Raw genomic sequence first — 288,358 nt, 5'->3', positions numbered from 1 at the left:
AGGCTGGGGATAATGGAGTCATCTGCTTCATAAAAAAAAGAGCGACTCTAAATTGTGTAATGAATTAATATGAGTTTGTGATTAGTACAGAGATCTACTAAGGTTAGATAAATAACGTTTCCACAGTTAAACATAAGAGTCAGTTAATTGGTTCTTTATACAATCTGCGTTTACGGTTCACAAAAAGGTTTTTCTAACATTTGAGAATCGGGATCCTAAGTTCAGCCTGTCGTGAATCCTTGCGTTAGTTTTACCTCCTCTCACTAAGGACAAGAGAATTAGTCTGCTTTCAGTGGAGTCTTTGTGAAACTTCGATGCCATTCTGTGCGTTAGTTCACTGCCAAGGATTTTGCTAGCATGTTCTTATCACCACAAATTACGGGATAAATTAACATACCAACTTTATCAAGCGCGATCTAGGTGTCCTGCCGGCAATCTGTCTGACTCTGCCATGCTCTCCTCTTACACTCACCCGATAACATAAAAAAAAATAACATTGATGACAATTTTCTATATAATTGCATTTTTATTATACTAATCTTCGCCAATATGTGACTATAACCTGAGGTATACTTTTGAATATGTGAATAGAAAACACAAGCGTACACAAACAATTCCTACACAGTCAAATCACACGAGTGCAATTCTCACTTAAACTGAAAAAAAGAAGAAGAGAGAAACCAACACGTTTCATATTAAAACTGAATTACAATCTATATTTTTAACCATGAGAATTTACAGACATAACTACTACAGTAACACCCTTTACGTAGCCTACACAAGTGAAATAACCAGAGTGAAAATTGTACACAGTTGGAAAAGAAAGCTTGGTGTGTGACAAAGAGAGTGAAGGACGTGACCCCCAGCACTGTCTCCTCCACGCTCTCTTGGACTGACCTCGTGGGAGCCTTACCTTGAAAACAGCTCTCTCGGGGGAGGGAGGAGGGAGATAATGAAGGGGAAGGTACGAAGGTGGAAATACGGGTAAAAATAAGAGAAAGAAAGATGAAGGGAATGAGGGAAGGAGTAGGATAATAATGAATTGATATTGAAACAGTTTATTTAGCCAGAACACAGATACAGAGTCGATTTAAAAATCATAATATTAACATGGCTGAGACAGTTAGGGGAAGAAAAAAAAGATGAAAAAGACAATGACATACAATGATTTACACTAACTGTATGGGACTGGATTCACCATTTTTTTAAACGTTTATTCATATTTTCCCTCCTTTAGCTTAGGGTATATGAGAATGCCTCAAATTGACTCAACCTAAATATAAAAAAAATTGATGGTCACTACGGATCTCGGAGCTCTACCAAGGCTTTCAATCGTGACTTGCTGTGCTCTCATCCCTGGCCACAGTCACGGAGGAGACAAAAAAAAAATTAAAAAAAACACGAACCATTATGAGAATCATGAACCTGGACCAGTGGTAGACAGGTTCTCTGGCAGCGTGATTGGGCCTGGGTTGTAGTACAGAGGCAATAATACCAACAAAAACGCAATTATCATACAAATGAACCACGACACGAACAGAGGCGCCGAGTTCAAGGTCACATTGACATTTGATCGAGATTGGTGCGACTTCAATATTTTTTTTTATATTTATAATTGGTTAACTCACCTCACCATCAACCAACAGCAAGGGAGATGAGGCAGAGACACAGGAAATACAACACTGCCTCACACAAATTGAATCTCTTTATTCGATGGAGCTAATTTTAGGTTTTTCTTGCATCCCAGGAACGTCAATATCAAGAAATGTCCTCGAACGTGACTTTAACCCAAGGGTGGGAGGGGGGGGAGAGGTACCTGGGAAGGGGAGGAGAGAAGGGGAGGGGGAGGAGAGAAGGGGAGGGGGAGGAGAGAAGGGGAGGAGGAGGAGAGAAGGGGAGGAGGAGGAGAGAAGGCGAGGGGGAGGAGAGAAGGAAAGGGGAAGAAGGGGTAGGGATGGGTAGATGAGAGAAGATGAATATGGGAGAAGAAAACGAAGCGATAGAGGGGGGGAGTAGCAGAAATAACATGAGAGAAAACTAGAAAGAAGGGATAGTGAAAATGACGAGGAAGATAGAAAGGAAGAGAAGAAGGAAAAGAGGATCTAAAGATGGTAACGAAGGAGGGAAGTGGAAGGGTCGCACCATGGGGAACGACAGTCTTTTCCAGGGGCTGCATGAGGCGGCCCCAGCACACGTGACGAGGCATCCCGTCGAGACCAGCAACTGACTTGAAAACAAACCATTACTCAAGTCTGACAACCTAACCGCAGTCCTCCCTATCTTTAAAAGTGGTCATGACAAACTAGAATGCAGCCAAGGTTTAAAACAACAAGGGGTGAAAATTGTGGTCTGAAAATATAAAAAGTGACAGGCTCATGTTAACACTCGGACAAATATACCTTGTTTTGTGAGAAAATAAACAGAGCGAGTGAGAAAGCGCAAGTAAGAAAATACAAGAGCGTTCAACAACACCCGAGTGACGACTGTGTACGGGAGACTTTAACATGTGCAATATAAACACTCATGTCAACAGTGGCACAAAGGGGATACCTGGCCACAACACAACACACTACTACACCACCTGCACTGTACATGAGAGTGCTGAGTAACGAGACGACGGAGAGAAGGTGAAGTGGACGGGGTGGCGGGATTGTGAGTGAACCTTTGAGATGGAAAATCTGAAGGAGGGATGGCAGGTAAAATATGAACTCCATGGTAATGGTTGATCACATTTCGAACGCGACAGGAGACTGAACCTCCATGGGAATAACTAGACACGCCTCAAAAGCCAAAAAAGAAACGTTCGTCATGGTAATGATTAAACGTATGTCCAACCAATAAGGCTTGTTTTAGCACGTGTTAGGCCCCAAAGACATGTTCATTTTATTTATTACCCGCTATAAGAGTTACATTTTCTCCAATGTAAAATCTAGGACTGTTTCTCTCATTAGAAAAGAAGTGAATATTAATTTTAAATAATTAATGCAGATTGTAGAGGAATATTAAATGCTTAATCAATAAAGATTTTCCAAGGGAAGCAGAATATGTGCCAGAAGGATTACTATGTCTGAGATGTACAGTATATAATTTGGGAAGTTATATGAATGTTCTCTCCTCGTGTGTTGAAGTTTGGAAAAAAATGTTCGGGAGCCGTTTGAGGGTCTGGCATTGTGAAATTTCTTTTTATAATGTTTTGGGTTAATCCTAGAAGAGCCTATACGTATAGAGGAAGGTTTTGGCGTGTACTTTAGTTTGTAAAGGAGGAGAGCAGGTATTGTTAGAATAAAGGCAGTTGAATATAATATAAGTGATTGTACCATTCCTAAGGATTGTAGGAGCTTCGTCTCCATTTGTTATTTAGTGTGTTATTCAAATAGACGTTTATATATTGTTAATCTGCTAATATTTCCTGTCCTGGTTATTGTCGAGTTAGCATGCAGTGCTGAGGGAAGAGTTGAACAAGGTCAGCCTCAGTTTGTCACACCGGTAGCGAAGTTGTCTACATATTTCTGTGTACATTAACCTTGACTGTTATATCAGACTGTGTCCTGATGAATAGGTCAAAGGAATGAAGCACTGTGTGTTGGGGTGATTCCAACAACATTGAGACTATGAATACTCGTCCAATAAGTCAGCTTCCTACACTGGACGAAACTACTCCTAAACATCAAGGAAGAGTAAACCCCGTTAGTAATTATGACAAAATGTTAATAATAACTGCGTAAGAAGAGAGGATTAAGTTGCAACCACTTGTGATGAGGTATAAACGTGACTGCGACAATGGGAATATTTTTCAACCAAGCCAATATGAAAAATAACGAGAGAGCCATGGGGGGACAAAAAACGATAAGGAATGAGTGGGACGTGTGCCAGGAAAAAAATATTACAAGACGGAGGTCAATGGAGTCAGAGCGGAAGGAGAACCGTATAATATATGAGAGAGAGAGAGACACGTTAACCGGCACCTATTAACGACACCCCCAGGCAAGAAAATTATCATCATTGAGATCAAGGAAGATGATCTTTGTGATGATAAAAGTAGCCAAAAGTCGATTATGGATTACCAATGAGAACAATAATAATCTCGAATTAATGAACGACACAATGTTTACTTCTACCCCCCCCTCCCTCACCCCTTCCCCCGTTTTCTAACAGTGTGGCTCAGTAAGGACCCCCAACACAATGCCAGAGGTTGGAGTCTCTTAAAATGTCTATATACCTGTTTACAGCACCTCCCTCAATACCCTCATATCAACACTTAGAACACTTCAATTTTTCACTATATTTAACCCACCCCAACAACAATACAATAATAATGATAATAATAATAATAGCAACCATAATAATACTAGCAATAACAATTATAAAAATACTAATAAAACACCTGCGAGTTAACCTGTATCATCACTCATTACTGATAATGACTATGATGATGATAATGATAATGACTATGGCGATGAAAGCGTTGGCAGCCTTACCTGAGTCACCTTCCTGGGGTGTCTCAGGTTCCTCCTCTCTTTAACACCTGCCACACTAATCAACTAATGAGCTCCCCACTACCTAGCCCCTCCCCCCCTCCCCCTCAAACCCAACACGACACCACCAATAAAATGTTTTAGTCAAGCGTTTACAGTATGTACCAGTAATTTTTCTCACCTCAGGTCAATCCATCAATCCCCCCCCCCCACCGAAAAAAAAAGGCGGGGGCGGGAGAGAAGATATGGCTGGGAAATGCCTGGCTGAATACTAGAAATGTACACAAAAAGATAAAGAGGGGGAATAAGAAACGTGAGCTATGGGGGGTAGACCTGGCAGCTGTTTACAGTTCACCGTGTAAACTACCTCCGTCAGGTAAACTTATATTATCTTTATTTTTATCACTGTTCTTCCTGTTTTCAATATTATCATTAGTGGCAGTACTGCTTTTGTTGTTAGTATCATCATCATTATTATTAGTCAAGGAATAGCCTGGAAATACACACACTAGTTAAGTAACCTTTCCCAGTCATTTACGTAAGAAAAAGTTCCCTTCAGTCACTAGGAAAGTATTCGGAAATGGTGTCCCTCTGCCCCCCCCCCCTTATTCCCCTGCCCGCTAGATCCGGTACCGACAGTCAGTTAAGGTATTACAAACTTATGATATGAGCGGGGTGAAGGATTGGTTGACTTAGGCACCTGTATACGGGTAACAGTGGGGTGAGGTCGTCAAGGGACGCCTCGGTGATTATATTCGAGATATACACTTGCCTGATCTCACCCTACGTCATTTATGTGTCAAACCCATTAATGGTGAATTCAGTGGGGCCGAAGTAGAGGTTTTAGTGACATTATTTATTTTACACTATCACAAAGCATAGCTGCACGAGCCGTGGATAAAAAAAAACACTAATTTTGTTGAAAAAGCCAAAGTTTGCGCCAAAACATGGAATTTTACGAATACAAATGATACGTCCGTATAACGGACCCCCTAATTCTCCCAAATCCCAAATTTAATTTGAATCGAACAACGAGAAGGCAGCTCTTATGGAGGGTCAGGGGGAGTGAGGGGCGGGGTTATTTCTGGAGCGGCTGATAAGTTTCCCACAGTTTACGAGGGTTGCTCGTCACGTCACAGATCAGCTGACAGTTTGCACTGGACGGGGAATCGAACCGCCTTTCTCCACCTCGATAGTTATGGGGACATAAAAGATAGGTATATGTGTACAAGGTACTGAACAGCGAATACCATCCCACGAGTATTTCTATATCAATCTTACTGTTTGTCTACCCATAACACGAACCGGGGGAGATTTATTAAAATTACTCAAACTTCACACTTATGAACTCTCTTGCGATACAGGTTAACTTGATGGTGATGTTATAATGTATCACTGCGCTTCAACATCCATGGTCTTTAAGCACTTAACTAGATCAGTTCAGTAATTACAGTGTTACATCAAGAATTTAATGGAATACATGACACAACTGACTGTTTCATTAAAACCCTCCTTCTTTATCTTAATTATACTTTAACCAAATCATGTTTTGCAAAGGTAAGCTAAGTTAGGTTAGCTAAGTTACAGTTTGTGTCACATCTATCTACTTGACTACCCGGTACTCCTCGTGCACACTTAAAAAAAATCGGAAATATAATAATCGATACCGGGTGTGTGTGTGCATGCATATATATATATATATATATATATATATATATATATATATATATATATATATATATATATATATATATATATATATATTTTTTTCGTTTTTCTAAATCCCACAATATTACAGTATATACAGACGTAGGCGCACATGTATACAAACAAAAGAACGGTGGGAACAATTATATGCACATTTTCTTTTAATTCTAAGGGACTGTGACTCTGTAGAAGAAAACTATGAAGCATGTGGACTCGTTAATGAATAAACTTCAGTGTGTGATTAAACAAAGCCCTGCCTCACCCACTGCCCCATCAGGTCAAACAACTAACAATTACAACCCACTTTCTTCAGTGATCCTCACTTTATACAAACAGTATGAGGTTCTAAACACATGGACAAGAATTATACGTCTAAAATCACCTTTATAACATTAGTAATCATTATTATCATTATTATACAAACAAATGATGACCTAGATATGTACCAGACACGTCTAGCATCTCCTTTATAACATAAGAGAGCAGGTGGTAGTTGGCCAAGGTTCTGATCTTCGAGAGAAACTAGACAAGGTATTGGAGATCAATATACCACGCACGGGGCCAAGACAGGGTATCACAGGGGACCTATTTCTGGCTGATACACTGAGATCTATGAACAATTCTTTTTTTTCGAGAGTTTTATCGCACAAACATTCCCATAACACCAAGCTTGTCCCTCGTTGTCTGACCGACGCTCAACTCCACAGAGGCAGAAAGGGTAAGTGAATGAATCTGATTCATCCTGGGCTCGAACGTAAACACCATGTCCCGTCAGATGAACGTGTCATAAAAACAACTCCTACGAGTCAGACTCTCAAAAATAACGACCAAAAATGTGAAGAGCCATGTCAACTGAGGCCTCTTTGTCCTGCTGCATGTGGGAAAACATCATGGCTATTATACGTCCGCTAGAATGACTATTTAACTTATAAAAACAAAACAAAAGTTCATACTTTAACAAACCACAATGATAAGGATATAAAAAAAACACAATAACAACAGAAATAATCAATACAGTAACTCTATTCAAAATCATTAACGTCATTATTACGGTAAAACGCCTATCAAGTAAAGATATATTAAATATCCATAAAAATAAGAACGAAAGAGAGACGTGAAGAGGCAGGACAAGTTCTAACGTGACGTAAACAATGATTCACAGATGGTGGGTGAGGTACCGGGCGGGTGAGGTAATGGACAACCCCACACTCCTGCCACACCCTCACCATGCTGGGGGGAAGAGGGGGAGGTATAATACTTAAATTTGAGACAAAGGCCACTGAAAGGCTTCATATGGCAAGGACTAATGTATGGATCAGAAGCGTGGACACTTTCAGCAGACACCAGAAAGAGGTTGGAAGACTTTGTAATGTGACGTTATAGGCGAATGTTAAGAATAAGCTACACTAACAGGAAAACAAATAAAGAAGTGCCGGTACTAAGATTAGCAAAAACTTCAAGATAAATACTTGAAATATGCAGAAAAAATAGATACCGTACTTTGGACATATAATTAGATGTGAGGTGGATGAATGAAATTAAAAACCGAGTCCCAAGAGATACAAAACCTTGGAGGTATGGCAAAAAACAGCCCGAGAATGCTTAGGCGGGATGGGCAGTAAGGCGTTCAAAGACTGGCAGGTAAACTCAACCACAAAAATTATCATGCCACAAATCTTCATGATAGACAGATCATCATGACTGGGACACAGTAAGAAAGACCCCGAAGCATGATTAACAAGATCCAACTCTACGTCACTCATTGCCTCATAATCCAAGATGATCAGCACAGACAACGAGTCATGAGCGTCATTACTATCATAAGGTCTGATAAACGGTCACAAACATTACACAAAGTGGCCAATGCCCGTTAATATGAGGAAGAATTCGTGTGGCGACTTGCTTCTTCAAATCCTCATCTGAATATTGACTTGCTGGGTTCTTGGTTTAGCCTTTTGCCATTAAAAAAATAATTGGCTATAAAATAGACAAAAGACAGAGCTGTCTCCCTCTGATCTACGTGCGGCTACCCTTTACGCTCCTTACCAACACACCTTGTTTACTGATGGCGGCAACCTTGGCACCACCAGTCCCAGCCGACCCCACAGCGGGAGGCCTGACCCAACACTCCTCAACTCTCACCTGAGGAGCCTAATCGCCCCCTTACCCCCATTCCCTCAGCATCCTGCTAAGGTCTTAACCCTCGCACAGTCCATCCCATTTAATCAACATCCTGCTAGGACATCATCCCTCCCACGCCCTACCCATCCATATCTAAATACTATTGTCTTTACTCCTTCCCCTCTCCTCCTGCCCATCTCATATCCCGCTAAAGTGAAACCCTTCTCTCCTCCACCCTTCCCTCTCCATCTCACGCGCTAAACATCCTGCTGGGACACCTGACCCCTCCACCCCCTAAGCAAAACACACACACACACACACACACACACACACACACACAGGTACCTGGATAACGTCATGACCTACAGCAACAACCTGTCCGCCACCCCCCAAACACACAGACGACCATTAATTATATATATATATATATATATATATATATATATATATATATATATATATATATATATATATATATATATATATATATATATATATATATATACACATCATGGTGTCATCATACCTCATCGTCCTCCTCTGAAGATTACATCACCACACACAAGATCCAGCCAGTCATTACTGGCTGCAGGTCATCGGGCCTCGGTACAGACAGGCTCACAATACAAAATGGTCCGATTTTTTTTTACATCAAACTTTAATCTGTGTCACAGGATGTATCATAATGTGCTTTTGACTGACACTTCCCTCCAGGATGTAACGTGACACCAAATCAACATGAGTTGCAGGCTGGACCCCCGACCTATCCTATTTAGTAAGAATGGGGCCTAGTCCTAATGGGTCCCGGTTCTATTAGACGCCCCAACGTAACTTAACCACTACAAATACGGTTCAATAGTACTGGGGCCCATTAAGAGAGCGTGACAATAGGCATATGCTTAGTTTAGAGTCTACTAGGCTTAGTTCATCTGCCCAGACATCGTTATGACGAAGGTCGTGTTAAAGCGTAAAATAACACTAAGTCACTCTTTACGTAACTCTGCTAACAATAAGTTGGTGACTAAGAGAAACACACACAAGCTCTCACCAGAGTTCCGGCAGTGACGCAACTCCCGCCAGGCTCCCAGATAAGTGGGAGGGCAGACCAGGAACAGCTTATGCAGGGGCGCAACCCACTCGCCTACCCAGGTACTACATAGTATGTCAGGCCATCAGATTATTCATGCTACTGTATCTCAACACCACCATGGGATACTCGGACCTCTGCCCCGTACCAGGATGTTACACACACACACACACACACACACACACACACACACACACACACACACACACCACCGTAATGAGAACAATATGGGAGTCTTATCACGGCACCACCCCCCCCCCTACACACAAGGTCCCTCCTTCAACCATCAGTGTACCCACTTCCATACCCACACGCAATACAACCCAACAGTGTGCCCTAAAATACCCACGTAGTAAACCAACACTGTCCAGACCCCCACCAGAGAAGAGCCAAGCTCCTCACTTCTACATCACCAACTACCGCCGCACAAACGAGGAACTGGTCATGTGGGGCAAAAAATGGGACAATGGGATAAACTTTTCTTTCAGGGTATAAGGCGGGTCCTGGTGTTTAGTCTACGTCACGCCACAACTTGTGATACCGAGCTGCCTCTGTCCTATATCTCCACCATCATATACTGTACATACTTTAACGATAATTAAAAAGTAAAATTTAAGTACAGAAGCTACAAATATATCTGCCGGGTTTAACAAACGCATGCGCTCTTTCTCTAATTTATGATAAACAACACTACAGAAGCATACCCCAAGGTCAGGCACCCCAGCTTATTTAACCCAATGACTAAACCTAACGCTTTGGTTGCTCGAGGTTTTCTAAGTTGAATAAATCCTCAATCGGTAGCCAGAATAAAATTATAAAGCGCGCCATCGGAGCGAAAGGGTTAACTGAGATAAGTTTTAATCATCAGGTGAAATAAGCTGGAGTTCCCAATCTCATACGTGCTTAGCGTGGCGTCGTGATCAGTGTGTAGGAGACGACGGTGGCGTGGCGTCGTGATCAGTGTGTAGGAGACGACGGTGGCGTGGCGTCGTGATCAGTGTTCAGGAGACGGCGGTGGCGTGGCGTCGTGATCAGTGCAGGAGGCGTCGGTGGCGTGGGCGGCGTCGTGATCAGTGTGTAGGAGGCGACGGTGGTGTCGTGATCAGTGTGTAGGAGGCGACGGTGGCGTGGCGTCGTGATCAGTGTGTAGGAGGCGACGGTGGCGTCGTGATCAGTGTGTAGGAGGCGACGGTGGCGTGGTGTCGTGATCAGTGTGTAGGAGGCGACGGTGGCGTGGCGTCGTGATCAGTGTGCAGGAGACGACGGTGGCGTGGCGTCGTGATCAGTGTGCAGGAGACGACGGTGGCGTGGCGTCGTGATCAGTGTGTAGGAGGCGACGGTGGCGTGGTGTCGTGATCAGTGTGCAGGAGACGACGGTGGCGTGGCGTCGTGATCAGTGTAGGAAGCGTCGGTGGCGTGGCGTCGTAATCAGTGAAGGAAGCAAGAGAGGTGAGGGTCAATAGATGGTGGGAGCCTGAGGCAAGATGATGGTCATAAAAGCCTACGTTCACCTCCCCCACCTAATTTATGCTAACTTACTGTAATCCAAATTAACCTAATCTACACTAACCTAACCAAACTTATCTAAATCAACCTAATCTAATATAATCTTATTCTCCCACCATTTGGTCTTGCACTCAATATGACCATGACCTGTGCTCACTGAGATATAAGTCTGGTCAATATCGGTCCATTTACCCTGGCTAGAGATTTTATGTACACGAGCATTTTAAGTAAACGTGACCTGGTGGGTGACCTTAACCTCTGGCCTCAAAAATTTACTATATTAATCTGTACAATTTTGTGTGTAGCTTCTGCGGTACAACTCTGGGACATATTGCGGTACAGGTTTCGTCCATATCCAATTACCCAGTTACGGTGTACACAAGACTGGAACGGACTGACACATGGGCAAGGTAAAGTGATATGCCACGACTTCACTATGGGCGACATCCATGGTGTGGTGTGTGTGGTCGTGGCATCATCGTGACATGTTGAAGCTGTACAGTAGTGTGCTGAGGCGAGGCGGCGCCACTTGCAGAGATAACATATTTATTCCCGCCGGTTACATATGATGATAACCTACAAAGAGTACCACTCAGGGCAGTTCCGGCCGCCCTTCCTGCCTGCCCGTCACTCACATACACTAGGGAGGGAGTGGGTGTGGCCTCCGGGCGCCAGACAGTCAACACAGTAGCCCAGACCATAACACAACACAGCCCTCCACCAATCACCCACCAAGCCTTATGCAATATGAACATGATCCTGGAGCCCCCCAGCACGGCTTACTGTGCGTTTTGTGCAAAAAAAAATGTTTTAAGGGACTTCTATTGTCTAAGTATTAGAATGTTTGTAACACTTTTCTACCTTTTTTTTACTATATCATTGAAAATCATTATAGCATTTATAGCCAGTTGATAGAATGTACCACTACAAATTATCATATCATATTATATATTTTACCATCCCGACCTGATCCTGATTGTGATTGGTTCATTGTCCCACTCCAATACAACTGAAGTCGTACTTCTTCCACCCACTTACCAGATTACTGCACATTAATAACTACAGGGTATACTATACAGGTGTATATAATATATATATATATATATTTTTTTTATATAACATTCTAATGAGTATTTAAGTTTATTTAAAAAGTGTACGAAAATGATTTCTCAATCACTGAGATGTTGACCTGTTGAAGTAAAATCTTAAACATGGCTCAATTAACCGGCAACATCTACACCTAAACATTAAAAATGTCTTCTGACACTATATAATTCCATCCATACAATTCTTACGGTTCAGTACCAGTTATTTCTTTACAATACGACAAAGCAACATAGTAGCTACACACCTAAAACTCCACTGATATATCGTGGTTGAAAGACTGTCTCCAGATAAATGTTAAATATTTACACAGACACGCACACAACTTTCCCAGCCCGCCAGGCCTTGTGAGCAATTCAATCTCAACTATTAAGAATATTTTCACCAATGGCTGACTTACCCACCACCCAGCTCACTTCCCACCTAGAAGTAGCATGGGCACAAGTCACCCCCTGATGTAGTAATATCATCTTTCAGCATTACACACTCCATCAATTCCATTACTAAGACACTTAAGTTGGCCGGTGTGGCTAGACTGCCCATGTTGAGAGATCCTGCTGGTGGGTGATGGGGCCCTTCTTCACCAAGGGACTAAAGCATTCAACGAGAGCTGATTCCCCCGACTGATCCCTGAATTAAAACCTGATACAGATATCCACGACGAGTAACGTTTGAAGAACAAAATCTCGAGGGTTCAGCAGGTGCGTATAAAGAACATTGTACAAAGTTTGGTTGTAATGGAACGAACTAAACCTAAGTTACCGCGAGGATAAAATTCTACAGACATACGGGCGGGGTAGACGGAGAGCACCAGGAAGTTTTATCCTGGAAGAAACAACACAAGATGACGGTCCACGGAGGAGAGGAAAGGAAGACCATTGTTATTATACGTCGCCTTCTATTATCACACTAATAATAACGCCCCAAATGTCCTAAACTGATATTACCGGTGGTGTTGACAAAGAAAGATCGTTCTTAAGATATAGACACTAAGAGGGCATAACTGTTAACTCCTCCACACTCTCTGGCTAAAACGATCAGGGATGTGGAGCTCCTGTTTGTGGATCTGGCTATAACAGCAGAATAAGAAGGTGTAGGGGAGCGAGTGTTGTAGTGGCAATAGACTTGAAGGCCAAGGTTTGACAGTGAATGACGGGAAGACAACAGTAGTGTGTGTGTGTGTGTGTCAAAACGGGAGGAGATACGATCAGAATTGTGGACAGGTAATATTACAAGGAGCTGAAGCAAATATTGAAAGAGGGGAGCTTCAGAAGAGGAAGGGAAGGACAAGGTGAGAGCAAGATAGGTGAAGTGGTGGGAGGTAGGCGTTGTGTGTCCCAGGAAGATGTCAAGACAGTTAAAATTAGAAAGGCAGAGGCAGTGCAGGTTAAACTAATGTTGATGTACGGAGAGGAGACATGAGCACCGGGGTAGGAGGAGGAATTACGTAAAATGTGATGAGGATCTTGTGATGTACAGTGTATTGGGAGCGTCACAGACTCCGCGTAAATCATCTGAGAGAGAGACGGTCTCACACCGCTGGCAAAAACAACACAGCCACTCGCGTGTATACACCCCATAACAAACTTTTCTTTTTAGTACAACACACACGACGTCTCTTTGTTATAATCCCCACACCCTTATGGTTCAAGTTATAACGAGCTGACCAAAACTTAACACACACACACACACACACGCGCGCGCTAATCTTTCACCAACGTCTACATACACTCAACATATCACGGTTGACACTACTAAACACAAACCCCCTGGGAGTTATCTTCAAGTAAAGCTCAAAAGGTGGCTCTCATACCGGGGAACCAAATGAAAAACTAACATTATTTAAGGCCTGAAATGGAACACTGAAAACCCCAATCAAACTGTAGTAGCTGCAGCTGTTAATCGAACTCTAAGTCTCTTAAAAACAAAAGCCCTGAAATCACGTGATCAAACTACAGGGAATACAGCTGCTTATCACACTCGCTAAACTCTGATTTAACACAATGTAACTCTCGTAGTAAACCATAATCCTCCCTAGTCTGTAAAGGGTTTGCGTGAAGACCATAAAGAGGCACCTTCAGAGTTTCGGAGTCTTGTCTGTGAGAGCCTTAAAGACACGTCCTTCAGTTTTACGTGACTGACTAATCGGATTGTGGGAGTCAATTAAGCTGTTAAGTTAGTCCAATAGTCAACAAAACCCCAAGTCTGATCCACAGCCACCATGGAATAGTAAAATAAAATCAGTCAGTATATCATCGATCAAACCAAAATGTCCTTTACACGTGTACAGCGCTTCCTCTCCACCACCACAATGGCTACAACTCTAAAATTACTGAAACTAACAACATGTCCTCTCATCCCACAGCCTTTACCTCCTCAATCATGTAATCCCAAACCAGGATCAATAATGACTACAACATCATGATCAACCCCAATAAAGAAGATGATAATAAAAATATATTAAAAACAGAATGCGTTCACCATCCGAGAAGTACGGACACGAGCACACACCTCTACCTCACCCCCCAACAGTTAGGTACAGTACTAGGGAGGAAATCAGAGGAATCATATATCAACAGGTCATCCAGCCACCTCAGTCAACTATCTGCAGCTTTACGTTTTTTATGTTACAATCTAAGAGAGTTGACTCCGCACTATGAACTTTTAACCGATCTAATGAACAATTTAGTGATTTTTTTTTATTCCTCGAAATTGAAAAATACTAAAGAGTGGCTACAGTAACGTTAGAAATACTGGATTATTATACAAAAGAAGAATTATAGACTTAGGCCATATAATTAGGACTAAGAGGATTATAGGTCTCATAAGTTTAGATTGGCTGGGTTATGTTGGAGTTTATTTACGACTAGGACCAACTGGACCAATCGCCTAGCCAACCTATCCTAAGACTGGACCAATCACCTAGCCTTATTTTACCAATCTATCCATATAACTCCCCCTAATCATCCTTTCCTCAGTGCTGTAACTATCCACACCCCCCCCCCCCCCACTGGGCCCGAAACTAGGTGATAGTGTGTGTGTGTGTGTGGGGGGGGGGGGCGCACCTATCACCTGTAGGAGTAAACAGTTTACCTTGACTGGCTCCTGATCGCCACGCCTATACCTCACTAATGATGACGACCTCTGCTTATACCTCCCTCAGCTCTACACTATACCATCTACGGCACCTTCGTCAGCGGCATATATACACGTCTGCATTCCTCTATTCTACATCCCCAATACCAAATGTCTACGTTGTCCCAGTTACCAGTACACATCCATCTACCTACCTCACCTACCTTCCTCACCAATACACATCTACCACCCTCCTTCCCTCACCAGTTCCTCGTATCCATAAGTTTCCCAGTACTGTATAAAGTTCACCAGTTAGACATTTACCGTGAATTACCGGGAAGAGTCTAAATAAATTTGTAGACTACACAAAAACGGGAAAATTCATGAAACACCGTTGGGCACCCAGTCGAAAAGTTATGACTTGGAACACACACACACACACACACACACACACACACACACACACACACACACACAAATTTAGAGGACTGGTGGCGTTAACAAACACATAATGAAGAAATAGCTTGTATATAATAAATTAATATATCAAGAAATGTGGCAGCTACTGACTTGCATCAAAAGCAATTCGGTAAATTACAAGAAGCTAACAATGACAACATCGGTACGTAATTGAGACAATTGTTGGCACACACAGAAAGCATGAGAACTAGCTCTTCACATTACGACAGGACTTAATACCTTAATGAAAAACATAAAACAAACATATTTAGCTACGTCGGATAGCTCAATGTGCGCCTTTACTGATCTAACTACAGGATATTTTTTTTTCTTGCGAGTGAGGTTTTTTACAGGTGTAGGTTAGTTAACTCAGTCAAACACCAAACACCACCCTTATTATTATACTGTATCTTTCTCTTTACCTGACCGAACACTGAAGAGACCGAGGATTATGTCACACCAACGTACCTGCATGGGAGAAGAGAGAAAAGTAGTTCAGTTTAATTAGTTATAAAAAAAACCATACAATCTGTTGTATACTTTTGTCTTAGTTATTATACTTACCATTGGAGAGAGAGAGAGAGAGAGAGAGAGAGAGAGAGAGAGAGAGAGAGAGAGAGAGAGAGAGGGAGAGAGAGAGAGAGAGAGAGAGAGAGAGAGAGAGAGAGAGAGAGAGAGAGAGAGAGAGAGACTGATTCCCACCACCATGCTCACCTACACAGACAGGCGCCAGAGTTCATCAGAGAGTGTGGTGGCCCGAGTGAGTGTGGGTGATATAGACGAGTCGGTGGGTGGGTGGAGTGGTTTGGGTGGAGTAGTTTGAGTGGGTTGGTACGAGTGGGTGGTATGAGTGGGGTGGTATGAGTGGGTTGGTATGAGTGGGTTGGTATGGGTGGGTGGTATGAGTGGGTTAGTATGGGTGGGTGGTATGAGTGGGTTGGTATGAGTGGGTTGGTATGAGTGGGTTGGTATGGGTGGGTGGTATGAGTGGGTTGGTATGGGTGGTCTCCGGGTCCCGTGCTGAGCACCTCCGTTATTCACCCAGACCTACTTTACCGGGTAGCAAGGGTTCGTCTCCCCATTCACCACTCCCAACACACCACTATCCTCCTCTCTTTATTGTGGTCCACATTATACCCTATTCTCCTCCACCCGTTTTATTCCATCCTTCGTAACGTATAATCCATCTCCCACCTTCTTTTCCATCTATCCCATCTTTTCTACTTCATTTTCCTCATCGCCTATTTTCACTTTTCCCCACGTCATCTCCCACACCCATCCTCACTACCACCTCATCTTTTCCATCATCGGCATCACCAAAAAACTTCAGCCTTGAACAGATGGGTCCTCTCTTGCAACCGAATATGTGTATGGAATAGGGTCAGATGACGCCTTCACACACAATGAATGCAACCAAGCCAGACAGAAACATGACTTACAAGATGAAGATATCCGACAACATTGCAGGCCTTCAAAGAGATGCCTCCACGAAGAAAATTGAAGACGACTTCCTGGTGGCTCATCAGAAAGGACAAGAGCAGCTGATCACATTTGTTGAAGGGAGGCTTATGCTTTGCGGTGACAAACAGGTCAAGTTCAGTGACTTCTTACCCAGGAACAAACCTCTGACCCTTTCTTCTCGCTATTTAGTGGAACAAAAGAAATCCACAAGTAGCCCACAGAAAGTCATCAAAGCAGATAGAAAGCTCCTTCAACGGCTGATCACTGCTTACCAGTCAGGAAAAAACTCCAATTCTGCACCAATTAGGGGCAGGATTTCTGTAATTAAGCTGGTGTATGGGGTCCGTTGACACTACATTTCATTCCTTGCAATTACCACCACCAATGTCACGAGTACAGGTGAAGACACTACTCCCACACCTACGGGGAGCTCTCTCTCTCTCTCTCTCTCTCTCTCTCTCTCTCTCTCTCTCTCTCTCTCTCTCTCCTACATGTTCCATACGCCTAAGCTAACCTAACTTATCTACGCTGGGCTAGATTAGGTTAGGCAATCTAAAGTGAACTAACTTGATCAAAATCAGTCTATTCTAACCAAATCGAAGTTACTCTGGCCTAACATAACCAAATAAGTCTAATTTAACCTACGAAATCTAATTTCGGTATTCTACCTTCACTAACCCAAATGAACTTAACCAATCCAACTTAACCTAAACTCACTTGACCAACCAAATTTAATTAACTCACCTAACCTCATCTAAATTAACTAAACTAATTTAACTTTGCCAAGCTAACTTAACCAACCCAAATGAAAATAACCAACTTAATAACTTTGCTAATCCAACCTAACCTAACCAACCTCACCGTATCCTACACCACACACACACACACACGTGTCAGCCGGTAGTCGTTTATTACACGGGCTGGTTATTTTCCACTCCCCGCCCACTGTAATCCCCAGCTGATAACATCGTCCCCACACACACACACACACACACACACTTTCTTTCTCTAACTGTACTACACACAGCTGGTTCAAGATATCACAATGTACAGGCAACCCACTTTACACTGTACAGCTAACAAAGTTTTCCGACATGTAACTAACAGACCACAGCCAACTCAAGAGATCACGATGAACCAACAACTTTACATTTACCTTGTGCAACATACAACGTATTGCTGTACAGTCACTCGAAAAACTATCCCCACTTTGGGGGGGTTAATGAATTTCAGAATGAACACCGCGACTCCTGGTGTCTCTGTAGGGTTGTCAAAATCCTTTGTCTGTTTTTTTCCTCAACATAATTTTGTACAGATAGTTTTTTGAGTGACTGCACATAGGCGAAATAAAAGGTAAGCGCTGTTAATTCAGAAGACAACCTGTATATCCACTCTTCAATATATATATATATATATATATATATATATATATATATATATATATATATATATATATATATATATATATATATATATATATGGAGAGAGAGAGAGAGAGGAACACGCAAATCGATTAACATCCAGGTTCCCAATTACTGCTGGGTAAAGAAACTTGGCGTAAAGAAACCTGCCCATAGTTTCACCCTGCCTGAGAATCGAACCCGGGTCCACTCGCTTGCGAGGCAAGCATGCTGACCATTACACCACAGGTACACACACACACACACACACACACATACATATATATATATATATATATATATATATATATATATATATATATATATATATATATATATATATATATATATATATATATATATATACCACACAGGAAAGGAGAAACACTGGAGCACCTTTGTTTTCGTCTTTATTCAATACATCTTGAGTAAAGACAAAAGCTAAGGTGCTCCAGTGTAGTTTTATTGAGATTTTTCTTGTCCTTGTTTCCGCGCGCGCGCGCGCGCGTGTGTGTGTGTGTGTGTGTGTGTGTGTGTGTGTGTGTGTGTGAGCGTCCACTCACATGCCCTCTTTAGGGGAACTGAAGAAAGATTTTTTATCAGTTTTCACTTACCAGGCTTTTCTGTAGCTCGCTTCTTCCTTCTTGTAAAGAAATACCAGAAACGCCACTTTTCTTTCTTTACACTGGGGACAGGCGCACGGTCTTTGCTGAAGATTCTCAGTGCCATTTCAAGGCACTCGTAATCATCAGAAGCACTTGAACTGAAAACATTTTTTCATTTCCTTGCGTTTTCATTATTTCACTTGAACTTCTATACGAGACCAATTTACATTTAACACAAATTACGGGTTTATTTCAGAGTTTTCTGTTTGTTCACAAAACACAATAAATGTAATGGCAACAGACCTGTACACAAACTCTCAGTGTTTTTAATAGTTTAATGAACCCCGCCCTACACCACAACTTATTAAATATAATGCAACACATGGAAAACTTGTTGAAAAAAAAAATAAAGCGGAATGAACTTTTCATGGTGAAAAATGACTGGCCTTTTTTTAATATAACATCACGTTAACTGTGTTAATATTTTCCATTCATAAAATACAAAATTTTTCGTGAATTTTCAAAAGAGAAACAAATAGCTTTAGTAATAATAAAAATAATGAAGGCACAACGCATTATACTTTTACTAGTGCACAACCATTCTTTTCAACACTGATCTAAAACCCGACAAGATTCCTACTTACCAATAAAAGAAATGCATTATAGGTATCAGTAACTACTATATTTTATAACTAAAGCCAGCGATGTGGCCTTTCTTTTTGGAGCCCCGGGCTGCCATCTGCGGTCAAGACACGTAACGCCTGGGTCGATGCCTCCGGTATGATATACACCACACCCTCTCCTCGCATAAACACACACACACAAAGTAAGGTTTACCCTTGAGAGCTAAGAGACAATGAAACGTCCTGAGTACGACCAGATATGAAATGTATATTCAATACAATTTTTTACGATGATTTATTGTACAGAAAGTCTTACGTCGATTATTATCTATTGAAACAAAAACGTACTAATACTTATAGCATGCAAACTTTGTCGTAATGTTTACGCATTCTATTTAAACACAACTTCCACCAAAAAGACGTCTTAATACACAACTTTGATATAAAATTTCCGCGAGATGAATATAATAATAATAATAATAATAATAATAATAATAATAATAATAATAATAATAATAATAATTAACGGTTTATTGAAAGAGCTTGGCAGCCAGAAGGCTGAAAATATAGTTACATATTTGGGGAATGGGTTTCGAATTACAAATAATATACAAGTAACATAAGTGATACAAATAAGACATATAATAACTAGATGGGGAAAAGCTCAAACTACAGTTCATTTCAACATATTAGCACTCTTCCACGATTATTACACACAGGCCCATCGACCTCGGCGGCCCTCCTGACAACAGGTGCAGAATGACAGCCACTTCTGGTGTACCTCTGGCACCGCCTCCCTCTACAGTCTACACAAAGTTTCATCGCTCATAATTAATGTTGTTAGAAAAGTGTAAATAACCTTGTTACGCGCTTACAGACATTTGTTGTTGAAGCGCAGTAATAACATTACTGTATATAAACAACCTCCCCCATTTGTTGACATTGTGTTCCTTCCCAGATGACGCCTGGAGGCAAAACATTTAGATACTAGCGATTTCAGTCTTTCAGTTTTTTTTTCGAAATACAGTACTGCAATTTATCTACAATCCACAGCCACAGTGATAACCACATAATGTATCTATAATACCCAAGATTCACGGAAAGCGCGAAAGGTAAACATTGTCGTGAGGTTCACTGTGTGTAACAGGTGGATTTCCTTTATACACTGAAGTGTCCTGTACCGCTGTACGTGTTGCCGTTGTATATTCCGTAAAATCTGGTGTATACTACTACATTACATGTGCTCTTGGTGGCTGTACTTAATACTGACCCACCTCATTTCCAGGCGGTGATGGCTCCACGACACAGCTCATCTTCACGCACAAAAAAGTTATGCTAAGTTCAAACATTCAATTTTGGCCACTGCAGAGGCCACTTCAATTATACACAACGATGAATGTCACTTAATTCGGAATATCGAAACAACAAAACACAATAATGGTTCCCTCATCGGGAACACTCCCAAACACAACGGCTCATGTCGATTCGTCTGACAAAACTGCCACACGTGACGCCACTCATGCTTTCTTAACGTTATCTTCACACTAACATGTATGTCTGAAGGCAAGTTCTTCTTTAAACAGCTTTATATCGAATGCCAAACTGTATTGACCAGATATCCTTGGAACAAGCTTCTACACAGCCCCTCACGAGGAACGCGCGCGGTCTGTGGACGCAAACAACGGGTGTCGACTGGAGTCTGGTGACTGGCAGGCTGTGGAGGAGACAACACCACCACCACCCTACCAACAGCACCAGCGGTTGGACAAGAGGCGCACCCACCCTCCTTATCCCGTTTGATAACATATCTTATCAAGATTAATAGCAAAAGAAAATATAAAAATGCCACGAAGATGGCTGTACTGAAATTATCAACCAACCAGTACTTTGCCAATCAAGAAACAAATTATTAAAATCTATACAATGTACCAGGATTAACAATACGACGTATTAATGCATGTTTTATACACCTACAAAATTAAATTCTCAGCGTAACTTCTTAATCCTCAGCTATTATGAGGATGGTATCAATTACAAGATGAAAATTTCTGGGTTTCTCATATTACTGATATAATGAAAAACAGACAGTACAGGTTAATTAATGCAAGTCCACAAATATCAGAATCCATATTCTAAAAAATCCTAAGTACAGTGCAAAAAAGCGAGTGATTCCTACAACCAGGACGGCGGCAAGGGCCACTGTAAAGGCATTACTGTACTCCGAACACCAAGTTTACGGTAAGCAAACACATCGTGGGCAGCATTACACTATCGCCTTACACTTTCCTACTGTAAAATCAGGTGCCCATTCTGTAGCTACGACCCCCCCCCCTACCAAAAAAAATTAAAATAAAAAACTGTACTTCAATAACTAGAACATACTCCATTATTCCTAATTAACTAGAAGGAGCTTAATTTCTTATAACCACTGTCAACGTAATGGACACTGTTGGTTATCACGTAATGTTACACCAATCACTTGTTTTAACCAAATGCACAGCTCGGTGACGTCACTGTTGTAAACCAGCGTCATCTGGTGATCCTGTGCGCCCACGTCTGCTCCCGGGACCAGTATATCAACAATTATTGTTATTTGTGCAATATACGGGTGCACCAGCAACGCGCAAATCCCAAGCAGAGAGCACATGAAGTATTACAGATTTCCCAGAGGTAAGAAAACTTGTGACACTGAGGTTACTCTGATTTAGAGGAGCTGAGAAATGCAGAGACATGACAATTGTAGCATTAGTATATATGACAAATTTTGTGACAAGAGATACCGGTATGGCCAGCACAAGGACAGAACCAGACAATGTGGTGTAGTCGTGGCCAGAATTAGGCTAGGATACAGACACATCTGGCAAGTTAGTGGCACTGTACCCATACCGGAGACACAGCATGTAAATTTTGTGATAAAACTTTAAAGCCTATACTTGAACTTTATATCATTGAACGTGATACTGTCAAAGACTTCAGTCCACCTGGATTATTTTATCATGAGCTATGTAATTACTACACTGAATCAAGAGTGCTTTAGGACATTCTTGCGGTCTAACCTAAATTAGTCCTCAAATAGAATATGACATACTGTATAATTATGACGAACCACTGTCCTGCATGGCAGTGAACCCTCATAAATAAGACCTATACTATTAAAGAATATGAACTAAGGCTATACTGCTATCCCCTTTTTGTATGAACTTCTGTCCTGTGTGGAAGTGAGAAGTGATTTTAACCCTACATTTTCCCTTTACTTCAAAACCGTGCCCACGTTGAACAACTAATATGGTTGGTAATTGGGGGGGGGGGGGCATAATGGTTAAAATACTCGAAAAATATTAATTTTCGACGGAAATGTTATAGATTAAATTATTTTTAGTTTTTTCTTTCTCCTTATATAATATTCAATATAAAAGTAGGTATTGGCAAAAGGGAGGTTGCCCTCCGGACCCCCGCCATATTAAACAGTATTTTTTTTGATCTGGTATCAACGAAAGGAACTTTGTTGAAGAGTCGTGGTGTAATTTTCCTCATCCTTCATGCCCTGCCCACTACAGGTAATTTATGATCGTATAGAAAAACTAATTATAATTAACATTAAAAGTTGCCGCCTCTTTTAAAATGCTTATTATAGTGATGACTGATGAACATGTGGAAAAAAATAACGAAATCGAACAACTGGTGGTAGTTCTGTTCTCAGAAATTACCTAAATGACTTACAGGCGTTCTTAAGACACTAAAAATACGTTGATCAGTTTCCACTTTGTGTTATTCATTAAAGTGATTAATTAACAGACTTGCCTCCAACAGCCTGTACTGTACAATGTGAGAGGAGCTACATGGATACAAGTAGAGTAGGCACCTCTGTGTGGGAGATCGCACAAGTGTCCTAACACCTGCAGTAATGTTCTCCCTACCTGACCTTCACAGCACCTGCCAAACTAACCGACTAGTCGCATTTTGGGGTTCATTATTACACCACTCTTTAATGTTATATATTCTTGAGATATGAAAAATCATAATACACTTAAATATTTACGTTGATGAATTTGATAATTTTATCAGTCTTCAGATTCCAGAAATACTAAGCTTACAGATAACATATCGCAATACAATTAGAACGTAACCACCACAAAACATCTTTTGTATGACACTACAATATTCGTATCTTGCCACGAAATACATTTTACACTGCCCTACCAAACTATCATACTAATGCCTAATGTAACACAAACTTTAACAGCGCAAAATAAGTAATCTAAAGATCAAAATATCACATCACAACTACCACATCGAAGCACAAACTATGCTAAAGCAACAAGGCCTTTCAATACGTTAAGTAGAATACAAAAACCAGGGTCGTAGATATGATCGGAATTCGCCAAAATGTAAACTCATGATAGAGCTTACATCGTTACGTTCAGACCACATTACATTCAAAAATTAATGTCAAGGGCAAGAGGACACACACAGATCCCCTTCCTATACCCTACACTTCACCGGGCAGCGGTTACCAAACTGGTGCTGTGCTCCTTAATAATATGGCAGTCCTCTAAATAAACATGAAGAACACTGCCGGTCTATCAGAGAGCATCAGTTTGGGAGCCCCGAAATAATATATACTGTATACCTGGTTCTTCACCAGTGGTCAGGAATATATACTGTACAGTAGACGATGATTACTTCAGAAAGTACACAGAACAAGTGGTGTCTTCAGGCTTACAATGAATTGCTATTATATGAGAAAAGAAAAAAAAACATTAATGTACCTTTAATAATTAAAGTATGCTGATTACGAATCTGACATTGGTTTTGTCATATTGTCAATAGTTTCTTTTATATATTCAGGATTTTGATTAATTTTAACAAATATTTATAGGTATGTGTTATAATTATGAATATTTATAGTTTATTTTAAAAATAATGAGCCAGAAAATATAATATAAATATACATAACTACTGTATAATTACATATAAATATTTATAAAAATACATGAAAATCATAAAAACAAAATCTCACTAATTTCTCAATCTATCGCGAGTATGACAAAACCATGGCAGAATCGTAATCAGCATACCCCAATTTCCAAAGAAATTTTTACTATAAATTACAGAAACAAAATACTGTAGAAGTATTCTGATGAAAAATTCAGGATACGTCCGGCAATGCTGGGACTATAAGGTGGATACACCAAGTGCTCTTGCTTCTATGGAATAGTAGAGCAAATGACCAGCACTATGTGAAAGGAGAATGGCCAAAATATGGGATGATTTTGAGAAAACTGGGCAGGACTAAATGTGGAGACATGGAGGTATGAGATGAAACCTGGAGGATACTATGTTGTGCAGCCATTATTATTATTCACATATACACGTACATTAGGCACAGTATGTCCAATCGAGTGGTCATAGTGACCATCACTGTGTCTTGAAAATAATAGCTTTGTCTGACATTAATGGTTGAACCCCAAGCCCACGTTGTTATTCCATCTGCTGGTAACCTGTTTAATATTTAGTCCTGTCAGCCAGTTCTGTGAATACCAATCCTGACTGACATCTACTCACCTACCGAGAAAACTATTTTAGAGTAGCTTGTTACGTACTACATTGGTCAACCATAATTGCCTTTCAAAATACACCTTTATCCCGCTATTGCGTAAGAGTTTACCCGCTGTGCTTGTATTACTGCATATAAACTTGTGTAGAAAAAAAAACATTCTTGCATAACTTGTATGCATATCTCTGGAGTGAACCGGGGAAATACTATTTTAATTTTTGAAGGTTGCTGCTTGGTGTAGAACTAAGAGTACACTTCAAGGCCAACCGTCGACAAACTCCTATACACCAAACCACAGCTAAAGATGGGTGGGTAAGATAGGATAAAACTTTAAAGGTTGGAGGTGTTGGGGTAGACAAGCTTCCAAGTAGAGGTGTATGGAGAACAATGGGTTGGATGGCATAATAATGTTATTCACGGTCCAGAGCGTCAGACCCAGGAGTAAAGAAGGGTAGCTGAAGGTAGTACTACCACCGTATCCCTTCCCTAGTAACCGCAATGAATAATGTAGTTGTTAGTTCTTTGCTGCATTGGCTAGCGTCCTTACACTGATTCTTATCAAGATTAGTGTGCGGCAGTGGTAGTCCTGGTGGGTCTCCAAGGCCACTGACGTTAGGAAGTCTAGTCGTGTGTGTGTGTGTGGAGGAGAGGGGGGGGGGACTCTATTACTGCCTTTTGTTATGTTTATATAGCCCAAAAGGTGGATTTAATTTGATATTTGCAAAGATTTCATGTATACAAAGTTTTCGTCAATGTGACAAGGTTCTTATAACGAAGTACTTGTCCATGCTTTGTAGGAATTCATTTTTTTTTTTTTACTGGAGTTAAGAAAATGCATTACGGTATAAAATTCATGCGATACTGTACATTCTTAGAACCAGACGTTTAGGAGCTAGAATTGCTATACATCGTTTCGCATTTTCAAAACAATTAACATAATGAAAATTTTCATTAAAATATTGAATTGATTAAACAAATATCTCGATGGAGCTTCTTACCCGCGTACCACCGACGCCATATTCGTCCGTTCTTGACAAGTCCAAACATGGCATTTCCTCTTAAGGTGGAGACTGGAGAGGCTTTCACCCTTAGTTTAATCAACATCTTCCGCCGAACGGAAGTCGTCGTGTCGACAACCCATTACATACCGAGACAAAATCACAGCGAGAAGATATGCATATCATTTGGGAGCAGGTGAAGACCGTGAGGTTCTATCCTCCATTTTCGCCCCTCTGACAAGCTAAACCTCCTAGTCCTTTTTTTTTAATATTATTCTGGTATAAAGGGGTTATGAAAGTCATCCGCCGGCCGAGTGGTGGCCTTGTGGTTACATTCGATGACGGGGCAGCACTCACTGTGCCAGGTCTATGAAAATTTCCCTTTTCTAGGGAAAAAAATTACCCCTAGAGAGAAAATGGGAAGAAAAATGAAAAATGCTATACAACTAGGGGAAAATGGTAATGAAGTTTTCCACGCACCCTCAAAAAAGGAACAAAACTTAAATTCGCAGTGGCGGATCCAGACCGTCTTACACGGTTCCCGGAAGTGGGTCATAATTTTGGATTAAAAAGTTTCAGATTTATTGTAATCAATAATAACTGCGCGCCAAATCTCAGTAGACTAATGTTGGCCGCCTCGACTAGGGAAATTTCATGTCAAAAAGGGAAATTTTGAGGGCACCGCTAGGGAAATTTGACCGAGTAGACCTGGCACCACTGGGCAGACTGAACTGATGAAGGTCGGTAGTGAAGAGACTGGCGCTTAAGACTATTGCTTGAAGGACCGACTCCTCCCACGGGTTCTTCACCTTAGAGGTAAGGAGGGTAATTACCAGGGCTCCCACTTTTGAGGGAAAAAAGTTCCTAGATACGGAAATTTTAGTGGATTTAGGACAAAATCTATGGAAATATGATTATAATGGAAAGGAATATGCTGATTTCAACGAAAAGTGTCAATGTTTTGTTTTTGTTTTTTTCACGGAGAAACTACAGGGTAGGTTAACAGTGATGAAAGGACCTATGCCTATGATCCCAAAGGCTACAATTCCATTAGTTTAACAGAGGTTGTTAGTGAATTATATACTTATTACAAAAGAATGTATTTTTCATAATAAAGGTTGAAGGCTTCATTTGAACCATTTTTTTCCTAAAACATTACAGTTCTCCATCACAAATAATTTACTAATTTACTATTTTCTAGTGCGTGCATCAGAGAGAGAGTGAGTGGGTTTTTATGCATAAAGGTTTATAAAAAAATAAAAAAACGAATATAATGCATAATAATAATTAAATTATAATTTTTTTTAAAGGAAATAATATTCATTCTCGGGAAATTTTCACGTTAGTTTGGGGAATTCAAGGTTTTGCTTTATGGGGAGCCCTGGTAATTACTCCGGGCGCTTGTGTCCGACAATCAGTTGGGTTTCGTAGCTGGTTGTGGTCACGCACGTATAGTAGAAACATATTGTAAATAAAATAATAATTGGTTTGTAGGGGGAATGTAGTTATTTTGTCGAGGTTTGAATATTAGTGGTGCATAATTAAAGCTGCTCACTGTGCGGGTGGGCGAGAAGCTGTTGGCTGTTACGTCACCTACTGTGTATCACGTGTTCATTGGCCAGTGAGCGCTGAGCACGTGCTTATCTCGGACATAGTATTTTCTTTTTTGGGTTAAAGGGAAGACATTAATTAGTTTGTATTTCAGTGATTGTATTATTACCAGCAAATTAGGTAATTTCCGAGAACTACTACCACCAGAAAATGTTCGATTTCGTTTATTTTTTTCCGCAGACGTTCTTATTATAGTAAGTATTTAAAAGGGGACGGCAACTTTTTATATTAATTATAAGTTTTTTTTTCGTTTTTCTCTCTCTGCGATCATAAATCACCTGTAGTTGGCAGGGCATGATGAGAGAAATTGTGGGGGTAAAGCATGGTGAAAAACGGTTGATATGGCACCAAAATGATGTCTCCATGTGCTTTTTACAGGAGGAAGAAATTAATTATTAACCGAACATACTCCTCCATAAAATCTACCGAGTTACCGCGTGCTGTCCGTTTGTTTACAACTGACCTGCTCAATCAGTGGACTCGCGTTCAAAATAGAAAAACGTAAAATTATACGGACTCTTCAACAAAGTTGCTTTCATTGGTACCAGATATCAAAGTAGGTACTTTCTGTTTAATATGGCAAGGTTCAATCACCAGGCCAAGAGGTTAAGTAAGGGCGGTAGATTTCTTTGGTTGGTCAGGACAGGTTCTATTCGGTTCTAGTATATGTCGCCTCATAAAATACTCGTTATAATTCAGGGTCGGATCCAGAAATATTTAAGGGAGGGTCCAAGTTGTTGGGGGAACACGGCGAGCTCAGCTAGTCCACCCAAGTATTTCTTCTTATTTAATCTGACCAATATTATGGGCATTTGGAGGTCATTTTGAAGCCCTGTGCACTTTGTATTAGGAGATATTCTGAGGTCAGGTAGTAAATAGTAGGCAGCTATCAAACAGTGAGGTACTAGCGTCTGGGAAGATATTGGAAGCATACCTGTAGTGTGTTGTCAAATGGTGGACCCTGCTGTCATATGGCATCACGAAAATTGTGACCAAGTCCTAGGTTGCTGTTTTGACTTTCTTCCTCATTTACACACAATTGCAGGGTCTGAATTGTTTCTCTTACTTTAACAACACAACATATATATCTTTTCTCAGTCTTGATCTGTTTTATTCTCTATATTCTTTTATTCTCCTATAAAATCGGTTGACAATAATATTAAAGCGGGGCCACTGGTCGGGAAGGTTGTGGACCCCAGGGTCGACTTGATCATCATCAAACTACTGGGGCTTCAACTGACGTCATCGCGGTTGCGGGAGGATCGGCTGTTTTTACACTTCATTTTCCAACATTCGCGGCCCGAGTTACAATTTTTCTTTTGTGGAACACCATCTGTTAATCTCTTCCCCCGATCTCTGAACTTCAACTAACCAAAGCAGCTTCACCCAAACCTTTTCAAATCTCTAACTACAATCCTTATATCTCCTTTCGTTTTAAAGGCGGCGTATGCGCCTACTGCAGCACACGTACACCTATAGCTCGACTCACAGATCTTGAAGCTTCTATTTAGGACGTCATCTGGCTAAAAATATCTCTACCAACTATGAATTCTGTGTTTCCTATACTGTTCTCCCAACTCTACCACCTATCTCACTTCTTGCCATGAGTCGTTGCTATCCACACACCCCAACACTGAGATCCTCTACCTAGGGGATTTCTATGTACCATTGTACATACAGTCAGCCAAAGATGCACCGACCCCACCCTGGGTCTTGTGCTCGCCATTTTACCTGGCAATACTTGGTAAAGGAAGGCTGTATGTAAAGATGACGTGTGGAAGCCTGGTTGCAACAAGAGCAATCCAGGCTGGCCTACTGAACCGCAGTAGCCACGCTTACGCTTACCAGTTCTCCCTACCGCGACAACCGTCTACAGTGACTGTCAGTGATGCGAGACTACGTGATCCAGCGCAAACTAGTGATATCTCAGGTTATTCAAGGAACAATAGTATCCCCCCCTCCCCTCCCTTTTGCCATACAGGTGGACGAGTCCACTGATATACCACATTCCTGTCAGCTGTTGGTTTAGTGCCACTACATGTTCGGTGGTAGCATCAAGGAGGAATTCCTTTGCTGCCAAAATCTTGAATCGTCAAGCATGGCAACTGATGTGAAGGATGCTGTGTCATTGTTCTTCAACAAGTATGGTTTGAGTTGCCTTAATCTTTTTGGAATCACTACTGATGGAGCTCCAGCTATACTTGGGTTAAGGTCACATTTTCAAACAACAATGCCCAGGCATCTTATTAACTGAATGTGCAATGCTACATTCGTCGGGAGGCTCTGGCTTCTAAATCGCTTCCCCCTGGGTTTCTCACAATTTTCACTGGTATTGTCTATACTGTTACGTGAACTACAGTATGTGAAAAACTCTGCCCATTTGTTACAGCAACTGTGTCATGACATGGAATCAGAACAAATTTCCTTGCTCTTTTATACATCCGTCAGGTGGTTATCTGCAGGGAAATCTTGTCCCACTTCTTCGCTCTCCATAAGGAAGTACACTTACTTTTACAAATGTTTCTTGAAGTACGTACAGGAAAATGCGACTTGTTGGAGAAACAGGTATTAAACTTAGAACATTTTGAGCTCAGCCTCGCTTACCTTATCGACATATTGGAGATCTTCAATCAGTTGAACTTGAGTCTCCAAGGATGGGATTCAAACTTGCTCACCCACAGTGATTCAATTCATGCATTATGGACCAAATTGAAGATCTTAAGAAAGAAAGCGAGTGTGAGGAAATTTATGATGTTTCCATCTTTGAATGAAGTTCTTGTTGATGGTCAGCTTCCAAAAGCCTTGTCCAAAGAAGTTACAGATCATATGTCTCAGAAGATGAATTTTGCCATTTGTTTCCTGACTTAATATGCAGTACAGTATCTGTATTAGCAAAAAAAAATAAATAAATAAATAAAAAAAAAATAAATAAATAAAAAAATATTGTAAATTAAAAATAAATCTAATATCAGGTGGATGTTTCAGAAAATGCAAAAGATGAGTTCATTGAGCTTATCCATGTTTTGACAGCCAAGAATGTGTTCCAGTCAAACTCCTTGTCCACCTTCTGTTTGATGATTAAATCGTATCCTAAAATAAGTGATCTGGCAATTCGGGTTCTCTTACCTTTTGTTTCAATCTCCCTGTTTGAAAGTTGAGTTTTTTCAATATTTGCAATAAAAACAAAGTCAAGGTGTTAAGTGTCTATGGAAGATGACCTGTGGTGTGCATTGGCTGCCACTAAGCCACAGTTTCTGAACTAGTTGGTCGGAAACACCCACTAAAGTCCCACTGTGGAACATATATTTGACTGCTGATTTTTGCAACTGGCACACAGGTTCATTCACTGCTGTGCATTTTTAGTAACCAAAATAAAAAAATTGAGAAGCTAGCGAAATTATGGTTTTTTTTTTTTATATGAAAATATTTCTTTTAACACAAATAATATTAGGATACATTTATTTTGTTAGGAGCTAAAATGGTAATAAAAAAATTATTAATACTTGTTCATTAAGCAATGGCACTATTATTTGAGTACTGATTTTACTACAGTTATGAGATTTTGCTTATTAAATAAAATAAAATTAATACGTTGGTTGTCTGTCAATATATTTTTTGTTGTTCATCTTAAAAATAATCTTAGGAAAGTACGAGTGCTTATTCTGTTGAGAGTTAAAACTGTTATGGTTAAGATTGATAAATGTTGCTTTAGCAATTACTGCACAGTTATTACACTCTTTACTAAGTAATAATACTGTACAAGCACTTATATGTAACCAAAAATCAAGTTTGGTTCTGTGCTGATTTATGCATTTTTTTTTTATATACTGTATTTGAATGTATGTACGTATTTGTTGCAGCAGTGGCTACTATCAATTTTGTAAGCTTTATTTTGTTGTAGGAGTACACAGGCTGAACATGGTTGGAAAGAGGGGAATGAGACAAAAAAAAAGGATGGGAACCACTGGTCTAGATCGTACCCTGCAGGCCAAAATATTTCCTGGACCAAAATTTTAAAATGCTGTCCTTGTTGTATCCTAAACAAATATTTGATGTGACAAGTTATATACAGTACAGTGGTACAGGCATCCCCCGTGTTATGAAATCTTTGGTCACGGAATTTTTAAATTATGAAAATAATTTAGGTTTAAGGAAAAAACTCGCACTTACGGAAATTTGGTAAATAAAAAAAGATAAATTATTTCGTGTGGATTTTCTGTGGTAACCATAAGGTGGCTGGAATGCCGCCCACCTCCACAGTTGCCAGCAACCACCACAAGAATGGTGCTGCCTTAGTTAGAATTCTTTCCCCATTTTGTGATTTAGAACAAAAAAAGAAATATGTACACAAATTATAAAATTCATTTGTTATGGATTATGGTGGTAGCTACAAGATGGCTACTGGGCAGCTCATCAGCTGATAGCAGGCACACAGCAACACTGGTGCTGCTCAGTTATACATCTGTGTTACTGTGAACCCTTATTCAAGATGAATGGAAAAACCATCATGTTCAAGTGAAAGCAGTGGTGATAAAGATTCCATAAAGGAATTACGTTGGACATTAAACTTGATGTTTTAAAGAGGTAACTCCCAGTAACTCTGATCCCACAACCTCAACTAACCACCTCCTGCAGCACTCAACATCGTTTCTGGTAAATAAAATTCGAGTGTTACATCATGAATGACTCATTGTATGTGGTTAAAACCATTTAATTTCATACATACATGTGCTTGTGTCATGTTTTGGGGCCTCAAAATTTTTCATAGAAATACATCTCAACTTATATAATAGAAGTACAGGTACCTGTACTGTATATGGGAAAAATGGTTTCACGTTAAAGATGATTTTCAGGAACAGAAACCTTCTGTAACCCGGGGGATGCCTGTAGTGTGACACAGTCTGCCGATCATGTAGCAAACTGTTGATGAATTGTACCAAGCAGGCCGTGATATTTCCTGGACCGGAATTTTCCCAAATATAAGTTCAATACAGTTGAAGATGAAATACATGTTGCTTTTATTTTATCAAGAATTGGGACATTTTATTCGAATAAGGTATGTTATCGGTCAGAGCAAAATAGCCTGACAGGCTGTTTTTGGGCTATTTTGTCAGTCCATTGTTTATGTAATACAGGGTACCGGGTATACAGTATTTGGGTAGATTAATAAAATTCCTTCATTTTCTATTTTATTTTTTTTACTTTTACATGCAAACTCTGATTATCTCACTTCTTGCCATGAGTTGTTGCTATCCACACACCCCAACACCGAGATCCTCTACCGAGGGGATTTCAATGTACATCACAGAGAGTAGCTTGGCTCTGCAAGGGATGACCCAGGTGGAGCTGAGGCACTCTCTTTGTCCTTACTTAAAGATTTGGAACAAATAATCAAACAACCTACACGCGTTCTTGATCGACACGATCAACTTGCTAACATTCTTGATCTTTGTTTCACCTCTAACCCTTCACACTATTCATACTCAATTTCTGCCCCTTTAGGGTCTACTGATCACAATCTTATTTCCATTAAATCAAACTGGGCACGACCACCTCCCCCACTCCCCACTAAACGTCAACTATGGCACTATCGGAGGGCAAACTGGCAATCCTTGTGAGAATTCTTCACCGACTTTCCTTGGGATGAATGTTGCTTCTCCACTCGGGACACCTCGGTATGTGCCGACAGCATTGCTGGGGTTATACAGGGTGGTATGAATGCATTTATCCCATCTTCTATCAAAACTTTCACTTTACAATCATGGTTTGATCACTCCTGCTCTTTTGCATGCAAGGAGAGAGATAAGGCATATCAAGCTATGAAACCATCTCCTTCTCTTATTACCCACTCCACTTTTATTACTTCTAGGAATCGTTGTAAGGCTATTCTTCATAGGGCCAAGCACAATTTTATAAAAAGAAAGACCGCTGTCCTGACTAATTCTTCATCTAGTAAATCCTTCTGGTCCTTAACCAAAAATATCTGTCATAACTTCTGTACTCCTTTTCCTCCTCTCTTCCGACCTGATAACTCTATAGCCAACTCTCCCCCTGACAAAGCCAATCTCTTTGGCAACGTATTCTCTTCTAATTCCACCTTAGACGATTCCCACTCTATCCCTCCTACCCCTGCTCCTCCTACTGAACCTACGCACTTTCCTATAATCTCCACTCATAGGGTTGCCGGTGTGTTATCCAGGTTGGTTGTGAGTAAGGCGCATGGACCGGATGGAATACCCCCTCGTGTTCTGAGGGAGTGTGCTGAAGTTCTGGCCCCTGTGCTTGCTCGCCTCAAACACAAATTTTCCATCTTCTTGAAAGCATGCCTTGGTTCAGCCCATCCCAAAGAAGGGTGACCATTCTAATCCCTCTCACTATCGCCCCATTGCCCTAACTTCATCCCTCTCCAAGATTCTCAAAACTATCTTGAACTCTCATTTTCTCTGTCACCTTGAACGCCATTCTCTTTTGTCGGATCACCAGTATGGCTTTTGCCAGGCGAGATCTACTGGTGATCTGCTCTCCTACTGCACCCATCTTTGGTCATCCTCTCTTAGGGGAAACTTTCGTTGTGGCCCTCGACATCTCCAAAGCATTTGACAGGGTATGGCACAAGTCTTTGCTTCATAACTTCCCTCTTATGGTTTCTCTCCCCCACTTTGTTTTCTAATCTCCAGCTTCCTTGAGAACCGATCCATGGCAGTTGCTGCCGAGGGATCGATCTCTCGCTCTTTCTCTACCAGTAGTGGTGTCCCACAGGGTTCTGTTCTTTCACCTACTCTCTTCCTTCTTTTTATCAATGATTTATTTCACACTAAAACTAATTTTATCTATTCTTTCGCTGATGATTCTACTCTTCACTCTTCTTCACATTTTCCCCTTTCCCCTAACTCTCAAACTAGCTCCGTTTCTAGAGCTGATATCATTACATCTATCAGTGTGGATCTGTGCAGCATCTCCAAATGGGGAGGCAGAAACTTGGTTAAATTCAATAGTAATAAAACTCAGTACGTATTTATCAATTGCACTTTCCAAATTAAATGATCCCCCACCAATCACATTTCAGATGCCGTAGCTACTTCACTCCTGAGCAGTTGCTTCATGTACAGGTATATAAGGGATTCATTCCTCCTAACTTGGAATACTGCTCTCATATCTGGGGTGGCTCTTTTTCTGTCCAACTGTTAGATAGGGTGGAATCAAAGGCATTTCGTCTTATTAACTCTTCTCCTTTAGTTGACAATCTTTCTTCCCTTTCTCTTTGCCGCAATGTTGCCTCACTCTCTCTATCTTTTACAACATTCGGTGGATTTGGCATCCTGTGTACCGCTGGCAAGGCCGTGGGCCCATAACACTCGTCCTGCCCGCGGTGCCCACCATTTCTCTGTGGATGTCGGTCACACTAGAATAACCCGTTATAGTACCTCCTCCTTTCCTCACACAGCCAAACTGTGGAATGCTCTGCCTTCTTCTGTATTTCCATACTCATACAATGTCTCACTTTAAAAAGCTGGTTTTCCAGCATCTTCGCGGTGTAGATTAATATAACCTTTTCCTTTTCTATTTTTAATTTCTATATTCTCTTTTTTTCGCCCCCTAGGCCCCAATGCGGGTTGTTGACCTGTGCCCGGGTGGGCCAATCCCCGTAAAAAAAAAAAAAATCGTTCACACAGAATGTGCAAAACCAAAATTAAAAAAACTATCAGGTTAAAAAAATAAAATAAACATTTCGTATGTACACAGGACTTAACACTCAGTGGGAGAAGGAAAGAGGGGAATCTTTTACCAGTTATGTCTTGTGTACCGTGTGAAGTGAAAGTTGCCAAATGGCAACGTACCTGGCATCTGCACACATTAGTGAAAATAACGCACATGGTATTTGCACACTTTACATCCTATCCCTTCCCTGCTTGATCCACGTACTAATTAAAGTAACAAAATTAAGGAATACGTTATAATTTATCTTGAACTGCAAAAATTTACATAATGTCCAGCTGAGGGTTTTTGGCAACGAGGATAAAGTACAGTGATCCCTCGGTTAACGAACGCCTCAGTTAATGAATTACCTTCCATAAGAATCTTCAAATTGATTAACGAACAAAAATTTGGTTAACGAAATCCTAACTAAATTGTGTCAACATGTTTTCGCCTGCTCACCAGCTGGAGTATTAGTCCGCCAATATAGTAATCGGTTTTAGGGCTTAAATTCGTTACCATTTGAGTAAATATCAAAAAGGTTGTACTATTCAATAATTTTCCAAGTCTTATATTAAATTTTTTAGTCATTTTAACAATTATTTAACATAATAGAAGTACAGGGAACTAGTTTTTAGCACGCCAAACAGCCACTTGACTCACCCAGAATGGAGTCAGTTTGTGTCTCAGCTCAGTGGAGGTAGCATTTTGCTTGAGACTCTCTTGAAATTTATTTTACATATTGACAATATATAGTGCAGTGCAGTGTTGATTTTAAGAAAATAATCTTGAATTACACCAAGTGAACTTAAAATTTTATGGGTGAAATGGCGGCATGAAGCATGGGATGACTTCTCTTCCACCCCCACTGCCTTCTCTTCTCCCTTCTCCTCCACCCCCACTTCTAATTCTCATCATCATCAACCAAGAGCCTTCTACATGCACACCTCAAAGTAAATGTACGTCACTGCATTTATTTTTAGTTTGTATGTAATTTTCCGTGAGCTGGAACCAATTACCCAAAATCCCATTGAAACAATGGTTTCGGTTAACGAACGACCTTCTGGAACGAATTGTGTTCATTAACAGAGGGACCACTGTAAAGTAAAGTACAGTACGGTATAGACAAGTGCATGGATCTCAGTACTCGCCTAAGATTCACCTCAACACTATGCATCTGGGTGTATTTTTCAGGTTACGCTGGACCTTGGTAGTCACGTAAAGATTGCCCCCCCCCCCCCACCGTATACCACCTGAAATTTAACCACCCCGGCACTACCAGGTATTCTTCAGTGGACCGTGTACCACCTGGTGGTCATTGTACATTTTTAACTAGTGTGCAAATACCAAAATTTTTATTTGGACTTAAGTCTGCATATCCTTATAAGTAATTTTTTATTTGTATACGACAATAAATGCTATCATATCATTACCTTTATTACATAAACAATGGACTGGCAAAATAGTCAATAATAGTCTGTCAGACTATTTTGCCATAACCAGTACTTTTGCCACTGCCTTTTTTTATGTACTGTACCGTGAAAGACCTAGTTATTTGTGAGTACTGTACTGTATATGGAGAAAAAATTTATGTGATCTTGCAAATACTGTAAAAAAAAAAATCAAATCTCCATACAAATCAGTGTGACTGTCATCAGAGGTCAAACAGAGAGGCTATGTTGCTACACCATTCACAACAGCATGAGACGGTAGCAACCATATCGCACCCAATGATCTTAGATTAATTTTTACTAGGTTAGGTGGATTCATGTTGTTTACTACTATAAATGATGGCAAAGGTGCAGATTACAGAAAAATGAATAGACAAACATGAACTTAAGAAAATACTGTTAGGTTTTCGCTCTCTATAGCAAATACTGTACAATAGTTCATGTGTATGACTGGATCAGGGATGATGGGGTTAAATAATCTCTGATCCTAATTTATCTATAACATAACTAAAGAAGGATAAATTCTGAAGACCAATAAGTCTTAACACATCAACTTTTGAAGAGCAGTTTCACCATAAGATCTGTGAAATGCAAAAGCTGCCTGTTACACAAAATAGAAATTAGCAATCAAAATTGAGCTTTCCTCACTCACAATTCACAAAAGCCAATCAGACTAGAGATACTGTCCTCAACTAGGCCCATTATGGTAGGACTTTTGAGATGGCCAATCAAACACAAAGGGGAAACCTTCAAAACAGGAGCAACAAATCTGTCTCAAAGAAAAGAAACCCCGAGTTGAGAACTTAGCCTAGCTACACTGTCTGGCAAAAAACCTTCATGCCATATTGCCATTTCAGAGGAGTCAAAAGAAGAGAAGAATGAACACACCATTTCACCCTGCCTTCCACAGCTTCATCCAATACCAGGTACCTGCCCAATCTGATGCCCAAAAAATTTAAGTTTCCTATGGTACTGGCCTGTGTCTTCACTGATAGCAGCTGAGAAAAGAACCATTCCTTCATCTAAGTTAACAGAAAGGAAATGAAACAGAGCCTAGGTGACCTCAAGGAGCCTCATCTGCTAAGTAACCGAGGAGCCAGTCAGGATCAGGAAGACCCATGTCAGATGCAAACATAAAGACAAATGTTAGTTTAGGATGACTAAAACCACAAGCATTCATAGGATCAGGAATTGGGCCTGAAAGACCTGTGATGGAAGTAAGGGTACAGTACAAGTAAGTATTGTAGTCAGTTCCCCTATAAAGCGAGTTTTCATAATGCGATTTGGTTATAACGCAACGAATGTACAATTATAAGGGAACAGATATTTTACAAAGCGGATGTGAATTGGATATAACACAATTTACTAAATGCAACAAGGTCACTCAAGTAGGAATACAGTACAGTAGTGGTTACACGGCTGCCTCGGTGGCACCACACAAGGCAAGATGCAACCCACGACACCCATGAACTTCAGTATTTGTTTTTTCCATATGCATCACACTTGTTACTGCAGACTGTCCTTTATCTTAGTATCAATTTTATTGCTATTAATTACAATGAGTGGCAAGGGTGTGAAGTGTTCTGATAGTGGAAATAAAACGGGAAAAAAAAAGGCTCCTTCGTGGAAAGTGTAAAAACATTTTTATAGGTTTATTTACATTTCTTATGGTTGAAATTTTTGTATTTAAATTGGTTATATCATTTAAAAACGTTTAAGCGAGTCACATTTCATTACGTATTACCTGTACAGGAATTTCATTACGTATTTTATTTTCTAGCCTCTTTCATGGCTACATTTTTTATCACTTACTCCGGTAGTAACTTAGACGATCACGCTGCAAAAAGTATTTTCCCATTCTTACGTTTCTTTTCTATTAACAAATGATACAATCAAACTAAAACACTTATTATAAAAGAACAAAAAACTTATAAATAATACAACAAATTGCAAATAAAATTTTTTACTACTGCATAACACGAATTTTTTATAATGCAGTGTTCTTCAGGAATGCAACTACTGCATTATAGGAGAACTGACTGCAGTAGGCAGATATCAAACAGGGAGGTAATACTGCCTGGGAAGATATTAGAAGCATAATGTATGGTCTAATGGTAGACCCTGCTGCCGTATGGCATCAAAATTTTTTTGCCAAGTCCCAGGTTGCCAATCTGACTTTCTGCCTCATTTACACACAATAGCAGGGTCTCAATTGTTTCTCTTACCTTGAGAACACAGCATACAGTAAATATATTATTTCTCACACTTAATTTTTTTTTCATATTTATTTATGGTTCATATTATTATTATTTTATCATTTTTATTATAATTTTGATTTATTTTATTAGTTTTAATATTATTATTATTATTATTACCCCCCCCCGCCCCCCCCCCGAGGCCCAATGTGGGTCAGTGACCCGTGCCCAGGTGGGCTAATCCCCTTCTATAAAAAATAAAAATAAAAAAAAATAAAAAATACCTGCATATGATTTTGCAGTATACACAGTACACAGTGACTTGTTCTAGCTACAGGTAAAATCAAATATAATTCACTGACAGTTTATGTCAATTTGCCAAACAGTTAAAGGGATGGAAGCCATAGCCTGCTTACTGTATCTTAAATACTGTACTGCACATTCAAGTCAATTTTCCCTTGATACCCCATCACATAAATTTAGATTCTGCATATAGTGTTGCAATAAACTTTTTTCACAGTAAAATTCTCCAAAAAACTAAACTATCATTAGCCCATACACATTTTAAGAAATATCTAGAATGATATTACTCAAATTCACATGCTGTGTATAGACTTTTTTTTAGGAAGAGAAGACAATGTTGCAAAAATCGTACTCCATATGAAACATTTCACCCACTGCTTAAAAACATAGTAACTTTTCAGGTCTTATGTGGCTGCTATGTAATACTGTACATAGGTTGTTAGGTTAGTTAAAAAAATAAATAAAATACAGCAAATACTCGTATAACGTCGTCCCGCTTAACGTTGTTTCGGTACTACGTCGCTAAATTTTAGAGACCAAAAATTCAATTAATGTCCCGGTGATCCGATACTACGTCGTTTTGCACCATCACAGACTGCATTTTACTGTGCATCACCCTCTCGTCTGGCTGTGCTATGCTCTCTCGGCTTGGCGCAGAGTCTCAGTGACTTACCACCCTCCTCTGTTCCCACCCTTCTCCTCCGCTCCCACCATACTCCTCCCCTCCCGCCTCCTCTGCTTCACTACCCGCCATACACTCGCTCTACCACCTCCGCCCATCGGTGAGTACCAATACAAACTTAGTAGTTGTATATGTATGCACTATTTTCTATAGAAATGGGAATGATTTTCTGAATATGTAATGTATTTCATGGGGCAAAGGTAGGCTTAGGAACATAACTCCCATATCTCATCTATTTCTTTTGGGGAAAATTGATCCGCTTAATGTTGTTTCGTATAACGTTGCGTTTTTAGGAACATAACCCTGACGTTAAGCGAGGACCCCCTGTAAAAATCTTAAAATCTAAAAAAAAAATTCAGATTTGTTAACTTTGCTCGATGTTATAAAAGCAAATTTCCTGGTACAGTCTTATACAGTATATCTTATTGATTAGAAGGGAGTGGCTATTGAGCCAGGTTGGACAGTAAAATAGCTTGAGAGCTATTGAGTCGGTTTGGACGGTAAAATAGCATACAGGTATACAGTATACAGCAGGGTTATATATTGTTTTTATCGATGATATACTTAAACTAACCAAGAAAGAATCTAACCCAATCTAACCTAACCTCAAGTCGGGTCAGGAAGTGACCTGACATGCCCCAAGGACAGGGCTTGAGATTCACGAACACTGCTGAAATGAGCTCATAACTCCCATAAAATGCCAAGAGGTGACAGTGATGTATTTATGTTTATTTACCTCTCAGCCAATCACTGTGACTGATATATAACTGAATATGAGACACAGGCCAATCATGTCACAACAACAGAAGATGTACTTATTGTGATCTCTTGACAACATTTATAGAAGAAAATGTGTCATGGAGTTTTCATTAATAATAATATTAATAAAAATAATAGTAATAATTAAAATAGTAAAAATTATAATAATAATAATAATAATAATAATAATAATAATAATAGCACAGTAATAATGATATTAACAACAATAATAATATAATAATATGATTATTATCATTAGTACCGTACAGCATTACAGTAAACCTTCAATAACTCGGCATTTGATAACTCGGAATCTCATATAACTCGGCATGGATACGGTCTCGGGTTTACTGTATTATGTTTTGGAGCAAATGTCACTTTATAATCTTTGACACAATTAATTGTCTTAAGCTAGTAATGTCATCAACTACACTCTGGAAATTATGTCATCAATTACACTCTGGAAACTATCACTCGTTAAAAACCTCAACGCAACTAACAAAGATGTATGCCACTCAACCAATATCTAGCCAAAGTATATCCCTATGTTGAAATCTGTAGTACCTTAGCAGTTGGTGGTCATCAATTTATAGAGGCTCCAAAGGATCCCAAATCACCTTTTCCCTACACCCGAGGCGATGTTCAATTTCGTTAAATTTTTCCACAGATGTTCTTATCATTGTGGTAAATACTGTATTTTAAAAGAGGCAACAATTACAAGACCGTAATAGAACCTGACCTAACCAACCAAAGAAACCTACCTAACTTCTTAGCTGGGGGTCAGACCTGCCATATTAAACAAAGTACTTAATTTGATATCTGGTACCAGTGAAAAGAAATTTTTTTAAAGCGTCAAGGAGTAATTTTACATTTTCTTGTGGACATGAGATTATGCTCAGACCGAGCAAGTTGGTTTTAAACAAACTGAGCAGATGAGAACATGCGCTGACTTGGCAGATTTTTTGTATCAGTATTTACGGTAAATAATTAATTTCTTCCTGTACAAAGCACGTAGAGGCATTATTTTAGTGTCATATGATCAGTTTTCCATGGTGTTTTACCCTGTAGTTTCCCTCATCCTTCATGCCCTGCCCACTACAGGTGATTTATGATCACAGAGAAAAACTAAAAATAAAAAAAAATTTAAAATTATAATTACATGTGTAAAATAAAAAGTTGTCACCTCCATCAAAATATTAACTATAATGATGAGAAAATCTGTGAAAATAATGAAAAAAATAAAATAACTCAGTACAATATTACCCAATTATTAATTACATCTTATTACAGATGCTTGAAGTACCGTACATCTGATAGCTCTGTGTTTCAATATGGGTTGCATAGTAGAGAAAATGGGAGATATGTGACCGTATTTCCACCTTGCAGAAGCTTACGAGACCTCCTGAGCCACTGTATGTTACAAAGAAAACTCCCATTTTAAATCGACTTGTGGACTTCACAACTCTTTAGTGTATCACCACCCCAGAAGATATGAACTCCATAAGTGCTTACGAATTTCATAACCCATTAGTGACTCTGTGCCCAGGTAAGGGAGGAACAAATAGCCCTTGGGCTATTTTACCATGGGCTGGGTCACCTGGTTCACACACACACACACACACACATGCGAGCATCCATGAGGTTAAGTTAGGCTAGGTACATTGTCAACAAAAACAAACAACCCTACTGAATACAACTGCCATCACTTACCCTACACCTCAGAGTCAGATTTTTGGTGGTTACCTCCGATCTGCCACCTTGCAATCTCAATTCCAACAGTGATTAAATCGAGAAATAAATGCTAGTTTTAAGTGTAACTGTACAGATAAATATAAGTGAAACTAAATAGTATTGCTTCAGTGAAACTACAGGAACATAAGTACCAAAATATTTTTTTCATTAAAATAAGACAAATATTATCTCATAAATAAATGCATTTACTCGTATAAGCACTCTTATCATTAATAATAATTATACATTTGTACGTTCATTGCAGCTATCTGTATCCATTTTGTGTATCATTTGTTCCTATCCACAAAGAAAAAATATATATACAGTATATATAAAATCCAATAAATTCCTTTAGTAATTTATTGATTTTTTAATTATTTTTCATTCAATCACTTTAAATACAGGGTATTGCCATAATTTGGAAAATATTTTGTTCTAGTAAAAATGTGTGTGGGATAGTTATTTAAAAATTTACTAGCCTGATGAGCTAGTGGAAAATTTAGATTCAACAGGCCTGCCAAGTAATTAGATGGCTTAACTAACACCTGATAAGTTTTCATTCATTCTAGTAGCTAGCTATTACCTTCAAACTTACAGTATTTGATATATGGTAAAATCACTGACATCTGATGTTTTTACATAGTGGTCTCGCTTACTCCCCACTAACAATAATGGAGTAACATAAGAGATTAATACTGGGTTACAAGTCCACAAAATGGGAGGCAAAATTTAGGGGTGCACGAGATAGACGATACGGCCAAGTAGTGGATATTTTCAGTTATTTACGTAATGGCTACCCATTAAACACGGCCGTGCCAAGGGAAGGAGGATAATGGCCTATGCAGAATCCCTCCATTGTTCTTGATAATTTTGTCAAGGGCTATTTTGAAGCCCAGTACTGATCTTGATTCCTGGGCTGGTAGACTGTTCCATGGGTCCACCACCCTCTGTGTGAAAAAGTATATCCTTAAAACTCATTCTACATGAAAGCTTGGCGAGCTTGTACAGTTATGTCCCCCTGGTGGTATGTGACATCTGGTGTCCAGCCAGAAAATCTGTACAATGCAGTTGTGCTTTACTATATGTCCTTCAGTGTAATCTCGGAATGGCACTTTTATCCTCGATGCATCAGAATGAATGCCGGACAAATAGTGGAAGTAAGTGATGGTCCATGACCAGGCAAATAGTTTTGTTAAAATAAAAATTTGAGGAACTATCCCTTTAACAAATTGGAAGTTGATATTTTGCCGTGACCAGCGAAGTTCCTACTAACGCTATTTTACTGTGAGTGCACTCTGATTGGCTAATCGTCCATTACCAGCAAACGCAAGAACAATATGTGACCATGACTCTGGTGGTATTTGGCATTTATTTTGCCTACCTAACCTTACCTAATTTCCTAGTCGGGGACGGACCCCCCCCCCCTCCCCAACGTCATATTAAACGGAAAGTACTCAGCCAATCAAAGCGCACTCACGGTAAAATAGCGCTAGTACAAACTTAGCCGGTCACGGCAAAATATCCACTACGTAACAAACTTCAGTTAATGAGGTGTCCTTTCCCCCTACCTTTTAGGTTCACTAGCCTCTTAGTGTCCCTCAGGAGACTTAGCTGTTAAGGCTGTGATGATTCATTGGGAGATTTATAAGTATTATCTTCAAAAGCTCACTTTTCTTTCTGGTTTTCACCAGATCTGCATTCCCTTCATAAGGGCAATCATTTACAAAAAGACACCCTCAAAAATAATTGAATAATAAAGTGATACCCTTATTTAACATTTACCAAACTTTGATATATGCACCTCCCAGTATAAATGCAAAAATACATTGGTTAATTACGTAAAATGGCCTTTAAATTTACATTGTCCTTGTTGGTCATGTAGAAATGACTTGAACCACTACTGTTAGTCTATTATCTGCGGTATAAAACACTGTGGACCCTGACTAACACAAAATGATACATGGCACCTTATATCCACTAGTTTATTAAGATGGCACTTCGAGGTATGTTGGTCAACACCTAAAGAAACTTTTTCAAGTCTGAATCTATAGGAACTTACAACAGCGTTAACGAGTGCAGTGAAAGCTTCATAAAAAGCAAAATTCAAGCAGTGATCGACTCTACTATGAATCCATACAAGTCGACTACTAACGCACTCTACTGACAACCAATCGGCGAAATTCAACTTTTTGAGCACAAATACTCACCTATGTTATCTGTGTTGGAGGAAATGTTGACTGACTGCTTGAGACACTCGTATAAGTCAATAGTCACGTTAAACTGAGCCAGTCAATCGACTTGTCTCACCTGATGCCGCGGAACACCCGACTGACAGTCCCTCCGCACTCAGTCGTAAACAAAGTAGGTCTTCTCAAGTGTCGGCTGATTTTTTCTCAGTTTCGATGTATATTACTAACACTTATATACAATATATACCATTTTATCTAATAAAGTCAGTAAACTATAGTTTCTGCGCAACCAATCTATATGAGTGCGTAAATCTGGTTTGTAACCCCGTTATAACACACAATATAATAAAAGAAAACGGAAGGAATTTCAGGGTGAAGTTGTACAATTTCAGGAAAATATTTGGAATGTACTGTATTTATAGTTTGCCCAATAGTTACCAATTTGACACTTTTAGTTGCTGCACAACTGGTGAAATGGAGCTCATAATAAATTTAAGCTACTCATTCCCATCATTCCTGAATATATTTTTTAAAATTTATTTTTAAGTCAGAATTTGTGCAAGCTGATCTAAACTTGACGCTGCAAGGTCTTCTTAAAGAAAAGCGAGACAGCTTAGAAAATGGTGATATTTGTATTTCCCATCTAATTAAGTTTTTTGTCTTTAGAAGTTTTAGTTCAACAAATTTATTGACAAAGCTTGGAGTACAGTTTGCCTATGCTGAGTAATTCAGTCAGGTCATGACACTGAGGGTGGTATCACTTCTCACTGCCACGCAGGACAGAGGTTCATACACAAAGAAATACTTCATATTCATTAACAGTATATATATATATATATATATATATATATATATATATATATATATATAGAGAGAGAGAGAGAGAGAGAGAGAGAGAGAGAGAGAGAGAGAGAGAGAGAGAGAGAGATCAGATTCATGTGGGTGATGTTGTGGGGTACGGGTTGTTTGGTTCGCACTCAGGATGGGATGGAGAAAGGAAATTCACAATGTGCTCTCTGTATACGTGATGTATTGAATGTACAATGCAGCTTGGTGCTGGGAAGTGTCAGCGTGGTTACAAGCGTGATGTAGAGAGAGCTGGTTGGTGAGGATGCTCAGAGGAAGACCAGCTTGTGGGTCGCCATGCTCTCCGGCGGGAGCGAGGACCGCCAGGCAGGCGGAGGAGGAGGAGGTGTTGCTGGCTGGTTGGTATAGGTAGAAAGAGAGAGGTCACCACGAGGTCAGGTCTTTTATAGCGGAGGTAGGCGTGGGTAGATAGTTGACCCCCGCTCCGTGGGCGGCGCTGGTTGACCTAGACCACGAGGCATACACTGTGGAATTCGCGGGGTCAGCTACATAGCGACAAACAGCGTTTGTAGGGGAGATATCCACCACAATGTCGCTGTTCACTGCCATGCAGGACAGAGTTCCGTACACAAAGAAATACATCATATTCACTGACAGTATATATAGGTCAGATTCATGTGGGTAATGTCACTGTTCACTGTCATGCAGGACACAGGTTCGTACACAAGGAAATGCATCATATTCACTGACAGTATATATAGGTCAGAGTCATGTGGGTGATTTCACTGTTCGCTGCCATGCAAGACAGTGGCTCATATTCATTGGACGTCATATTCTAATTGAAGACTAATCAGTGTGGGCTAGCAAATTTGTGATAAACAGCAAGAATGTCCCCAAGCACCCCCGATTCAATATAGTAATTACAAAGTTCATAATACAATAAGCCAGGTGGCCTGAAGTCTTTGACAGTGTCACATTCAATAATATAGTGTTCAAGTATATGCTTTAAAGGTTTATCACAAAGTTTACATGCTGAGTGTTCCGGTATGGGTACAGCGTTACTAACTTGCCAGGTGTGTCTGTATCCTAGCCTAATTCTGGCCACGACTACATCACATTGTATGGTTCTGTCCTTATGCTGGCCATACCGGTACCTCTCGTTACAAATTTTTTCATATTTCCTAATGTTACAACTGCCAGGTCTCTCTGCATTTCTCAGTTCTTCTAGATCAGAGTTCATGATTCTGACTTGAATGTTTTAAGTACAGCATTGGACAGGCCAAGGTCACGGTCAACATTTTCTTTCTTACATGCCTCATTGGCCAGTCTATCAGCACGGTCATGATACCTAATTCCAACATGGGACGGAATCCACACAAATTCGATACGAGAGTTGTTCTCATTGGCAGTTATCACATTTCTTTTAATATCACATACAACTTTAGACATAGAACCTGACGGGCTGTTCATTGATTTCAAAGCACTTTTGAGAGTCACAGAATATCACCCCACCTCCATTTTCTTTAAGGTAGTCTGTGGCTAAATAGATTCCAGTTAGTTCAGTTTGTGTTGTGCTGGCCCAGTTGTTCAGCCTTTGCTTGTTTGACACTATCATCTCTTTTTCTTTATATATTACAATTGCACAGCCTGTTCTACCTGTGTTTGTCTGCACAGAACCATCAGTAAAAGCATAACATTCACTTGATTTAGTACTCTCTATGAATCTGTTAATAGTTTCTAGTGTGACACATCTCATAAAATCGGTGTTTAACATTTGCTTACTACCAACAGGAGTGTAATTAATAGGAACTGATATATCCAGCCAAGGAGCGTGGCTTCATAAAAGTGTTGCACATCTCTTTAGAAGTGGGGTGCTTCCACGCCCCTGGGATATGCTGGCAGCTGGAGGCTGCTAATTGATTGAGAACATCTAAAAGAGTGCCTTTTACTTTTATTTTTATCATCTTCACCACTGATCGGCTCGTTAGCCGCTTGGATGATCGGTCACGTCTCTGTTACGCACTGTTGGCAAGTACTGGGCATGCACCGGCTCTTGAGTGTACCTGAATCTGCTCCAGTGTTGGTCAAGTCTGGTCTTGAAAGAGCTCACACTCGGTGACGTCACAACACCTTCTGGTAGATTGTTCCAAGAGTTCACAACTCTCACTCCGAAAAAGTTTGCCCTCACAGTTTTCTGGACCTGCGGCTTCTTCAATCTTGGCTTGAGCTGTGACCCCTTGTGGGGCGAGCGTCCGCCAGCTCCAAGTAAGGACACTCGACTGAGTAGTGCCCCTTGAGATGCTTATACACCTAAATTAGGTCGCCCCTTGCCCGTCTGTAGCATAAGTTAGGCAAGTTCAGGCGCTCCAATCTCTCAGGGTAGTTGAGGTGCCGAAGTGCAGGCACCAGTCTGGTGGCCCTCCTTTGAACATTTTCAACCAACTGGCAGTCCCTAGCATATCTCGGGGACCAGACGGGGTGACAGTACTCCAGATGGGGAAGCATTTCACTCTTGAAGATCGTTACGAGGTCTAGATATCTGAACGACCTTCTTATAAGACCCAATAATTATTTGCCTGATTTACCTTCTTCTCGCAATGGCCCGAGAACTTCAGCTCATTGTCAACATACACACCTAGGTCCTTCTCACATTCAGTGAGCTTTAAATTGAGCTTTGAATTCTTTAATTTTATTTTTCAAATCATTGATCTCTTCACTTTGTGCGCGTTCACGGGGTGTGTTGGCTGCTACCTGTTGTATCGGTACGTCTGTGTTGTCCCATGTTGATCTTTCGATGACTGCTGGTGATGATCCTGGAGCTTTGGTGGGAGGGTGGGCCAGGGGTTGGCCGTAGAGAGTACTCTAGCAGCAGCAGTGTTTCTTGAGACGATTACTCCACACCGAAATGCTTCGAGGAGAACCACACATGAAGGTGTCAATACTTTCAAGTGAGCCGACTGCATACCAAGGTAGACAAGCTCCAACGCCGGAAAAACGCTGCCGCCGCCCTTCCCGCACTAGATGTAGCCCTCCACAAGTGCAACATCTGTGGATGACCTTACCGGTCCCGTATCGGCTTATGTAGTCTCCTCAGAACTCACCAATGAAGGTGACATCCTTAATAACTCATATCATTGAATCATAGCTGGCTGATCGTCATACTCGATTCCGAGTGACAGCAAAGTAGTAGTAGTGTGTGTGTGTGTGTTCATTACGCTAAATTGGGATAATTGTCCGATAAAGCTTTAAAAAGGAACTGTCGTGTTAACCAAATACGAATAACAAGGGCTGTTCCAGGGGGATCCTGGAGGGCTGGACCCTCCTTTTCATTAGAAAATCCCAATATTTTTTCTTTAATCCAGTATTGTACTCAGGCATTTGTGTATAGTAAAAAGTTATTACGATTGACAGAAGAATATCTCCTAATATCAAGTGCACATGGCTTCAAAATGGCCTCAAAATGCCCATGATATTGGCCAGATTTAAAAATATTTTCGTGAGGAGGGAGGGGGGCTAACAGCCACCTCCCCCAAAAAAAAACTCCAGCTGGGTGGGCTCGCTTTGCTCGCCATGTTCCCCCACGCAAAACTTCTTTTGATATTCCTGGATCCGCCCCTGTGTAAAGTCATTCTGCCTTCTTATTTTAGAATGACATTAATATAACAGTCTTATTGTTTATCCTTAGAACAACTTGTTTGTCATTAGTAATCAGTCTGTATATGACTATTACATAAATTTCCTGTACACTATTTAGGTAGCATGTCAATTCAGCGGGTAGTTGACAAGGAAGAAAGGTCAATAATACTATACTAAGTCTTTATCATTTTTCAGAGATAAGAAGTATCTGATGTTATCGGGACGACACCAATAGCACGGAGGAGGGCAGTGATAATGCCAGTCTCCACTAAACAATCCCAGGTGCTGCCACACTCGCACGTCTCTCCACCACTGTTAGGTAAAGTATACAGTAATAATCTATTCGTTCCTTACGAGTTACTTTACAAATACCAATTAATTTATTTAGAATCTATATAGACAGCAGTGAAAGGATCTTCTGTCTCATATATGCCTTTCAATAAATCATAGAAATCTGTGGAAGAGCGATAAGATTTACTTCTCTGCGTAGGAAGATAAGTAGTTACATAGACCAAAGCTGATATAGTACAGAACTTTCTTCCAGAAGAAATCAATGTCCTGGTGCAAGCTTCAGGAAATGAAGGATGAATGGTAGACAAAAAAGCACGCGAAAAAAAAATGCGGATCAACACCAGATGCGCGATTTTTAAAATTCCACTAAAGCAATTCATGGCCTAACTACTTACTCATACCTTTACTTTTATCATTTTCCCTACTAATCAGCTCGTTAGCCGCTTGGGTGGTCAGTCACGTCTCTGATATGCACTGTTGGCACTTGGCAAGTACTGGGCATGCACCGGCTCCTGAATGTATCTGAACCTGCTCCAGTGTTGGACAAGTCTGGTCTTGAAAGTGCTCACATTAGGTCCAGTCACAACACTCTCTGGTAGGTTGTTCCAAGAGTTACAATTCTCACTCCGAAAAGTTTGCCCCCACAATTTTCTGGACTTGTGGCTTCTTCAACCTTGAGCTGTGACCCCTTGTGGGGCGGGTATCCGCCAGATCCAGGTATGGATAGTCGACTGTTTATACACGTCAATGAGGTCACCCCTTGTCCCTCTGTAGTATAAGGTAGATAGTTGCATGCGCTCCAATCTCTCTGGATAATTTAGGTGCCAAAGTGCAGGCACCAGTCTGGTGCTCTCCTTTGGACATTTTCAATCAACTGACAGTTCCTCGGAAATCTCGGGGACCAGACGGGGTGACAGTAATTCAAGCTTACAGGATCTTTCTGTAGCCCTTCGCAGTCTCTTTGGTTCTTAATTTCCCTAAATAACTTGACATCGTTCGCAAACATTTGTTTGGAGGACCCAATACACTACCCTGCTTGTCAAAGGTACACATGGCAATTTCGTACCATTAATCACCACACACTGCTTGCGATCATGCAGAAAGCCTCCAATCCACTCTATGACATTTCCCGAATCCTGTACACTTCCAGTTTAATTCTCAGCCTTTCATCGAGTAGGCTGTCGAAAGCCTTGGAAAATCCGAGGTATATATTGTCGATATTGTCACCCTTCTTCCAGAATTTGGGTCCAATTTTCCAGTACCGTGAGTAATTGTGTAAGCAGGAGCGTCCTGGCATAAACCCGTATTGGCAATCCTTTACAAGGTTGTTTTATAGTAGATGTTCCGTCATAGCATCTCTTATGATGCTCTCTAGTACTTTACACACTATGCTGGTCAGTCACTGGTCTATAATTAGTGGAGGGACGATCGCCCTTCTTGAATATAGGACTCAGATAAGCCATTTTCCAATCACTGAAGACCTTTTGCTTATCCAGGCATTTACAGAACAAGATCTTCAGGGGCTTAGCAAGCTCGTTGTACAACTCTCTTTGCACTCTGGGATGCACCATGTCACGTGCCAGGAGTCTTATGAACCTTAAGTTTTGAAAGTTTATTTCTTATACCCTCTTCTGAGAACACAATGTGGGTCAACACTGTGTCAAATCATGTCCCCAAATGTAGAAAGATTGTTTGCAACCTCTCTTGTGAACACCGAGGAAAAGAATCTGTTCAATGCTTCTGCCTTGACCTGGTCAGAATCTGCGTAACTATCATCTTCAAGCCTCAGGTTCGATACGCTTACCCGCGTTTTTAATTTCGAATTTGAGTAGCGGTAAAACGCCTTTGGGTTTGACTTGAACTTGCTTGCAATCTCCCTCCGGAACTCTTTTTCAGCCCTTCTACACTCTAACTTTGGTTCCTGGATCTTCCTGTTCTCATCATTTTCCAAACACACTTCTCGAATTTCTGAGTTTTCTTCTTAATTTTCTTTTCTTTTATCCTCTTTGCCACTGATCGGCTCGTTAGCCGCTTGGGCGATCGGTCACGTCTCTGATTACTTTTCCTTTTCATTTATCCTCTTCACCAAAAGATCGGCTCGCTAGCCGCCCGGGCGATCGGTCACGTCTCTGTCACGCACTGTTGGCAAGTACTGGGCATGCACCGGCTCCTGAATGTACCTGAACCCGCTCCAGTGTTGGTCAAGTCTTGTCTTGAAAGAGCTCACACTCGGTGCCGTCACAACACACTCTGGTAGATTGCTCCAAGAGTTTACAACCCTCACTCCAAAAAAGTTTGCCCTCACGGTTTTCTGGACTTGCGGCTTCTTCAATCTTGAGCTGTGACTCCTTGTGGGGCGAGCGTCCGCCAGCTCCAAGTAAGGGCACTCGACTGAGTAGTGCCCCCTGAGATGCTTATACACCTCAACTAGGTCACCCCTTGCCCGTCTGTAGTATAAGCTAGGCAATTTCAGGCGCTCCAATCTTTCAGGGTAGCTGAGGTGCCGAAGTGCAGGCACCAATCTGGTGGCCCTCCTTTGAACATTTTCAACCAACTGACAGTCCCTAGCATATCTCGGGGACCAGATGGGGTGACAGTACTCCAGATGGGGGAAGCACTTCTTTCCTGAAGATCGTTACGAGGAACGGACCGTCTAGATATCTGAACGACCTTCTTATAAGACCCAATAATTTATTTGCCTGATTTACCTTCTTCTCGCAATGGCCCGAGAACTTCAGCTCATTGTCAACATACACACCTAGGTCCTTCTCACATACAGTCTCAGCTAGTGCAGTTTCTTCATCCGTTGGGACATATGATACGCCTCCTTACCATCGACCACAGAATGGTTCATGTGTAAAGGTCTCCTTGTATTCCTGGGGGCACTGGGTTTGGTCTTTGGTATATATTTCTCGATCAAGTGGCTCACTTTACTGGCTTTGATATTCACCATAGTATCTGCATTCTTATATCTTAGTGAGTTAGGTCAATGAATACCCATCTCCTCCCTCATGCTAGGTGTTCCAGCTTGGCCACCATACCTTCCTCGTTAGTTATGAGTAGGTTCAGCAGTTTGGGTGTTTGCTCAGCTTTGTAATGAGTCGGATCTTTAACATCTTGGAATAGAAAATTGTCTCTTAGAGTTTCTACAAAAAGGGTAGCGGGATTATTAAGGTCATTTGGTGTGGTCTCATTTCTCCAGTCGATGTCACCATAGTTAAAGTCCCCCATGACCAGGAGGTGGGTAGGTTTGAGCGCTGTTGCGTTGTTAGTTAAGGCTTTTAAGTTCCTTTGGTTTAATAAGCTGCAGTTTGGGGATTCTAAGATATATCCGACAATAAGTAAGTCTCTCTCTTTTAGTTCAAGTTTACACCACTTGGATTCTCTAAAAAAAACATACTCCCCTGCACCCTCACTTGGTGTAGGGGAGTATGTTTTTTTTAGAGAATCCAAGTGGTGTAAACTTGAACTAAAGGAGAGAGACTTATTTATTGTCGGAAAGAGTATTACCATTCCCTGCTCAACTTAAACACTGATGTAGATGTTCCGACTACACAGCAGGTCCATCCCGTGATGAAATAGCTTCCCATCAAGTAAATGAAATATAACAAGGTCACAAGGCCTGATGGAATCCCAACCGAAGTGTATAAAACAGGAGGACCTCTGCTTACCAAACGTCTCCACTCTCTCCTGGAGACGAGGAACTTCCCTAAGATCTTAAAGACGCCTCTGACGTCTATGTCGATAAGAAGAAGGGAGACCGGTCATGCTGTGGCAACTACCAGAGGTGGCAAGATTATTGCACGAGTCCTCCTAAACAGATTTGTTCCCGAGGCGGAAAACTTCCTCTCTGAATCTCGATGTGATTTCAGACCATCACGTGGCACCACTGATCTTTTCTGCCTGCCAGATAAAGGAAACGTGAAGAGAACAGCGCCGTGACTTGTTCATAAGATCTCCAGGCAGGAACAAAGGTGCCGGTCATTTCCATCACTGAACTTCAGTATGCGGACGACCTCACCCTCACCACTCACACTGAACGCGTACAGGAAATTATGAACATCTACGCAGATGCATAAGCACACTTCAGCCTTAAGGTGACCATACTTGACTCAGCCTGCCCCTGGTTCCGTTACACCTCCACCACCCATCCAGGATAACGGGACTACACTCTCCATTGTTAACCACTTCCAGTTCCTCAGTTTCTGTTATAGACAGTATAGCATCTCGCTATACTTGTAATAAGTATGTCTCTACATATTTTGAGAGAAGGGTGTTATCCAGTGTGACCCTGCCAAACACTGCAGGTTTCCTCCAGGTGCTCTGGTTTCCTCCTGTAAAATAAAGTTCACAACAAGTTGTGGGGTATGGGTTTGTTTGGTTCTCACTCAGGATGGGTTGGAGAAGGGAAACTCACAATGTGCTCTCTATATACATGCTGTATTGGATGTGCAATGCAGCTTGGTGCTGGGAAGGCAGCATGGTTACAAGCGTGATGTAGAGAGAGCTGGTTGGTGAGGGTGCTCAGAGGAGGACAGCTTGTGGGTCGCCATGCTCGCCGGCGGGAGCGAGGGCCGCCAGGCAGCGGCAGTGGAGGAGGTGTAGCTTGTTGCGGCTGTAGCTAGAAGAAGAGAGAGCTGGTTGGTGAGGGTGCACAGAGGAGGACAGCTTGTGGGTCGCCATGCTCGGCGGGAGCGAGGCCAGGCAGAGGAGGAGGACAGCTTGTGGGTCGCCATGCTCGCCGGTGGGAGCGAGGGCCGCCAGGCAGCGGCGGAGGAGGAGGTGTAGCTTGCTGCGGCTGTAGCTAGAAGAAGAGAGAGCTGGTTGGTGAGGGTGCACAGAGGAGGACAGCTTGTGGGTCGCCATGCTCGCTGGCGGGAGCGAGGACCGCCAGGCAGGCGGAGGAGGAGGAGGTGTTGCTGGCTGGTTGGTGTAGGTAGAAAGAGGAGAGATCACCACGAGGTCAGGTCTTAAATAGCGGGGGTTGGCGTGGCTTAGTAGTTGATCCCCGCTCCGTGGGCGGAGCTGGTTGACCTTGACCACGAGGCACACACTGTGGAATTCGCGGGGTCGGCTATGCAGCGACAAACAGTGTTTGTAGGGGAGAAATCCACTATAATACTCCCTCCTTCCCTCCAGGCAGTGTAGGAGACTTGTTGTCTGCAGGGTTGCATAGCACATGTGAGGCAGAACGGGCGGTGCATGCCTCATGTGAGACAACGGCGATGGCGTGGATGAGCCGGTTGCTGGAGATAACTGTCTAGATACACAATATCTGTGGGAGTAGAGAGGGAGAAAAAGGGTGTGTGGAGGCGATGAAAGTTGTACTTCCCTCACGTCAGGTACAGAGTCGTCAGATGCGCCTGCTGGGGTGTGTGGGCCTGGGTCAGGAGCAAGGGCTGCGTCAGCAGAAGCGGATTAGGGCTCGTGACAGCAGCTGGGTCCACGACAGCAGCAGGGTGCAGGACATTAGCAGGGAGTACCTGAGGGAGAAAGGAGGGGTGTGTGGGTCCGCACTCAGGAGCAAGGGCCGCGTCAGGAGAAGCGGCAGGGGGTACTGCTGGGCCGGGGCGGCGTCTGAGGCAGGACGGGTGTGTTGGTCCGCGTCAGGAGCAGGGGCTGCATCAGGGGCGGCAGGGGGTACTGCTGGGCCAGGGGCGACGTCTGAGGCAGGACGGGTGTGCTAGGGTCGGTAAGACGTGGTGCTTGGGGCAGGAAGAGGAGCTGGTGTCTGCTTAGAGAAGCAGTGCTGCTCTAGGGTGTCTAACCTGCGGTTTAGAGACAGTAGCTGTAGAGCCGATGAGAGCTGCCTCTGGGTGGATAATCCAGTCTGCCATGTTGCTTGAAGACTGGGAGAGTGATCGGTTTCTCCTCCATCCTGTGTGAGTGCGCATCTCCGGGAGTCACCATTTGTGGGGTATGGGTTTGTTTGGTTCTCACTCAGAATGGGTTGGAGAAGGGAAACTCACAATGTGCTCTCTATATACATGTTGTATTGGATGTACAATGCAGCTTGGTGCTGGGAAGGCAGCATGGTTACAAGCGTGATGTAGAGAGAGCTGGTTGGTGAGGGTGCTCAGAGGAGGACAGCTTGTGGGTCGCCATGCTCGCCGGCGGGAGCGAGGGCCGCCAGGCAGCGGCGGAGGAGGAGGTGTAGCTTGTTGCGGCTGTAGCTAGAAGAAGAGAGAGCTGGTTGGTGAGGGTGCTCAGAGGAGGACAGCTTGTGGGTCGCCATGCTTGCCGGCGGGAGCGAGGACCGCCAGGCAGGCGGAGGGGGAGGAGGTGTTGCTGGCTGGTTGGTGTAGGTAGAAAGAGGAGAGATCACCACGAGGTCAGGTCTTAAATAGCGGGGGTTGGCGTGGCTTAGTAGTTGACCCCCGCTCCGTGGGTGGCGTTGGTTGACCTAGACCACGAGGCACACACTGTGGAATTCGCGGGGTCGGCTATGCAGCGACAAACAGCGTTTGTAGGGGAGAAATTCACTACAAAGTAACTAAGAACAGATCAACTGCCCGAACAAATATGTAGCACTGCTCCAGGTGCCACCATTTTGTAAACCTAACACTGTGAACTGTCCTGCTTGATCAAGCTCTCCAAGTGTTAGTCTATTACGGGCTTGTCCAACATACGGCCCATGGGCCATAGTCCAGTCTGCCAGCCTATAGGCTTTTTTTTTGTTCCCTCTCGTCACTGATTGTCTTGTTAGCCGCTTGGGTGATCTGTCATGTCTCTGTTACGCAATGTTGGCAAGTACTGGGTATGTACTGGCTCCTGGATGTATCTATACCAGCACCAGCCTTAGGTACATATTTATATCCTTGCTTAATACATGCTGTGTTGTAACTGCACAAGTAACACCTTAAACCTTCCCCATCCCTCTAGCCCTTGAACACCCTCCTCAACACCCATAACCTGCCACCTCCTCACACACCAGCTCCTATCATCCCCTTGCCCCCTCACTCATAAATGCTTTGGATCCACGTGTCAATGTGCTCGGAATTCACAACTCACGGAGAAGGTGGCTTGACAACGTTGAGTGTACAGAAAAGTCCCCAACTGCACCACAAATAAAGGTTCAATTAAGAATTCTTTACAAATTGTGCAGGCAAGATTTTCTATATCAATTTATATTATAAAATAAAAATTGAAATGATAAAATATGGAGAGGGACACCTGTATTTATTCAGTCATATGTACCAGTAGTACTGTACAGTTTTAGTTTGCTGGGGCTCGGTCTTTGATATACAGTAACATATGTTTAGATAAAAATAACTTTCTCCTAAGTACTGTAAATGGTTGACAATAGCTTAAATGTAGGGTGTTAAAACTGTTTCTCTTATGAGGATTTAAATGCTGATTTATATGCCAAATTGCATATTCATCAAAGTTTAACTAGAAATTTTGTATGCAGTACCTATAGTTGTCTGTGAAATTAATACCCTTGCAATTTAATGAAAACTTCTTTGTGTTTGGACATAGGGACAACATGGAGTCAATCAAGCCAAAGGATGATGGTTCGAAGGACCAAGGCGATGATCCTCGGGAAAAAAACCTTCTTAACAAAGATGATGATAAAGACTGGAAAAAATCTGATCTCATACCCAGCAGATTTGATGAGCTACCTTCTGAGGGAGACTGGGTTCCTGTTGCTGAAGTTATTCGTTCTCACAGGGAGGTGACTGCAAAGTTGGAGGCAGAGCAAATTAAGATTCAGCCCCCAGTTCAAAAAATTTCTAAATCATATGATTTAGAATCACCAAAAATGCTTGAAAAAGAGAAAAACAAAATTCAGAAAGGAGCAGTAACAGGAGAAAGCAAGACAAATATACAAACAAAAGATGAAAATATGAAACCTAAATCCTCTGACAGAGAAAAGGAAGAGGCAGATGAGGAGCTTGATTTTGTAACCAAGTCCATGATTGCCTGGAGTCTGAAGACTGATTTTGATTTTGGGAAGAAGAGACTCCGTGACCAAAATGATCGTCGAGCTTCTCTTCCTGCTGCCTTTTCCAGTAACATGGAAACATTTACAAAAAAAACATCAGAGAAAAAACATTCTGACATTGTTAAAAGCTCCTCACATGCCAGAGATGACCCTGACCACCATTATGGCAATAGAGAAATTCTGAGTGAGTCTGCCACTATTGGCAATCACAAACATACTCATGATTCTGATAAACGGGACTTCAGTCATCATGAGCCAAAGGCACGTAATGATGACAAGTACGAAAAAGATCCTTACCATGGCCTCAACTTAATGAATGATCATCACCATAGACAGAACCAAGATTATTATGATAGCAGCCCCTTCCAGGACCAGGATGACACAAAAGTGAGTGATTATGGTCAAGAACAGGACTACAGACGAGGCAGCAACCAAGATCCTACGTCATATGATCATTACCGTGATGCACGACGAAGATATGAGTATGACAACAGACATGATCCACGACAAAAATATGAGTACGATGACAGACAAGACCCCAGACAAGGACATGAGTATGACAACAGACATGATCCACGACAAAAATATGAGTACGATGACAGACATGACCCAAGACAAGGACATGAGTATGACAACAGACACGGCCCACGACAAAGATATGAGTACGATGACAGACATGACCCTAGACAAGGATATGAGTATGACAACAGACACGGCCCACGACAAAAATATGAGTACGATGACAGACATGACCCTAGACAAGGACATGAGTATGACAACAGACATGATCCACGACAAAGATATGAGTACGATGACAGACATGACCCTAGACAAGGATATGAGTATGACAACAGACACGGCCCACAACAAAAATATGAGTACGATGACAGACATGACCCTAGACAAAAATTTGAGGATTATAACTCAATGAAAGGATATGAAGATGACCTCCACCTTGGCTACAAACAAGGTCGTCACCACAGCATCAGCCCTCATCATGGCAGGGGTGCACAACACACTCCTCCTATAGATTACAAGAGCCACAAACTTCAAGCCCGGCGTGAAAGTAATTATTTTTAAGAAAGCAACCTTGTTATTTGGATCTATGTCAAGATATTATTTTTAGAAATGACATTTAGCTTTTGCACTGATGGCTTGATATAATATATAATCTGTATTGTGCTGAAAACTTGAGTTTCTAATGGCTAGTCAGATTACCTGTCTTGTCAAACATTCCACTTCTTTAAACCTAGAAACATTATATACTTCTTTTTAATGCTGACAGATTGGATGTAAAGAGTATTATAAAAACTCTACTAAGTACTCTATAGTTCCAGCCACTAGTGAATTTTTCAGTTCTATGAGATTTGTTGGCTTGCATGTATAAAGTATAGTATTGTACAGGTATGGTATACTGTATACTACAGTATTATGAATTTACATTAGCTGAAAGTACAGTGGTCCCTCGGTTAACGAACACAATCCTTTGCAGCAGGTTGTTCGTTAACCGAAAAATTCGTTAACCGAAGCCATTGTTTCAATGGGTTTTTGGGTAATTGGTTCCAGCTCACCGAAAATTGCCTAAATTCAACAAAAATGGTAGAAAAGTTCACTTACTTTGAGGTGTGTATGTAGAAGGCTCCTGGATGATGATGATGATGATGATGATGATGATGATGATGATGGGAATTAGAATGGGGGTGGAGGAGAAGGAAGAAGAGAAGGCATTGGGGTGGAAGAGAAGTCACCCCATGGCACCATTTCACCCAGAAAATTTTAGTTCTCTTGGTGTATTTCAAGATTATTTTCTTTAAATCAACACTGCACTGCATTATATATTGTCAATATGTAAAATATATTTCAAAATGACCAATAATTTGCTTGGAAACACAGAAAAAAAGCATTGTTGAAGAGAGTCTCAAGCAAGATGTTACCTCCAGTGAAAACAGAGAGAGACTAACGCCTGTTTGTGTTAAGAGGCTGGATGCCGCGCATTAAACTAGTCACTTTACCTTCAATTATGTTCAATAATTGTTAAAATGACTAAAAAATTGAATATTAAACTTTTAAAATTATTGAATAGTATAAACTTCTTGATATTTACTAAAATAGTAAGGAATTTAAGCCCTAGAACCGATTAATGTATTGGCGGACTAATACTAAAGCTGGTTGACCGGCCAGTGCAAGCGAAAACATGTTGAGGTCGGTTCGTAAGAAATTCGTTAACCGCATTTTTATTCGTTAACCGAATTTAAGAATCTTACGGGAGGCAGTTCGTTAACCGAAATTTCGTTAACCGAGGGACCACTGTACATCGATACAGTATTTGAATTTCTATACACTATTTGATTTATTCTTATGCCAGAAATTTTTGTTCATGTTGCTTTTATTGATACATACTCACATGCTGATACACAAGAGTTACTGTACTGCATTATAATTGTACAGTAGAACGTCGATATAACATGAGATACATTCCAAGAGAGGTCACTTTAAACTGAATTCGCACTAAATCGAAGTGTTGTTTCAATGGAATATTTTAGTTTGGTACTTGAGAGAAACACAAAATACTAAAAAGACTGAGAGTCTACCCAGATGCTCCTCAGCCCATCTCCTAGAATAAACAAAACATTGTTTTTTGTAGTATTATGCTAAAACAAACACTCATAAATGAACACAGCTAAACATAAGGGACGCGAATTGGTCTGTTTACTTGCAATCGGTTGATATGAGAGGGTGGTCGTGCTGGTGCTGCACACCACCCGCCTCTCGTCTGACTTACCAAGCACTTTCACTTTCCTCTCAACTTATTTTTTAATTACTTTATGCCATCAAAAATAGATTTTCACTCAACTTTACTTAGGTAATTCATCCTCTGAAGATGCAGAGCCCAACTCGACCAGCTCATTATCCACATTACTGTCCAAATTGGCGCCCCACACTTGAATCACCATTTCCTCGCTGCAGTGCTTTCAGCACCTTGATTATCTGCTCCAATGTAATTGCTTGTCTTGATTTCATGGTCTTTGGGCTAGTTAATGATGTAGTGGTTGGCCTCTTGGACATCGTGGTAATGGTTGATGCACGTGGTAGAAGGAGATAGTGTCACACAATATGTCCATTCGCTAGAGCGTCAGTGCGAGAACTGAGGATGTGGGAGTGTGCCTTTTGCTATAATCAACTTTCCGTTTATTGTTTCATGGGTTCATTTTATATGTAAGAGTATTGTACAGAAAATCATTTACTCTCTTCCTTTATTGATATATTGTTCATTGTGCATTTATGCATTCATTAAGTTAAGATACTGTATTGTCAATAAAATGCTGTATTTAATCATAAGGGTGAAACAATAGGAATCATACACTAACAGAAGAAGGAACATTAACAAAGAAACATAGGAAAAACTGCTATCATTCTGAAGAGATTTAATATTGTGAGAATCATGTTGTTTTTTGTTTTGTTTTTGAGAAATAATGTTAGAAAAGATTAATATTTTATTGAAAAAGTTAGGGAGCTCAATAAAAATTATCTAAAGTGCCCTATACAGCCGTATTTGATTTATGTGTACTGATGCTTGTAAATATAAAATTTTGTTCAAAACCTACAAGGTAATTTGTCCATACCAGTACACAGAAATCATATTCAAAGTGTAAACTAACAAATATGCAAGAAATGCTTGTACAGTTAACCCTCACTTTACGCGGTTAATGTAACCCGGAGGGTCCCGCGTAAAGTGAGAAACGCGTAAAGTGAATAACATAACATATGGGATTAATTGAAATGGAATCCGGGCCGATCCCCAAACTCCACTTTTTGACGACACACAACTATGTTGTAGTAAAAATATTATCTTAACTTTATGATGGTATGCACACACAATTAATAATTAAGAGAAATATCAATAATATTAGGTTTTTTAACACTTACATTAGTAGAAGAAATGGCTGGGCACACGGGGATGGGCGGTTGGTTCCGAGTCAGAGGGCAGATTATTGGCCCTCACCTGTGTCACTTGTATCAATTGTATCACTATCCACCACAGAGGCTTGCAGGGCCTCTTTGTCAAACTCCCCAAAGTCCATATAAGTCCATATCCTCACCATAATTATCACTATCACTGACTTGGGCCGGCTGTGGTGGGTGGCGGGTGAAGAACTGGTAATGTTTTGATGACTGGGCGACCTTGTGCGCACCATGTTCGCGCAGCTTACACAACATGGCGGATGGCGGGAGGTTTGGATCCAAAAATGGCGTGGCTCGCCACCCGCTCTCCGCGTAAAGGGGTACACGCACCGCGGAATGTGAGCATCCTGGGTTCCGGCAGGGCACCGCGTAAACGTGGAAACGCGGAATGCGGGACCGCGTAAAGTGAGGGTTAACTGTATACTGTACTTAAAAGGTGGAGGATGTGCTGCATCCTTAAAAAGTGGAGTCAAATAACATGTTTGCCATGACTTATTATGTGCAATTATCTCGTGCAGTGCAGTCAAGTGTGGTAAGAGCACCTACCCAAACTCAAGAGTGTTAAGCAATAACTGCAGGTCAAGGATCCTTTATCTGAAAATATAAAAATCCAAAAATATTAAAAAGTTTAAATTTTTCTCAGAAAAACTACTTTATTGTATATGAGTACAGTATGAAGGCATATAATTGTGGATAAAAAGGTGTACAATATGTGTAAGTACAGGTTCAAAGTGTCACACCCGCTATGTTGTGTGTTCATGTGATGAGCCTGAATATTAAACCCATAACTATAACAAAGACCACATTGAAACCAGTAAGAGCTGCAATAATTCAAGTCTGCATAGGGAAATGCAGGTCGAATCTGCAAAGCAACTGGTTGGGCAAGTCAACTGACCTTGCTGCTGCTCTCTTTACATGCCTTAACCCACAAACTTCTGTGGTCACATTATTGTACTCACCGTTAGGTTTTTTTCTTTTAAAATATTAAAAATACCCAAACAAAATGATGTTTACAGTAAAATCGCCCTAAAGTATATGAACACAACTAAACTAATAACAACTGTATGTGGCGAGGATCAATGGTGAGTCATTGCTGACTCATTGATTTACTACTTCTACATATAACTACCTGTACAACAATATAGTATTTTCTCAATTTAGTGAACTAGTTCGAGCCAAAGCTAAAGTATTTTGGGGGGAGACCTGACCTGACCTGATGCAATGTCAGGTGGAGGTAGGGTGGTCTTATATTACTGACCTTCTAATGGAATGTCAGGTCACCCTTTCTAGGGTGGGGGGATTAGTGGGTCTCATCAGGGGTGTCATATGGGTTGGGTTGGGAAGGGGGGTGTTGACAGCCAGGAGAGGAGATTACTGGGTAGTTGTCAGGGACTCAGGAATATATACAGTACACTGTAATGCAGGGAGTTTAAGTTTTTTGCTTATAAAATGTCACTGACTTGATTTAGCAGAATATAACTTGCATTACTGTATTTCTTGCAAGATAGCAATTAATTTGAGTATAAGCACACACACTCTCTTCTCTCTCACATTTATTTTTTATTTATTTATTTCAATTCTAAATACCAATAGAATAATCATTAGCTTCCCCATAAATGGCAAAAACAAATGACTGTACAGATTGGAACTTCAGCATGTACAGCAAGGTACAAAATGGTATGAATATCATCGAAAAAATGGTGGATAAAACCGAGTTCATAATCTTATGATTATACAGAAATACATATCTGTCAGTCCTTTGCTATTTTACCAACTACTGAGGCTTAGTAAATAAAACTGGGCCCAGATGGCTTCATTCTTAATGCTCCACATCCGGCAGAAGTGATTCTCCATTCTTCCTGACGGAGTTGGCATGAAGTTCATGAAGAGTCTGCTGCCTCCCCACCGAGTCCTGGGAACACCACATGAAGATTCTTTGTACTCTTTATGAATTTAATGTTTTAATTACTTAGCAACTAATGTTCCTTTTCTATTAGCACAGTAATGTACAGATCTGCACAACAAGAATTGCATGCAATATCAGCAGCTAGCGAGGGAACAACCTTCTATAATGGCAGCAGAATATGAGCTAAGTGATCTAAGCAGCTAGGCCACCCACATGACTGACACGTGGGGATGCGTTGGAGCATGATGCAATCTCTCTTGAAATTTCCTCAGAAAATGCACCTGATTTTCAACCTCAGAAATTTGTTCACAGATCCAAAATTAAGAGAATTTTTCCCCAAAAAATTCTGAGCCATTTTCAATTCAGAGTACTGTACAGGAAAGCCTCGAATAAAGACGATTCCTATTTAAAACCATGGTTAATTTAGGATCCCATTAAATTTACACCGTTATTTTATTCATATTTATGAAGAAAATAGAATAAAAAGTAAAATAAAATTACATTTCCTTAGAAATAATAACTAAATCCCAGGAGACATCCATTTTAGATTTTCTATGTATTATTTTCGCATTTTCGACTTACGACCTGGTTGTCGGTCCCTAACCCCGTCGTAAGTCGGGGACTGACTGTACTGTAATTGTATATGTATGCACTATTTTCTATAGAAATGGCAATGAATTTCTGTATATTTAATGTATTTCATGGGGCAAAGGGAGGCTCAGGAACATAACTCCCGTGTCTTATCTATTTTTTTTATGGGGAAAATTGATCCGCTTAACGTTGTTTCGTATAACGTCGCATTTTTAGGAAAGTAACCCCGACGTTAAGCGAGGACTCACTGTATGTATTATTGTAGTATTATATTATTAATATCCTTAAAATTGAAGACCATTAACATTAGACAGAGTATACTGTATATACTGTATTGTACTTACCACTTTCCTTCTCCACTTGGCTATTACAAGAGTTGCATAAAAACGGAAAATGGTGGGATTAATGTCATCCACCTTGTCCCTTCTACCACTAATGACAGGGTTTATCAAGTCACAAATCTCCTGGAGGTGTTTCTAGGAAAAAAAAAAAAATAGTTAGAGGCAATCCACTTACGTGGCTTTAATAGGCCCTAACCAATTTGTATTACCCAAGTCTGGAACCGTGTTTAAACATTTTAGTCTCAAGCGTAGTTGCGTTCCCCCAACCTTACAAAAAAAGGGTTATAGACAACTCAGTCTACAGCCCTGATAGATGCTGTGTATCAAGTGTAAAAATAGGCTCCAAGAGTTAGTAATGTACAGATTACACATCAAGCCAATAAGACAAGTCCCACACCATAATAAATAAGTCATAACTTTATAGGTGTATGGTAGTTCTGCTATAACGCGATAATTGTGTTCTTGTAAAATATCGTGTTATAGAAAATCGCGTAATAGAAATAACAGGGCTTATGGAGAAAATAGGGTTAGGTGCAGATTACTCGAAATCGAAAAAATTTAGTATTTAGCCTAACACAAAGGATAGCACAGTCTAAATAAATGTTACATTCATATCTAATAATGAAATCATACAGTAAATTTAACACTTTACCTTGAAAAAATATGAATGTAACTTGATGGGGGAGAAGGGTGATTTTGAGGTTGATAACATTGAGCTTCTCTTCAAGTGTTATATCCTTTCTTTTACGATAATCACCGGGAATTCTATCATCAGAGCGCTTTTTGGAGATATTCTTCTTTACCATATTCACAGTTAATACCACAAAATTGGAGAAATAGTAAGCAAAAATCGCGTTATAGCAAACAAGCGTTCGCGTTATACAAATATTGTTCCGAATTCATAAATCGCGTTAGAGCAAATTCGCGTTATCAAAACACGCGTTATAGCAGAACTCCTGTATGTGGCTTATTTATGGAATATTCTAGTCAATACTATATAAATCTGGGGTAAAAATTTTTGTATCGCTAAGCAATATGGTTCCCACAATATGCATCATTAATAAAGATAATAATATGTAATACTGAGTTTATTTGAGTTTATTTCATTTTTAAATATGTATTGACTGACCTTCTGGGTTGCTGGGAGTGGCTCATGGCCAAGGCAGCAGTCAAGAAGCTTCATAACAGAGTGTAAAATATACCCATCCTCTTCCTCACTCAGTACATACAACTGTTCCTCAATCAACTCTAATAGATCCTTCACCTGTTAAAGATAATTTATCAAAGCATAATTTTTAATCTACTATAATTTCCCTGTTATCCTTTAGTGGTCAGTAATCAAGGAAAGAATAACCTCAAAAATAGAGTACAGTATCAGTGCAAGGAATTTGTATAAACCAATAAAAACAGGCCAGATAAATTTAGTAAAATAGATCACAAGGCATAACTCTTCATGTGAGTTATCATAGTAATTCAGCTATGATTTTCAGTACCGGTATTTTGGATTTGAGTACAATTACCTGTAGTGTTAGCAATGCCATCTAACACTGCATATTTTGAGTTCTAGCAAATACTGTACCATGCTTTTGGGGTGGTAGAAACATACTTGATCTTAATACTTTTCTACCTACTATGTTTTAATTTCCCTGTAAAAAAAATATTAGACTAATTCATTGAGTATCTTGGGTATTTCCAAGTGTATTTTATGGTTTCATACAGTGGAAATCATAGGGTTTGCATGCGTTATTTAAATTTTTTACATCAATTCCATGGCAGTGGATGGTAGATTAAGTAGGATTTACTGTAATCGTTTACTACTGACTATACAAGGGCTGGTGTACAAGGAGGGGACCCAATCCTCCATCCTGGTTGGTAATAAAAAAGATACAGTACCAGGCAGATGCTCTACTAACTGAGCCATAAAGCTATGAATATACTGTACAGCAGTGGTCCCCAACCTTTTGGAGGCTCTGGGCCACATTTATCATTGTAAATATAGTGGAGGGCGCCAAAAATTTGGATCTACATTCAAGAAACAAAAATATCATATACTGTACAGTTATTTACAGTTTTAAACATCTAACTGTTACCATTTATATACAGTGACCCCTCGTTTAACGAACGCCTCAATTAACGAAATTTCGGTTAACGAACTGCCTTCCATAAGGATCTTCAATTCGGTTAACGAACAAAAATTCGGTTAACGAATTTCTTACGAACCGACCTCAACATGTTTTCGCTTGCACTGGCCGGGCAACCAGCTTTAGTATCAGTCAGCCAATACATTAATCGGTTCTAGGGCTTAAATTCCTTACTATTTTAGTAAATATCAAGAAGTTTATACTATTCAATAATTTTAAAAGTTTAAATTCAATTTTTTAGTCATTTTAACAATTATTGAACATAATTGAAGGTAAAGTGACTAGTTTAAAGCGCAGCATCCAGCCTCTTAACACAGCAAACAGGCGTTAGTCTCTCTCTGTTTTCACTGGAGGTAACATCTTGCTTGAGACTCTCTTCAACTAAACGCTTTTTTCTGTGTTTCCAAGCAAATTATTGGTCATTTTGAAATATATTTTACATATTGACAATATATAATGCAGTGCAGTGTTGATTTAAAGAAAATAATCTTGAAATACACCAAGAGAACTAAAATTTTATGGGTGAAATGGTGCCATGGGGTGACTTCTCTTCCACCCCAATGCCTTCTCTTCCCTTCTCCTCCACCCCCATTCTAATTCCCATCATCATCATCATCATCATCCAGGAGCCTTCTACATACACACCTCAAAGTAAGTGAACTTTTCTACCATTTTTGTTGAATTTAGGAAATTTTCGGTGAGCTGGAACCAATTACCCAAAAACCCATTGAAACAATGGTTTCGGTTAACGAACTTTTCGGTTAACGAACGACCTTCTGGAACGGATTGAGTTCGTTAACCGAGGGGTCAATGTACTTTTTATATTTACTGGCTCTCTCTCTGGGCCCGGTCTAGGGTAAATACACACGTCCTGTACACGACAGTTGTATCAAGTTATGACATATTTTAATTAATTTCACTACAGGTTGGGGACCACTGATGTACAGCATTATGTTGAAAAAAATAACTTATATAAGAGTAGCTAGTAAAATTTACCTCCACAATAACATGAAGGATCTTTTCTTCCTTTCGAAGGTTAATCTGGGCTTGAAGAAAAGCAATTGATGATCTGAGAATTGTACCACGGCGAGTAGGCAAAATATACATACAGCAAAAATGCGAAACATTATGGTGATGAAATTCACTATATGATGTAATCTGTTCTACCAGACCTTCAACTCTCTGAAACATAAGAAGAAATAGCATTAAAAACTTATCTTAATGTACAATTACTGCAATAAAAGGATGATTACTACTGTGACTGCAACTACCTGTACAGTATGTTTATCTCAGTACTTTAAACAGAAAATTTAACTTAAGGTTAACAAATGCCTATTGTAAGCTCTGCAAATGCATAGAAACCCTTGAAAGTTCTTTTCAGTTACTGCAAAAAAAAAAGCTACACTGATATGTAAGAAGAGCATATCAAAATACTTTTAAGTTCATTGCCAAGAAGGGAGTGATGTATAGAAGCTACTATACTACAGTACTGTAAAGTAATTTGAAACTCATTGATGGACATATAGACATATAATGCTACTGGATCTTCATTATCCAATTTCTATACAAAATTGTGGTACAGGTAAACCACCGATTTTCCAGCAATCACTAGTCCAGACAGTTTTATGGTGGTGGAATTTAAAATTTACCGAGCATTTATGGTGAACAATACTGTAGCTACCCAGGACATGCTCACGGTAGGCTAACCTTACTGAGCTGTGGGGTGTTATGGATATTTTTGAACTCGTAATTTCAGATTTATATATTTAACTTAATTATTTTTTTACTCAGTTACATAAACATAAAATCTTTCATACATACCGGTAATGTGCAAAAACAAAATTACCATAAAGTAAAAAATATAAAAGGATACAAACTTTCTTCATGTAATAAGAATTCAAAATAAGTGGGGGGGGGGGGGAACCGAAGGACCTCAGCTGTCACTCATGTGTAGTTAAAAGATTGACAAATTTTGTTGCCCAGCAGCCAAATGGGAATAGAGTTTTTATTTATTTATTATCATTCATTTGATTTATTCCTCACATTTACTGTATCTGTACTATGCAACTAGGACACCTTGAACCATCTTATTAGTTCTTGTTACAGGTATCCCCCATTTAGTGATTGCAATGCATTACTGAAAAACATATTGCTAAGTGAAATGTTCGCTAAATGAGGGAAAACAAGATATAATATCCTAAACGAGGGATAAAAAGGAATAATAACTGTGGAGGTGGCACGTAATTGTGTAGCCTAGTGTCGGACTCACCACCCAGTACCACTCAGAGAGGGTGAGACTGAGCTGTGAGCTAAATTATTGTTCAACTCTTAATTTCAGGTAGATATACGTAATTTTCTTAATTTTCATTTACTGTTACATGCACACGCAATTGTTCATACAAAATGTGCAACAAAAAATAAAAAATAAAATAATTATCATGTCAAAACATAAAGGGAATAATCATTTCTTATGTGCCCGTCAGTTAACCCGCAGAGCAAGGGCGGTGGAAAGGAGGGGCAGCGGCGTGGGAATCTTCCAGCTGTATGCTGTCTAGTGTCCAGTGTAGACTGAAACAATTGCCAAATTGCAAAATGGGTGAAAATAAGTAGAATTTGTTATACAGTACTGTAATAGTAAACTACAGTACACTACAGTAAAGTAACACTCACCAAGTCCACATATAATGTCAAGCTTCACCTCCAAGCTCAAGGACTTGCGGGAGAGTTTGGCCTTGCCTGATGAGGAATGCGAAACAGCTGCACGATTACTCGATATTATCACAAAGTTCAATCACTTTTTACAATATCACAATAGTTCAGGGTATATGAACAGTCCTTACAATACCCAATAACCAGTAAGTCACATTAATCTATGCCCAAAACCATGTACTGTAGTGGTATTAAGTGATAGCAGAGATGCTCACTTGGAGCACAGAATCCCCATTCTTCCGACCTAGTTCCCAAATTTTTCCCAGTGAGTCGAAGATTGCTAAACCCAAAATTGCAGATAGTTAAACACCAAAGGGCATTAAAATCTTTAAATCTCTAAACTGAAAAATCGTTAACTGAACAGTTGTTAAACGAGGGATACCTGTACTTTTATTTCTTGCCATTTAACAAACTTATTTATTAATTTGCTTATAAAATAAGGGAGCAAACATTGTACGGCTATTATAGATTTTCTGGATGCACAGGGTGGTCTTCGCTATATGTTGTACAGATATACGTCATTTCACACAAATGTCATAACAAATACAGGAAGAAATTTTCATTATACACGAATACCCCAGTTTTTGCAAAGGGTACATTCCACATTCACAATGGGAGACTCACCTTATCACCTCCAGTGTTTACATATTACAGAAAAACCTTGATAAATCAGAATCAGTATAGTATATTGGAATTTGCTTTTTGGGGGGGACTTTTTGGTGCTCTGGAGCACTCCTCTATTCACCAGAAATATTTTATAAAAAATCGGGAAAATCCAGCATCAGTCTGGACGGTTTATGTGCCGCAGAACATCTGTGCATGGGTGACGTGCAACACAAGCCTCACTGTCTCAGACTCTCAGTTTCAGTCTGAGTCCTGCCTTCATATGTATAGTATCAGGGTGCTGCACCTCGCTACTTACACTCATTTACATGAGCTTATTTTGTAGAGAATATAGTATCTTTAACGGGGTTACTAGAGGGTTTTAAGAAATGGGTTAAAATTATGTAGGTACATATTTTAAGAAATGGGTAAAAAAAATAAAAATAAAATAAATCTTATGAAAAGATCAACACTTACTCATTGAATACTATACAGTGGTCTAATCAGAAATTCTGTAGGCCTAACGAGAGTTAAGACACTGTGTATGTAAGTAGGCTGGGGGTTGCAGGGGGAGGGGGGTAGAGGCCTGATTGGGGTTGCTGCAATTCCTCAGGTTTATTTATTGATTCAGTACTATGTTCTCATATGATCAGCCTCTTATGGTACATGTATACAGCTACTCCCCGCCTTACGACCTACTCGACTTACGACCACCTCAGTCGTACCAAAATTTTGTCAAATTACGTTTTTTCGAGTCCCAACGTCAGTGATTGCGTGTGTACTGACAAAATTTTCGTTTGTAATTCACTTTAAAATGGCTGGCAAGCTTTAAAGTGAGAGTTTTGTGGTGCTGAGAAGAAAAAGGGACACCCATTTTATATTTTCTATGTATTATCTTCGCAATCACTAGCGTCGGGACTTGGAAATACGTAATTTGAAAAAATTTTGGTATGACTGAGGCGGTCGTATGCCCGGGTGGTTGTAAGTCGAGGAGTAACTGTATATAACAATAGGACAAATGAACTCTGCTACATAACTCTGTAAAATGCTCAACTCAATTGTATGTACAGTACAGAGCTTCAGAAACTGTGAAAATAATGTACAGTAGCTAAAACAACTATCTGTGCATACTTTGTGGGAAACAATATGAGACCATGGACGATAAATTTTGGCATATGAGGGCTGTCACTAGTCACACATAAAATTTTGAAGCATATCGACCCCCACCTGTGCAGATAGTTGTTTTAGCTACTGTACATGCATAATGGTAGTAATGACAAAAACATACCTGATAGAAAATCTCATCTGAAGCATATAAATTGAGTGCATGGCAAATACAGGTGGAAATTTGAGAATCCAAGCTGGTGTCGATCACCTTTGGATCCAAGCCAATGGCAAGAAAAATAAAGATGAGTTCATCTAAATCATTTTCACTGTACATTTTGCTGTTGGTCAAAATGATACTCAGAAGTTGCAGAAGCTGAAAAAGAGAAGTGATGTTAAAATGGGCCTATAAACTGCCTTGTCTAACCTATCTACCTAAATTAAAGTCGGCATAATCATATTATTCATATGCTATTCTTAAAAAAAAAAAAAATGCATATTTTACCCTATTCACACCATTGGCATTGCTTTTGTTGGAACTTTTCCAGGATAGGAGGGCAGGAGGGGACAAGGGGATAGGTGAGCTCCCAGTAAGTAATGACGGGCTTAACCCCTGACATTCCTTTGAGATATAATTATATGGTAATTCCACATGATGTTGTGGTAGTATCAAGTGACCACCAATCTATAATTAATGGAGCTAGCTGTCTTTATCTACGTCCAGCTACTACCCGGCAGCAATAGGCCAGTCAATGGAAGGGGGGGGGAGGGGTGACTGAAGGCTTATGTGCATGCATTATTTATGGGGAAGAGAGAGAAAGTATGCAGCTGAATGCATCTGTAAGGAGTTCTTCAGTTAGTTTGTGGTAAGACAAAAGGTTACACTCTGCCCATATTATGTTGAGGATCTTAAGGGGACTAGATCCAGGGGGTAACTGGCTCCCTAACCAAGTGGATGCCCAAATCCATTAGTTATCACATAATTCTTATTTGACTGAAGTAAAAGTGTTCTGGGTGTACAAAACAAACCATTTAATAGGTAATTTGCCCAGGGAGACTTTGAGTAGTTAACAGCATTTCCAAATACTGTACAGTATATTCGTATGTACATTATACAGTAAACCTTCCAGTTTGGCGACTAATTTGTGCCGAAAAAACCTCGCCAAACCCAGAATCACCAAACCAGAGGGCTTAATTCAATGGGAAAAAGCCTTCCTTCCATTCTCGATTTGGTCAATGAAAAACGACAACCCAATGCCTGGCTTGCTCTGCCAATTACCTAAGCAAGCAACATACTGTCCAGGGGGTCTGGTGGCAGCGACATTAAGTTAAGTAGTAATTTAAGTAACCCCTTAGGATTAGTGACCCCATAACTGGGCAGCATAAAAGCGGGGGGAATATGGATTGGCGCGGTCAAAATGGCCGCCTGAACAGCTGACTGGGATTGGTAAATACTCACCAATAATGCTCTCTAGTAATATTAAGTGAGATATATCTTGCACTTATTATTCTACAATTACTGTATTAGTTGTGATTGCATTTAAATTTAAACTCTCGCCAAAGGTGATGGTTTGGTTGCCATAATGGAAAGCAGGGTACTATTTAGAATTTTGACCGCCAACTTTGAATTTGCCAAACAGAAAGTCGCCAAACTTGAGGGTTTACTGTATAGCAGTTGTATATCATGTTACAACTTTTAAACTTTGGTGGAATTCTTCAATGGATCACTTACCATTGTTAAGATTTCTCTGATGATCCTGGAGGAATTTTCAGCTACAATTTTCTCACTTTTAGAAGAAGGAATGACAGGTGACTTGATATCTGATACATTCACGGCCAGCTTGCTAACATCAGCCCCTATACAGATATTGAATATAAATAATATAGCTTAGTCAGGTAATAAAAAATATAGTTCCTATTGTACTCGATGCTTTGTAATTTTAAACATGATTCATATATTGTACATAAAAACAATATTTATGAGTAGAGTAATGTACAGTATTTTAATTTTAAGGGTTGTTTTTATTTTAGGTACATAACAATATCCATTACTGTACTAAGTAATTATATACTGTACTAATTCCATCATTTGAAAACACTTTAACAAACAATATCTCATTTTATGTTTGAACAAGTGGTAATTATGGTCGACTGAACCGTCGGAGATTTTTCACTGTGTTTTATAGTGGACACTGTCATACTTTGTGCAAATGTGATAAAAAGTGGTTATTTAAAAATTTCACTGAACCTAACCTTTGTTGATAAGAAAAAAAAGTGACAAAAGTGATGTTAGAAAACATCACCGACCTAACCTTACCTAATTTCCTAAGTGTGGGGTTCTAACCCCCCTTTACAGTAGGGTCGGGATATATCGCGACTTTATATAAAAAAAATTTTATACCGCGACTACCAAAATTATCGAAATTTTCCTATATACTGTACAGGTGCTCATCTACTTAAGAACGTTCAACTTACAAACTTTCAGAGATACAAACATCATCACTGAGGGGAATTACCTGCCAGAACAGGTGTTTAATGTGGATGGGACTGGATTATTTTGAAGAAAATTCCATACAGAACAAACATTACCTAAGAGGAGAAGAGTGAGCAAAGTTTTAAGGCTGTATTAAAGGGTATAGCTGTACTAAATATCCATAATCATTTAATTTTTTACAACATGTTTGGTATCTACAGGAGTAAAGTTTGACTTACAAACAAGCCTCAAGAACAGTTCCTCATTCATAAGTAGAGGAGCACCTGTATAGCAATAATTTTTTTATTTCACGAGGGAAACCGGAAATATTTTAAATGTACCGCCATAGCAAACAAATGCGTTATTTGCTCACCAGACGCGCCACCGTGGATGCTCACTCACGTATTCACGCTCACCCGCTCAGTCTTTCTGAGTGAGTGACAAGAAAGCAGCCGACTCTGCTGCAGATTACGACTTCTAAGGCGAGTGTAAATGGGTTGCCAGTGATGTGAAAAGTGAAGTGAAGATAATGGAAAGCTTAATGGGAAATATTTAATACTGTAACTAATATTTTTGGGGTTCATTTTTGTAGGTGTGGGATTGTGGAGTCTGCTGCCGAGTCTGGTGTTCCCAGGATGGTGCGTCAGCTGCCAAACTGCAAATAGTCTGATTCTTTACATGCTTTCCTTGGATAGCTGCTCATGATAGTATCAAATTTACATAATTATCCACTTTTCAGAAGTCTTACATACCCGGTACTTTACTCAATAAAGGAATTTTATGATTTTTCCAGAAAATATATGGCTGGACCACACAGGGTTCAGATTATCCAGATTTCTGGATTAGTGACATCCAAATTAAGAAGACAATTTAGAAATTGGAAGAAAATAGAATACATCACCACCTACCTAAATTAGCAAGTGCCTTGTAAAGATCTTTAAGTATATTGGTTTTTGGCTCGTTGGCTTCAAACAAGTAACAGAGAGTGTTGTAAGCAGAAAACCTTAACTCTTCATCTGTGGTAGAGCACATAACATGGAAGAGGTACTTCACCAAAAGTTTGGCTGAATTTTTTGAAGAATATTGCCTCTGAAAGAAAAAAGATTTCCGAATTACCATTCATAACTTACTTCATAAAACCAACTAAACCTTTCAACTAAACTGTATAAATAAATTCCCATTCTCAAAGCTGTGGAAATTTTACTGAATATTTTTTTTAATTTTGTATTAATACAATTTCTACCTATGCATTTTATGTCAGATGTAATCCATTCACTGATGGATAAGAACTCAGTCAAATACAAGAGTATAGTAATGTAATCTGAATGAATGTGGTGAGTGTTTGTCAAATATGTTAGAGTTTTCTCAAGTCCTGAATTAGTTAATGGGCTTGGATATGAAACCAAGACCCTCTTAAAGAACTAGGTTATTAAATAAGACAGGGACAGAGCTATTAATATTACTGAATAAGGTTTATGAACAAACTGTCAGCAATAAGGATCAATAAGAAATTTCAATGAATTATAGACTCTATAATTATCATAATCAACATTTTCCGACCATTTCCATGCTTGTGTGATTTAGCCACGGTTACTTTATGGCAGCTCTCTATACAGCATGGTCTCTTACAGTCTCTACTGACCAGTTTTTAGCTCTAATGCTATATTTTAAAACCTTTCTCAACGTTATTCTTGACCTGTCTCTGCTGTCCCATACACATTTAAGCTCACAACTATTGACCCAATTGGTGTCATCCATTTTCTCCTCATATCTAAACCATCTCAGTCTGCCTCTATGCAGATGCAATTATAATTTATAAACAGTATTGTTATTACAGTAAGAAGTCATTAATTAGTCTGGTCAAAACTGGCCATAGGGTTGAAAGAAAGAGGTAGGTGTAGGGAGGCAAGCTTTACAATTCAATAGACAAAAAAAAATTTAAATGCGAGAAAACACAAAATGGATATTGACAGATGGAGAATACACTTACTTGAAAAAGTCCTTCTTTAATATATCTTCTCACATTTGAGGGGTCAACCTTTGCTAGGCTCTGTATTGCGTTATCATGGAATGGCCAAATGAGTGTTTCTGAAAAAAAAAAGGTTCCTTTTACTATATGCATCAAAGATTTTTTAAGGAGTACCTTAATAAAATTAGTAAGGGCATTATCAATCCCTGAACCTGGTCCTGGAACTAGGCCCTGATACTTACCTAGCCTAAGAAACCCTTATAAGTATGACATTTGGGTAACACTATTAACAGATTGTAACTCTGAACTTCCAACCAATGAAACAAGAGCTTGACCAATTGGTCTTTTTTTATTTTATATTTCTTATTTTCTTTTTTTTCTGCTAAAGGGCATTAGCCGACCTGGGCAAAAGTATAATTTTTAATGGCCAACATCAAGGCCTGGGGCAAAAATGTAGTAGTAGTAGTAGTAGTAGGAGATTGCAGCCACCGAACATCAAAATTCACTTAAGCTCACGGCAGCCCTCACGGACCACATAATAGCCCAGAACGCAACAGGGGAGGTCGAGACCAGTGAAGTAAATGAGATTCGTAGGTCCATTATGACAGATCGACAGCACTGCCAAAATGATAAGTTGCAGCAACTGTTGCTGCAGGTGCCAGAAAAATTGAAAAAAAAAAAGTAGCTATTGCGCAGGAGGTGGGCGCCTCGAACTGGTTAACTACGTTACCGATAAGGGCAAATGGTTTCAGTCTTAATAAACAAGAATTTACAGATGCCATTGCTCTAAGGTACGGTTGGCCAGTGGAAGGTTTGCCCTCCCAATGCGTGTGTGGCTCTTCCTATGATGGCGATCACGCCATGGTGTGCAAAAAGGGGGGCTTCATATGCATGAGACATGACGAGGTAAGGGTCCTCACAGCAAATAGGCTGAAGGAAATCTGCCGGGATGTCATGGTAGAACCGACCCTCCTTCCATTGGATGGTGAGATCTTCCAACACAGGAATTCAAACACATCTAACGAAGCCCGTGTGGACGTCAGTGCTCGAGGATTCTGGACGCGGGGACAGCAAGCTTTCTTCGACATCAGGATTTTTTATCCCATGGCCGCATGTCACCGTAACCTAGCTCTCGATGCTGCACGCAGGAGGAACAAGAACGAGAAGATAAGGGAATACGGGGAGAGAATTCAGAACATTGATCAAGGCAGCTTCACTCCTCTAGTGTTCACAACCTCTGGTGGGATGGGACCAAGTGCAAGATATTTTTATGCCAGACTCGCGGAGGTGATCTCCGAACAGAAGCAGCAGCCCAGAAATTATGTTACAGCCTGGATGAAATGTTGACTGTCCTTCTCTCTCCTTCGGTCGGCTTTGCTCTGCCTCAGGGGAACAAGAGCTTCGGCCCCAAAGCCGACAACAGCTGCAGATACTGACTATGAGGCTACAGTCACTGAATGCCGCATAGATCTGCGGATCAACTAATTCAACACAGCTAGGATAGCTACTCAAGTATTAGGATATTTAATACAGTATTAAGGTAATAAAATGGCAGCGAAGGTGTGGCTATTGGGGGAGGCTGGAGTCCATGTTTAAGGGAAAAAAATACACTGTAGTAGTACTGTTGTAGTAGTAGTACTGTATTTCATTGTAGATTTTATGTTTTTTTGTTTTTTTATGTCCGACTTACGACCTGGATTTGGGTTCCTAACCCCGTCGTAAGTCGGGGAGCAGCTGTATATAGCGAAGATCATTGGACTCTATCTCGTAATATATCCCGACCATACTGTATAGGGCGGTGGTAGAAACACGTGTCATCAGTATTGTTGTTTGGTGTTGGCAGAGTTGTGCTTTAATCTAACCTAAACTATGGAATGAACACTGTTCTGACTTACAAACAAATTGACTTACAATCAGGGTCCAGGAATGCATCCCTGTCGTAAGTCGGGACAGTCTGCATGTGGAAAACAGGTGATTTGATTATGGTACAATGACTCTCTTACCTTTACTTCTTTCCAATTTAGGTGTAAGTTGGATTAGAGGATACAGAAATCCCAAGAAAGGGAGATAATGTGAGAGAAGAATGGTATAGTTACCTGCACTTATGTACAGTGGCTGGTGCATTTTATGAGATGTGGCAACTCTGTGGAATATTTATCTAGACTCCTAAAGTCTGGCTACTATTGCAAGGTTCATTAGGGCCATTCTGTTTCTCACAGAGATACCAGTTCATGGTACAGTACAGTGACCCCTCGGTTAACGAACTCAATCCGTTCCAGAAGGTCGTTCGTTAACCGAAACCACTGTTTCAATGGGTTTTTGGGTAACTGGTTCCAGCTCACCGAAAATTTCCTAAATTCAACAAAAATGGTAGAAAAGTTCACTTACTTTGAGGTGTGTATTTAGAAGGCTCCTGGATGATGATGATGATGATGATGATGATGATGATGATGATGATGATGATGATGGGAATTAGAATGGGGGTGGAGGAGAAGGAAGAAGAAAAGGCATTGGGGTGGAAGAGAAGTCACCCCATGGCACCATTTCATCCACAAAATTTTATCTCTCTTGGTGTATTTCAAGATTATTTTCTTTAAATCAACACTGCACTGCATTATATATTGTCAATATGTAAAATATATTTCAAAATGACCAATAATTTGCTTGGAAACACAGAAAAAAGCGTTTAGTTGAAGAGAGTCTCAAGCAAGATGTTACCTCCACTGAAAACAGAGAGAGACTAACGCCTGCCTGGTGTGTTAACAGGCTGGATGGCACGCCAGAAACTAGTTTCTTTACCTTCAATTATGTTCAATAATTGTTAAAATTACTAAAAAAGTTAATATTAAACTTTTAAAATTATTGAATAGTATAAACTTCTTGATACTTACTAAAATAGTAAGGAATTTAAGCCCTAGAATCGATTAATGTATTGGCGGACTGATACTAAAGCTGGTTGCCCAGTCAGTGCAAGCGAAAACATGTTGAGGTCGGTTCGTAAGAAATTCGTTAACCAAATTGAAGATCCTTATGGAAGGTAGTTCGTTAACCGAAATTTCGTTAACCGAGGCGTTCGTTAAACGAGAGGTCACTGTATATCTGGGTCAACTGTTCCTGATATAAAGTATTATTAATTACCTTCTGTATATAGTTGGACATGCGTCCCAGTAAAGAAAGGAATTCCTGGTGGTTGAAGTTCTATTTGTCTCTGTTGAATATCTTCAATATCTGGACCTGGTAACACAGGTAACGATTCTGAAAATAAACACTGTACTAAGTATTATGTTTTCTGTATTTCTAAACCATCATGAACAGAATAAAACTAAAATCTAGATGAAGTTTTATATTTCATTATCTACTGTATTTAAGGGCATCTGCTGGAACTTTTCCAGGGGGGAATAGGCAAGCCCCCCACAGTCAGGCTTGGTGGGCTGATTTTTTAGGTTCGGTTTTTACTGTCTGATTTTAAAACAAAAAATTGTGAGAACCTGACAAATTTTGATGAAATCTGGTGAAATCAATGCAGCAGCAATGCGTTGCTTTACTTTCAATGTTCATTTTTTGTTTTTGGTTTTCCTTCCCTTCATTTTTGTTTGATTCTAAATCCTCTTCTTTTGTTGGGTATTTGTTGCTTATATATTTCGACACTAACCTGATCCAGGGAGAGGGCAACTGCTCCCTCTTGCCCCCCCCCCCACCCCCCCTTCCCAGCAGACGCCCATGACATTATTCTCTATGTAAATCAAATCTTTAATTGCCACATCCACTTTTCAAAAAAATAAATATATATTTTTTTATATTTGTACGCTGACTGATAGGTTACTATCAATCACCATTATTCTTAAAAATTTCCATCTTCTTTAAATCTGAAAAAAAAAAATCACATTTCAGTGATGGAATATAGTACAGTACTGCACTGTAGTGTTGTTTACCTATGTAATGTTTAAGTAAGTTTTCTTCCCGTATTATTCATTGATCAATAATTTTTTTCTTAATCTTTACATCACCTTAATGTAATACAGCATGCCCTTAAATCTGCGGGGGTTAGGTTCTCAAAATGGCCGCAAATAACCAAATCCGCGAATAACATTGCTGACCGAGGGAGGGGGGTTATACTCAACTCATGTGCAAAGAAATGTATATTCCCTTTATGTGTTTGCCCTTAGGACAATTATTTCGTTTACCTGTATACCTGTATTGTACAGTATATGTGTGTGTTTGTGTAGACACACACACAAAACACATATAGTGTAAATAAATAATAATGGGAAAAATTCTCTCACAAATAATCAAAAACAAGACAAAATGTGAGTCTACCATCAAGTCAACTCCGGGCTTGATTAACTTAAATAACAAAGCATGGAGTTGAATTGAGGGTAGACTCACATTTTTTTCAAAAATTTGTTGTCTTGTTTCTGATTACCCGGTATTTGTGAGAGGATTTTTCCCATTATTATTTATTTGCATGTGTTTTGCACGCTCGCATGCATGCACACACACACACACAAAAAAAAAAAAAAATTGTGAGAACATGACAAATTTTGATGAAATCTGGTGAAGTTCGTGAAATCAATGCAGCAACAATGAGTTGCTTTACTTTCAATGCTCATTTTTTGTTTTTGGGTTTCCTTCCCATCATTTTTGCTTGCATCTAAATCCCCAACAAACGCCTGTAAAAAAGTCTACTTAACCAGGTCATCGGGGAAATCAAGTCAGCCAAGAAGTCTTATTATCCCAGGAAAGTGCACGGCCTCGAGGAGGTCGGCATCGGTCAGTGGTACTCTAAGGTAAAATATCTCTGTGGTCTTAACCGTCAGTTTCCCACACTTCCTTTCATCTCACATTTACCTAGTGAGGAGGCAGCTGAGATAATTAATAACCACTTTGCTACCATATGTCATACCTTACCCAGTCTTGACCTCACCTCCTCCCGGCTTACTTACCTTCCCCCTCCCCCCTCCCAGTGTTCAACCATTTGAAATTGCCAACAAACTCCTGAAATTTAAATCCAAACTCTCCACAACCCCAATTGACCTCCCAATCAAAATTTACAAGGAGTTTGCATCTCTCAGACAAAGCAAATGCCCTAATGAATGGAAAACCGCATTTGTCACCCCTATCCCCAGGTCCCCACCCCACAGTCCCCTCACGACCTCAGGCCAGTTGCCATTACCCCCATACCAAATCTACTCTGTGAAGACTTTGATTTTTGAGTGGGCATTTGCTAGTATTTATCAGTCAATTGATCCACAGCAATATGGCAATATGAGGACCTCCTCTACATCACACTGCTTAGTTAGTTTCCTGGATTTCCTGCACACAAACCTGCAGAAACGTAAGACATCACTGGCCATTGCCCTTGTTGACTTCAGGAAGACTTTTGACCTTGTTGATCACTGCACTGTTATCAACAAGGTCATTGCACTAGGGCTGCCCACCAACCTGGTCTCATGGCTCACTGATTTCTTGAGTGAGGCAGTGTTCCCCAGGGGACCAAGATGGGACCACTGTGCTTCCTGATCAACGACGCTCTATCGGACACTCCTCACAGGTGGAAGTACGTGGATGACTACACTGTAGGGGTTACAGTGGACAACACCTCACCAGACCACTCATCGCTACAAGGCACCCTGGACAGGTTACAGGTATGGACTACGGAGAACAAGGTTACCATCAACCACACCAAAACCGCAGTCATGCACATCAATACCACCACCATTCCAGTGCAAGCTCCAGCAGTCACAGTGGGTGCCCATCCTCTTCAGTTAGTGCAGTCTGCCAAACTCCTGGGTGTTACCATAGACCACAAACTGGACTGGAAGGCCCAAGTAAAAAACACAATCAAGGCAGCCTCTTACAGACTCTACATGCTACGACGACTCAGGTCACTTGGGGCACCCACCCGAGCCGAGGACTATCTACAACGCTTTTATTCTCCCCAAACTAACGTATGCGACACCAGCCTGGTCGTCTTCTCTCAACTCTACCCAACAACGTCAGCTAGAGAAGGTACAGAAAAGGGCCTGCAGAATCATGCTCAGTGCAGACTACTCCGGCTACAACAACGCTCTCTCCACCCTGGAAATGCCATCCCTCAGTGACCTCCACCACCAAACACTAGCAAGGTTTGGCAGTGGACTACTGCACCATCCTTGTCATCGCCACCTCCTGCCACCGGCAGTCCCCCGCCCACCTCGCGCAGTCCGCCACTACAACAAAATTCAGTCCATAAGAGCCCGCACTGATAGATAAAAGAATTGCACCATCCCATCTACGGTATTGTTAAAATAATAAACAACTCCTGATTTATGTACTGTACAGCCCTGTAAATGTATTGGACGAATATAATTATGTCTAAATCACATGTAAGTTTGTATATTTTCAGCCACCGGCTGCAACTCTATTAATAAACCGTTTATTATTATTATTATTATTATAATTATTATTACACACACACACACACACACTACAGGTAAAATAAATTACTATCTCTAAAACGAATGGCTCCCTGTCCTGGTCGTGAAAATGGCAGCAACTTTAAATCAGTGAATTTGTCAGGGCATGCTGTATAATTAAATGACACCATTAAGAATGAATGACAGTGAGTTAGGGGGCTTATGTATGTGTCTGTGTTTATGTGTATCTGTTCTTGTTTCCAACCACCCTATATATTAAGTGGAAGAATAATTAAAAGTAAAAATTATCTGAAATATCATATACATACATACATGGTAAGCTTCCCAACCTTATCTTATAAATATAGGCGATCCATGGGTTACGTACGAGTTCCATTTCTATGGAAGTTCTAATAGAGGAGTCATTTCAGGTTGGCTAGGGGGGAGGGGGGCAAAGAAGGCAGTGAGAGACCCCTCATTGTATACACTGCACTTTATTAATATCAAAATATTATTACCAAGAGTGATTAAATGGTATCAGATAGACAGGTTTATTTTTCACTTACTGTATTTGCAGTTAACGATCAAATTAATAAGTTAAAGCAATAGGTTTTGAAATTTATATCATCTATTGTAGTAGAGGATATCTTCTAGACTTCATTTTTTGCAAAATCATCCATGAAAACATCAAAACCAAGGGCTTTGACCACTTCTTTTTCAGCGGTCATCAGAAGTAAGTAATTCAGTCGATCATGCTCATCAAAGTTCGTAAATAGTGCTTCACCGAACCCAACACAGAAAACAGTGGTTACTGGAAGAGTGATGATTATTTTAAAAAATTTAAAAATTTCAGAATAGGCAAACTGTAATCAGATTCTTTGACTTTTCACTTTTGTTAGAAATGTGTCTTTTGGCAACAGAAATTTGGGAATGTAAAAGGATTTCATCCACACCAATGCTCTGATACGAGTGTGTGATAGAGTTACCGGGTAAGTTCCCTAGTTCTAAAAAGTCTCTTGAATTACAGTCAAAGGACGAAATAGCTGTCAAAAGGGCATGTTCTCTGAGAAGCGCCTATCATGTTCTCAAATAAACCTGTCTAATATGGAAAAATAATCTACTTTGGCATTCATTACAAGAGTGAAAGATGTGCTGCCAGAAACCTCAACATCACTTTTCCCAATGGTTGTGTTTATGAGAAAATGTTTGAGATGTGAGGACACCCGAATTCGTTGTGATCTTCCCTCATTTTTAGCAACGGTTACTAAATGTGTCACCAGTGTGAATGTTAATTGACTTGGCAAAAGTCTTGGTTGTATCAAACTAACTAAAGAAAGCATTATCAGTTCTCTTATTTGGTAATTCATTCTTGGTCAACTCAATGAGAGAACATGCATCAGAAATTAGAATATCATGTGACTGAAGCTGCTCTGACAGACTATTGGTGGCACTAGGAATTTGTTCTACAAAATAAAGATGAACAACCCAACCCCCTTGTCGGGTCCCTGTCCTTACCTTCTCAGTTGGAGGCAGGAGGACTGCAGCCCATCACAAGCACCGATGCTCTGGAGTTCATTTGATTTAGTTTATTTATTGTGACATCAGAAGTTAGTCATAGATTTTTTTCTTCATAATTCATTGTCATTATTATTTAATTCAAATTATTCTAAAATTTTCTAAAACTGTAAGCCAGTTCATTATATTAGTAATCCACAAAATGTGAAGCGCCTTTTTTTTTAAGAAACTATAATTTGGCCGTGGAGCCCCCTTAAATGATGCCTCCAGTTCTAAAGTCGAAAATGTGCATACCGTATTTACTGTACAGAACAATGTTTAAAATCCCACTATATGATAGCCTAAATCCTTACATACATTTAAAATCACTTAATTTAAGAGAAAAGAAGAATTAGAATGACAAAATACAGTACAGTAAATGAAAGTAAAAAAATAAGTCATCAGTTAACTGCCTGGGAAGATATTGAAAGCATAATGTGTTGTCTAATGGTATACCCTCTTGCCATATGGCATCACAAAAATTGTGACCAAGTCCCAGGTTGCTAATCTGACTGACTCTCTGCCTCTTTACACACAATTGTAGGGTCTCAGTTGTTTCTCTTACTTTGATAACACAACATATATATTGTTTCTCACTTTTGATCTGTTTAAATTTTCCCATTTCCATATTTACACCGTATTTATGGTTCAGGTTTTGTTTTTCACCCCCCAGGGTCCGATGTGGATCAGTGACCTGTGCCCAGGTGTGCTAGCCTAATCCAATCCCCATAAATAAAAATAAGTAAATAAATAAAATACAGTGTACTGTACTGTAAATTTAAAGTTTAACCTCGTTCATATTGCCAATGTTCATAAGTTGGACATATGTAACCTGGGGTCCTCCTGTACAGCATTCCATTAGCTAATTTCATAAGTAGGGCAACAAGCATAACATAGCAGTGGTCCCCCAACCTTTTGTAGGCTCTAGACCACATACAGTAAACCCCCGATAACTTGGCATTTAATAACTCGGAATTTCATATAACTCGGTAAGGATATGGTCTCGGAATGTACTATAGTATAACTCGGGAAATGCCGAAATAAATAAAATTATCTGGGAGAATCTCGGCATTCTGGTCACCTGCAGCACCTAACATGCCTCTGTGTCACATACCATGCCTCTGCGTCACCCACCATGCCTCTTTGTCACCCACCATGCCTCTTTGTCACCTACCATACCTCTGTGTCACCTACCATGTCTCTGTGTTACCTACTATGCATCTGTGTCACCTACTATGATGTTTCATTCTTCGCCTGCAGTGCTGGTAAGTGTTACTTTTTTTACATTTAGTAATTACATGTACCATGTACACATATATGGGTTGATATTTTTTTATTGTTGTATTTTTGTTGGCAGGGGAAAGTGCCTCAATAAGTCGTAATTTGGGATAACTCGGCATGGCCAGAGCCCCATATGTGCCGAGTTATCGAGGGTTTACTGTACCTATGTCATTTTAAATATAAAGGTGGGTGCTATAACAAACCCTTGCGGGCTCCATAATATAGTTCTGCGGGTGCCTGAACTACAGGTTGGGGACCACCTTAGTTTGTTTTGTAAGAACAGTTAGGCAAAAAACATTAGACATTACCATCTTCTTTTAGGTCAAACCACTTCATCTCTTCTGCGAATTTCTCCAGACGGTCATGTAAGTTTCGCTCGGAACACTCAGCTTTCACAAGGGACTCCATGTCCATTTTTGATGACTACAAAAAACAAAGTAAGTATAAGTTAGGCTGACAACAAATATAACCATCTACAGTACTTTTTATTGAAGAAAAATCCAAAACAACCAAATGGTAATTCTGATATTTAAAGCTGGGTTTGTGTATATTATGTACCGGTATATTGTATACTATGCATACCTGTACAGTAATGTACAGCACTATGGTTATCTATACTTATCCAATACCAACCATTTATGTATAATAATAATAATATTAATAATATTTTTTCAGTAAAGTTGTCATACAGGTTTACAATTGGATTACCAGTTATACAGTTCAGCCTGAATATAGACAATGTACACTGTACAGAGTATGTAGATACACGGTAGGGTGGTACAAAAACAGGAGTACAAAACGAAACAATGAAATTTAATCAGGGCACCCTGCAAAAATGTTATATTTGACAAGATAATGCTACAGTAAAAATTTCACGACAAACAAATAATATTTAGAGGTCACTACCAAGGAAGACATTTCATAATAATAAGAGTGCATGACAATGGTAGCTGAAGCGAAAACACAAATGCACGAACTCTTTCTTTCTTTGGCTGTGTTGGTAAGGCTCTAGTCTAGACCAAACCAAAGTTTTTTGGTGTAGGAAAATGCTTCCTGTGGTCTGCCACATCCTGCAAAAGGTACTGCTTTTTTCTTCATCAGCAGTAATCAGCCTGTTGTACTCTGTCATCAGTGCAACTCCTCTTTCTGTCAGATCATTGACAACTTTGAGGTGCAATGCTACTCTCTTGGCCCTCTGGAGTGCAGCATCTGATTCCCAAGCTTCAGAGGTCTTCAGTAGGAAGCCGTCATCTAGTCCCAAGATTTGAAAGAATTCCTGGGATTGTCCGCTGAAGAAGGAACTGATCTTTTTCTCCTGAATGGCAGATGTCTCCATGACAGCCCTCTTCAGTGGATTCATGTCCTCTGCTGTCTGGAGCATCTCCTGTGGCATCGTTCTTTTGTTTTCCAAAGTGAAAGACAGCAAGTCATCAAACTTCTCCAGAGGGACAAGGTGCTCACTTAGATGCCAGAAACTTCTTGAGTGCCATTGTCAAAATCTTTAGATGGATGCTGTGGTATCACTGGAGCTCATTCAACAGCCAGAGGTCTTGTGTAGGAGCGAGGAACCAAGCCTTGAGGTATATCGTGATGACGAAATCACATACCGACTTCAGACTGGTTTCCTCCAATGGAGTCAGTTTGAATTGAGTGTGGAACATCCAAGCTTCAAAGAATAGATGGATTTGGCCATCCACCTGGCACAATGGAGACCTCTTGGAGCTCTGAATCGGATTCCAAGGGGAGGAGCCCCACCGAGGAAGATGATTGATACTTCCAGAGTTCTCAGTAGTTGTCCCTGGGCTGGTGGATCACAATTTGTTCCATCGCAAACTTGATGATTTTGTCTGCGATCACTAGTAACCAGGGATCTGGATTGGTGTCCATCACCGTTGAGGGTACGCTTATGTCAATTAACCTCCATTTCTGTTGGAAATGTTTGAACATCAGAATATCGTGACCTGTCGACAAACCCATCATTGACATGAAGGCAGCTTCCAACACTACCTCAAGGATGTGGTATCAACAGGCCAGATCTAAAAGAGTTCCCAATGGATGACAAGTGGCACCATGAGGGAGAACTTATTTTTGATGAGGGCTGCAATGTTCTCACAGAACTGGATTCAATGTTGACAAATTTAAGACTGACTGATGGTCAAGCGAGAGACTTCATGGACCAAGCTCTGACCCATAGCTGCCAGGATGTACATGACATTCCAGTCAGAGACTTTGGTCCAATAGAGTGCTGCAGAGACTTTTTTTCCACTACACGCTTCTGTGAACGCTTTGGAGGCAGTGCCACTGAGGATGATGGCACTGTAAGTCTTTGTGGGAACATGAGGAGGCTGAGAAATATCAGTACACCTCAAACATCTGAATGGGTCAAAAGTGTGAGAACAAAAGTAGTTTGAAAGTAATTGGGTATTTGAGTTGTCTGTCATGAACATTTATTCATATATGTACTGTACAGTATATGTACTGTACAAGCAATAATTGTACTTATATGACAACAACTTACAGTTTATGTGATAATACAGGTATTATGCTCATGTATACACTCTGATAATAAAAACAAGTTCCTATAATGAGAATGACCTTCTGACCTCAACATCAACAGGGTTCATCCTTACTCCAAGGAAGACCATCCTTCATGCTGTTGTAGCCATTTACCAGTAAATCCCTAGAATGACCTTGATCTCTGACCTAAAGATGAATCACCTCTCATGTTTAATGAATGCACATGATACAAACTCAATTTAAGCTACAAACATTATTTCCGAATACCTACTATGAAGTTCCTTCAATGATCTTGACCGCTAATCTTTTGACTCCAGTGTAAGCCTAATGTTGTGTGATTGTGAAACCATTTTATAAAATCCTATTACGACCTTGACTAATTGACCCCAAAATACAGAGTTCACAGCTATGGGCGGTGGAGCTACCCACCGATACGGACAACAATGGTATCAATTATTAGCCCAGGTAAGGCATGAAAAGAAATTTGTGGAAATCAGACACTGAGCCAACCATAGTTTGATGAAGTAGTAAAAACATACTGAACTGTGTTGAGAAGTGCAGTAAGCACAAGTGAAGAGTAGAAAAGAGAGACCAAAAAGACTAAGGAAGTGGTGGAAGGATGGGGTAAGGGAAGTGGTGGAAGGATGGGGTAAGGGAAGTGGTGGAAGGATGGGGTAAGGGAAGTGGTGGATGGGATTGGGAACTAATATCCATGAACACTGGACTATAAACATCCCTGATAAACATCCCTATAATCCACTAACTTTACAAAGTCTGAATCATACCTTGTTGGTTTTCTTAGCATGGCCATTTTCATTTCCCCGGCAAGTAAATGAGTCAGTACTATTACTTGATTTCCCTTCACTCTCTTCATGTGACATTGTTGAACAATTTGTCTCCAACTTTTCTGGAAAAAAAGAGAAAAAGATACAGGGTGTACCTCACATTCATTGATTTATGAAGGACTAAGTTCCATATGATATTAATTTCTTGGGCAAATGCTTCATTTGGTAGAAATTTAGGAGCCTATGCTCGCATTAGGGGCACTACTTCGTCTTGCACGGCGATAAATTGGTAAGGCGCCCTGATTGACGCTCGATTTTGTCCGACGCTCAGTGTATGTTTATGAGCTACTTGGTCCGGGAGAATTCTCTCACATCCACAAAAAACATAAAATTACCATACAGTATTATAATAACCGAAGATCTTTTTGTTTAATATGCGGGGAGCCCCACGACTAAGAAGTTAGGTAAGGTTAGGTTGGTGCAGTCTTCTAATAATGCTTCTGCCACTTTTATTTATTTATTTTTTTATACAAGATTAGCCCACCAGGGCACAGGTCATTGACCCACATCGGAGCTTGGGGGGCAAAAATATCAAAATAATAATTATAGTAATAATAATAACAATAACAATAATAATAATACAGTGGTCCCTCGGTTAACGAAATTTCGGTTAACGAACTGCCTCCCATAAGATTCTTAAATTCGGTTAACGAACAAAAATTCGGTTAACGAATTTCTTACGAACCGACCTCAACATGTTTTCGCTTGCACTGGCCGGTCAACCAGCTTTAGTATTAGTCCGCCAATACATTAATCGGTTCTAGGGCTTAAATTCCTTACTATTTTAGTAAATATCAAGAAGTTTATACTATTCAATAATTTTAAAAGTTTAATATTAAATTTTTTGTCATTTTAACAATTATTGAACATAATTGAAGGTAAAGTGACTAGTTTAATGCGCGGCATCCAGCCTCTTAACACAGCAAACAGGCGTTAGTCTCTCTCTGTTTTCACTGGAGGTAACATCTTGCTTGAGACTCTCTTCAACTAAATGCTTTTTTTCTGTGTTCCAAGCAAATTATTGGTCATTTTGAAATATATTTTACATATTGACAATATATAATGCAGTGCAGTGTTGATTTAAAGAAAATAATCTTGAAATACACCAAGAGAACTTAAATTTTCTGGGTGAAATGGTGCCATGGGGTGACTCTTCCACCCCAATGCCTTCTCTTCTTCCTTCTCCTCCACCCCAATGCCTTCTCTTCTTCCTTCTCCTCCACCCCCATTCTATTCCCATCATCATCATCATCCAGGAGCCTTCTACATACACACCTCAAAGTAAGTGAACTTTTCTACCATTTTTGTTGAATTTATGCAATTTTCGGTGAGCTGGAACCATTTACCCAAAACCCATTGAAACAATGGCTTCGGTTAAAGAATTTTTCGGTTCACCAACAACCTGCTGCAACGGATTGTGTTCGTTAACCGAGGGACCACTGTAATAATAATAATTAATAAAAAATTAAAATTATTTTAAGAATAAAAATTATAAAATAATAATAATAATAATAATAATAATAATAATAATAATAATAATAATAATAATAATAGTACTGTAGAGCCATAAATAAAATTAAAAAGAAAAATCAAAAGTGAGAAACCATATACTATACTGTATTACATTAACATCGCAAATGTATAATAACGGAGATAGCATATCCAAAATTTTCTCTATTTTCTTCCATTAATCTTCCGCCATTATCTCCTACCTCACCTCCCACACTGCGTGTCTCCTTCATAAATCATCACATGCATGCGTTCCCGTACACGTCACGTGAAAAGCGCTTTTTTTTTTGCAACCAATTAAAATGATTTTTGGTTTAATTCGTGGTATTTTTGGCGCAATAAAAATCGATTTTTATTTTGGGTCTCGTATTTCTAAATTCAAATTCAGTTCCGACCATGGAAGTCTGTGATGGGTGTCACTTAAATTATATGGAGCTGATTGTGAGTTTTTGGGAAACAAACGAAGAAGCTACAGCATGTTTTCGATGGCATGGTGTTCTCCCGACCTCAGTAAAGTGTCATAAGTGCAAGACTGAATGTAAATATCGCAAAAACCAACATATGTGGCGTTGTCCTAACTCGTCCCTTATCCCAAAGACAAAGGAGAGACGGCAATAAGGTAAGAAATAGGTGATTCCATCATATGGTGAGAGTCAGTTAGGTTAGGTTAGGTTTGGGTTTTGTTTTTCTAGCTTTTTTTTTTTCGGTAAACGTCCCACGAAAAAAAATATCGATAAAAAAAACGAGCAATTTCCGCCGTAAATGAAGGTCATATTCGGTCTAAACACAGACAAATACACTAGAAAAATATATTTTTGACTTTCTAACAGAGTGGGGTGCGCTTATGCAAATTTATCTATTTGACAATGATGACCATCGTGAAAATAAACGAAAAATATTTTTTCCTAGCGTGTACTGTATGGGTCCGACTAATTACCCAAATGAACCCGCAATGAAGTCAAATGATGGTCCTACATGAATAAATCGGACTGCCAATCACTTCTCGACTCGTATTTGGTGTCACGAAGTCACAAAAAATTGGTAAACTTAATTTAATCTGAGTTAATAGATCGAGTGCATGTACCTAACCTAACCTAACCTAACCTAACCCTAACCTAACCTAACCTAACCTAACCGTAACCTAACCTAACTCAACTCAGATTAAATTAAGTTTACCAATTTTTTGTGACTTTGACACTAAATACTAATCGAGAAGTGATTCACAGCCCAATTTACCCTTGTAGGACCATCATTTGACTTGACTGTGGCTACAATTGGGTCATTACTGTACACTAGACATTGTGGGACTCAGCTTGGCTACTCATTTACTTTATAGCGGTAAGTTTATTAAGTAAAGTATATGAAAAATAAACAGAATTTTAATATTTTCTTATAGTAACTCATCAACTTACCACAGTTCTCATACGATATTATGTAGTTTGAGTCGTGAGGAATTGATTTAGAGACAAGATAGTAAGAGGAGGAGTCAAGCCTGGCAGAGAGAGGTGAGTGTTTACATCCCGCCAGCTGGGAGGTGATCGGCCAGCACCAGGGACTCCAGTGCTCTATACACCTCATTAAACCCTTATACCAACTCTCTATACGGGTCTCTTTTGTTGATTGTTATAAACCCCAGAATAATAAACACCTTGGATCACCCAGAGGAGCAAGATGGCTGAATCTAATGAGTGTTTCAATATTGGCAGCACAGTTAGTTGCTTGACTTGCTTTGACGAGGAGCTGCAAGGGGAGGTGGTGGCCTTTGACCCACACGTGAAGCTTCTGACTCTGAGTATCCTTTATCTTCAAGGGTCTTTGTTTAGTTGTCTACTTATAACACTTGTCAGGAAAAGAAGGGAAGGTCATTAAATTTCATGGATATATTTATTTTTTGGTTAGGTAAGGAAGTGTTTTGACTCATTAGAAAAAATACACACACTATTTGTAAAGTTGCAAGGTATTGACCTTTATAAATACAGTTTAAATCTTAAGTGTGGGCTATGTAATACTCAACAGATTGTTACAAGGACAGTAATCATACCCCTCAGTTATGTACCCGTTACGTATGCTGTATCACCTTATATTTTACTCACTTACAGACACTTTACTCTATCGAGGCTGTTAAAATTATATCTTTACACTATGTTTATTCAATTGCTGTAAATTCTATTAAGTTAGGAAGAAGCTAAGATTTCCTTTAGTATGGATATCCAAATTGGTTTGTGCTGCTTGCATTTTCAGAATCCTTTACAGTATTCTACAGTACAAATTGAGACGTGAACTGTTTATTTTCTGAATTCCATAATGTTGTATATGGTTGGAAAACTTGAAAGTTCTGGCATTGCTCGCACGATTTACTGTTCACAAAATAATGAAGCTTTACTTTGCTTAATCTAACACTTCCATTTCTCCCACAGTTGCGTCATTTTTATTTGACAAAGGATACAGGTATGGCAGCCGTATGTGAAATATTAATCTTTATTGGTACGGCAACCTAATGTGCATGCATGGTGGGCAAACTATACAATGATAGTTACTTATATGGTCTTTCTGACTAACCTAACCAAACTGTACCGTTGAAACTGTTGACAACACACTCCACTAATACGGCTGCCATATATACATTTTTATTTTGAGTGATTGTGAAAATAATTAGGCTCTGCTAATAAAAACGGTAGACAAAGGGTACCATAATAATTTATATATATAACAGTGCATGTTATTATGAGCCACTTAGGAAAGAATTATGTAGACAAAACTTTTCTTACCTTTTGGATACTGTATGAGTAAAAGTTTGGAGGAATTGCAACTTGATACTTCTATTTTTCTATTACTTTTAAACATAAGAAAATAAGGAGTCTGCAATAGGCCGGTTGGCTTGTGCATGGCAGCTCCTGTTGAGAGTTACTACAACTCTCTATCATCCATGAATCTATCTAGCCTCCTTTTAAAACTTTCCAGCATTCCAGTACTTACTACAAAGCTGCTAAGCTTGTTCCACTCGTCCACCACCCTATTTGTAAACCAGTTCCTACCTATCTCCCTCCTAAACCTAAACTTATCCAACTTAAATCCGTTGCTGCGAGTCCTATCCTGCTCGGATATTATAAGAACTTTATCTATATCACCTTTATTGATTCCTTTCACCCACTTAAATACTTCTATCATATCTCCCCGCACTCTTTGTCTTTCTAGGAAAGGCAAGTTTAGTTTCTTTAACCTATCTTGACATGGAAGGTTTCTAAGTCCCGGAATCATTTTCGTTATTCTTCACTGCACCGACTCCAGTGAATTGATATCCATTCTATAATAAGGGCACCAGAACTGAACAGCATAATCGAGGTGCAGCCTTACTAGCGCAAGATATACTTGCAATATGACCTCTGCACTCTTATTACTTACACTTCTGGATATAAAACCTAATACTCTGTTTGCCTTATTTTGAACATTAACGAACTGTTTTCTAGACCGTAGGTCCTGGCTTACAAGTCGACTTCTCTATGTTGATGTTGTTAAGGCTGTAAACATTGACAGTACTTGTTCTTCCAATATTAAGTACTGTACTGTACGTACTATATTTCTTAAGTGTACTATAGCATATTACTATTTTTTCTCATGTCTTTAAATTGAGACAGTTAGGTCCATAATATAACCCCCATTTACTATAGAAAACAAATTCATTGTTAACAAGCATTTCTGGGAATACATCCCTCATTTAGAAGGGTGTACGTCACTAGTGAAACTATATTTTTCTCATTGGCATGTCATTCATACTTTTGGTGCATGAAAGGTGAAACTATATCTTTGATAGAAAATCCTTAACTTAGTGTCTCAGAAGCAGCAGCGAGCAGTGGACGTGCATCTTTATGTGACATACGCATGGTGAACCTTAGCTACGTCTCACAAGTTAATGTATTGAGGGAAGCGGCTGGATCCCCTTTACCCTCCCTGCCATCTCTAAATCTTGCTAAGGTTAGTACTGTGTATTGATCTTGCAGTGAGAAAACACTGAATAAGTTGTAACTTGTGTATCTATGTACTGTACAGTTAATATTGTCATTACTGTCATCATAGAATTATAATCAATGCTGTATTGTCTTTACCAGCATCATTATCATCATCATCATCCTATATTGGTTCACTGTTGGATAAAATCCTCTACTATTTGCTTCTACAAATTTCTTTCTCGGGCCCTCTTTGCTGCCTGAGCATCTACAGACTTCCTGATTTTATCGATCCCTCCAGTCGTTGGTCTTCTTCTTGGTTTCTTTCTGTCTTGTCATCCACTGAAGGAATTTCTTGGATAGGCTCATTGATGCTTCATTTCTTAAATCAGAGAAATAACAGGTATGAAAACTGAGTGTTACTGTATTTTAGTTTTGGATCTAACTCATATCATTTTATTTCCAACTCAATGGGCTGTGCTGCTTGCATGGTAGCTATACATCTTCTCATAATTCTCTTAATGGTTTGGAGTTAATGTATAACTCTCATGATTCCTGATAATAGGGAGCAAAGTTGTCACTGCTGTATCTGTCTGTCTGTCTGCTCTGGAAGTTTATTGTTCTTGTTGAAGTGAATGTTACCGTTACCCCCTTTGTGTTGAGCGCTCTTCACTTATGGAGGTTTGTTTAAAGTATGCTTTCCTCTCCACAGCTTAATTCTCGTGCAAAGAGAAGCATAGAAGAAAAACAACGATTAATCCAGGCGATGCAGTCAGGGGTGTCTCCTGAGGGCCAGAAGCTGTTCATAGCTATTTGTAAAACGTAAGACACTTTCATTAACTTTCATCCACCCAGCATTTGTTTAGGATGTCAACGATTAATCTCTTGTCAGGTGATAAAAAAAATTAGAAGTGGTAAGCATTAAAACATGCAATATTGACTTTCACGTAACTAGCTTTTGAGATAGACAGTGGGAGTTCTAAACATTTTGCTAAAAAAAAAACAGGGCTTTCGATTTACTTTTTATTTTTTATTTATTTATTTATTTTTTTACTTTTTGGGGGTGGGGGGTGGTTGAAGTGTCAGTGTAATTTGGTTTAGTTGCAATTTTGTTGTGAAGAAAACTGAACACTGGTGTTTGTTAGCCTGTTGTGTGCCCTAATGATTCCATTTGTATCTGTTGTATACAGCTCATTCAGTTTATATAAAATGAATTCAATGAAACTTCATTGATATGACACAAAAGTTATAACATTTACCAAAATAAATAAATAAACAACATAAGAATAAGGAGTAGATAGTGAAAGACAGTTAGGTGTTTGTTGACTTCACAAGTTGACACATAATGTAAAACACACAATAACAGGGCTTTGAGATGATTCTTTCTGAGGACGACTAAACTTATTCTGAAGTTGTTTTTTTATACAAGATGGAGTACATTAAATCTAAACACTTAAGAGGTACCAGAATTCACCAAAATACAGTTCAGTTTGTGGATTTTTATTTTGCGGTCCTCTATTATTCGTGGATGACACCCTGGATGTACCCAAGAATGTCTGTGGGTAGTTTCAAAGCTGCCATCATTTCGCAGCTAGGACAGGGAGCCATTTGTTCTAGAGACAGTAATTTCTTTTACCTGTATTGTAAATATGTGTGCGTGTAGACACAAATAAATAATAATTGGACAATCCTCTCACAAATAATCGGAAATAAATTTATTTAAAATGTGAGTCTACCTTCAAGGCCCTGCTTTATTACTTTATTAATAAAGCAGGGCCTTGAGGATAGACTGTCACAATTTTAATAAATTTGTTTCTGATTGTTTGTAAGAGTATTTTCCCGTTATTATTTATTTGTATGTGTTTTGTGTGTGTGTGTGTGTGTCTACACACACACACGCACACATATATAGAATACAGGTAAAAGAAATAATTGTCCTAAGGGCAGACACTTAAAGGGAATATCCATTTCTTTGTACACAAGTATAAATGCTCCCCCCGGTCCGCAAATGTTATTCGTGAATTTGGCGATTCGCTGCCATTTTGAGAACTTAAGCCCAGCGAATTTAGGGGGGCCCTCTGTACTGTATACAAGTTGCCTAACAAAAAATCCAAAATTTTCCTTCTTTCCTCGAGGGCTCTCCAGGCATTTTCGTCTTCCCCTGTTATCAGCCCTGAAATAGGTGCGCTTGTTTGAGAATTATCCTTGTACTGTAGTTATTAATACTTATTCAGAAACTTCATGAAAGTGCAATACATGTATACTGTATTGTGTGAAATTCTTCAATATACAGGATAGAGGAGGTGACGTGGGCTGGAGCCAACATCCTGGTCATGGGCCAGGTACTCATCTCCCCACCCTACCTGCCAGAGAATGTCAGAGAACACAAGGAAGGCAAAGAAACTAACACCAAGACTCTTAGTTACATCAGGAAAATTGTATGTACTGTAATGACTTTCATTTTAATTTATTAGGCAATAAGATTTGTATTCGTTGCTTGTTGAAATAGTAGTCGGTACAATTGTGGATAAAACTCCCTAGATGCTTGGCAGTACAGTATGTGGTATATAAGTACTGTACTTGAGGATCAAAACGTGAGGGAGGATTTTAATTTTAACATATTTTCTCAGATTTTTGTTTCTATTGCATTTTTTTCTTTACATTTTGTGGTGCTGGCATAGTATAGTACAGAATGTGATGAAAAGCAGCTTTATTAGAAATAAACCAATCATATATACAGTATATGACCTTCAAGGAGATGCCAGATATTGCCAAGTGTTTGCAGAATTTTGTCCACTGGTGAACATTAGATAAATTACATGTACAGTAATGACTTTTGTATTGTACAGTATTCCAATTTGTAAGACATAATAATTACTGTACAGTGAAGCCTCGAATAATGGCGGTAATGTGACCTCCAATATTGCAGTGTAAAGTGAATCATCGTATTGTGAATCATTAATTACAATTAAAAGAACGCAATAATAATGAGATGCTTTCCACAGTCTGACCTTTTCATATCTCTTGTGTGGCTTTTTACTCTCTTTTCCACCAAGACAATAAAATTAATAAAAACTGCAAACTATATTCTTTAAATAATGTTTATGAATGCACCTTATACAATATAAATCAATAATAATAATAATAATATGGTCACACAAGAGGAGATGGGCTGCCATTGTTGTTGTCAGTTTTTACACCCATAGTGTCAGTTATTCATCTGAAACTGAAGAAAATAAGACCCTGGTTGTTGCTGTACTAAAATTAATGAAAAAAATATTTATGTATTAATTAATGTTATTTAATGAACAGTAGAAGTAACCATTGACAGTAAAGAAAAAAGTGAGAGACTGATAGTGGAATGCCAACGAATATACATGCACACTCGAGGAAACAGCGTCATTTATCTTATTAAGAATATGTATAAAAGATTCATAATTGTTTATTACTGAATATGTATTTGATTGAATTAATGTTTATATTTGCAAAATGAACAATACAATTCATTAATAACTCATAGAATATTAAAACACAAAAGAGGAGATGAGACGGCTTTGTTTTCGTTAGTGTTTACACCTGTGACAATGGTTCTGTATATGAAACTGAAGAAAATAAGACCCTAGTTGTAGCTGTTGTAAAATTAATGCACAAAAAATGAATATTTATGTTAATAAATGGAACAATAGAAGTAGCTAACCACCAATGGCAAAGACAAAAGCGAGACGGATTGAGAACGCCAACGTATGTAAGTGCGTACATGTGAAAACATACCGTCATTTCTCATCATAAGAATATGGAAGCAACGCTTATTACTGTTCATGTATACTTTAAATAATACTTACGAATATAAAATAAAAATTCTACTCACCAATGGTGGTAAAGTCAAAAACATAAGGACAGCCAATGAATGTTGTTGTGTGAGTTTTTACTCAAGTGATAAAGTCGGTTCAACTTTGGCGGAAGCTGTAGCTTTCCATAAAGATACCATAGCTGTTGCTGAACCTGAAGCTGTTACTGAAACTGTTACTGAACCTTTAGTTGTTGCTGAAGCTGCTAAATTTGATGGTGTTGCTGCGTAGCAATTAACTGTTAAACTCTGGTAACAAATTCACACTTTCGGAGGACGCATTTAATATATACTTATTTTTACCCACAATAAGACATACTAAGACAAATTACATATCAGTAAAACTACATTATGCAAAAACTAACATTTTAAAAGATCAGAATCACACTAAAATATGAAGTTCACAGTTATATTTCCCGCCTCTGCTGACGGCTGTTCACTCAAGCAGCCAAGTCTGTCACACTCATCCACCAATTTTCAGGGGCTGTGTAATATTTCATTGTGATTCTGATCTTTAAAATTTTAGTTATTTTAGTTATTTAAGCAAATATACAAAAATTTGGAAACTTCTCATGATCTAAAATAATGATGAATAGCTTATTATTATAAAAATGCTACCTTTGGTTTGTTTATTCTGACAGTGATAGATCCACCAATCGCAATCACCTTTACATACAACCTTACTTTATCAAGTACAGTATTGCCAGAAAAAATTGCAAGCACGAGACCCAGGGTGGGGTCGGTGCATCTTTGGTTGACTGTACATAGGCTGTGGGAGTACAGTACAGTATACAGTTTCTTATTTACCAAGACAGTGTATGCCATCTGTCTAACATTAATTTCTTTCCTAGGTGGATAAATTCCATAAGGACCAACAATCACTTTCACTGAACAATGGAACAAGTGCAGCACCAGTAGTAGCAGAGGTACAGCCAGTTTCACAGTGAGATACCAATGACTATACACCTCAGGCATGTACAACATCAAGGTGGGGAGATATGTGGGCTCTCCCAAGTGAATGTGCTCCATTTATTTTATAATATTTGCCAATATGTAAGTGCAGGCCACTCATCAAGGTCAGTTGTTGTGTGAGTCAGCAGATTTTGAGTGATTGATGATCATGAGTGATGAAGTATGAATGTTATGGCAGTTGAAAAAGTGCAATTTCGTATTTTTTTTATACTGGGCTATGGTTTTTACCACCTATCCTTGTTCATGGGTTACCAAAAATACTTTCTGGTCCTTGGTATTCAATATTGTTAGTCAAGTAGAGTTTAAATTTTTTGTAAAGCCTTTTGCATTATTGCATTTGGAATGTCTAACAGTTGGCTATTTAAAAACCAATGTGAAGGTTGTCAGTAATGAATGTCATAAGGCATAAGACAAAGTGGAGAAGGGAATGATGTATGTTAGATTTATAAAGTAAATATTATTGAAATATTTATATCAGATGTGTTTTCTTGTGCATTTAAAGAATTTTGGAATATATATTATAAATATATATATGGAGAGGAATCTCTTATTGTATTGATATACAACAAGTCAAGGGATTATTTCTGGTTAAGTTGGTGGTTGATATGGAAGAAAAAAATCCAAGAAATGTTTATCTTTCTTTGATATTGATGAGTTATGCCAGTCTTAATACGTATTGAATAGGTTGTCATACTTCTGTGGAAATCCACAAACGTCTTCACAAGTTACTTTATATTGTTTTCTAATGTGTATTACAAAGGTGCAGCTATTGTTAAGACAATATGATAGAACTTTCCCATGTCACTGAGGAGATTCGCTTTAAGTAGTTGTATTATCGCTTGATTTCTGTGAAAAGACCCTGACAGTAAGCACGACTTAGATGGTAATGGATAAGTTTTCTGACTAACTAGTGTCCAATTTTGAAACTTTGAAAAATAATGATATAACTTACTGAAATTCCACTTGGCACGTACCTGTATCCAGTTTTGAAACTAGCCTTCTAGTCTGTCAGACAGTTCATATTACAGTACCTGTTTACAGTCTTAAACCACAAATGAATTTACATAAACAGCTTCATGAATACTCCTCATTCAGTCTAGCAATGTACTTAGATATACAGTATTGGATTTTTTTATGATGAAAATATTTTGGTAAGGCATGCAATGTCTTGAGCAAACTATGTCAGTCACTTTGCATCTTTTTATGTTGATTGAGCTGGTAAAATTTTATTTGGTACTTGTATTTTCAATTATCTTGTGGCCAGTCTAATATACCTACTAAATTCCTTTAATTCATTTGACATTTGGTCCCTAAACCTTACTACATTGTATAGCCTTCTCCCTCTTTCCAAAAATTCTCAATCACCTCGATTGTATGGATGTCTCATAATACCGTAAAATATATATATATTATTATTTCTCTCCCATTTTTACCTCGGGTGGACTTGGGGCAGATCAAAAGGTACATAATCCTCATAAAAAGGGAGCGATTGTATAAGAGGACTAGTAATATACTTCATATACTACTTCCCTCTCATGTTAATAATCTACGACTCTAACCTCCATCTCTGTACTGTATTTTTCATTATTTTCAAATATAGGAACTGCTGACCTTCATTTTGTGCTCTTTATAAAGACAATGCTTTTAAAGCTTATAACTTTGCTCACCAAATAAGTTTCACAAAATTTCAAAGCAGTTTTTCTTTATTCTCAGATATGAATACTGTGGTTTTGCTTGAAAGCTTGTTCTTGCAATACTTCCCTGTATTAATTTCAGTTCATCCAATGTTACTTGAAAGATGTGCAAACTTGCAAATTATGCTCAGGATGATCCACTATGCCATCTGTGTCATTAAAAGCCCTTAGTAGGAGACATTTTCCTGTTTTGGGAGCTTCAACCTACTCTTGAGAGAAATTATTTGAAGTACTTTTTATTTTTGCGTTTTTTTTGCTTTATTCAAGAAACATCATCCAATTTTTTTATTTAATATATTTAGTAGTTTTATTTTAATGTATTATATTATTTCCATTATCTTTTCCACTTAATTATTTTCAGCACTTGGATGTATTCCATTCAGTAAAAAAATGCTAATATTTATGACTACTGTACTAGTGGGTTCCACCTGCAAAGTAAGAAAACAGTTTTAATGCAGGTGAATAAAAATAAGGGTGGCAGAACCTTCAAGAGCAGTGGCAGTAAGCTAATGATAAAGAACTTTTATTACCAAGACTTAGGAACAGTCCCCTTCACCAGTGCATTTACAGGGGCTCGTCAGGTTTTGTACAGTGTGGCAGCCCTGTGTTTGTTTACATTCGACAGAAGGAAACTCACAAAAGTAAACATAATAAGGAATTAAAGTAAAACATTATTTAAACAAATATCTCAATGTAATGGTTTGTGGAATGTTTATATGATGAGCCCCTGTAAATGCTCTAGTGAAGGGAACTGTACATAGACCATTGAATGTCAGATCACAGTGTACAAGACAATATAAAATACTGTAGGAGGAACTTCAGTTTTTGAGGTTTCTTATCACTTTAGACAATGTATAATCCCTTAATACATATACAAATAAGTGTGGTGAGGACAATGGAGACATATCAGTGAAACAACTGAACAATGGCAATAAGACATTAGTAGATACGATGGCAAGGGTCTTGATGAACCCAGTTGCTATACTTGTTTATTAAGTAAGCATGTTATATAAGGGATTATTGATTTATAGTAGCAGATAATTTTGAATAATGGCTGGACCAGCAGTTTTCTGTTGTCTGCATGTGTTTATGCTTACATAACTGCCTTTTGTTTTAGTGATTGAAACGTGAGAAGTGCTAAAGGAATCTCTTTTATTATTTCTTGATAAATTACTGTACGTATACACTGTCATCAAACATAGAAATCTTGCCAAAATTTTAATGGGCTCTGATGACATTACAATATACTGTATTAGATCTTTTTCTTGACTGTTCATCAATAATACAGTTCTTTAAGAGGCCTGCTGCTTTTCCAGTCTCTAAGCCTGGATCACCTTCCTCCACCACCATGATTGTTTCACTCTTGCTGTACCAGCTGATTCAGTCTCGTTACTCTTCCATGTACATCAACCCCCTTGTCTCCTGACTTTCACCTTGTACTTAATAAACACATTACCTTTATTTATACTGGGGTCATGTTTCTAAGAAAAAATGCTGGGCAAAAATGAAATATAAAAAATATATATATATCTATAGTAAAGGGTGTTATTTTTCCAGCCACAGTAAAAGTTCCCATTTGACAATTAATCTTTATTATATAATGTTCCATGCTTACATTATACCAACTTAATAACTAATAACTGTGAATGTTATTGAATGAACATTGTAAATTAATATACTGTATTCTACTCTTTAGTATGCGGCAATATGCCATTTTCTACATGAGTAGTAATAATCTTTATTATTACATTATTATAATAATTATTATTTTCAATTAAAATCGTTGATGTCGATATGACTGCGACTTTATAGTAATAACTTAAAAGCACCTCACCAGGCATCACATGAGACTCCACTGCTAGGCGACCAGGCGAATACTCGCGACAAATTTAAACTGTGTTGTGCGCGTTATTTTGAAAATAGGTGCGTGTAATTTAGCTTTTGGTATTAATTGAACAATCGTGTTATTCCAAAAATGCTTAAATCAAATGCACGTAAAATGCGAGTTACCTGTTTGTATATACTTTTTATAATGTTAATATACGTCCGATTGTACATATGCCTGTCCACACATACACACACTCGGATGGTCTTCACTTGCTACATGTCCTTTGTTGTAGTAGTTTCGCATGGTAAGCTGTCAAAGCTGGCTGTGTGTACAGTCTACAGCTTATACCTTTAACAGGGTCTCGGAATTCATCAAATGAGTAATACTGTACAGTACTCAGTATTGTACTGTCAACAAACCAGCACATTGAAAGTCTGGCCTGATCTGGGCCCCAACAATTATAGATATTAAAATAGTACAGTATAGAGGTACTGTATATTAATTTTTGGAGTAGATTTAGATTTAAATAACATGACAGTTGGAAGATTATATATGTACTGTATAAACAGTTTGTAAAAACATTGAGGGGCTAGAATCAAGAGGAACACAAACTGAACTTTATTTCTTATTCATTCTTTCTTATTACCTTACTAAGTGTGGTCTACTATACCTCTGTATAGTACAGTACTGTATAGATAGAAGTTGATATGAATTTGATTATTCTCTTATTACCTTTGGCACTGTATAGACTTCAAAGTTGCAATTATCTGTTGATTGATTATTTTTTGCTATTAATTACTGAATACTGGTGGCTGTCTGTGGCACATGAGAACCCAATACTGTACTGTGATGTAAAAGAAGAGGATTATGATGTTCACAGTTTTGCAAGTCATCTGTCACCGTCAATATGAAATGCCGCTGTACGGTTACATAGAAATTATAAGGTATAACATCAACAACCAATTTACTATTGTTATAGTTTTGAGCTCATTTATATATACTGTGTACAGGTACTTTATCTTATTATACAGGCTGTTTTATTTCTTATTTATTTGCATATTTTTATTGTTCACTAAATTGTATACTGTAATTGATTATTGTTCTCTGCATTTAAAGTATTTTATATCAGTTGTTGACACCCTTTTGACTTCGAGAATGCCTTGGTGAATATAATAGCATTATTACCGGGTAATTTAAAAGTTTTGATACCCTAGTACTGTCGAGCAAATTCTCTTGAAATATTTTTTTTTGTGCTCATTATTTTTGTCCCCACAAACTCTTCAATTCTTTGACTAATTTGTGTGGTATTCTCTAATATTTGTGGTCAAGTGCTACATTTGTTTGTTCAGAATTTTCCTATTATTTGTCATTCAGCCTCTGAATGCCTTACCAGATGCATTTTGGCATATACTGAACAACAACATTCAGAAGAGTCTTATAATTAATGATGAGCTTCACCTAGGCTCTGACTGTATGCAAGGATCAATTACCTCTGGAAGTTACAGTACAATACTTAAAATCTCTTTAGTGCATCACATTGAATAAGAAATTTTCATCATTATTGATAATACTGTACGTAAGTTGTAAACCAAGATTATTTTGTTTGCATTTCCTTTGCTCTTTGTCTACTAAGCTGACCTTTGAGCTATGTTATGGTTATTTTTCAACTTGTAATTTCAGGTAGATAAAGTGTACAATTTATTTTTTTTTTTTACTCTATTACATGCACACACAATCTTTCATACAGAATATGCAAAAAAAAAAATATTTGCCATAAGGTCAAAAACATAAAGGGATTAAACATTTCTTATGTGCGTGGGAGTTAGCACACAGATCTGGGAAGGGGATGTAGGGAACGGAGTGGGGAAATTCAGTTGCTCGCTGTGTCCTGTGTAGTGAAACGATTGCCAAATGGCAATTCAGTATTTTTTATTTTAATTTGTTTATTAATATTTTTATTAATCCTCATATTTACTGTTGAATGGGGGTACAAAAATACTGTAAAAGATGCAAAGAAAGTGTTCATCTTATCCTCGTCAAAAGCGTCTCTATGAAAACAAAGCTGAAAAGAAACTGTTTGCCGAGTGCATCTACAGCGTCAGGAATCCTGCCAATCTCTTTGCGCAGGTGTGGAGTGTTTATTTATTTATTTTTAATTAAGTGGTATAATGTATTGTACTGTATATTTTTATAATATAATTTATTTATTATTTGTCATATGAAGGTGCTACTGTACAGTATATTGATCTAAAAGTGTGGCAAACCAAACACCAAATAAGAGGCAGAAATTTATAACTTATCACCCTTAGCACCGACCACCTACAGTTTCCTGTAAGTAGAATATACCTGTATTCTAATATGGGTTAAATATTGTAATGTACAGTACTGCTTTATCAGTGCTTAGAATGCTTAAAAGTATTGTTCCCACAAAAAAAATTGCTTAAAATGTATATTTTTATTTTTTGGGGGACATTTTTTTCTGTAGGAACATATTTTCCTTTATTTAATGGGAGTCAATAAGAAAAATTGCTTAACTTTACATACAATTAATTTATGTGAGGTTGTCCAGGAAAGTAACCTTTTGTAAGTTGAAGCACTCCTGTATTTGGGTAACAATCATTAGCCATCAAAACTTGTAATACTGTACTAGACTCACCATATTTTGGGCTGGAATCTTTGTGCATATCCAATAGGTATTGATATGCCACAGTGGCATTTTTATTGATAGATTCAGCAAGGGAAGTGTTGGTCAGAAGAATGAGGAATCTTGCTGTTCATGAGCTGGTATTTGCAAGCAGTCTTAAACCCCTTATACTGTACCTGGAAATGCATCTGGTGTTGTGAGCTTATTGCCACTCAAGATTCTTGTTTTAGATTTATTTAGAAGGAAAAAGTAGCAAATAATATACATGTACAGTATAATTGTCAATGCTGTACTGTTAAATTCATTATGTGTTGAACAAAGAATTTAGATGATCACAGTTTTTCCATGTACTGAATTAACTTTAGAGTATTTGAAAGATATAGGTAGTCAATTTGTTAAACTGGTTCTCAAGAAAGGGTACTACTTGTAGGGTCTTAGGATGTAAGATTTCTAGTGGTAAAGGAGAGTGGAAAGTGTGTTGCCATTAATTCATCCATATCGTACTCGGTAAAAGCTTATCTAGATTAATTTTTAAATGGTTATCCATCTAAATTGACAAGTTATGTTTTTTATTTAAACCAGGTTATGTCAGGATTACCCCAAATAGACATGCAAAGAATGGCACTCATTAGTTTGGCTGTTCTCGGACATGACATGATGGAGTCAGATGTTTTCAACTGGTGCCACTAAAGAGTTTTATTATATTAGTATGCAGTAGAAGTTCCCCAGTGCATTTATTGTTGAGCAGAAGTGGAAGAGGAAAACAAAATATTTTTGGAAAAACTTGAGCAAAAGATTTTGTTTAGTTTAAGTGTGTTTCACACTGTATCGAGAACTAGAGTTTTAGCAGTAATGTAGCAAAATTTGTGTGAATACAGTACTTTATATAGGAAGAATTCAAGACAAATAGATTTAACACGATTATTGATGTTAGCATTGTTTTTAACTGTTTCACCCAGTGTAAATGGAATTGAGGAGTAAACCATGATTGATTTCAAGAATGAACATGAAAGTACTATAGGAGACAAAAAAAATATATGAGTAATTTATTAACCCTTTCAGCCTCAGACATTTTTGCCAAAAAATCGCAGAAAAAAAACAAATATAGGGCTCATTTTACTGCCATGGAATTGTTTGATTAATTGTAATGGGGTCTCTTCTTGTGTAAAATTGTCTGAAAAATTGTATGAAACCATAAAAAATATAAAATTCTTGAATTTTAAGCCACTTCTTTCGCGTATAAGTTGAAAAAGTAGGAAAATGTTAAGTAATATCGATTTCCATTTGCATTTTCCTTGTATTATGGTGTTCATTGATATGTACTATATACCAAAATAAAGAACAAAGCATGGAGAATATAGTGGTATAAGGAAAAATAATGTAAAAACTAGTGGAATAATTAAAGGGCCGAGCAGCGCACCCTTCTCTCGCTCTAATGCCCAGAGCGACACTGGCTTCATGCTGTGCTGCCATGCACGCAATGACCAATACTGTCTAAGTGAAAGTGATGAGGCCCACACAAAGAAAACGATGTCTTTCAAATGGCTAGATGACAGAAAATTAAGTACCTGTAATATATATTGTTATAGAATTTTTTTTTTTTTTTTACCTTTTCACACCACTTACAGTATACATATACCTCACTTATGTGACTTTATCACATATGCCATATATATATATATATATTTTTTCATTCCTTTGTCCATAAGATTTTTATCTATTTGTACAGTAAAACAGTACCTGTAATGATGAAACAATGGCACTAAATGTATCCCTTGTATTTCTTTTGGGTCTTGAGAAATTCAAAATTGAATTTGAATGTTTAAAAAGTTTTTGTGGTGAGTTTTATCTGTTTGGGATGACACATTTGGTGAATGGTGGTCTGGGTTTAGTTGATGAACTTCAAAGCTTTAGTAAATGCCACCTAAACTTTACTTGTAATTAGAAAAACAAAATTTTTACTGACAAATCCAATTGTTGAAGTATGCTGTAAAAACTAACATTATAAATATGAAGTTGACCATTAAATACTTATGTAGAAAGGTATTTAGCAAGTATCTTTGTCTGCAAACCACTAGCAATAAATGAACTTGTAAAAAATGGATGAAGCATGAATTGACTTTAAAGGGTGTGGTGATTTTTTATTTCAATGGAATTCCCAACTCATCAAGTAAAATTTATTTGAAAATATCTAAAGATAATTTTTGGGGAGGGAATAGTTTACAGTGTGCATTAATGTTCAATATTTAATTACAAATTAAGAGATGTTGAAGTGTATGTGCCAGGTCTTCTCTCCCTTTCATCATCATTTCCTAATGCATATATTTTATCCATAAAAATACATGTATCATGTGAGAATTAAAATGGGATTTCACTATATTTATAAATAATAAAGGAAGGGGGTAAAGCCATTACAGGTTGGGTGTCCCTTATCCAAAATTTCCAAATCTGAAATGCTCTGAAATCTGAAAGTCTATTTCATTATATTTGTGGTAGATCATACACTGAAAATGGCATATATCACAAATTTTACTAGGGTAAGTATGTATGTGTAATGAATAAAGGCAAGACACATACTGCTCAGTGCTTCAGAGTCAGGCGTCAGGGCAGTGCCAAACAAATGGTAGTGATTGCTTTCCTTTCTGGGTCTTTAATGTACATCTTATCACACATTTTATACCCAAAATGATTAAATTATATTTAATAAAACTACCTGCAAAATATATATATCCATATACTGTAAATGAAATATAAATGAATTTGGTGCATACCATTGACTTGGGCCTCATCTCTGCTGGGTGAGCTACTGCATGATACAGGTTCTGTATACAGGATATAGGTACTGTATTCCCAAATCCGAAAATATCCCAAATCCGACAACCTTAAGGCCCCAAGCATTTTGGATAAAGGATACCCAACCTGTACCAAGATGCAGCATTGAAAGAATAGTACAGTATACTGTAGTATGAATGTGTGTGTGTGGTAAGCATGTCAGGGTAAATGGTTGGTTGGCACATTAACACTGTGTCTGGTTGTGTGGAGCATAAGGATATTGGTTGAGGACTCAGGCTTAGTATACAGATTACATAGTAGATGCTCTTTGGTTGATATGCTCTACTGTATAATTAGGAGCCCTAGGCCTAGTAGTTCTCTAATACCGTTGTTTTCCCCACAAAGGGTTCATGCAAATTTTGATTTGTATGCACACTTAGATGTGGGATGAGATATATTGTTATAATTTTTTATGATAAAATGAGAAAAGTTCAAAACTAAAGGTGTATAATGAGTGGAATAGTGAAGAAAAGCTGTTCATTCCACTCTGTTGTCATTATTTATAATTGTTTCTTTTTGAATATCAGATTTTTTATAAAACAACATTGATGAATTAATGTAAAAATTGAAGACATATAAACAAATTGCAAATTTAGTGAAGAATGGTTGATAATTTGTAATTTATGAACTGTAAAAATTGTCAATAAAGATATAGAACTATATACTGTAGATAACATATTTCCTTTTAACCCCTAAATTAAGCCTTATCCACTAACTGAAAATGTTCTAAGGGATATAGTGAACTTCTGTTTGGTTCATTACAACCAATCTTAAAATGTACAATACCACGTAGCTAAAAAAAGTATCTGCATACTCTCTGAAAATATGAGACGGGACGATAAGTATTGGGATATGTGTTGTCTGCTTGTACTATGTGCTAGTAATCACTTACCATTTATTTTATTCCTTTATGTCAACTCACCCTGTGTTGGATACTGATTGGCGGTGGGTGAAGACACGCATACCAACCCTCACGAGTTGTACGTATAATTTTGGAAGTCATTGGACCCACCCTGTCAGATGCTTTTTTTGTGGCTACGCTACATGTCAAGGTCTTTGTTTTTTCAGGGCATGGAGATCAGGTTTGTGATTAGGGCTTGGCCAGGAGATCACTCACTGCATTGATATCTCAGGATATAAATTGATCATATGCTCTTAAGGGGAAGGTAATTACAGGTCATAAAACTGTAGAATCATTTGTTTCAATATAAGAGTCCTTGTGAAACTAAAGCAAAGTGAATATAAAATCATTGTGGCCCAAGGGGAAATGGCAAAGTAAACCCTTGCTATTCGCGGGGGTTTGGTTCCAAGGAATGGTGTGAATTGGCAAAACCACGAATAGCCACTAGGCTATTGGTAGAGAAATAGCGAGAGATCGACCCCTAGACAACAACTGCCATGGATCGGTTCTCAAGGAAGCTAGAAATTAGAGAAAGTGGGGAGAGAAACCATAAGAGGGAAGTTTAAAAAGCAAAGACTTGTGCCATACCCTGTCAAATGCTTTGGAGATGTCGAGGCCCACGACGAAAGCATCCCTACAATCCCTAAGAGAGGATGGCCAAAGATGGGTGCAATTGGAGAGCAGATCACCAGTAGATCTCGCCTGGCGAAAGCCATACTGGTGATCCGACAAAAGAGAATGGCGTTCAAGGTGACAGAGAAAATGAAAGTTTAAGATAGTTTCGAGAATCTTTATGGCTGTGGCTTTTTTTTATGAGAAAAGTTTTTTTGTGTGTGTATTTGGTGTATTAGGTGTACCTAACCCACAGAAAGAAATATATTCGTAATCTTTTAATCTTAGAATTATCAAATACGAAAATTTGGTAGACAATCAACGAACCAAACACAGCAGGTTATGTTATGTTATGTTACGTTGTTAGATTAGGTTTGTTTGGTGAGGTTAGTTTTGGAGTTTTTTGGTTGTTGAACAATGTATTGATCAGCAAAAAATCCATTGTTGTCCACTTGTAAAAATTTACCGAAAATCTTGCCGCAGTCATTAAACAAATATTAACCATGTCAACTCCCGTCACCGCCGCCTGGCTCACCATGATTTGATTTGATTTTGCCGCTTACAGCGGCTACTTTATTGTGCACCCCACACTCATCCTGTGAGCGGTTTCGCCAAAGGATTACAGAGTAGGGTTTACAAAGGGTCATAATAATTAACCCCGTTGTCAGGATATTATGGCACTGAATGTTACACAGTATTTCATTTACATTATTTGTTTAGTTCTATACATAAAGGGTAACTTATTCACAAATGCGTGAGTAAAGGCGTGTGAGGCAGTATGTCTGGCCTCACACTTTGTTATTCACATTTACGTGGGAGGTATTCAAGCACATTGCGTATTTGGTTCTGTACATGAGAATTGATATAGTTAATAAGTGCAAAAGAGTGGATACAATCTTAATATGTCGGCTATCTTGCCATTAGAGATAAAGTGTTGTGCCATTTCACACACAGTGTGCTTGGACCTGTCCCTGAAAGGTTCCATCTTCACACAGTCGAGGACGACTTTATATTTAGTTTTGTTTACATCTGCTTGAGGAACATACTGCCAAAGGTACTTATATCCTAACCTTAACCACGGTCAGTGCTGTCAGGGATAAATTATGAAAAATAGGTTTGTTTTTTTAGAGGCTCCTTAGTCTTGAAAATAAAGTAAATAGGGTTTTGATTTACTGTATGTTGCAGGAAGATTATTACAATTTATATTATATTATTCATATTAATAATTAATAGCTTTTCATAATAATAAATAATAATACTGTAATAACACGGATCACACACAATATGCGGCTATGAATTCAGACAAAACTGTAGCACATGCGACGTTAGGTAGCCGTGAAGCCATACTCATGGGCGCCCAAAATGGCTAACATAATTTCAAGTATCCTTTAACGCTGATGGATTATCCTCTAACTGCACTTTGCAAAGTAGGTTAATTCAGAAACAAAGATAAACAGGCCAAATCCCATGAGAATTTATGTCACTGGTAGCCGTAAGGTTCAAAGGTTCGTATGCGAATTTTTTTTTTCAGTGGAAGTAAGAGGCTTTTATCAAGTTCTGAAGCGCTCTTTTGCCCTTGCTTCAGTAATCTTTTAAATAAGTTAAGAGAGTCAGTTTAATGCGTTCCCGTATTCTCAGTCAGGAAGGACAGTTTTGAGTGACCGAGCGGATCCGCAGCAAACACATAATACAGTATGGATCAAAGCATTGGGGTGGATCAGTTTCACTTAGTACTGCAAAACACACTCAGTGATATTTGTACGGTGGTTAGATGGCAATGGAGGAAAATTTAAATATCTTGGAAATTAACCAGTTGAAGTTAGTATCATGTAAGTTGTTGCCTAAAAGTAACACGTAAAATAAGTGTAGTACTGTACAAGAGAAGTACGGGTACCGAATAATGTAACATCTCTTAACCAGTACTTTGTACTGGAGGCGGGCAGAGTTGTAAAGAGTACCGGACTTTGTTACTTTAGTAAGAGTATTGTTACGTTGTCAATGTTACTCAAGTAGAAGCATCCAAAGTTCAGTGTACTTAGTAAGTAGAAGTAAAAAAGTATCTTTCACAAAGTACTCAGGTACTGAAAGTAAAAAGTAACAAAATTATTAATAGTATTAAATATTAAAATAAATCCCTAGTGAATTAAAAATATAGTTAACTAAAGATAAAAATCGACACATAGCATTACACATGCTTATATGCAAATCTTTTTTTTGAGATTAATCAATAACTGATTCTCAAAATTATGGCTGTCCAATCGGGATTTCTTAGGCCACAGTATAAGCCCAGCATGATTAAACAGACGCTCACAAGAAATAGACGTGAAGTAACGTTTGTGATTGGTTAGCTTGTCCTGTGTCCTGTAATTGGATATTAAAATCTATTGTTTGGGGCATATAATAAGTAACGATTTTTTTTAAATTATGAAATTATTAGAAAACCATTCTTAAGTAAAAGTACTGAAAAAATTGAGTACGCTTTAAAAAAAAAGTAAATACCCAAAAATGTTGTTGAGTACAGTATTCAAGTAAATGTACTTAGTTAATTTACAACCCTACCCGAAAACCTGTCATCCCTGGAGCGTATCAAAACAAGTAGATGTTACTAGCTTTAACGAGCCCTCAGAAGAACAAGCACTGGCACCTTGAGCATGTGTACATATTTGGTCAGGTAGGTTCAAGCCCTACCATAAAGACCAAAGGTGAGGTCCGTTTTATAAATGAAATCGCTCCAAGCTCATTATTGACAAGGAGCACCAGGGCGACCAGTTAACTCCCGTTTCAAGACTTCAACAATGGAATATTGTTGAAGTACCCTTGCCTCGTCGACTGTCAAAGAGGAACTGAATTGAAACTCACCCATAATCCTTATTGCCATATGTAATCAGCAACTACAACAGTGGACTATATTGTTGAAAGTGGTAGAAAGTGTAAAAGGACTAAAAACAAACAAGGTAAAGGTGTTTTCATGATTACTTTCTATTTTCCTCTCTGAGATTATGGGCAAGTTGTAAATTAACAATAATAATAATAATAATAATAATAATAATAAACGGTTTATTAATAGAGTTGCAGCTGGTGGCTGAAAATATACAAACTTACATGCGTTCAATACATTTACAGGGCTGTACAGTACATAAATCAGGAATTTATTATTTTAACAATAGATGGGATGGTGCTATTCTTATATCTGTCAGTGAGGGCTCTAATGGGTTGAATTTTATTGTAGTGGCGGACTGCTCGAGGTGGGTGGGGGGCTGCCGGTAGCAGGAGGTGGCGATGACGAGGATGGTGCAGTAGTCCACTGCCAAACCTTGCTAATGCTTGGTGGTGGAGGTCACTGAGTGATGGCATTTCCAGGGTGGAGAGAGCGTTGTTGTAGCCTGAGTAGTCTGCGCCGAGCATGATTCTGCAGGACCTTTTCTGTACCTTCTCTAGTTGACGTTGTTGGGTAGAGTTGAGAGAAGACGACCAGGCTGGTGACGCATACGTTAATTTGGGGAGAATAAAGGCGTTGTAGATAGTCCTCAGCTCTGGCCCCAAGTGACCTGAGTCGTCGAGGCATGTAGAGTCTGTACGAGGCTGCCTTGATTGTGTTGTTTACATGGGCCTTCCAGTCCAGTTTGTGGTCTATGGTAATACCCAGGAGTTTGGCAGACTGCACTAACTGGAGAGGATGGGCACCCACTGTGACTGCTGGGGCTTGCACTGGAGTGGTGGCGGTATTGATGTGCATGACTACGGTTTTGGTGTGGTTGAGGGTGACCTTGTTCTCCGTAGTCCATGCCTGTAGCCTGTCCAGGGTGCCTTGTAGCGATGGGTAGTCCGGTGAGGTGTTGTCCACTGTAACCCCCACAGTACAGTCATCCACGTACTTGTGTGTCTACTGTATGTGTGTGTGAATCGTGTGTGTGTGTGTGTGTGTGTGTGTGTGTGTGTGTCTATGTGTGAATATAATAGTAAGTGTTAGCAGTAGGTGAGCGTGGTGAAAAGGTGTCATAACAGGGAGAGTGAGTGAGTGAGTGAGTGAGTGAGTGAGTGAGGAAACAGTAACAGGATCACCAAGATTGGCACAGCTTATCACGAGCTGGGGCTTCCCTGCCGCATCCGTGTCCGCCTTCTCCCTTATTACTTTTTCACCAGGTCACCTCCTGTCGTAGGGCTTCGCCTCTTCGGGAGCTGTTTTGAACAAGAAAAGTTACCCTTCCTTGCTAAAGTTTATCATTAATATATTAATTTATCTGCTTTTCTTTCCTCTTCTCTCAATAGTTTAAATACCTGCCAATCGGAAGAAAAAGAACGAGCGAAAACTTTATTATACAAACATTACAAATGGTGTCAGTGAAATTTAAGATCTGCCAAAGGGATTATATCCAAAAGAGGAAGAATAATGTCCTCAAAATCAGGCCACTGAGGTCGCCATTGTGTAAGTCTTCTACTGGTAAGAGGGTGGAGGACACGGACGAGGTTCATAATAGAGTATGTACACTTTTGCATGGCCTTGCTGCTGTTGCTGCTTTTGTCGTCATTTAAAACAGTAAAGCGACGGCAAGGCTATTGTAGATTTCCAGGTGTAATAATAATAATTAACGGTTTATTGAAAAAGTTCAACAGCCAAAAGGCTGAGAATATACATTGGACAGAAATGACTTATTACGTACGAGTACTGCACACAAATATGGGGTGGGAGGGTCGTTTCACAAAGGAACATGAATTGAACATAAAAACTGTAGTTTACAGTTGATGACAGGGACTGGTCTCTTGCCCTACCATGTAGCCTACGTGGTGCAGCAACTTGTTCATAGGTGTTGACATGAAGGACCTTACGTGGTCATAGAGACACCGGGCAGTGGGGTGCTAAAGTTACAGTATGAGACACTGTGTGTGTGTGTGTGTGTGTTCGCGCGCACTTGGATGACCAATTTAGAAATGGGGTCAGTCTCATAAGGACAAGTAAAGAAACCGGAGTAGTATTTGAAGTCAAAGTGTTTGCTTGTTGTGGGATCTTTGAAGGTGGAGTGGGTGGTGCGTGACCTGGGTGATGGGTGGGATGGGTGGTGTATGGCTTAGGTGGAGGGTGGGGTTGGCGGGGATAGGATTAAGGAGTAAGCAGACAGGTGGAGGGGGTGAGGGTGGAGGTGTTAGGTCGGGGGTGGTGTATAGTGTCGCTTCATTGGTCAGCTGGAGTCGTCACCGCAAGCACCTCCCTTGCCACCACCTGTCCCGTTCACACTTCATCCATGGACTCACACCCCCACCTACCTCACACAAATGGAGCTTGAAAATCAAGGGAGGTGGAGAGAGAAGTAGTAAGGACAGAGTGTCACCAATATAAGAACTAACTTAAACTTGTGTGTGCTGTGGTAAATACCGAGACGACCCCATTTGGATACATAACCCACATGGCTGGTGTATGAGAGGCTCGTATACTGTTAGCCGAGATCGATGTAATAGTATGGTACAGTACCGGTAACAGTGAATCTGGACATATGAAGCAGCGACCTACTTGGGTATAGTCAGTCGTCTAGAAACTGTTGTTACTCCACTCCTTGACGTCAGTTCCTCGGTGATCTACTTAGAATTTATTGTTAAGGGATTATCTGGAAAAAAAACTAATTCTGGTCGATCACTTGGGGGCTCCCTGTCGTTACGATGGGTGCGAAAAAAAGGCAAAAAGAGGACTCCAGCAACACCCTGGATGTGGCGGCTTCTCCTCCTGATCGAACTGAGTCACCTAATATTCTGACCAAGATTCAGCAGGACCTCGACGACCTGGACAAAGATGAGCTGGAACAGATCCTCAACGACGAGGAGAAGCGATTCCTCCTGTATGTGGAACGTGGCGACGTAGCCTCTGTCATGCAGTAAGCCTCACATAATTATTCTTTCAATCTCCTATTTTCTTGTCTATTTCCCCACTTTCTGCATTTATTGAATCAAGGGAAACAGAAACTTAGAGGAAGGGAGAGATTAGTATGGGAAAGTGGGGCTAGACCTAATGGGAGGGCTGAAACAAACACGTACAGTAGAGACACTCCACGTTTCTTTCACATTGTTACACTGTGCAAATCAGACTGATTCGTCAAGGAGCTCCACAGTATCATACATCATGAATGACTACAGTGACTTACATAACCTCTGTCTGCTGCAAAACATATGATATTATCGAAGAACAGTTTGTAAACTCAACTTCATGTGAATGCTAAGTTCCTTATCTATATGTGGTATAGAATTGCTCATAAGTTAAATTTGTTAAAATAATCCACCACTTTTTCACCAAAGTAATTCTGCTCAGAAGCATAATTCAAGAGGACCAATTCTTGATTCTGAAAAGTGGTGACGAGGAGAGTTACTTTGTCATATGTATTGGAGTCACCCACCCCACTATGGAGTGATGCTTGGTCTCTTTGACATTTTTTACGGTAAGTGTTTCAAAGATGAAAAAGAGAAAAGTCATATTTTTAACTAATCGATATAGGATGTGGATATAACACTCGGGACCAAACTCTGTAATATTTGATGTTGTACTTAGTGTCCACATAGTAAACAAAACTTGAATATACTCTTAAGAACATAAGAACATAAGAAAATAAGGAGTCTGCAATAGGCCGGTTGGCCTGTGCATGGCAGCTCCTGTCGAGAGCTACTACCACTCTCTATCATCCATGAATCTATCTAGTCTCCTTTTAAAACTTCCAGCGTTCCAGCACTTACTATAAAGTTGTTAAGCTTGTTCCACTCGTCCACCACCCTATTTGTGAACCAGTTCCTTCCTATCTCCCTCCTAAACCTAAACTTATCCAACTTAAATCCGTTGCTACGAGTCCTATCCTGCTCGGATATTATAAGAACTTTATCTATATCCCCTTTATTGAGTCCTTTCACCCACTTAAATACTTCTATCATATCTCCCCGCACTCTTCGTCTTTCTAGGGAATGCAAGTTTAGTTTCTTTAACCTATCTTGACATGGAAGGTTTCTAAGTCCCGGAATCATTTTCGTCATTCTTCGCTGCACCTATTCCAGTGAATTGATATCCATTCTATAATAAGGGCACCAGAACTGAACAGCATAATCGAGGTGCGGCCTGACTAGAGATATAGTTGCAATAAGACCTCTGCACTCGTATTACTTACACTTCTAGATATAAAACCTAATACTCTGTTTGCCTTATTTCGAACATTAACGCACTGTATTCTAGGCCGTAGGTCCGGGCTTACAAGTACCCCTAAGTCTCTTTCACAAGTCGACTTCTCTAGGTTGATGTTGTTAAGGCTGTATACATTGACAGTATTTGTTCTTCCAATATTAAGTACGCTGCACTTGCTGGTGTTGATTTTCATTTGCCATTTTTCTGACCACTCCGGCAGTTTATTTAAATCTCCTGTAGTGAATTTGCATCCTGCCCTGAATTAATCTGCCGCCCCATTTTGGTATCATTCGCAAACTTGCTTATGTCACTGCTGATCCCAGTATCTAGATCGCTTATGTAGATTATGAACAAGAGTTGGCCTAGTACTGACCCCTGGGGAACCCAACTGGTTACACTGCCCCACTCAGATTTAACACCATCTACGCTGACCCTCTGCATTCTATCGGTGAGCCATGATTTTATCCAATTTAAAACTTTCCCCTCGATTCCATGAGCCCTAACTTTTCTCAGAAGCCTCTGATGCGGTACTCTGTCAAATGCTTTGCTAAAGTCTAAGTAAATAACACCGTAATTTTCGTCATTATATACTACCTCGAAGACTTTCCTAAAAAACGTCAGCAGATTTATTCGACAAGATTTTCCCTTTGTAAACCCATGTTGAGAGTCGTAGATTAATTTGCTTTTCTCTAAATGCGATCGGATGTATTTGCTATAATTGATTTAAGAAATTTCCCCGCTACTGACGACAGACTGATCCGTCGGTAATTTGACTCTTATGCTCTGTCTCCCTTTTTGAATATGGATACTACATTTGCCTGTTTCCACAAGTCTGGCACAACTCCCGTATCTAATGATTTTGTAAATAAATTTACGAGGGGTCCGCTAATCTGTTCCCTACAACTTTTCAAGACTTGAGGGAAAATTTCATCCGGCCCTGGGGATTTTGTTTTCTTTAATTTATTTATCTTCTTAAGAACATCGTCTTTTCTGATAGTGATATTCTTTAATTTCTCTTCTTCCTTTCCTCTAAATATCAGTTCCACCTCTGAAATTTCCTTGCGAATTTCTTCTGTGAAAACTGATAAAAAGTAGCTGTTCAATGCTTTGCTTATTTCTACACTGCTATTGATCACTTCCCCCCTCCCTGACTTTAAAGGCCCAGCTTTGTCCTTGACCTTTGTTCTATATACCTGATTTCTCTGTGATCACTGTTACCTAGTTCTTCCCCTAGAGTGATATCTCTGATAATATTTTCTTTATTTGTTAATACTAGGTCTAATATATTATCACCTCTAGTAGGTTCTGTAATTAGTTGTTTCAAAAAATTGTCCTGTACTGCGTCTAGGAAGTCTTCAGATTCATAGTCACCTGCAATGTTGTCCCAGTCAATATTTCTGAAGTTGAAATGCCCCATAATGCACGGGTTGATATATTTTGTTGCCCTACTCATTTCCTGCCATATGGGCTGAGCTGCTTCTTTCCCAAGACTTGGGGGCCTGTAAATCACTCCCATAATTAGTTTTTCTTTTCCTTCCGTGATTTCTACCCATACAGACTCGGTTCCTATTTCACCCTTTCTTGAATTATTAATACAACATTTTAATGTATCCTTGACGAAGAGTGCGACCCCTCCCCCCTTCCTACCTTCCCTGTCCTTGTGAAAAAGGATGTACCCTTCTATGTGGTACTCAGATATAAAGTTCTTGTTCGCCAGATTCATCCAAGTTTCGGTGATTGCTATTATGTCCACATTCTCGGTACATACAACCGCTCTCAGCAAGTCTATTTTATTTCTAACGCTCCTACTGTTTGCATAGTATACATTTAAACCTACCCTTCCCTGGTCCTGTTTTACCCCTTGTCCTGAGTAGCATTTGAATGTGTTCTGAAACATCTGTTGTGTCATCAGCCATGAGACCTACAAATGAAGCTTCTTCAATCTCTTTCTTTATCTCATCATGGTATATCTGCAGAAGGCAGTCAAGTAACCCATTCTGAATAGTCTTAGAAACACCTGTGAAGACTGTACTTGTTTCTAAATGGTTCTTTAAATCTGGGTCTAATTTAGATGCAAAATTTATTAATCCCCTAAATACACCTGGATTTACTGAATCATCTTTTTCATCATGTCCACGTAAAGGAATTTCAAAGCTCCCACAAAATGTAATGCAGTCTATTATCTTGGATAAAATTTCACGGTTCTTGGTAACCTTCCTGTTATGCTCATTGATCGAAAGTCTATAGGTTTCACTAAGTTTTTCTTTAATATTTACGCTTCCTAAAAGTGATAGTGAAACCACGCTTTCAATATGTTTCTTTGACTTTTCATGTTTTTCAGTTTCTTCTTTCATTTTGTTTATATTTCTGAAGCCGTCTTTTGTCCAAGCTACACCACTTCCAATTCCAAACAACAAACACGGAAAAGAAAATAATGTATTTTTTACTTCACAACCAGAGCCAACTTTTCCTTTGGTACCGTTCTGAATGAAAGCTACGAATATACCTCTTACTGTTGCTTATTCCTGGCTGAGATATTTGAATATTAGGTGAGGGACGGCCTCTTGTCTTAATAGCAACTTGCTCATGAAGAGACAACTGTGAAAATTTAAGTTGTTGAAGTTCACTCACTGTCACAGAACTTGTTTCTTGGGAAAACAAGGAGGCCATGTATAATTAATTAAAATTCTTCTACACAATAAAGTTTCTGGAAAAAACAATGAATACAAAATGTAGTCTCCATGAGTATGAATCATACTCATCATCCATCAGCATCATTCTGTGTGGTGCTTACTCGCCGTCTGCTATATCAAGAGTATTTGAATGTGATAAATTGAAGATGATGTGATATCATACAGTATGATAATCACATCATCTACAATTTATCACATTCAAATACTCTTAATATAGCAGACGGCGCGTAAGCACCACACAGAATGATGCGTAAACACTACCTCCCACACTGATAACCAGATCGGCACTCCGTGATCCACAGTGCTCGCCCCTGCTTGCCTCCAGGACATGGGAGCATGCGTGAGACAAGCAAACGCCCGTTATTGGAACTGTCGAGTAAGACAGTTCCACCACATACAGGGATTTTTGTTGTTTTCTCGGAATTAGAGGATGGCCATTGACATTAAGTTTAAGGATTATTGATAATAGTTTTAAATAACTTGTACAAGTATAAATAAATAAATATACATGATATATTATATTACATAATACATATATATCGGGTGAAATAAGGGGTGCTGCAGTTCCACAGTGCCTACCGACGAGCCGCCACTGTGTGTCACGTGTGTGAGGGTTGCTGGCACGAGTCATGCAGCAGTTGCGGTTGAGGCAGCGTGGATCGCCCTCGATAATCGTGTCTGGAGGGAGAGTGTTCCCGCTGTATTTTGTCTGGCAACGTTACTAAACAGTTAACGAGTGTGCTGGAGCAAAGGTGGCTGTCCTGGAGACCGGTGTTGTGGCCTGGCTGGGAGCTATCTCTTGTCGTGTTGTGTCGATGGTATACACCCAGTGTCATTCCAACACTTGTTAATCAATTCGGCAGTTACTAATGACGTTCAAGAGTGAGAAGAGCCGATACAATACATCAGTCTGTGAACTAAGATTCCTACATGTGCAAATAGAACAGCTTCAACTAACGAACGAACCAAGCAGTAGTTTAGGTCTCATTGTCGGGTAAAAATGACTTGTTTGTGTACATACAAATTTATTTTATATACATGTATGTTGTAGTTGTTTTATAGTAAATTAATGTTTAATTTCTTTCGTTTTTGTTTATTCATACGGTAACACACCTTATCTCCAGCCTTTTTATTTATTACACTTCTCTTAAGTCCCATGGTCCCATCTAGTGTGTGAGTAAGTCACACATTCCATAACACTCCCCACATGTATGAACCTCCAGATTAACGTATAATGCCTCCTGCATAATGTACAGTATAAAGAGATGCATTGTTAAAGTTCCACTTTTACAAATTTAAGCCCGGCAGCGAGTTCAACAGGAGATTCACTTACAAAAAGACGTGTTAGTGACACGTCTTAATCTGTAATAAGAGTTATTTACCACTGTACAGTACATTTTACATCCATTTTTCTGTGCCGCCAGCATACTCAAGAAGGCCAAGAAAGAAAATCAGAAGAAAGTGGGCGCCTTCAATATCAACTGCCTGGACCCTCTGGGACGCTCCGCTCTTATCATCTCCATCGAGAATGAGAACTTGGAGATGGTAGAACTGCTGCTGAGTGAGAAAATTGAGCCAAAGGTAAGGCCACCTACTTCATAATAATCGCCATTTTTTCTTAACGTGTTTCTTCTTGTTTTCTTAAACGAGTAATCACGAAGAGCTACGCCATCTTATCACTCAAATAGTATTCCTTACCTCCAGAATAGACAATATCTACCCTAAGAATTGCAATTTAGGATTTTTTTGAACGTTGCTCTTTTCATCAGAGATTTTAAGCTCAACCTTGATATTGTTTAAGTAACGTTGCTAATCTGTTACCAGTTAATTGTTAGTGTCACTGTGATCATAACTCGACCAGTTAAGGTTGTTTGTGGACTTGAGAATTTGTGGTCTACTTTTCATGATATCACCAAGACGAAAGGAATAAAGTTAATGCAATAGAATGTAATGGTTTATCTTTTAATGTATCTCCTCCATACCAGGACGCTCTGCTGTTTTCTATCGCTGAGGAGTACGTGGAGGGGGTGGAAACCCTCTTGGCCCACGAGGAGTCGACCCATAAACCAGGAGAACCCTACGTGAGTACCCTCCCATATATCCACGTTAGTAGTCTGATCCACTTGGTTGGGGATTCCTAAGTGCTTACCCTGACCCACCTCCTGAGTGAGGGACTCCAACAAACAGTACCCTGACCCACCTCCTGTGTTGGAGACTCCTGGAAACAGTACCCCGACCCACCTCCTGTGTTGGGGACTCCTATGTGAGTACCGTATTAACTACATTACATAACGCATAAATTATCATAAGTTATTCCCAATTTAAAAAAATAAAATACAATTTCTGATAGTTTTATTTTTCTTAAATCACTTTACCGTGTTTGTGACAGTTGTGATAATAACAATTGTTGTAGTGGTGCCGTGTTTGTGACAGTGGTGTGGGATCTGTAGTAATAGTGTAGTAATGGCAGTAAAAACCAAGCATCACATTGAATCTTTTCCTCGGTGTCCGTCAGTCGTGGGAGCTAACCAACTTCGAGAGGACGAACTTCACCCCGGACATCACACCGCTCATCCTCGCCGCTCACAAGAACAACTACGAGATTCTCAAGTTGCTACTGGACCGTGGCGCCACCCTGCCCATGCCCCACGATGTCAAGTGTGCCTGTGACGAATGCATTGAGGCTAGTGATGAGGACTCCCTCAGGTAGGTTTTTTGGTGAATTTATTTGTGTGTGTGTAAGATGATGAGTGTTGAAGTTTATATGTAAGTTCCTGCTTGCGTATGCTTGCATCAGTTGCGTTTGTGGTTTTGTCCCAGGATGCAAAACTGAAGATTTATTCAGTTCATGTTATTTTACTTGATTATTGGGTGTAGTCAGGAGATAACGGAGTGCCTTCTACCCCTTCCTCAGACATTCCCACTCGAGAATCAACGCGTACAAGGCTCTCTCGTCTCCGTCCCTCATCTGCCTTTCCAGCAAGGATCCGCTCCTCACTGCCTTTACCCTGAGCGAGGACCTCAATAACCTGGCCAGCATGGAGAACGAGTTTATGGACGAGTACACGGTGAGTCGCCTCGTGTGACACTGACCATCATACAAGAAAACAACAGTAACTGTTAAATACAATGATATGTATAGATTATAGCAGGATTTGCTTATTCTTAAATATGTCAAAATATAATACACCATGAAACTGTATCATATTTTCATATCGATTGATATATCTCGTACAATATTTCACATTTCCTCTCTTTGTTCCGTGTAGTCCCTGAGGGAGAAGGTGCAGGAGTTTTCAATGGCGCTGGTGGACGAGACCCGAACCACAACCGAACTGGAGATAATATTGAACTACGACCCTGAAGGTGAACCGTACAGGCGAGGTGACTTCATGCACCTCGCCAGGCTTAAGGAGGCAGTCAGCAATAACCAGAAATCGGTGAGGGATGTCCTGGGAGTTGGTGAAGGAGTAGAGAGTTATAGAGGTGGGGGAGGGTGCTTGTGTTGGAAGAAAGTGAGGTGATAAAGTGAGTTTTGGTTGAATAGCTGTAAGGGATTTTGGAAGTTAAGCAGCTGTAAGGTTTTGTTGTTGTTTGAGTGACCATGTAAGATATATGCTAAGTTTGTTGAAAGGTTCGGTGTTTACTGGGTGTTTATAGACGTTAGCACAGTGACTGGTGTATGGCTCAGTGTCAGGAGGAGACCGTGATGGCTGTTGACAGGGGCTGTGTTGAGCCTAGCAAAGGCGAGAATGCATAGAAGTTGGAGCTGGTCATGAATTTGTGGTACACAGTAACTCTTGGGTTTGGTGTATGTTAGAGCACAATTGTAAGAGGGGAAGGACAGATAACATGATAAATAGACATGTTGTATCAACAAAGTAGGATCTTACGTAGTTATGTTACAGTAGCAAAGTAGTTCTTACTGGGTGCATATTTGGAAAATTTGGGTATAAATTTGTTCCCATAATCTCTGGAAGTTATACCAGAACGAGCATTGTATCAGATGGAGACTTCATTTAAAACAAAGAAGCTAATTCAACAACAGTTCAGAAGAAATACTGCAGCCGTGTATAATCTTTAACGTAAGTTTGCTTCTATAAACCACTAGATTACTTACTTCATTGGTCAATCAATAGGAGCTTCTGTCAAATTACAATATTTTTTTTTCATGCCGTGATAAAAATATTTGGTAAAAAACAAATAATTATCCTCGAATGTTATCAGTAAGGCAGCTCATGTTAAGTGTTGCTGTGAATTACGAACGGGTACGAAAGCCACTAATGAATACCCAAACTCTTTTCGAATTAAAAGTCAATAATAAAACTGTAATTTTTTTATGTTTTATGATAATTACAGAGGTAAGATTTGAATATGGGTCTTGGTAGTGGTTCACGAAATAATGGGATCACTTGAAGACTAGCCCCCATTTTTTCCACCATAAGATTAACCACTCTAACCTCACTTAACCTCCCCCCCGTCATCACCAAGAGACATAATCTGAGAGGGCTAATCTTCATCTGATCCAAATACAGGAAGTACAGTAATTCACATTTCAGAGTGAAACCATAATTTTCCGATATTGAATAATATTTACATTAATTAGGATAGGTTTGGATCCCGGAATCTAAGAGTGGCTCCCAAATCACAACGTGAGCTACAGGTTCACTGAACGTCGTCTTTTGTTGCAGTTCGTGGCCCATGCCAATGTACAACAGCTGTTGGGCCGAGTGTGGTACGACGGTATGCCGGGGTTCAAGCGACGTACCCTCCTGCAGCAGCTCCTGGAAATCTTCAAGATAGGCTGCATCTTCCCCGTGTACTGCCTCGCCTTCCTCTTCGTTCCCAATTCCTCCTACACCAATGCTATGAAGAAACCTTTCATAAAGTTTATTATCCACTCATCCTCCTACTGTACCTTCCTCTGTGAGTGTTGTAGATCCTTCCTGTACTTAAATTCTTCTGTGATTTTCTGAGTCCTTTTTAAATCTTTTTGTCAGTAAGTGTCGTTCATGATTTTTTTTTACCTCTGAGTCGACCGTATGTTAACCCTCAAGGGTACGTGATCCAATACCCCAGAGGAATGTGAGTTCAGTATAGGCGGATATGGCTCGTTTACGAACCTTTCTCAAGCAACTTGCAAGTGGAGTGCGGTTAACTATGCTCGGCAAGACCTTAAAGCCAGCCAGGTGAGGGTATGAGGAGAGAATGTTTTGAAGAATGCTTTGTCAGATGTAGCTTATTAAACCAAGGGAACTTAAGAACCTTAATTGACAACATAACGGCGGTAAACCTTGTCATAGGGGACTTTAACTATGGCGGCATCTACTAGAGAAAGGAATCCACGTTAAAGACCAAAATTATCTCGCCACTTTTTTGTAGAAACTTTGAGAGACAATTTTTTGTTCCAGCATGTTAAAGATCAGACTCACTACAGAGGGGAGCATACATTCAAACCGCTGGACCTCATCATAACTGACGAGGAGGGTATGGTGGCCAAGCTAGAACACCTAGCCTCCGTTGGCACTAGTCACCACGTACCTTTGTCCTTCAGATTTAACTGTTACTTGGTTCATGACAAAAAGAGGTCAGGGTTCAAATATTTCAAAGGAAATTGCGACGGGATGAAGGAGGGAATGAGGAGTATACACTAGCCTGACTTACTAAGATATAAGAACGCAGACACTACGCTGAATATCATAGCCAGTAAAGTGAACCATTTGATCGATAAATATATACCCAAGACCAAACCCAGTGCCTCCAGGAATACAAGGAGACCGTTACACATGAACCGTGCGGCGGTCGACAAAGTTAATAAAAAAAACAACAACTCAGGATTTCGAGAAGTGTGTTAGGACAAATGACGAGCAGGACATGAGTATGTATACTAGATCCAGGAACCAAGCAATGACAGAGTGTAGAAGGGCTGATAAAGAGTTCCTAGGCAGATTGCAAGCAAGGTCAAGTCAAACCCAAAGGTGTTTTACCGCTACGCAAAGTCGATATTAAAAACGCGAGTAAGCGTATCGAACCTGAGGCTTAAAGATGGTAGTTATGCAAATTCTGACCAGGAAAAAGTGGAAGCGTTGAGCAGATTTTTTTACTTGGTGTTCACAAGAGAGGATGCGAACAATCTTCCTGCGTTTGAGGACAGGCGGTTTGACACAGCGCTGACCCACATTGTCTTTTCAGAAGAGGGTATAAGAAATAAACTGTCAAAGCTAAAGATTCATCGAACTTACGCTCATCATCCTTCCCTTTTATCACCAGTACTGCTGGTCATCGTATCGTTACGTCTGGAAACGCTGGTGATCGAGCTCTTTGGTAACGAGTGGATGTTACAGCGGCTGGAACAGTACGAGAGGGAGGCACGGGGTGGCTTTCCCTCCTTGGTGGAGGTTCTCATTGTTATCTTCGTCTTCGGCTTCATATGGGGCGAGATGACGACGCTGTGGGAAGATGGCCTCACTGAGTACATAAAGGACCTCTGGAACATCGTCGACTTCATCACCAACTTTTTCTACATGAACTGGATTTTCCTGCGGTAAGTAAAGTTGTACACAGTAAATATGACGAAATGTCGGCCAATGAGAAACTTATACGAGTATAGTGTGACACGCATCTATTATTGCGGCTCTTTCTCTTACCATTTCTCTTGTTTCTTGAGGTTTCTCCTTCCTGCTATCCATTTCATGCAGAAACAGTGGTAGTGGATGAAAGCTGATAAATTTATCTTTATACTGCAAGATTTCACATATGAGAATAATTTTTTGTATTTACTCCCTGCAAGGCTGACTGCATATTTCCTGACTCAGCGGGCGATGTGGCAAGATCATGACCCCTACTTTCCGCGAGAAATGTGGCCCGACTTCGATCCCATGCTTATATCTGAAGGGATGTTTGGTGCTGGCAACATCTTGAGGTACGGTGTAAGGGCATGGTGGTGCCGGGAACATTTTGAGGCAACGCCTTAAGCTAAAATCTAAGTGAAAATTAGTGACAGTAAAATAAATGCAATAGAAAGCTTAATATAAAAAGAAACCTTATTTAACTTCATCTCTCTGACTCCACCTAACATAGCCTATAGTATTTAACCCTGCCTAAGTCTTATGGCACTTACCCTATTTTAACTCCAATTAACCCAACCTAATCCAGCTTATTGTACCCTAAAAGTCACCCAGAAGGGATTGGAGCATGAAGTCCTATAAGTTGGTGGAAAATAATTCACCTTTGTATCAGTGGCGGGATTTTGTGTAGCGGGAAATTATATAGTAAGATTCTGTGTATTCCAAATCATCCTGTAGCACCTGAATTGAGACATTTCCCCCCTTCTACAGTTTTCTGAAGTTGGTACACATCTTCAGCGTCAGCCCGCACATGGGGCCTCTCCAAATCGCTCTTGGCAGGATGGTGATCGACATTATCAAGTTCTTCTTCATCTACACGCTCGTGCTCTTTGCCTTCGGCTGTGGTGAGTCGTGGGGTGTTCAGGCCTGGCGGTGGAGGAGGAAGGGAGGTATTAAGGGTGTGTTTTTGTTTTGAGAAATGAGGAAGAGCGCGCGCGCGTGTGTGTGTTTGTGTGTGTGTGTGTGTGTGTGTGTCCCTATGTATGCCTCTGTTTACCCAACAGAACCTGGGAACCTGGATGCTAATCGATTTGCGGATCGTGTTCTGGGGTAATGGTTAGCCATTGCAGTTGGCGAGTTGTCCGGTCTTCTCGGACGATTCCTTGACACTGGGTCAAGCAGCTCGTTAACTTAGGGTGTGGTTGTTGTGTTGGCGACGGCTTCTATACCTTAAACAAATTCACGCCTAGGTGGCCCTATGGGGCCGGCCATCCTCGTTACATGAGGGGCATCCATTATTATGTATGTATGTACTGTAATCATACAGTATGCTCGTCTTGAAAGCAAGTGGACCCGGGTTCGATACTCGCCATTTGCCTTTGTCTACCCAGCAGTAAGTGGGAACCTGGATGTTAATCGATTTGCGAATCATGTTCCAGGGTAATGGTTAGCCAGTGCAGTTGGCGAGTTGTCCGGTCTTCTTTGATTATTCCTTGACACCGGGTCATGGAGCTCGCTAACATAGGATGTGATTTCACCTTAAACAGACTCATGCCTAGGTGTATGTGCAGGATACGAGTATATGTGGTGTGTTACTGTGAGGGTGATGATACTGTTGTAGTCCTCCACTCGTGTAACATCTGCGGACGACTCTGCCAGTCCCGTATGTGTAATAAAAATATAGGTAACGTAAATGCAGTACTGTACAGTGTATATAGAAATTAAAGAAAGAAATGAGTTTGTCTCTCACTAGAAATAAGGATACTGGCTATAAATGAGCTCTGTAATGCAGATTATTGATTAAACTTGGTTCTAGGTTTTGAAATTGGCCAAAGGCAGAAACTTAAGGAGCTTTTTTAACGAAACTAAATAGTCTTCTAGACAAGTAGCAATACTGTATATTGGAGGTGATACTCGTATTGCCAGGAGTGTGGTATATTGACATAAAGAGAGAAAGGGGCATCTCGACAGTATTAGGATAAATTAGAGACAATATAGAAAGCTGAGAAAGAGAAGGAGAGAAAATTATTCCCGATAGTAAACTAACGCATAAAAATTCACCTTTGAGGTATTTATTAGAATAGATATCAGTGTTGCGTAAGTGTACCATCTGACTGCTGTTTGTTTAAGGTCTGAACCAACTGCTGTGGTATTATGCGGATATGGACAAGGCCAAGTGCTACTCCCTCCCTGGTGACCAGAAGAACCCCAAAGAAGACCAGTCTTGTGCTGTTTGGCGAAGGTTTTCAAAGTGAGTATCTCAGACCCTTCTTCCGTCTCCCTATGTTCTACCAATGATTACAAGATGCATCTATTCTTCTAAGAGTACAGAGGCTATTGTGCGACTAGATATTGGAAAAGTACGACTAAAGCATTTGTCTGAGTATAAAATGTAGTGTTTTTTATATTTTTTTTTACAAACTTCAGAGTCAAATAGTTTTTGTTGGAACGTGTCATTTTGAGCATAATCTGATTCATTTGCATATCGATGTCCTTTTTCTTACTTGTTGTTCTATAAATAAAACTGATACTGACGTTCTTTCCCTTCTCTTATCTACACTGACAATCTTTTGACTCTCCCTTGTCTACGGTAATTTTCTCCCCTCCCCTGTGTCTATGCAGACATTTTCCCCTCTCTCTTGTGTCTACAAAGACATTTTCCTCTCTTCCTTGTGTCTACACAGACATTTCCCCTCTCCCTTGTGTCTACACAGACATTTTCCCCTGTTTCCTGTGTCTACACAGACATTATTCTCGCTCTCTCATCTCCACACTCATGTTCTTCCTTTACTCATCTCCAGCTTGTTTGAGACGTCTCAGTCGCTGTTCTGGGCATCGTTTGGGCTGGTGGACCTGCAGGTGTTTGAGTTGACAGGGATCAAGTCATATACTAGGTTCTGGAGTATGCTCATGTTCGGCTCTTACAATGTGATCAACGTGATCGTCCTCCTCAATCTGCTTATTGCTATGATGTCCAACTCTTACGCCTTCATCTGTGTAAGTGGCCTCAGGTTAGGAATACATGCCTGTATTTAAAGTTAGTTACTATTGTTTAATACAATTTCAAAGGAGAACTCCAGGGGAAAACACTTTTATCGGCGAAGCCCATAGATTTCAAGTCTGATTTTAATTACACCTTCACGCTCAGAAATATTGAAACTTGAAACTGCTTTCCAATTTTTAATTGAAATATATAAACAGTAACATAAATGTAAAAATTAGTAAGTTCTCTGATGACATCAGTTGAAGGAGGTATCCCACAGTTTTCTTAAGTATAGATAAAAAACCCAACTGGCACCAAAACTTCTAGACCACAAGGAAAATACACATATTCTGCCTCAAACTCTCTGTAACATGTGACCCCAGGCCCTTATGGTAAATGGCTTGGATTGATTTGTAAACTTTGTGGTGTACACTAGGCAAGCCTAGGATGAGTATAGGGTACAGTTTCAGGTTTAATTTCCCATTTCCATCACACAGCAACGGAAAAAAAATAATTCCAAGCTTCATTTGCTAAACATGATTCTAATACAATTACCCAGACTGCAAATAAGACCTTAGGTATGCTGAAATTATGGGTATAGAAAAATATAGAAATGAACTATGGGGTGTAGGGGTCGCTCATACCTCACGTATTAAGAAGTGAATTTGCGTATTTAGCGACGATCCACTTCCAACCTCCTTAACTGAGGTTAAAAGATGAACCTTATACCCATCCTGCGTATTTCAAAGTGTTTCATTCGAGTTCTCACACCACGACAAGGTGACGCAAATTCGAGTATTAGATGGAGTTGTACTTTGTGGGACACACACACGTAAGTAAGTAATTTTTGTGGAGAACACTAGTCATTGAATCACCAGACGTTTTTGATAACTATTTTCTAATTTACTATAACAGTTAATAGTAAAATGGAAATTGGAGCCTTTCATATTGTGAATAAGTTATTTTCATATGTTTTTCTTCTTTGCGTTTTTTTTCCACGACACAGTTCACAGTTCCTGTAATATTTCGTAAAATTACCTCGCCACAGGCTAAGTGTGACATGGAGTGGAAGTTCGCTCGGGCCAAGTTGTGGATGAGTTATTTTGAGGAGGGACGCGAGATGCCCGCACCCTTCAACCTGGTGCCCAAGTTCAGTTCCCTCTTGGCACTCAATAAGGGTAAATCCCGGGCGTCCTTCAAGAAGAGGCAAGAAACTCTTCGTGAGACTCAGTATCAGGTGAGCCTTTCTCTCTATCTCTCTTCTCAATTTAAACACTAAAGGCTTTGAAATATTTAGTTTATTAAACCATCAACTGAGGGTTGGCAGTAATCCAATAAGGAGCAATGAGTGTGTAAGGTGGGTACACAAGAGGTGCATTAGTGTAAAGGGCAGACTTCAGAAAGTTGTTGTCTTTAAGTGCTCTGTATGTGCAGGTAATCCTGTGGTCTTAGTAAGGCTGGGAAAATGTAACATTGCAGATATATCCCTAGATTGTGTTGATGAGTTCTGCTACCTGGGTGACGTGACTAGTGCTGGAGGTGGCGCCAAAACAAGCTCTGTAGCAAGAGACAGAAGTGGCTGGAGAAAGTTTAGAGAGCTGTTATCTCTATTGATGGCAAGAGGACCTACTCTTCCTGTGAATGGATTGATGTATTAAGCCGGCGCGAGAAATGTGTTGTTGTATGGGAGCGAAAATTGGAAAGTTAAGGAGAATGACATATGTAGACTAGAGCGAAATGAAATGCGTATGGTGAGATAGATGTGTAATGTTGTGATGGTCCTTTGTTCTACTCAAACTTGGCAAGTTCCTACATTTAAGAATATTTTGACTACCTTATCGCAATGAATTTGTCCCGTTAGTTCAGTCCCTTAAATTATTAAACATTAACGTTGTTTTTAAGTATGACTCAACTATTACTAATATAGTACATTAATTAAGAATAGCCCAACATTGAATGTAAATGGAAGTGTTTACTGTATTCCATGTAGCAACTGTAATGGAAATTATGTAGGACAGGCTGGGAAGGCATTGCAACTCAGAATTAAACAACATAAGTACAATATTAGAACAGCATCTGAAAGCAGTGCACTGTTCGTTCATATAAGGAACAATAATCATCCCATAGATTGGGAAAACAGTTTAGAAGTGTATAAATCATCATGTGTCACCCGTTCTTATAATCTCTTCTTATGTTTGCTGTGTGGTTGGTGTGTGGATTAGTGGATGTCATGTTTTTTTTTACCTTGCCTCATGTTTTGTAAGGTCACCCTGTGTACATAAGCTCTCTCTCAGTCTTTGTAATTCAGTTGCCTCTGAAAATAAAAATATTTATAATATATATATATATATATATATATATATATATATATATATATATATATATATATATATATATATATATATATATATATATATATATATATATATAAAAGTAAAACAAATGAAACACTTTGGGTCTTTAGTTTAGTTTCACAGGTACTTAGTTCGGTTGAGAGTATATTATACCTTCTCTACTAGGGGAAGTGTCTAAGTGCACTTATATATAAGAACACTTAAGTGAGGTGTTCACTGGGTAACAAGTGATAATAGTCTGATCACTCTCCTGTCTCTATATCAAGAGAGAGATGAGAAGCAGGCCAGGTCTGTTATGATTTGGTTGACCTCGTCTGCCCTCTAGAGTGTGAGAAAGGAAACACGTCAGATATACTGTTGTGCTAACATGAGCTGACCTCAGCCAGACCTCGCTCACTCCCCGAAGGAACTACAACCTCAGCCATGTATAATGTCAACAGCTGAGGCACAGTTGAATATTTATATAATACAAATGGTGCTGTTACAATGTGACACTGAGACAAAAAATGCTGCTGAGAGCCAAGAAGGTGGTTGGGTATTGAAGGTTCTGTTCACAGGTAGTCTTAAGATGGTTCGGGCACGTAGAGAAAATGGATGAGACCAGTAGGGTCAAAATATACATGAGGTTGAATGTGGAGGGAAGGAGAGCTAGGGTTAGACCAGGAATGATACGGGGAGAGGTAGTGAGAAGTGACCCCAGAGATAAGCACCTGACGAGAGAGACTGCAAGGGACCATGCAGCATGGAGAGCTGCTATCAGGTAGTCACGATTAACCCTTGCAAGCGTGTAAAAATAGCTGTAAAACGATAATAATGATGATGATGAGGGATTACATGAAACTCGTAAGTTGTTTAGTTGTTCAAAGTTTGGTTAGAATGCTGTGAATTACTGACTTGGGGAGAACTGTACTAGATAAAGGATGACGTTGTGTTATGTTAGTTGGACTTACTGTGTTGCAGGGGATATAGGACTGGCTGTTTTTGCAGTGGGTATAGAACTATTAATAACAAAATGTTGGACATAATGTACTGTGTACAACTTTTGTGGCAAGGGATGCAGGATTCTCTGTGTTGCAGGGGGTGATGAGGAACCTGGTACGGCGATACGTGACCGCGGAACAGCGCAAGTCAGAGGAACGACTCATCAACGAGGATGACATCAATGAGGTGAAGCAGGATATCACTTCCTTCAAGTATGAACTCATGGACATCCTGAGGATGAATAACTGGAAGCTTGGCACTCACAAGACTGATGGTAAGTACTGTGTCTTGCTGGATCCTGCTGTGTTGCTGTGTCTTGCTGGATCCTGCTGTGTTGCTGTGTCTTGCTGGATCCTGCTGTGTTGCTGTGTCTTGATGCGGCGCTGTGTCGTGTGTCTTTATTATGGTGCTATGTGTTTGTTGTGGTGCTGTGAGATGCTAAGTGGTCCCACATGTTGTAGTGCGTTGTGTTATGCTGTGCTTCTGGGTTTAACTGCAGTACAGGTATTGTGTCTTGCTGTGATACCTTGGTGAAAACTCTTTATGTAAAATTGTCTCACTGTGTTCGATCCTACTTTGAAGCTGTGTCTTGCTTTGAAGCTGTGTCACTGTGGTAATATTATGGTGTTTTACGTTGCTGCGGTTCATCATGTCTTACTCTGGTGCTGTGTATGTTCCTGAATTATTACTTTTTATTGTGTGAAATTTTGTATTCTTTGTGTTGTATTTTTTATGTGTTGCTGTGGTCTGTACTTGGATACTATGAAGTTTGGTGTGCTGTGTACTGTTGTGTGTTTTTCCATTCATATTCGATTTAAAGCGTATTGTCTGTTTGCTTCGTGTGTTGGTATGTTTTATTGTGTTACTTTTATTGTGTTGCGATGAATATAGCCTTGTGTGTTCTCTGTGTTTCTGTGTTTGCTTCATTGTATCTCTGTGTGTTCATTATGTTGCTGTGTACTTCTGTATGTTTGCTGTGTGTTCCCTATGTTGTTGTGTGCTCCGGTGTGTTTGTTTTGTGTGTACCGTTTGTTTCCTGTGTTACGCTACTGTGTTGAGCTATGCATGACATGTCCCTGCGCCCTCAGGCTTATCTGCTATGGGCAAGAAACACCAGGCAAGAGAGCGCCGGCTGATGAAGGGCTTCAACATTGGTCTGGTGGAGGGTCTCGACGCCACTATCGCGGCCGGTGTCCAGAAGTCCCTCAGTATCTTCACTAACCTCCACTTAAAGGTGGGTGCCAAGGTGAAGGGCAGTTTCTGAGTTAGGGTAAGGGACTTGGTTGAGAGACTGTCAGTGTGAGGGATAGTTCCACAGGGGGAACAATGCCAGGATGGGGAACAGTACGTGGGTGAGGGACAGTGACAGGGTAGGAGACAGTGCCAGCGTAGAGGAACAGTGCCAGGAGCGATCAAACCATGATTGTAATGTGAAAGTTTTGGTAGATGGGATAAATGCACTCATACAGCCCTGTATAACACCAGCAATGTTGTCAGCACATACCGAGGCGTCCCGAGTGGAAAAGCAACATTCATCCCAAGGAAAGTCGGTGAAGAATTTTCGCAAGGATTGCCAGCTTGTCCTCTGATAGTGCCATAGTTGACGTTTGGAGGGGGGTGGGGGAGGTGGTCGTGCCCAGTTTGATTTAATAGAAATAAGGTTGTGATCAGAAGACCCTAAGGGGGCAGAAATTGAGTATGAATAGTGTGAGGGGTTAGAGGTAAAGCAAAGATCAAGATTGTTAGCAAGTTGATCGTGCTGATCAGGAACGCGTGTAGGGTGTTTGATTATTTGTTCCAAATCATTAAGTAGGGAAAAAGAGAGTGCCTCAGCTCCACCTGGGTCATCCCTTGCAGAGCCAAGCCACTCTCTGTGATGTACATTGAAATCCCCTAGTTAGAGGATCTCGGTGTTGGGGTGTGTGGATAGCAATGATTCATGGCAAGAAGTGAGATATTCCGCCTTAACACAGTGTTGGCAGAGTCAGGATGTTACGCGACCTACGAGTAGTATAGTTTTTTCTTCCCTCGCTTCTTTTTACTATTATTTTGTTTTCTTCGTTTTTTCCTCTTGTTATATCTGCTTCGACGATGTGAGCAATTTACATTTTGCATGTTGTATACTTGTAACAACTTTATTGCTTAACCTCCCTCCTCGTTTTCTTCATTTCTTCATTTTGTTTCCTTCTTCATCCTCGTCTTCTTCTTACTTTCTCCCACTTCACTGCTTTGTTTGTACGGGACAGACACTTGCACCTGTTACCCTCTTGTCGATATACTCTTGAGGAATCCCATGCTGATGCAAGTATGTCCTTCACAGAACAAGAAGAAGAAGGACTGGAACCAGATGGTCCGTACGCGCTCGGAGAGACGAGATCATATCGGCTCCAGCAAGACGAGCATTCAGCGCCAGACACTACGGGTCTGTACGAGGCAAAACAGCAAAACTTGGAAAGCTGTGAGTACCAGGAATAAAGGGGATATGATACAGTAGATACATTGAGGTGCAGGATAATAGATGATAGAGAGGCGTAAGGTTATGCAGAGAGAGAGAGAGAGAGAGAGAGAGAGACAGAGAGAGAGAGAGAGAGAGAGAGGACATTCGATATAAACTTTTAATAACTATCAAACTGAAAATTAAATTTCTCAATATTTTTACCTACCTTCAAATTCGTCTTGTAGGTTCAGTTCTACCAGAAGCGTGGAGTGTTCATGGGAGGAGAAATCAACCCTACGATGCTCAACGAGGTAACGAAATCTCGCCAATCAGAATCGGATGTAAGTAGGGCTAACACCATTTTACATGGTTTGGTTTCTCACTATTCTGTACGTTAACTTTCATTTGGATTTAGAAGACATTTTAGTGTTATTTTCTTTGTCACCATAAGGTCAAAGTTACGGGAAGCAGTAAAAGGCATTGTGATATTACCAGTCAGGGAAAAAGTCAGTGGATTATCAAAGGTTCACCACCCTTGATACTCCAGGCCGTCTTGTGTTTCATGCATTGTTTACCCAAGGCAGTGATAATGAGTCATTACTAAGAATCATTACATAATATACTTATTTTCCTTGTTGCTGTTTATAATCACACACATACTGTGCATATATTTGATTCATGATTGTGTGTTAGAACTCTACTCCTTAGGTAGAGCTAAGTGCTACAAAACGGTAGTTATCAAATTAGTCTTGTAGTGTTGTATGATTTTAATTTAATATTTTTTTATGGTTCCTTCCTTACTGTCTATTTTCTTTGGCCAGATTGTACAGAGATACGGTAGGGGCTGGTGTGTGCTGCACAACCTCCGCGCCAAAGGTGAGATGACACGTGATGGCCTGCAAGCACGGATTAATGAGAGTTCATCGTCTGGTAAATCCTCCCCCACCAACCTCTCCGCATCGCCAAAGAGACCGGTTCCAAATGGCTCGCCGGGCAAACCTGCTGCAAAGTCGAAATCAGTGTTGACGAAACCATCAGAATCACCTAGACCAGTGGGAACTAAGCCAAATGAATCAGCTATAAGTAAACCAACGGATACATCTAAGCCACCAGTGACTAAGCCAACTGAAGCGCCTAAACCACCAGTGACTAAGCCAGCTGAACCAGTGACTAAACCAACGGATACATCTAAGCCACCAGTGACTAAGCCAGCTGAAACACCTAAACCACCAGTGACTAAGCCAATTGAAACACCTAAACCACCAGTGACTAAGCCAGCTGAACCAGTGACTAAACCAACGGATACATCTAAGCCACCAGTGACTAAGCCAGCTGAAACAACTAAACCACCAATGACTAAGCCAACTGAAGCGCCTAAACCACCAGTGACTAAGCCAACTGAAACACCAAAGCCAACAGTGACTAAGCCAACTGAAACACCAAAACCACCAGTGACTAAACCAGCTGAAGCATCACCTAAGCCAGCAGCCCCAACAACACCTGGAAGAAGCGCGGCAACACCACTAAAAGCTTCCCCAGTCTCTCAACCATCAACACCTTACCCAGCGACACCAACGCCTGAGCCCCTGGTGTCTGGAGTGTCGCTGGTCACCAAGCAGAAGAGAACTGGATGGCTGTAGCTCTCCACTACTCACTCAGCAGCTGTGCCAGGGTAAGGCTTATGCCAAGTTCGGGTTTGTGCCAAATAAATGGTCTTGTTCCCACCACTCTTCTAGCAGACGTGCCAAGAACAGTGTTAGTGCTGGTCACTAGATCTTGTCGGCGGTTAAGGTTAGCTACCACAGTGCCTCGACTCACTGACCACAGTATTCACTAATGTTATTCTGTAGTTTTGAAAGGAAATATTAATTTTTTCTCAATGATGTACATTACGCTCGTGTAACTTCCTTGTTGTGGACAAGGATGTAGGCTGAGTATATTAAAAAAAAGTGCTTACTTAAGGATAGTATGCTACTTCTAACAAGGAAAATGAAAACATAAAAATGTTTCAATATATTACGTTTAGACAGTTTAAGTGCACTTAAAGTATACATGTTGATACAAATGTCAAATGAGATTTGTTCTTGATGCAAATTAATAATTCACTCGAAGAATGATTTTTTTTGCGTTAATTCGTGTGTTAACTAGTAAAGTTTAATCATAAAATTTTTTGTAAAACAACTTTTTATTCGTCACATATATGTTTAAATTTAACATTACTGTATTGGAAAACTCTAAATACAGTATCAGTGCGTACATGTTTCAGTGAATCACTGACCTTTCTCACACAAAGCTGCTACAAACTAATTGTGGTCTGAAAGGAAAATACTTGTGTATTAATTACCTTTACAGTAATACCGTAGCCAACATTACCTGAACTTAACAACAGAGAGTTTTATCTCTCATAATTTTTAAATGTTGTTAGAATAGTGTAATTACTAACCTGTAACGCACTTAAAGACATTCGTTGTTGAAGCTCAGTAATAACATTATAACAACAACAACAACCTAACTCGAGGTGGAGTGAGATCTGGTGGATCTGAGGATTATCCATAAACTGACGAATATGACCTTTATGGTTTAGCTGTTTGTAAAGAATGCTATTAACAATATCATTCCTTTTGTACTGGCCGATTCTTTGAATTAATGTTGATTCAATATTTTTTTTCTATTGAATCCTGGGACTTATAGTGTAAAATTGGGCTATTTGTATCTGCAGGGTAATTTTCTTGCAAAATATGATTAAAAATATAATTGTTTTGATTGCCTACCCTGATGGCTCTTTTATGATAATAAGATATATCTTTAAATGCTTTCCCTCGTTCTTTGATAGTACAGAAAATCTCATCAGTTTCAGATGACAGCTCAGAAGGATCATAAATTCTATAAGCTCTTAAGAATATAGAAGATATAAAAGTTGCACGGATTCATCATTTACAGAAAAGTAGGGAATTAGAATGAGTGGGTTTCTTGCATACGTGGAACATCAGGTGTGTGTTGTGGGTGGGGTGAGTGAGTTGCACGCGGGATTGCCCGTATATTTTCGGGCCTTTGGATCGCTTCAGCAAGTCCAGTCTCTATAATTGTGTGTGAGAATAATTTCATTTCCTTTTACACGTCTTCTACAAATTAAAATAACTAATTGAACTTCTCCACTTAAGCTCCCCACTTCCTGTGTACTGTACAGATGGTAAATGTGAAATTGCCTAGTTCAGGGACAAGGCAATCATTTTGCCCCGTTCGTGAAATGGGCTCATAACCTAACTAAACCAACCCAACCCACAACCTAAACCCAACTCAATCTAACCTGACTAAACCCAACCCAACTTAACTCAACTCAACTTAACCTTACCTATACTTAATCCAACTCACACTCAGCCAATCTAACCTAATCTAATCTTGGCTAAATTAGGAGCCAACTTTACGATCTAGGCAAAATTACCTAAACTAACCTAACCCAATCTAACATAAACCAACCATAGGTTAGGTTGGGTTAGTCTGGTTTGTTTAGGTTAGGTCAGGAGCCCATTATGCAAACTGAGCAAAATGAACTGTCCCGTTCACGAACTGGGCATAACATACACATCAGTACATATCTTATAGGAGCTTCCCCAGTTTATGTTTAGATATCAAACATGTCGCTTAAACTTCCTTAGCTCATACACTTAGATGTACAATATCTGAACGTCACAAAGTTGCATGTAGTAGTCATTGTCCAAGGACTGGATATAGACGATGGAGCCTAGGACGTAAGGGTTGGCTGTGAAGGTCACCACCTCGCCGTTGGATGCTGTGCCACTGTAGAACCCCAGCAGCTGGTTGTTGTTTATGTTATTTTCATCATCTCCCACACGAATTTCAACATCCTCGAAGTATGATATTGCAGCCCTCCGTATCTGAATCCTGACGGATGTGACCCGACGGCGAGTGCCCAGTTTAGCAGCCCACCATGGCCTGTAGGTTCGTATGGAGCTGAAGCATAGTCTTTCACCATAGCAGTAAAAGCCAATTGTTGCATGAGTCTCGAGAAGCTTAGCATTATAGTCGCCAATGGAAGTGATGGAGGCGTTGCTGGCTGCGTCCCTGTTACTGATCCAGCTTGAGTAGCACTGAGTTGATGTTCCCTGAGGGGTGTAGTGCAACGCCACCCTCGCGTTGGACAGATGACAACCATCACCTGGTAAAAAGAGGCACACTCAGTGATACATTTAGTCTCCAACAAAAATGTCTTCCGTATTAAGACTCGGGGCCCAGGCCGGTATTATCGCATTTTCACACCCCACATTCCTACCACTAATCTATTATCATATTCGAATAAGACGTCTAATTATAAGATAATTTTCATCTATTACATTACCGTCGCAAATGTATAATAATGGAGATAGCTTATCCAAGACTTTCTCTATTTTCTTCCATTAATCTTCCGCCATTATCGCCTACCTCACCTCCCACACTGCGTGTCTCCTTCATAAATCATCATGCGCATGCGTTCCCATACACGTCACGGGGCCAATCAAAAGCGTTTTTTTTTGCAACCAATTAAAATGATTTTTGGTTTTAATTCGCGGTATTTTTGGCCCAATCAAAATCGATTTTTATTTTGGGTCTCTCATATTTCCAAATTCATATTCATTTCCGACCATGGAAGTCTGTGATGGGTGTCACTTAAATTATATGGAGCTGATTGTGAGTTTTTGGGAAACAAACGAAGAAGCTACAGCATGTTTTCGATCGCATGGTGTTCTTCCGACCTCAGTAAAGTGTCGTAAGTGCAAGACTGAATGTAAATATCTCAAAAATCCAACATATGTGGCGTTGTCCTAACTCGTCCCTTATCCCAAAGATAAAGAAGAGACGGCAATAAGGTAAGAAATAGGTAATTCCATCATATGGTGAGAGTCAGTTAGGTTAGGTTAGGTTTGGTTTATGTTTTCTAGTGTTTTTTGGTGTATTTTGTATTCGCTTAGCCATTATTTTTTTTTCGGAAAACGTCTCACGAAAAAATTCGATAAAAAAACCCGACCAATTTCCGACGGAAATGAAGGTCCTATTCGGTCTAAACACAGACAAATACACTAGAAAAATATATTTTTGACTTTCTAACAGAGTGGGGTGCGCTTATGCAAATTTACCCCCAGGGCTAACAAGACGACAATCCCAGCACAATAACTGTTACGTGTCGAGCAGGCACGGCAATGGTAATTGTATCGTAATAATAATACATGGAGAGAATAGTCCTTCTGTTTACTTGGCGGCCACGTGCCTCTCTAAAAAACAATAACAAAAGAACATCGGGATGCGCAGCCGCTTCATTTAATCTAGCCTCACGTAACATCCTTCCCCTCAAGGTAAAAATAAACTAACAAACTAAAAAAAACAAAAAACACAAATTTAAAAATGAAAGATAATAATAAAAATTAGAAAATCTTTTGTTCGATACTTCAGTATATCAGTATTAATGAATGTGCTTAAGGTTAAAAATCAAGGAATCTTTCTTTAAGTAACATAGGTAGTGATTTTATTGAAGGTTACAAAAACACACTCACAATAATACAAGACAATGCTTGGCTTTGGAGTCATGAGTTATGAGGTGAAAGAAGATTATCAAGGATTGAAGAAAAGTGGTGAAACTGAAATACAGTAGGAGTATAAAGAATCTGGGCTCAACCAGACCGCTTCATATTTTCTATTGTTTTTTTTTATCTTTGTTTTGCTCCAAGACAATGCTAAGTATATAGTTTACAGAACCTACAGTTAGAGCTTTCAGATTAGACCTCAGAGTCACTATGAGCAGGTAGATAAGTCCCATTGATAAAGTCAAACTAGAGGTCTAGTCTCCTAGGGGCAGTCACCTCACGTCCAGTTCTAGTCCTGTATTTTCCTTCTACTTTAAAGTGTTCTGCTATGGGAGTTGAACCATATTCAGACTCTACTGGTTTCCCCTCAAGCTCCTCCTGGATTTCAGGTTCTAGGCTTCTTTGAGGTTTATTGACTATGGCAGGATTAATGTCTTCTTTTCTTCTAACTCTTGTGGGTCGTATACACTGCCGATTCCTTCTGTACTTTTTGCCTTCTTCCGTCTCGACTTCATAGGTTCTGTTTTTGATCTTCTTGGTGACTGTAGCCCCCTTCCACTCTTGCGTCTTGTTGTCAATGGGCTGCATCCTGACCGCCTCGCAGACTGAAAGCGGTCTCAGCGATCTATGGTCCTGGTGTCTCTCTGACACAGTACTCTTCTTGTTCTGCAATAGCCATCTCTCTTCGCCCTAGAGATTCTTCGTCCAATAGTGAGTCAAATGCACTGTGCATGGGAAGATTGATTACCGCAAGTCCCCGCATCTATTAATAGGTCGATCAACAGCTCTACAGGCAAATCACCCTACTAATTGTTTACGGCACAGACAAACGTCTACCGTATGACGTACTTACAGACAGGCCATGCCCAGTCTATAATGTGGACGATTTCGCTGCCAGGCAAATCAACGTATTCACGGATATTCATGGCCAAGTACGAAAACATTTAGCAGCGTCACACGCTGAAATGATATACAAGCAACATAAACAAGCTAAGCCTGTCATGCTAGAAATAGGCGAAACCGCTATAGTGCGAGAACCTGAATGAAAGTCCAAGCTTTCACCCAAGTTTGACGGACCATTCCGCCTGAGGTTAGTTTCAGATTCTAGAGTTGGGAAATTCTTAATTACCTTAACTTTTTCAGGATCAGGTTGAAGACCTTCTATGCTTATTTGATGTCCTATGAACGTTAAAGCGTCACTCCGCAACTCAATCTTGTCTGTGTTAAGGTGGATATTATTCTCTATACAACATTTGAAAAAAACTTTCTAGGTTGCATCATGTTCTGTTGTGTTGGCCCAATGTATAATGACATCGTTAGCAATGCAGACAATTACCTTCATACCAGCTAGTGCCTCAAGTAATCGCTTCTGAAAAATTTATGAGGATACATTCAGTCCAAAAGATAGGCGCAGCCACATGAATCCACCATGACATGTTTGGAATGTGGTCAAGTAACTTCGAGTATCAAGCCTCACATGCCAATAGCCAGATGCCAAGTCGACCCTTGGGAATATTCTAGACTGGCCCAATTCATGAAGGGTGTCCTTAAGAATAGGAAGTGTATAGAGTTCTCTCTGAAGGGACTTATTCAGCTCTCTTGGGTCTATGCAAACTCTGACTTTCCCATACTTTTTGGGACTCACCAACTTGACTCACCCAAGGGGGTTGGTTCATCTACAGGTATAATTACACCCAGCTTGACTAGAGTCTCTAGTTCTGCCTTTAGTTTAGGCTTCATGGAAATTGGCATGCTTCTGTCAGGCATAATTACAGGTTTAATATTTGGGTCAACTCTGAGGGACTGTACACCAGGGAGGGTTCCAAGAGAGCCCTTCATCACACCCAAATACTCATCTTCTAGTTTCATATTGTACACTCGCTCAAAGTTGCCCTCCTTTACTTCCACCAATCACATCTGTTGACGAGCATTCATCCCTAAAAGTGGTGTAAGATTCTCTTTAAAGACAATTAAATCAATTGGATATTCTGACCAGTTACAGAGTCGTACAAATTCCTAGTGCATACACCAACTGGAACCTGACCGCCTTGGTTCTAGGTCTTAAGGACTCTATTTGTAGGTCTGACATGTTTGGCCAAACAATGACAAAAGAACATCGGGATGTGTAGCGCGTTTCATTTAAACTTATATCACGTAACAATAACCACTCAGCCACCAGCCTAAGGATATATTTTGGCTGGTGCTGGCTTCGAGATTCGACACAGTAAAAGTGATTTTAACGTCAGTTATGTAATGTGCTGTAAAATAAGAATTGTTTGCTTAAGTGAGTCATTGTTTTTGTTACTTTATGTCTTGTATATTTCTGCAGTAAGATTATTATCATTAATCATTAAAATCATCAATTTCATTCATTTAATATTACTATAGCATTATTTTTGTAATATTATTACAAAAGATTAAAACTCAGAGTCCACTGGGTTACTAACTTTTGAGGCAGAATAGAGTACATTGCTGTGTCTGGAGGCAACGGTTCGCACACGCTAGCCTAGTAGTGACATTCACAACACCCAGATGACACTCCGATATTGATTCAGCCACATATACCTGTGAAAACATCATTACATTTGTTAGAATTAAAAAAAAGGGGCAGAAAACCTACACAAACACCCTAATAAGAGTAAACATTCAGGTAACTGTGTACAGTACAGTGAATTCTATGTGGTGACACTATCATGACCTTGATGGCTTAAGTTAGGATTCCATTTTCGCGCTTGCAGTGCGATTGCGTTTTCAATCGCTACAGGGAGCGATTGGCATGGACAGTAAACTCATAATGCTAACGCAACCGTGCCAATGGAAACAACCGTGTACATTTCAGTGAGATCTATTTTTTGGCGCTAACGCTAACGCAACGGCTAACGCGTGAATGGAATCCTAGCTTTAATCTAATATGTTTACAAGTCGAATAGAATATGGAACTACTGTACTGTAGAAATGCGATATTTTGTTTATACAGTATAAAGTTTATTTACAGTAAAAAAAATGGACTTTGTTTGTGGACTGTACTTACGTGCAAGGGTGCAACCAAATGGTAGAGAAACAATTATGCAACTATGTCACAACCTGGGGTGATGCCAGAGTTTCCTCGATAGGGGGGCTATACCAGACAGCGGCGTCGAGTGCTATACAAAAAGTGGTGGGACACAGGGGAGGGGTGAGCACACGAATATTTGTGCATGCTAGGGATGCAGCAATGGAAGGTAGCAAGTCCCTCATCATCAAAGCCGATGACACTGACGTGGTCGTCATAGCAATATCTGTACTGCCATCACTACAGGAGCTTGGTCTTGATAACATGTGGATTGCCTTTGGCCAAGGAGCCAGTCACCGATGGATTCCAGTTCATGATGAAGTTTCTGCGATAGGGCCTAAGAAAGCTAGTGGGATCCTATACTTTCATGCTTTCACTGGCTGTGACGTTGTGTCTGGCTTCCGTGGGAAAGGAAAGAAATCTGCATGGCAGACATGGAATGTCTGTGATGAAGTTTCAGAAACATTCACCAAACTCAGCCAATGTCCAACAACAGTTGCTGATATTGACCTGCAGAAGCTGGAAAGATTTGTTGCCCTCATGTACGACAGATCTAGTGCAGCCACTGGTGTAGATGGGGCAAGACTAAATGTCTTTTTCCGCAAGCAGAGACCATATGAATCCATTCCACCAACCCAGGCAGCCCTCAAGAAACATGCAAAGCGGGCTGCCTACCAGGCTGGTATCATCTGGGGCCAGGCAACAATCTCCAATCCAGAAACCAGCAGTCCTGTCAACTGGGGATGGACGCAGAAGGGAGAGGCATGGCAGATACCTTGGACGACTCTTCCCCCGATTGCGACATGCTGTCAGGAGCTGACCAAATGTTCCTGTAAGAAAGACTGCAACCAGAGATGCAAATGCTTTCGCTCTGGACCTTCCTGCACAGCACTTTGCAGCTGCATATGTGAACAGCAGTAAATGCACAAAGATGTACTGTCAGGAGAAGTCACAGGAACCTGTGCTAATAGTGAGTACTTTTTTTTTTGTAAGTTCTTTTATATTATTTTTTTTTTACTAAAAGTGTTATTTTATGTGGATAAAAATGTTACAATGGACTTAAAACTAAAAAAAAATCACGTGGGCGTGCTTGAAAACATACATATCGACACCAAGATCACTCAGATTGACCAACTACATCAACTTCTATAAGAAAAATCAGTTTTTGAAGGTCAATATGGCGGCCATCTTGAAAAATGGCCGCCATCTTGGATTTTCAAATAGCCAATCAGGCAGACTTGACTAGTAACCATTAGAGAATTACCATGCCAAATTTGGTGTTTGTATCATCATTTGCACGATTCTCTTGAAAAATTGCATTTAGCTGCCCCACTATAAAGCCCTGAAGCTTGTTATATATAGACGTCTGTCTGGTTCCTGTAGGTATTTTCCACACATTTTGCAAAGCTTGGACACTTGATCTTGACACTGTGCAATGTAGCCTTACGGTTGAGTACGTTGACTACTAATACTACTTCCACTAATATATAGGTTTTTTATCAATATGGCCTCAACCCTTCTTTCACTGCCACACCTTCACCATTTTATTCCTTAACTATCCTGATACAAAAGTATCAACCCTAGTTTAGTTTGTTGAGCCGCAGATCTTTGCAGCATTCCGTGACTGTTACCTTAGTCTATGTATGCGACTGTTGTTGTTGATTTAGGGGCCAATGAACTTGCACCCGTGAGGCATTGCAGAGTAGACCTGGGCAGAGAGGAGGATAGGAGACATCTCATTCAGGCCACTACGTCGCTTTTGGGCTGCTGTTTCTACTACTCAACTACTAATACTAATTTTTTAATACACTATATGGCCCCCAACCTCCACTTATAGCCATACCTTCTCCACCATTTTATTACCTTGATATTAAATATCCCATTACAAAAGTAGCTGCCCTAGCTGTGTTGAGTTAGTTAAGCTGCAGATCTATGCGGCATTCAGTGCCTGTTGCTCCCCACAGTCAATATCTGCGACTGTTGTCGGCTTAAGGGAACAACTACTACTACTTGGCAGTACTGCAACTTTCATCTTTATAATCTTCAGTATTCATAACTTACCTTACTAAAGAATCCCATTTTCATGGAAGTCACACCTTTCAGAGAAACTGCCACCATCATCGTCGTCATCGTCATAACACCAATCATCGTGGGTTACGTTTGTGAGCAGTGACCTGAAGAAAGTGGATAAATTACTAGTCTAATATATTTAGTGAAGAATATTTATTACTGTTACAACCTTCACACCCTCTTCTAGAACTCACTAGAAGATGTATAGTCAGCCCACAGGCCCATTGTATCGGGGGAGACTGAAATAACAGCTTCTGCTAACAGAGATTCATGTTAAACACAAACCTTACCTTATTTCTGACTAACACTCTCTTGACTGCTGACAAGTGTTTATTTTAATACCACTGTTCCCACTAAAACTGGTTTAATCAAAACAGCTTTAAACAATACAACACAATACAGGGTGTCCATAAATGATTACCCTGATTAAAGCATGCTAACATACTGTTTTTAGGGTAATCACTTATGGATACCCTGTATATTTAACAACAAAACATAATTAATATGCGCTCTCCATCCATGCACATACAAAAAGGCCACAAATCAATTCACTCAAAATAATGTTATCTCCACCAAAAACAATGCTATCTCACTACTACAATAATCTTTAGACTATAATGAACATATTACACTTTAGTTAACACCATAATTATCCATGATTGCCCAGATAATAAGAGATAAATACGCACCACACAAGCTTGACCCTCGTAACCTCTTCAACCTAGTGACAGAGAGAGAGCGTCGCCAAAACAAAAAAAATCCAATACTTTCATGTTTCATCAACATATAACTTCTAATTTTTCTTATACTTCACTTCTCTTTCTTACAGTCTTTTATAACTGTACGAAAAATAAAAAGAGATTCTACATAATCAAGCAAATACTATTATACATACTAATATAAAAACAATCAATACATTTTTAAGTATTTAATTTAGATTCTAAAGAAAATTGGGACACAATAAAAACTAAATACAATGGGTAACTGAAACAAATATTGAGGGAAAGGGGAGATGACCGTACCAGTGTGTGTGTGTGTGTGTGTGTTTACGCCTTTACTAATCGATGATCTAAACGTGTGTGTGAGTGTGTATGCATTCCTTGTATAATTGAAAGTATGTACCAGGGCTGGGGTCAGATGTATTTTGTAAACTACAAATACAACTATGTAACTTTGGAATGGTCAAATACAGTTAGAAATACACACTTACAAATGTTATTTGGCAAATAGAAATTCAAATTGTTTAGATAAAATCAACAAATATAATACGCATTTGACCTTAGCCCCGGTATGTACTGTACATGTGTTTGGGAGTATTTGCAAACGTATGCCTTTAATAAGGGATTGTGTGTACGTATATTCCTTAATCAATTAAAGGAATATACTTGAATATACCATCATACTTCTTTTGCATAACTTATCATTCAAGACGTGATTAAGACTAGGAGGAAGACGCACACACCTGCACTCACGTACACAGAGTTAAGATTTCAAACACTTGTTGTACTTTGGATAAACAATAATCGAAGCCTTCAGGTGAACAGCGCTTCGAGGCTTTGAGATCAAAGATTTTTTCAGGGATCCAAGAAAATAAAATTTTGGGGCTCCTAAGTCAGTTTTCGAAGACTCTATGTTGACAGTATTCCGGGATTCTAAGACAGACTACGCTTTATGGGTTCTAGGTGGACTCTGCGTTTTAAAAGTCTGATTGTATATACGTCTTAGATTTCAGATAAGCAGTTGTATACTATATTCAAAGTCTCAAGACACATAAGTGCTTCAGGTGTTCTTGGAGACTAAGAACTTCGAGGTGTTGGTGGTGAAGGAGCAGTCGCGGCTGGACTGAAGCGGGTAAACTCAGCGATGTACAGCGACCCTCTGTGTAGTTGGTCTTGATGGGGCCGGTCCCTATACCCCGGAATATGGACTGTCGTCTGTATTTCTATTGGTCAGCTGCCCATGTCTTAGTGCTCAGTCTCTCCCCAATGGGTGGTTGCCTATTTATTCCAAAGGTAATTTGCCAACTTGTCGTAGAGTTCAGTTTCTCGTCCTACTGGTCAGAGTGATATCACTTAGATGGAAGTTTTCCTCTGGAAGAAGAATCGTCTTCATTTATGCACAGTAAGATATATCCATTACATTTAAACGGGGGAAAAGATCTTCACAACACATATCATCCAAGACGGACCTGACATGAAGTCAATAACACCAGGAGAAACACCTCGGAATATTTCTAAAGACGCAGTGTTTAGTGGTGAGACAAGCGAGACACTCTGGTAAACATCGCTTTACCAGCTCCTATAGCGGCCAGGACAGAGATGTGTGGGACGTCTTCGCTTGTGATGGTTAGAGAAATTACTAGCCGCTCAAGAATATGTACTTTTCTTGTTAAGGTATAATTTTAAACATGACGGTCAGGCAAGATTATCCGCGAGGGCGTTCTTTGTGCTGTGTTTTTATATACTATTTCATCCATTATTAAATTGATATAATTACAATTAGACGAACAGACAGGCTAAATAGAATGATCCAAATGCGCCACCCAGGTCTTGCACGACAGCAGTTACCCTGACAGTCAGGAAATGTCAGCCATTAGTAACTAGAACACGATGTCAAGACACATTTACCTCACTTAAATATTTTAGAACATATTATGATGGAACAGTGAATGTAAATAAAGGATAAATTTTGACAAAGACCCTCACTCAGACTCACTAAATATAATGGCAGTGGCGATTCAGGCGTCCCCTGTTGAATAGCCTGGCTGTTCAGCCGTGAGCCCACAAACTGTCACCGGTTGAATAGCCTGGCACATAGACAGCCAGGCTATTCAGCCGTGAACCTATAAACATATTTATTAACAACTGTATCTATAACTCGACCTTTATGGCCCAGAATGGACGAGTTGTCGGTTCTGAGTAAACACAAGAAATACACTCTGCCACGTTCGTAGAGTGATACGGTGTATATAATTTGTAATAAAAGTTTAAAGTCCTGCTATAATAGTTGAGATAAGTTTATTTCTCTAGAAACAGGACCGCTATTTGCAATGACGTCACCAGTTTCCCAGCAGAAGACGTTCTCCAACAAACTCACCGCTGCAGTCGGTGGTAGTAGAAAGGGTGGCCTCTTCACACCCCAAATGCCACGTTCAGGTAAGTCTTGAGAGTGTCTTTCTCTGTTGCCAAGGAAGCTACAAAGAAGGAAGTAAAGTTGTTGGGAAGTTCCTGGGTGGTAATTTTGTATTTGAGCCCTAAGTGCCAGACCTTGTCGAATGCTTTTGCTACGTCCTTAATGCTACGTTACAATGATAACTGTTGTGCATTGCGTTTGCTATGTTTTCGTAAATTAGGGCTAAGGCTGTATGGGTTCCTCTGTGTTTTCTAAATCCGTGCTGCCTGGGGTTGTATTTCTCTTCAAGTTCGAGGTGTACTCTCAGTCGGTGGTTAATGATTTTTTTCTAGACCTTTTCCCGGTGTTTCTAGAAGAGAAATTGGTCTGTGATTGGATACTTGAGTTGGGGATTTACCTTGTTTTGGTATAAGTCTGATGCTTTCTGTTTTAAATTTCCTTGGGAAGTAGCCAGAGGCGAGTGATGCATTAAAAATGTTTCTGAGTTGGAGTATCATGTTGATTGGTAGATGCTGGAGTATGGGTTTGTTTATTTTACTGATGCCCGGGACCTTGTTCTTGAAACTGTTTATTGTTTTGTGTATTTCCTCTGCGGTGATTGGTTTGATCAGTGTGGAAAGATCGTCAAGAGTGTTTATGTCTATGTTGGGACTTGGTTGCCAGATGTGGGTTGTGAGTGTCCTGTGATTGGTTACTTGTTGTTCGGTGTTCCTACAGAAGTCTGGATGTCCGATGTGACCTGCTCTGATGTATGTGGGGAATTCCGGGCCAAGGTGTATTGCGTTGCCGTGACTCAGTAATGTGTTTAAAATCTGCCCCACGGCGTTGATATCCTGGTGCCCCAAGACGCGGTGTCGTGCATTTAGGTCACCCAGAAAATATGCTGGTATATTTCTTCTCATCAGTTTGAGTATGTCTGCTAGTGGGAATATGGGTCTTCTCGGAGGGAACTGCTTGCCTCTTAAGCCAAAGACTATATAGTCTTTGGGCTCTAGCCAACCCGTGACGTCACAACCAATCACAGAGCTTTTTGCAGTTACGTAACTTTTTAGCAACTTTAACCCTTATTTTTTACACTGTTTGGCCACGTTTATTTAAAAATATCATTATCATAGCGAATTTAAGCGATTTCTTTACCCATTGACCTGCCATCTTACGAAAAAATACACTAGAGAAGTAGCTAGATTTTCCAGTTTAACTAATACTATGCTATTCTTACCGGGTGTTTTTTATGTCAAAGGCCGCCCTACATCCCGAGAGTGCAATTCAGCCACTGCGGGGCCCCTTTGAAGTCTTAAAAACTTTAAAGATGCAGTCAATTACATGTTTCACAACCTTCTTGCCCAATCCTTCCCATACAAGTAACGAAATGGATAGACCTGAGAGAAAAACAAACAGATAAAGACTTACAAAACACTTGAAGTGGTGAGAATTGTCTCAGCTGTGGTGAATAGTATCTCACGCGACCTTAGTCCCTCTACCTTTGGTGGGCTGGGCTGGGCTGGGCTGAAGGACACTAAACCATTAATTTGGCTGGATTCTGATAATTTCGTACTGTAAGTTCCCACCAAGTAAGGAGTTGATGGTTGGTAACATCAAAACATGTGTTGTATGATCTAAGTGGCCGTATACTGCATGTTTCCTCCTAGTTTTCGTCATCCTTTTAAGCCTTTGCTCTTTTTCCATTAACTGTGGGTATAAACCACAGTGACGGCTCCACACGCCACTCTTCACAATTATCACAGTCTCAAATTGGTAATCCTAAAATTTCTACTGTACAGAAATTATATATAAAGAGACATATACCTGGTAATATTTACGTGTTCATCCCAGATAAGAAAAGTTTCAGTAACCATTCCTCTTCTCCAGTACAACTGTACGTTCTTCCCATGTTACTAATATTTAGTCTTAGAACTGGTACATCTGTAAACTCGTAAAACGTAAAAAAAAAAAAAAGTGTACTTTAGTTCAATACCGCACTGTATTCGGTCCCATCAAAATTTAACTCGACAACTTGGTCTTCATAAAAGCTACCAGTATATCTGCATTGACACGGAACACCGCGTCAGTCATTCCGTAAAGATTACCGACCGCGAATCACCGCGTTCCAGTTTTAAGCCATAAGCCTCTCAATTCCAGGCACCCATCTTGTCAGATTTATAACCGAAACTTTATGGTAGTGGTGCTACTGTACATCATACTTAAAAACAAATGCTTCTCCTTACTACAGGATTCTTGTGAATTTTAAAATTTGTTTCATCTAAATAGATGAATATATTTTCCATGAAGTATAGAGTCGCATTTATAAAAATTAGTAAACAAATACACTGGTTGATCCTGTACCGAATATGTGGTCTGACATTGTGAGGCAGATTCGAACTATCTATCGTCAGGTCGAGACGGACAGGGAAGGGACAGTTCCAAAGCGGCGGTAATGAAGGCAGGAACAGACCTTCACTGCGGAAATAATTCAATTTACCACCAACTAAGGAAGCTTAACCTCCAAGTTTCACAACCTATTATCTTTCTTGCTTGGCCAAGTGGGGAGTTGATGATGTGGGTTGAATAGGAGACAAAAGGTTGCCGGTACAGTGGAAGCGCTGTATGGAAACGCCAAGGAAAAGGTAATTAACTTTCCTAATTTATACAGTTTGTAATCAATAACTTCTCCGATACAAAGTGATATGTTGAGAATGTTACATATTATTAATAGGTTGTTTCACTACCAGTGTTGTGTACAATCAAAGACAAAAGTAGTGTCGTGGTTTTGTCCGAAGATTAAATATAACTCGTGAAACATTATGAGAGCCCCACCACAAGGCAGAGCGGACCAAAAGCTTTAGCCCTTCAGCATATGTTTACACCAAATTTCACGACACGACTTTTGTCTTACATTGTACATACAGCTTCGTGATAACAACCAGGTATAGTCCTCAAACATTACTATTTTACTGTACTGTTAACAGTCCAGCCAATTAGGTGGATTTGTTTCCATTATATATTAATTATAAATTTTCATAGTGACTGAAGAACTATGATGTTCCTTTGCCAAATAGAAGCCCAGCATTAACTGTTGTTCCCAAATATCTAGGATGAGGGATTCTCGCTGGTCTGGATCCCAACATAGCGGATATTTTCCATACACCGTCGTTCGCTGTCTCTTGTTTCCTTATTTTATCATTACGGTTAAGAAAAAATAAATATTTCATGCACCCCAGGCGCTCGTATTGCTTCTCCACTGCCTGCATGTCACCACTATTGCTGAGACACTGAATATTCTTCTCTCTGTCCCTTTCCTCGCGTTTTCTTTTTTCTATATGATCTACAAAACCCTTATTTTTAGTACAAAAGTCCTTCTCAACATGATTACAAATAACATTGTCTCTCCTACTGGAAAACCGGTCAGCTGGCGCTTGAGTACAGCATTTTCAACCAACTGACAGTCCCTAGCATATCTCGGGGACCAGACGGGGTGACAGTACTCCAGATGGGGAAACACTTTACGCTTGAAGATCGTTGCGAGGGACGGACCGTCTAGATATCTGAACGACCTTCTTATAAGACCCAATAAATTATTTGACTGATTTACCTTCTTCTCGCAATGGCCCGAGAACGTCAGCTCATTGTCAACATGCACACCTAGATCTTTCTCACATTCAGTCTCAATGGCCCGAGAACGTCAGCTCATTGTCAAAATGCACACCTAGATCTTTCTCACATTCAGTCTCAAATAATGCAGTTTCTTCATCCAGTTGGGACATATGATACGCCCCCTTACCGTTGGTACGCCTCAGGTTCATTCTCTTACACTTCGTGACATTGAATCTCAGCAGCCATTTCTTCGACCATTCCTGGAGCTCACAGAGATCCTTCTGCAACGAAGGCCCGAATGCCAAACACGCTTTGTTACAGAGACGCAACATGTCTCTAGCAGTTTTCTGTATTGTTGGTTTATTTGACATGCCGCTGTGACCTCTAGTGGGGTAACTCCACTACATTTGAGTAATGTACTTTAAGGTATGGTACTTTACTGTACTTATAAACTTCTATTAAATCGGCCCTTGCTCTTCTATGTAAGAAACAGGCGCTCTACTTATAAAAGATAGTGGACTCTTGGGTATACATGTATTATATATTAAGCGCTTATGATTCATGAGACTTCTGTTGATGTTGGTTTTGATATGTTGTGACCATTACTGAGAGGGAATACCAGTTCTATTACAGAACTACCAAAGAGGAGAACGTTTGCCTTCTGTGTCCATAACTTAAATAGTTTGATGACGAGATATTGACTCAGCTTGGGGGTAAAATTGGGTGGATGTGTGATAATAGCGATTGTGGGTCATTGTATAAAAAGGTAGCTGGAGTTAGAGCCAATCAGTGGGAAAACGGGCGAGCCAGTGAGGAGGCAGTCATGGCGAGCGAGGGCAGCCAGACCAGGATGGTGGGCAGCTTAGCGTGCCTGATGGTGCTGCTGGCGCCAGGTACTCTCGCCACATTTCTCGTAATGATATTTAAACAGTTTATTTAGCCAGAAAAAATACAGATACACAGTCGATAATAATAACAATATTGGCATGGCTGAGCCAGTTGAGGGCTTGAGCTCTCTTGAAGGCACCTGATACATACTGTACTGTACATTTATCTCAAGGAAGTATTATGTTACATTTAATATCATCTGGAACAGTACACGTAACATGGTGGTAGTAAGAACATATCAGGACGTTACCACGGTTATCACTTCGTTATTTATTTACTTAATTTATTTATTTTTATTTTATAATACAAATTAAAAAATAAAATAGAATAAGGATATGCATATTTTACAGTGGAGTTGATATTATACAACATGGGTTGTATTAAGATGAAACAAATGGACAGAAGCTGTCAGTATCATGCTTTGTCGGCAAATATAATTATTGTAATGGTAATTTCTATCTATCTACATGACAATTTATGATGTAATGTTTTTGGTGGTACAATAAAGGTAAGAATATGAAGTAGTATTACAAAAATATCAATACTCAGACAATAGTTATTTTTTTAGAGATGATTTAAAGGAAGGGAACGTAGTCTTTGCTCGGATGGGTGGGAGTAAGTTGTTCCACACCTTCACACCATGATATTTTATGGAGGTCTGGGACTGAGAGGAGCGCATGGGGGTTGGTCTTAGTAGCTCTGGGTGTCTTAAGTTGTATCTCTGATTTTTCAGGAACTGGAAATAATTATTGTCAATCAAGTGATTGACAGATTTGTAAACAAAGAGGGCACAACAGTTGTGTCAATATTTTCTAATTTAAAAAATTTTCTATTTAGCAAATTGTTCGTTAGTGTGATAATTTTTTTCAAGTAGGTCATTGTCCGCACAACTCTCTCCTGTGCAGTAATCAGGGGTTGTGTTTTTGTAGAACCAGAGGCCCCCCATAGTATGTGACAGTGCATCAAGTGATGGTAAACAAGATCATAATAGATTTCTTTCATTGCTGTAAGAGTAACTGTCGAGTGTGATACATGATACCGCACTATTTATTGACTTTACTGTGAATGGCTTGTTTGTGGTTTCTCCAGCTTAGTTTCTCATTAACAATAGTCCCAAGGAATTTAGTATTTTGTTCACGTTTGAGGACTGTATTACCAAAGTACATGGATCCAAATCTGGGGGAAAGTTTTCCTTCTGTGAAAGATCGTGTAGTGGGTTTTTTCGAGGTTTAAGGTCAGTTTATTACGTATTACCAGGTCCTGACGTTAGTCAATTCAGTGTTCATAGTTCTCGTCAAGGAATGGAGATCTGTGTTGCTGGCATAGAGATTACTATCGTCTGCGAATGAGTTGGCAGAGGTGGCAGTTACTCTAGTGGGTTTGGTTATATTGTTGAAGAAGAGCTTAGAATGACAGGTAGCAAGAAGGTCTATTACTGAGGTGTCCGTCTAGGATTTTGTAAATCAAGGTTGAAATCTCCTGTAACGTAGCAAAGTTTCCTCTCTGAACTTATGATTGAGATAACTCCGATAATTTGTCAAGAAAGTTCCTTACATTAGTGCGGGGTCTTCTGTAGATTATTCCTACTAGGATATTTCATGAGTCGTCACGAAATTCAGTGAAAACACTCCCCATGCACTCCCCCTGAACTTTTAAATCATCTCTTACAGAAGTGTTGTGACGTATTGACGCAGTGTCTGGTATAATTAGGAATATTATACAAATGTTTAATATCGTTTGTGAGTTTGGTCTCACAGAACCCAAGTACATCAAATTTGTGGGCAAAAAAATATACGTTGACCTACAAAGGTATCTAAGTGAAGGGGAATACTGTTGGTGTTATGGCTAATTAAGGAGGAATAAGGCAGTGGGAGAATAGAGCTAAAATCAGGAGAGTCAGGAAAGTAATAGTTACAGTTGGGGTTGGTATAACACTGTGAGTTTTGTAGAAAGGCATCCGAGTCAATATAAGGGGGTATTGTGTCGACACCATGTGTTACGCGCCGTAACACATACGGCCCAGTACATCTAAGGGAACGACATCATCAGTGTAGGAATATTGGTACTGATTAAGGAACAGCAAAAACTCAGGGTCACTGAGGTGTGAAAAGGGAAGGTCAAAGAAAATTATACTAGTGGGGGGTAACGTATTCACAAGTGCTACAACGAACAGAATTAAGATGACTGGTGCTGTTGAGGGTGATTCCCAGTTTGGGTGGGAGGTACGCCTTTCTTACTTAACTCGCCATCTTCATGTATGGGAACATTCTCTGCACGAGTGAATATCTTTGCCATGTTGAATTGTGTATTTGGGGGAGAATATGTAATTCATCTTTGATTATTTCGTTTAATGGACTATGTTGTATTATACATATGTTTGTTTCGCTTGGTGTAAATGCATATCACAAATGCAATGGACGTATCTTGGTGGGAGTACACGACCTCTAGTACTGTCATATCTTTATCAGGCGTCTACCATCTTGAGAATATTTGTGGCGGGTTCCCCCTCTTACAGGCGATCCAAGTGTTCGTTCTCGTTACCTGTGTATAATGTGACCCCACCCCAGCTGTGTTAGGTTACCCATGCCATACCCCATAGGTGTCAGGTGACCCCTGCCACAGGTGTGTCAGGTGACCCCTGCCACATGTATGTCAGGTGACCTCTGTCAGAGGTGTGTCAGGTGACCCCTGCCACAGATGTATCAGGTGATCTCTTCCAGAAGTGTGTGATGTGACCCGTGCCAGAGGAGTGTCAGGTGGCCCCTGCCACAGGTGTGTCAGGTGACCCCTGCCACATGTGTGTCAGGTGACCTCTGCCAGAGGTGTGTCAGGTGACCCCTGCCAGAGGAGTGTCAGGTGACCCCTGCCAGAGGAGTGTCAGGTGACCCCTGCCACAGGTGTGTCAGGTGACCCCTGCCACATGTGTGTCAGGTGACCTCTGCCAGATGTGTGTCAGGTGACCCCTGCCACAGATGTATCAGGTGATCTCTACCAGAAGTGTGTGATGTGACCCCTGCCAGAGGAGTGTCAGGTGGCCCCTGCCAGAGGAGTGTCAGGTGGCCCCTGTCACAGACATGTCAGTACAAGTACTTTTGCTATATGTACTAATGTCCCCTACATCAACAGGTTTGGCCCAGGACTTCACACAGTTCGCCCATGACTATGCCCCCTACCTGCGCTTCGACCAAAAGGTGAGGGAATATTCTTGTACTGTGACCTTGAAATATCTGAAGTGACATTGAGAGTATCAAATAGGATAAAACTTTATTCTAACACGAGCTGCAATCATCATTCTTAAAACATTAAATTTTCTGTGACTAAGTTTATCGCGAGAGGTAAGATTTTTTTATTACGTCCCCAATAGATATAACTTCAAACGTAATAATTTTTCCAGAGTTATTTGGAGCAGCAACTGTCAACCCCCCCTCCCTCCCACCCCTCACCCCCCCCACCCCTCCAACAGCGCGTGTGTGTGTGTGTGTGTGTGTGATAACCTTGGGAACATCTGGAGGTCTAACAAATACTTTCTCAAGTGTCGACATTACGATGGGAATTCAACATGTGAATACAAACATAAACAAAATTTAAACCTTGCTTGATTAAAACCAAATAACATACCTAACGAAGGCCTGAGTCCCTGTATTGACAGAAAGATAATGAGTGTAGGACAAAAGCCCCCCAGACAAAAGCCTCCTTGGATAAAAGCCCTTTGGACAAAACCCCCTTGGACAAAAGCCCCCTAGGACAAAAAAAAATTTAATCATTATTTTTATTCTTTATTATTTACAGTTTATGAACATTTCTCTGACATGTAAAATATTACATATATTATGTCATTAAACTAAAATACCTAACCTAACAAACATAACATAACATGACATAACACAACACAACATAATCTATTTTGCACCATACATGAGGGACTTTTGCCCAAATTTCCACTTTAACTGAAGGGGTTTTGTCCAGGCTAGGAGGCACTTATCCGGACCCAAAAGTTAACATTTTGATGAAACATTTGGATTTAGTGCTTATGTAGTGTCAAGGTGCTGTAGTGAACTTCTTTGATAGTGGTATTGTGTGTCATTATAACTTGGAGTGGTGGTGTCACAGCTGCCTGGCGTGACCTAACTGCTGTGTGTTGAACCATCAGGAGGGCAACAGTAATCTCTGTTTCCCGCAAGACGCCGCCGAGTACTACGGGGCGCGGTTGGTTGGAGACTGGGGAAGGAAGTGCAACACAGACTACAACTCGCTGGTCAACGGTGACGTTCCCACCTACTGGCACGCCCAGACCTGCGGTTACCACCTCCACATAGGTCAGCGACATCTCTAATATTAACTGTTGATATACCGTTGTTTATTTTCCTCAATATATGTCATAGCAATGATAGTGAAGCTGAGGATGTGTGTGGTAGTAGGGAGGCGCCCGTGTCTTTTTGCCGAGTTTGTTCTTGTGTCCCGCAGCTTACTGGAACTTCTATGGCTATAACCACGACTGTGACTGCTGCTCCGGGGAGAGGAACGCCTGGTGGGAGTTTATCGTCATCAAGGTGAGTTTTTTTTCTGTGTTACTGTGTTAGTCCTTGTAACGGTTAGTTGACCTTGGAGCAACTGAGATTATTTGGGGGAAAATTAACCTTGGTGTTGGAGATCTGGTGCGGTTTCTGTGTTTAACTGGTCACGGAAATAAACTGTAGAAATCAAGTGACTTTGGTGGACGGTCCGAACCCAGACTAAACACATGTAAGAGTCTTGAGCTTAAAGTTTTTTTGGAGGAGTAAATATATTGATTATCAGTAAGACATGATGTGACGCGGGCTGTCAACAGGTTCGTGATTGGGAACTCCTGCCGCACCTACATGAGGTGAGGTTTGGCCAGAAGTGGGGCTGGTACACGAGGATTCCCGGTCACTACGAGACCTACGACACCACTCATCCAGTGGCCTACGTGGGCAAGACCAACCACGGCACCTACCATGACGACGGTGGTACTGGCACCTGCTGCTACTACGAGGACTTCCGCAACACTGGTAACGCTCCCTCTTGAACCTCTTCCCATGTTTATGTTCCGCAGTCACAAATTTCTTCCCAATTTGAGTAAACAACAAATACTTCATCTCTGAATGGTAGCAGATATTACGCCACGTTAGATACTAAACCCTTATACAATATCTGGATATTACGAAGTATTTTTCAATATAATGTTGTAGTTGTGTCACAGGCAGCGCAAACAAGAACTTAAAGACGTGGATGAACCTGGTGGAGCTGCAGGAGGAGGGCGGGGAGGATTGGATGAGCGACCCCGGTACCGACTTGTGGAGTGGCATCCAGGTACCCACCTTCAGGAGTGACTGGGACCTATGTAATCTCACCGGCTGTACTGGATCAATACTCCAGGTAAACCAACCATCATGTCTTGAAAAAGATAAATGTGTCCACCCTGATTAGAATGTTTAAAATAAGCTGTTGTCTTGTTAGGATTTAAATCATATTTTTTATTATTGGGCACCCCCCTACATCCTGTGTAAGGTGAAGCGCAGAAGCGTTTACAGTGCCCAACAGGGAAGCATGCTAAGTTCATGCTTGCCTTTATGTCTCATGAGTTAAGGGCGTAGAAGCCTGAAGGGTCAAGGGCGTAGAAGCCTGAAGAGTCAATCGTTTTTGTCATCAAGTTATTGGAAGCTCCAACAACTTTCCCTGAATACGAATTCGCAACTTTCGATTTACAACAGGTACCTACTTTACTGCTAGGTGAACAGGGACCAATTGGGTCTAGGAAGTATGTCCAAACAACTTTCCACCGGCCCGGGAATCGAACCCGTGACATTGTGGGGTTTCGTGATGTGGTCTCACACTCAGGATGGGTTGGAGAAAGGAAACTGACAATGCGTTTTCTGTATATAAATGCATTGAATGTGCAGTGCAGTTTGGTGCTGGGAAGTTGCTGCGTGGCTAGGAGCTTGCTGAGAGGAGGTGTTGGATGAGGAGCTCGTTGAGAGGTCTTGTTGGTGCGGGAGCGTGGAAAAGAGAGAGAGAGCTGGTCAGCGAGGAGCTTGCTCAGAGGAGGTGTTGCGTGTTGCAGGGCTGTAACTAGAATGGACTTCAATGGCGAGACTGAGAGCTTATATACTCGGCCACCGGAAGTAAGACCGGATGCAAGCGTCGCAGGTGGCGACCCCCCCCCATTAGAACCTCGCCGGTTGGCTGAACTCTGTCGCTATGGTATTCGGCTAAGCTTGTCAGTTTGTAGGGGAGAGTATCCACTACAATCTTGCTTGCGAGGCAAGAGCGGTACCGCTTCTACCACCGGCGCCCCCTTAAATCATTAATATATTCATCAAAAAATTGTTTTACATCATTTTGACCTTTAAATGACATTTCCTTTCGCACAGTTGATATATGTTTTCCTGATTTCTGAAAACAACACACATCGCCATAACAAGGTAAAGAAAAATCTTGATGTCTAAGTGAAGCTTTATATAATGCTCTATATCTCCCTTGGCAGCTGTGTGGGACGTGTGGCTGCCACAAGAGTGACACTGGAGACGATCACTTCTAGTGTAACATCACACCAGCGGCCCTCCATACCTGTAAACTTCACAATCAGGTCTCCCACAAATGTTTCTTTACATGACATGTGCCATTGAGCGTCTGTAATCTCTATTATAACTACCATGTGTCTCACATGTAAATTCAGTTGCTTCTGAAGATGTCTTGTATAAAGACAAAAGCTAAGGTGCTTCGATATTTCCTTTTTCCTGTGTGTGTGAGGCTGGTGAGTCGTTGATCAGTCACCTGTATGTAGGTGAAGTGCTGAACGAACGCTCAGTAGTGGCAATGGCATGGTCAGCAAATTGTGGAGGATAACATCATGAGTTTCATGGTGACAATGACGGTGTTGGGTAGGGTATAGCAAGGACTAAAAACAGGATCCAATTCTTGGGGTAGAGGTCACGTTCAGGGACTCTTGATGTAATCACGGTGGTCTCAGTACAGTTTTGATGATACAATATTTTTGGATACTGTTAGGGTAGATAAAGTTAATTAAGTTAGGCGCATTGTTACTTCTCCAGATACAAGAAATATACATCGTACGACCATACGTGAGTCCCAACCCTGGCTTCCACATCAGTTCACAGCAGTGCAGAAGTTTTGTAGTTCATTTTAAAAACGTGTACCAGATATTGGTGTCTTAGCGATTTTCTGTATAGTATTCTCTAACGACCCCACAACGCTTGTCCCACTCATTCTTTTGTTCATCTAGTTTAAGATAATAAAACAATGTTATCAGTTATTCTTTATTTATTATTATATTGACAATGACAAGATATACACAAGCATTTTTCCAGTCTGTTGTCTCTGTTTCAACTGTGAATTCAACAGCATTAATTTGGATTTGAAAAACTCATTATTGCCCAAATAATCGTGATTTGAATTGCGTAGTAAACTCCAGGACAATTAACAGTTTTATTATTGTCCATATTAAATCGCTTCAGAATATAAATTTACTTATGAAACGCATAAAAAAATCTACAAAAACAAAATTTCAAGTAGTCCTAAGCAAAAGTTCACATTTTCTGCTGGATGTAGTGTATACTCTTTAAATATTCGTATAAATATAATAACTGTTATACTCTGAGATGTTAAGGCACATCACCCCATCACCCCTCCTCTCCCCGCTCCTTAGTGGTCTGTTGAAGTACCCACATACTTAAGCTAGGATTCCATATATGCGTTTGCGTTAAATTGCCCTGAAAAACGGACACCCGTTTCCATTTGCATGCAGCTGTCTTTCTGTTAGCGGGAACAGGACAGGGAAAATGGCTCTCAGTGCATCGAAACTACGATGCGTGGAAAAACGGACAAGGAAACATAGATGGTGGGTTCATAGATTGCTTCTGAATAGGACCAAATATGGAGCCTACAATACTCAGGTGATAAGAAATAAAAATGTTTGGTAATTATTGGATTGACTTATTGTCACACTGACTACTAAATACATTGTCTGATGTGTGGGAGAACCTTGTGAAGGGGAGAAGTCTGAAAATCTATAATACTACATCTGTCACTTACTAGGCTATACTGAGTGACCTATTATTCCTCGGTGTCTCTTAATTTCACAGCTGCCTTTACGCTCATATTATCACACTGATTAAGTTGTCTAACGTGTGTGTGCAGATCCTCTTACAGGGGGGAGATCTGAAAATCCATGCGTGGGAAGGAACACACCCCTCTATAGGCTATACTAAATGACCTATTATTCCTGGTCATATCTTAATTTGTTTTTCATACAAGGATACATGCTTTATTAAGTCTGTAAGGTACTGGGTGGAGTACCAGTAACAATAAACGTGCATGGTGTGTGTGTGTAGGCTATTTGAATGAGTGTTGATACCATCCAAATCTTCCCTTCCCATATCAGCGATGCTCTTCCTGTAGTTTGGGCCAGTTGTACATCCTTGTAGGTGTGCAGAAGTTACATCATAAAGACACTCATGTTGGCGCACAAGTTCAATCAACTTCTCAGTCTCCTCGACAGAAAACTGTTTTTTTTTTCCTAGAGGCATTTTGCTGGGTAAAGAAAGCAAACACAGGGATAGTGACGTAACTGTGGGATTCCCTAGTCTGTTTCCATGCTGTTGCGTTTTCAATCGCTACAGGGAGCGATTGACATGTACCGCAAACGCATAATGCTAACGCTATCCTTAACGCAACCGTGGCAATGGAAACAACCGTGTACATTTCAATGTGGTCTATTTTTGCCGCAAACGTTACTGCTACCGCTACAGCGTAAATGGAATCCTAGCTTTAGACGTCAATTCACAGGCGTTGAGGGTCGCTAGTGTAGAGAATCGTAGGTGTGGAGGATACAACTGGGGGAGGCACAGGTGCGACTGACACAGGAGGAACACAGGTGTGAAGGGAAGAACAATGGTGTGGGGGGCAGGTATGGAGTGAACGAACTAGAAGGGTCCTTCTCCAATATCACACTTGTGGCAGCCACACGTCTCACACACCTGCCGTAGAAAGCAAACTATTACTTAACAGGTAATTTCTCGTACACCAAAATTTCAAATCTGTAATCATTTATGGGAGGTTATATCAAGGGTTCAGTGGTGGATATTACATTATTGTTGGTGTGTGTGTGTGTGTGTGTGTGTGTGTAAAAAATGTAGTGTTTACGTTTGAAAATACATTACTACACTGTACCCACACTACTACCCTATTTCTGGCCATGAGTATATACACGGGTAGATGACTAGATACTGTCTGTACAATATAAATGACAGCGTATATTATATTAGTATTTTTATGTTAATATTTCAGGGTCATTAGGTCAGAAAATTGTTTGATTCTGTGATAATATAACTTTACATCTGAAAAAAAAGAGGAAGGAAAACTATGCCACACTCATGTCAGCGGATGGCTCTTATATTCTCCCGGGAGGTAGGCTGTACGGCATTGTAATTCCAAGGTGTGGCGAGCTAATTCTGGTTAGATCAATTGCATGCCAGAAAACTTAGCTTGTCACCGGGCGAGAGAATATCCGGTTTCTTTCCACACCCAGACTTAATTTCTGCTTACCGGATAACAACAAAGTTTGATTCATAAGTGTCGTTTATATTAGCGAGGTTGTCTGTTGTCTCTGGTCACTGGAATGGCGCTGATGATCTGCTCATTGTACTTTTGATGGAAGAATGACGGAAGTCAAGTCCAGAATTCCCGGGATCAAGGTTTAGGAAAATGGTAATGTTCTGTGATCAGGCAAAATAAGTTGTAACTGATATTTTCCGTAATGTTAGTATAGATTAAGTCTACACAGGCACACACACACACACACACACACACACATACACACACACACACTCCTAGCATAGTGTATATTTTTTCCTAAGACATGATTATTGGTTCACCTGGAATATTGATCCAGTACAGCCGGTGAGATTACATAGGTCCCAGTCACTCCTGAAGGTGGGTGCGTGGATGCCACTCCACAAGTCGGTACCGGGGTCGCTCATCCAGTCCTCCCCGCCCTCCTCCTGCAGCTCCACCAGGTTCATCCACGTCTTTAAGTTCTTGTTTGCGCTGCCTGTGACACAACTACAACATTATATTGAAAAATACTTCGTAATATCCAGATATTGTAAAAGGGTTTAGTATCTACCGTGGCGTAATATCTGCTACCATTCAGAGATGAAGTATTTGTTGTTTACTCAAATTGGGAAAAAATTTGTGACTGCGGAACATAAACAAGGGAAGAGGTTCAAGAGGGAGCGTTACCAGTGTTGCGGAAGTCCTCGTAGTAGCAGCAGGTGCCAGTACCACCGTCGTCATGGTAGGTGCCGTGGTTGGTCTTGCCCACGTAGGCCACTGGATGAGTGGTGTCGTAGGTCTCGTAGTGACCGGGAATCCTCGTGTACCAGCCCCACTTCTGGCCAAACCTCACCTCATGTAGGTGCGGCAGGAGTTCCCAATCACGAACCTGTTGACAGCCCGCGTCACATCATGTCTTACTGATAATTTATATATTTACTCCTCCAAACAAACTTTAAGCTTAAGACTCTTACATGTGTTTAGTCTGGGTTTGGACCGTCCACCAAAGTCACTTTACTTCTACAGTTTATTTTCCTGACCAGGTAAACACAGAAACCGCACCAGATCTCCAACACCAAGGTTTATTTCCCGAAAATAATCTCAGTTGCTCCAAGGTCAACTACCGTTACAAGGACTAACACAGCAACACAGAAAAAAAAAAAACTCACCTTTATGACGATAAACTCCCACCAGGCGTTCCTCTCCCCGGAGCAGCAGTCACAGTCGTTGTTATAGCCATAGAAGTTCCAGTAAGCTGCGGGACACAAGAACAAACTCGGCAAAAAGACACGGGCGCCTCCCTACTACCACACACATCCTCAGCTTCACTATCATTGCTATGACATATATTGAGGAAAATAAACAACGGTACCTCAGCAGTTAATATTAGAGATGTCGCTGACCTATGTGGAGGTGGAAACCGCAGGTCTGGGCGTGCCAGTAGGTGGGAACGTCACCGTTGACCAGCGAGTTGTAGTCTGTGTTGCACTTCCTTCCCCAGTCTCCGACCATCCGCGCCCCGTAGTACTCGGCGGCGTCTTGCGGGAAACAGAGATCACTGTCGCCCTCCTGATGGTAAATACAAGTCGGTTACGTCACCCCAAGCAGATGTAACACTACCTCATTGTGACGCCCGGTGCCTATATGACCAGGTTACCTCGAGACTAGGCATCCCTTCTCCAGGTTACTAGGTAGGGTCATCACAGAACGCGGTCGCTGAGGCACCACATTCTTTGTAACAATTGGAGAGTATTTCACTAGGTCTCTTGAAGGTAAATTATAACACCCACTTACTTATAAATCATTCTACTATTATATCCTTGCTAGATAAGACACCGGGGTACTTCAACATGAGGGCACCCAATACAACAGCAGGTCGTGCTCAATGAGTTAGATCCTGGAATCCATATTTTGTACTCAGCTGGCAATCTATATATTAAATAATCGTACTTAAGAGTGTAAGTCAGAGAACGTTTGTCATAACCAAGTCGTTAATAAATTGTACTCATGGAGATAAGTTACAGCGGTGTTCCTCAACCCTGTGACCCGGGTCACAGTACTGTGACCCAAACCATTTACTAGTGTGACCCGACAGACTACTGTGATTAGGTGTTGTGACCCAGAAGCAACACTGACCGACATTGTGACCCACAAAAATCAGTGAACAAGTCAATCATGCAGTGGCGGATTTCCCAACAGGCATATGAGGCACGTGGCTATCAAGAGGAGTTGAATTGAAGAGACTCTTTCAACTAAGGAAGGCATGCATTCTGTTTCATGCAAGAGGAGTGGGTTGCTTAGCTTTCTTACTTGTGTGATATATTCATCAAGCTCAATGTGTTGAACCTCTCCCTTCAAGGGCCAGGTCAAGGTGTGTTCACTTCCAATGACAAAATTAAGGCATTCAAATTGAGCATTTCAGGGTGGAAGAAAAGCGTTATGGGAATGGACTTTTCAGACTTCGATGAGCTTGGGCAAGTGATTGCAGAGTCCAAGGATGAAGTCATTGACGACAAAATGATGATAATTGTGTCCCAACATCTCACCGTTCTCCAGCAGAATTTTAACCACTATTTTCCTCCTGCAAATGAGGAAGAAAAGAAGAATACTCGGATAAGAAAACCTGTTCCTTATCTCAAACTTGAACGACAGCAATCTGCCCACCCAAGAAAAAGACCCACTGATCGAACTCCACTGTAACTCAGAAATGAAGGACTTTTTCAACAGCCGCAACCTGCGCATATGAGATGATTGCTGGTAAAGCACTCTCAGATCTGCTCACCATCATGAGCAACAAAAGGCAGAGGCTCGGAGAGACGATGTTGTTTGCGTGCATGAGAGTGGCAGCGATAAGAAATATCGCCCCACTATTCAATTCTCTTGCTGCAACTATCCAGCAACAAACATCACACTGAAAGTATCCAATACCATATGCAGTTTGTGATGAGGCGTGGCTACACAATGAATTGTATGTGTAAGTGTTTATTATTTTGTACTTTGTACTGCAAGTTTAAATGTAATGATCCATTTTTCTGGATAAATGTAACTTATTGTAATATACTTGTAGTGTACACTCATAAAGAAGTATGATTTTCCTATTAAATGTATCCTTTTATGATGACAACTTATGTGACCAAAGGATTTAGAGGTGCTGAGAACTGTGACCCAGTGTTAAAAAGGTTGGGGAACACTAGATTTGTTACAGTACTCAGGGGTGATAAGTCGCACTCAAGGGTTTGTATATGATACTTTAAAACAAACTTCGGTATAAGTGATAAAATATACTTTTCATATGGATGTGATAATGATAAAGCTTCACACCTGACACTTCCCACGGGGTCTGAGAGAATTCTTGTGAAGAAGGTACAACATATCCAAACCTGTGTTCGAAATCTCTCTCTACTTTTGCCGTTGTGTTATAACCAAAATGCAGTATATTGATAAAATTTTCCAGCAACAATACGGGGAGAACAAAGAGCATTAAAATATTTGACAAACATTATAATTGTAAAAAGGGGGGGGGGCAAGTCTTGAAAAGGGGACATTATAGTTGATTTCCATCCACTGCCTGTATTCTTGTAAGGGCTGAATGCCCCCACTATATACGCCACTGTGACATTACTCAGCTGATTAAATCGTCATAGTAACCCGATGAACCCTGAACCTGTACTTTGCTCTGAGATTGACAGCTTCTCATAACGTATATCAAACATAACCAACCCCAGGCATGACGCAACATTACCTACAGTAATTAGTCAATTAAGTTAAAATAAAATTTAGTGATTCAGCGGTATAGTTTACAACTACTACTTTACTGTCACTCGGAATCGAGTATGACGATCATCCAGCTATGATACAATGATATGAGTTATTAAGGATGTCATCTAGGTTGGTGAGTTCTAAGGTGACTAAAGAGGCCGATACGGGACCGGCAGGATCGATCACAGATGTTGCACATCTAGTGCAGGAGGGGCGGTGGCAGCGTCTTTCCGGCTTTGGCGCTTGTCTGCCTCGTTATGCAATCGGGCTAACTCGAAAGTATTGACACCTTCTAATGTGATGATCCCCCAAGCGTTACGGTGTGGAGTAATCGTCTCCCAGGTGATGGGGTCTATCTGACACTTTTTCAGGTTTGTCTTAAGACTATCCTTATACCTTTCCAGTTGCCGCCAGCGTTACGTTTACTATTCGTTAGGTGACTGTAAAGTAGCTGCTTTGGCAGTCTACTTTCGTCCATGCGGGTAACATGGCCACTCCAGCGTAGTTGTTCATGGATAATGGTAGCCTCGATGCTCCTATAGTTGGTGTCAGCGAGAATACTGGCATTTGTTCTCTTGTCTTCCCAGCGAACTCGGATGATGGAACGTAGACTACGTTGGTGAAAGTTTTCAAGTGCCTTGATGTGCCTCCTGCATGTGGCCCATGTCTCGCTGCCATATAGGAGGGTGGGGAGCGGAATAGTTTACTATCTACGAGTCAGGTGTGTAAGGCTAATGCAGTATGTGCATTCAACAGCATTTACCATTATCAACATGCAAGCTAACCTACTATCAACTTAGCACAAAATTTCTTTTTCAGTTTACGATGCAACTGATTTTCAAAGTTGCCACAGTCAACTCTGGCACGCAGAGGGTTAAACCTGCCCTGCAAAGCCTTAAATGCTTAATTGTTGCATGATCTTGCTTTATCGAGATTTGGCTATGCTTAATAGACTAGCCTCGCCAAATAAATCCATAACCCTCGGCCTAATACTGTACAGTAGTGCCCATTAATCAATCAGTATATCATTATGTTACTAAATATCGAATCTAATCTACGACTTCTCATCTTAGCATTACACTGTTATAGGGAAAGAGGCAGATGAGAAAATAAAACTTAAAAAGAACTCCAAAAGTATTCACGCACCTTTTGGTCGAAGCGCAGGTAGGGGGCATAGTCGTGGGCGAGCTGTGTGAAGTTCTGGGCCAAACCTGTTGATGTAAATGACATTAATACCTGTAGCAGGAGTACTAACGCACTTGTGGCATGGGTCACCTCAAACACTTGTGGTAAAGGGTCCCCTAACACAGAAAGTCAGGGATCACCTAACAACTGGGGCAGGGGTCACCTAAGACGCCTGTGGTAAAATTTCATCAAATGCACCTGTGTTAGGGGTCACCTAACCTGTGGCAGGGGTCACCTAAACACGTGTGACAGGGGTCACCTAAAACACCTGCGGCAGATGGTAATCTTGCATACTTGTGACAGGGATCACCTGATCCTGTAACAAGAACGCACACTTGGGTAACCCGAAAAAGGATCACATCATAATTAGGTAAAATTTTACTTGTTGCCACTATACGAAATCGAAGTTGAAACTATGTTTTTCAGATTGTTTTTGATGTGTTATGAACGAATTGGACTTCATTTCTGGTGCAAATCTATAGTTTCTGAGATAGGCATCCCTCCCCTCTCAGAATCTAGAGATTTTCTAAAAAAAAATCAAGGTAAAAGGTGTTTAAAACACATCAAAAACCATCAGAAAAACAAAACCCTAACCAACCTAACCTAACTTAATCTAGCCTAACTTAATCAAACCTAAACTAACTTAACCTAACTGGGGAGCTCCACAGTCATTCGATGTTTTGCGTAGTTCGATGTTCTGGGTGTGCACTGCCACGTACGAACATACATAATAAAATTTTCAATATCTTGCTTAAACATATAATTTGCACTAGAAATGTCATTAAAGAAAAATGTCTTAGAATTGTCAAAACTACTGATTGCAACTATAAAATTCCCGAGATAGTGTAGTGGCAACAAGAGAAATAATACCCATAATTAATTATCCTCATCAGGATGGTGGACGCCCATCGTATTATATTAATTTATAGCTCTAACGTGCATTATTAAAACATCCATTTCCAACAAAAATACCCTTAGAGAAATCATGCTATTCATCTCCCCCACATACACAATTTATCAGATCAGGGATGTTCACTCATGTTGAGGATGTCTCAAGACTTGAGGATGGAGTCAAGACACGAGAAATGTGGTGAGAGTACCTGGCACCAGAAGCACCATCAGGCACACCAAGGTGCCCACCATCCTGGTCTGGCTGCTCTCGCTCGCCATAACTGTCTCACTATCTCTCCTCTCCTTTACTTCACTTTATTAAACATCTTCCCATGCACCCCCACCCTTCTACCCACCTGGACACCGACCTACCCCATTGCTGATAACTTCTCGTACCTTATCTTCACCTAAAAGCCTATATTATCATTATTTGGGGAAATCAAAGGCTGTTCTTCTCAGACTTTATTATCGTTCCAAACTTATCTAAGGACTCAGAAGTAATTTAAGATTTGGCATCAGATTCTTAAAATTTCGTATGAAGAATACTCTCTGTAAAAAGTTTAGGGGAACTGGACACAAGTAGCTGTAGAGTCGCGAGAGATGAGATCAGGTGAGATGGGCGTCGTGTTTTCATGGCTGGATATATCCACTTCACTTGACTCTGTATTTAGGGATCCTCCCCTCACACGTTGCAATCGTTGAACACATTCATAAGATTCTCTGATCATTGCACTGTTCGTGGTTATTCGTCACATGGGGTAACGAGGTGAACTAAGCTCACACCGAGGCATACAAGATATTCTCTTTGAAGCATAGTTTCTGGACCACTTTCAACACTTCACATAGGTCTGATACATTTATCCTTTTTCCATATCATTGTTCTCATATATTTTCATCTGATATCTGCGGTAGCTATGTTTACTAATCGTTCACAGACGTAAATATGATGACATTCAGAAACGGTCTACACACGGTTACACTTATCCCTTATAGTACACTAGTCCGTATCAATTGGACCTTCCCAATCATCCTATAGATACCTTGAGTTCTCCTTAATGCTACCAGTACATACTCTTAATATTCTATGTCCTTACCTTGGTACAATTCGTATAAAACATTATACAATAGGTGAGTTATCCCTTACCCAAGTTTCATGTTTTCTACAGTTTTCTGTGACTCTACAAGCGCGGTGGATTTGAATGCCATGTAGCGTAATATGAACTAAAGAGATATTAAGGATGACAATGATGTGCTCAGTACAATAGTGCGTTTTTTTCTCAGCTGAGAAAAGACACCCCGCCCCCTCCCCAAGATTTACAGCTGATTGGCTGTTGCAAACCTCACCGATTTTGTCCTGAATTAATGATGTATTTCTAAATGAGTTTATTCATAATCGTTGCGATGATCGTTTCTGACTAGAAAGATATTTAGCTAAATTATATAAAGAGCCCACCCAGCTGGGGGGTTTGGGGGGCGCTGTAAGACCAGCCCCCCCCCCCCGCTGCTTTTTTTTAACTGACCAATATCATGGTCCTTTTGAGGTCCTTTTGAAGCCATGCGCACTTGATATTAGGAGATATTCTGAAGTCAATAGTAAATCCTTTTTACTTTACAAAAATGCCTGTAGTAGCCCGCTTGTCGCTGGTACACATGATTTCATGCAATTAATCACCACACACACTGTTTGCCGGTCATGAAAATAACTTATAGTCTGATCCACGCAAGGACTCTCCCCAGAATTCTATACCAGTTTAACCTAGCCTTTCATGAGGTACGCTATGGAAACCCTGTCAAAATCTAAATATATATTATCAATATTGCCACCACGACTACGCCCAGAGTCTGTGTTCTAGGCTTGAGTCTCTAGACAGAACCATTGTGGCATTCCTTAACGAGGTTGTTTGGCAGTAGATGTTCCACCATAACATAGCATAAAACGGTCATTAAACCTTTATTCACTACTCACTAGTACTGTATGCTGGTTAGTCAAACTCACTGGCCAATTTTTTATTTTTTATTTTTTTTACTTATTTCACCACTCATATTACTAGTCGGTCGGCGATTTGTCTGTTCTTTTTATTTTGTTATAATTGTTGTGCAGAGGCGAGCATCTGTTTGAGTATATGACTCATATATACCATTTTTCCAGTCGCTGGGGACAATTTCCTCATCCATAGTCTTTTTTAAATGTCATTGTATATCATATTTATATTTTAATATATTATGTTATGTAATTGGTGGTTATGCTTTTAGACTTAATCAGATATTATGTATTTCTTGATATTTAAGATATTTCATTATTAACGAAACAAATGATGCACAGTAAATTAAGTATATAAAATATTGATATAAGAAGTTAATGAAGAGACAACTTGAAATAATTATTTATTTTCCCTTTAAAAACCTGGAAGAATTGTTGTTGACGTGAGTGAGTCTGGCGGTGCTGCGGGAGGTTGCCGGCGTCAATTAACTCTCACGGTAAGAATTTATATTACAAGCGGTCTGTGCTCAAAACTATGTTCATTTAGTATGTTTTGTGTGGTTTGATTGGTTCTGATCTTGATTTCCTTCGGAAATTGCATGTATTTTGTAGTTATCGCCCCCTTCTACCCCTAACAAGACTGGGGAGCCTGTTGGGACCCGGGGTTTGGGTGGGGGAGAGAAACAAACCTTTCCCGACAAAAATCATGGCCAAGTGAATACAAAAACACTAGAAACTTATACCTGTAAATCTAACCTTTTTGGTAATTATATAGGGGTGCTGGACAACTCTTACCCAAGCAAATCGTTCCCATCAGAACATGTCAGCTTGCACCTAATTACGAGATAACTCGTACCCAATTTATGAGACAGTTCGTACCCATATATATATATATATATATATATATATATATATATATATATATATATATATATATATATATATATATATATATATATATATATATATATCGAAGGAGGCTATGCTGCCAAGCTCTCTTCATCTGCCTTGTTGATATTGGTCTTTTTCATTGAATGGGTTGGTAATACAGTAGTTTATAACATTGTCCTGTTCGAATGAGCAACTTGAGAAAAAAATTCTATACAAGAAAATTTGCTGCCTAGTCTTGAATCTTTTTTGTTTTTTGTTTTTTGAGAATTTACTACTTCTGGCTATGGTTTTCTAATTTTTTTGTCCAGAAGAGGAACCATTTTCTTTACAGAAATTTTCATATTACTGTACTGTACTGTACTGTACTGTACTGTATATTGGTTTGGCGATTTTGTATTGGTTAGTGCTTCATACCTGAAAAGCGTCTCGTAATGGCCACGAATGTTTGATAGCGACCAGCAACCAATGATTTATTGTAAATAAGCTCAACCTTATCTAAGTGAGCATACTGTACCCCACCTATCCTAGGATGGAAGTGCTTTATTTTAGGTTAGGTTAACTAAGTTGGTTTGGGTGTTATTATGTTGTCGATAGTTTGTACGGAATTTTTGCAGAGTGGATAGTTTAGTCTAGAGTGTTGATAGTGTATGTACAGCAGTGTGTTTACAATGCCTTCTTCATGGAGAGAAAAGTGACAATTAGGAACACCTGCTACAGGAGACAATATAGGATAAAGGCAGGTCAGTACTGTACAGTATCATATCACCATTTGGCCTGCCTGCATCACATGCTCAGACGACAGCTTCTGATGGTAAGTACAGTACAGGTATATATACAGTAATGTACAGTAGTAGTACTGGACTGTACAATGATATCCCCGTTAGCTGGAATAATTGGTACAGAGCTGTTGAAGGAATGAGAGGTTTTCGGGTATTGAGACGAATTTCTCGTCCCGGAAAGTATTGCACATCCTGGACAGCCCTGCACCAATTATTCCAGCTACTGGGGATATCACTGAACAGTATTTTATTTGTTGTATTGTAATGGGTCTTTTTATAACTCACGTTGGCCTACTTTACTTAGGCTTGCAATTTAATTAAACCATTCTAAGGTAATATGTGTTTAATTTTGTACAGAGTATTTACTCAGTTTTCAGAATATCATGGCATCATATGAACCCCCTGCAAAACGTATCCTCCATAGTGGGTACTTCAACCCCACCCTGAGACAATGGCAGACATCAAACACCGAGATCCACCCTTGGAACTTAATGTATCCATTATTTATAGTGTAAGTGTGAAAATACTGTATTTTTAAATTTCTTTTTGTATTCTTGAACGTTAGAATAGATTTATATACTGTACTTTATAGTACATTACTATACCAGGATTAGAGAAAATACCTGAATTTTGATAGTGATGTTGAAACAGTTTACAGGGTTTCCCGACTTAGGAACGCCTGCCGATATGAATGGGGTTATACTTGAAATTTACACTACTGTATTTTATTTACCTGATAAATTTTTTGCTTTCATTTACTGTATTTTGTCAATCTATTTCTTCTTTTCTCTTAAATCAAGTGATTGTAGATGTGTATAAGGACTTTGGCTAGGATATAGTGGGATTTGAGACATTGTTCTGTAAGTACGGTATGCACATAGCATGTGTTTCGACTTGTGTACATTTCTGACGTAAGACCGTCTTCAGGAACGGAACCCATTTGTAACCTGGGGACCCCCTGTATTTAGCCAGACAAATACAGATGCATATAAGGTGAACAATAACAACATTATGGACATGGCTGAGCCAAGTGTAAGCCTGAACCCTCTGATGGCACCTGATAAATACTATACAGTGGGGTTGGGATATATCATGAGATTGGGTCCAACGATGTTCGCTATATACTAAATTGTGATAGATGATTACATGTAATCAATGGGAAAAATAGGGTTAGGTTCTGGAGGCCCAAAAAAGTGACTAAACTTGACTTAACGAGTTCATTTTCTTACTAACTAAAGCACCAATGAACACTAGACTCTGGAATAACAGGCTATTTCAATATCAATATCAAGGAATATTAAACTCGGCAGCTGATGCACCATCCTGGGAACACCAGACTCAGCAGCAGACGCCACACTGCCACCCTCACTTGACAATCCCACACCTACAAAAATGAATACCAAAAATATTAGTTATAGTATTAAATATTTCCCATTAAACTTTCCATTTTCTTCACTTCACTTTTCACGTCGGTTGCTTTCTCGTCACTCACACCGAAAGACTGAGCGGGCGAACGTGAATGCGTGAGTGAGCAGCCACGGTGGCGCGTCTGGTGAGCAAATAACACATTTGTTTGCCATGGTGGTAAATTTGAAATATTTCCTTCCTGATTTCCCTCGCGAAATAAAAAAAAATATTGCTATACAGCTCCTCCCCGACTTACGACGGGGTTAGAGACCCAAATCCAGGTCGTAAGTCGAAATGGTCGTAAGTCGAAAATGCTTAAATAATACATTTGAGTTACATCAGGGATGTTGGCTATTGGGCAAACTAAAATCATTCCAGACCACAGAATACCGGACTAGAGAGGCACAACCTGTATCCTGTTTTGGTGACCAGAATTCTCAGACAAGAACTTGATCATCACCTAAGTAGTTAACAGGTTGGCAGTGATACAGTATCTCAACTACCTTCAAATACTGTACAGTGCTGGTCTTGTAGGTAGTCAGTGGCTAGTTAGTAACAGTGAATACGTTGATAAGGTAAGGATGTTACTGTAACCTAGAGACAAGAGGAGTGTTAGAATGTGGACCAGCTGCTGATCTAAGATTTTTTTATAAATCCCCTCACAGAAAGAAATATCAGGTTAGTCAGTCAGGAAAGATAGGCACTAGGGTGGCTAACATAACCAGTAGTGTTGTGATTGAGAACTTTTGTTTCAGGGATGATGCTGATGCAGAGCAACCTGTAGACAGTCTGCCAGGTGTGACTCGGTATGGGATCAACAAACTTGAGGCTGCTCTAAAGCCACATGTGAAGAATGGACTTTCCTCTGTAAGTAGTAAATACAATACCATACTGTACTGTATAGGGTTGCACCTTTGCTGTGTTAACATGGTGGTCATAAAGATAAACCTTTAGGTATTGTGTGTAGCTAAGCTTACTTTTTGTTATTCATAACCTGCTTTTTTCATTCTCTTTTTCTTCCTCTTCTTTATGAGTCATATATACAGTGTGAGCAAACCTCTTTAATCACTCAGGGGTAATAATTTCTTTTAAAACTCATTTAGTCAAAGGTAATAACTACCCAGTAAATACAGGATCATATCTGGCAACTGTGAAGAAAGGCCTGATTTGGTTGGTAACTGATTATAAGGGTGACCAAGACTTGGTTATTGGTGGCTTTGATTTGTTCTTGAAAAAATTCCTGTGTGTAAAAAAAAAAAAACTCCCATCTGTGAGGTCAGTTGTGTTTAAAAAATGGGTGGTCACTTAGCTGTGTTCAAAAAATTTCAAGTTATTAGTTGTCCTTTTTAATTTTTGTGGTGAATCTGTTAAGGAAGGAAAAGTAATACAGGTATATACTGTATTGTACATTATTTTTTAAAGGTTTTATTATTTCTACTCACCTTGCTTTCATTCAAAGAAGAACTGAGAAGTGTATTTGTACAACATCCTGTACTGTAGAAAAAATATTAAATTTTCAAAGACAGATACTACTTTCTTAGTAGATATCGAAGTCACATCTTTGTTCTTTAAAAAACCTGCAAAATGGAGTACAGTACCTATATAGTCTCTGTTTGCATGGTGGTTTCCAAGACATACCTTGAGTTTCCTTGCATAAATATTCGTCCCCTAAGAAAGGGCAGTGTTTTTGGTGGTAAACATTGAATTTTGGTTTTGAATCCTGAATTTCCATGCATCTGTAAACATAGACTATTGTTATTTAGGCACCTTGCTCCTAAGAAGAAATTCCATGTTTATTTTGATATTCTTCTTTTTTGTCAATGTTTAGTTTTTGCATAAAAACTTTTGTTCTACACACTGTATCATCATCAAACTGTACAAGTGAACACTCTTGACACTGTCCAATGCCTCTCCCTTGTTTTCCACATATATGAAGTGACATTCTTCTCCAGTAATACTATTTGGACCTGTCCTCCTTAAATCACTTAATCCCATAACTGATGTTAACCCGAGTGAAATGGCTTATAGAATTTTTTTAACATAACTCATACTTCTGTGTTATATCCCACAGGTTTTGCTGTTTGGTGTTCCATCAGATATGCCAAAAGATGACCGTGGCTCAAGTGCAGATTCACCTAATACTCCAGTTATTCTTGCAGTGAAGATCCTTCGTCAAGCATTTCCTGATCTACTTGTTGCATGCGATGTGAGTTAGATTTAAACTTTAGTAAGGATTTGTAAAAGTAAAACTTGCTGAACCTTGGATATTAATTTTATTTTTATGACTCTGGAAGTTTGTTTTTTCCATGACCTAACACCAATGATCTGATGTTTGAAGAGGACGAACTTCATGTGTGTGGGATTTGTGCCTACTGTATCATTACATCAAAAACATGCATTCCAGGAACTTAAAAATCTTGAAATTCATTATGTTCAATAACCCCTACGCCCCAGGGTAGGGTGCCGCTGGCCGAACCTCCCACATGGGTTAAATCGAGAAAAATAAACTTTTCCAAAAATAATTTTTAACCTTTTTAAATGATAAAACAATAAAAAACAAGAAAAGCTATATATTGATCCTCTAGATCAGGGGTCACCAAACTTTTTCACAGTGGGCCGGATAACTGAAAGAATGACGAGCGCGGGCCGCATAATCATTCTGTTCAATACTTGCAAGCCAGAACGAAAGCTCTGGTAACGTCAGAGCGTAGTTTTGAGCTACCACGAGCCGGGGAAGGACTTGGGATCCGGCCCGCGGGCCGTAGTTTGGTGACCCCTGCTCTAGATCTAGAAACTTCCCTGGGGCCGCAGTAGCGAGGGAGATAAGGGGACAGCTTGTTTTGACCGCGAGCGCTCGTGGTCACTTACTCACTTAGCAGCCATTTTCTGCTTGTCTTTGTGTCTGGGATGACCAGTAATGCACATATTTACTGATAATAATGCATATTTCCTATAAATAATTCATTTAGAATTTATTTTATTTCCATTATTTTTTGTAAAAAGTGCTCGGCTACACACGCAGGCTGTCGCCAGGGATGGAAATATAAACAGAGTTGTCAATTGTTGTTTGTGGGAATATTATTTCATTCACTCTAGTAATGATACAATGATGCATGGTTTATATAATTTGGTTTATCGCTGTGCCCATTACTGTTTCAAATTAGACTACAAGATATGTATTTCTCATACGTACAGGGGGTCCCTGGCTCACGAACAGGTTCCGTTCCTGAGGACATTCGTAAGTTGGATTTGTATGTAAGTCGGAACACATGCTATGTGCATGCCGTACTTACAAGACAATGTTTAAAATCCCACTTTATCATTGCCTAAGTCCTTATATACATCTAAAATCACTTAATTTAAGACAAAAGAAGAAATAGAATGTAAAAATACAATAAATAAAAGTAAAAAATAAGTCATCAGCTAAATAAAACACTGTAAATTTCATGTTTAACGGCATTCACATCGGCGGGCATTCGTAAGTCGGATGTGCGTAAGTTGGGGACCTCCTGTATTTCAATTGTACGCCTGGCAACGGGTGTGCGTTAAGGGAGTGAGTGACCACTAGTTGAGCATTGTCTGCTGTTGTAACTCTCCTCTCTCCCTGCCATATTTCACTGGATTTACTGTTAGTATTATTAGTGTTTACTGATATATTAGTGATTAATCATGGCATTGTAGTCAGGTTAGACTCGTCACTAAAACCACCAGGCTACTGGGTCAAGCTGTGAAGCGTCATGGCTGTTTTTCATCTTGTATTTTTTAGGTAGATATACACAACTTTCTTCATTTATTTTTACTCCACTACATGCACACACCATCCTACATACATATTTTGAAAAAAGTAAAAGTAATAATTTTCCTAATGGCAAACACTCAAAGGGAATATACATTTTTTTGCACACGAGTTACCGGCTCAGTGAGGGAGGGGAGCAGGGTTCAGAGTGTAGTGGGTGGCGAGTGTTGTTAGGGAATTGGCATCCCAGACGGTCTCTGTTGCTATGGTGAAGCAGTGAGTGTATGCAAATGGTTACTGTGTTAGACTTTCATTTGGCTTTTATTTACTGATTTGGCAATACAGTACTTTTTGTTATAACTTATTTATTGGTATTTTAGTTTATTCCTCACATTTCCTGGTACTGTATATATTATTTTAAGAAAACTATGGCTACAGGAGGAAAATAAACACATATTTTTTTTCCTAAATACTCTGTTAAAATGAGGGCTATGTCTTATTTGCTGTAAAATATGGTACTTCAATTTTTATGTTTTTTTTTTGTCATTATTTATTGCTTTTATACACATAATACATTTGCTGGAAGATACGGACAATCAGCTTTTTCGGACAGGTGGTCCTTCCTCTTTGTCTGGATCTTTGAGGGTTTACTGTACTGTCATTGACTGCCAAATACTGGTACAGTATTCCATTCTGATTGGTGATGTAGAAATTTCGGGTAAAGTAAGGTCACTAAACAAAAGGCTGTGATATTTGTTGTTGTTGCCACACTATTGCATATAAAGAGGAAGCAAGATTGATTTGCACCTGTTAGTTTATTCTTAATTCCCACCCAAGCTAGAAAATTGAGTATGATGTATGTAGATGAAACAATTAAATGTTATAGACTACTGTACTTCACATTCACCCTTGGCTGATATATTTTAATCGACAAGCTGTTTGATTAACTTTGCATAAGTATAGACATGTATGATTCACACCCACTCTCTTCTAAGGTAATGTGAGATTAGGAAAATGTGTGGTTCTGTGAACTGAAGGTGCAACACGGTTTGTTGAAGAAAAAAATATATATATTATTAGTATAAGATATTTAAATAATCCCATTATTTTTTTCCCTAGGTTATGCTTTCTTGGGCAACAAAGGGTGTGTAATAACTGGCACTAGTTTTAATTTGTAATAATCTGAAAGGAGTTTTCTCTTGTTGTGAAACATTGTCCTGTTTTTTAAGATTTTACTTCACAAGTAGAATAGTCACATCAGAGATTCCTTAGGTTCCAGTATACTACTTCTCTTAACAAGTATCCTAACAAAGAATTAAAGGAATTACAGTGTCAGTCAAAATGGAACAGAATATTTTTCTTATAACCTACATTTTCTTTCTCTTCTGGTTCAGTTAGGTTAAGTTCCTGTTCCTATGAATACTACATCTTGACATAACCTTTTGTGCTCTTAGATACTATTTTAGATTTGTATTTTGATTTACCTAACTCACTTGTCAGTTCTTGTCATGGGTATTGAAGGGGATCCTTTTTGTGTATCTTAGGAGAGTTTGTATATCTAGGCAGATTAGTTTACAAGACATGGTCCTGTTCTGCTTTAGGAAAGTGACACAAATCAACCTTTCAACAGTCTTAACCTTGAAACTTTGCATGTACTATATCACATTTGTATAAGTCAAGACTAATATTTAAAATTGATGATGTGGGTATTTCACTTACAAGAAGTGTGTCAAAAGGGCCAACAAAAATATTTTAGTGCTAGTTACTCCAAAAAGTAAATTGTTCTCTGATGCAATTGCTTCCAGGGTCTCTTGTCACAAGCCTTGATGTTACAAGTACAGTAGCTGTAAAAGCTGAAAGCATATCCTCCATAGTGAAATTTTTTGTTGGAATTTGATTGGATGGTACAGAAATAGGATTAATAATGTACAATATTTGCCTGTCTCAGGTGTGTTTGTGTGCTTATACAAGTCATGGACATTGTGGCATTCTGAAAAAGGATGGGACTATTGACAACACCCCTAGTATCAAACGGTTGGCTGAACAAGCTACTGCTTATGCCAAAGCAGGTAAGTACTTTTGTATGAATTGTTGCAAAGTTGGTACAGGTATCTCGAGATATGATCGTTGGAGATACGAAAATTTGCCTATATAAATTTCCTAAATTGACCCCACTATTTTAAAATACAAAAGTTTCACCCGCTTATACAAATTTGGGTCTGGAAAATTCCTGCTTTGGGAACTATTTTGTGAGGGGCACATTTTCCGGAAAATTTCGAAAAAATTTTCCTGATACCCGGAAAATTCCGGGGATGGAGGATTTTTTTCCAGGTTTGAGAGATGACGTAATGGGAAGTTTCTGGAACTTCCGAGAACGTTTTTCCGTTACCTGGGAAATTCCGGGGATGAGGGATATTTTTCCGGCTTTGAGAGAGTCGTCCCTTTACCCGTAATCTCTCATCCCTGGAAGTGCTCTGCACCAATTGTTCTGTCTAACGGGGATATCACTATAATTGGATTTTAAGTGAATGTTGGAAGAGCATCGACCAACCACCAAACAATAACAAATATGTCGCTCATGCTGATCCCTTACACAGCTGAGCGCCATTGTACCAAATTTTTAAAATTGTCGTACAGTTATTATTTTAATACTTACATATTTTTGATATTTCGTACAGTACCTCGATTATTCAACTTATTGGCTTTTCCGACCCACCCCTCCCCCCAAATAGGTTGGTTAAATGAGGGTTTACTCTATTTATCATTAGTTAGGTAGGTTTTGTTGTGTTTGAACCAATTTTGTGATTTTGGGGAATGAATTAGGGTACTTTATTTATTGGGGAACCAAACCCTATTTTTCCCATGTGTTCTTTTATTCGAGACACAAAATTCACTTGACGAATGGGTTACCCGTACAGGTACAGTATACTGTACTGTACCCTGATCTGCAATGTCCCTTTCTGCGATATTTTGCGTTAACGATGCTGATGTGTTAAGACCACTTCCCTATTTGCGATGTAAACAAACCCTCATTAGCGATATTCATCACCTGCCAATTTGGAATATGGAACTCCTCTCTCACTGCATTTGTCAGCTGCAGTGTCATCTACCCACATACCACAAACGTAGCCATCATGTGTGTATGAGCTGTAGCTCAGGGCTAAGTGGTCATTATTGGTGTTGCTATTTATCATAATTTATTTATTTATTTATTTTTACCTTACAGTGAGAGGACATCACTAAAGATCACATTTTACTATGTTTTAGTGACTGTGAAGTGCTTTTGCTCTGATTGTGAAGTGCTTTCACCCTGACTGTGAAGTGCTTTCGCTCTGATCCCCCACCCCGACAATGGGTAATGTGACATTGCCTCAAAAGTTCAGTAATATGAGACCATTAATCCCCCATCCTACCTCCACTGCAAATGATACATTTTCAAAGTTATATGTACTGCTTACTTCAGTCACAAAAACAGAGATAAACTCTTTACAATCACAGTAAATGTGAGGAATAAATAATAATAATAATAATAATAATAATAATAATAATAATAAAAATGCTTGGTTGCCATTTGGCAGTCGTTTCATGGGACACGAGACAGAGAACAGCTGAGAGATCTGCCAGACCCCCTCCCCCCCACACGCACACTCTGAGGGCTAACTCCAATGCACATAAGAAATGTTTATTCCCTTTATGTTTTTGACCTTACAATATTATTATTATTTTAGTACCTGTACATTCTGTATGAACGATCGTGTCTGCTTGTAACAGAATAAAACAGAATTGAAGCAAACTATGTACTGTATATCTACCAGAAATAAAATAACGAGTTGAAAACAAATAACAACAGCTCACAGGTAGGCCTGGTAGGGGAAGGCTGAAATCCCCACTATTGCACCCCCCCCCCACCCACCGCCTTCCCCTCCTACAATCTGACACTTAACTCCCGTGAAATTTATATTTTCTTTGTTTTGATTTCATGATATTTTTTTTATTTTTTTGCACATTCTGTATTAATGACTGTGTATGTAACAAAGAAAAGAAAATGAAGTAAACTATGTACTATATTCATCCAAAATTATGTGTTGAAAAATAACCATAACAGTACAGCTGGCACGAAGAAACATATATTCCCTTTATGTTTTTTACCTTATGTTGATGTAAGTAAAACTAAAAAAATTATATAAATCTACCCTAAATTATATGTTGAACAATAACATAGCTCACACCTCAACCTTACCTGCTCTGAGTGCTACTGGGTGGGGAGTCAGAAATTCTGCTACACAATTATGTGCCATCTCTATGGATATTTTTCCTCGTTATTCCTCGTTTGGGATTTTATTTCTCCCCTTATTCTCGTTTCACGATCATTTCGCATTTACAGTCGGTTTTTCAGGAACGCACCCCAATTGTTAAGCAGGGGACACAGTATCCACTCATCAGTGAGTTTGGCTGGATGATGGCCATTGTTCATGTGTACATTGTAAATAGGGAGGTGGTCTTAAAACATCACCATAGTTAAAGGAAAATATTATAAATAGAGAAATCATAAGTCAAGGTTTACCTGTTCGTACTTGATTGATAATTGTGTGGCTGTAGAGGCATAACATTGGTTATTTCATTGTTTTGCAGGTGCTCAGATCATAGCCCCCTCAGACATGATGGATGGCAGAGTTGGTGCAATTAAGGCTTCACTGGCAGAGGCTGGATTAGCCAATCGTGTGTCAGTCCTCTCCTATGCAGTGAAGTTTGCCTCTTCTTTCTACGGACCATTCAGGGATGCTGCAAAATCAGCTCCAGCTTTCGGTGATCGTCGGTGCTATCAACTACCTCCTGGATCATCTGGATTGGCTATGAGAGCAGCAGTGAGTTCTTATGAAAAATATAGGATTTTATTTTAAAATAATTTTAATGTTATGTATTTTGTAAGTGAAAAAGGTAGAACATATATACAATAAGCTTCCTCTAATCCGAAATAATGGGGGTGAAGGCCTGTCCGGTTTGGCCGAAATTCTGGGTTGGCCGGGGGTCTGCATTGTCTATATTGCAAGGTGGAAGATTCCAGGGGATAGGGGATTACCAGCTCAAGCTACCTAAGAACACAGAACCTACTGTAATTTTTAGCTTATTAGACTTAACACTCATAAATTTTATATGCCATATGAACATTTGTTTTAGCTGCTTAGGGTTTTAACATCTGTTGAATACAGTTAATTTTCCCTTGGTCTCTCATACAGTCTCGCAGCTTGGTGCTGGATCTCAGTACAGCTGTACTCACTGAGCCACCTATTGGCTGCTGTTGATGGGCACTCTCATATGTCTCACAGCTGTGTGTGTGCTGTCACGGCTGACACACACTGCTCCATTCAAGCCTCATACCCCAAAATACCTCCATTTAATGGCCCATATTTTTGTTTTTATATATTGTACTGTACTGTAATATACAGGTATCCTTCGTTTACCGATAGGGATGCGTTCCTAAAAACTTAGCTTTAAGTGAAATTATTGCTAATCAACGGATAATATCCTAAATGAGGGTAACGAGGAATAATGAAACTAAAAGATCCGTAAACAAAATATATTTGATACGATATAAGGATGTGGACTAAATTCTTTTATTAATAAAACGTAAGAAATGTTGATACCGGAGTCTATAAAATCAGTTCTAAATAAGTTAGAAACATTATTTTTTACCTAAGTAATCCTGAATAGTCATCTAAAAGTTTGGTTGAATAAATAAAAAATAAAAAATATATATATATATAAATACAGGACATCAAATGAAGGCATTTTTGAGACACTAGGCTGTGAGCAAATACAGTACAGTAAGTATATTTATGGCTAGAGAAAAATTAAATACTTTCATTCACAACATTGTTCTAATTGTGATTAGAGGATTAAATTTGGTACCATAATGTTCCTGAATAAATTGTCTACAAGACATTTCCAATTAAAGATCCTTAAACAAAATATTTTGACACAAAATAATGTTGGGGACTATTCTTTTATAAAAAAAATAAGAAATGTTAATGTCGAAGTCAATAAAATAAGTTCTAATTAAGTTAGAAACACTGTTTTTGTTAACCAAAATAATCCTAAATAGTTTATCTAAAGATTTTGTTAAATAAAAAAACAGAAAAAACAACAACTATGATATGGGCATGCAAGGCATGAATGGAGCTATTGTCACAGCCAAGACAGTGGAATTTTCCACCCTGCACTGGGGAAATTTTTTTGGTGTAAACGACACAACTCGAATGAAGCTGTATTTATTTATGCAAACACCACTGTACTTGAACAATATATTGTAAATAAACAAAATGATATACTGTACTGCTTACTAATACTGCACTATAATGTGTATACTGTACTCACCAGTAGATGCTGTCAGCTTGAGCCTACATTACACTGTCTACTCTGCTGAATGTAATATTTAACTGTAATAAATTTTTACCTCTTAACACTTGCGACAGGGGATTAGTGGGTCTCATGTTAATGACCTGACCTAATGCAATGTCAGGTCACCCAATGTATATAAGCTTTTGTCTCATTTGTGTTGGAGGTGGGGTGGGGAGGATTGGTGGTGTCATGTTACTGACCTTCTGATGCAATATCAGGTCACCCTTTGTCAGGGTGGGGGGATTAGTGTGTCTCATGACCTGAAGATGTCTTGAATAAACAAAAGCTAAAGTGCTCCAGTATATCCTGTTTCCTTTACATATGGTATTTTCACACTAAGCGAATGTACAGTACAATACAGGGATACATAACTGTAATCACTTTTGACACTGAAACTGCTTTAACTCTGTATTCTTGGCTGATTGCGTCCTGGTACAGTACTGCAGAATGCAAATTTACGCAAAAACAGCAGTGAGCGAGGGATCAACCTTGTACAGTGGCAGAAGACTATGAACTAAATGCTTCATGATGGTAGCTAGGCTTAGAGGGGATAAGCTGGGAGATGCATCAGCCTATCACAGGCGACCCATGCAGTCACATGACAGTAGTATTAGCCAATCGTAGCACTTGAGTCTACAGCCCAAGTTAGCCAAGTGGTGTTCCCACCCATGCAGTTGGCACTTGGTGACGTGCCAGAGCATGATGCAATTTCTCGGAACTCCCAGAACATTTGTTCGTTGGGGACTGGGGATTCCAGCTAACAGGGAGATTACTATACAGTATATGACTTCTCTTTCTTTCAATTTTCCAGGATCGCGATGTAGAGGAAGGTGCAGACATGTTGATGGTAAAACCTGGCATAGCATACCTTGATGTGGTACGTCAAACTAAGGACAGATACCCACATTATCCACTGTTTATCTATCAGGTGAGTTAAAATATATCTTTGTGTGTTTGTACTTTGGAGTGGTACCACATTTATAGTTTGTCAATATAGAAAATTCAATCCTACTTTAATATTGTATTGCACTTGGCTATTTGTCTGTGTCATGGGTTGCATTAGGTCTACTCACACAGCCCTACTCCAGTGTTTGTTTTACGGGAGATAAGATGCCAGGCGAGCTGTAACTCTGTCATCACTATTTCATTAGTGGGTATGTGAGGCAGTGTGTGTGTGGGATTGAGACGGTGTTGTATTGTTCATCGTGTCTCACGCCCCCAAAGCCACATTTTTATCCAGTAGGCTCTAGACCATGGCTTAGTTAAAATGTCCTCATTCTCCCCTGCCTTAAGGGAATGGGACGCTACGCAGAGACCTTTACCACGACACCATCCTGTGGACTGTCAGTGAAAAGAGACTGTGTGTGTGCCAAACCAAGTCGCCTTACTAGGTTGCTGCTAACATGATTTATATGCTTTACCAGGTGTCTGGAGAATATGCCATGTTACACCATGGAGCCAAAGCAGGAGCCATCAACCTCCGTGTGACACTCATGGAAGTTCTCACCAGCATGCGTCGAGCAGGTACAGCGAACAATATCAGTTATAGAAAATTTAATTGTTGTTTATTCCAAATGTTTAGTAATTTAATTGGTATTTTTCACCCTGGCTCCTCTGTGTCATTCTACCACACCAGGACTTTCTGCAATAACCTTCTTAATATACCATTTCCTAGTTTTCTTTCTTTTGTCCATTTGCCGGTACTTTTAAATCATTGGTTTTCTTAATTCTTTTATATTTGTCTCCACATATCTATCATAGTGGACTAGCAAAGTCATCAAAAAATATTTAGATGGTATTTTGTTAAAAATATGCATCAATGCTGGGTCAATTTCTTATGGGATGAGTAAACATATGTAGGTGGATGCCAATGCCAATGGCAGTTCGCGGCCATTTTGAGACCCAAACCCCCTCGAATTTTAAGGGCATGCTTATTTACAATATATTTTATGTATACAGTGGGTGTTTGCATAAATATATACAGCTCCATGCAAGATGCGTCGTTTAGACTGGAAAATGTTCCCTAGTGCAGAGTGGAAAATTCCACCATCTTCACCGGCACACCGCTCCAATCATTCCTCCCTCGCCTATATCATATAGATTTTTGGTTTTTTTAATATATTTATTTAACCAAACTTTTACAAACGGTACCAGTAATCTATTCAGTATTATTTTGATAAAAAAAAATGGTGTAACTTAATTAGAACTGATTTTATAGATTGGTATCAAGATTTCTTACATTTTTCGTAAAAGAATTTAGTCCCATCATTGTATTGTGTCGAAATATTCTTTTAAGGATCTTTTATTGGAACTGTCTTCTTGAGAATTTATCCAGGATCATAATGGTATCAAATTCATCTCTGACACAATTAGAACAGATGCTGTGAATAGAAGTTCATACACTTTTTCAGTAGTCGTAAAAATTTTTACTTGTGCCCACAGTCTAAATGTAATGGGGGAGTGTTTATCCGTGGGAAGTGAGATGATGAGATCCCTAGATTAGAGTTAAGATGAGATGCGTAGTTTAGACTCTCTTAGACTCTCCCAAAAACTTTCCCCAGCACCCAAAAACATTCCGAGGATGTAGGTTAGTGTCTGTCTGTGCAAGATGCATGGTTTAGACTCTCGCAAACTTTTCCCAGTACCTGTACCCTGAAAAATTCCGTGGATGTGGGATTTTTCCGGGTTTAAGAGGATCATCTCATTAATGTACTTAGAAATCTCTCATCCCCTGAAGAGCTCTGTACCAATTGTTCTGGCTAATAGGGATATCACTGTGTGTTTGTTTGTTTGTTTGTTTGTTTGTTTGTTTGTTTATTGATTGATTGATTGATTTATTTATTTTTTACTCAGGTGCTGATGTGGTCATCTCTTATTTCACACCAACTGTTCTGGAATGGCTCAAGGAAGAGAAGAAAAATTCATAAATTGGTTAATTTATTTAAATGGAGAGGTAGATGAAATTTCATTATGTTGGCAGGTATTACAGTTATGGAAATTATCAAAATTTTTGGAACTTAGAATTAATGCTGTGAGTACTATACCTGCTGTACACTGAAATCCAACATTGTAATAAAATTAAATATAAAGGCTCACATGAGTGTGATACAGATTAAAGGTAAGATGATTTGATGCTTTATGCAGGTATTGTATTCACTCAAAATGTACTCCATGATATAACTATTACAGTTTTATTTATGTTTATCTTGTATAATGTATAGTACATACATTGATAAGGAAGTGACAGTGTCATGTCACCAACATAACATTGTCAGTACAGTAAGTTGAGTTTGTGGGGTTGTTTTCTGGTGGCGAGAAGGAAAATGTGTGACAATTATAAGCGATATTTGTAGAAAGTGAAATGGAGAGGAGATTGTTCATGCAGCATACTCCTATTAATATGAAGAAAGTTGCTGTATATTTTTTATATGTAATTTTTCTTAAATTTTTTTTATAAAGTTGTTTAACTATTTTTTTAGCAATACTGTTGTTGATTTCTATAATTCACAAGTGTTAGTTTGTTATGGATGTTTTCTTTTTATACAAATAACTGCATTGAATGAAAGCTTAAATAAATGAAGCGTTCATATCGTGTTTTACAAAGTTTTTAATAGTTTCCTGAAGTTTCCAAATACAGTATATTTGATTAAGAACCTTACACTTAATGAAATACTCAGATAAAAAGATTTGTGATTACTGCTTTATAAAGTATTTGTTTTAAATCATAACATGTTCATTATTATTATTACTTTCCTTTCAAGATTAAAGAACTAATGGTTTTATTAGATCTAGTCCTAAGGGTGTGGCCACACTAGCATGCAGTTTGCCTGAAATGTAATCAACAAGAAGAAATGAAGCATGTTTCGGACTGCCAACTCTTCCTCATACAATGTTATCAGATTAATTTACAGCCAAATGTAATTTACAAGGCATTTAATGATGTTTCTGCAGATTTGTTTAAATTCATTAATACAAATTATAAATAACAAATGTCTCACCCCAACAAATGATTTACACACAAATTACTCAGTAAAATTACTGGTATGTATGTTTCACTTCAAAGCAATTCATTGTTTTGAAATAAATATATCATTAAAAATAACTAAATACTGTAGATCACTTGCATCACACAAAATGAAGGAGTGTTCAAAGACATATGTACACAGTAAAACAGAGTGCAAAGCTGATTGAGAAGCATGAGTATTGATCCACCAATTCCTGAACCTAAATTTAATTGAACAGTAATTATATAAAGTCCGTTGCATTGTGAATGGTACAAATATTATAGAATACCCGTAGGAGTGCACGTTTTTTTTAATTGCTGTATTGCTATCATATGAGGACTTTACTATAATAAAAATTTTATAATTTATAAATTACAAATTAGAGAATGAACATTTGTAATGGTCATGAGTTGAGCACAGTTAACCGGATACGTTCAGAATATTTATTCCAATTTGGAATAATACAAATTAATAGATATTTCAATATATGTACTTCCAGAACCACCATATTGTTCTAACTTAGAAAGAATTATGAAATGTTGTAGATTGCTGTACTGTATATATATTATACAGGCAGTCCCCAACTTACGATAGAGATACATTCCTGGACCCTGATCGTAAGCTGATTTGTTTGTAAGTGAAAACCTTGTTAATTCCAGAGTTAAGTTAGGTTAAATCTCAACCCTGCCCATACAAAACAACAGTAATAACCCAAATGTAACAAATAATGTAAATACTATAAATCAAGTGATGTTAAACAATATAGAATAATGAAAACAATAAAAAAAAATTATTTTAATTACATATATTTGCGATGAATGCATTAGGATCCCGTTTGTAAGTGCGGATGATCGTAAGTCGGACGGTCGTAACTCGGGGACTGCCTGTATACGGTTGTTAAAAAGTTATACAGTACACTGCATTTTTATTGTTATATTATAGTACATGTACTGTACTTTTATTTGTGTTTGGTAAGTCAAATGTGCTGACTATTGCACATTTTATATCATGCTTAAAGCGCTTGAGGTACTTTAATTAAAATGTTTATTTGGTTGTGGTAAAGCTTATTTTTGTACTCATATTAGGCACTATATGATGATAACAGTGTCAATGGTGGTTGGGTTTGTTGATTTAACCCTTTAGCGGGCAGGGGCTCCCCTCGGCTGAATAAAATTGTCTGGCATTAGCCAGAATAAAATCCCTAAGGGTTGCTTTGCCATCTGAAGGGTTAATACCTGTGATCTTTTTTAAAATTCCTAAAGCAATAGTTAATTCTAACTTTTTGTACTTTTATCTAAATATAAATTTTATAATCATAAAAATAGTTTTTGATCCTAATATAACTCATTTGACAGCAAATTTTATTAAAAATTAGCTACTTTCCATTAAGTTATAGCAATAATACAAAGTGTCAGATGGATTTCACGGTATAAATGGATTTGCATAGATGTGGTTTACATTTTTACCAACCAATTTTTGCTTATGCTGGTCAATTAGACAACCACAGTGGTCTGTCAGTTGATCATAGTGGTCATCGGTTGGCCAAAGTAGCCAATCAGTTATTTACACTGATCATTCATTACCTGTGGTCCTTTAGGATATCCTGTAACTCACAAAATGTGCAACATTGCCCATGTGCATCAGTAAGGGAGGTTTAAATGAATTTGTGATATGATGGGGGCACGTGTTTGCGTCTCTCATGCCTTCAGTAGTGTTGTGGAGCCACGAGAGTGCATATGGGTCACCCAGCTTCTCGCTTGGTAAGTATTAAGTCATAAGCTTAAGCGTATCTTAATCTTTTATAAAAATACATACCTTCATTGTTATGTGTCGCATGCTCATTAGATTCTTAGAACAGCCAATGCATTTTGAAGGTTAGGCCTAACACTAGTCACTGTAAATAATTTCAACATAGTGCATTAGAATAGTTTTAAGTACAGTACTGTAATACTACTGATCCAGAGAGAACAAAATCCCAAGTAGAACATTAAGTGATTAAAGATCTTGCATGAAATCATGGCCAAATTGATACCCACAGAGGTCCAGACTGATAATATGGCAGTTCAGGTCAACATAACACAAAATCTCCATGACAAGACAAAGAAACAATGAGAGATGAATTAATGTAAAGACAACCTCATTATAAAGAATCTGAAGAGGAAGGAGGGAGAGTCAGATATGCTGAGAAATGTGGTTGGCTCTGAAGACAAGTTGTACATCACAAAAATGGAAGACTTAATAAATTTATGCAGTGGTGGTGATCCCTGAACATGAGGACTGTAGGGATATCTCAAAGAATGCATGAAATCTCTGACAATTAACCAAGTACAGTAATGTCTACATCACCCCCAACCTGACAACCCCCCCCCCCCTCTCAAAAAAAAAAATACGAAGAACTCGGACAAACTGAAAGCTTTATGCGGTATCACACAGGCACTTGTAGAAGCATTTTTTTGGCTTTCATCTAGTACTAGTGGCCGGAGATTCATCTGCTTCTCTAGTTTAATCAGGTCTTCATTGCTTAATTCTTCAGCATAAGACTCGAGCAACTGTGTGACATCGTCCTCATGAATATCAAGCTGGACAAACTGTGGGCAGTGTTTTTTCGAAACACCATATGCCCTTACCTTTTGAACTGGTTAAACCAGCCCCTACTAGCAATAATATCTTCTTCATCATTTTCACCACCACGTTTAGCCTTAAGTTAGCAAGCAAGCTTCTCGCTTTTTCCTTAATCAAGGCTTGACTTAAGAGGCAAATCCCGTTGATTTTGATCTTCCAACAATCTGTCCATTTCAATTAACAATCCACTTCTTTGTTTGGTTATCACAGTTCAGTGCATAGGTGTAGATCTTTTACACATTTAAGAATTTTCTCTCTCTTTTAAAACTGTTCCAACCATTGAACAACTGAAACCCACTACCTTATCCATCACCGAGGGTGTTTCGCCTTTTTCAGAATGTTTAATTTCATCAACTTTCACTTCCATTGTAATAGTTTTCCTTTTCTTGGATGCAGTACTATCACTTGCATCAGGTTTGCATTTGGGAGTCATGATGAGGGCTGAAAAAGAGAGTTAATAAGAAAAAATCACCAGTTTGCACTTGATCACGCACATTTAGGCAATGAGGGGAAAGTGTACTGATGCTCCTGCTCCCTCAAGGCAGGTGACTTGGTGCGATGCATCACTCTCCACGCGCCGCTCCACCTCCCCTCATGCAGTGCAGACTAGTTCTTGTACGTAACTGTTACGAACCATTGTACTTATGTCGGAATTTTAAAATAATTGACGTTATGGGATCTCGCTCTTAATGGCGGGCATTCGTAAGTTGGGGACCCCCTGTATAAAATAAATTATAAAATAAGAAAAATGGCAACAGGCCACCTCATCCCCAGTTTTTCCCCTTCCCATATCTTGTACACGGCATAATATAGTGGTGAGTTGTGGTTAGAAGTATGGTCCTCGCATAATTGCGAATTTGCATATAGCGAGTGCACATAAAGTGAGGGTCAGGTGTACTCCTGTTGTGTGAACATACTTCTTAAAAATGCGGGAAAAACCATTGGGGAATTACTGTTAGCCAAAAGTGAAAAATGCTGGTACAGTCTCACCCAAAAGTTTGTTAACTCTCCCAGCCAGCTATTGGTGCACTGCCTGCTTCAGATGTATGAACTTGAGTCTTACTTCAAACCTTTAGGTTTATTCATATCGGTTTCATGTTCTGGTTGGGACAGAGACAGTTTCAAACATTTGAAGCAGGCAGTGCAGCAGTAGCTGGCTGGGAGAGTTAATAAACTTTTGGGTGAGACTGTACAAGTGCCTGTGTGACACAGCCTTTAAATACCCTTCAAAGAGGAAATTATTAAAAACCAGGTCAATCGAGTCAGTGGCGGCTCGTGCATAGGGCTGCAGTCCCCCCAGACACTCACTGCCAGGCGTATGATTCCTTTAGAGAGACAGCTGAATAATACACTACCAACAAATATATAATTTTATATGTTATTTAATTATTTTCAATACGTTGCTAAGTGAATTTTCATTAAAATCAGACCAAAATTTAAGTTACTTTCATAGTTGCTGTCAATGCTGTACGATTCATGTCTGTTATTAATTGGCGCCGCTCAGTCTGGTGTTTACATTGCGTGTGGACGGTGTGGTTAACTCGTGCTTTCTTTAATTACCCTTTGACGATGGAAAATCGAGTGAAGTATTTGCAAAACATCAACTTTTCCCAGCTGACATTAAATGAAAAGACTGAAATCAAAGCAAGAGGAAGACCTACACCAGTTTTATCCATTCAACAGAACAGTACAAGCAGGAACAAAGAATATACACGCCAGTTTAACATCAGTGAATGACAGACTGTCTGCTTTAGCAGTGATATCCATTGAAAATAAAATGATAACAGAAATAAAGGATTTTAATGAAATAGTAATAAACAATTTTGCTACATCGAAGAGCAGACACGCCGACTTTATTTTCAATTAATACTGGTCCATCACCACCAACACTACTACCATGCCCTGGGAATTCGTGGACATCAACTACAACTCATACCTGAGGTAGGTCAAATTTGTGTATCCTACTGTTGTGTGAGGCTTGCAGTCCCTCCATTTTATTTTTCACGAGCCGCCACTGCCCCCATTCATAACTTCTTGGACCCCCCTTTTGATATTCCTGGATCCGCCCCTGTTTACTGATTCCTGTTGTCAGTCAGGAAACTTATGTATAATTTTCGACGAAACTGATATTTTAGTTCTGGGTAAATCATGTAGATTCATACTAAAAAAGAGTGTAAAGAGGGACATACAACAGTTGAGCCGGTGTGGGTGGGGGGTGGGTAGGTGGAGGTGGCGGGAAGCAGCGGGGATGTAGGCGGATAATATCGCGCAACAAAGAGTTCACCGAGACGATGCTGTGAAGGTCACGGCCAGGCCCTCCCCAAGTCCCAGTTTCTCAATACAGTACTATTTAAGCTTGTTTTGTACGACAATACTCAGTCAATACTGATTACGTGTGTTCAGAGCTCTGTAACCAACTAACCATATTTATGAGGTGTATTAACGATAAAAGCTACATTTACAAGGGCGGATCCAGGGGGGGTCTTGGGGATCCGCACCCCCTTTACATCAGAAATTTCCAATACTTTTTCTTTAATGCAGTATTGTACTCACGCATTTTTGTAAAGTAAAGAGTAATTACTATTGACCTCAGAATACCTCCTCAAAATGGCCATGATATTGGTCAGATTTAAAAAAAATCAGGGGGGAGGCTTACAGCGCCCCCACCCCTCCAACCCCCCAGCTGGGTAGACTCACTGCGCTGCCATGTTCCCCTACCCAAAATTTCTTCGACCTCCTTTGGATATTCCTGGATCCGCCTCTGATCTAACCTTGAACTGTGGCATCTTGAGAGTGAGGGTGGCTGAGTTGTCAACAAACAAGAGGTGTGCTGAGATGACGCGCCAGGAATGTTTGCTTCACAACCCAGGAAATGAGACGAAGATTGCCAGCCCTAAGGCTCAGTACCGGCAGGTGGACCATCTGCCCTGCAGCCTGTGTGCTGACGAAGGGTGGGAGGTAGAGGATGGGTGGCCACGGGTAGGTGCTGGAGGATGGGTGGTCACGAGTGGACGGTGGAGGATGGGTGGCCACGGGTAGGCGGTGGAGTATGGTTGACCATTAGTGGACGGTGGGGGATGGGTAGACACGGGTAGGCGGTGGAGGATGGGTGGCAACGGGTAGGCAGTGGAGGATGGGTGGCAACGGGTAGGCGGTGGAGGATGGGTGGCAACGGGTAGGCAGTGGAGGATGGGTGACACGGGTAGGCGGTGGAGGATGGGTGGCAACGGGTAGGCAGTGGAGGATGGGTGGCAACGGGTAGGCGGTGGAGGATGGGTGGCAACAGGTAGGCGGTGGAGTGTGGTTGGCCACTAGTGGACGGTGGAGGATGGATGGCAACGGGAGGATGGATGGCCAAGAGTGGAAAGTGGATGATGGGTGGCCACGGGTCGATGGTGGAGGATGGATGGCCAAGAGTGGACGGTGGAGGATGGTGGAGGTGACGGAGGGATGGGTGGCCTAGGGTGGACGGTGAGGGATGGGTGGCCAAGGGTGGACGGTGATTGGTGGATGGCCAAGAGTGGACGGTGGAGGATGGGTGGCCACGGGTGTACGGTGGAGGATGGGCGGCCATGGGTGGACGGTGAGGATGGGTGCCTTCTCAGCTCACTAATCTTCTAATCCTCAATCTCCCCAACATTAATTAGTTTTCATCATTATCTTACCAACACCAATGCAGGTATTCACTAATCGACAAAAAAATTTCCCAGTCGCCGTCTTACTAATCCCGTCTTTGGAGAAAAGACCGAGTTTGAAGAAGCTATGTAATTATGACAAGATTGGCAACTAATTCATCACACAAGATTGTAATCTTGGAATTATATTTTTATTTCTCGGTGACTTGCATTGTGTAACGCTATTGTATTAATATGAAATTCTATAGGAATGAAACTCATGTATTGGAATTTTATCATCGAATCTTGCATTGTCGGTGCATTGATAAATTTCTTGTGCGCGCAAAAAATAGTAAATGAAATGAGATAAATATGTTCATAAATAAGGATAAAGATAAGTAAGTCCCTTCTTTTAAAGTGTTACAGGAAATTCGGTTTATAATTTTGTTCCGGTTGATGAACACTGTTGTGTGGCTGCTTGTGTGTAGGCCCGTTATAGTCAACTCTCTACTATTGCGGCCGCCTCACCCTCCTAGCCGCTGACACAGGTTGACACTACCATAAACGGGTGTGAATAACAGAGTCATTACGCTTAAATGTCGCTAATGACGACCGGCAGGGGGAATGAGAACTACACCACTTCCCGCCCGTTGATGGTCATTTCGGACGTCAGGTGATGAACAAAAGAGGCGCGAGTTACGGTCGCATCTGGCCACGGTGGACGAGGATGAATAATAACTAGTCTTTTAAGGGAGATGACCCGCTGTTAGAGCTGGTCCACTGGGAGGCCTACCTTACACAACTGCAGAAAAGTCCGATGATAATCTATTCTTTTATACGGTCGATGGGAACTTGGACTGCGGGCCGCAGCTAGGCTTACCCTCGTGGAGCACAGTTAACTGGCCGTCCAGATAATGCTACAGCATCCTGTCCTCACCTTCACAACAGACTCATCTCTAAACCTGAAACTTATTGACAGATCTCAGTTTGTAAGTCAAGGTATCTCCCATGACATAATTCTTTCCGTATCTCAATAAACTTTTGGAATCAACTTTAGCATCTCTAGAGGAGGAGTCACGCGGTAACAGTGGAATGCCTTTCATTCAGTGACCAACACAAAAAGTGCGGAAGCCCCTGTCCAGTATACCAATAATTGTACCATACCTGTCCAGCTTATCTGCCCGTTTGAGAAGCTTAGTCATGTAGGAGGAGGCGGTGATGGTGGGCGCCCAGAGGGGGGATTATGTTCGACCAGGAATGTCGGGACCAGAGGAACAAGTGTATGCGCCGGAAATACGTCATCATGAGTCCTCCCGACACTATGGTCTACTAGTCATAATACTCAAGAATGCGTCTTGAACTGTAGAAATTTCGACCTTACGTACGTGGTGGGTTGACGTTGTGTGTGCGGCGTTGAGTGTGTGCGTTTGAAGTGCTGGAGCGGAGTCATACACTCTGGGAGGTATTGATGATGCTTTGGCATGTTGAGGTTAGGATGAGAGGTCAGCCAGGACGCTTAAGTGCTGGAAACTGGAAGCACCTGTAAGGTTTGGCCTAAGATATAATATTACGGCTAACTTATACGTAGTCCATTTCTGTGATATTTATGGAAAAAATCGCCCATTTACTGTTGACGTCAAGGTGCGAGACTTATTCCCCCTTGGCGGAGAAAAACTTGACATCCGCAGCTTCCAGCAAGAGCAGTCTCAAGACCCGGGGCATCAATACCTCACAAAATATAAACAAGTTCAATCCCGCAGTAAAACTCACTTTATACATCTTGCCCCTTAGTATCTAGGCCTATATCTTATTCGGTCTGCATCTACTACGTATACAACCAGGTGACAGCCGACGACATTGCTGCCAGTGTTATGTAAATTGAGAATACGAGACAAGAAGCTATCAGAAGGCAACCAGTCTAATATCTTTCATCGACTCAAGCGGTGTGAAGACTGTGGGTATACGATATGCTGCTGGCAATTATAAGGGCCAGTAAATATGGAAATACGTGAGAACAAAATAATGTGCGTAAAATAGATTATTTTCCCAGTGATTAATAATTAAAATTTGAGTTAACAAATAATCTGTAACAGCAAGACCCCGACATATGACACTTAACACTGCCGACAAGGGTCTCATTTTGGCCTTTGGGCCAATTGCAAGAACAGTCGTGGGGTGTACGATGCCATTTACGATGACCTTCCTGCCCTGGTCTTTTTTCAGCAATATCGCCTTTAACACATGGCATTCTGCACTTTTCGAAGCTTTGGAGGAGTTTCGAAACAAGTTTCCTGGTGGGAATTATTAGCTAGTGCTGTACTCAAAATATCGACTTCGAGATCTCTCCAGAGCTTCAAAGGGGTGGGATAACTGAAACAAGATCAGGGCAAGGTCATCGTATTGTAAATGGCATCGTACACCCCACGACTGTTCTTGCAATTGGCCCTCGGGCCTATATTTTAGCTATTGTGAATTTTTCGAAAATAAAGACACGCAACCCCCCACCGGGAACTATGGAAAGCTGGTGCAAACTTCTAGAGTAATCCCATCGACGATCTCTGAGAAAATATTGTTTATGGACAAATGAACAAAAATGAACGGACAGGCGACACATTCCTATCCCATTTCGGCTGGAGAGGCTCAGCTCAGCAGGAGGTAAAAACAACACAAGAGAGACAGTGGGGGATTGTTATTCTCGAAATACATGTTGCAGTAAACACCTTGAAGTAAGAATTAACAAAAACATTAGGATAACGTAGTCTATCGTCCACTTAACCTTTACCTTATTTATAAAAATTGGCCTGAATTACTGATCGACATCCGAGATGTCGTTCCGTAATACGGAAAAACAGAAAAAAGTTTTTTATGGACCATCGAACGTACAGTATACTAACAGACAAACAAGGACTGACTGACTGATTCACAACATCGATTGCAATACCCACGCTGCTTCTTGAGGGTGGGGTAGGGTAAAAAGGGATGTACAAGAGAGAGAGAGAGAGAGGGGGGGTAAATATCCAAGTTACCGCAGGAGGTGTGGCAGGAGGGAGCCCTGGGCCGCTACACACCACTGAACCCAGCGAGCTCACACCGACAAAGACCCGGGCAGCTCACCGTCCTACAGCTGAATGAGGGAGACTGTTTACCCAGCCATATTATAGAAGGATGGAGATTAAGGTGTATGAATATATGAAGAATGAGAATGTGGAAGATCAAGGACCCGTACTCCAAGAAACACAAGAGAGAAAGGAATGAATGGAGTCTGAAACGAGATACTCGCGGCTGGTGTGATAGGTACGTGAACGTGTATGGTTTTCCATTTTCGTATTTCTAATAGATAAAGAAATATTTGTTTTGAATAATATTGAATAACAACAAATTTGAGTGGAATATGGAGATACTATAAATAAATTATAAATACGAAATATAAGGTAATAAAAGCAGCGATACTGGTAATGCGGGCAAGAACGTGAGGTATGTGAACGAAGACGGGCGCAGGAAGTCGTCCTTCACATTAAACAATGAGAGTTGTCCACTGCTGTAAGAAAACCCATCTGTATGATAATGTCCTCCGCACGGAAAACCAAGTATTAAACAGAATTAAATAATGCTCCAGCCTATTAGACAAATGTTGGCGTCGCAATGAAGATGAGTATTCTTTAATTAGGTTATAATTGCCTTACACGGAAACAAAAAACCTTTGGTAAGTGTCTCAAGGTGATCAGTATTTAGCGCGAGGTGAATGATCACTTGGGAGTAATTATAAATCAGGCGGATAACACAATGACTTTCTAGGCTGTATAATTTACCTATAACTGTGGAATTTACAAACGGTGTTTACTGATACAGAACGTGGCAACAAGGGCACAGGACTGCGTATGTCAGCAACGTTCAAGAAGACCAACAAAGGTGCGTTGGGCGGCAGCTTCTTGGTGGGCACCAGAAACCCAGTGACGTCAAAACTATGGCGCCTTCTTTATTCCCTTCTGGGGTCACTGATGAAACCCGATAAGACACCGAATCCATAAAACTCTGGTTAGCGTCATAAGTGGAACAGGATGATGATGTGTCGCGTCATTTATGAACTATGTTAAGAGGAAACGGCAATTTTTGAAGAAGTTGAATAGGATATACAGGATATAGTTGTTGGCGCCCTGCCAGGGTGAGGCGCCGCTAGGGGTGACGTGTTATCCGGCGCGACGACCTGTTTATTGTGTAAGTTTCGGGATAATCGTGGACGAGGTGTGGGTGGTGTGGTTATGTGTTTGAGGACCCCGACAGAAGGGCGAGGGTGAAGTATGAGGATGGGGTGTGAGCAGAGTTATGATAAGGCAGGAACCTAGGCGGAGAATTTTCAAGCAGAAAAGATAAAAAGATTGCGAGAGAGAGAGAGAGAGAGAGAGAGAGAGAGAGAGAATGAAAAACGGGCTCTCAAGGGGTTTTTAGTTTACCAAATTTATTGACAAAGCTTGGAGTACAGTTTGCCTATTCTGAGTAATTCAATCAGTTCTTGACACTGGGGGTGGTATCACTTCTTACTGCCACGCAGGACAGAGGTTCATACACAAAGAAATACATCATATTCATTAACAGTATATATAGGTCAGATTCATGTGGGTGATGTCACTGTTCACTGCCATGCAGGACAGAGGTTCGTACACAAAGAAATACATCATATTCATTAACAGTATATATAGGTCAGATTCATGTGGGTGATGTCACTGTTCGCTGCCATGCAGGACAGTGGTTCATATACATTGGACGTCATATTCTAATTGAAGGCTAATCAGTGTGGGCTAGCAAATTTAGGATAAACAGCAAGATTATCCCCAAGCACCCCCGATTCAATGTAGTAATTATAAAGTTCACGATACAATAAGCCAGGTGGCCTGAAGTCTTTGACAGTGTCACATTCAATAATATAGTGTTCAAGTGTATGCTTTAAAGGTTTATCACACAGTTTACATGCTGAGTGTTCCGGTATGGGTACAGCGTTACTAACTTGCCAGGTGTGTCTGTATCCTAGCCTAATTCTGGCCACGACAACATCACATTGTCTGGTTCTGTCCTTATGCTGGCCATACCGGTACCTCTCGTCACAAAATTTGTCATATTTACTAACGCTACAACTGCCAGGTCTCTCTGCATTTCTCAGTTCTTCTAGATCAGAGTTCATGATATTGACTTGAATGTTTTTAAGTACAGCATTGGACAGGCCAAGGTCACGGTCAACATTTTCTTTCTTACATGCCTCATTGGCCAGTCTATCAGCACGGTCATGATGCCTAATTCCAACATGGGACGGAATCCACACAAATTCGATACGAGAGTTGTTTTCATTGGCAGTTATCACATTTCTTCTAATATCACATACAATTTTAGACAAAGAACCTGACGGGCTGTTCATTGATTTCAAAGCACTTTGAGAGTCACAGAATATCACCCCACCTCCATTTTCTTTAAGGTAGTCTGTAGCTAAGTAGATTCCAATTAGTTCAGTTTGTGTTGTGCTGGCCCAGTTGTTCAGCCTTTGCTTGTTTGACACTATCATCTCTTTTTCTTTATATATTACAATTGCACAGCCTGTTCTATCTGTATTTGTCTGCACAGAACCACCAGTAAAAGCATAACATTCACTTGATTTAATACTCTCTATGTGTCTGTTAATAGTTTCTAGTGTGACACATCTCACCACATCGGTGTTTAACTTGTGCTTACTACCAACAGGAGTGTAATTAATAAGAACTGATATATCCAGCCAAGGAGGAATGGCATTAATGGGTTCGTCTGGGGTGATTGGGACATTGTTTCAAGAAATCTGCAACACTTATATGAAGCCACGCCCCAAAGCGAGTCTTTTGTGGAAGGTTAGCGAGACAGTTGGGATTACTTAGATAGAACATCAACTCGGTTTGAGCTGTAGTTTGGGGACCATTGTTCTTCAAAACTTTGACACAAAACATGGTATTATATCCTCTCAGATAGGGAGGGCAGCCCAAGCTCTTTCCTCATGTTTACAATTCTGGTTGATTTTGGGCATCCTAGAATGATGAGCATGGCTTCATCTCGCACTACCTCAAGGCTGTTGAATTGTTTAGGCGGAATAGTCACAAACAAAGCAAAGAGGGAGAGCATGATAGTCAACTACAGAACGAATGAAGTGAAGATAGAAAGTACGAGCATAGGTGGTGTTAATTCCATAGCCCTTGCCAACAAGGGTTCTGAGGGGCTCTCAAGGGCAGTCAGGTGCACAGAAAACGGACGGAGGCTGTGGGTGGGTACGCACAAGATGCTCAGTGAGGCGAAGACGACTTGGGCGTACGCGTACACAGGTACACATAAAATGACCTAGGGATGCACAAGTACACATAACACGACCTGGAGGTACACAGAACACGACCTGGAGGTACACAGGTGCGCAAAACGATCTGGGGGGATACAGGTACACATAACACACGACCTGGAGGAACACAGGTACACATAACACACGATATGGAAGTACACAGGTACACATTACACACGACCTGGAGGTACACAGGTACACATAACACACGACCTGGAGGTACACAGGTACACATAACACACGACCTGGAGGTACACAGGTACACATAACACATGACCTGGGTGGTGTTACAGTCCTACTTATCACTGTTAGATAAATAACTAGCTCTTCACTTTCCTCGTCAAGTTTGACGATCTCCCTCTTCTCTTTACGTCGGTATTACTGTGTTCAGTGCATCAATAAATTTAATCCATTATTCCCCTCTCTACTTTCTTTCAGTCCCAGTCGCAAAACGTGTCACTCACTATCATGCTTCACCTACACTGTGGAAGTTCCCTATTGTCGAAAGTCATCATCATTCACCTTCTTCATTCCTCTCACTATAGCATTCCCTTCTCTTTCATGTCTTGCCATCCACCTACAACCAGCAAGTGTTTTTAAGTCTTTACACAGCAGAGTCAAGACATTCACCCAGCTCTTATTACATAGCTAAGACATGCATACTTCTATATTTCTTATGCACGGGGTACTGGTTAAGCGAAGCCTGTAAATAGGTCACTTTAAGTCAGTAGTATTGTATTTCAAGTATGCGTTCCCTAGTCCATCACATCCTTAAAGAAAAAAGGAAGGACAAAGCGTTCTGTGGGAGGCAGGAGGGCAGGAGGTGTAAGGTAAGGAATAGGAGGGTGGGAGGATGGGCGGGCCAGAAGGTGGGAGGGAGAGGGTGGGGCGGGCAGCATCCAGTCATCAGGCAGGTGGTGATGGTCCCGGCACAGGAAGAGGCCCTATACGGGGTTGTTATTCTCTTGGTAACCTGTCTCACTCCTCCTGTTGTTGTTGCTGCTGCTATTTTTACATGCTACTGATGCTACTTTTGTTTGTGGGTGTTGCAGCCTCCATAACTTAGTATTTTCTCGATGAAGATAAACATAATTTTTACTGAATGGCAATCAATTAGTTGCAACAGAGTTCGAATTTTAATTAATTTAAGAACCTATTAAATGACTTGATAGCTAATATAATAATGCTAAGTTTATTTACGTTATATAGAAGTTAAATAATGAAGTGCAATGGTAAGGAATATTTGCAAATTACAGTTCAGTCGATAGGTTGAACCTCATGAACTACCTCAGTCATCAACAGTGGGGATCCATTGTATCACACACACACAGCCTTCTATAAATGACCCACACATTGACTTTTTAATCTTTTAAACAATTACTACTCAGAGTACCTTACACACCAGCATTATGGCTTGAGTGTTTAGTGTTATTCTTTATCTTGAGTTGAGAACTGCCTAAAGTTGTGACGATTGACGCGAACACAGTCAGCGCTTCAGTGGTGGCTCAACTTAATGGTACTACAATGAAGTAAATTCTGAGACCCATCTGGTATTTGTAATGCTGGTGGCGTGAGCCCACTATAACTAATGTCTCTAAAGCCAGTTGCTGCAGCGAGAGAAGACGAAGGCGTTTAGTACACAACAATGCCACACAAACTGTCCCCATCGGCTGATTCCTAGAGTTAAATTGGATTTAAATAAGAGTAATGGTGTAAAAAAAATGTAGAGAACATCGACTAAGGATCGCACACAAAAAAGCACCCTTCGTGGCCACCATTTTCAGCACCTCTCAGCTCTCACTACCTCCGTCTGATTCACATCTACTACAGGTGAGGCCGTCCTCCTCTCCCGCACTCCACTGGTCACTATTCTCACCATGGTTTACCAACTCTTAATTTGAATACTTCCTTTAGAATACGAATGAGCAAATAAGACTGGTATATTGTTAATTTAAAGACAATAGTGAAATGTAAATAAAACCGTCATAAACATTGATGAGTGTGTTAATGGACCTCATAATAACAGACTATTACATATCTCTGCCATCAATATTTGGCCATCTGTGTATTTTCGCTGTCATATTCACCATGAAATCACCGAGAGTTGTTATATTTCTGAGGTTTATAGTTCAAAGGTCAAAGTCAAAATATTAAACCCGGGGTGAGTTAGGATCTCCCTCAAGTGCAACCTAGTTCAATATTAAGCTGCTCATGTGCTGATCAGAGATGGACTGGTAAAGATGCCCTCGTACACGGAGAGTTGAATGTCAGTTTTGGTGAACTGTGTAGGACGATTAGAAAACAAAAGAAAATTTCAGCTCTAATCATTATCTTCTGTTTAGTAGTTTAGTAGGTTCTTGTAAATATCACCACAGAATCGGAGGCAGATCTGGGGATACAGGCCTGAGCACACCCCAGTGAGACCCACACACTGTCAACAAGATGTTTCGTTCCCGGTGACTAGGAAGCTTCCCGCCGAAGCCATTATCATCAGCCTCTGGAGGGAGAGCTTCCATGGCTCCATAAATGAAGCAATTAGTAGACATAGGTTGTTATCTAAGTCGCTGCGGTCATCAGTATTTGTCCCCGGCCTTAATGTGTCAGCGGTGTAATGGTTTGTTTGGCGAGGGAAGCACAGTGCTAACCCACCAGGGGCCACACAGGCGACTATTTCACACACACCAGCCACATCCTATGCCTTACAGGCACTCGCCAGGGTCTGGACTACACCTGCGACGGCCAATTATTGCCCCAAACCACTCGGGAGAAGAAAGTGTCATTCATTTGTGACCTGTGGGGGTTCCCAGAGCTGGTGGCGAGGAGTGAGGGGCAGGGGTGAGGGGGTGGTAGTGAAAGGTGGTAGTGTGTGGTAGTGAGGGGTGAGGGAGGAGGCAGGTGAATTGGGAGGAAGGGAAGTAGAACTAAAGGAGTAGGTAAGTATAGAAGAGGAGCTGGTTGGTAAGGAAGTAAAGCTGAGAGGTAAGGAAGAAGGAGCAGGGAAATAAGGAAGAGGAGCTGGGAGGTAAGGAAGTAAAGCTGAGTGGTAAGGAAGTAGAGCTGAGAGGTAAGTATTAATAATAAAATACTTCAAAACAAAACATTCGAAACTGAGGCGAGGAAGATGAACCAAATGAAGATCTAAAATGAAAAAATTACGATAATGAGGCAGCTCAGTATCTTATATAACTACTCGATAATATTAGGGACCACGTAAAGATTAGGCACCTCAACGCTAATGCTAACTTAACCCCAACCTAACCCAACCTAGGTAGCGCTATAGGGTATTTGATCATCAGGTGAAATAAGCTGGGATGCCTAATCTTCATGTGATCTTGTACGTGTCCTACTTGTTTGCAAATGTTATTAAGTTATTGCACAACCTAACCAATAGGAGTAGGGTCCATTAAGGTTTGGTTTAGGTGGTAATGGTCAGAGCCAGAGTAAATTATAAGACATGTTAGGTTAATGGGGGCTTATCTGTACCGCATAACATCTGACCAATCACCATGGATCCTGGCTGGAACACATTAAGGTCGTTAGTGTTCATCCCAAGTTGATAAAAAAAACCCCAACGACTACAGCACCAGTTACTGTAAGAAGTATGGGACTGTGCAGGGTAAGTGGGTCAGAATACACTACAACAACATTATGTTTAACCATGTCACGGCAGCCACCAACAGGGGAAACATATGGGTCAAATATATATATAGTTGGAAAGTCCGTAAAAGCATTGAACGTGATTAGTTTAAAAAAAGACAAAATATTAATGAATGTCGTTGGAGCGTCAGAGATAAATGAAGGATAAACATTACAGCTTGGTGGAACTAACGTAACTCAAGCTGTTTTTCATTGGGACAAGCATTAACAATTTCAGATGATAGTTAATGATAAAGTCCTCTGATATGACACACACTCTTTACCTCCTGCTCCAAGAGTGACAGATTTCAGGACCAGATTATTTCGGGTTTTAGAACATGGAACGAGAGTCTAATATATTTTGTGGGATCACCAGAAGATTTGGCACCCCAATTTATTTCCTCCGATGATTAAACACCGTAACGCTAACGCTAACATAACCTAACCTAACACACACACACACACACACGTAAGGAGCTCAGTGGTTACATCAGGCGCCGAAAATGGACAATACTAGTACAGAAACACATTAACCCTTCCGGTGGCTCGTCATAAATTTTCTGAGGTGATCCACTCCAGCACCTGTGACGGTAAGCTTTCTCCACTCGTCCTCTCTGAAATTCTGTTGTCCTCGTCGTCTTAGCTTTCTATCTGTCGTCTTGTCTTCTCTTAGTTCTTTCGTCATCAGGTCGTCGTGAGTGCCTCCCTCATCCCTACACCCGAGTCGTCGTAGTGGGTATCCTGGATTAGTGTCTACCTTGGCTGTGGCGGTCCCTTTTATCTCAGTGTCGTTGTGGTCGTCCCCATATCTTAGCTGTAGCGTCGGTGGGAGCGTCCTCCTTATCGTATAGTCGTCGTGGTAGTCCCCATGTCGTAGTGTCGTCGTGGTAGTCCCCCTTGTCGTAGAGTCGTCGTGGTACTCTCCCAATGTTGCCGAATAGTCGTGGAAGTCCCCTTGTCGTAGCGTTGTCGTGGTAGTCCCCCCATATAGCCCTGGACCTATAGAGCCCTGTACCTATATAGTTATGTGTCTATATAATTTATATAACCCCATTTGTCTATAAAAATACAAATTACATTTTCTGGTAATCTGTCGGACAAGAGAAAACAAAATCCAATTGAAAATATTGTGTGTAATTTGAGGGAGGGAAATGTGGACTAGAATTCACTTTGATACTCTTCTTTCGTAGGCGGGAAAATGGACGACTAATGGCGGTCGTCTGTGTTTTTATGGGAGGGTTCCTTATTAATTAGCGGCCTCTTGCGTTCTAAATAGACATGTTTTTGATAATAGCTTTAAAATTTTGTTAAATCATGGTATCTACGATTATCTAAATTGTGACACTATTTTGTTACACTTGATATTGAATTTGTAGTTAATAGGTGAAAAAAAATTAAATATATAAGATTACTTCTTTTTTTCCAAGTGTTGGTTTTGATCGACCCGTCTTGGTTACCTTTGTTGTGGAGGAATAAGACAAAATGCCGGGAATTGTTTCGTGGACGTGTTTCTACCTGAGACAGTTGACAGAACATTAAACTAAATTTACAATTATTTCAGCATCAAACTACGGACTCGGGGAACTTCCTTTTTGCCAGAGAAAAAGAGGAAGGCATTATTAGCAGCCATTATGTTACCATCGAGCAGAGCAGCACCCAAAATTTACTCTCTCTTTTTCTACCTGGAGGAGCCTCTGTTTGTAATTAACGCAGGTGACGTCAGTGACCTTTTACAGTGTGCTTGGTGGGGGAGCGAGGCGTGTAGGGGAGGCGACCCCACAGTGGGCACCGTTTAATCTGGTGGCGGCCTCAGGGTGTTCCCAGCCCCGGTGGGTGATAATGATGTAATTGTCCTTCATTGTTATGCAAACAGCCACCGGGAACAGGGGCCTACAGTGGGCCCCGCCTACCACCCCGCCCACACGCGGACACACCAGGCAATTTTCTCATTCCAAGGATCCATCCTGACGTCCCTACCTGTGGAGGCAGTGTGTCTGTGATTAAATCATCCCCGTGAATGACAACACAGAAGGTGACACTGTCTCTACCTGGAATATGTTTACACCTGGGGTGGCAACCCCTGGGCTGGCCTCCCACTGCTCCTCCTCACTGCACATTTAATTAAGTCACACTTGGTAAATATAGAACCGGCAGCTTGTAGAGCAATTTATATCATAAAACTCCAGAAATTCTTAAATATCTTGATATTGACTGACCATATAAAGAGGTGAGTAGACTCTAAGATCCAGTTAGCAATATTAATTTTTAAATTAATCAAACTAAACACCTCCCAACTTTTTAACAACACATCTCCTCCTCCTCCTCACCTCTGGACGATACATACACAAACATTCCTCGTGTTGGGAGAGGCGAGGAGCGCCCTGACTCCCACACCTCGCGCCTCCCCCTCAGCAGCATTGGCCATTAATCCAGTGGTAATTATAACTTGATAAGCGTGTGATGAATCTTGATGCATCTCTCCTTAACTGATGAAGATGGTCACTCTACGCCTAACGTGGCGGACGGCCCCTGGAATGCCGGCATAATTTACTTTCGCTCGACGGCCAAGATGGTAAACATTTCTTTCTGAGCTTAGTGAATCTTGTCTACCCTTCTTCCTCCCCTCTACACCTCTTCCTCTCCACACCTCCCTCCTTCTTTTCCCTCCCCTTCACACCTTTCCTCCTCACCCTCCCAAGGCATCTATCTTCCTCTACTCTCCCTATCTCATCTCCATCCTGTGCCCCCCCCCCCTTTTGTTTCAACACTCACAATTTGTTCAATTTCCTTCCCCAACCATCTCAAGATCTCCCACTTTCCCCATCCACCCACCCCCTGTCGTTCCTCCTTTCCCCAACAACCCCCCCTCCTTCCCCACCTATCCTCCCCCTGTCCTTCCACACACCTGCCCTTACCTTCTCCCTTACCCCAACCTCCTGCACCCCCTTGCCTTCCCTCACTTTCTCCAACCCCCATCTCCGTTTTCCCCCACCCATCCCTGACCCACCCTCCTCCTTCCCCACCTCCTTCCTTTCCTTACCATCCTGACCCCACCCATCCCTGACCTCCACCCATCCCTGACCTCCATCCTCCTTCTCCCCATCCCCTGACCTCCCCTGCCTCCCACCCCACCCCTGACTCCCTGCCTCCCCACCCATCCCTGACCTTCCTGCTTCCCACCAACCCCTGACCCCCTGCCTCCCCACCCACCCCCTGACTCTGCCTCCCTCCTCCCACCTTCCTGCTTCCCCCACCCCCACCCCCTGCCTCCCCACCCCCAGCCTCCTTCAGACGATTTGCATGATGATTCCTTCTTAAATAATTTCTCAACAAGATAAATCGGTTATCTGTGGTTGATGATGGTGGAGGGGGTGTAGGGAGTAGGTGGGTGGAGAAAGGGGAGGGGTGGAGGGTGGGTGAGTGGGTGGAGAAGGTGTAGGGGTAGGTGAGTGGGTGGAGGGGGGTGTGAGGAGTGGGTGGAGGTGGGGTGTGGTGGAGTGTGGGTGAGGTGGGTGGAGGGTGTAGGGTGTGGAGTGGGAGGGTGAGGGGGTGGTGGAGGGGTGTAGGTGGGTGGAGGGGTGAGTGGGTGGAGGGGGTGTCGGTGAGTGTGTGGAGGGGTGTAGGTGGGTGGGTAATGGCATGCGTGCAGGTAGGTGGGTGGCCTCGCCGTCCAGGTAATGAGTGTCGGGTCATTAGAGGGTGATTGGTGGGGCTTGTGAGGGCAATGACTGGTACACACCCTCCACTGACCACCCCTCACCTGTAACCCCTCACTTGTTAGCCCTCAAAGTTGACTCCTCATCCCTCACACCTAAACCGTCATTCATGTCACCTCACACTACTACTAATGATAATGGTTGCCCCTCGTCTAACGAGGATGGCCGGTCCAAGGGCCACCTAGGCTTGAATTTGTTTAAGGTGTAGAAGCTGTTGCTAACACAATAACCACACCCCAAGTTAACGAGCTGCATGACCCAGTGTCAAGGAATAGTCCGAGAAGACCGGCCAACTCGCCAACTGTACTGGCTAACCATTACCCGGAACAAGATCCACAAATCGATTAACATCCAGGTTCCCAATTACCGGTTTACTATACCAGCGCTCTATCCACTGAGCAATGAAGGCTGATTGTTCACCTCACACTACTCTTCAATACACCATACCCGTGACGGCTCGCTCTAAAGTGTGACGTCACGCTCTCTATCCTAAGTCTAAGAGACCGTCACACTTATTTCTCCCTGACACCCTCTCCACGGAGACAAATGGATGTGACGGTGTGGTGGGGGTGTTTCGGTGTGTGACGCTATGACAGTGAGGTGGTGGTGTTTCGTTGTGTGACGCTATGACAGTGTGACTATATGGTAATGGTGTATCTGTGTGTGTGACGCAATGACAGTGTGATGGTCATGTATCTGTGTAATTGTGACGCTATGACAATGTGATGGTGGTGTATCTGTGACGCTATGGCAGTGTGGTGGTGTATCGGGGTAACACTGTGTAGGGTAATATTAATAACAATGGTGCTTTCCCAATACAGTTAAATTGTAATCCAAACAATGTACGATGGAGCCAGGAGCAATTTACAATGAACACTACTACCTGGTACAATGACTGCTGGACAATGGTACTACAAATGCTATACAATAAAGCCATGATCATTGTATGGTAATTAGGAAGGCATTCAACAACATAATGAGGCCATTACCGTCTTGTCCCGTTAAGATGACCTGGTATGGGAAGTTGAGGGAGGTTGGTGGTGGGAGAGGAGGTATGGTCGGTGAGGAAGGGGGTGGGTGGCAAGGGAGGAGGTGGGTGGTGAAGGAGGGAGGGTGGGTGGTGAGGAAGGGGGTGGGTGGCAGGGGAGCGGGTGGGTGATGAGGGAGAGGTGGGTGGTGAGAGGTAGGTAGCGCAGGAGGAGAAAGGTAGTGAAGGAGGAGGCGAGTGTGGTGAGAGAGTGATAGAGATGGTGTGGGAGATGAAGAAGGAGATTGGTTTTGATGGAGGAAGTGTGGGAGTGAGGGAGGAGTTGGGTGGTGAGAAAAGAGGCGTGGGAGTGAGGGAGGAAGCTGCCACAACAACAGGGTCACCACAACACAGCATCATCCTATAAGACACACCGGCCGGAAGTTAGCGTGGGCAGCAGCAGGTGGCGGAGAAGTGTACACGTCAGGGCTCCGGGCGGTGGCGGTGAAGGTGTGGGGGTGGTGGGGAGGAGGGTACTGAGACAGGAAGACCCTCAGGTGGTTAGGACACAAAGCTTGTTTATACCCCCGTGTGAAGGTTATCAGGGAGGCTGCGACGACTCGGAACTGGTATCACAAAGAACGAGCCATCTAGCAAGTACAAAATAAAACCTTTACTTATGTACACGGGAACATCCTCTTGGGCGTCGCAGCCTTCACACAGGTGGGGTAGAAAGGGATATGTATTAGAATCAACATGGGTGAATTTACGGGTCTTTTCAGGGGGTAAATGAACCTAACGTTATATTTCTTTGGGATTGTATGGCCACTTTCACTAACTTGGCCATTTCAAGTTTGACAAACGTTTACTGCTAATTGCCTAAGTCTGGGACATCACTGTTAACACAATCTGTAATAAAATAATCTATAAATTGACTCTAGTCGGGGCATTTCTGGACAGCCCTTGCCCCATGGCCCAAAAAATAAAAGACATAGTTGGATGCTTTGTGACACCCAACACTCGAGTCTCGTTGAACATTTAGGACGGGTAGTGGTGGTGCAGAACGGTGGGTAGTGGTGGTGCAGGTCGGTGGGTAGTGGTGGTGCAGGACGGGTAGTGGTGGTGCAGGACGGTGGGCAGTGGTGGTGCAGGACGGGTAGTGGTGGTGCAGGTCGGTGGGTAGTGGTGATGCAGAACGGTGGGTAGTGGTGGTGCAGGTCAGGTGGTGTAGTGGTGGTGCAGGACGGGTAGTGGTGGTGCAGGACGGTGGGCAGTGGTGGTGCAGGACGGTGGGCAGTGGTGGTGGTGTAGGACAGGTAGTGATGGTACAGGACGGGGAGTGGCCGGGCAGCAGGTGGGCGCCAGGCCGGTGGGAGACTCACCGCCCACCGGAAATGATGCAGGTGGTCCCCCGGGCACCACTCATCATGTGCCGCTGGCGAGGTTCCTCCAGGGATGTCTTGGTAATAATAGTAATGGTGATGCTGACGCGTTTGTTGACAATGGTATGTCAAAAGACAGTAATGTGATCCACTGTACTCTGACCTACTGCTCATACCACTGTAACCACCATGTACAGGGTTCATGGTTCAGAAGGAGAGGCGACAGGACTTTTGTGGGTGACTGTACCTATGAACACTGTATGCTGTACTGTAATCCACGCTCTTGCAGTCTAGCATATGACGCCGCAAATAATGACATGAAAAGTGTTGGCACTGTTTCTCCTATGGTCTTGTGATACTGAAACTGGACTGGTAACAATACTTGTTGTGCCACTACCACTACAACACCACCGCCTCGCCAGGTGATGCGGAGGATTTCACGAACCACCATCCTTATGTCGACTTTGGCAATGCTTAAACGATAATCTGAATAACACTAAATGCTGTATAATATTCTAAAAAATTTCCTACACCAGCGCAGTGCTGGATCGTGCACTTTTCTTTATCTGATTATATATCTAATATATGTATCACCACATCTCTCACGTAGTTATATTTTACTCAACTACAAGCGGAAATATATCTCTGAATACCTTACCTTCTGCGTCTCAGTTACTATTACTTATTTATAGAACACGAGGTTCGCTCACCGTGGAAGTGATGACCAGAGAAACCAAACATGGGACATACCATAAATGTATGAGAAGTCGAGAAGTTATCCCCTTAACAAATAGACCAAGTTTATAGTTGATCTTCTAAACTGTTTGCCAGATGTCATGTAAATAAAAACCAATACGCGATGTACACACACACACACACACACACACACACACACACACACACACACACACACACACACACACACACACACACAAACGCAGGATCAGTCAATCCTCAGTGAGATAAGACGTGTCCTGTAGGCGCTCCTGAATGGCAGCCAGGCCAAGTCTGTTTGCCCCCATCCCTCCCGCCTGCCCCATCCCGACTCCCTACCAATCTTACCACACCCGGATTTATCAGCAAAACATTCAAGTGATCAGTGCAATGTTTGGTTACCAAACGGTGATCCACAGCAAATCACCAGTGAGCACTGTAATGCCAGACTGTGGGCATTTTGTCGATGACCTTCAAAGTGCCAGTGACAAGGACTACCACAGTGTTTACGACTAGCCTAATATTAACAGATGTCTACCAGTGACGTACTCCAGGCGCACCCTATACAGTTTAAAGCAAGGGGACGGATATCCTGATGGCAGTGTTATTGCGCTACTAAAATCACTGAACATATTCCATGCTCACATCCATAGACAAGGGCGTCACAAACAAAAGCCCACTAGGACCGTCACCTCCACTAGAAAAGCAGAGAAACCTACTCCTGACAGACCGTACCAATACACTGAAGTTCCCCGAATATGGTACAATCTCCCCTCCTTACTGCTCTCCACCATCACTTCCTTAGCCAATAAATTTGACGAACTGGCAACCACAGTCCGGTCAGTTGCTGCCAACATCGTTGCCATCTGTGAGATGTGGCAAATTGTTCCTGAAACTTGCCACATTGTGGGATATCAACTCTTTCATCACCATCGTTCACCTGGACGTGGAGGGGGCATTGCCCTCTTCTGTCAAGATGAACTACGCCCGTCATGCCTGAATGTTTCAGTCCCAGCTGATGTGGAGGCATTATGGGTACGTGTTGTGCCATATGCCCACCCACGCCACACTGCTCCTACTTCCACCTGAGATCTCTCATCCGCGAATTGCTGTTCGTCACCACAACCACATCCAGCCCATACAGGAAAATACTCTGACAAAGCCAATGTCCAATAATGAAATGACGAAATATCTGTAGAAAACACATCACGAGCATATTTTTGTATGTGATAGAAGTCATATGGACTGAGATACATTTCACACATTGTTTACACTGTATGTGTGCTGAAACGATCGAAGTATTTATTGCCAAAAGAGATTACAAGGAATATTGATAAAAAATGATATTCGTATATTGCTTCATAATGAACAGTTTGCATGAAACTTGGCGGTAACACTCTGTAGATCCCTGAGTGTCTGTGGTCACTTTTTTCTCTGATATGGTAACCCAAAACTAAAACAGGTTATCCAATCCCCTTTAACGGGTGTTTAGTAGGGTATGAAGGGCCAAATGCACAAATCCCATTCGTGTAATAATGTTATATTTGTAGACTTAACACCAACGATTTTCATACTTGACCCTGCCTCCCTCTCTCGACCTGACTTTATTCAAGAGTTTGGTAATATGTCACGAGGAGCTGTCCAGGTGTGTTACAGGGAGACAAGAAACACACATTAATATTTTTATGCTAATGTTCACAATAATCAAATGCATGTTATTTATTAGGTCATGAAAGTCGTAAAAAGACAATATTTAGAGACTCCAGGCCTTCCTCTATCAACCCTACATAGGTGAATGCTTCAGATTTAAGAGTAGATACTCTCGGGGTTCACACCTCACAGAGAGGGTGGACTAACAACGCTAACTGTGACAGTTGGAAAAGTCCTCAACTGTACAGTTATAGAAATGTGCTCCTACCACTCGCTGTGGTAACCCGTGTCACCAAATGGCCAACTTATATGACCTATAGCAAACCTATCCACCAATCACGTCCGTCGTTACACGACCAATACCCATTCATTCATAAACAGTGATACTACTACTGTGACGTTGCTGTTTGGAGACACGGATTACCACAGGGGAGTAGGAACGTTTCCACTACAGTACTGTACATAGTGCTGCGGGCACCTAAATGAATAAATAACAGAGAAGCCCCCGTCTTCCTACTAATCATTATAATATACTGTACGTCGCAGTGATTATGTTGTCCGAGAGTGTGACATACAGCATATACCTGCAGGAAGACGCATTAAAATGACCTGCGGTGTGTTAAGTTGAGCAGCCTTGAAACTATGTGTAAGAGAGAGAGAGAGAGAGAGAGAGAGAGAGAGAGAATCAATTTTATGGTACGGTTTGTCGAAATTAAGCAACTTGATCTGGCAGTAACAGCTTCAGAAACTCGAGTAATACAGTATTTATCATGTGACAAAAAGGTTAGTTACATTCACTCGGAACTTGGAAAAAAATACAGGTAGTTTACATCTTATCCTCGTAATATTTATGATGCAAAGAGAGTTGATTTTTATAAATTTAATATACTATAGTGGGGGAGACAAAAAAAAAGCAAGGAGAAAGACTGCTGGACAGACTAGTATACGGAGCGAAAGAAATAGACTGAGGAAGACAAGAAAACACACATAGACAGACAGGCAGACAGTCGATAGGCAGGGAGGGTATAAGCAAGAGACAATAAAGTGTGGCAGGTAATTTGAGAAGTATGAATTATGGACTCTCGGTGCTGCCTGGTGGGACATGAAGGACTGTAATCAATTGAATATCTTATTATATAACCTGACAACCTGGTCGGCAGTCTCTCGTTAAGACGCTGCTAGAGAAGTACCGAGTACCCACCCGAAGACCCTCTGCATAATCAAGCTCCTTGATGTTGGAACTCATGACGTCAGCTTATTTATTACTCTACTGCCTATACAAAAAATGCAGACTCAATAATAATACAAAGACCTGTCAAACGACCGTAACAGTGCAGTAAAGGTGATTACATTAATTTCTGTCTTATCGTTGACATCAGAGATAAACTTATCGGATACTCTGTTTACTGGCCCTGTTTTGAGGCTCCTAATGCAGCATCAATCACCAGGACTGCACTATAAATATTCGTATTGTACAGCTGTATGTCTTCCCACGATCAGTTTGTTACACTAGGATAAGTTACAATAAATATGGTAAAATAATATCACACATTACACCTGTTTACACCAAATTACAAAACATCTCACAAATAAGCATACTTTAAGTACTGTTCAGTGAAAGCCTGACTATTATAGCTTCAACAACTACGGTCTTTTAAGTGCGTATTCTTAGATCATACACAAGGTATCAACAATATTGAAAAAAAAATAGAAGAGATATATCTCTGGTCTTGTACAGAGTAACACAATAAGTATACATACAAAATGCGACACTAGCTGGTGCTCTGGTGCACCAAGCAATTTAGAACAACACCACCTTACCTGTGAAGAATGTCGCTGACGGCGAACCATAAATTATTATTTTTTTTTATGATGACGAAGACAATGACGATGTCGACAGTATTAAGTTTTTGTTGAAGGCAGGTTCTCAATAAATCGCTGCAGAGATATATCTGTGTTTTCATTCGTTCATGTTTTAGTGTATAAGATTATGATTCTTCTTATCTCACAGATTGGGAAACTGTGTACAGGTAGTGTACTTTCATCTTCACTTATAAACTATGTTTATGGTTGAGCTAAAATTTACAGCTTGAGCATAGTTTTACCTGTAACTATATTCAATATACCGTTTATCACCGCTTAATAGAGTGGCTATTGCAGTCTCCTCTTTAATACCTTCTTGTAGAGCCGAGACTCTTCCATGCTGTGGGTACCCTCTCTTAAGTCACTAACCATAAGAATATTGATCCCAAATAACAATTCATTAGACGTTAGATGCAAAATTTTAAAGGGACACCGGTAATTCTCAGCTAAGTCAATACAAAATAAATAGATAAAAGAATATTCCCTCCACCCATATATCTAGTGGCCGGATATGCAACCTTGGATTTCAAATTCAGTGGTTGGGACTCCTGCTGTGGGTCATGAGTACATGGGAGAGATGTGAATGAATATTGTAGGTTACATTCGCCTCAGGTCTGAAGCTCATCGATTTTACTCACTTGAGGATAATGAAGAGTTTGGGCAGAGGAGACCAACATCACCTCAGGACTGCTTACACTGCCAGAACACGACACTAAGTTTCTGAACACGTCAGCAAAGATAAAACTTTAACTCCTGGTAAATAAAGTGCACGAAAAAGGGAAGAAATGAAAAAAAAAGCTTTGAAGGATCTGCCTGTTGAGATTTAGTTGCTGAAGACGATGACAAGTGATGACCTAACTGCTAGTATATGTTATCACCATCTGGAATTTACTTAAATCATTGGAGGTTAACTTGGATCACCTGGCGTCCACCAAGATAAAATTAAGTTCATCTGTGTCATCTAGGGTTAACCTAACTCAACTAAGATAATAAAAGGTCAACCAAAATCAAACTGGGATTAACTTGTAGACTCGGTAGGGGTCAACCTGAGTGGGTATATATATCACTCACCCTGGGATTGGGTTGACTTGGGTCGATTTGGGTTTATGGGAGTCTTTTAGATTCAAATAAGGTCGCTTTGGGTTAGGCTGAACTGCCAGAGTAAACAAGGCTTGCTTAGAGTTACACAGGGATGGTATCAGCTGAGGGTAACATAACCAGAAAGGTGCTTGAATAAGTCTTGGAAGGCTCAAGGTCACCATGATTGTCTTGAGAGGACCATGTTCACCTTGACTCACCCTCGGTCAGCCTGAGTCAACAATAGTCGAAGTGGGTGAAAAAGAATTGGGGCAGATTCATTCAACCGGACTAAGGGTGTATCTTATAACCAAATAGTTGACATAACCAGGAAGAAATTCTAAAGGGCTCATAATGCACAGGACTAGATGAGTTTTTGTGGCTATTTGTTTTTATTGTAAGAAATTCATAAGTAGTTTAAACCCTTAGAAAACTAGTAAAATAATATGTCATTACTTGGAAATATGGCTCCGTTATTTCTGATGGGGTTCGGGGTTCTGATTTTACACCTGACAGAGGAAGTCACTGACAGTCACATCTGTTCCCTAAAATGAGTTCTTTAACGCATAGACTGTTTTGCTAAACTCACTCCGTTATGTTATAAAATTGACTGATAATAATTTACACGGAATGAAACATCAGTTGGGGCAGATATGAGTAAATGAGGATTATTTTAGAGCAAAAGTGAGTATCGTCAGAGGCGGGTTAAAAATTGTTAGAGGTGACATCGCAAAAATACTTATATCTCTATTTACAATGTTCCTCTTCTGCATCACCAAGAAGGAAGGGAGGAAGGAAGAGGGCGATGGACAAACAAACTGATGAGTCACAGCGTTCGTTCTGGGTGAAGAGAGATGGCGGTGCTCTGGTATCATTCAAATTAAGGTCCACCTTCCTCTCCGGTTCTTACAGACACACCAGCGGGCGACTACCAGGTTGATGCGCCGCCGCCTTGGGAGAGGGATAGCATGGAGGACGGAGGAGGCTCTCCCCCACGAACACCACGGTGGCCAACGCCATCCCTAGCAGCAGCAACATGAAGGGCCCTTGAAGGTGGCCCAGTGTCAGTGCCTGTAGTTCTGACCTTCTGTCCTGTGGGAGGAAGTGACCTTAGCTGACGGGGGCACACCTGGGGACTTAAGATAGCCCCAGATATATAGGGTGCAGCAGTAGCCCCAGATATATAGGGTGCAGCAGTAGCCCTAGATATATAGGGTGCAGCAGTAGCCCCAGATATATAGGGTGCAGCAGTAGCCCCAGATATATAGGGTGCAGCAGTAGCCCCAGATATATAGGGTGCAGCAGTAGCCCCAGATATATAGGGTGCAGCAGTAGCCCCATATAAATAGGGTGTAGCAGTAGGCCCAGACTAACATGTCTATTTAATAATATTACAGCATAACAAGGGTTCCCCGAGGGCCTGCATCACTTTTGCTGGTATTAATGGAATTCTCGTGTAGGATCGTGTAATCATCATGCACAATTACCAAAGACGTTAAAATTACATACTATACGGTAACGAAAATGAATACAACGAATACTGTTATTTAAGGCATTACTATGACCTGGTTACCTAAAATTCAAACTGGCTGTCAGGTAGGTAGGCCATGTTGAATACAGAAAACAAACGAGTGGAAAAAATCAAGAGAGAGTCAAAGAGCAAGACAAGGATTGACCTACCGATCTGATGCCTCTCCTGAATTCATCCATAATGTCCGAGTACCACTTGTGGACGAGACCGGCTTCCACGAGACGTCGCATCCCCGCGTCAAATTTGTATTTCCAAGGAGTGTTCTTGCGGAAGAAGAAAGCCAGACTGCCCACATACAGCTGCTCCTTGAGGAAATATACTTCTTCACCGACGCCCATCTCGATATAAAGGATCTGCTCGTAGGAGAAGGTCTCTGTGTGGACATGAGTGCCAGCCAGGACCCGCTCGACGCAGGCCTCCTCCCCATTGTATTCAAGACTACTCATAATGGGCACTAAGTCCAGCTTGGGCCCCAGCCTGGCCAGTATCACGTCCGACGAGGTGGCCAACGCCTCAGGCACGAACTCCCCGTAGTCCAACATACACAACCTGGCCACGACACCAACAGATGAAACTTGTTTGTATAAGAATGGGACAGGATTTGTTTATGGCATACTAGATATATTCCGATAAATCGACACGAATTTATTTCAATGTAGTGTAGTTAAATGTTACTAACGGAAAATTGTAACTAACATAACAAAAGAAAAACATCTCAATCAGATGCCAAATAATCCATTCCAAGATGCAATATGATAAAATTATCACACAACCCCAGGACATATTTCGTCATGTTTCTCAACCTCTTATACTTACAAAGAGAAATACAGAAAATAATGTTATTCCTTTTCTTAGTCATTTGGCCACGCAAGATCTTCAAGAAATTTTGACACGCTGTTTTGAACATGAACAAAACAATTATCAGCTTTTATAAATACCCGGAGGTCCTGTTTAAGTCCGGACTAATCCAAGTTGTATGAGAACAAATAACTCCCTCCTGACATACAACACAGGACGCCTCAGTCTAGCCGTGCCCACACCTGGCTGCTCCTTGTTAGGTATATCATTACAGAAATAATTATTCTTTAAGTGATCACCACAAGACTTCAATACAGAATTAAGCAACACCAGTTTATTTTATCACTGTCACTTTCAATAATGTATCTGAAAAATTGTATTTGCCGATTACTGTACTTCCTTACATGGATAATTCATTAATAAATTGCATTATATAGCACTAATGACAGATAAGCAGTTCTTGTTCCCTGAATTATGTTTATTTTTCTGAACAACAATTACTTTTATGGATCCTTTGGGATGCTTCCATATTCACATACTCCACCTGGCACCTAGAATCACTTAATCATTACCTGGTTCTAGATATCTCACGTATAGTTTTCCTTTATTTGCTGTCTATATCGCTCCCCTGCATCACAAACGTTCAATATAAAACATATTTTAACATCTGCAAGTCTATCTACCTGAGCCCACTGTTGGCGAGCTGCTCAATGGTGTGTATCCTGGAGGGGTATGTAGGGACGGTGAGGACGGCGATGAGATTACTGGTGTAGGAGATGTCGAGCACCCAGGCCGAGAACCACCACAAACCCAAGAAAATCCGCACCACCCACCATGTCGGCACTCGCTGTACGGACTGACCCACCATACCCTGCAACACACACACACACACAAAGAGTCATAATTAATACTTAAAAATTGCCGTTGAAGCAACTCGATGCATTAAAACAACATTAGCAACAATAAGTGTTTCTCTTTAGTCATTAGTAGAATTGATAAAAACAATCTAGATTTGTTTACATCGAAAAAGTCCTTACCTTTGATTCACCTAAGGCAACATTACCCACAATCAGAAAATGTTACATCGTTCACTTCCGTCTCTGGCATATTAAAAGGGAAGCAACAGTACAACGAAGCAATGAGGTAGACAAACGGGAATTATGAGTCACAAAACTATCTCTCACCACCACTCGTGTGTCTACCAAGTCCTCACAATACGAGGTAAGGACGCCTAACACACACCAAACCTCAAGTATAATAGATATGAGAACTTCGCGAAGCCTTGACAGTATGTAGGAGTGAGACACCAAAACATACGACAGGAAAATGACAAGAATATCTGTACATTGTGGCCCTGACCAAACATTATTGACTGTATCTTGCAAATAATCACTGTAGGACACTTCTCTTGATTAGCCCAGTTTGTTTACGTGGAGCCTCAGAGAAAAATGAGTAAACAGATCTTTCAACTCTATCCTTTTCCCACCAAGAGTGTTGGGATAAAATTTTCTAGCTTCTTGGCTGAAGCCCTTAGGTTATACATATGCTTAGAATCAGCGTTGATGTTGATATCATTTAAATGTCGATTACAACAAGTTTTTGATAACAATAGGCTTCCGTACTGATCCCGACATACCGGTAATCATTCAATGACTCATAAACCTCTATATAAAGAATATGTTCTGGATCTATTCTTATGCAGAGAATGAAATGAAACAAGAACGTTATTTCAATTAAGAAAATTTGTATTTCATTTTACTACTAAGTAAGACTCTGAAAGGCTCCTAAGCTATGTGAGGAAACAGTTCAGTAGGACACCTCGGCGTGTGTGGCCCCCTGGACAATGTAGTGGCATTATTAGATCTAAATTTACAGCGAATGTCGTTAATAAACGAAGACGGCGACGGGTGTAGCATTACAACAGGTAAAGAAATCGCACAAGACCACGGGTGATAAGTGTCCCCCGGCAGCGTACCGTGGGAGCCCGGGACCACCCAGCACACACCTGGCGGGGCAGGAGGACACATTCAGCCAACTATACCGCAGGCATGTCATACAAGGTCGCTCACCTCTCTCAAGTGTAAATTAAGTCATAAATATTTCCTCAGCTTAACCTCACCTGAAGATTTTATATTATTGTAAATATGGATGTTGGTGCTCTCCAAATTCTCGAAACTGAGAACTCTCAATTGTTTTAAGTCTTCGACTGTCTAGTGAATTTCTAATCGTTCAACTAGTTATGTAATGTTTATGACTGATAGTTACTTTCATAAATTTAAAGTTTTATAAAATTAGGCATTCGTTAACCTTCACAACAGTGTGAAGAGTATAAACCAGTGAACACAGGTGGTGGAGGGTCATTGATTGTTCAACTGTCAAGAGTAACAACATTACTTTTCTAGGTTATCCTTTTTTAAACTGCAGTCTCAACGCCTTCGCAACTGGACGCACCCTTTAATATTTTATTTGACTAACGCCAGAAGATTTTATTCAGCACCCAACGTTTCTCTTAAATTAATTTAATGCTAAGACTACGTTACGAAATGCAAAATCTTCCCAAGTTTTATCCATTTTAAAAACAAGAACACACACAAAATGTGGCACTGGAGAGAATCAGTCTTTAGTAATTTTTAAGTTAGACAGTATACAATTTCAAGCGGTTAAGTCATCGTCCTCAGGAGGTTATGGCATCATCATCATCATCGTCTTCAGGTTGTCATCGTCCTCAGGAGGTTATGCCATCATCCTTAGGAGGTTAAGTCATCATCATCATCACCCCCAAGGAATTAAGTCATCATCCTCAGGGGTTTAAGTCGTCATCTTCAGGTCATGTCATCGTCCTCAGGGGGTTAAGTCATCATCTTCAGAGGGTTAAGTCGTCATTTTCAGGTTATGTCATCGTCCTTAAATAAAGGGGTTAAGAAGATAAAGGTGAGGTCAGGTGTTGTCTTACCCGCATGACCATCATAAGACTCTTCGACAGCGAGAAGCGGGACCTGCTGAGGTTGAGGAGGTAGAACGTGAAGCCCACGACCAGGACGACCCCGACGAGGGCGGCCCACGCCTCGCTTGTGTAAGGGTACAAGAGGCTCCTCCAGCGTGGCAGCGGCGGCGGTACCTTCAGTGCGAGCCCGAACCTGCCGTCCACCACACACCAACTCAACAATAATATAAGTAAACTAATCCTTGGTAGCTGCAAGGTTCATGTACAGCAATATAATATAACGAGGTATACAGGAGGGCGTAAAGTACAAAATACAGTGAAAATACAGTAATTAATATAGCGAGGTATACTGGAGAGATTATACTGGGGTGCTGTAAATTGCCGAGTCAGTATACGCTAGTAATCGTCTATCGAGCAACAAACTTAGTAAAAAATACATTCCATTAACGTGTGAAAAAACTTCGCTACTTAAATATCGTGTACTATAATTCAAACAGGTATGCCAGAAGCGTTATATTCAAGGTGCAATCGCATGTTGATAAAGCTTCCAAATATAATCTATAATTGCATACACGCGTTATATAGTGGCACCATTACTTAAATAACATCACCAAATTAGGAGTTACCTTGGCTGTAACTAAGAATTAATACCTTCTGTGTTAAGTACCTGATACAGACCCCACGCCCAAAAGGAAATAAACATAATTTGAAAGAATGACTAAATCAATTAAACCTATTAATTATATTGAAGAAATTTCCATAAAAATTACAGGGATGTTATTTATGCACGTCGGGGTACACATGAACACAGGTGGTGGCACACGAACGAGCAATTACCCGGACCCCCGTCCTTGGCGTCCGGGGGTTACCTCGCTCTGTGTTTTACGCGAATTATGGGCGTACTACATTTGTTTTTTTCTTTCAGGCAAAACATGTGATACCAATGGGAAAATCTCAACCAAGTTTCGTTTATTGTGTGCCTGTGTGTGTGGCTTATCGAGGAACTATTCTACAGGATGTCACAAAAGTTCGTACTTTATATCGACGAGCTGAGGAATGCCTTTCGGAACAAGTTGCATTTTATTTACTATGAATTATTATTATTATTACATCCCCTCCACAAGCCCCGTTGTGGATCAGTGGCCTAATCCCCGTAAAAAAAAATCAACGCAGGGGGACTGAGAAGCATGCAGAGATGATGATAAGCAAGAAATGATATCTGTATGAAAGTTCAGGGCATGAGAGTTGGATATTTGCTGCAATAAAGGCGAAGGTTTCTTACTGAAGACGGACTTTTGGAACACCCTGAACGTGAGGGGCCTTCTCATACTGTTATATACACTATACATAATTTGCAGTCCCCTTCACTAGTGCATTTACAGAGCCTCGTCATATTAACATTCCACAAATCGTTATCTTTGAGGTATTTGTTTTAATATTGTTTTAATTTGATTCCACAGTATGTTTACTAGTGCGAGTTCCGTTTGTCGAATGTAAATAAACAAGGCTGTCACACTGCACAAAATCTGACGAGCCCCTGTAAACGCACTAGTGAAGGGGACTGTACATATATACTTTTGACTTCGTAAATAAACATGGAAATCTTTGTTTACTTGAGAGGAAGGATGTAATACCTGGATGTACTGTATATACATGTGACAATTATTACCGTTGTGGTAGTGTAGTCCACCTGACCTATTAATGTCAGTTGGCCAATCGTCATGTTATCTGCCATGTTATACTAGTAAGATATTTTGACCTTCCTAACTATTGTTGTGCGAGGCATTTCGGTCTGTATTCTTCCGTCTGTTTGTCTATCTGTTTGTTCGTCATAAAACACTGTCAGGTTATGCTAGTAGGGGATGGCGGAGTGACTTACCCTTCATTGTAGTAAGACACAGAGTAGTCAAAGTCTTGTGCTCTCTGGTCGGTGACGGTTAAGTAGTTGACGGCCAGGTGCTTCCTACCCCTGTGCACGTCTCCCAGAATCCCGCTCCACGTGCCGTTCTCGTCCCTCTTGCCCCACTCCACTGTGCAGATAAACATCAATCAGCTGACTGCCGCATGAATATTGCTTGGCATCCCTTTTACTCTTCCGTCTCTCCCCATTGCTACGTGGAATGCTCTGCCTTTTGCATTTCCATAATCATACAATCTGTCTCACTTCAAAAAGCTGATTTTCCGGCATCTTCGTGGTGTAGATTAATATAAACTTTATCTTTTCTATTTTTGATTTATTTTTACTCTCATTTTTCGCCCCCGAGATCCCGTTGTGGGTTGGTGACCTGTGCCCTGATCATGGCTAGTACTCTGAAGCAGAGAAGTTCAAATTACGAGTGACCAGCTGCAGTCGGGTGTGAGGAGTGAAGGATGTACAAGTGCACAATATTTCTAAGAGTGGATTTGTATCTGGTAATAGAACATAAAAAGGTTAAAATATACGTGGACTGATGGTTTGAATTCTATCAGAACATTAGCAATCAAAGTAAGAATAAATTAAGTAAAGTGGCGGACGTTGGGGGTTAGAGCTGAATTTTGTTAGAGGATGAAGAAGGGCTGTGATGTGACGTCTCAATAGTGAAGACCAAAATATTGCAAGTGATGACGAACGTGGCTTTTACATAGAGCGAATAGCCGAACGAAAACATAAATAAATAAAAGGGGTTTCTGACACGTTTAGAGATGCACTGATTTTGAGAGAGATTGTGTGTTCTGGCTAATGCTTCGATGAGGATGGATGAAAACTGACTAGGGTGATGCTGATGACCAGTGATGGATGAAGACTGTGACTAGTGATGATGATGACCAGTGATGGATGAAGACTGTGACTAGTGATGATGATGACCAGTGATGGATGAAGACTGTGACTAGTGATGATGATGACCAGTGATGGATGAAGACTGTGACTAGTGATGCTGATGACCAGTGATGGATGAAGACTGTGACTAGGGTGATGATGATGACCAGTGATGGATGAAGACTGTGACTAGTGATGCTGATGACCAGTGATGGATGAAGACTGTGACTAGGGTGATGATGATGACCAGTGATGGATGAAGACTGTGACTCGGGTGATGAGGATGATGACCAGCGATGGATGAAAATCAACATTTAAAATAGTCAAAGCTGGCATAAGAATGTTTCCACGCAAATTAACTGAAAAAAAATACACACGTTACTTGTTAATTCACATCACTCTCAATATTAATTTACGCGTGTTTTCGGTATTTTCATTGTGGTACGAAAACGCAAATTTTTATCACACAATTGGTTACCACATAACATAGTATCACATAATTGGTTACCACATAACATAGTATCACATAATTGGTAACCACATAACATAGTATCACATAATTGGTTACCACATAACATAGTATCACATTGGTTACCACATAACATAGTATCACATAATTGGTTACCACATAACATAGTATCACATAATTGGTTAACATAGTATCACATAATTGGTTACCACATAACATAGTATCACATAATTGGTTACCACATAACATACTGTACATATATACCCTGTAAAATAATATCATTGGCTCTTATGTATCAATGTGTTTATGTGTAAAATAAGATGATATAGTCTGTCTAATTTCATGTATCCAGTGAATAAGGACACGATAAATCTGAAGAACGAGGAATGTTTACATAGAAAATACGAGCTCTATGGAACCACACACCACCACCCTTCCCTCCACACACGAATTCATATACAGTATGCATTTCGTCATTACGTCATTTGCAATATTAAGGAATTTTTACTTGACATACCCCAGTATTTCGCTTCAAGTAAAAAATGCATATAAGGATAGTTTCAGCACTTCCACGTTCTGTTTCTGGTTACAATTAGCCGAAATTATCAGGTGAAATAAATTATTAAAATCAACCCCAGAAATCAATGTTGCTCTGACTGGCCAGTGTTGTGCAATGAATTCACTCACGCAAAGTGTTACATGTACCTATTTATGAGCGCCAGCAATGGACAAGTTGTCGGTCAAATTTTTTTCGGAAGATGGCAGGTCAATGTGGAAATAAAACGCTTAAATTCACTTTGGTAATGATTTTTTTTAATAAATTGGGCCAATGTAAGGGCGAAAACGATCTTCCTGCTGGTTACCGCTGCTAACTCTCTTTTGCTGGTGTGGACGACACTTGGGGCGGTTTGGACAGAGGTGAGAACAGCAGCTACTATCTGGGTCACCGGGAGATTCAACCCAGCCGCCATACAGTCACTATCTAGCTACCCCTCTGTCCGTCAAATTCTGGCTGTGATCTCATCATAGGTCCTGGACTCGTGGGCTGTGTTCCCAGACCTTCACCTATCGACTGTCAATTCTCTGGTCATCTACCACTACCGCATACCACGACTGCCAGTTCATCTCATTCCGTCTGTGCCCCGGTGTTCTCCTGCCATTTCAAGAAGTCGCTCGAGTGTGGAGTTGAATTTACGCTTCCCTACCCTGAGTGTGCATCACCGTGTTCCAGAACCTTCCCCCAGGGCCACTACCGTAGGAAATATCTGTTCATTGTTTGATTATATTAATTGCCGACTCCCATTAATTGTTTGCTCCCTTTAATTGATTGCTTCCATTAATTGTTTGTCTCCATTAACTGTTGACTGCCTTAATTGTTATTTGATGTTTGTTGAGTGGTGTCAGAGTTTTGTGTTATATTTTTATAGTAAGGAGATGTCAATCTCAAACGGTTGTTTGTTATTCCTCAGAAAACCATGGTCCTTGACTTTCCTTTATTAAGATCCTGATTAGCCTGGTAAGGGATTTCTATCCCCTAAGTCCCAGGCCTTTACAGCCAAAAAGTGTAAAAAATAAGGGTTAAAGTTGCTAGAAAGTCACGTGACTGCGAAAAGCTCTGTGGTTGGTTGTGACTTCACTTTTCCAAGTTTAAAAGCTCCAACAAAAGTTGTTGGTAGCGAAAGGCAGAGCGGGGAAGATGACAGCGGAAGGAGCAGGAGGTTAGGAAGGGAATTATAGTGGGAGAGATAGTGCCGTGGCTTTACACGAACTTCACTGGTTGGGGCGAGCTTCCCAGCGGGAAGCAGCCAGCTGTAGTTGTGCAACCTTCTCGGCTGATCGGCTCAGTAAATAAATATTATTAGAATTAATTGTACTTTACTGTGCAACACAGTAATTCTATTTTGAATATATAAATATTACTAAGCACATTAACTAATTCAATGGATATTAGCTGCCCCTACTACAAATTTCATAGTATAAACATTTCAAACAATATTGGTATTATTTTGGTTTTGGTCATCTGGGGAACCTTAAGATTCTAACTATGGGGTTAAGTACTTTAAACAATAAGACACATTATCTCTACGGGATTTCTGTCACAAAAAATTTTTCGATCGCATAAGAAAATACAGATCATATGTCAGGTTAGGTTATGATAAGTTATATTATAAGTTATAAGATTAGCTTAACATACACCGTTAAGGGGGGGGTGGTAACTCAAAACTAGTGATTTCCGATAGAAATGAAGGTCAAAACCGTTCATAACACATCGCAAACCATCAGAAAAAAACAGTCTGCATCTCTAAGTACAGGGATGACCAAAGCTAAAAAGCTACCCAATGTAGCCTATCTCGAATCTACAGTAAGCATCCAAATACTTACAGTAGTTGAGGTAAAATTTAACCCATTAATTAATGTCAATGATGATATATCCCAGTGGTTCATTAGTGATTCATCAAAACAATAACAGAACAGCACTATGTTGTCATGTTTACCAAGCATCAGGCATTCTTAAAACAAAGTCCAGACAATGTCATTACTTCTAAATTGACTCGTATCTCCATCTAGTACTGATATATTCTGTAAATTCACTGAAAAAAAAGAGAGTCTTTCAGGTAAAAATACATGACAGCTGAGCTGGTGTGAACATAGGAGTTTTTTTTATATCTAAAAGAACATAAGAATGGAGGAAACTGTAGCGGGCCTGTTGGCCCATACTGGACAGTCCCGTTTACACCCAACCCCTATCGCTCATATGTCCATCCTCCAACCTTTGTTTGAAGCTGTTTTTCACGACACATTTCTTCACTTACGACATGTCCATGACTTATACCATAAAAAACACCCTTAAAAATTACCTGAACGTAACATTTGGGGTCTGAAGAGGCCATTCTTACTACTACCATCGACTGCAGTGGTGAGTTTGTTGGAGAGCGTCGTCTGCTGGGAAGGTGGTAACGTCATTGCCAATGGTGGCCCTGTTTCTAGAGAAATAAACTTATCTCAACTATTATAGCAGGGCTTTAAGCGTTTATTACAAATTATAAATACCGTATCACTCTACGAACGTGGCAGAGTGTATTTTTTGTGCTTACCTCGAACCGACAACTCGCCCATTCTCCTCCCACTGAGCAATGGAAGACCAATATCTACAGACAAACATAACACTCGTCATAATTAAACACCGCCATGATTCCTTAGCACCAGGGGGCTAGTATGGTGGACCTGGCTTTCATTTCCCGCAGTGTCAGATCGATATATCGACGCACAAGGACCTACATCACCAGCTGTGAGAGCTTCGGTAAAGTCCTGCACTTTTTCACCTGGTTAAGCTAAATAAGTAAATTTCAAGTGTAATATCAAATAGTTCATAGAACGACCATAACCTTTTACATTCTGTCTTTGGCTTCTTAGTGTTGATGTACTATGAGGTAACACAAGTCGATTGTCGCCACCTGCACTCAGTCACATGTTGCCATGACAGACTCTTCTCTGCCATAGATAAGTTTACAACACAAAATCCTTATTTTATATACTCGTACATACAGTAGTGGTGCTTCTCTTTGCGTCATTCTGGAGTCTGGATATCAACGGATGTTACGGCTGGCAAGACAACACAAACACCTCGCTATAAAGTTTTGATATTAATTGATCATTTGTCTAATCATCGCTCTTCGTGAAGTGCCTGACACCTGTTGAGTATTTACCTCTATTATTTGATGAAACAATATCTAGGTTAGTCTTTCAACTAATTTACAATCCAGCCATAGAGAGAGTTTAAAGGAGACAAAATTAGAATGAATGTAGCTGCCCCTGAGAGAAGAAGGAAGGTGGTTCAGGTTGGTTTTCTTGGGAGTAAAGCTGTTCTGTCACCTTCTCTGCCTAACGAAAAGGATGAAGCCATGTTAAAATCAGTCTTTTTTCGGCCCACTTATCTTTCACTGTTTGGTGCATCGTGCCCTTCATGACGAGGTGTGATATAGCAACAGATGGTCTCTGGAGTCAGGGGTAGTCTGTTGGGTTCAGTTCTTTACAGTTACACAACCTCGAACTGCTGAAACCTAAGTTTCTAAGCAAGTTACTCTGGAATTATCTCCTTCGTATCTAGTCTGAAGTAATTTTTAGCACATTTAATGACTCGAGTCCTCCGTCTATTATTGGCATCAGAGCCCGTACATCTCTGACAAATGATGCTTGTTTAAGAAGGAAGAGTCTCAGAAGCATCAGACCCTCTCTCCAGTACAGTGAAGTTACAAAGAACACTTCTTATATACTATCATTTTTAATGCAAGCTAAAATGCATATAATTTTGATATGATACCAATTAAAATTTATAAGATCAAACAAGAAATAAAAAGTTCTAAGACTTAATTTTGCCTTTATATCAAAATTAGTTTAATATACTGTACAAATTCAACCTGGTTTATTGTTCTGTACAAACACTAACCGCAGCCTTAGTGAAGGAGACACTCCAGACTGAGTTTTCAACAACATCATGACACTACAGGTCGCATGTCATGAACGTCTATACTGTAGACTATAGTACTTACGATCTGAGGTCTAAATAGTGCAGTGTAGCTGAACTAGATCCAGGATATTTACGATCTGGAGCGTAGGAACCAAATACTGTAATTATACAGACATTAGCAGGAATGTAAATGTAATTAAATGTAAATGCAATTAAATGTAAATGTAATTAAATCTAACTTACGGTCTGAGGCCTTATTTGAGTAGGTGGCGGTGAAGTTGAGCCAAGAAGCCAAGACATCCATTAACCTTTTGCTGGTACCGTCTAGACTGCCGTCGTCTCTCTTAAACACGAAAGGCATGTCGTCAACGTCGCTTGATACATGAATTGCCGTGCCTTCAAAGTCGCGAAATCTATCGTAAAAAAGATTCTCCCAGGTGTAGTAGTGCGAGTGCCAGACGCCCACCTTGAGGCGCTCGCCGCCAGCGGCGAAGGGCAGGCGGGTCACCACATGGTACACAGGGGGTTCAGGTTCACGGTGTGGGAAGTGCGGGCAGAGAAGGGCCGCGGCGGGGGAGTTCTGGAAGAGGGGTGTTTGTAGGAGGCGCTGCGCCCCACACGTCGCCGCCACGACCACCACCACCAGGGCCCGCGGCGACCACCAGTCTGGGGGCGACCACAGCGACCACCGCGATACCTGTCCCACCACTACCACCACCACGCCTGTCAAATAATAAAAATATTCTTAATACTTTATAAAGAATTTCCACACTTGCACACTACTGTATATACTCCCTAAACACTATTTGGAAAATCGATTCCCTATTTAGCAACAGAATGTATCATTACATATGCCATTCCGTTCAATAATTGCATGGAAACATTCATAAACAAGCCATTCACCGTAAACCAAATGTGAATATTTTTTAACTATAATTGATGATCTAAACTCGTATGAAAATAATGTTAGGAAGTAGAGATACTAAAATAAGGTACAAACAACCAGGGCGAGGAGACGACTTTTCCCAGTAAGCTGATCTACACTGACTCATATCACCTTGTGGTTTATTTTTCTGGGGTAACGGCTAAGCCCAACTGCTGGGAGGCCCAACTGCTGGGAGGACAACTGCTGGGAGGACAACTGCTGGGAGGGCCAACTGCTGGGAGGCCCAACTGCTGGGAGGCCCAACTGCTGGGAGGCCCACTGCTGGGAGGCCCAACTGCTGGGAGGACAACTGCTGGGAGGACAACTGCTGGGAGGGCCAACTGCTGGGAGGCCCAACTGCTGGGAGGCCCAACTGCTGGGAGGCCCTGCTGGGAGAGTGGGGCCAACTGCTGGGAGGGCAACTGCTGGGAGGCAACTGCTGGGAGGCCCACTGCTGGAGGCTGCTGGGAGGCCCAACTGCTGGGAGGCCCAACTGCTGGAGGCCCAGCAGGGAAACCTAACTGCTGGGAGACCCAACTGTTGGGAGGCTCAACTGTTGGGAGGCTCAACTGCTGGGAGGCCCAACTGCTGGGAGGCCCAACTGCTGGGAGACCCAACTGCTGGGAGACCCAAACTGCTGGAAGGCCCAAACTGCTGGGGAATCCAACTGTTAGGAAGTCCTACTGCTGGGAGACCAAACTACTGGGGGGTTGTTCTGCTGGGAGGTCTTACTGCTGTAAGGTCCCCTGCTAAGAAAACCTACTGCTGGGAGGTCCTTTTGCAAGAAAGACCTAACGCTTGGGGGCCTATTTACTGCTAGGAAGCCCTAAAACCGAGAAACCCTACTGCAGGAAATTCAGGTGAGTTAAATCTCCCTGAACGTTACTGAATGAGTAAAATTTGTCTAGAATCTGTGAAGGCTGGTATTAAATTCTATCAAAATTTGTTCAGACCTGCAACATAGATACCCAAGATTTTGTGATTTCCAATCACAGTTATTTGTAAAGTTTAATACTGTATTAATATAAATATTCAACACATATGACAGAGGTAGTGAGAGCAAGATTTATTAAGATACTGTCATTGTCATTGTTGTTGACATGTTTTCGAGAGATACATACGATAATTTGGTGGAGTATCTGGTGAAACATTTCCCGTTAGGTTAGGTAAAGCTAGGTCAGATGAGAACAGAAAATTGAAAGATAACAGTATAAATATTCCCGAGTTACCATCGCAGATAACAGGTCTGGAACTAAAGACTTATACTCTAATATGGGGACCAGGAGAGTGGGGGAGGTTCTGTTTTCACGTTGATAGAAATTACCAAAGATGTGATTCTGTCTGTCTGTCTGTCTGTCCCTTTGTCTCATCCCAACACACGCCAAGTTGTATTGCTTCTACTCACCTATCAGATTACTGTATATCAACTCTACTGTATTATATATATATTTCATTTAGATCCACAATGGGAACGTGGATAAGATAAATCTTGATAAATTCACACAAGACGAATTAATTAAATAAAATGATAAATCAATAAATAAAGTTATAATCGCTGTAACATTCTCATATGTATTATCAACACCATGTTACATGTAGTAATCCAGACGATACTAAATGATATACAATACTTCCTTGAGATAAATGTACAGTATATATCTGGTGCCACTAAGAGGGTTCAGGCTCTCGTTTAGCTCAGTCATGTCAATATTGTTCACTCTGTATCTGTAGCAATGTGATGGACACAGTCAGGTGAACCCTAGAACAACATTTACTGTACACCAGATTTCCTGACAATTTATGAATAATTACCCTAACACTAAATGAGGAGGTTAGGTCAGATTGTGATAGGTTAAGTTAGGTTTGGTTGTATTGTGTTAGGGTAGAATGAGGTTAGGTTAAAATAGGTTAAATTAGGTTAGATTGTGTTTGGTTATGTTAGGACAGGTTAGGTTAGGTTAGAGTGTGTTAAATTAGGTTAGGTTACACGAGGTTTGGTTAGAATAGATTACCCGGTACGTTAGGTTAGGTTAAATTAGGTTAGATTGTATTAGGTTACGTTAGGGCAGATTAGGTTAGGTTAGCATTGGGGTGTTTAATCATAAGGCGAATCTCTATCCTGGGTTAGAATAAAGGCTACGACAAAGAGTTACATAGAAGACAAATATATGATCCCTGTAAATGTCAACATATAAGATGGTCCAAATGAGTACTTCTACAACCAAATACAATCTGTCTGGTAGATGCGGAATATTTCGTACTCAAAAATGCATTAAACTATGATGTAAAATTTCGATATTAATATGGCACTTTACATAATCAAAACAGTTCTATATTAGAAATGTCTAGTTTTTAATCCTTGAGTTCTCTTCTCACTCTGGTTGACAAAAGTTCTTGTAAAAAATGAATCATTAGACCAGACCTCGACTACCACCACAGTTGGTAACATAATAACTTGTTCGTAGCGGTTCCTGAAGTAGCAGGTAACCTGGTGTCTCATACTTAATATACTTTTTTCTTAAGCCCCTCACTATGTATTAGAGACAAAGTTAGCACTTATTACATACGGTGTCTTGTGTATTGAGCAGACAGTCTTCAAAGTTCAACTATAACTAATACGTCGTATCATGACTAGCAAGGCCCTTACTGTGTGTGAGATGGAAGTGGTGAGTGTCGAAGGAGTACTCAGAAGTGTCTGGTGAAACACGTAGGTAGTAAATGGGTGTTGCAATGGTCCTCAAGAGGAGTACGACGCTGTGGTAGTTCTCTATCTCCTGGTCCACCATGAGCGTCACCTGGTTGCCACTGAGAGGCCCCGCTGTCACCTCCCTCAGTACCCGAGCTGTCACTGGGGAGAGTGTCGACACCCACCCCGATGGCTGTGTTGGCCACAGCGTTGAATTCTCCAGACATAACGCCAAGTGCATGGTATTTAACACAGCGAGTGCCTTATACACATACATAATATGTACTGTATATATGTCTTTATAACTTGACTGACGAAAGCAGATGGCTCAAAAGCAAAGCAAAGTGTTGACGCGAAGTGCTGTGTGAGGAGGACTGCAGCGTACCACAGCGACTGGCACCTTCGCCCACCACCGACTACACTCCACGACACGGCACCATTGCCTGTGAGCCTCAGGCGGTACAGATCGATGAAGAATTCTTCATTCCGCCTGCCTGATGCTGCAGTCCGGTCAGTGTAAGAATCATTCACTATGGCACGACACTCAAATGAGTGAATTGTTAAGTAATCTATTCAGTGTACTGGTAGCATGCACTGGCAGAGGTGAAATGCCGCCCCAAAACACCTCTAACCTGGTGTTACATCAGCAACTATTGTCATAAACTGTAAGTTTGTGATATTTAACTCGATGTGAAAACCAGAGAAGTGTTCTGTAGCGTTTGGTGGAATACAGTATGCGAGAACAAGTTTCACAAGTTCAGTTATTGACCAGCAACTACTTTGTTTCCATTCCCACCACAATTATCATACCAGGCTAACTCCATTATGAGCGTGGCTGAACGACTGACCGGCGTTTATGTTAGTCCGAGCTAGGTCAACTCCCATCAGAGGAAAGAGTCGACCGCTCTTCCTAGACAGCAATACAATTATGTACGAAATATCTTGAGTATGTGAGACTACAGTGATCCTATAGAAAGCATTCAGAAAAGGATGACAAAGATAATCCTGATTAATTAAAAATCTAAACTAATGCGGTCACAAACTTCTTAACATCTTCGGAGAATTTATTTTATAAAGTCGGCCTCATAACCTCCTCGAGCTGGTATATAGGGTTGAAACACCCACTTTAAGCCTCCTCGGTACAGTTCACAGCAGGAGGGTCTTAAAATCTGCATCGGCAAGCTCGACACATTTAAAAACTGTAGGCAATTGTGAGCCGTCATGTTCCTCCTCAACCACCATACAGCATTTCTTGGTACAGTAGAAGGTCAAGATATTACAGACCTGAATACAAACGGTTTGTAGCACTTACACGATTAAGTAATAAATTTCTGTAATTCTGCCATTCAGTCTTTACTGCGACTTTGGACTATATAAATCATCCGTGATATATTACGAAATTTAATCGTAGTTCTTCAGTGATCATCGACGGAGTCTTGGAAGTGTTCAATGTCCGCCGTATATCCAAGTGTGGTGACTCGTGCCGTTTTCAGAATAGCTTTTGAGAGTTGAACCCAACGTCACCCCATGGATAATTAATGTGGGATCACGTGAAGGTTAGTCCCCCGGTTAATTTCACATGATGATTAAACACCCTATCGCTAACCTAATCTAGCCCAACCTAACCGCCCATATAGCATTAGGGTGTTCAATCAGCTGGTGAAAAAAGCTAGGGGTCTAATATTCATGAGATCCTTTTAGCGTTATTTAGAATGATCTTAGCAAGCACGTGTAATAACACCTTCACCGAGCGCTAATAAAAACTCACGATACACAACACCTCGTACCTGGAGCCTGTCTCGCCAGCGTACTGTACCAGCGACCCTTAGAGCAGTCGGCGAGAGAAAGCTTTTTAGCCCCCCCAGCCTCTCGTCCAAAATGAATGTACTCTATTCGTATACTTCAGGCAACTAAGAAATATAACAAACACTTGAGCAACAACAAAAAAATAGCAACAATCTCGACTATTTCTAATAAAACCCATTTGGATCGGGAAGCACACCACGACATCTTCCATGTAAACAGTGTAGGAAATTATGGTCTCAGAGACGGTGATACGCTACTGGGATATATGTCCATATTCGATATGAAATTATAGGTTCACAGTAATATTTTAATACCAAGAGATCTCTGACCAAATACTTCTGTATATATATATATATATATATATATATATATATATATATATATATATATATATATATATATATATATATATATATATATATATATATATATATATATATATATATATATATATATATATATTTTCTATATACATGTATATGCCAGTGTCTCCTACTAGGATTACTGACGGATATAACATATCCGTCAGTAAACCTAGTAGGATACCGATTTGGCGCCTTCTGGCAATTTTCATTAGAAAATTAGTGTAATCCTTCCCCCAAAAGTTAACGGCCAACACACACACACACACACATATTCAAGACAGTACCAGACCAACCTTGAACTACCTACCATAATAATCCCCTACAAGATAATCAAACATGACAACATACCGCCAGAAACCCAGCAGCTGGGGAGGGCCAACGGGGTGTAGTGGTGAGGTGGGCTATAATCACTGTGGCGCCCAATTCATATAACACTCAATACCAACAGTAGCCATTGAGCCTCCCATTTCCTTCATGGGACTCGGCTATGGGATTAATTATATTATCGTGAGAATATGTCTGTAAACACGGTGATGTATACAGTGTGTTACTAAAGCAAACCGAGGTATTAATTCTTGGGTAAGCCCCACCTCCCCGAAATCGTGGCAAAATGCGTAATGTAACTTGTTCATAATGTATGCAATCAATATCGGTTATGGTGGTAAATGGTAGAGTAAGTGAAGGAAAACTTGATGTACTGTACTTATCACCATGGCCTCACATATGTTGCCTAGTTTCTTACGGCGATAAACCTCCACGATGTAGTTTATGGCTACTGACGAATGATTCATTCATACTTGAGCGTTGCTGCTGTCTCGCTGAGTGCCTAGCTAAATGGTGTTTTAGCACGAGTCTCTTTGATCTAAGAATCACATACATTATTCATATCCATCTTAGGTTCCAATGTTACAACACAAAACAAGGTGTCCTCCCACATGGACGACTGTCTGTTTTATGCGATATTTTCCATCCCATTTAGACGATTGAGTAGGTTAGGCTAGGTTAGGTTAGGTTAGGTTTAAGTTAATCTAAGTTAAGTTACGTTAGGTCTGATTAGGTTAGGTTTGATAAGGTAAGGTTAGATTCGGTTAGGTTAAATCGTCTATTTGGGAATCGTGGAAGTGGCAAGTAATAAAAATAATAATTACAAGAAAAAACCTCAAGACCTACAATCACACAAACACCCAGCACCTGACAGACGTAAACCACCTTTCACTCGCTTCCATAATCACTCGAGACTTGTTCCAGTGAGAAAATTTCACTGGAATATCATGTTACTCACTAGTGTTCTCCTTTAACATTAGCGACAATTTGTGATTCTCTTCTTAATGACGTTAACGGCCTCAAACTACTGCCATACAGTTCATGCCAGACCATCAAACATCTTGCAAGGAAAATATTACTAAGTACAACAGAATTTTCTTCTGAGCGGAGGAGAGTCAGGTACAAGATTCATTGTGTCAGAAGGTGGATCAAACAGCCGGTTTTATATGGTGTTCTGAAGTGAGTGAGACAGCCGGCTATCGCATTCATCCTCCGTGTGCCGAGTTAACCCTTTAGTCTTGAGTCACTCATAAAGTTTTTCTTCTCCTACACTCCGTCTCAGGGTGACTTAGACGGTCAAGTGTCTCTGTGTATTTTGTCCAGAGGTGGAGCAGGTAATTAGCCATCTCATTCATTCTGTCGTGAGGTGGGTGGGACAGCCAGCTATTCCATTCATAGTAGATGTTTTATTGCATCCGTGTAGCCAGAAGCGGCTATTACCACCAGCCACCGGCGTAATGTTACCCAGCAGACCACCCGAGGTGCCGTGCGTTGCCAGCTACTCATTCTGACTCTCTTTGTTGTATAAAGGCAAGATCTATCTCCTCCGTAGCTCATGCAAAACACACGAGTAAAAAATAACTACATGCATTAGAGAATCAATAAATTTATAAAGTTCTACAGAACGGGGGACCAGAAAAAAATAGCATTTCATCTCTTTGTTTTGTCAGGTTTTTTTCTAGTCAGGGTGAGGACCGAGAGACGGTAGTAGAGCGACCTTGAGGGATGCTACAAGGTTGGTTCTCACGGCCCCAGGAATGCTGCATGACCCCTCAGACCCGACCTACCACTTGCTGACCAGACTCCTGCAAGTAATTGACTCTTGCAGCCACACAGGTATAGGGGCTCACCCATGCCCACATGCCTTGCTAATTACTTAATCGCTCCTGAATATGCTAATGAGCAAAAGAAATTAGTACTTTTAGCGAATTCCTGTAGACCTTCATAACCCAGGCATACTATATAACTACAAGAACTCACAAAATTATTGGTTAAGTATGCACGTAAAGATCTTAAGTAGGTTGTGTAGAGGCCACTTGTACAGGTACAGAAGAGAAATGTTATGGCGAGATGACTTATGAAAACCCAGACGGTAGACGTGACGTGTCCTCCTCCTTAGGATAATTGCTAACAGGGCAGGATCTTGGTGTAACATGTGTAGGAACATCTGTCCGTATAACACATGCAAGAACAAAATGTATAACACATGTAGAGAGATCTGATAGCATAATGCCTGTAGGGAGAACTGTTAGTATAACACGTGTTGGAACAACTGTTTAGGGAACACACGAAGGAACATCTGTTAAGCTCATCTCGGATTCTCCAGATGTACGGCCGGGCGCTGTTGCTGCTGTCTCTCACGGAGCTAAGGACCTCAAGATACAAGATCCTTACAGCTACGATGAGTATTATGTATGCAGGTACCGTCAAAACCTGGCGAGAATAACACACACACACACACACACACACACACACACTACGTCTTACCATTCAACATAATCTTCATTCGCAATCATTGAAACCAGTGGTCGTATGACATCGTTCAGGATTATCATTTACTACACAGACCAACACGATGTTAATCACTACAGAACAACGTAACAAAGGTTATGTGTTTTCTAGCCACAAAAAAGAACGAGAAAAAATAGTGTCCAATATCCGATTTCTAAATTCTAAAACAAACCCACGGAGGTCTAGCAGATGTGTGAGTGAACGTTGAGAGTACGTAATAATATATATATATAGTATAGAATGATAATAATAATAAAAATAATAGTTAACGGTTTATTAACAAATACAGCAGCCATAAGCTGAATGTATACAAATGACTTGTGATACATATGTACAGGTACAGTAACTTATAGTGACAAGGGGGAGGGTAACTTAACAAGAAATTTCAGCACAGTTACAGTACTGCACAAAAGTGAGATTAGCAAGGTGTGGACACAAGTTATATATGAGTTATTGACGATTTTTTACAAAGGCTGGATTCTGTGTGTGTGTGTGTGTGTGTGTGTGTGTGTGTGTGTGTGTGTGTGTGTGTGTGGAGCAGGAGGTGGAATAAAATCCTTGCCACCAACACCCTCGCCTCGTGAGAACTCCTTGTCCCAGACCACAGGGGGTGCTCCTATCTCCCTATGTTCCCTCCCTCCACTCGGTTCCCCCATCCTAACACCTCCCCCACCCCACCTCATTGTGTTACGGCCTCCCAGAATGTCCACATAATGGATAAAAACAGCGAGAAGCAGCTAATCACCAGAGTAATTGTGCGAGGTGGGCCAGGCCGGGCAGCGCCTGTAATCAAATTGTTCCACGAGTTAGCATATAATGGCCTGCCTCGTTGTGCTGGCTTATGGACAAAAAAATGGTTAAAAGATGACAATTTCCTATTTTAAAAATGGTGAAATCATTACGTGCTTCTACTTTCTCTAACAAGATGAACTGACATAATGATGTTTGGTAAGGAGTGAAATGGTGATCTGGTGTATATACTGTATGTATGAGTATAGTAAAGGCGGTGGCTGGGGTGAGGGGCAGTCCAGGTATCTGGACACGTGGTCTCATCACTGCCACTTACAACCACTTTTAACACACGTGGATCACACAACTCTCCAAGTGACCATAGATCACTGTTTCACAGTCTTGCGACGGCACTTAAATAAAATGTAATTTGCATGGTACATTTATGACTTTTATATCTAATTCATAATTCATTACGATTAAACCTTAAAATAGCTCCTTAAACACAAATGAACGAACGATGAAATTCCGTTTACACTTCCTTCGCCAAAAGATTTCTTACATCATTATAAAAATACTAACTTTCTACCTGTCGAACGCGATAAAATCAACCACCCCTCAAGTGAGTGTGGAAGCAACTAGATGCCCGCCCGTCCCCTAGATCGTCATCTGCACCAGGTCCCGCGTGTGACCTCCGGGATTCCAAATTACGCGTTTCTTTGACAGTGACGACCATCTCGGCTCCTCTGGTCGACAGCATCACTTAACATCTCCACAAAGCCAGCGTAGTTAACACATTCCCGGGTGACGGCCCCCGGAGAAGGGGTTGAGGGATGTCAATTCTATTTCGACGGTCTGTTACATTGTTTACCTTCAAGGCGGACCCGAGAGTCTTGACACCCGCCGACCCTCGACTTGTATGTTTTCTTCCCTCACGTCCTCGAACATATTTCGCTTTTAGTTTTTGTCTTATTTGTTGTCGTGTGGGATCATCGTTGACGTTTACCCTGGAATATGATTGACATTTTTGAGCCCGACTTGTTAACTCTCACCCATGTTGGATTGTATATACTCATTTTAATAAACGCGATAAAGTATTTCTCTTTACCCTTCTATATAATTATCCTTTTACCTTACGCCCATGTTTATCACCACCTACGAGTACACCGATAAACAGTATATGTTCCTGTTATCTTTACGTATATCTCTCAATTTATCTCAACACGGGATAACTAAACACCTTTTATTACAAAAGAACCAACCGTGTGATTCTATCCATTCTATTTCAGTACTTGCTAAAAAAAATCAACATAAATACACCTTACTAGGATTTTTAACCACAAAAATTGCATAAGTCTGCCCTCACATTATCAACATCAGCTAACGAGAGGTAGAAAAACACATTTACACAACTAATAGTTATCACCATAATCGACCTCTTCCATAAAGACGTCATAAACATACCAATTAAACTCATTTTCGGGCTTGTTATCGCCACCCCTTCCACCGTTCCTCCTGTCACGGCATCCTTCGTTTTCCCTTTCATTCTCCTCCCCTCCCTTCCCTCTCCTACGAAATCCCTCCCCTCCCCACTCTCTCCCTACGTAACCCCTGATCTACCCCCTCTGCCACTTAAGACATTCCCCCCTTCTAACCATTCCCTCCCCAACCTCCACTGTCCCCTCCCCTCACATTCTTGTCTGGCACCGACATGTCATCCCCATCGCCATTGTCTCTCCCCGGTTCGCCTCCATCTTTACCTTTTGCTATTTTAATCATATTCATTTCCACTGTGGTCTAATTTATCATCATCATCATTCACCTTATAATTTTCAATCTCATTAAGATTATCATCATTAACAGCATTATATTCTTCAGACTACTTAATAAATCTACCTGTAATTACCTTTTCAACCTTACCTGTGTTACTACCTAAGCAGTTACCTGATAATGAGTTCCTGTATTTTTCTCGTCCCTAATTAATCAACCCAATATATTATTAGTAAATCCTGTATCATTATTTAACTCACTAGACAAAAAAGTAAAAAAAAAAAAAATATGTACTTATTAAAATCACAAAACGTATTCGCTTTGAACCAGTTTTATGTCCAAGATATTAGTTTTAATTTGTATGTGTTTATCAAGTGTCGAAATCAAATGAGAGTTGCAGTTGTCATGTTAGTTACATTATTATTATTAATTGTGATTTATATTGGTAATTGTCAGGAATAAATTTTCTTGTTTGTTCTCGAGCGTCCAGTCACAATGAGCGTCCTCCCCAACTGCTTCCCACATCGTCTTCCCCAAGTTTATCGTCATTAACCTACCCCACTTACCTCCCACAACGATCTCCCCAACCTCCCCACCAGCATTCCCTCAAGCGTTCCCACCCAGCGTCACTCCTACACACTCACAGTACCAGGTGGTGGTGGTGGTCGCGTGACTGAGAGACGAGGACATTCCCTACCTGGTCTTGTAATCACCACTGTGGCGACCGACTAATTGTCTTAGATTAATATTACGTCAGAGTGATAAATATCCCCACCCCAGGCTACCGAAGATTTAGTTTGGTTTATGTTGAAAAGTAATATACCTTGTTGTGTAATGACCTATTACTGCCACATCCTCTTTTGATATAGCCACACCCTGCCCCCCCCCCCCCTGACACTAACAACATACGCCACTGACGCTGTGCCACATTCTCTGACACACTGCCACACCACTGACATTTACCATAATCCCTAAATCTTTCTCTCTCGTCCCACAACCCCTCCCCCCTTCCCTTAGACCACACCTCTCTCCACACCTCCCAAACTCTCTCCCTCTACTACTACTACTCTCTCTCTTTCCACCCCTCCCCCTAACTCTCCCTCTCTACGATACACCCCCTCCCTCCCCAGCCTTCACTTAAGAGTACAATAGCACACGGGGGACCAGAAACGCCCACGTCATTTTCTACAAGAGGCTGGAATGTGCTTGTTGGAATGTCCTTCATAACGTCATTTCTCCCGGCGATTAAGGAGTCAAGTTTCTTCTGGCCTCTGGGTTATAAAGCGCCGGACTCCTCCTGATCGCTCACTGGAACCGGGTAGGCTTGTGACGTGACTAGAAGTGATATTAAGAGGTGTGTGGTGAAGGGAGATGAGATCCAACTGTTTTATTTACACATGAGGTAAATTGTAATGAAAAAAAAATATTGCTAAATCTCGCTAAAAGTGGATAGATCTCATGTAAATATGCACAAAAATAGGATTACCTGAACACTAGGCACCACACCTGATGATTAATCACTAATACTACCTGTGGGGTTAGGGTAGCGTTAGGGTGTTTAATCATCAGGTGAAATAAGCTGCGGTGCCTAATAATCAGGTAATCCGAAAGACGACATCCAAATTCTTTTAATCACCAAGTAAAACAACCCGGAGAACCGATCAACAGGTGAACCCAAAAATAAAACTGATATTAATTCCTTCAATAATGTGTTTGTAAACAGATTAAGAGTTTAGACAATCGGAAGACATAATTCCTGTGTTTAAATTGGTTCTCACACTTCGAAGCAGTGTCGCCTTTGATGGGTAGACACTATCGTTCAGTGACTATAGACCTATCACAGGAAGTATCTGACGCTGGTATCCCTGAAGGTGGCTAGCAAGACCCTGTACGAGGTCTACCTAACAAAAGAGTCGCCATCCTCGCCAGCCTGCATGGATGAGTCCGTAAGTCGTGACTATGAGGTCGACCACGTGATAAGATAATAATGTTTTTTCTTTAATATTTCTTCTTTATTCATCCTTTGTCTTCAACCTTTATCCATTGTCCCGCTCTACCACTTTCTTCAGTCTTCTCCACCCTCAGTTTCATGTCTCTCTCTTAACCACGCCCCTCCACCTCTTGATCTCCTCCCATCACTTACCGACTCATTATTAGCATAAGTTCTGGTGATCGCATCCTCCGCCTATTCTTGTACCTGTAACAATGCCTCTTCTTGTACCTGTAACAGTGCCTCGTCTTGTACCTGTAACAGTGCCTCTTCTTGTACCTGTAACAGTGCTTCTTCTTGTACCTGTAACAGTGCCTCTTCTTGTACCTGTAACAGTGCCTCTTCTTGTAACAGTACCTCGTCTAGTACAGTTCCGTTGTTTCTGAATAAATTAAGGTTTCTTTGAGTACTACTTGTTGTTCTTCTTCTATTCCTTCTTTAGTTCTCGGTTATGTAAACAAACTTGAAGATAATTGTCAGGTCTGTGGTAAACCACAATTTCTATAGAACAGCTTTGTCAACCCCTGAGTACGATGACTCCTTAAGTCATTGTATTCAAGGGGTGAAGGCATTGCACTCAAGAGGTAGTCATCGTATTCCAGGGGTTAAGCCATCGTATCCAAGGGGGTTAATGACAACCTTAATCCAGTTTGTAAAATTATATCTGACTTTAAAACCCCAATTGAATCTCTTCTGCCACTTACGATGAATTCTACACGTTAGCTTCACCTGTTACCTTACGTGAATGGAGCCGAAAGTTCTTCTGAGGACGCAACCGTTGATGTGATAATGAAAATGAAATAATGATGTCTTATCTATCCCTACAAGTCATCATCTAATACATATCTAATAGAAAACAACAACCTCTGATACATTGACTCCGATAACCAGGTGTTGACAATCTTCGTGTACATCTTAACGTTATTTCCCAGTCAGTACAGTTCTCGGAGCCACCATCTCTTCTTCCTTGAATTACGCGGATACACTGACAACCTAATAAAGTATACCCACCCACTGTATACACGTCCCACTGCACCCGCCCACTGTGCCTACCCACTGTATACACGCCCCACTAGACCCGCCCACTGTATACACGCCCCACTAGACCCGCCCACTGTGTTCACGCCCCACTACACCCACCCACTACACATCAGTATCCACAAAAGTACACATCTCACACTACGAAGCAAAATTAGCCACGTCGTCATGTTGTTATTACCATCAAGAGTAATCTATCACGAGCAGTCAATGTGTAACACCACTAACAAAGTCGTCACTATTTTTTTTCGTCGACTGAGGACCACCAGTTGTAAGAGCAGGCATAAAGGTAGTTATTAATCGTGGATGACGAGTGAGTTCATTCACTGTGTTACCTCCCTGTCCCCCCCCATCAGGGAGTGAGTTACCTGCCACGCCTCTGATGAATTACGTGTCCCTCTACGGTTATGATGCAAGTACAAAAAACTACCACCGTTTTTCTTTCTTGTTTTTTTTTCCTCGGTGTGTGTCTAAGCGTCAATTTTTCATCAATCTGAAAAATATATGGACGCCCAAGAGCTGACAATAGGCTACGTTGTATCGCAATTGAAATCAAAATGAATCATCCATTACGTGAGGCAAACATATAAAGCACAGATCAAGACAGAGGCTATGAAACAGTTCAGACTCTTCCACCTCAAAATAAAAACAGTTATCAAGATACAGTGTCGTTCCTATAGTACTAATACATACAGTACACCCACTTAATTACAGTACATTATTAATTTTTACTCCTACTAATGACATTTGAGCATTAAGAAGGTCCCTGTACTAGTAAAATATAAGATACCAGTATTCCTCTCACACAACAAACTCGGTGGGTGACGTCTGAATGTTAACAGTCCCGTGGTGGACACAGATAGTTTATTACTGTGCTAGACGGGAGTAATTAAATAAAGAATATACATGACACTATGCCGCGCACTAGACACACACACACACACACACACACACACACACACACACACACTTAACACCACAAAAACACTCATCCAAGATAAACATAGAAAAACACATAATAAAAATACAAACATAAAAACTCTGGGTGACGGAGGACAGATAGTGGAGGTGATAGGGGGAGTAGGTCAGTAGGAGGGAATGGGTCAGCAGGACTTCGCAGGTGAGTAGGAAGGAGTAGGTCAACAGAACAGAGGAATTACCTACTCGGGCTACTATCCAGCTTTTTGCTCCTACTACCTTGCATTGCTGAAGGAAACTAGAGATAGTAAAAAAAAAATAGATCTATGTAATTCACTAAAAACATCTAATTAACCCACTAACTCATCGCTGAGATAACTCTTGGTCTATCAGGTGAGTTGGTGGCAAACTGTATTGATGAACTTCTTCCAACGCTACACATAAACACCATCACATCCTCTGTAAAGCTCTAGTATAATAGCTATCAACACTATAGGTAAACCCTTCACGAGTAGTAGGTAAACAATCTCGCTCCACTATAATGAAATTAGGTCGAGCATGAAGATCAGAAATTGCTCCACACACAGCAAAAAATAAAAGAGCGATAATTCTAGGTGTGACATATTTTTTTCCGAGTTGGGGCGGGCGTCGTACTGGCCTCCCTGGGACACTGTGGGCTGTAGTTAAAGTTGGTGACTTGGCGAATACCTGGGGCGACGAACAGCCTCTCTCTGCTTTCACTCCCAGACCCACGCTTTTGAGACGTCCCCCTTTTTTCTTTTCTTTCTCCACACGTCAAGGCTGTTTATTTCTGCTTGTGGAGGTAAGTGGGGCAAACTATTTTCACCTGGGACGTGTGAACGTAGGATGGATGACCCATATACGCTGGAGGCTTGGTTAGCACTTATCACCTTCACGAAAATAAATGTTGCTTACTCCATATTGTGAAAATTATTTAGTTACGTAAAATGTATTAGAGTTTATTTAATAAATTCCGTAAATGTTTTAATTTACTGAGTAGGAGCAGCTAATTGTGCATTAACATTAATGTTTCCAAAAACGATATAAAATGAGTCAGGTTTCGATGACAGGCGTCTCATCCAGGAGCCGCTCATTTGTCTCTCCTTGGTCAAGTTCACTATACTGTACATGTTTACAACGCCATCTGACTATAAAAAAACCCGGATAAGAAATGAATTCAGCAATCAACTGTTTGTCGTCAAATACTGTACACATAAAACAGACGTTGTCATCATCCATGTGCGCGATCCTTCTAATTCCCAAATCTACTTATAAGACTCCCGTGTGGGTCTGAGCTGTCCAGGGCGAGCTGGTGAGTGACCTCTATGATAAAGCTTAGCTCTCAACCCATCACTGTCAGCAGAGATTCAGTGTTTCATTGAGAGCTTGTAATTTCTCTAAGTCTACAGAGAACCGGGTATAGTGAATCGAAAAAAGAAGATTGAATAGCGAACACTGGGAGGGAGAGGGGAAGGATGAAGAAGGAGGGAAAGGGATAAAAAAGGCTGTGGGGAAGACTACACAAAGTCAAAGGAGAGGGTGGGGGGGTTGTTGCCCAAGAGATGAGTGGTTCAAGAGAAAAAGGTGTGTGGCCCAATAAAAACTAGACTGGCCTAATAAAGACGGGGAGGAGGAGGAGGAGACCCAGGGATAAAAAAGAGAAAGCTGCAAGATATCTAAGGGCCTATAGGAGTAAAATGACGAGTGAAAGAAAAAATAACCAGATGCAAATGTTGGATAATAAAGACGAACATTATTTTAAGATAGATGTGGTTCAACGTGACTTTTTCCCTCTTAAAAAATGAAGATGAACTCAAGAAGAATGTATGTCCTCTCTGTCTTGCCACACAGAAAATACGACAAAGACAATTCAAATGAAACGCCAACTCAGATCTTCTTCTGCCCCACACAGAGAGAAACATGGTACAGTATATACAAGTCTTAATTTTCTCTCGACACACAAAGAAATCTCATCCTCATCCCTCCTCCTCCTTCAGGTAGACACAGGCGTGGTGGTGTTGTGGCTGTTGAGTCAAAGCGAGGTCTGAGAACACCAAATTATCTCTGATGTATTATGTAGAAAGTTCGCATGATTAAATAATATCGTACTGTATGAGAGATTCTTCATTTGTTCATATGTTTTGAAAGATATTTGTGGCTGTCAGTTGAACCTCGGCATAGCTACGTCACCGAAGCTACAAAATATAAAAATAAACAAACTTTGAGGCAGCTTAACAAAAATAATAGTCTTATTGCTCTCTTGCCTTTGTTTTTTCCTTACAATTATTTTCTCCTTAATACAGTGTTTACAATATACTGTACTCTCTATGCAGTAATGGAGCAATAACTTGGGAATTGTTACGTGAATTAATGGGGTTTATTTTACACAGGACAAAGCACCTTGGTTGGCTACCTGGGCAAGGCCGTATACCTCCCTCCCACCTCCTTATAAGAACTTTGGTTTATAGAGGCCGTCCTTCCCCACACCCCTCCTCCCCCTGTGCTTCTCATCCCTTTACCCAAACGTTAGTGTTTATTATCGTTAACTTTATAATGTTATACTCATATAATTATATAAATATGGTGGTCTGATAGTCTAGGAGCTTCTTCCTCAGAAGCACTGACGACAACCATAGACGAGAAGACGGATTGTTGTAGCCCCGACACCGAGGTGAGGACGACTCTGTACTGACCCTGAGTTAAGTCGTAGCGTGTTGACTTGGACGGGTGAGATAAGGGGTAAAAATAAATGAAAATTGGGACTTTCTTAGGCCTGTGTTAAGATTATATGAACAGGAAATATACTCTTAATATCAGCTGCACTACAGTACTTATATATTAATAATGAGTTATCTGTTCCCTCTAAGTATATACAATATACCGTCTATTCTAACAGTTTCAGCCAGTATGCGGGAACACAACGAAGCCACCTTAAGATATCTCATGAAAACACGTACTGTATATAGTGTTACGACTGTGTAGTATTTTTCTATTATTTTTTTTATAACATGCTTCCATGTTGTTCCATATTATTCCTGTAATGATGTGTTAAATTTACTATTATATAATCTAGTCACCTTACCCTGTGCTGTTAAGGTTTTAACTGTTATTATTTGTTCAAGCCCATCTTATTTCTTCATTTAGTATTGTAACAAGCATTCTTTGTTCTCTAACGACCATCTGCATCGTTAAACGACCCACCTGCGGGTAGCACTGGCGGGAAAAGGCCATATATATAGTAGTCCACCAACTGACGGAATTCAGTCCAGTTCTCTTGTCATTCAGTTCACGTTCTCTTGAGTGACACTTGTCACCTGTTACTTATACTTCATTTTATTTCTGTGTTGTTCCTGTCACCACCAATGTGGTATATTTATGTGAGTACCTATTTATGTCTCTTATGTGTCCATCAGTGCTTGCTTAGTTACATTTAAGTAATTCAGTGTTGTTTCACGTTAGTTAATTTCAGTGTTAGTTTTTATATGTTTATGCAGTGTTAACGTAATCCAATGCTTTATTTTTATTCTTTTGATGTTTCGATGTTTAGTATCATTTGAGTCTTAAAAGTTTCGATAGTGAATCAATTTGTTGTGACAGCCTACGAGGCTCTTTATTGTGTTAATATTTAATTTAATTAGATCCTTAAAGGTTTACTTTATTTATTTTTATTCCCTTTTGATTTACTTCACTTTGTTTGGTTACGCCTAGAACCTGGTTATTATTAGTAAATTAAGAGACGGCGTAACAATAGACATCGTATTCGTCGTCATTTAGTATTTGTACGAGATCCTCAATAATGAAACAGTGAGTGAGTGGACGGAATGCCATCAAGAAGTATAGGTAACAGGAACACGGAACAAGAACTGCTACATCAGTTCCTCTCTTTTGTCCATTTGAGACATCTGGCCCATGGCGTTCACATGACATAACCAGATACCAAGTGAGGACTGTCATCAAAAGAATCCTTACTATAAGGTGATCAGTCCTTGTGCACCTTTTTTCTACTTACATAAAATATTAGAAATGATTCAAGTAAATGTTGAAAGTGGATACCATTTATTATATGTAAGCAGAACAAAGGTATATTAACCCTTAGTTATAACAAAACTAACTATATAACTTATTATTCTAAGTGCACAGGGAATATTACATCACCTGGTAACATCAGCAACACTATCTTTCACATCTTCATACATAACTAACCCCGAAGTGATAACATTAGTAAGAAAAAAAAAATACCCCCACAATAATCTACCGTTGCAACCCTCGCATCTCATTCCGTACTCTATACACCACCACCAGTAATACTATTATAAACATCTATTTCCTAACATTAAAAAGTATATAATGGTTTGACGTATGTTAAGTTGTATTAATATTAAATCAGGGGGGGAAAAAAAGATCAAGCTGTCTCGATATTGATAAAGAAGGAAAGGTCAACAACTGAGGTAAACTGTGAGAGCGGAAGCCAAAATGAAAAGCGAGTGAGATTTTGTATGGAGAGAAAATGGCGTAATGGAGAGTAATTATTGTCCACTGTATTTATTCTCTCTCTCTCTCTCTATCTCTCTCACGTAATTATTCTTTCTCTGTCTTCCCTCCTGTATTTAATTTATTCCCCTCTTGAGTATTAATTTGACTTTTTCTCTTCCCCTTGTATATTCACTCGGTCTCTCTTCCCTCTCATCTATTCTCTCTCGTTCCCCTGACTTCTAAGACTTTAGTTTAATGTCAAATAAAAGGAATATAGATAATGCAGGAATGAATAATAAATGTAGATAGCAGCTGTATTACCTAAACCTACTGAATGTGATTACCAAAATGAAGTTGAGGCGAAATTTTGAATAAGAAGAGCAAATATAAGAGGCAGTACTCAAGAGGATAGTACGATATAGTATCTTCCTTCACCGGTACTCATTGGGGCTTCCTTGAGTCTCCTTTGCGGGCCAGAGTTTCCGGTCGCACGGATAGGAAACGCGATGTGATTACGTCTGTCCCAGGCCTTTTTTTTTTTAACTTCTTCACGACGGCGGCGCCTCTTTTAAGATTTTATTTGATTAACGGCAGAAGATTTTATTCAACACGGGGGGTTAAGGTTATTTTCCCCGCTGTATATTATTATTATTATTATTATTATTATTATTATTATTATTATTAACTTCACCCGTAGAATTTCTTTTACTAATAATTCATCTGTACAGTCAACTACTAGTCTGTTCGCCTTTCCCCCTGAATCATGAACCCCCGAGACACACACACACACACACACACACGGGGGTTCATGATCAATAGTAATACCAAGGAACACAATCTTAGGACCCATGTAACATGTACGTAAAGTTTCGGGTCTGTAACTGCTTGCGATTTGGAGGTATGGCTGAAACATACACACAGACCCACTCACGGAGAGACACTAAATACGACGTGAAATTAAATGACAGTTAATACAATACCTAAACTATAAAGGAACCCCGATCAAAATAATACTAATAATAATATCGCTCTTACGCATTGCGCGGCACCTGGGTTCAGAGCGGAGAGGGGGACTCGGGAGTACAATAGTTTTTGCTTCTACATGGTGGCAAACAGGGCCATCATCTTACTGAACTATAGCAGACACTATTAGCGTCAACGCAAAACTAAGATATCAACTGTGTGTGTGTGAAAATCTAGCAATACACACTTCAGTACAAATCAGACACGGCTGTGATGTACAATTGTCAGGGCAGAGACCTGAGACCTAAGATCCTGTTGATCACGGAGGTCGGGACAGTTGCAGATGAAGGATGCTGATGAAGCCAATTACAAACTGCGTCACACCTTTTGTTGTCTCGAAGGACTGACCACATTATCCCATTAGGGAATGTCACGTCCACAGGATGCCGAGTCCATCACCCCCAGTCCTGCGTGTGGCTGGGTGTCGTGCCCAGCAGTGTCGTGCCCAGCAGTGGCTTGCAACCCGTATTATCTACTCACCTGATTGACTGTTTCAGATGCCCACCTTCCGGTCATTGCGTGCCCAAAGCTGTTCTTCTTACCGCCTTCACTACTGCAGACTGTTTTTACCAGCATTCTTGAGCCCACCTCCAGTGACCTTCCCACCATCACCACCCACCATCACCACCATGACCTTCCCACCATCACTACCATGACCTTCCGACAATTCTACCATCACTACCATGACCTTCCCACAATCCTACCATCACTACCATGAGCTTCCCACAATCCTATCATCACTACCATAACCTTCCCACAATCATACCATCACTACCATGACCTTCCCACCACTCTACAATCACTACAAAGACCTTTCCCCTACCCTACCATCACTACCATGACCTCAGTATCCTACCATCACTACCATGACCTCAATATCCTACCATCACTACCATGAAATTTTCCAGTACCCTACCATCACCACCATGACCTTCCACCGCCCTACCATCACCACCATGACCTTTCCACTATCCTACCATCACTTCTATGACCCCAAAATCCAACCATCACCACCATGACCTTCCCACCATCATCACTATGACGTACCCATCATTCCATAACTATGACCTAAACATTCCCATCACCCCCCCCACCGACTAAATTCTCTATGCTAAATTCTCACCCTCTCAAGGTCAGGGCGTCAGTGAATATCCTGAGGCTATACCCCGAACCATTTCGAGCTTAATGTGAGAGAGAGAGAAAGAGAGAGAGAGAGAGAGAGAGTAGCTAACATTCCGGGGTGGGCAACAATTTTAGCGCCTATCAGCTGATTACCCTTCGTGTTTACAAGGGAGATGATGATGATGGTAAAACCGCCTCGGTGGATGAGTGCGGCGTGTGCGTGAGGGGAGAGTGTGTAAAGCCCCGTCCACACTATCGGACAGTGACCGTCGGCCACGAGTGACGAGTCCGTCATCGCACACTTTGTGGCAACTTTGACGGGCAAATCAGCGGACAGTCCGTGCCCGTAGTTGAGCGAAATCAGCAGACTGCCCGGTGGTTTGGCGCCAGGCATGGACCGACGACGCTGCCAGCCACAAAAAGTTACACCTGGCTGTCAGTCTCTCACGGTCTCACCACGAGCCACAGGTGGTGGTTGCTCGGTTTACCTCGTCATCATGTCTAGCCCTCCGTCCACGTGCACCACAGAACCTGCAAACCTCCACTGGTCCAGACAAGATACCTTACGGTTAATTGACCTTTATCGCCATTACCCTTGCCTATGGAATGTCAAAAGTGACATGTACAAAGACAGAGACAAACGTGCAGCAGCACTCAAGGGAATTGCAGAGGAGATAAGGAAGATTACTGCCTCTATTACCACAGGGGATATAAAACGGAAAATAGACACACTACGAAATCAACATAGACGTGAAATGAGACTGGTACATAAATCACAGAAGTCAGGGGCTGGGACAGACGAAATTTACAGGCCAAAATTATGGTGTTTTAATGACCTGTCATTTCTGAATGATAGTGACACAATCAGAGCATCTGTGTCAAGCATGGATGCCGGTACCAAACACACTACTTTGATTTTTTACAAATACAGCAATTAATATGCTGTACAGCGCTATTTTCTTCTTTGCAACTGTGTTGCGCATGGTGATACCGCACTCAGGGGCTGCCGACCACCTACTCAGCAGTGTGAACAACATCACTGTCATGCCCGACAGACTGTGCCCGGTGAGGGCACAGTCCGCCAGTCACTGACCGATAACGTGACTGAGAAAAGCTCTGTGATTGGTTGTGACGTCACAGGTTGGCTCGAGGTCGCCGAGCAAGAGTCTTTCATCTGCCAGCTGTGGTGTGTGTTTTTACCAGCAGAAATACAGGACTTGTGGCCATATACAATGTTGATATACACAAGTATACCTTATTTTTAGGTTAAAATAAATTACTGCTCAAGTATCATCGTGTGTATTTACTTGCTGGGTGCCAAAATGATGCTAAAGACCGATAACTTCAACATGGAAGTTACATCACTGTTCTCTGTTTCATGTCTGGAAAATGTAAGTTTTCGTCACTGATGTCTATATTTAATGTTGTGGAAGGACTAGGGACGACCATGGCCAGGGGATGATCAGATGACAGATGTAATTTAACGTGCTTCATAGCTGGTTGGCCGAGCTCTTGATAATACTCTACAGTCATAAACACATCTACTTTGGGTAAATTTCTTTCATCTGTCTTGATGAACCCTGGAAGTAGTTGTTCAACCTTCTCAGCTGATCGGCTCTGTAAATAAATATTATTAGATAATTAATTGTGCTTCACTGTGCAACACAGTATATTATATTGAATATATTAATTAGTTAATGTGCTTAGAAATGAAGGTCTAAATCGTTCATACCATATCGCAAGCCATCAGAAAAAACATAGTCTGCATGTCTAAGTACAGGGATGACCCAAACTTAAAATTTACTCAATATAGCCTATGTCGATTCTAAACATCTAAATACTTATGGTAGTTAAAGTAAAATTTTACCCATTAATTAATATAAGTGATATATCACAATGCATTCTGAAAACAAAGTCCAGACAATGTCATTACTTCTAAATTGACTCGTATCTCCATCTAGTATTGATATATTCTGTAAATTCACAAAAAAAAGAGAGAGTCTTTCAGGTAAAAATACATGACATCTGAGCTGGTATGAACATAGGAGTTTTTATGTCCATAAGCTGCTCTTCACGGCACATTTCTTCACTTCCAAATGTCCATGACTTAGACCATAAAAAACACCCTTAAAACTTACCTGAACGTAGTATCTGGGGTGTGAAGAGGCCACCCTTTGTACTACCTCCGACTGCAGAGGTGAGTTTGTATGAGAACGTCGTCTGTGGGGAAAGTGTTGACGCCATTGCCAATGGAGACCCTGTTGCTAGAGAAATAAACTTATCTCTACTACTATAGCAAGACTTTAAACTTTTATTACAAATTATATATACCGTATCACTCTACGAACGTGGCAGAGTGTGTTTCTTGTGTTTAGTCAGAACCGACAACTCGTCCATTCTGAAACGCAAGAAGAATGGAGAGTTTTCCCTTTTACCACCTTTCTCTTGACGTTATGACGTTACTGCAGCAGTTCAACAGCGCGGAACAGGTTTAGTAATTACACGAATCCATCAACAAATATAAATCAGGAGAGATAGAACCCTCTGTCTCTTTTCTCCTTATATTGCCTAATTTCACTTCTGATTTTGTACTTTTTTGTCAGAAGTGTTTAGACAAAGCGATTCCAAGAAAATGAGAACGAAAACATGAAAAAATGGGGCTAAGCTAAGCAGAGTAACTAAACTGTCTGTAAGTAAATATTCACGTATAGGAAGAATTATCCAAGTATATGAGAAAAAAAAGCACTTACTGCATATAATATTTTGGGGTGTGATTACGGAAACTTGAGGAGTTAAAGAGAAGATAAAACTAATCAAGAATTATGAGAGTAGGGTGATTTTTTATTCGAGAGCCCTAAATATTTCCCATACACTAAAAACTATATCAGTTAGGAACCAAATATTTTGCGTAAATGTAGCCCAATGTTAGAGAAAGACGTGACATGATCCTGAGATATCAGGTATCACGTGATTTATTACGTGACCCGTCAGTGGCGTTTAACGTTTTCACTTAGTCACTTCAGCGGCACTCACTGTGTTTGTGTTTGCTCTGTTGTGTTTGCTGTGTTGTGAGCGCCATGACGTGATTGAGCGAAACCATTAAACACCACTGGACAAATAAGACAGTAGCGATGGTTTTAATCATACCTGTATGAGGGACCATAATGAAACATACGACTTCTACTTAAAGATTAATAGATAAAAACCAGCGGGGTGTTGTTAAGACTGTGAGGGTAATGTGAATCAGGTGTGGCCGGGCATGATGATTGTACTGTACCTAATACCACAGGGCCTAGCGGCATTGATTAATGCCAATAATATTGCGGGCAGGCAGGTGCCTAATACCATTAATGAACGAATTCCAGCCCACATGTGTCCAGAATGTATAATTAATTATATCACCCTGACCTTCACTTTGGTTGTTGGGAGATTACTGGAGGGCAGAGGCGTCATTTGGGGGAGTAAGGGCAGTCGCCCCCTCAAGTTTACCAGGGGGCCTCCATGGCCAAATTATAGTTTCTTAAAAAAAAAGGCACCTTACATTTTGTGGATTACTAATATAATGAACTGGCTTAGTTTTAGAATATTTTAGAATAATTTCAATGAAATAATAATGACAATGAATTATGAAGAAAAAACTAAATTATCTATGACTAACGTCTGATGTCACAGTAAATAAACTAAAAACAAATGAGCTCTGGAGCATCGGTGCTTGTGATGGGCTGCAGTCCTCCTGCCTCCAACTGAGAAGGTAAAGACAGGGACCCGACAAGGGGATTGGGCAGAGACGGTTGACTGTTAATCTTTAAGGCGTTTTTTGTAGATGCACGGAATAGCTAACGTGTTAGCTTTCCCGGACTGTCATTACAAAATACGATCGTAAACGTCTTGGGAATAACTTTTGTACAACACAGTCTTCAGAAAACAATAAATAAGAATAACACTAAAACTAGGGCCCGTTGTAAACGTGATTTCTCCCGGACTCTGAAACCACACGTAACAACCAGAGCAGCTGCTCCAGTACCCTTCTTCTCTCGCTGCTAGGTGTTCACATATTTATACACGAAATACGACGAATTTCAGGTTCGTTTAAGTCTTAATTTTTGCATTTACAGAACTGTAATCAACTTGTTCACCCTTATTTAAATTATCTTATGAGTAATAATATTAAGGTTTCAATCATATTTGAATAATTATCAATTGTGTTACACCAAAGTCACCAATGGCTAATGAAACTGGACAGCACCCACTTATAAAAGGGCAGAGCCAAAACAGTTTCAACTAAGCGCTATCCTTTTCAATTCTATACTCTGTACGGTTTGTTTTAAGTCCTACCCAATATACTACCTTATATAGAATTATTTCAATTATTATATCACAGTTTTTTATTGCCATACTCTTCAATATTAATCAAAATATTCTCCATAAGCTGCCATGATCTGCTTATTTACCCACTGGAGAAACTTGCTGATTGGTTGTTAGCTATTCGGGCGCCGCACACGCTAACGCCTCATTAAAGTGTTTGCTTTTCCCTCTCAAGGGGTCATGGGCAGAACTCAGCAGAAGAGTATGCACCGACAGATTAGCTAACATGGTAGCAATTCCCTTGCATCTACAATAAATGCCTTTAAAATGCCTCTGTAACTGTTTCCTGTTACCTGAGACTTGCTGATGAGAGGGTAGAGCCGGCTTTCTTAATAGCTGACTCTAGCGTCTTAGAGATGCAACTTGCCAGTGGAAAATACCTATCACATGGTCTGTGCATTATAGCTCACAGCTCACGGAAAATTACATGGGTGATGTTGTTATATAAATCTAATGTATATAACCCATATTTATATAAGTACTGCTGTATAGTAGAGAGGGGCTAATACATTGCTCGGTCACCACCTTCCGAGCTCCACGGGGAATTAACTAACCTCGCAGAAAAACCCTATACATATACGGACCCATGTTACATACATATGTGTGTAGACACTAAACTGGGGAAGCTGCAACCTGGGGTTGAGCAGCTACTGGGGCCCTAGTCTGAAGTTCCTTATGGGAGAGTATATTATGTACAATGGTAAATTTGGATGATATTGATTTATAATAACAAAACAAAAATATCACTGCCAATATTAATACAATAGTGGGAACCGTTAAACTAGGAAAAGCAATTCCCCGTGAAAAATAAGATGGCAGATTATCCTCTAAATTAGCAAAATGTGACTCCTTCAGATAAAAAACAAACTTTAATTTATCTGAAACCATAATGAGTTCACTAAAAGTCATATTAGGAGCCGGAAACAACGGAATTAAATCAGAAGTTAGATTTAAATTCAATGCAAAATGCTGATGGGAAAGTAAGGCTTTCAACGAACTACAGGTGATTTCGCAATAGTCCGGAGCCTTATATTATCCTTTTACAACTAAATGTTTACCACCATCCTGGCACCTTAAAATGACACTGGTTTCCTCTTGGAAAAAAACAATATTGCACATTATGTAGGTGTGCATGAAACACAGTTTTCTTGGAAATTGGTGTATAATTACATTGCTTCAGCGCTGTGAGGACGTTAGTCTGCATGATCGCCAGTTTACATATTCCTTCTGCAGCAGGAATAAAAGCGAATGCATAGGCTGGACATACATACAAGTGTAGGTATGACGATTTACACCGTGACAACACCCTAGGATCATCCACTGCTAATAATGAGTAGTCTTCATCTATTAAGAAAATTTCAGTTGATTTATCCAGAGGAAACAGTGTATCATTAGAATACAAAGGGAAAAGTTCTAAATGCCATGCATTAAGTTTGCGTTGAGAGAGCATGGGTATGTGGATAAGGATAGCATTGTGCGTGAGAGTTGACTCTAGCAAAGGATAATAATATTCCACCTCCTGATCTGTGAAAATAGGAGTTACGTGGTAACTCGTCTTGGCTATTTGTAAGGCTTCAAGAAAAGCATGTACAGGCACAAGCTGTTCATCCACGCGTCGTCACCCTGCATCAACTACACTTGCAATTAGATTGTCCTTGTTAGTAGATAAAGCTTGAGCAGAAGTTTTTGCAGCATGCAAAAACTTTTTTTTTTTTTAGCCATTCCAGTGTAGGCACTGAATTTATCAAATTATAAACAACCGTAGATAAATGGTTAGGTTCAGAAATAATGGTGTTAACCTTTGATTCCAAAATAAGGATTGCATGAAAAGTCTGAGTTATAGCGCGATTCTGTGTATGTACTGCTTGAGTAATAATATTCAAACGGTCTCCTAATTTGGCTACGTCTTCTGAAGTTACCGTGCCAATGAGTGTGCTTTGAATGAGACCAACAAAATTAAATAATTCCCGCTTTCGTCGTATTTGAGAACGCTCCTTCTCAGCAGTGTCATCTTCATCTTGCAATGATGGAACAGAGCGTCCATCTGCTAATATATGACATTTTTATGAAGGGTCCTAAGACGAAGTAGCTGAAGATTTATAGTTTGTGTTACCATGGTAGAAACGTTCGGACGTTGACGAAGAGTTTCGAGGGTGCCCAAAGCTGTCTGGTGGTGAGCATCAATAGACTCCATCTGGCGCAGAATATTTAGTAAGCCATGCAGCTCATACTTTATGGTCATGACGTCTTCAATTATGAGGACTCGTCCCAAAGGTGCGGCTAAGGCACCTGGTTTGAGGACTTCCGTGGACGCGTCCGTTGACACGGTAGTGCCACAAAGGAGTAGGAGTAGTGTAACAATGATCCAAGCCATTCTACAAAAGGTGGATTCGTCTTAGTATTGTTTCGCAGAACATAGTTTTAAACGATAATCATTACTGTAGCTACACTTGGTGTACTTGATGTTTGCTGTTTGAACAGATGTGTCTGGGACGTCATTAACATTTCTGGGGAGTAAATCTGGGTGGGCCCTTTTAACTCTGTCTGCATGTAGTACGTCTGAAATTTGTGAATTTGGTTTCAAATAAATAACCGTTTAGAAAAAAATACACCATATTTTTTCTTAAGCTCTAGGTTATAAGGATTTATATGATGTATGGTGTACAAAATTTACATGAAATTTTTACGGGATTACATAAGCGTCTACACTAGACGCTGTCATAACATTCCTGCGTCGTTCTTTGTTGGCAATGGGGCGAATTGTTATTTATATCCACTGAGATTATCCACACTTTTCACATGTATCCAGCCTCCGTGTTCCCTCCAAATACTCACTCTGGCGTTATCATTAAAATATCCCCCTAGATTGAAGACAGGCAATCATGCGGAAACTGTGCTGCTCTCAGTTCCTTCCCCATATTTACTGTGTTCGTAAAATAATATGTATTCAATATTATCCTGGCCGTATAAGAGGCTGGGGCAGGCTTGGACACGTTGAGGAGGGCTGCAATGAGCTTGGATACGATGGGGAAGATGGAGGAATGGCGGTGGAGTGTGGGTGGTGGAGTGTGGCACAGGCAGCAGGCAATGAGCGGAGTATGTTATTACCGTGGCTCCTGGGCCGCCTGCGACAGAGACATATCAATAATGGACGACTAATTAACTCACTTTGCTACCCCAGGACGCCCCGTGAGACCTGTCTCCCTCCTCCTCCTTCAGCCAGGTACTACTCTCTCCTTATCTGACCACCACTGGAATGTTGAACCTTTGTTTTGTTTTTTTATTGTCGCTTTTGTTAAACACGGATCTTTGTTTTCCGTTGTTGTGACAATAGTTTTATTTTTTACACTATTATTTAGGTTCTTTTGTGATAATAGAAAGTTCCTCTCGTAATTTTTTATAAAGAAAGAGTAAAATAATCAGACTTCCTAAGGAAATACTGTAAAGGTATATAGTAAGGTTACTTTAGATGTATATTGCAGTATGTGTTGGGGTTAATATTCTGAGTAATTAAGTTCGTCTCTCTCTCTCTCTCTCTCTCTCTCTCTCTGGTGAGAAAGTTTTCCAGGGTTAGCCTCAGGCGGGCCACCGGTGGTGCTGGGCGTGTTTACCTCCAGTCCTGGGACCTATACTCGGCCTGCTTGCCTACCCGCCTGCCTGCCTGCTACCTGGGACCTATATCCGGCCTGCCTCTCTGGGCCCTAGCGAATTGCCTGCCTAGTTGCCCCCTACTGGCCCCAGGGCCTGTCATCGTCGAACACAAGGTGCAACCATTATATTATTATTATTATTATTATTATTATTATTATTATATATATATATATATATATATATATATATATATATATATATATATATATATATATATATATATATATATATATATATATATATATATATATATATATATATATATATATATATATATATAGTTCCCAAAACTGTCAATATGTGGTCAGCATCTTCCCAAAACAGTACGCTGTATTTTATCATGGAACTGCATTTAAAACCTAATGGCATTTTGATGAAACGTAGGTAAGAGAATGACGTATTTTACCATAACACCGCCAGGGAACACAAGTCATCACTTCAGAACACCAGAGAACGTTACCTGAGGTAAGGTCACGTATCTGGCCTTAAGATTTGAAGTGAATTGGTGGTGGCGTTAAAAGAGATACGAAACCAGAAGATGTGACAATTTATAAACTTAAAGAAAAAACGTATTAGGGAAAGACTGTCATGTGTGACCGACCATCAAACTGAAACAACACAGTGAGCAGCACCAATACACGGGTGTACGGGTATGTCAAGTCTGAAGCGTCTGGAAGGAGTGTTGTCGGGCTGTATGTCGTCTGGCCAAGAAGACAAAAAAAAAAAAAACTCAAATCGGCCATCGACAAACATTATTGTTCAGACACATCGCATCATGCTGAAATTTGAATATTCCAGATTTTAAATGAATCAGATGAGGTAGAACATGATGAATACAAACAGGAAAACCGGAAACTATTTCTCAAACCAACAAATTTGTTATAAAATAATGATTTCATTTAGCATAACAACTAGTCATTAGCTAAGCATAAAAGTCGATGGGTACACATGGACCTCGTAGTGAATATATCGGAGCAAAATGTAATTGTACAGATCCTGATAAACAAAACACTAAGACTTGGTTGTGTGGGATATGTACTGTACACATCCTGACCTGCGTCTATACCGACCCTCCCACACGTTTGCATATAATCTACTGAATATGTATCGAGTCAAGCAGCTACGTGCAAATGGTACTGGATAGGGAGGACTCTAGTAGCTGAAGGTATTAAGAGCCGGATATGTACTACACCGAGTGAATATCAACGGAATAAACTTGTGTTTCGAGTGTAATGGAACTTTTAAAGCCTTTTCTACTGTAATGCAGGGCAGCCGCCATCAAGTGTGCGCGCGCACACACACACACACACACACACACACACACATTCATCTCTCATCTCTCGCTGTCATTCACTCACTCTTACTATCGTATTAGATGTATTCTACTGTGTTGTTCCTCATCAATAACAAAGTCTTAGTATTTAACTCCCTCGTCTCTCCCAACATCACCTACGAAGGCGGTGTTGATATAAAAAATATTTATGAAATTTTTCGAACATCGGGTACACGGTATTACACAGCGGAAGGAAACTGGTTGAGGAGATACTGTGAATTTTAAATCCTAGGAGTAAAATCCATGTTGACAATCTAAACCCATTACCGTCTAGAGAAAAATATCACGACGGATCTTGGAATTTCTCTAATTGAATTACAGGAAAATGTTCTTCTTTATTTTCTCTCTCATTTCTATTCCTTAATTACAGGTAACTAATATTTGTTCTCCCTTCCGTCTTGAGATTCAATTATAGGTAATAAGAGCCTTTGGCATTTGTGGATCATTTAGTGTCCGTCTCCAAGATAGGCGAGGCGGCCGCTGCCAGGGTGAGTTGCCATAGATGAATGGACCAGCGCTAGCGATAATGATCTAGGATCCTGATAAAGAGGCTCAGGTGAACGCCAACCCGCTGTTTTTGTTACCCTCTCACGTTCCCAGAGTTTTTTGTCAAGTATTTTTTCTAATACATCCCCTGAGCGCTATAAATTCACTGATTAAAAGTTTTCTTCCAAAGTGACAATATAATTGCAATACAGATATTATTTTAAGATGTTGAGTAATAAAATTAATAAAAGCTGAAAAATTGACATGACGCTCCACAATATATAAGAAATTATCAGTTCAACCATGGGCAGAATGAGCCTCAGGCAACACCAGATCAAACATACACTTGCTATTCCCGCGTGTGTAAGCTGGGCCATGTAGTGTAGTATAGGTCGGTTAGCGCACCAGAATGACCGCCAGCGTCCCCGACGGCCCGACATCCCGGCCTTACATTATCGGGTGTGTATCTGATCATTTGTGCTATTGGAGGTATTTTACGGTTTCCGGCGGCCTTGGATGGCCAGCCCAGGCCTAAAGAGTTAAATTAGGAGTGAACGTCTGATGGAAGTCTCGTCATTAGGACATCTCAGTACTGTTAATGCAATGTGTTTGGCTTTTGGTGTCTGCTGAGGTGGAATGTGAGAGTTAAGGCGTTGACATCTTAGCTTTATCTGTAATATTATTGCGTAATGATCTAATCTTACTTGAGTGAATTTAATTTATTTAAAAGTTTCAATGATGAAGTATTCGGTGGGGATAGGGGAGTGTGTGGGGTGATGGGGGTGTGTGTGGGATGATGGGTGTGTGTGGGATGATGGGGGAGTGTGTGGGATGATGGGGAATGTGTGGGGTGATGAAGTGTGTGGGGTGATGGGGTGTGTGTGGGATGATGGGTGTGTGTGTGTGGGATGATGGGGAGTGTGTGGGATGATGGGGGTGTGTGGGGTGATGGGGGTGTGTGTGGGTGATGGGGGTGTGTGGGGTGATGGGTGTGTGTGTGTGTGGGGTGAGGGAGTGTGTGTGGGCTGATGGTGGGTGTGTGGGGTGATGGGGGGGGTGTGTGGGGTGATGGGGAGTGTGTGGGGTGATGTAGAGTGTGTGGGGTGATGGGGGTGTGGGGTGATGGAAAGAAGTGTTTGGACGATGGGGAGGAAGGTGTGTGGGGCGATGGTGGGTGTGTGGGGTGATGGAAAAGTGTGTGGGGCAGTGGGAAGTGTGTGGGCGATGGTGGGTGTGGGGTGATGGAAAATTAGTAATGGCAGGGCGATGGGAAGTGTGTGGGATAGTGGGGTTGTGTTGGGTAACGGGGTAGTATGTATGATATGAGGTAGGGGTGAAAGAAATGGAAAATGGAATGAGTAGGAAAAGGTGTCCTGGAAGTAGGATAGAGAGAAGATGAAGGAAGGAGGGTAGGGAGGAAGGGAGGGGGGGGAGGGAGTACTCGGGACACTCACTTCTCTGGAGGCTGAAGGCGGCGGAGGAATCTATCTTGAGGTGATCATCTGGCTTTATGGTTGGGGTAGGAAGTCGCTGATTGGGTCCAACAGCCCCTAGCCATAAGAGGGTGCACCTCCTGCCCCACTCCCAGCTTCCCACACAAGCCTCTTCCCAGGTCCTGTCCATTACCTTACACTATTCTAGTTTTTGCCTCTGAAACTGTCAGCTGAATGACTGCCAGAACCACTCAAGTCTTCACTCATACGTCTCCATCTTCTTGTTCGTCGACTTCCGATACCTGGAAAGATATGATAAATTTTCAGTGATTTGTAGTTTAAGTTTGTTTGGTAATCTGTCTATTTGAACTGTATGAAGATTAGAGACCCAAACTTAAATCCCATGAAGATTAAGCACCCTAACGTTCACGTATCCTAACCTAACTCCTACAGGTATAAGTAGCGTTAAGGTTATTACTCAAGGTGAAATAAACTGGGGTGTTAAATCTTCAGGTGATCCTTCTATCTATCTAGTTAATCTTATTTTACAGCACTGGATCTAAACTGTCGAACGGTCTGAACTATTGTGTTTAAACCTTCCAGATTAAGTCGACCAGAAACTGTCACCCACACTGGACGAATCACAGAGACGTTTATTATTATCGTTCTGAGCTCTGTATCTCATTAAGAATATTATGTATCATTCATCATCAACATATACCACTAATACTGGTCCGAAGTCACGTTGGATTGTGTCAACCAAGAATGAAAACACCAATACAACACTATCAACACCATAACACAATCACCAGTACAATACCATCACCAACACAACACCATCATCAGGATAGAGACTGGGGGTTGGGATAGAGACTGGGGGTTGGGATAGAGACTGGGGGTTGGGATAGAGACTGGGGGTTGGGATAGAGACTGGGGGTTGGGATAGGGCAGGGGTTGGGATGAGACTGGGGGTTGGGATAGAGACTTGGGGTTGGGATAGAGGCTGGGGGGTTGGGATAGAGGCTGGGGGGGCTGCCATAGAAGGTATGTTGAGAGCGAGAAAAAAATGAAAGCACTAGAGAGAATATACACATATCAAGAAGCGCTCAATACCCTGAACCTCTCGGCTCCCTCTGACACCACAACCGCACGTAGTGATCGCTATAAGAACAGCCCAGTCCCAACCTTTGTAAAAATTATCAATAACTTGTAATCAAACAGTGTATTCACTCCTAGCCAATATTACCGTTTTGAACATTTATTATATATCATATTTGTATCACATATGTTACTTGTATATTATTTGTCAATCAAGAGACCCATTCCTCAATTATTATGCAACTGTATATTTTCAGTCTCCGGCTGCCATGCTCTTTCAATAAACACACACACACACACACACAAACACACACACACACCACTACTAGAGGCAGTAATAAGAGTGTGGGTGCCAGGCCATGAGTTAATTCAATTATCACCACATGTGAGAGTGGGTCTGACCCGCCCGCCGGATGGTAGCCCCTACAATAAACTTTATGGTCCTCTCCAGTACACCTTCACCCAAAAAATCTGAGGAAGAGTCCGTTCAGTCGCCCACCATCGGGAAAGTTTCACTGTAGCGATAGATAGATAGATAGATTTGTAGATGGATGGATGGATGGATGGATAGATAGATAGATAGATAGATAGATAAAGATATTTATTCAGTAAAATCGTAATACAGGTTCACACTGATTCAACAAGTAAGAGACTGTGCTGGTGTACAATTTACTTACTAAGGTACATAAACAATGTACGTACACAGTACAGGGATACAGACAATGGTAAACAGTGAGTCTACTTGACCAAGATAGACCACTTAAGCCACCATATTATGCTTATTTCAATTAGTTTCACTGTTTATATTCGTGTCTCTGTTCTGACAGAGATTTCTATTTAATTCGTGCTAACATTAATAAAAGAGAGAGTCAATTAACAGGTGGGACCTTCTACACTTCCCCCGGCGAGAGAAAACAGTGGTCCTGCTACCTCGTCCCTACAAACACTCAGGTGAGACAGCCGGAGTACAAACATTAACCCGACGAGCACTATTATAAGCTGCTGGTGAAATAAAAACACAACACGTGATCTGACGCAAAGATCCACACACACACACAAAAAAAAAAAACCCAGTCATATATAAGATAACATTGGGTAGTATACACAGAGGTACCATACACAAAAAAGTACTGGCACTCACAGACACATAAAACATTACCATACACACAAAAAAGAGCCGTACACAAAAAGGCACCACGATACACAAAAAACACACTGGCACACATATAACCAGACAGCTCCTCGAGGCCCGGGAGACAGTGTGGGAGGAGGGCGGACCATCACACAAGTAACTGACATAACCCAGGCATTCCTCGACACACACAGACGCCGTCCATCAGTCACAGATTTTGGACGGAAATGTGTAATACGCAGCGATTAATTTGATTGAACCTGTCGGCTGTTGAGGCCCTCCCACCAGGTCTGCTCTAAAACACTCCCTCCCACCTACTGCTGCCGACGCCGCCGCTTCCTTTTGCTTTGAACCATGGGAACTCCCTCTCAATGAATGGGCGGGCGGGACAGGTCATAGATTACACTAATTTTGGACTGTGAAGTCTGTCTTATGTCTCTCTGATCTAATTTTCGATTCCTTATTTAATTTGTTAATATTATCTCTGTTTAGCGGTGTTTTTTCTTCTAAGCTACACAGAATTTAAAATAGAAAGAAAGGAAGTTGAAGAGAAGGTCAGTTGAAAATAATAGAGAATCGTGCGGGCTTGGGAAAATAATGCTGTTCATTAGTTTGCGTCAGAGGCGACTTGCAAGAGGCGCCGCGCCGCGCTGGCAGGCTGGTGGATGGTGGGTGTCCCAGGCACCAGCTAATGTTGGGAACTTTCTTTATTCAGTCCTCACTCACACACTCACTTACCCTCTCTACCTCCGCCCCCTTACTCTCACACACTTTATCCTCCACTCCCTCAGTACGCACCCCACTTCCCCTCCCTTACCAAGTCCACTCCCTCCCTCTCTCACCACTTGCTCCATCTTCCTTCCCTCATCACGTAACCCACCCACCCCCCTCACTACGCCTTCACTCTCTCTACCGCCACACCCTCACCCCGCCTCCGTCCTCCCACGCCACATCCTCACCCTCCTCCATGTACTCCTTGCCCTCCCTTATCACACACCTCACCCTCCTTCATTTACCCTTTACCCTCCTTCCTCTACCTCATTCATTACCCTCCCTCCTCCCTTTCTTCCCTCCCTTTCTACCCTCCCTGTCTTCCTTATCTTTCTTCCCTCAACTTTTCCTTTTGTTTCTCTCTTCAATCTTTCTCCACCTCTTAGTCTTTCCCGTCACACCCTTAATAAATATTTTAATCTCGTCTTTAACTTGTCTGCCTTCCGTCTCTCCACCTTAGCTTCTCTCTTCCTTCTTCTTCTGTGTGTGTCGTCTCCTTCTCTTTCTTCTCCCTTCAGTTTCTCCTTCCTCCTCCTCCTCATCATTCGTGTCCCTCCATTTACTTCTCCTTCCTCCTACCCCACTTTTCCTTTTCTTTATCCTTCCATTTTTCTTCATCTTCCTTTCCTTTCATTCATTCATTACTCGATATGAAAATTACTTCCTCTTTATTTCTTCGCCTCTTCCTTTGACTCTTTGTCATCCTCCCCTAATTTATTTTTCCTGTCTTTATTCTCTTTCCTTTAACCTCCTCCTTCTCCTGTTCATTCACTCTCTCTCCTCTTTCTCAAAGTGTCTCCTCTTATTTTCTCATCCTCCTTCTATACTATATTCGTTTCCTCCTTCTCCCCTTCCTCTACGGTATTCTCCTCACCTCCTCCTCCTCCTCCTCCTCCACGGTGACCTTTTCCTTCCTGCTCCTCCTCCACGGCGTCCCTCCTTCTCCCCTTCACTGTATCCGCCTTCCGTCCTCCACCTGCTCCTCCTCCACGTCGCTCCTTTCATGTCTTTCGCCGCCTTCCTCCTCCTCCTCCTCCTCAACCCTCGCCCGCCGCCCTGTCTCACCACTAAGTACTGCTGTTTCCGCTCCTCCTCCCATACTGCCTTCCTGAAACCCTAAAATTCTCCACCAACTCTCCAATTATTATTCCTAAATCATAGACCCAGTGAAGAATGTGTCGAGTACTTCCCTCCCTCCACACACACACACACACACACACATACATACACTCCCACCCACACGCAAGTAACAAAAACATCTGTTTGTATGACCATAAGGACAACCATATACCATTCGCGTCTGCATATGAAACCCCCTCCACACACACACATGGAAGTCAGTTCAGTATGGTCTAATTTAAAACTAGAGTCACGGTGTAGTTCAGACGCCAAAATGAATGGCGTATTTGTGCTCAACCAGTTAGACACTTTGACATATCCCCAGTTACGAGGAGTGATGTTTTGAGACTTGAACAGCCTCTCCGTAAACACTCACAACGACTCATAGGATATACTATAAATTGACATAAGAGAAGGTAATTAGTTATGGTACGGTCTTGGAGCAAATGTGACATTATTTTGGCTTCCATTTTAGTGTCGTAATTTAAATGAATCAGTTGAGTTACGCTTTCATGCCTTTAGTTGTGGGGAAATTTAACTTACGAAACATTGTGAGTTTGAGTATTTGCGTTTAATAATAATACTGTAATAACACTACTACTACTACTACTACTACTACTACTACTTCTAATAATAATAATAATAATAATAATAATAATTCAAAAGAGTACATCAGGAAGGTACAACACAGGTAAAGACAACAAGGGGTGAACCTCGTCAACACTCTCCACACAACCAGCGTCAGGGTTCATCAGTACGGCCTTTGTTCTCCAGTCATGTCTGAAGATTACAGGATAAGCTACACCCCTCTCCCCGCTGCCCCTCGCGTCTTACCGGTCAATCATCGCTCTAATGGTCGCAAGTTCTCAACAAAAGACTTTAAATGGAAATCTGGGGCGGACAATGGCGTGCAGGTACCAGACCCACATGTGAAACAATGAACTAGTTCAGGTAAGACGCCCCGGTAAAACTGGAGTGGGGTTTTATGAATGAATTCAACCTTGGTTCGGCCGCCTCGTGGGAACATTCTTGCCGACCTCGTCAAAATTTGGGTATTACTCAGTGTTTTTAAATATATTCTTCTTTCATTATATATCCCACAGATATTAGTTAATTGAGTGTATAATTTTAGTAATACCAAAATGGAGTTACTATGCTATATTGTTTAATGAAAAATTTGAAAAGCTTCATATGGCAACACATCGTGAGAACCCCGAGACAATGAATGAAATAGTAAGGCGAGTGACGTCACCATCAGGGCTAGATATCAGAAGGCGAAGTTTATACTTAAGTAACGGTCAAAATTGTCTTTCTTAGGACTTTCCAGTACGAGAGATGTACCAAATATATTGTGTGACTTTAATAAAAAAAATCATTCACCAATAGCAGTTTCGAATAAATAGAAATAAACACTTGATAAAAAATTCCTAGCTAGCAACTCACGTTCCGGCGACAAAGAAAACACTAGTTCTGGCGGCGGACGAGAAGACGAAAACAAACATAAACACATAAAGTGACTCGACCGATCGGGGATAGAATGTCAATATGTTTATCTTAGGGTTCTTGAATTCTTGCCCCAGAGCTTCCCACGCTGGCCTGTCTCAAGATGATGGGAGGGAAGATGGATGACTTTCACTATACAGGAAAGAAGTACAGATAGAAAAACAAACAACAATAGTGAATAATAATAATAATAATAATAATAATAATAATAATAATAATAATAATAATAATAAAATAATAATTATAACGTCAAATAGAAATTCTTATTAGGCAACACTGACAATAACATCTCATTTATTACCACATAAGTACAGCATTCGAGTTTTAATCCATTACTTTTATTGATAAGGAAGTTCTGTGCATAAATAATAATAATATCTAAAGATTAGTTATATTACGTTAGATAAATTTTGTATAAATGCATATATATTTTTTTTACTAATTTGTATTGTCATATTTCTCCATTTCCCTCATTTCTTCCTGTCATCAATTTCACCTTCTTCCCATTTTCTTTTCGTTATATATTTCTTCTATTTCCTGTTTTCTCTCTTATTCCCATATTTATTCGTTTTGTTTGACTTTATCTTCATTACTATCCCTTAACGTGTTATTCTCTTCTTCCACTCATTTTCTTTTTTTTATGTTTTGTTCTTACTACTTTCCTTCCTCACTTTCTCTTTGTGTTACTCCTCGCTTTCTTTTTTACGCTTTCTTCCAGTTTTGTTTTTCACTCTTCCTCCTCACTTCCACCTTCCTTTCTCCTCTAACTCTCCCTCCTCATTTCCTCTCCTTCCTCTCATTTCACTTTCACTTCCTACTTTCCTTCCTCACTTTCTCTTCTTACTCTCCCTCTTCATTTTCTTTTCTTACTCTCGTTCGCACTTTCCCTTTCCTATTCCTCTCCTCTTCTTTCTCTTCTTCCAAACTCTCTCCAGTTACTTTCTCTTCTTACTCTATCTTTATTACTTTCTCTCTCTTCACCCTCCCTACTCTCCTCCCTCTGTAGTTTCAACCTCCTCACCCTCCCTCCTGACTCTCCTTCCTTCCTCCCTCTGTCGTCACGTTCTCTTATTTTTATCGTTATTCTTTTTCCTGTCCACTCTCCCTCGCATTTGTTAAATACATCCTGTAGTTCACCTTCTCTTATGCTGCTCATTTTGTCTTCGTCTATTCCTCTTATTTTCCGGTAACTGCTTTCTCTCTTCCTTTTCCTTGGTAATTGTTCAAGTCCTCTTTCATTTGTATTCATTATATCTACGCAAGATTTTTTTCTGGTTTTCTTGAAATTTATTTATGTTTCACTTATAATAATAATAATAATAATAAAAATAATAATAATCACTAGTTAAGACAATGGTATCTTTTCATTTCACACGACAAATTATATTAAAATCAATGTTTGAATCCTGACATTTAACGAGAAAAATTATCATAATAATTACCTGATCTGGACACTTCATATGAAATAAAAATGCATTATAATAAATTCTTGTAACTTCGCGTGTCACTTCATATTATATAAGATTATCAGAGGCACCAAACATCGTCAGTCTCTCTCCTCAGCGAACCCGTGTCTCTTGTTACATCACTGTCAACATGGTGTGGGATCAGTACAGCTGGTGGCCACATCCCTCTAAGTCCCTCTCACTCACCCCCTCTCTCCCTCTCCTTCCCTCTCTCTCCCTCACTCTCAGTACTCTGGTCATCCACCTGCTCCTTGTTTATCTAGGGGCAATAAATGGTTAGCCCACACCAGGGATATAACTGCTACATACCACCTCGCAGAGTTTCCACTTCATTTCGTTTCTTAAACAGTGATGAAGTTCTTGTTTTTGTTATGGGTGTCACAACTGTTAAGATTGTTGTTGTTTCAATGTATTTAAAGAGAGAATCCGTAGTTAAGGTCTTCAGTGGCCAGGATCTTTTAGCACCGTTTAGGAAGCCTTAGTTTCTATACCAAATAATATTTTCAAGGAATTATTATTTTCCTTCTATTGTTGGGGTTTTCTGTTCCGTCGATTAATAGTGAGGAAGTTTTATCTCGTACTCGATATTCAAGTGACTGAGCGAACTATACACGATGTGCTGTATGTGTAGTAATACTAGTTTAAAGAAGATAACGAAACGGTGATCTAACGATGTCTTCTCGGACGACGGTGCCCTCCTGTCATTTAGGAATACAAAATTAAAAACAAATTATTGATGCTAATTTTTGTATTGACATACTTACACTGTTAGGGATACCAAGCACCGCTCGCTACAGTAAGTCTTAATTTCCACAACAGGTAACAGACAGTTTTTAAAGATACGCTAGATATATTCTTCATTTCATTGGTGTTAAAGCTGGAGGAATGAAACTAGCTACTACTGATGAGGAAAAATGGAAAGATCATCGACTAACGTTGTAACACAGGATGATGGAAGTTACTAAACAACTGAACATAGTAATTTTGCGGACAAAGTTAGATGATCCTTGACAAGGAAAGTGATGTAAGGTGAAGCATTACTGTCCCTAGTGGTTAAATCGAAGCACCTTTAACAGAGGAGAGTAGTGAGGTGAGTAGCATAATGGATAAAAATTGTGGCTACAGTAAGAATAATTAAGAATGATAACACGAGGCAGATAACATTCGAAGTTAACAAAGAGTCATCAACAAAGAGAACTAACAGGAGAAGGAAGTGGAGAGGCGAGGGGCGGGACACCACCGTCCTCCACTACGCTATTGAGGCGACGGAAAGATGTAATTGCACGAGAAGATATAAAAAAAGTGGGACGAGTTCCTGAGAAGGTGTTACGACGTCTTCCTGGCCTTCCGGGCTTCCTCTTGCGGTAATCCACCGAGCTGTACCCTTAGGTGCAACCCTCTACTACCAACATGCCCCCCCTCCCACCTCTAGCGGAACCAACTACCCAGGAAACCCTTCCAGGCTTCCTGCGGTCAGTCACACCGCCTCCCCAAGGGGCGTCTCCACACTTATATATATCCTTTGTGGATCACGGAATTGGTTTATTGGGTATCAGGATGTCCCCGTCACCCTGCCCTCACAGGGTTCACCTCCCCCTTTACTGAGGTGGTCTTTAAGTCTATACCACTAATAGACGTCCCCCTGCCCTCATACCTGATACTGATGCATCACTCTGATGATGGCCTCGTGTGTCACTCACGTGCGATCTCTGAACTTCTCAGTCGTAGCCTGGGGTGCGACTGTCTGGGGAGCCATCTGTCTTGACCTGGGGTGTCACTAACCATGACTTCAGGTGCCTCCTGCATTGCCATAAGTCATTTTAGAGAGAAGAAAAATATGCTTCACCTCGTGAGTGTCACGACTTATTCCCCTGAAAACGCCTTAACTCTTAGAATAGGATGACCTATTCCCTGGGTCCACCGTCACTCAAGGTAACTAACCCAGGGTGTGCCGGTGACGACCCACAGGTGAGGTGATGCTCCAAGTCTCCCGCCAGCGACCAGCAACAAGAAGTTGTGGCTGACGACTCAGTTGAAGCTGACGACACAGTTGAAGCTAACGACCCAGTTGTAGCTGACGACTCAGTTAAAGCTGACGACCAAGTTGAAGCTGACGACTCAGTTAAAGCTGATGACAATTGTAGATGACGACACAGTTGTAGCTGACGACCCATTTGAGGTTGACGACTCAGTTAAAGCTGACGACTAAGTTGGAGCTGACGTATCAGTTGAAACTGACGACATATTTGTAGCTGACAACGCTATCGTACCTGACGATCCAGTTGTTGTTCCATATTATTCCTGTAATGATGTGTTAAATTTACTATTATATATTCTAGTCACCTTACCCTGTGCTGTTAAGGTTTTAACTGTCATTATTTGTTCAAGCCCATCTTATTTCTGTATTTAGTATTGTAACACGCATTCTTTGTGTCTCTAACGACCATCTGCATCGTTAAACGACCCACCGGCGGGTTTTGGGCGGGAATTGGCCCTATATATATAGGACCCACCATCAGACGGAGTTTAGTTCAGTTCTCTTGTCATTCAGTTCACGTTCTTTTGAGTGACACCCGTCACCTGTTACTTATACTTCATTTTATTTCTGTGATTGTTCCTGTCACCACCAATGTGGTATATCTATGTGAGTACCTATTTATGTCTCTTATGTGTCCATCAGTGCTTGCTTAGTTACATTTAAGTAATTCAGTGTTGTTTCACGTTAGTTAATTTCAGTGTTAGTTTTTATATGTTTATGCAGTGTTAACGTAATCCAATGCTTTATTTTTATTTTTTGATGTTTCGATGTTTAGTATCATTTGAGTCTTAAAAGTTTCGATAGTGAATCAATTTGTTGTGACAGCCTACGAGGCTCTTTATTGTGTTAATATTTAATTAAATTAAATTCTTAAGGGCTTACTTTATTCATTTTTATTCCCTTTTAATTTACTTAACTTTTTTGGTTTGGTTACGCCTAGAACCTGGTTATTAAAGTAAATTAAGAGACGGCGTAACACTGGCCACAAACTTTACATTTAGTGTTGTTTACATCTGCTTGAGGAACATACTGCCAGAGGTACTTATATCCTAACATTAATCTAGCGGTTACAGCATCTTGTAATCTAGTGATCTTGTTACTTGCTCCATATACGTGTTTCACTTGATACATCTCATCATGGTAAACTATGGATCGACAAGTGCCTGTTTGCAGTAGTCTACTTGCGTCATACTCCTCAATAAGTTCTCCTTCGTAGCCTCTCCCACCGTCACCACAGCAACAACTATAACAATTACCACTGCTATAAATACCACCACCACTACTAATACTAGAATCTCAGCTACCACCACAAAGGTAATTATAACCATCGCCACCAGCCCAACCACAACTCCTATCATCGCTACTAACACCACAACCCTCACCATGAACATAATCATTTCCTTTTCGTTAACTACCACAAACACCACAACGAGAACCACTAATACTAACAATACCACAATCACCACCACCACCACCACCACTCGCATCATCACAATCCACGGCCACTACCAATACCATTTTCACAAAGTATCTTCAACACCACCATCAGTGCCACTTAACACCACCACAATCCTTACCACTGCACCACCATCCTCACCACCACAATCCTTGCCATAATCACCAACACCGCCATCCTCACCACCACCACCACCGCCACCACTCGCTCCACCGGATGCTTGTGGGAACGCTGGAGAAGGTAATTGACAGCAGAGACACCAATGACAGGCTTATTATTCTACCGTCGGGAAGGTCCAACATTTCCTTCTCTTACTCCCGAGGTATTGAACATTGACACCGATCCGTCGGGGAAGCTTTTTAACATTTTCACCCTTAGAGGGATACTTCTATATATACTGTATATGTTCACACTTCTATATTATATATGTCGCACACTTGGAGGGAAGTTCGTCATTTGTCCGTCATGCGAGGCTGAGTAAGGTGGCTGTTTATTCGTGGAAGATCTTACATATTTATCCATCGATCGGTGGGAAATTTCACCACATGATGTCTTTAGGAGTGGCAGAAAGTGTCGTGGTTCATCGGAGACATTTTGAGAATCTGATCAATCTTCGCTATTGGGTCCGTCGATGAACACTTCGTCTTCCCTTTTGCCTGGGCTTCGTGGCGGCAGGTGGAGCGTGTCACTCTAGCTGTGAAATATGCCTTCCGGGCGCCATGCGGGACCACAATCACTCTGATGACCTAGAGAATTAGTTGTGGTGGAGCACAACATTATTATCCACCGAGTGAAATACCATAATGTACACAAGTTACCCCGTGTGGCTGGCTGGCCTATGGACTGTACTCCATCGACGTACAGTAAACAAAAAGCAAGACGATCATGAGTCGTAAAGAATCCCACGAGTTAGTTACTTGGTAGAGAACAATCCCATAATACACCATCAGCAACATCCTGGAATCAAGTACTGTATTGCTTATAATTCTCGTGTCGGACTAATGTACTGTAATCCTCTTCCTTCCTGCTATCCAGTGACGGTGTAGAGGTCTTGGAGATGTGACCACACTAACCCACTGATGCACCTGTCTCCTCCTTCACAGGATACGAAAAAAGGGTGATTACCAGCAGCTAGTCACGACCAACCCCCCCTTCACCCCGCTCTTCACACCACACACCAGTAACTAGTGTAGCTCTCTGTCTCTTTCTCTGTCCACTTAAGGTCCGTGTTATTGCCACCTACTGACTGTCAGTAGAGTTACTCACGGTAATTTTAGTGTAATGTTTGAGGATCACAACATTCGTCAAACACATAGAAAATAATGAAATTGCCAAATTACACCTTCACGGACCAATACGTCTTGAGGTAATGTCTGCTAGGTGTTGCTGGGCCTCGTGAACAGTGACCGTATCCATACGGGCGTGGCCATGTGAACGTGTCCACATGAGCGTGAGCATGTGGCCGTGTCCACACGAACGGGAGCAGTGACCGTGTCCACATGAACGTGAGCATGTGACCGTGTCCACATGAACGTGAACTTGTGACCGTGTCCATATGAACGTAAACATATGACCGTGTCAACATGAACGTGAACATGTGACCGTGTCCACATGAACGTGAACATGTGACCGTGTCCACATGAACGTGAGCATGTGAAGCATGTAACCATGAACACATGATCCTGCCCTTGTGAAGTTGTTGATGTTTACCTGCGGCGGCTCCTGGTGGTGTAGAGTTGTGTTACACCCTGAGCTGATCTCGTGTACCTGTCGACGTATACATGATGAACCAGAGCTATTAGTGTCTGCCACACGGGTGAGGTGCAGTGAACGAGGATCATGAAGGAGATATTATACCCTTCACCCAGCGTCGTGCCTCAGTGCTATACATCTCTGCAAAGATTATTTAATAAGAAGTAAATCCTTTAACATTCTCTCCTCTAACTCAATTTTTCGAATGGTCTGAAAAATGGCAGATGAAATTCAATGTGGACAAATGTAAAGTACTCAGTATAGGAGACGTAAACAGGGAAACCTGATATCAGATGAACAACGATGCTATTGAGAAATCCGACTGTGAGAAAGATTTAGGAGTAATAATAAGTAGGAATCTTAAGCCAAGTAAACAATGTGTATTTGCTCGTAACAAGGCTAATAAAGTACTTTGGTTCATACAAAGGAGTATTAGTTTCAAGACTAGCGAGGTCATCCCAAAACAATATCTTGCGCTTGTGAGACTTCACTCGCATTACGCAGTTCAATTCTGGTCACCGGATTACAGAATGGATATAGAATCCTTGGAAAGAATTCAGAGGAGAATGACAAGACTAATCCCGGGCATTAGGAGCCTTGAGTACAGAGACAGGTTAAAGCATCTTAATTTGCACTCCTTCGAGAGACGTAGATTGAGGGGCGACTTGATAGAGGTGTATAAATGGAAGTCAGGGCTAAACAAAGGGGACATTACAAAGGTACTCAAACTATCCAACCAGGAGCGAACTCGTAACAATGGTTTTAAATTAGACAAATTTAGATTTAGGCGCGAAATTGGTAAACACTGGTTTGTAAATAGAGTAGCGGAGTAGTGGATATTTGAGCAATAGGGGTTGGGTGTAAATGGGACTGCCCAGTATGGCACAATAGGCCCGCTGCAGTTTCCTCCATTCTTATTTTCTAATGTTCTTCTTACTCACTAAATTATTGTTCAGTCTGTAGTTGTCTACGAGAGAGTATGTAATTGAATTTTGTAGAAGACAGCAGCTAGTTTATTGTGTACCACTTACTCACCCCGTGAGCTGTAGCGCAAAAAGGATTACGGACTTGAGGTCGCAAATGGTGTATATTAGAACCCCAGTGGCCAGGATATTGTGTCATTGAATGTTACAAATACTATTTCCAGAACGTTTTTGTTCAGTTATGTACAAAGAAGTTAACTTGTAGGTGCAAAATGTGGATACAGTCATAATATATCAGCTATCTTCCCATCAGAGGTGGAGAGTGAAACACACGTACAATGTTTATATGGAGAATGAAACCCGTGTACAGGAGAGAAGTGTTATGTGTCCCACCCACCGCTATCACCTGTCGTGTCGTGATGTTTGTCTGACGGAACGAATGTAACTTTGAGCTAAAGCGACACCTTGCTGTTAGGGTTAGGTTAATATGGGTTAGGTTGGAATACATTTAGTTAGCTCAGGTTAGGCTTGTTTAAGTTAGGTTAGTTTATATTAGGTTAGGTTGGGTTAATGTTGGTTAGGATGGGTTAAGTTAGGTTTGATTAGGATATTAATAATGATATCAATTAATAAACAACGTTAAACAAGTCATCATCTTTACAACATATAACTTTACCAAATGAGTTACACCAGCCTGACGTCATCGAGACAACAGTTCACGAGTCACAATAGCTCACGAGAGGCGGCTCCTGCAAGTGTCCCTCCAACACTCTCTTGCTCCAGGAGTAAATTACATCTTGGGGATGATATGCACGGCTGCCACCGGATACCTCCAGCGAGGGAAATGGTCCGATTAAGGATCTGTTACCCTCCAGTTTTCCCATACTTGTTTATCCAATATGCATTATCATTTCTGGCGCCCAAGGCAGATCATAACTTACTAACCGACGTCCTGTCCCATCTGATTCCACTACCCTACTTTTCTACCCTAAGTTGTTAACTGTTGGATGAATTACTACTTTACCTGGGGAGGACTGTACTCACCCGTGGACGATGTGGCTCATTACAGAGTCATGGCCCACCTGGTTTGAGAAGTACGACCCCCTGAAGATGCAACGGGCAGACGAGGTTTACCTTCGTGTGGAAAAAAAAAACGAAAAAAAAACGAGGCAAGATGTTTAAAAAAGTACCAGAAGAAGGACAGCTATTTTTTTTTCCTTTTTTAAGTGGACAGCACGAAACAAACTATCCTAAGCTTACCCTAGCATTATTAAGTCAGGTTTGGTTAGGATGAGTTTGTCTAGTCGGATTGTGTTCCACGAATAATTACGGGTCAAAGATGCCAAGGTAGTGGGATATTTTTAACACAGTATGACATGTGACCTACACCTGCCTCACTCTAGCACTTTCTTGGCCAGCATAATGAACCAGTTCTTCATATCATATTAATTTCAACAGAACTCTGAACAATAATAATGAAACTATCTCGGACTAACTGTTTCTCTGGTTACAATAAGCGGGAGGATAAAAGGCGTCACAAGGAACCTCCAGAGAGCAGTTCCAGTGTATACAGCGGTCTAGTTAGTTGAGGAGCCAGTAGTCCTGTGAGCCGGGAGTCGTGAGTGGTAGTGAGACTGAGAGAAGGTTTCAGAAAGTGGATATTTTAAACCTGTAATTAGTGTTGTAAATAGTTAAACTGTGATTATAACTTCATTTAGACATGTAGCAAAAACATATACCAGTCAAAAATTCAGTGTGAAATTCCATATTTGTGTTGTCATGAAAGATATCGGTATAAGCACGCACGGTTGTTTACACGCATCATAGGATCAAACAAACGTACACAAAGTTCACACACCCACACGTGACACTATGACTGTATTATCATAACATTGGTGGCCGGGGAGGGATACTCACCCTGCTGGACCTCTCGCACCATCACCATTACAACTAAAGATGAAAGTAATTTATTAACTGATATACAAGTGGATAATTATCTTCGAAACAACAGTTATTATAAATTAGACTAAAAGGAATATTAAAGACATAATTTTCTTAATTACTTTCAGCCATTTCATTAATTTGGTTATATTTTTGAGTCGTCTGTATTGTTGAAAAAATATGCAGCACACATTTCTTTTCTGCCTTTTAATTCTACATTTAAAATCTCGCCCAAACATTGTTAAGTGTATCAGGGCATTAGGGTTGTTTACAAAGTCCCTTGATGTTTACGTTTACTGATTCCCTTGAGAAAGTTACACATCCAGAACCTCGGTATGTCGTCCATATTTTTTTTTTTACACATAACTGTCTTCCTCGTCATGTCCGTTGTGATTTAGACATGCAGGAAGAATTGTAAAGAATGTCTTAAGGCCGTCAGTGATTCATTACATACAATCCCTCTTGCAAGCCTGTAATAACGGACATGTTGAAGAATTTAGCTCTGTGTTGAAAATGATGGAATAGATAATGAGGTTTAGTATAAGCAACATCATGAAGGGACTCTGTAAAAACTAACATCAAGGGACTTTATAAACACCAGTAGGACTTTGCCCTCATCTACACCTACGGGTTAGTGTGTCAAGTGTTAATAAGGGTTCAGTTAAGTGACAATGACTAAGTATTCAGCATTTTTTTTTTCTGGATGTCTTGGGTCGAGTAATGATCTGTGCATTTCGTATAAACACAGACAAGATCAAGTACAGTGAAGGAGAGAGAGAGGAAATCAGATTATATCAAGGAGGTCGAGGAATTAAGGGACAGTTGTAAGCCAGATGACTCTTATGTTCTTTAAAAATTTTCTTGAGGTAAATGTATAGTATTTATCAGGTGCCTTTCAAGAGATCTGTTACACTCGAAAGTCTCAATCGTACTGATATTGTTATTGATGTTGTTCACTGTGTATTATTTTGGCTAAATAAACGTTGTATCTCAATTTCTGGAACAGCAGAGGCGACAGAGACCAGGATACCAGATGCAGTCCTGCTCCCCATGCCCGAGACAACCCCCTCCACCTCCCTCCCTCATGCCGCTCCTCAAACACTAATATAAACATAACTTGCAGTACTTATCCGACTTTAGATGATTGAGCTGTGGCTAATTATCTACTTTTTATTGTATGAATATGATGGATTTAACCCACAAAAAGAATCACTCGCGGAAATGCTTTAGGATTAATGCCGGGAAGTTATCATAAATTACGACCCATGTTTGACAGATGTTGTACAAGACACAAGGTACTGGAAACATTTGAGTATTTATATTTTCAGGTGTTGACATTCTGCTTGAGAAGCGAAAGAAGTCAGTAACACAGGAACTCAGGTGTTATTTATATAATAAAATATTTGTCGGGCTAAACAATCAAGGTACAGGTGTATATGTAATACCTTAAGTACGACCTGTATTTTAATGGTGTGAGTTAGTGTAGAGACATTCCCATCTTGTCTCGTGCAGGAGACGCGAAATGAGCAAACCAGGAAAGAACGAATTAAATTTTACAACCATATCGGCTGTCTTAGACTAAAACCGCTTTTTCCAGAGGGACCAGTAAGGACCATCGTGCAGGACCAGACCACTGGGTGTTCAACCAGCAGGATGGTCGTGGTCGCCAATGCACTTGCACGTTTGCGGTTGTTCGCTACAGGAATTGGGTCATCAACGACGCAGGATTCTCTCATGTGGTCGTCGAGTCTCACGTAACATCCGGCGACAGACCGGTCTTGAGGCGCCACTCCTGTTGAGCAGCCGGTTAAATTGCGGCCATAACCGTCCAGGCAAGTGTCCGACTGGGTGGCCAGCGGACGGGAGGACGGACTGAATGACTGGCTCAGGGGTGGACTCGCCCTCGCGGTGATCGCCCTGGCCTTGGGACGACCACGCATGAATGAACGCCACGGCGCCGTAGGGAGCATGAATGAATGAATTGGCGGAGGTGTTGTGCGTGAGGGGGCGTGTCCAGGAGGGATAGCGGGGGTTAGGGAAGGAGGGAGGGATGGCCGCCAGCTGAGCTACTGTGCATGTGATATATACTCCTCTACATAATACAGCTCGTTAGCTACAAGTGAGGAAGGCAGCGTGTTGTTACTGGCAAGAGCGTTCAACCTGAGGACTCTTAGGTACGTTTCTGGCACGGACAATACTCGCTTTATGAGCACAACAACATCCTCGTTAATTACCACAAGGAATTATATTCACCACAAGTATGAAGACCAAAAAAAAAACTCCTAAAAAAGTACGAATTTAATTTCCTGTGCTGTGACGTTGAGGAAATATCTTCCCTCTTAAACAAACAAACACCCAAAGGTCAACACAAACTGAACATATGGTTGAGGTTAATAAATAAAAACAAGCCCTTTAAATCGTATACGTTACATCTGTTTGACTGAAATTTAAAGCAACACGTGTTTGTTTGTTTGATTGTTTTAATTATGAAGAGTAACCACATTGTTGATGCTTCTTAAATAAACAGAGGAACTTTTGAATGTGATTTTGTAAGTGAGAAATTCTTGATAAAATGACGAGTATAAACAGTGATGGAAGGTGGTGGTGGTTTACCTCTGTTCTCCCTCTTCCCCTCCACTGTCTCCCCCCTTTTCCTACTCCTAACTCTCTTACGTCCCCCTCCCCTCCTCCTCCTCCCATTATCATCCTTTTCACTTCTCCCTACGTATTTTTCTCCACCTTGCCCCTCCCACCCTCTTTCATCTCCCCTTCCCAGTTTTCTCCTCATCTCTCTCTCTTCCCATCTTCCTTCTCCTCACCTCTCTCTTCCCATCTTCCTTCTCCTCACCTCTCTCTTCCCATCTTCCTTCTCCTCACCTCTCTCTTCCCATCTTCCTTCTCCTCACCTCTCTCTTCCCATCTTCCTTCTCCTCACTTTTCCCTCATCACCTCCCGGTCCATCAGAGAGACAATCAGGGAATGAAAAAGATATTAAAAGAGAATACAGGACAGACAGACAGACAAAAATATACTATTTGTTTAACTATGAATAAATTTTACATGTACATTTATTATACATGTTAAGTAAATATATACATGTAATTTGATCGATCCATGTACATGTAAGTAAGCAGTAGTAGAAGGTTGTTGTAGTACCGTAAAAAAAAAATCTAAACAGCGCCTGTCATCGACCCTGGCGATTCCATCCACGACTGACTTTTCCCCACCACTTTGACTTGTCCAAAACACCTCATAGCCCTATACTACATGTTGATTCACCTGTCTCACCGAAGGCGGCGTCACAATTGTACTTTTCCGTCAACTTTCCCGGTTTCCGTCGTTTTTTCCACGAATTATCAATTTTTCTAGCCCATCTCGCTCAGACGAGACGTATCGTTTCCACCTGACTGGCTTGCGCCAATTCCTGTGGTCAAGTCAAGATCTATGGTTCATAATAAGGATAGTTTAATTTTAAAAATATTCATCATCGAATTTTTAATAAATTGCTGAAGTGTAATTTTTTTATTGATGTTGATATTCATAAATAGATCTTATCGTTGCCTGTGGGACCCAGGGGACGATAGATAGAGCAAAAAAAATGCAACGTCATCTTCTTTGTTTACAATTGACAACACAGAAAGACTGGCGCGTTAGTTGTCTATCAGTGTGTGACAAGGCGCGCTCAGAAAATTGACATTTTTTAGAAAATTTCTGCAATAAATCGACGGAAAAGGTGCAAGTGTGACGTCGCCCTGATACTATCCTCCTCTACAGCCCAGAAGCCAGGACACATGGCAAATTATACCACGCTACTGAACACCTGCCTTCATGAATAACTGATACTGATATCGAGTAACTTTCAGATAATTGCATTCGAGGAAACTGTGGCCCTCAGTGGTAGTTAATTATAGTGGTTTAATTAATAATGAAAGATAATTGTTTTAGTGATGATATTAAAGGTATTATGGAAATGACAAATTGACTTGTGTTTAGCTGTTGTTAGGGTCGTGTCATCGCCCCCCCCACTGCTGCTCCACCTGTTCACGGTTGTTGGGTGGATACAACAGTGATGAATGATAACAACAGTGCTAAGTGGATACATGAATAATGGATATAAACAACAATGATGACTGAATACAGCAGTGGTAATTGGATTGTTTACATAATACGCGAACCGTTGCCATGGCAGGGTAAATATAGAACAAGTGACGCTGTTACTATAAATTAATGTAGTTACCGCTGGAAAATGTCTCATATCATCGTTTTCTCTAACAATCTAGGAACCCAGAATTTTACATCTGGACCTTGTCTCACACGTTCATGAAACTTATCAAGTTTGGTGCAAATCCACGAACCAGTTATCAAGTTATTTTCGATACAGATAAAAAGGACACAGTCATTAGAGTGGCTAGTGCTGTCTTACTCCGACCAAGTCTCGGTATGAGAAGTGAGACAGACTAGTATAGCCAGCACGTCGAGTTAAGCCAGTCAGAGGTGGTGGTCGTCTCTGTGAGTTGGTAAAAGTATATCATTTACCAGAGACTTCTAGCGTGAAATTACTCCACCGGATGTACACATCAGGTCATGAGGACACACGTATGAAACTATTACATTTAATGTAAACCTGTGCGGGGTCTAAGTCAACGAGTGTGGTAAAGTAGGGAAAAAGAAGGTGTGAGAAGGAGCTGCGGTGTTTATCATACCATACCAGACGCTTGACATCTTGACAGAGGCCTTCAGAGGAGCATTTTAAAGAACTTTTCAAAACTTTTCAAGACCTTGAAGGAATTTTTTTACAAATCTCTTACTGAAGACCTGAAGACTTTTCAGGACACTTTGGGGGAGTTCAAGACCCTTAAGGACTCTTTCAATACCTCGTTGATCGTTTTCAAAAAGTCTTCACAAGTACCTTAAACACTTTCAAGACTTTTATAGGAATTTCAAGATCTGTATTCAAAACTTTGAAGGATGTTGAACACCTTAAGACTTTTATAATCTTTAGTTGGACAAAAATATGTCAAGACATTTAAAGATCTCAAAGAATTCTGAAAATCTTAAGATATCTAGTATACACGTTAAGGCCTCAGCTGCTGTAGTGGATTAAAGCATTATATGATCTGGCTTAAAATTGTTTGACGTGAATAAAAAGATCACTTAGGAACATGACTCTTCCTGGAATCTCACGCTCAGTTCTCCTCTAGACTGAGTGACGTCAACTAAGAATGATAAATCGTATAGTTCCTTTCAGTTTCATTCATTTCCAGGTCAACGTTTGTCCTTCAGATCAAAGAAGATGAAAATAACAGCCAAAGTGTCTTAACCGCGTGTCCTTGCGTCCGCTCAACTAAACCAACGACCCTCACCCAACTAAACCAACGACCCTCACCCAACTAAACCAACGACCCTCACCCAACTAAACCAACGACCTTCACCCAACGAAACTAACGACCCTCACCCAACGAAACACCGACCCTCACCCAACGAAACACCGACCCTCACCCAACTAAACCAACGAGTGTTATTGCGTACAGAGTTTCTTCTAGTTTATAATACAGTGGGAGATAATTATTTCACATGAATCGATATTTTGAGGTGGTTCTTGGCTCTCCCGACGCCATTAACGGAGATATCTGTCGTTAAGTTTCCATTGGCTCGTTACCCAGCGTTTCCTTCACATTTTTCCAGCTCTGAACACACCCTGGCTGGTAGTTGCTCCTTTCCTGCTTTGAAGAATAACCATTTCCTCTGTAGTGCTAAACTTAATCTGCATTATCCTATCAGTATCTTCATCAAGCAGAAGTAAGAATGTAGTGAATGTGGCCACTAAATTTTCAACACAATTATCAAATTCGTTGGTCAATGGTAAAACGAGACAAATAACTTAATTGTTTTTCTTCTCTCGGGAAACATTAATTCAGACACTACAGACAAACTTTACTTTATCAAGTCACTGTCGGAAAAATGTGTTTTCTTCTTGATTTCACAGGTACAGTACGTCACATGCTCTCATGGTCCCGGTAAACATTGTTGCTTGTGCATTTGATTATTTATTTCACTTTTTTAGAACATTTATAATTTCAGTAGATACAAGGCGCACTACAGCCAGATGGCACACACACACACACACACACACACACACACACACACACACACACACACACACACACACACACACACACACACACACACACACACACACACACACACACACACACACACACACACACACACACACAAATCTTTTAGTCCATTTCCCTTGAAATTCATTTTGTTCTTCCACGAATAGTTTCGCTTTATAGATTTATAATGTTTCATTTTAATTTATAAATAATATATGAACTTTCACAAATAACAGGAAAATTCCTGCGAAAGTCAATACTTGATACAGTTACTGTATGTTGATGCGTAATTAAATGTTGTATTGCTTTTGACTGGGGGAGCAGTCGCCGCCACAAGATGGGTCGCAGCTGTGAAAATGTCAACTTCTTGACAGCTGATGAGTCACCGTGCAGTAAATTAATTGGATGTCCACAGCCTGGGCTTCTCGGGCTGCAGTATGTTCCGCGGAGCACCGTTGGGGCCGCAGTTAAGGGGTTTTGTTCTGACTTGATCCAGAAGGGACAGAGAGGATGGTTGAAATTGGTTAATAGTTCGTTTGTGACCGTCTTCACTACACGATATATTAGTACAAATTTAAGTTGGGGAAAAAGCCTATCATTTTCCATTTCCTATACAGTATATAATAATTCCTTTCAGCGCTTCTCATGAAATACCCTTACAGTATAGTGAAGACATTTTTCAGGTACTCAAGGCAGCAGTGTGGTCGACACTGAACTCGACACAAACAGGACTTCCCTTGAAACCTTATATTTATTTTTTGGTGCTGGAGTGACACGTGTAAAGTGACGAAGGTGATCAACGTTTGAGGCATCCTAGTGTCGCGCGTGGCTAACAACCTCGCCAAGCTGTTGTGATAAAGATGTTTCATCTTATCACTAATAATGTTAGAAAGAAAAGAGTGAGCTGGTGTTGTTACAGGATTTCAGGAGGAGTTTGGTCAATAAAAATTATATTGTAGTCTCGATTTTCGTGTTTGAGGAAAAGTACAGAGGCCTATGTAAAATTTTCGCATCCGTTAATTTTGAAATTATATAAGTTATTGATTGTAGTTGGGCGGGCTGCTGTTTTTTGAGAAACTTGTGGCAACTATGTTAGTTGTATACACAGTCATCGATTTCTTGAATGGTGACGGGGCACCATATCTCTGTTAAAAGACTGAAGTCTTTGATGATGGATATATAACATTGCCATTAAACTCTTTATACCTGTTCTCTAACTCGCACGTTTGTCTGTAATGAACTTGTCTCCCGACCTTCCTGTTGGGAACATGCGTCTCCTGTTGTAATGACCAATTGTTAGTATGATGTGCCACCGTTCACAAACCCCTGCATGAAGTCGGAAACTGCAGGGATCGTTCCAAGCACAAGATTTTTTTGGTGCTGGAAATAAATGTCTGAGAATGTTTCCTCAGACACATTCAGAATGGCAATTTTTGAGAAGAAATTCCAGTCTGCTTTGTTGAAAACTGGTGTACGAAGTCGTCCAGTACTCGCTGAGACGCCATATGCCGCACTACACGAGTTCAACCACACTACACACCACATACACAACTCCCTTATAATAATAACGAACTTCTAGCATCAGCTTCTTTACTATGACTTAAAGAATTTAGTGTTTCATCACTGAGTGAAATGGCAACAGGACAATATATAATAATGTGGCTATGAAGTCTGCATGTGTTTGATTTTTGGGCGAACTTTAAAGTCACTCTTTTTTGTAGAAAGTTGCTATGAGCATTATTCCTACAACCTTCACCTTTATCATACTACTGTTAATTTCCTGTAGTGGCAGTGTTCGACCAGCCAATTAGGTGTTCACATATAAAGGAAATTTCTGTATTGTGAAAACAAATGAGATTTATGCATTATACAAATAACATCATCGCTTTCCGCTGCAGAATATTGTAAGCGTTGCTTAAAGATTTACGGCTGTTGCCGGTGTGATGAGTTTCGTATTTTCGATGGAGGTGAATGACCAAGGGACCTTCCTCACCTCTGTAAGTCGCTCCCTCCATCGACTCCAGCGATTCCGCCCAGACGGTCCACGGCGTCCCTCCTCGCGGGCGCCGGGTTCGGCGTGTGTTAAACACAGTGTATACTAGATTTTTTGCTTCCTTTATTTGTAGATTTTGTCGCTATTTTATATCCTTTACTTTTCATTCAGATTTGTATCTTTAAAGTTTAAAGTTTTCAGAGGTAATCCTGAAAATAAGATTCAGGAAAATAGTATTAGCTAAAGAAGGAAGGCAGCTGAAGTGGGCCAGTTCTGTTGTGTGTTTACGGAAGGGGCTTATGTGGTATTTGTAAGGCTGATGCCTTAGTTTCTCAGGTCTTGCTCTCGGTGTCTCAGGTCTCCTCGACCTTCTTAGTTTCAGTCTAAGAATTTGTTTCTTTGCCTTCATCATACTATACAGCTTTACTTCACCTTGTTTCCGAGGAAGATATTGTGGAGAGCGGACAGGAAGACCACCGTCCCAAGTAACCTGTGTCATACAGGAGGTTACCTAGAGTGAAAATACTGTTATCGGAGCGTTGTTTTCTGGCGTTTAAAATAGCAGAGAGGATTACGAATGTGAAATTAATTAGAACTTAACCCAGAGCTACTAAGAGTTTTCTCAGAGAGTTAAAGTTTACCGAAAGATCAGTACGGCAACAGGAATTTGTTACGGTGAGGACTGCGACAGTACCTACAATTAAGACATCACCATCAGCTTGTATCGTTTCACTGCTAGATGAAGGCTTCTCTTATAACATATCTGCAGTCGTGTATGTGTGTGTGTGTGTGTGTGTGTGTGTGTGTCCTCACTGATCCCTCACTAATCTTTAATCTCTCTCATCTATTAGGAGTTAGTTTAATTCTTCAATGCTTTATTTTTCGTGGAGACACGGTAGATGATCTCCTTATCTTAGTCTGTTTCCTCCGCCACTTCGCTCTCACAGTTCGGTCACTTCCGCCACTTCACTCTCACAGTTCGGTCACTTCCGCCACTTCACTCTCACAGTTCGGTCTCTTCCGCCACTTCACTCTCACAGTTCGGTCACTTCCGCCACTTCACTCTCACAGTTCGGTCTCTTCCGCCACTTCACTCTCACAGTTCGGTCACTTCCGCCACATCACTCTCATAGCTGGTGATGTATACTGTATGTCTCCCATCACAGTCTGAGACACCCACTGTTTCTATTGTGTTTCTCTTCTTGTTCCCTCGGGTTATGTTTCCTGTGATTCTCTCTCAGTATTTCAACGTTTCTTGTCATTTCCTTGCATCATCTAATCGTCATGTTTCAATATAATAATTATAGCTTACAACATACTTATCAAATACTTTTTCTTATTCACCTCTATCATCAGTGTGTTCTAAGTGTGTGTCCAACAAATTGCCCCACAGGGATGAAATTGCGTTAGCCATTTATTTTTTGGGGGGTCAAGTGTGAATTTATGCTGTGAATCACGTTTTCCTTCATAAAATAACGTTAAGCTGTATGAACTATGATCTTGATAGTGTACATCATGGTGAGAAGTGTCTCCTCATGCATGGTAATATATATCTACTTGCCGTGACGTAATTAGGCATGTGTGTGTGTGTGTGTGTGTGTGTGTGTGTGTGTGTGTGTGTGTGTGTGTGTGTGTGTGCGCGTTCTTACCCTCCAGGCCCAGAGGGATTAGAACGCCACCAGTAATCAAGGTGTACACAGTCAACCATACAGTCCACCCATCAGCCTGTGAGTGACCTTCAGGGAGAGCGCGGCGAGTCCCTCAGCCCTCAGAGCTCCTGGACGGAAGGGATAATTCTCTCATTTCTCGGCCAAAACACCAGACCATTTTTTTCACTGCGGAGGAAGCCTGAAGTGGGTTTCCGCTTGGCTGATGGTCACTGGAAAAAATCATTCTCCTAATTTTAAAACACTTCAAAGGACATCACCTTATCTCTCTAGAGCATACAGGTGGGGAGGATCCTCTTGTGTTTTGTTTCAATGTTTAAGTTTTTAGAATCTTGTGTGTCTTTTGGAGGTGTTATGATTTTGTTACTGGTGTTGGCATTCTCTCTCTCTCTCTCTCTCTCTCTCTCCATTCCTCGGTTCAGTGTCTTTTAGAGGTATTTATGATTTTGTAATTAGAATTTCTACTCTCTCACTCTCTCATTTCTGCTTCCCACTCCTACTCTTGCTGTCTGAGTTCTCATTCGCGCTCTCTTCTCTACATTTCAAACACTCATTTATTCTCACTCTCACTCCGTATGCTCAGTTAATCATCCACGTTCTCTCTTATTCTCTACTTCGTATTCTCATTTTCACTATCTCTTTCCCTTTCTCTCCTTTTTCCCTTTCTCTCCCTCTCTTAACCCCCCTTTATTTCCCACTCCCTCACTCTCCCTATAAGTAGTTACCTTCTTTCCATTGTCTTTCATTCCTTTATTCGCTCTTACTCCCTCGTTTATCTCTACCTCCCTTTCCCTGTCTCTTCAATAACCTTCCTATTTGTTTCCCCATTTCTCTCTCTCTCTCTCTCTCTCTCTCATCATAAGACAGATTTATACCAAAGACCCATATACACCTCTATGCTGTAATAATTTAAGTAACAAAATCGAGTACAATATCGACTCATATTATAAAGAAGGATGACACTTTCTTCATTACTTTAACTTAGGTTTGTCGCTGCCCAACATCTCACAGCTCTTAAAGATGTTGGACCAAACTTGTGAAAATTTCAGGAGAGAGACTGTAATCGAAAATCCTATAAAGAAATTCGTGTTTCCTGGAAGAGGGATCAGTATTTTAGTTTAAGGTCCGCGTAGGTAACATTCCTATTAATCTGAGGGGGAAAAAAGTGTTTCCTGGAGAAGGTAGTGGTGGAGGAGAATGTGAGGAGGAGGAAGGAAGAGGAGGCAGGCTGTGAAGGAAGAGGAAGAGGAAATGGAGGATGATGATGATGAAAAGAAGGAGGAGGAGGAGGAAGAGGAGGGGAAGGAAGAAGAGGAGGGGCAGGAGGAGGAGGAGGGGAAGGAAGAAGAAGAGGAGGAGGAGGAAGACAACCTCTATCAGAAGTGGTAAAGGTCAGGAATACGAAATCTTCGTCCTATTAAAAACCACTAAAAAAATATACGTTTATCACCATTTTACAAGGAAGTTAAAAAGTCCTTATTTCTCAAAGTTCATCTCCAGCATTACCATATAAATCATTGAAAAAAAAACTTGAAATATTAAACTTAAAAGATACTTGAAGCGATGATTGTAATAGTAATAATATATAACGAAACTAATTACTAAACAATCATCAAGAAACTCGTTTAATATCCAAATTAATAACCAAAGTCGCAACTTGACTTTCAACTATTTCTTCACTCGGGTGTATCAAGACCAGATCCCTCTACTACTGTATAAAACTCATTACATTAACCTACAAATGCATAAATACGGTTCGTTAAAGAGATACACCTCACTTGCATATACTCCACCATATGTCTCCTGAACGCTTGATGAGAAATATTTCTACCGCCATCAGTGGTTCTAACACAGTGGAGTTGTTTCTTGAGTTATATGTCAGTAAAAACAACCACGCCACTCTCTGATACTGTATTCTACCATGTCCATATTTCCTTGAACTGGCCACTAGCTAAACTCGTCAGTAATGCCAACTAAAATGTTGCCAACCAAATTTACGCCCAACGAGGAATGCAGATTTTATCCGTGTGCACTGTTTTCATACACGCTCACTGCCGCCCGGACTTGGAATGCACCACTGACTGGGATAACTAGTCGTATGTTATAGAAGAATATAACTCCTCAGATGAAGATATCCCTCAAGGTATTTTTACATATTTTACAACACTATTTTAAGGAAATTATAATTACTGTATCTACATTATTCTCAACATATGTGTATCCATATTTTCCTTTGCAGTTTTAAGATACAAGATGGGTAAACCTTTGTGCACGTCCTAAAACAGTATTATTTTGTTTCGATTTGAATTCTCAGAAATATCTAATTTCCGCGTAATTTTAACGTCATGTGGGAAGTTTTTCTTTAGAATTCTCTCCTTCTTCCTGTTCATTATGCCTCTTCCTATACGACGGTCATCATCCTGCACTTCCTACCAGTTGATATTCTCACCTCGTGACATTTGACTACAACGGAAGGATTACTTTTGTGGACAACTACGACATCCTACAATTGTCCACATCCGACGTGTTCTAACGTTACGGAGGCCGGGAGCTGATGGTGGCGGTCGGCTGATAAAATTGGAAATAAAACTCCTTTCTAGATTCGTATACACAAGCATAAAAAGGACTTTTTTTTTTACGGCTTAATGGTATAAAAGTAGATTCGATTTTTACGTGGTTCTGTCATTACAATATTTTACAGTCTTTCACTTACTAATTCATAGGAAAATTTACTGAAGGTTTCCCGGAGATGCTTATACTGTTAACTATATCTCGAATCATTTACCTCGAAACTACTGTACTCGTAACATTAAGCACCATCTGGATTACAACAACTTATACATGGTGATAATAACGTGTGTTCTTTCTACAGTCTTCCCTTCATTATAGACTCCCTGAATCAAGCTCCTGTACTATCTTAACAGCCTCAATAACTAATACTATTGTTGGTACACTTCCTGGGAGCTAGCTGTAATGGGGTGATGGTTCTGTCAACACTCTTAATTTTTCTTGATTAAAATTCGAGTTTTGTTTGTTAGTCTCTTGGTGGTTTTAGTGCTAAGTAATGGTGTGT

The 288,358-nt window shown here is 40.5% G+C and overlaps 10 protein-coding genes across 15 annotated transcripts; 5 read left to right on the top strand and 5 right to left on the bottom strand.

Annotated features, from left to right (window-relative positions):
- Window positions 1-49,455: 49,455 nt before the first annotated feature.
- On the top strand, window positions 49,456-58,999 carry LOC121864123 (histidine-rich glycoprotein-like). 2 transcript variants are annotated; one of them, XM_042363043.1, is made up of 3 exons: window positions 49,456-49,556; window positions 57,008-58,221; window positions 58,366-58,999. In XM_042363043.1, the coding sequence occupies exons 2-3, from the start codon at window positions 57,015-57,017 to the stop codon at window positions 58,551-58,553; spliced, it is 1,395 nt and encodes a 464-aa protein (XP_042218977.1). In that variant the 5' UTR covers window positions 49,456-49,556; window positions 57,008-57,014; the 3' UTR covers window positions 58,554-58,999. The 2 variants fall into 2 exon arrangements, with proteins under 2 accessions (XP_042218977.1, XP_042218976.1); XM_042363042.1 differs by having other exon boundaries at window positions 57,008-58,999.
- A 3,977-nt stretch (window positions 59,000-62,976) lies between these two features.
- Window positions 62,977-90,967, bottom strand: LOC121864120. Of its 3 annotated transcripts, XM_042363038.1 has the most exons (12): window positions 90,787-90,967; window positions 87,806-87,927; window positions 84,812-84,926; window positions 78,412-78,528; window positions 75,295-75,392; window positions 74,213-74,393; window positions 72,564-72,688; window positions 71,016-71,207; window positions 67,412-67,597; window positions 65,404-65,538; window positions 64,278-64,409; window positions 62,977-63,348 (listed from the first exon to the last, which is right to left on the bottom strand). In XM_042363038.1, exons 1-12 carry the CDS (start codon window positions 90,950-90,952, stop codon window positions 63,256-63,258), a joined length of 1,662 nt encoding a protein of 553 aa, XP_042218972.1. In that variant the 5' UTR covers window positions 90,953-90,967; the 3' UTR covers window positions 62,977-63,255. The 3 variants fall into 3 exon arrangements, with proteins under 3 accessions (XP_042218972.1, XP_042218974.1, XP_042218973.1); XM_042363040.1 differs by lacking the exon at window positions 67,412-67,597; XM_042363039.1 differs by lacking the exon at window positions 78,412-78,528.
- A 15-nt stretch (window positions 90,968-90,982) lies between these two features.
- Window positions 90,983-107,797, top strand: LOC121864122 (protein LSM12 homolog B-like). The gene is made up of 5 exons (XM_042363041.1): window positions 90,983-91,166; window positions 93,210-93,346; window positions 94,031-94,140; window positions 95,612-95,756; window positions 98,017-107,797. Exons 1-5 carry the CDS (start codon window positions 91,046-91,048, stop codon window positions 98,110-98,112), a joined length of 609 nt encoding a protein of 202 aa, XP_042218975.1. The 5' UTR covers window positions 90,983-91,045; the 3' UTR covers window positions 98,113-107,797.
- A 6,038-nt stretch (window positions 107,798-113,835) lies between these two features.
- On the top strand, window positions 113,836-136,046 carry LOC121864119 (transient receptor potential protein-like). 2 transcript variants are annotated; one of them, XM_042363036.1, is made up of 18 exons: window positions 113,836-114,512; window positions 119,916-120,072; window positions 120,477-120,572; window positions 121,007-121,197; window positions 121,406-121,559; window positions 121,761-121,931; window positions 123,183-123,417; window positions 124,762-125,035; window positions 125,282-125,413; window positions 125,829-125,962; window positions 127,188-127,308; window positions 127,859-128,054; window positions 129,089-129,277; window positions 131,472-131,649; window positions 132,464-132,609; window positions 133,696-133,833; window positions 134,058-134,153; window positions 134,634-136,046. In XM_042363036.1, exons 1-18 carry the CDS (start codon window positions 114,301-114,303, stop codon window positions 135,450-135,452), a joined length of 3,639 nt encoding a protein of 1,212 aa, XP_042218970.1. In that variant the 5' UTR covers window positions 113,836-114,300; the 3' UTR covers window positions 135,453-136,046. The 2 variants fall into 2 exon arrangements, with proteins under 2 accessions (XP_042218970.1, XP_042218971.1); XM_042363037.1 differs by lacking the exon at window positions 132,464-132,609 and having other exon boundaries at window positions 134,634-134,735.
- A 612-nt stretch (window positions 136,047-136,658) lies between these two features.
- Window positions 136,659-144,295, bottom strand: LOC121864267. The gene is made up of 3 exons (XM_042363354.1): window positions 144,284-144,295; window positions 141,836-141,953; window positions 136,659-137,989 (listed from the first exon to the last, which is right to left on the bottom strand). The coding sequence occupies exons 1-3, from the start codon at window positions 144,293-144,295 to the stop codon at window positions 137,478-137,480; spliced, it is 642 nt and encodes a 213-aa protein (XP_042219288.1). The 3' UTR covers window positions 136,659-137,477.
- A 7,716-nt stretch (window positions 144,296-152,011) lies between these two features.
- Window positions 152,012-158,860, top strand: LOC121864117. Its single transcript, XM_042363034.1, has 7 exons — window positions 152,012-152,126; window positions 155,248-155,312; window positions 156,272-156,437; window positions 156,586-156,671; window positions 156,950-157,151; window positions 157,343-157,518; window positions 158,627-158,860. Exons 1-7 carry the CDS (start codon window positions 152,057-152,059, stop codon window positions 158,678-158,680), a joined length of 819 nt encoding a protein of 272 aa, XP_042218968.1. The 5' UTR covers window positions 152,012-152,056; the 3' UTR covers window positions 158,681-158,860.
- Window positions 158,861-159,405: 545 nt separating this feature from the next.
- LOC121864118 lies at window positions 159,406-167,852 on the bottom strand. The gene is made up of 7 exons (XM_042363035.1): window positions 167,760-167,852; window positions 166,621-166,685; window positions 163,119-163,284; window positions 162,885-162,970; window positions 162,403-162,604; window positions 162,036-162,211; window positions 159,406-161,138 (listed from the first exon to the last, which is right to left on the bottom strand). The coding sequence occupies exons 1-7, from the start codon at window positions 167,827-167,829 to the stop codon at window positions 161,085-161,087; spliced, it is 819 nt and encodes a 272-aa protein (XP_042218969.1). The 5' UTR covers window positions 167,830-167,852; the 3' UTR covers window positions 159,406-161,084.
- A 2,108-nt stretch (window positions 167,853-169,960) lies between these two features.
- On the top strand, window positions 169,961-188,069 carry LOC121864116 (delta-aminolevulinic acid dehydratase-like). Of its 2 annotated transcripts, none has more exons than XM_042363031.1 (9): window positions 169,961-170,028; window positions 171,572-171,712; window positions 173,364-173,475; window positions 174,680-174,814; window positions 178,293-178,413; window positions 180,977-181,209; window positions 183,555-183,671; window positions 184,168-184,267; window positions 185,597-188,069. In XM_042363031.1, exons 2-9 carry the CDS (start codon window positions 171,585-171,587, stop codon window positions 185,668-185,670), a joined length of 1,020 nt encoding a protein of 339 aa, XP_042218965.1. In that variant the 5' UTR covers window positions 169,961-170,028; window positions 171,572-171,584; the 3' UTR covers window positions 185,671-188,069. The 2 variants fall into 2 exon arrangements, with proteins under 2 accessions (XP_042218965.1, XP_042218967.1); XM_042363033.1 differs by having other exon boundaries at window positions 169,964-170,028; window positions 171,579-171,712.
- A 25,793-nt stretch (window positions 188,070-213,862) lies between these two features.
- LOC121864266 (glutamate receptor ionotropic, kainate 2-like) lies at window positions 213,863-227,699 on the bottom strand. The gene is made up of 7 exons (XM_042363353.1): window positions 227,582-227,699; window positions 221,484-221,634; window positions 219,614-219,797; window positions 217,344-217,531; window positions 216,012-216,411; window positions 214,326-214,456; window positions 213,863-213,974 (listed from the first exon to the last, which is right to left on the bottom strand). The coding sequence occupies exons 1-7, from the start codon at window positions 227,697-227,699 to the stop codon at window positions 213,863-213,865; spliced, it is 1,284 nt and encodes a 427-aa protein (XP_042219287.1).
- Window positions 227,700-228,403: 704 nt separating this feature from the next.
- Window positions 228,404-231,176, bottom strand: LOC121864265 (gibberellin-regulated protein 14-like). The gene is made up of 2 exons (XM_042363352.1): window positions 231,059-231,176; window positions 228,404-228,900 (listed from the first exon to the last, which is right to left on the bottom strand). The coding sequence occupies exons 1-2, from the start codon at window positions 231,174-231,176 to the stop codon at window positions 228,404-228,406; spliced, it is 615 nt and encodes a 204-aa protein (XP_042219286.1).
- Between the last annotated feature and the right edge of the window lie 57,182 nt (window positions 231,177-288,358).

Source organism: Homarus americanus, unplaced genomic scaffold, assembly GCF_018991925.1.
Source record: "Homarus americanus isolate GMGI-L3 unplaced genomic scaffold, GMGI_Hamer_2.0 scaffold26351, whole genome shotgun sequence".
NCBI classification, from domain to species: Eukaryota; Metazoa; Arthropoda; class Malacostraca; order Decapoda; family Nephropidae; genus Homarus; species Homarus americanus.
This window is presented reverse-complemented; position numbering and strand designations above follow the sequence as displayed.

What these genes read in the sequence shown, in the direction of transcription:
- LOC121864267 (XM_042363354.1), bottom strand. An exon ending in TACTCTATTCTGCCTCAAAA is followed by an intron (nt 137,990 to 141,835) that starts GTTAGTAACCCA and finishes TCTTTTTACCAG; the next exon opens with GTGATGGTTGTCATCTGTCC.
- LOC121864120 (XM_042363038.1), bottom strand. Translation starts at nt 90,952, where the DNA reads ATGAGGTGTATAGAGCACTGGAGTCCCTGGTGCTGGCCGATCACCTCC. An exon ending in GTTTGACCTAAAAGAAGATG is followed by an intron (nt 78,529 to 84,811) that starts GTAATGTCTAAT and finishes GTTTATTTTCAG; the next exon opens with AATCGTTACCTGTGTTACCA. An exon ending in CCAAGTGGAGAAGGAAAGTG is followed by an intron (nt 63,349 to 64,277) that starts GTAAGTACAATA and finishes TGGTGTTCCCAG; the next exon opens with GACTCGGTGGGGAGGCAGCA.
- LOC121864116 (XM_042363031.1), top strand. Translation starts at nt 171,585, where the DNA reads ATGGCATCATATGAACCCCCTGCAAAACGTATCCTCCATAGTGGGTAC. An exon ending in TACTGCTTATGCCAAAGCAG is followed by an intron (nt 178,414 to 180,976) that starts GTAAGTACTTTT and finishes ATTGTTTTGCAG; the next exon opens with GTGCTCAGATCATAGCCCCC. An exon ending in ATCCACTGTTTATCTATCAG is followed by an intron (nt 183,672 to 184,167) that starts GTGAGTTAAAAT and finishes ATGCTTTACCAG; the next exon opens with GTGTCTGGAGAATATGCCAT.
- LOC121864123 (XM_042363042.1), top strand. Translation starts at nt 57,015, where the DNA reads ATGGAGTCAATCAAGCCAAAGGATGATGGTTCGAAGGACCAAGGCGAT.
- LOC121864119 (XM_042363036.1), top strand. Translation starts at nt 114,301, where the DNA reads ATGGGTGCGAAAAAAAGGCAAAAAGAGGACTCCAGCAACACCCTGGAT. An exon ending in TCAGCAATAACCAGAAATCG is followed by an intron (nt 121,932 to 123,182) that starts GTGAGGGATGTC and finishes CTTTTGTTGCAG; the next exon opens with TTCGTGGCCCATGCCAATGT. An exon ending in TCACTAACCTCCACTTAAAG is followed by an intron (nt 132,610 to 133,695) that starts GTGGGTGCCAAG and finishes TGTCCTTCACAG; the next exon opens with AACAAGAAGAAGAAGGACTG.
- LOC121864266 (XM_042363353.1), bottom strand. Translation starts at nt 227,699, where the DNA reads ATGCCTTTCGTGTTTAAGAGAGACGACGGCAGTCTAGACGGTACCAGC. An exon ending in GTGTCTTACTACAATGAAGG is followed by an intron (nt 219,798 to 221,483) that starts GTAAGTCACTCC and finishes GGTGGACGGCAG; the next exon opens with GTTCGGGCTCGCACTGAAGG. An exon ending in GTCTTATGATGGTCATGCGG is followed by an intron (nt 217,532 to 219,613) that starts GTAAGACAACAC and finishes TGTGTGTTGCAG; the next exon opens with GGTATGGTGGGTCAGTCCGT.
- LOC121864265 (XM_042363352.1), bottom strand. Translation starts at nt 231,176, where the DNA reads ATGTCTGGAGAATTCAACGCTGTGGCCAACACAGCCATCGGGGTGGGT. An exon ending in GGCCTCTCAGTGGCAACCAG is followed by an intron (nt 228,901 to 231,058) that starts GTGACGCTCATG and finishes TGGGCCTTCCAG; the next exon opens with CAGTTTGGGTCTCCCAGCAG.
- LOC121864117 (XM_042363034.1), top strand. Translation starts at nt 152,057, where the DNA reads ATGGCGAGCGAGGGCAGCCAGACCAGGATGGTGGGCAGCTTAGCGTGC. An exon ending in ACCTGCGCTTCGACCAAAAG is followed by an intron (nt 155,313 to 156,271) that starts GTGAGGGAATAT and finishes TTGAACCATCAG; the next exon opens with GAGGGCAACAGTAATCTCTG. An exon ending in CGGTTACCACCTCCACATAG is followed by an intron (nt 156,438 to 156,585) that starts GTCAGCGACATC and finishes TGTGTCCCGCAG; the next exon opens with CTTACTGGAACTTCTATGGC.
- LOC121864122 (XM_042363041.1), top strand. Translation starts at nt 91,046, where the DNA reads ATGGCTGAATCTAATGAGTGTTTCAATATTGGCAGCACAGTTAGTTGC. An exon ending in CGTGAAGCTTCTGACTCTGA is followed by an intron (nt 91,167 to 93,209) that starts GTATCCTTTATC and finishes TTAGTGTCTCAG; the next exon opens with AAGCAGCAGCGAGCAGTGGA. An exon ending in TTAGTTACATCAGGAAAATT is followed by an intron (nt 95,757 to 98,016) that starts GTATGTACTGTA and finishes TTTCTTTCCTAG; the next exon opens with GTGGATAAATTCCATAAGGA.
- LOC121864118 (XM_042363035.1), bottom strand. Translation starts at nt 167,829, where the DNA reads ATGGCGAGCGAGAGCAGCCAGACCAGGATGGTGGGCACCTTGGTGTGC. An exon ending in CGGTTTCCACCTCCACATAG is followed by an intron (nt 162,971 to 163,118) that starts GTCAGCGACATC and finishes TGTGTCCCGCAG; the next exon opens with CTTACTGGAACTTCTATGGC. An exon ending in CGAGGACTTCCGCAACACTG is followed by an intron (nt 162,212 to 162,402) that starts GTAACGCTCCCT and finishes GTTGTGTCACAG; the next exon opens with GCAGCGCAAACAAGAACTTA.